This window comes from Phascolarctos cinereus, unplaced genomic scaffold (assembly GCF_003287225.1).
Source record: "Phascolarctos cinereus isolate Bilbo 61053 unplaced genomic scaffold, phaCin_HiC Scaffold_1;HRSCAF=81, whole genome shotgun sequence".
Taxonomy (NCBI): domain Eukaryota; kingdom Metazoa; phylum Chordata; class Mammalia; order Diprotodontia; family Phascolarctidae; genus Phascolarctos; species Phascolarctos cinereus.
The window spans coordinates 84,714,232-85,002,589 of NW_027555514.1; the positions used below are offsets into that span (position 1 = coordinate 84,714,232).

The following is a 288,358-nucleotide window of genomic DNA, read 5'->3' on the forward strand; positions in this document are numbered from 1 at the left end:
TCTATAGTTCAGAGTAAGCTAACTAGTTCATACAGGATTTAACACATAATTTTGACTTCTTTAACGCCATATTCTAGCTAACTGCACTAAAACAGAGGACATCAAAAGAGGCCATAAGAAAATGTGTGATTACCCAAATATTGAAAGATCCAAGCTTGAGAGATTATAAGAGCTTTATTCTTTCTGTGTGTCTTTGGAAATAAAGATCACTCTTTTGGTTGATAACTTCCTGCGGGCTTTAGCAGAAATTGGGCATAATAATAAAGTGCTGTATCTGTCCAGTGATTGTTTAATTTTTCCTAACTATGCTTCTAAAGAGATACATTTTTAAATTTTTCTGACTAGGATTTTTAAAAAATTCTCTAAAGTGAAGAAATACTTTATTAAAAAAAACCACACTTGTATGTATTTTAATAGGGAATTTTTGCCATTATTATTTACAATTCTGGCATATTAATTTTATCTCAAAAGAAATCATTCTTATTATTAATAAGATAATAGATTCAGAGCTTAAAAGGACACGTTGAGATGAACACCATTTCAACCCTTCATTTTACAGATGAGGAAACTAAGATTATTGCATGGTCACATACATGTAGTATGCAGCAAATTTGAACCCAGGTCTTATGTACTTGTTCCACTATACTATATGCTCTGTAATTCCAATGCAAAAATAAAAGACAATTGTAAATATCCCATACACAATAAATTGAGATTTATTCTTATTAGCTTAGGTAACAAATTATGGACAAATGTTATCTATGTCACACAGCTAAGATTATCTGTAGAAGATTTAATCACTAAAAATTCAGTTCTGACTATTGGGAGTACTGAAGTTTTAAAGTAAAAAACAAATCTCCAGATTTCAATGTTAATGGAAATAATAATTCAAAACTATAGCATCTGAAATATGTGCTTTCATTCTAAAGTTGCTTTAGTTTGTGCAAAGTGGCTATAAACCCCTTAATATATTTGTTTTAGCACTCCTATCTATAAACCAGAAAGCTATTCCTTTAGCCATCAATTTCAAAGCTATTTTGAAAGGATTACTAAACAGTGCACCAAAAGTTAAGCTCTTTGAAATTTAGTAATGACAAAGCTCAAAATATTTTTATGACTATTCTAGTTATAATTTATTTTGAGGAAGAGAAAGTATCAGAAAGTATCTTTATTCATAAGGATGTCATATTTCCTTGCAAAGAAGTAATTTAAGACTAATGTTCTATGTAAATGCTAAACAATAACTATACTAGGTAAAAGTTTTATTAACCCAGCTTAGAAATAATTACTTAAATCCAATGCTTAGGAACTAGTAAGATGTATTAATTTGCATTGTATTTGGTTCCTTGCTTTTCCTAAAGGAAATATCATCCAATAGAAACACTTCATTTTACAACTAAGGACCAAAGAGGTTAAGTTTTGCCCAACATCACATAGATAATATAGGGCAAGGGTGGAATTTGAACCCAGGTTCTCTAGTTAGTGTCAGAAGTGAGATCTAACTTCAGGTCTTCCTGACTTAAGTTCAGCCTTCTATGCATTACATCAAAGTGTTTTCTTTGTCTCTAGGATCAAGTGTAAACTCCTATTTGGCATCTAAAGCTATCCACACTCTCATTCTTTCCTGTATTTCCAATCTTATACACTACTTCCCTCTGTATACTCTACAATTCAGCCATATTTGGCTTAATTGCTGTTCCTAACTCACCAAGTTCCATGCCCCCCATCTGTGCCTTTGAATTGGCTATCCCTTGTGCCTGAAAATTTTCCCTCCTCACCTCTGTCTCTTAGAATCCCTGGCTTCCTTCAAGACTCAATTCATATCCCTCCTTCTACAGGAGTCCTTTCCCAGCCCCTCAGTTGTTAGTGCTTTCCCCCTTAGGCAGTCACCTTCTCTCTAACTCAGGATTTCATTAGATTGTGAATTCCTTGAGGGCCAGGACAGTTTTTTTCCTCTTTTTGTATTGCTAGTACTTAGCAACAAGGTCTGGCACATAGTAGGCACTTAATACATGTTTATTGATTGATAAATGTTTATTGATTATTGATCGATACATGGCTTGTATATCCTTAGATATATGTTGTCTCTTCTATTAGTCCTTGAGGGCAGGGACTTGTTTTTATTTTTTCTTTGTACTTCAGCACTTGGGCCACTAGCTGGAACATAGTAAGCACTTAATAAATACTTGTTGGTTGGCTGATTGATTTGAAGTTATAGGAAGACAGATTTCAGTTTAATAAAAGAAGAAATTTCCCAATAGACCTCTCTCAAAAGGGCTGCCATGGGAAACCTACTAAATTAGGGATGTTTAAGTGAGTCATGTTTTAGGTAGGGTTAGACTAGATAATCCAGAAGTTGTCTTCCAACTCTGAGATTCGGTGACAAGGATAAAATCCTTTATAAATATGTAGAGAGTGCAGTGATTTGGTTGCTGGGAAGAAAGCAGAGTAAAAGTTGCCAGCTCCACCTATCCCTGTACCAGCAACTAAATCTCTGTTCTCTCTACAAATTACTCCTCAATGCATTGTAAATTTCTCAACAACATTATAAGCTCCTAGAGAGCAAAGACCCCACCTTATATGACTTTGGAAACCTCATATGGGTACCTAGCACAATGCTAGCCACATAATGGCCCCTCAGTAAATATTTATTAGTTTTAAATGAAATGATTAGAAATTAATTGGATCTAGTAAAATTAAAGCTGTATAGCATTAGGATAATTGGGGCCTTAGGAATGCTTATTATAACATCTGCCATAACTGTTTATAGGGGTACACACTAATTAAGGACATGGCAATTCTTTTCCTGAGAACTATTAAAAATTGGATAAATTCTCATCTGTTTGTGATAATTTAGGTGTGGGCTTGCCTAGAGTTAAGGGGGATGGACCTGCTGAATTTCCTTTAACTCTATGGTTCTGTGTAGTATGACCAAGTAAGGATAAACCTTTCTTTAACAGAAACTTTTAACAAACTTCTGTTACGTTAAAGAATTACTGGTGTTTATAATTTATTTGAACTTATAATAAGCCCTTGGCAAATTCCTCCCAGTTGCAGTTATCAAAGAAACTAGGGGTGAGAGGTAAAGTTCTGTCCTGTCATAGATTGAATATAGTCTGTAAGACAGAAGAAAACAAAATGAAAATATATAGACAACACTATGACTGGGAAGAGGGTAATAGTGGGCTACCCGAGAGAGCATTATAGTGACTGCTGCTCCTGCTCAAGTATATTTATTAACAACTCAGGAGGGGAAAAACATCACTAGAGAAATGGCAATAATTTCTAGTGACATGCAAGTAATTGTCAAATCAGTGTTCTAAAACTGCATATAGTTGGGTCAGTGGTTGGGCAAGTAGGAAGGGCAAGCTGGAGAGCTGTATTCAGTTAAGTCCTTCAAACATTTATTTTGTTGTCGTTGTTTAGTTGTTTTTTCAGTCATGTCTGACTTTTTGTGACCCCATTTGGGGTTCTATTGGCAAAATACTGGAGTGGTTTGCCATTTCTTTCTTCAGCTCATTTTACCAATGAGGAAACTGATGCAAAAGGGTGAAATGACTTGCTTAGGATTTCACAGCAAGTAAGTGTTTGAGGCCACATTTGAACTCAGAAAGTCTTCCGTGCTCCAGGTCTGGCTATACACTGTGCCATTTAGTGGCCTCCTATTGACCCCCTATAAATACCTTTTATGCTCTTGTAGTACCTGTACCTTGTGTACTACAGATACAAGTATAGATATGACAGAGCCTACTCTCAAGGAAGTTACAATGCAATGCAAAAAGACATTCACAATTGGTTTTGCTCCCAGGAAGACTGAAGTAAACGTAAAGGAAATATTGAAAGTGCTATGTGAACTCTGAGGAGGGCTATCCCTTTCATCTGAAGAAGGTCAGGGATAGCTTCATAGAGGAAATGTGGAGTTGGATCTTGAAAGAAATTTAAAGCTCTTCATAACCGGGCACCTTCCATTTTGCCCCTTCCTTTTTATAGTCTTTCATTGTGTTCTTCTTTAAGAACTCTAATCCAGTTAGACTAGCCTACTTGCCACAGTCAATGTGCTACTTACACCCAACACTCCATTGCCCATCCTTGCCTTTGCACTAGCTGCCCTTGGTACCTGTAACGCTCCTCCTTACCCTTGCCTCTTAGTTTTCCTGGCTTTCTTCAAGACTTACATCAAATCTAATATTCAGGTTGCCTTTTCTAGTACCCCCTACTGCTAGTGTCTTTGGCTTAGAGATCATGTTCAATTAACTCCATATGTATCTTGTAGGTACGTAGTCATTTACATTTTGTCTCCCCCAGTAGAACGTGAGCTCCTTGAAGACAAACTTTGTTTATTTTTGGTTTTCTTTGTATTCCCAAGGGTTGGCACAGTGTTTGGAACATAGTAAGTACTTAATAAATGCTTGCTGTCTCACTGACTAACAAATTGAATTGATTTGAATCTGTTCTATAAAATATGTGTAGAAGTCACCTAGCTGATCCTTTTTTAGACTAGTTAACTAGGAAAGGATACAGTGTATCACCTGTGTAAGAGGCAAAGTGGGGCATTGGGGAATTTGAACTCTTCTTAAGTTCTGTCATCATCTCTGTTATGAACTCTTGGTAACATTACCTAACTTTTCTGTAATCCAGTTTTCCTGTCCAGAAAATGGAATTTGTAATGATTGTTTTTACTCTACTCCCTTACAATTATTTATACTTTTTAAAGTTTGTTATTTGGGTGTTTGCTCCAAAAGTGTTTAAATCAAGGGAGATCCCTATCTCATCATGATTAAGGTATGCACTTTGAGATTAAAAAAAACGTGAGGATGATGGATTTGTTCTGATTTGTCCAAAGTCTCTTGCCTGGTTCTCTTTTTTTTGAGTATGGTATACATTTGTGATATGGCTAGCTATGGTTAAGTGCTGAGTGTGTGGCTGTATATCAGAGCAAAGCCTATAGGCATGCAAGGGAATTGAACCTATACCCTTGGCCTCATTAGCACTATGCTCTAACTGTGCATAATATAGTGCTGTGTTCATAATATGCACTCAGTAAATATTAATGGAGCTTGCTACTGCTTCTAATACAATGTAGCTATAGTAAAAAACACATTCATCAGTAGATACACATACATATCTTTGAAAGTATTGGAGGTCTTGTTTGAGGCCGAGTAGACATACTTTCAGAGGGCCATATAGTAAAATATTTATAAGATTTTCATTGACTTTAATGTTGTAATTCTAAGTCCACACATGCTGAAAATGTAGAGGCTAAATATCTTGACACAGTACTACAACTTTTTATGAGATCTGAGGCAAACCCTCTCTTGCTTTTAAATCCTTGTCTGTATGAAAGGATTAGAGGTGGGTCTTTATAGACTGTTTGAAGAGGATAGGATGAGGAGGGTTGGGTGTCAATTCCATTTTCTTGTTGAGGTGTTTTTAGAGTTTCATGTTCTCTCAATGCCTTTTCACAGAATCAAGAACCCAGGAAGGGGAAAGAACATTAGTATCACGTAGTCCAACATCTATCTAGAGATAGGAATTCCTTTTATTGTGTCTCTGAGAGGAGATTTTATATATTAATGCAGTTCAAATGATTTTCATTAAAATGAATCATTTCAATAGAAGTCAAGTATATCTTTAAAAAATGTGTAAAGAACCACATTTAATGGAAAATCTTTTTCTTAGTTGATTAGTATCTTTAAAAAAGGAGATAGAAATCACTGATCACCTCCTTAATGGGCAATGAATCCCATTTTGTCATATTTACTTTGTTTAAAAAAATTGCAATGTTACTATTGTATTGAATTTTGGGATCTGAGACTTTGGTTTGAAGGGAATTTATTCTAAAAGTAATTATGTTTCATAATGTAACAAAAATGCCTGTAGGGGGCAGTATTTGGTCCCCTCACAATTGGTGTAATGACAGGAAGCAAGGACCATTGGCCAAGACCTCTAGAAGCCGATTTGCTCTCCCAGTTGGAAACACCCCATCCATCAGACAGTAATTCCAAGAGTTGAACAGTACAGCAAAGGCCTCAAACCCTGAGCTTGCTACTCAGGGTCATTTTTAGGGACCACCGAAGCAGAGGCAACCTTTACTGGACAGTAGCTACCAGGGGTGGGGAACCTGCAGCCTCGAGGCCGCATCTGGCCTTTACGTTCTTGGGTGCGGCCTTTTGACTGAGTCCAAGTTTTACAGAACAAATCCTTTTATTAAGGGGATTTGTTCTGGGAAGTTTAGATTCAGTCAAAGCGCCACACTTGAGGACCTAGAGGGCCACATGTGGCCTAGAAGGCTGCAGGTTCCCCACCCCTCGTTCTAATTCAATTAAAGAGAGAATGTTTTCGTATTTTGGAAAGGGCTGACAAATCTTTGTACTTCCTTAGCACAGTAATGGGGCAATTAGGTGGATAGAGTACTGGGCCCAGAGTCAGGAAGACTCATCTTCCTTAGTTCAAATCCAGCTTCAGATACTTCCTAGCTGTATGATTCTTGGCAAGTCTCTTTACCCTTTTTGCATCAATTTCCTCATCTGTACAATGAACCAGAGAAGGAAATAGCAAACCACTCCAGTATCTTTGCCAAGAAAACCCCAAATGGCATCACAAAGAATCAGACACACCTGAAATGACTCAATAATAACAGCAACAAAAGCACACGAATAGCTCATTGCCAGTCATTCTTTCCCCTCTTATTTTCTGTTATGGTATCAATGGAGGAGAGTAGACCAAATCACCATTTCTCCTATAGGAAACGTTAAATTTAGAAAATCAAAATTTGTAAATGGAAACAGTGTGAGAAAGTCATCTTTGAAATGATGCTAACTATTCTTATCCAAGAATGCTGACATAATGAAAAGCAAATGTATAATAACAGCTAGCTTTTATATAACACTTGAAGATTTGTAAAGTCTTTTATATAATCTCATCTGATTATCACAACAATAGCTGGGAGGAAAGTGCATTATTATCCCCATTTTATAGATGAGGAAACTGAGGCACAGAGATTAAATGACTTGCCCACATTCTCATAGCTAATGTATTCTTGACTCCAAGTCCAACACTCTATCCATTACACTATCTAGCTGCCTAATGTACCTAATATACTGGCCTATGACCAGTAATATTTCCAAACTATATATATTAATAATAACTAGGTTTTATGTACCATTTTAAGGTTTGCAAAACACAACATAGGTCTTTCATTTTATCCTCACAACAACCCTATAGGTCAGGTGCTATTATTACCCCTTTTTTTACAGATAAGAAAACCAAAGATAAGAGAAGTTAAATAATTTGCCTAGCATCTTACAGCTAGTAAATGTCTGAGGGAGGATTTGAACTCATACATTCTTGATTCCACATATATTTATGACTCTTTGTGTGTGTTTTTAGAAGGAAAAGTAAACTTAGAGTCAGGAGAGACGTGGTTTCAAACCTTGCTTCTGATATGAATTTTGTTATCATTAAGCAACTCATTTAATATCTCAAGCTTCAGTTTCCTTATCTGTAAAATGGATGCAATAATACCTGTAGTACTTAGTTCATATATAGGGCTTCATGAGAATCATAACTCTAATGATTAAAATAGAACCTTCCTATCTCAGATTGTGGTATGCTATTTACTTTATGTTTGCTATTATTTTGCAATTATACCATATTGCTAAAAGCTAAAAGCTTCATGTTAGATACTACCTAAAAATCCTGCTAGTTATCCATTTAAGCCAAAGGCCCAGTATGTGGTCACAACAATGGAATTGTGTTGCTCAAAGCATTTTTTTCTAATGTACTTTATTGCTGATTCAAATTCATCAGGTTTTAAAAGCACATTATTTACAGAAAGCACTGTGTTAAGGATGGAGAAGATGTAATGAATAAAAAAAATGAACTATGCCTTCAGAGTGTTTACAATCTAGCAGGGAATGTTAAAAAAAGAAACATCAAACTGCACAGAAATAACTGCCCACTGATTCTAATATAGGTAGCCCCTATTATGGTTTACATTCCTCTTTGAAAAAAAAAATGTGTATATATATATGTGTGTGTGTGTGTGTGTGTGTGTGTGTGTGTGTGTATATATATATATATATAATATACACGGAAAAATGATACTGATTATAAACCTGGAAGTCAGATTTTATGGGGTAGGAATAGAAGGTATGACAGTGTGGCCTATATTTGAACCAATATTTTATGATTTTATGGGCAACAGTAACAGCCAGGGTGTAGTGACTGGAAAATACAGGACATGTTTGGGGAATTGTAGGCTGGTAGCCTAGTTTGGCTGTAGTAAGTGAAGGGGTAGAGTATGAGATAAGACTGAAGAGACAGGTTTGGAACTGATTGTGAAAAGATGGTACCTCCAAAGGAAGTTTTTGAGCAGAACAGTATGGGAAAAAAATCTATGCATTAGGAAAATTAACCTGGTGTTATTGTGAATGGATTGAAAAGGAAGAGAATGGAGGCAGGGGATATTTCAAAGAGCCAGGTGAATATGGCTCTTTTAACACTGTCATTAACCTACTCAGGGTATAATACCAGTAGTGAGTTTGGGTAAAAGTATTAAAACAATTTAGTAACTTTTCTTGCATAATTCCAAATTGTTTGCCAGAAGTGTTGAACCAATTCTCTGAAGCTATTAATTATCTCAATTATTTTTGTTGTTGATTCTCTAGTTTTCTCTAAGTATACCATAATTTTGTTTTGCAAATAGAAATAACTTTACCACATCTTTGCTTACTCTCTTGATTTCTTTTTTTGTATAAGAAGAGTGTCCTATCCCCTCTCTTCTAACCCCCTAAAATGTAACATATGTTCTATACTCTGACACCTTTATGAAGTGAGAACCCCTCTTTGATTGAGTTATGGAATCAGGCAATTAAAGGTATAAATTTGGCTTGAAAGAGTCCTTAAAAATAGGAGAAATTAAGTTATTTGAACAATTGAATGAAATCAGATGATACCACATAGAAAACATATTGGGAATTGTTGAAAGAATTGGATAGACTTTAGGGTTTATGTAGATCAGAGAAGAGATTCCAGCAGTGAGGAGTCAAGCTTTGGAAGTACTTTGAGAAGGCAGCAGTGTGGAAGTGGGATAGGGCTCGCCAGAGGGAGCAGAATGTGAGCCATATTTTGAAAGAAGAGGAGTCTGTGAGGTAGAGATGAGGAAGAAGTTCATTTCAGGCATTGGAGATGGCTAATGCAAAGGTACAGAGATGGGAGCTGGAGTACTGTATGTGAGAAACTGAGAAATCCAGTTTGTCTGTATCCTTGATTGTGGGAAGGGAATTAATATATAATGCGGCAAGAAAGATAGGTGGGTGCCAGGTTGTAAATATTTATTTAACATACTCTTCAGAACCATAGTTTCATTCTTGTTTATCTTTCTTAGATGTGTTAAAGCCTGAAAGATGAATACTGAAGTCACCTTATGATCTAAATCTTTTGGCAATTCAGTAAGTTTTTTTTTCAAGTACTGAGTTCTATGCCATTTGGGGCCTATCTGTTTAATAACGATTTTTTTTTCATTAAAAGGCAACATACCATAGTGGATAGAGTACTGGGCTTACAATCAGGAATACCTTGTTTCATATTCTATTTATGACATTTCCTTGTGGTATTCTTAGGCAAATCACTTTGGACAACTCTATATACCTCAAGGAACTCTCTAGAACCTAGCAAAGTCAAAAAGAGGTTGACCTAGGGAGTTCTTCACATGGATGAAATTGCAGATCCTTTATGTATTTGTGTATATATATACATATATTGATTAATAATCAATTATGATTAATAATAGGTAATTATGTTGTAGTTTCTCTCTCTTGATTGTATCATTTTTTTACTGTAACCTTATGCAAAATCATCATTGCCATTCTTTACTTTTTGGATTCAGCTGAAGTATATACATTTTATAACTGCTCATTTTAATTTTGTATGTAATTTAAATTAATTTTCATGTCATAAATGCATTTCTAGTATGTAGCAAATGCTTGGTTTCTGTTATCTGAAGTATCTTACAATTTTCATTGTTTAGCTTCCTCCCAATCTAGCTGTTTCCCCCTTATCAATGAACATTTCCAGTCATACATTTACAGATAATATATAGAAGTTTGGGGCAGCTAAATTGCACAGTGATAGAGCACTGGAGCTGGAGTCAGAAAGACATAATTTCAAATCTTGCCTCAGATACTTACTAGCTGTGTGACCCTGGGCAAAAGATTTAACCTTGTTTGCCTCAGTTTCTTCATCTTAAAATAATCTGGAGAAGGAAATGGCAAGCCACTCCAGTATTTTTGTCATGAAAACCCCAAATAGGGTCACAAAGAATTATACGTGATTGAAACAATTCAATAACAACAACGTAGAAGAGTAGCATGCGTTGTCCTGCAAAACAAAATACAGATGATGCCTAATACCATGGGGATTATGGCTATTTATCATTGCTTTTGAGATACTAAAAGCATAGGATGGATTTGTAGTATCCTTTTGAAAGTGTGACTTAGGAATATGAAAGTTTATATGATAGTCAAAAGGACGTTAGGAGTAACATGAAATCCAAGTGAGTTGTTCTTATTATAGATCATTTAAAGAAATTAGTATTAATATCTTGCTCATCAATGATCTGCCACGGGTTGGGAGGGACCTCCTGGTATTACATATTCCCATTCTCCTATTCCATTTGGGGACAGGTTTCATTTGTAGTCCTCTTGACTCCTATAGGCTTTAATGCCTATGGGATACACAGAGTCAATCTCATCCAACAAGTAGTATAAAACAGGAGAGGGGGCAAACACCTGTTGCTCATAAGTTATTTAAGTTCCTAAACTGGATCCTGCCTGTCTACTTACGCCTATGGTATCTTCATGATCATTCCTGCTTTCACTCTCTCTTCTGGACATTGTTTGGTCTTTGGTAATACTGAGACCAGTCCTTCCTTCCTAGGCTCTTGGTTCTAATCTCTTCTGACTAGTTCTCCACTTGCCACCTTATATCCATGTATGACAATTTTGTTAGAACTAAATATTGGCATTTTATACATTAGTTGTTATTGAATAAGTTGTCAACCTCTAACAGTGTGTTATATAAGATATACAGAAAAGATTATTGTTTTTAACTTAAGGTGATTCAAGAATTCAAACATTCAGATCCAAGAAGTAAGAAGGTAGATAAATTTCAATAGCAAAATGTGGAGTTATATTAATACTTATTCAACTGGAAATTCATGTTGAAATTAAGGTGGGAAAAAGCCTTGCAGTACTGTAAGGATTTCTAGGAGAACTGTATATACACAAAATATTTGGTTCAAAGATACAGGATTTTAGTGATTTGTCCACATATCTTAAAAGAGCTGACAATATTTTGCCCTAGGATACTGAGAGCCAAGGAAGAGGATATACTGCTCTTCTATGGTATAAATTACTATAGAGTTTTTCTTTTGCAAAATTTAGCACCACTAAAATGGAGACAGGTTAAAACATTTTCAAGTAGTTTCAAATTACCAAAGAAGATAATTCCTTTTAGGATGGACAGTAGATCTAATAAATGATGCTTTCCCCTCACCATCTCTCTCTCTCTCTCTCTCTCTCTCTCTCTCTCTCTCTCTCATTCTACCTCATTACTTGAATCTTAACTTGAGTTACACTTAAAGTCAGTCAAATTGTTCTATGTATTTGACCTAGGAGCACTCCACTATTCACCTTCTCCTATCAAAACCCATTCCTATCTATAAGGACTTTTCAAGTCTTTGACACTGAAGTCATCCAGCCAAGAAGTGGGTCCCATGAGCTACCTTTGTGGTGTTATCTCATATGTTCCCTTCCCATACCTAGGCAAATTATGTTTAAGGCATCTTATGAACATTTTTTATTAGTTTTTCAGAAAGTACTTCCTTCTTCAGTCAGTTTTTTCTAACTATTTATATTTCTCTTTCTAATGGATTTTTCTAGTGATTAAATTTCTAGAAATTTAATATCAACATTATGATGGATTTATTTTCATGCCTGAATTTATATCACATTCTCACTGTTTCCCAAGTTTCTAAAGTTTTCATACATAAATCTCAAATGTTTCTTTCTGTAATAACTAACATAGCATTCTATTCTTTGAGGCTTTATGTCTACTTGCATAATGAGGAAGGAAAGGTTGCATGATGAGCACAGAAAGTCTGGTTTTCTACCATTCCCAGCAGTAAGTTAAGTACAGGGAATTTTCAGTGACTCTTAATCAATTATAATACCTGGACTGTTTACCCATTGGTTACAATTACCCAGGCTGTTGGAGACTGATGAGTGCTCACTAAAATTAGTTTGGGGAGCTTTTTGGAGAATTTTCAACTTAGCTGACCCTAATGTGTAAAAATCATGTATACTTTGAATGTCTTATTGCTAAATAAATTAATATATGAGTAAGATTTCTAATTTAGCCAGAGCATAATTGTTGAAATGGAGACAATCAGGCAGTGGCTACTTGGTGCTACTACTTTCAGGTTTGTCATCTTTTTTTCTCTGGAAGAGAGATCTGGAAGATCTGGAAGAATGATCATCAAATAATACAAAAAATAATATAAAATATGTCTTTCTATTTTTCCCTTGTAGTATGTAGGTAGCCCTAAACTTTCATCCCTGAGGAAGGGGGTCATAGATATCTTTGAACTAGTCTTTGAGGTCATGACAGTGTGACCTGTAACTCCAGATATCCTGAAACCTCTGGGAATACAGAAGCCAACATGTCTATTCCTCTCCATAGTTGGTATTCCATAGAGGTCTGTCTGGATGGAGATCATAGATTCCAGACTCTTCAGGGAAATGCCAGATGAATGATTCCCCTAACTATTTGAAAACTCCTTTACTATTCAATTTTGGCTCCCTCTGCCCTGGGTTGTCAGCGGAGACAGTGTAAGAGTGAGTACATCAGGCCCTGCGGTCTATTTAGTTGTCAGGTGTTCTAATTTCTTACTCACCTGTTCTGGCATCAGCCGTATTTCCCTACAGAAAAAGTTGGGAAGTTGTCTATGCTTGTGCACCTGGCAAATTTCCAGCAGCACAGTCTCTGAGCCTCCCAGAATAGGCCTCTCTAATTCAGAGGTACCATAGAACTCATTTTATGTACTTGAGGAAGCAATGTTGGGTCCAAGATTTTGTCCCATCAACTTATTTGGATAAAGCAAATGACTTTCCTGGTGGTGGTTGGCAGTGAAGGCCCAGATCTGATGTTTCAACATGATGTACTTAGAGGTTGTCAGATAGGAGAGAAATTGATGGATGAGAGTGAGTAGAAAGAAATGAACAAAAGAAATAAGACAAGGTTAAAATGAAGAAGATTGAAATACATTTTCTAGCTTGTCCTACTCAGACAAATTTAAAAACAGCTTTACTGGTAAAGGGAATGGTATCTAATTTGTTTCCTCTCTATTGTAGCTTAAATAACTTTTTCTAGGCCTTTTCACTCCTTAATCAACACAAGAAAAGGAAAAGGGAAAAAAGTCCTGTCCTCATCTTATTTCCCATTCACTATTGGCATCAAGAATTACACTTTTGTGATGTACTCATCTTCCTTAATTTGAAAACTGAAGGATACCTGAAGATCTTTCAGAAAAAGAAAGAACAAACATTATGGTCCTTAGAAGCTTCAAAGGATCTTAGGTTCAGTCTGTTGCGTGCAGGGCACTCTGAAATACTGGAACTTCAGACTTGAAAAGATTGAGGAGGAACCTTAGCGACCTAGTTACTGACTTTTAGGATCTGGAAATCACTGAAAGATCTGGTACTAGGTTTGTTTCTCATTTGTCCTTCAACTCAAGTGTGTCAGGTTGGGGGTCTGGTTATATGATTTAGCTACCTACTTTTTATCAGTTAAGGTAATGAGGAAATTGATAGAACTTTATTCTCTCTTTTAACACATTGAAAATGCTGTTGTAGATCTTAATGCATGCCATAAATATATGCTTTTAATGTTATTAAACATGTTATTTCCTTTCACTTTTATGGCTATTATACGTAAAGTGCTTTATAATTCTGAAAATAAACAAGATATCTGTTTAAAAATTGGAAATTTCTTCAAAATTGGCCCAATCACCTTATTTTTGAGCAATGACACCATTGGGAAAATTTCTGCAACTTTAAAATTCATTTTGTACATTTCTTAATTAATAAACTTATAAACTTAATGGGACATAATTTGGTTGGTTTAGGTCTACTTTTAAGTCATACCTGGTAGGAAAAGTCTTTGGATTCTAAATGTAGTATCTATGCCAAAGAAAATTTATTTCATAAAGCTCTGTTTATTTAGGACTTAACCAAAAGCAACATTTGCCAAACATAATCTATTTGTTTTTCTTGCATTAGTGGCTAAAAAAGAAACACACACACACACACACACACACGCACACACATGCACACACACACACACACGCACACAAAGACATATACCATTTTGAGTCATGCTGACATAGCAACATAGGATTAGTGTTTTCCTTAAGTTCTTTTGGTGCAGAATTTGGCCTTAAATAGTGGTTGTTGTTCTTTTGAGAATTTTAGAAGAGCCTTACAAATTAGAAACTTGATTACTAAACTAGGGAGAATAATGCTCTTGTCAGATGAGTGATAAAGAATCTTGATGACTTCTTGTCTCCTAAAGAAATTAAATGAAAGTGTATGTGTACATCTTGGGAGATGGTGGGCTGATAAGTTTACTACTTTCCACCCTTTTTTATTTATATAGTGCATTGACCCTCCACCCTCCTATACTTGGAACATGCTCTGTTGGAATTCTACTCGTGTTGAGAAGGTTGGGGTGATAGAAATGCTGATGAAATTAATAATAGCTAACATTTATATGACACTTACTATGTGTCAGGCACTGTGCTAAGCACTTTCCGATTATTATCTCATTTCATTCCACAACAACCCTGGAAGGTAGGTGCTATTATTCCCATTTTATAGATAAGAAAACTAATGCAAACTGAGGTAAAGTGATTTGCCAGTGTCATACAGGTACTATTTGAGGCCAGATTTAAATTTAGGCCTTCCAGACTCCAGGGCCCCGGGTTCCACCCATTGTGTCACCTAGCTACCCCCTGATGTTCGCTGGATGGTATAATAGTTGGGTAGATTTGGAGTTGGTTGAATAATCTGACCTGAAAGAGGATGTTACTAGATTAATGTTATCTTGAAAGGTCTACAGGTCTACAGGGCCCAGTCATCTTTTCCTTTGCCTTTTTTTGTTCAACATTTATACTAATGACATGAAGGTATAGATGGCATGACCATTAACTTTGTAGATAACACAAAAGTAAGAGCTAATATGCTAGATGCTATTATGATAAAAAAAAAAGACTTCCAAAGGCTAAAGCAATGAATCAAATCAAGTAAGATAAAATTTTGTAAGGACAGATAATAAAGTTCTTTGTTTAGGTCCAAAAAAAAAAATAGCCACATGAGGATAGGGGTAGGAAAGACGTAGCTAGACAACAGTGCATATAGAAAAGACCTGGGGCTTGTTATGTCCTGCAAGTTTGGTATAAGCCACCAGTACGATATGGTAGACATAAAAGCTAATGAAATCTTAGGCCATACTATTAAAAATACAATGTACAGAATGAGGGAGATGATAGTTTCTCTCTACTTTGATCTGATTATACCTATATCTAGATTAGTGTGCCCAGTCTGGGCATCACATTTTAGGAGGAACATTGATGAACTGGAACATATCCAGAGGAGGTTAAGCAAGGTAAAAAACCAAATGAGATCATTTAAAAGAAGTTAGAATGTTTAGTCAGGAAAACAGAAGATTTAGGTAGGATCATTATAGCTTCATTCAAGTATTTGAAAGGCTCTCATACGAAAGTGACATTAAATTTGTTTTTTATTGGCTTTTGAGTTTCAAACTAGAAGTAACAGGTAGAAGTTATGGAGAGGTATAATTTGTCTGAGCATAAGGAAAAGCTTCCTAATAATTAGAGTTATCTAAAAGTAGACCAGGTTGCTGAGGGAGGGATAATGCCTCATCTCTGAAGGTCTGCAAGTGGAGGCTAGAGAACTGCTTGTTAGAGTTTGCAGAGGAATTTCTGTCCAAGAATGGGTTGGACTAGATGATTCCTGGGATTCTCTGAGAGTAACCTTGGGCTAGAAATTCCAAGGATAAGATGTTCGCTTTACTTTCAAGGGACTAGTTGTCTAGATGGGGAGACAAAATTATTATTCAAGTATTCTTTGCTGAATGAGGAAAACCTTTCATTATAAAAGGCATGGTTATAGTGTGCAACTAGTTTTATCTAACAATATTCAGTTAATCAACATATTATTAAGTGCCTACTGTGTGCTAGGCCCTGGAGATACAATAACAAAATCCAAATAATCCCAGTCCTCAAAATGATTACCTGAGGTGGAGGGATTGTATGTATGTGTGTATAATATATGCTCATGTAAGAAGATACAAAATGTATACAAAGCAAATACAAAGTAATTTCAAGGTAGAAGAAGGTATTGACAGCTAAGGTGATCAGGGAAGTCTTGAGCTGAACTTTGAAAGAAGCTAGGGGGCACAGAGGACTAAAGTCAGGAAGAATCATCTTTGTGAGTTCAAATCCAGCCTCAGAACTTGCTAGCCATGTGGCCTTGGGCAAGTCACTTAATCCTGTTTGCCTCAGTTTCCTCATCTGTAAAATGAGCTCGAGAAATGGCAAACCACTCTAGTATCTTTGCCAAGAAAACTCCAAATAGGGTCACAAAGAGTTGGAAACAACTGAAAATTGACTGAACATCAACAAAAGGGACTTAAGAGGCAGAGGTAAAGACAGTGCCCTCCAGTCATGGGGAACAGCCAGTGTAAAGACCTGGAGAGAGAAGCTATTATCTTGGCCAAGGGACCAGCAGGGAAGTAATGTGTAATATGCTTGGAAAAATAGGTTAGAGCCAGGTTTTGAATGACTTTAAATGCCATTAGGAAGAGTTTGTATTTGATCTTTGAGGCAATGTTAAAAATAGTATAAGTGTAATGATGTTATATCAGGGCTTTATGACCATACAGTGGGGATTGGTGATAATATATTAACAATTGCATTGCAAAATGGTATTGGACAGGACAATTTGAAATGGGGGATACTTGATTTTGGAAGAATTAGGTGGCACTCAAATGCTATTAACTATAAATATTATAGGGCATTCTGAGGAGAGAGAGATGAATTTGAGCTTAGAATATTGATCTTAGAATCCAAAAGTTGGAAAGAACCTCATGGCTCACCTAGTCCAACCCCTATGTGAAGCATGAATCCCTGGCCAGCAATTATCAAGCTTCTTGAAGACCTCCAGGGACAGGAAACTTGCTACCTGACATGGTAGGTCTTTTCATTTTGGAGAACCAGAATTGTCAGGAAATTTTTCCTGATATTAGACTCTTAGTCTAATGGCACAATATTACATAGGAACTACTAGGTTTCATGATTCATGTCTTTTGCTCAGTTACAAAACATGGAAGTTTTCAAATTTTTAAAAAAGACATTTTCCCAAAGCCGAAACTAGTATAAAGCACTTTCTGTGCTACAAAATTATACTCTAGTTATTCTGCAAGTGTGGTTTTCATTATACAGTAATGAACATTTGTCTGATGTAGTAGTCTTGATTTGTCAATTACATTTGTCGGCATACCCACTAATTCATAAAAGTCAGTAATTTCGTCTTATTCTGACATTTTAAAATTACTCTGTGTGTGTGTGTGTGTGTGTGTGTTTTGTTTTCTTGTGTATATCTGTTTGGTAGCAAGGACATTGGCTGCTTGGTGCAGATTGGTCAATTTATTTATAGCACTGACAAACAGTAAGAGTTCTTAGTTATATGAAGTTTCCTGTGATTTGGAGATACTCGTTCGCTTTCTTGATGATTTCTGGGCTAATTTTAGGTGGCGTTTTTTATCTTCCCTAAAGGTTGACTTCTGGTTTTGAAATGTCTCTAGAGATACTTTTGTTTCTTTTTTTCTCCACCAGAGAAACTACCATAATTTTAAATAATGGTGCCTCTTAAGACTGTAAATTGGTATAAAGGAAAAGAACTTTGGCTTTGGATTTTGAGGCCTTGCACTGGCTTTGCCCTGTGCTGGCCTATTATCTCTCCTACTTATTACTTTTGTAGCTTTGAGTAAGTCACTTCACGTTTCAGGGCCTTGGTTTCTTTTACTGAAAAATAGAAGGTTGGACTACATAATCTCTAAGGCACCTTCAAGGTCCTAATATATCTAGTTGTAATGATGACAATGGTGATTACAATAAAACATTAAATTATTGTTAGTAATAAATATTTTATTAAACTTCCTCCTGAATTTCTTTTGATATGCAGTTTTCTACACTTCTTCCTACCTTCTGACTATATAATATATTTGATAGTTATTATATAGTATATTTGATAGCATAAAAAACTGCTTTACTAGGGACATATGCTATGATGAAGGGCTTCTATTAACTAGGATTTTATTAAATCTCATTAGATATCTATGGTTGTTCTTTTTTTTTCTTTGCCTAATAATGTCTCTCAAAGGCAGGAAGCTCTATAAGGGAGAAATAATTTAGGGTAGAGGAAGAGAATTTATTGTGAGGGGGTAGTCCTGTGTTTTTAAAGACAAAAAAAAGTTCATTTCAAATAATTTAATAAATATTTTTAAAGCAAGAATGATTTTCAGGGTTTCAGATGGCTAAGAACTATACAAGCATGGTACAAAGTAGAATGTGAAAAGGGCAAAGGAGAGGTCTGGACAAAGTTCTATAAGAAGAGCAAGACTGGGCAAGGTGGTGATCAGGAAGACTTGGCCTCTGGACCTGCCTTTGACACATACTAACTGTATGATGGGGCAGCGAAGTGACTTAATGGATAGAGTGCTAGGCCTGGAGACCAAGACAGGTGAGTTCAAAGCTGACCTCAGTCACTTTCTATCTATGTGACCTTGGGCAAGTCACTTAACTTCTGTTTCCCTTAATCCATTGGAGAAAGAAATGGCAAACCACTCCAGTTTATTTGCCAATAAAATCCCATGGATGGTATGGTCCGTGGGGGTCACAAAGAGTTGGACATGATTGAATAACTGAACAGCCAACACATAAGTTGGTATCTCTATCCTCTAGGTAACTCTCCAAGACTCCAAGAGTTCCATACAAGTTACTGAGCTGCATTAGCAGAAGGAGGTTCCACATTGAAGTCTGCTACACTCACTGGTGAAACCACAAGTCTATAAGAAAAGAAAAAGAATTTTCATGTTATTTTGTATAATTCTAAAAAAGTATTCTTTTAGTATTTTGACAGATGTAGTATTAAATCTGTAGACTAACTTGAGTAGTATTGTTATCTTCTATATATTTGCGTAGCTCATTTATGAACACAGAATATCCCTCTAATTGGGAAAAATTATAGGTTTGTAAGGAACTGCTGCTTTCTTGTATAGTAGTTTGGTTTCTGGAAGGCCATCAAAAGAACTTATGTCTAAAGAAAAAGGATAAAATTAACTAGTGAAAGATGCAATGGACTTCCCCTTTCTCTTGGGATAAGTTTGCCCATTTCAGGGCAAAAAAAGAAACTATGTGTAGGAAAAATTGATGATAATCCATATGCAAGGAAACAGTTTTCCTCTTAAAATATGAGGAGAAACACAGATTGTATTAAAGAATTAATAAAAATAATAATAAATTAATTGGGTAAAGAATTAATTACCCTTCAGATGACTGGACTGAGAGGACCTTTTTTTTTTGATATAAATTTATTTATTTTTAGTTTTCAACATTCACTCCCACAAGTTTTTGAATTCCAAATTTTCACCCCATCTCCCCCCTCCCCCCACCCCAAGATGGCATGCATTCTGAATATCCCTTCCCCTAGTCTGTCCTCTCTTCTATCTCTCTCCCCTTCTCTTATCCCCTTCCCCTTATATTTTCCTATAGGACAGGATAGACTTCTGTACCCCATTTCCTGTATTTCTTATTTCCCAGTAGCATGTGAAAACATTTTTTTAAACATGTGTTTTTAGAACTTTGGGTTCCAAATTTTCTCCCTTCCTCACTCCCCACCCACCCTCATTGAGAGAGGACCTTTTTGAGAGCAAAGAGGCTGCAGGGCATTGTGTGGTTCCTTTGTTAATTTTTATGTGATTGTTTTTTAGAAGCTGAGAAGCTAAAATTCACAAGGTGGTAAATCAACTGTTTGGAGAAAAAGGGAAGATTAAATAAAGAACATTGGCTTCATAACTCATAGAAAGTTGATATGAGTTTTACCTTATAAGGGAAAGATTAGTCAGTGACCACCAGGAGGCTCTGATCTTTGTCATTAAAGGCAGTTGAGTCAGCAGCTGCATCAGCTGATAGGAGGTATGGGCTTTTGCTGATTGCCTGGAAGTTCATTGGAAGACAGTTGAACTCTGCTGCTGTTTGAGCTATTGTCCCTAGCACCATTTATAGTTTTAGAGAAGGGAAACCTTTCAGATGTGCCTATTTGTTTTCTACTGTCACTTCTTGCTTGGGAAGGAAAAAGAGATTTTACATCTGCTTTGCTGTGACAATATGGTTGGCTAACTGAGAGCTGAGTGGATAATGCAGCCTTCCATTGAGTGCTGGTTGGTCTGCCCCATATTGCATAGTGCTCAGAGAGTCAAATGGAGAGCTTTGCAGTACTCTGACTTTCAGGGCTGCTAGGTGACATAGTAGATAGAGTGCTGCGCTTAGAATCAGAGAGGCCCAAGTTTCATTCCTCCTTAGACATGCTAGGTGACTCTGAGTAAGTCATTTAATTTCTCTCTGCTGTAGTTCCCTCATTTGTAAAATATGGGAATAATGAATTTGATGTCCCATCTATCTATAAATCTATGATCCTATGTTCCATAATCACAAGGGAACTGATTGTATATAATACCTTATATATACCTGTATATATATACATGTTTATAAAGGTGATAAAAGAACTTGTCACTGCTTCATGAGTTCAAGAGCAGAACAGGATTGGATTTGTCTAGCAGGAAAACAGTAAAGAACAAAAAGGGATCAGCTAGGAGAGAAGCAGTTTTGTGTGGTGCAGATTGTTCTTCAAGGGACCAAGAACATCAAAGCTTACAATTAAGAGATGACTCAAGCATACAGGTTTTCCTCAATTGTGCCTCTCTACTAGGTTTCTTTAAGTGTATGCCCACTATTCCCCAACACACTGTGTGAATTTGTAGGATAATGTAATCCAGATTTCTGGTTATACTGTGATGTGATTATTACTGATTATAATAATTATGTAATATTATTATAGTAATAATGTTATATATTATGTAGTTACATATAACCATAAAAGGTTATATAGAGTAGTAATGTAATATATATTATTGCAATAATGTCATTATTAGATTGAATAATTATGATGTTATAATCATTTTTTTTGGTCTTATCATTCAGTAAATGTCTTATGTTTAAGAGTTGATGGTGTCATGGTGACTGATTTTATAAATGGGAAGCATACCAGTGAGGGCTCAGGAACTAAAATAGTTAGAGTTTTTCCCCTCCACAAAAGGGTTTCCCCAGGACCCTGAGAGAGTTTGAACTGTAGCTCTGTGGTGGTGGTCCCTCTATAAGAACCTCAAACTTGCCATGTAAAGACAAATTGGAGTGAGCAAGCCAGCCCGGAGAGAGAGGTGGAGGCCATGTCTCACATCCTGGTTATACTTTATTTCCATAAAAACTGTTTTATAGTTATATGTCTCATGTGTATCTTGGTAGCTAATTTCTAGATATTTAATAATTTTGTTGTTCTCTTGAGTGCTATTTCTTTTTCTTCTTGGTTCTAGTTTGTAGTATTTATGTATGTTGATGATTTTTGTGAATTTAATGTCTGTTCTGCTTCTTTGCTGAATCCATTTATTACTATATGAATTTTTTGTTGATTCCTAAGTTTTCAAATTAAGCCATCATATTGTAAGAAATAGAGACTTTTTACCTCTTTGCTAATTCTTATTTTCTTAATTTTCTTTGCCATTTTGATACAACTAGCATTGTTATTAATATGTCAAACAATAATGGTGACAGTAAGCATTTATGATTCACTCTTGATCTTATTGGGAAAGATTCCAGTGTTTTTTCTTTTTTTAAAGAATAATGTCATAGATTGCATTAAGGAATGGTTCTTTCATTCCTATGCTTTTCAGTATGCTTAAAAAACGTACATGAATGCTATATATTTTATTAAATACATTTCTGGCATCTATTAAAATTATCATAATTTCAACTTTGCTATTTATTTTTGCATCAATAGTTCTTATTGATATTATAGGTGCAGTCAAGTGCTTTTTTTGGCTCTCCAAAAAAAGTATGCATGACACACTTTTCAGTTCAATCTACATTATTAACATCTTCTCCATTACTTTCATAAGTCTAGGTAATCAATGACATAACAAATCAAGCCCTGATTCTGTAGCATTTGCTGATCTCCAAGATGTAGATGCTCACCCTGAAAATGTAACAATTGGTTTTCATAAAGTGGTTTAAGCTGGCTCCAGCATACTCCTGCTTTCACTCCTTGAAAGACTAAAATGTAATATATACCTCAGAAAACAGAAAAAAAACCCCAAAATAATATTACATGGGAGAGGGCTGTAAGATTTGTTCTTGAAGGGAACCAAGGGTTTTCTTCCACAATGTGGATATTTAGACTGAAGCACCTGTTACAAAACATAGACAGTTAGTGAAACAAGGACATGAACTTAAATGTTAATTACCTAAGGGTCATTTTGATTAGGCTAGCTTCAATAGTTGGACAACATCTTCCCGGGCATGGAGTGGGGTGGGGATGGCAGAGTGGAATACAAGCTTGAAATTATAGAAGGGAAGTTATTTGTGATGGGCCTGGAATATGTGCTTCCTTGCTTCAAGCTTCATGCAAAGGAGACTTTTAAAAGATTACTTAAGCAGAGCAGTCTTCTATAGGTGCTCATATGTAGTATTAATATTATTTCATTGCCTATGGTGCTTTTATGCATAATACAGTTTTTCTATTTGTATCTTGACAATGTATATTTTTATTGTTGACACCTGGAACGTGATTGCAGTTGCTGTTTTTTGGGCTCAATTAAAACATGATGATTTTTTTCTGGACCCTCACTTTAAATATACATGTGTCCCTATGTTGCTATGTTTTAAGTGTTTGCTGATATGATGTTGGATTGTGCTTTCTAATCAATCTTGCAACTTTCTTACTTTTTTGTAGTTGAGTTCAGTCCATTGAAGGTTATAATTATATTTATTTTTTAACTTCATCATATCTCATATATGCTAGGTCATGCAGTGGATAGAGTTCCAGGCCTGGTATCAAGAAAACCTGAGTTCAAATTCGGCCTCAGACACTAGCTGTGTGACCCTGAGCAAGTCACTTAACCCTGTCTACCTCAGTTTCCTCAATTGTAAAATGAGCTGGAGAAAGAAATATCAAACCACTCCACTATCTTTGCCAAGAAAACTCCAAATGGGTCACAGAGTCAGACATGACTGAAACACAATAACAATAATCTTATACATTACTTTTTTTTTTTAATCAGCACAAGGTACAAGATAGCTTGCTTTATGTGTATCAGTTTCTCTTTTTATAGCACCCCCCGGATCATACTCTTACTAATATAATTTTTTGAAAGGGAGGCAGTATGGAGTAGTGGGTAGAGAGCTAGCCTTAGAGTCAAGAAGACTGGAAGTCCTGCATCTGACACATACTAGTTGTGTGACTTTGCCTCAGTTACTTAACTCCTCAGTGTCCTAAGCAGCTATAATATGATATGATATGATGTAATATGATAGAGCAGGTACTAGTCTCCCTTGGCTTCTTGGTTTCAAGGGAGTTTCCTCACTAGGTGTTCCTTTTACCAGTGAAATTATAGGCCTAATCTTTAGGAAAAAAATTATCTTTAAAATATTTCTACAGATAGAAATGTAGTTTAGGAATCACTTTCTATTCCCTAAAATACCACCTCTTTATTAATTTGATCTTTGACTATGTTGGCCAAATTCTAGATATAATAATTCACTTTTACTACTGTATCACTCCATCCCTCTTCCATATTGTCTCCTTCCATATGTTACCTTTTGATGGAACTTTCTTCTCAGTTCCTACCATTTGTTTCCTCAGCATGGGATCTTGAAAATACAATGTCTTTTCTTCTTATATGTGTAATTTTTTTTGTTTTTCACTTTAAATTCTATTTCCTTTTGAAAGTTCTGCCCAGTGGTTGAATCGCATATTGAAAGCCTTGTACAGCTTTGGCTTTTCTTGAAGGAAGAAATGGAAGTTTCTGATTTTTTTTAAAAATTTTCTTCTAAAGGCATGTAATCAGTTTTTCAGAATAGAAAATTTGACAGTAAAGGAACATTCCCTTGCTTTTCAATATTTTGCATTTTAGATTCTTTATTTCTCAACTTTGAGTAATCCTGTATGATTCAAATGGTTGCTTTTAACATACATTTTACTTCTTCCTATCTCCTAGTGAAATTCTTCTTTGTTAGTAAAGTTTCAAAGTTTTATGACTATTTAATGGTGAGTTAAAGTTGACAATCCTTGCTGATTGAATCCCATGAATTCTATCGCTCAGCAATTTGCCCTTCATTTTCAATACTTCTGGGTAATTTTCTTCTATGTCTTCTTAGACTATGGTGGTCAGACTTTTTTCCCCCCATATTTCTCTAGAAGACTAATAATTCTCAGGTTGTCTTGCTGAGTTCTGATTTCCAGATACATTGCTTCGATTTTTAAATATCTTAAGTCTTCTTCAGTTCTTTTTTATGTTTTTGGCATTTATTCTGTTACATCTATATCTTGGTTATCCATCTAGGACATTCCATTCCTCAGCAAATCCATTGCTTTATTAAGATTTTCAATTAACTAATCAAATAAGTGAGTAACAAATATTAAGTGGCTAGTATGTGCTAGGCATTACACTAGGTACTGGGGATATGAAAATGAAAAATCAAACTAGCCTTGCTTTCAAGGAACTTCCCTTCTGGTGGAGGAGACATATACATATACAGGTACATACAGAACAAATATAAAGCAGTTATGTGCAAGGTAGTTAAGGTATTATCAGTTGAAGAGATCAGGAAGAATCCTTAGTCAAATTTACTGGGAAACCTTTCAGATTGATCAGGGACACCCTGGATTTACTCTGCCTCCCACCACACACAGAAAAAACTATAATCAAAGCTATTCTTTGGTTATCATGAACTAGGACAATAACTTCAGGTCCTAAGCTTCATAAAAATGTTCATTGTGGGACTCATGGAGATAGCAAAAGGGAGAAAATAAAGTGAACCTATCAGCTGATTCCAAATAGGCAACACTCATGAACATATAAAATCAGCCCAGTAGGTAAATCTTCCTTTTACCACTTTTATATATACTCCCACCTTTTCTTTTCATCCTTCTTGATCTGCTATAGCAGCTTTAATATTGTTGATCACCTTCTCTTGAATATTCTTTTCTCTCTAGGTTTTTAGGACACTCTCTCACCTAATTATCCTCCTGCATGTCTGAATATTTCTCAGCCTCCTTCACTGGAACTTCATCCATGCTATGCCCATTAATCGCAGGTGTCTTTAAAAGCTGTCTTTTCTTTGGTCTCTGTACTATCTTGCTTAGTGATCAGTTCCCATGAGTTCTATTAGTATGTCTGTGTAGATGATTTCTAGATCTTTATATTCATTTCTGCTCTTTCTCCTGAATTCTATTCTAGCATCATCAGCTACCTTTAAGACATCTTGAGCTAGATGTCTCTGGGTATCTCAAGTGCAAGGTGTCCAAAACAAGTCAAGTGAACAAACATTTATTAAGCACTCACTGTGAGCTAGGCACTGTGCTAAGTGTTGAGGATACAAAGAAAGGAGAAATAGTACCTGCCCCCAAGAAGCTCACATTCTAATAGGGTAGACAACAGGCAAACAACTATATACATACCTCTACATGTATAGATAGACATGCATGTATATGTATGTATACATATACACATTCACATACAGGTTGTATATTGGGGGTGAGAGAGAGTGAGGAGTTTAGGATGGGACCTAGATTGTGGTGATATCTGGGTGACTAGGATTATGATGGTGACTTTGGAAAAAATTTCCCCCCCCAGTAGATAGTATTTTATTTTTTCCAATTACATGTAAATTCAATTTTTAATATTCATTTTTTATATAAAATTTTGAGTTCCAAATTTTTTCCCTCTCTACCTTCCCTCCCCCCTTCCTAAGATGGTAAGCAATTTGATATAGTTTATATATGTCCAATCATGTAAAACATATATCCATTTTAGTCACATTGTGACAGAAGTAGAACTGAAGGAAAAAAATGAAAAAAATAGAGTGAAAATAGTATGTTTTGATATGTATTCAGACTCTACCAGTTCTTTCCCTGGATATGGATAGCATTTTCCATTGTGAGTCTTTTGGACTTCTTTTGGATCATTGTATTGCTGAGAACAACTAAGTCAATCATAGTTGATAAAATTGTGACTTTGACATTAATAGGGAAGTTAGGAAGAGGGAAGGGTTATGGGGAAAAATCCTGACTTCAGTCTTAGATAAGCTGGGTTTAATCTATTTACAGGATATCCAATTTGAGATATCCAAAAGTCAGTTGGAGATTTGAGCCTGGAAATCAGACAAGAGGTTATGCCTGGATAAATACATATGAGAATCATTAACAAAGAAATAATTGAATCCGTGGGAGCTGATATGTCCAATGAAAGACTGCAGAGAGAGAAGAACCCAAGACAGAGCCATGGAGGATATCTATATTTAGCAGGTATAACCTGGATGAAGCTCAGCAAAGGAGACTGAGAAGAAGGGATCAGACAAGTAGAGGGAGAGAGAGAGAGAGAGAGAGAGAGAGAGAGAGAGAGAGAGAGAGAGAGAGAGAGAGAGAGAGAGAGAGAGAGAGCAGTATCATGAAAATCTGTAGAGAAGAAAGTATCAAGAAGGTGATTGACAGCGTCAAAAGCTGAAGGAAGGTTACTGATGATGAATCCATTAGATTGGCAATTAAGAGATCACTGGTAACTTTGGAGAGTAGTACTATTTTAGTTTCATGATGAAGTTGGAAGCCAGAAAACAGAGAGTTAAGAAGAGTGAGAGGAAAGGAGTGGAGGAACTGATTGTAAATGGCTTTTAGTCAGGAGACAACTGGCGGTCCCATGGATAGAGCATTGAGCCTGGAGTAAGGAAGACCTGAGTTCAACTATGGCTCTAGACTGACTATTTATATGACCTTGGGAAAGTCACTTAATCTCTGTTTGCCTTAGTCTCCTCAACTGTAAAATGGGGGTATAAGTAAGCACCTACCTCTCAGGGTTATTGTGAGGATCAAATGAAATAGTATTTGTAAAAAGTGCTTAGCACAGTGCTTGGCACATAGTAGGTTCTACATAAATGCTCAATCCCTTTCCTTCTCAAGAAGTTTAGCTGCAAAAGTAGGAGACTCGAAGGAAGAAAGAGAATTTATTATCTTTTCCTTAAAATTCTCCCCTCTTAAAAAAACTTATTCCTATTAAATTAAGGATACCACCATCTCCCAGGTACACAGATTTGCAACCACATAGTTATCCTGAACTCGTCACTCTGAGTCACCTTACATGTCTAATTCATTGCCAGGTTTTGTTCCCACTTTCACATTTCATGTGTGTATGTGTGTGTATGTATATATGTGTGTTTACACACACATACATACATCTATATCTATCTATCTATCTATCTATCTATCTATCTATCTATCTATCTATCTACTCTTCTCTCCATTTGTATAGCCACAACCCTTGTTCAGGCTCAATTACAATAGCTTCCAAATTCCTCTTTGTCTCAAGACTCCCTATTCCAATCCATTCTCTACTCAACTATCAGAGTGATTTAAAGAGATCTGCACATTGCTCCCCTTTAATAAGCTCCAGAGACTCCTTGTCATTCCAGGATCAAATATAAAGTCTACTGTTAGGCATTTAAAGCATGACCTATCTCCTTTCTACCTATCCTATCTTCTAACACGTTATTCCTCTCTATGTATTATGTAATACTCTATCTTTGGTCTCTGTGTTTTTGTATTGGTTGCTCTCCATGCCTGGAACCTTTTCCTCATTACCTCTACCTTTTTGTTTTTCTGGCTACCTTTAAGAAACAGCAAAAATCCTATCTTATGCAGGAGTCCTTTCCTCCAGCTAGTGCCTTCCCTCTGAGATTATATTCCTTCTACCGTGCACATATCTTGTATGTACTGAGTCATTTATATGTTGTTGTTCAGTCATTTTTTCAGTTGTTTCCAACTCTTTGTAAACCCTTTTGGGATTTTCTTGGCAAAGATACTGGAACGGTTTGCCATTTCCTTCTCTAGCTCATTTTACAGAAGAGAAAACTGAAGCAAATTAGGTTAAGTTACTTTCCAGGGTCACTATGGTAGTAAGTGTCTGAGACCAGATTTGAACTCAAGAAGATGAATCTTTCTGACTCCAGGCCCAGCACTTTATCTACTCTATCCATTGCACCAACTAGCTGCCCTCCTCCAGCAGAATGTAAGCTCCTTGAAAGCAAGGACTGTTTTTGCCTTTCAACGTATCCTGCTTAGGAACAGTACTTGGCACATAGTAAACCCTTACTACTGTTTTGTCTAGCTGACTATTGCTTCCCCCTCTTCTTTATGGCTGTTTTTATGTTCATCGTGACTTTTTTTACCTGTTGATGTTTACATGTTGGATTGGTTTGACCCTAGGCCATACTTTGGCAGCTAGGTGGCATGGTGGATAGAGTGCCAGGCCTGGAGTCAGGAAGACTCAACTTCCTGAGTTCTAATTTGGCCTCAGACACTGTGTGACTCTGGGCAAGTCACTTAACCCTGTTTACCTCAGTTTCTCATCTGTTAAATGAGCTGGAGGAGGAAATGGGAAACTACTCCAGTATCTCTGTCAAGAAAACCCCAAATGGGGTCATGGACAGTTGGACATGACTGAAAAATGACTTAACAATAAGTCCATACTTCTCTAGGAATGAGATTATTACCCTGAATCCCTTAGGGTGATCTTGTCTTCAGCATATATAGATTCATTTATTCATTCAATTAATTTTTATTAAGTATTTAGTATGCATATTGCACTGTCCTAGGCACTATTGAGAATATTAAGAAGCATAGTACATGGCCTTTGCCTTCAGAATTATAATCTAGTTGGGGAAATAAGACACACATAAATAGAATCATAGATTCACAAAATTCCAGAATTAGAATAAACTTCAGACCTTTAGGTTGATCCCCTACCGGGTGCATGAATCTTCTCTACCACATGCTAAGTCTATTGTGTTTAACTTTTCAATAATTTCAATTCACATAGGAGTTAAATAATAATATAGTGAAAGACAATAATAAGCATTATATAGTCCATCTCTTATAATATGTATGGATCTTATGGATTGAATAGATCTTCATGGTCTGTCTTTAGAATTGGTGCATATTGGCCTATTGTGTTTACATAATAATTAAAAGAAAAGGGTATAGATTTCATAATATTAAAGATGCCATGTACTAATCAAGTCAGGTGTAAAATCTGTGAATTGGTTGACACATTTGGCGTGGTCGTTGGGAATGAGCCAACCATGTTCAAACTTTTATGTTGGTATCAGAGTTGAAATAGGTGAAGAAATGTCAGGCAGTGTGGAATAAAGGAGAGCTGAAGAAAAACTGCTAGGCCACTGGATGAAAGTCTCAAATATATCAAAGAAATCAGAATGGATTTAGTCTCAAATATAGTTTTCAAAAGTCATTAGATCTCTAAAAATTGACTCATAGAATTTGCTCTCATTTCATTACAACTGATGCTCTTTTTCCCTTCTCTGATCTCTTACTGTTTTAGTTACTATCTTTCACTTAGTCAAACACAAATATAGGTCAGCAGCAAACACCTGTTTGTTGTCTTTCTCATCTATTTCGTTTAATTCCTATTACCAACCAGTTCACGCTCTTACTACCCCATGCTGGGATTATTATGGTCACTAAGTAACTTCTCTGTCTTCAGTCTTTTCCCCTAATGTCCATCCTCCACATCACAGCCAGGTTAAACTTCTTAAGACACCATTTTTGTCCTGTAACTCCTCTGATTAAAAACTTTAAATGACTCTTAATTACCTGTAGGGTAAGGTCCAAATTCCTCAGGCCTCTTGAGTATTCAAGGTTCTTTACCATTTGGCCCAGATGTATCTTTCTAACCTTATCTCTTCCTACTTTCCAACATTCCAGCCGTTATCTCCCAAACAGACTGTCTCCCTGCTTTTTCTCATAGTACTTTTGCCTCCTGGAATGTCCTCACCAACCCACCTTTTCTAAACCTATCTAAATCCTCCAAAGTCCTACCTCATTTGTGCAGCTTTTCCTTCCTAGCACACAGAAAGTTTTTCCTCATTACAGTTCTCATAGTTCTTATTGTTTGTTCTACCTCAGAGAATTAGTGTGTGGTAATGGAAACAAAGCTAGCCTTGTAATCAAATGATCTGGGTTGATCTGAGTCTTGGCCACAACAAGTATCAGCTGTGTGAGTGAGGGTAAATCACTTACCTTCTCTGCATCCTGTTTCCTCACCTATAAAATATGGATAATGCTACTTGAACTACTTAACTTAAGGATTTTGGGAAGGAAAGCAATTTATAAAACATAAAATATAGTAGAAATATGAACTATCATTATTACTCACCTTGCTGTGGAATATCTTGAACATACACTTGATAAATGTTGGTTGAAATGAATTTAGAGATCATCACAAACTGCCTTGGATTGTGAGTAACCCTTTAAATGTGGGCATGTTGTTTTCCCAATTAGATGGCAAGCTCCCTAAGGAGAGGGCCTCCATCTCACATTTTATGTGTCCCACAGCATCTAACAATGCCTTACATGTAAAAACACTAAAATATTTGTTTAATTGTTTTGCTTCCTCTACAAACAAAGATTCACATGAAAATCAATCAGGATGGTCCTAGATAGGAAAGGAAGGGGTTTATTAAGTATATTTTCAGTCTGACTCTGAAAAACAGCTGCTATAAATATTTTTATACAAATAAGTCCTGTTCCCTTTTTAAAAAAATCTCTTTGGGATACGGACCTAGTAGTGATATATTGCTGGATCAAAGGGTATGCCCAGTTTTATAGCCCATGGGGCATAGTTCCAAAATGCTCTCCAAAATGGTTGGATCAGTTTACAACTTCACCAACAGCACATCAGTATCCCAGTTTTCCCATATCCTTTCCAACACTTAACATTTTTTCTGTCATATTAGCCAGTCTGATAGGTGTGAAGTGGTATTCCAGAGTTGTTTTAATTTGGCTCTCTCTAATCAGTAATGATTTAGAGCAATTTTTTTTTCATATGACTATAGATAGCTTTGATTTCTTTGTTTGAAAACTGCTTGTTTATATCCTTTGACCATTTATCAATTGGGGAATGACTTCTATTTTTATAAATTTGACTCAGTTCTCTATATATTTGATAAATGAGGCTTTTATCAGAGAAACTTTTTTCCTCCAATTTTTTGCTTTCCTTCTGATTTTGGTTGCATTGGTTTTGTTTATGCAGAACCTTTTAAATTTAATAAAAATTATGCATTTTATATTTTGTAATGCTGTCTGTATCTCATTTAGTCCTGAATTCTTACCTTATTCATAAATGACAGGTAAAATAGTCCATGCTTCTCTAATTTGCTTGTGTTATCACCCATTATATCTAAATCACGTACCCATTTTGACCTTAACTTGGCATATGATGTGAGATGTTGGTCTACACCTAATTTCTGTCGTATTATTTGCCAGTTTTCCCAGAAGTTTTTGTCAAATACTGAGTTTTTGTTCCAAAAGCTTGGCTCTTTGTGTTTATCAAATGCTAAATTACTATGGCAATTTACTACTATGTACTGTGTATCTAATCTATTCCACTGATCCACCACTCTATTTCTTAGCAATAGATTGTTTTAACGATTACCACTTTTTAATGTAGTTTGAGATCTAGTACAGCTAAGCTACCTTCCTTCACATTTTTTATGGATTCCCTTGATATACTTGATCTTTTGTTCCTCCAGATAAGTTTTATTATTTTTTCTAACTCTGTAAAATAATTTTGGTAGTTTGATTAGTATGACACTGAATAAAGAGATTCATTTAGGTAAAAGTTGTCATTTTTATTATATTAGCTCAGCATACCCATGAGCAATTAATATTTCTCCAGTTGTTTAGATCTGACTTTATTTGTGTGAAAAGTGTTTTGTAATTGTGTTCATATAGTTCCTAGGTTTGTTTTGGCGGGTAGACTCCCAAGTATTTTGTGTTGTCTCTATTTTAAATGGAATCTCTCTATCTCTTGCTTCTGGATTTTGCTGGTAATATGTAGAAATGCTGATGATTTATGTGGGTTTATTTTATACCCTGCAACTCTGCTAAAGTTTCTTAATTATTTCAACTAGCTTTTTAGTTGATTCTCTAGGATTCTCTAAATGTGCCATCATGTCATCTGCAAAGAGTGATAGTTTTGTTTCCTCATTGCCTATTCTAATTTCCTCAATTTCTTTTTCTTCTCTTATTGCTATAGCTAACTTTTCTAGTATAATATTATATAACAGTGGTGACAATGGACATCCTTGCTTCACCTCTGGTGTTATTGGGAAGGCTTCTAGCTTATTTCCAATATAGATAATGCTTGCTGATGATTTTCAATAGATATTATTTATCATTTTAAGGAGATCTCTATTCCTTTGCTCTATAGTGTTTTTAATAGGAATGAGTATTGTATTTTCTCAAAGGCTTTTTCTGCGTCTATTGAGATATTCATATGATTTTTGTTAGTTTTGTTATTGACATGGTCAATTATGCTTATAGTATTCTTAATATTGAACTAGCCCTGCATTCTTGGTATAAATCCCAGCTGGTCATAGTTTATGATCCTTGCAATATGTTGGTGTAATCTCCTTGCTAGTATTTTTATTGAAAATTTTTGCATCACTATAAATTAGGGAAATTGGTTTATAGTTTTCTTTCTCTGTTTTGCTCTTTCTGGTTTAGGTATCAGCACCATATTTGTGTTGTAAAAAGAATTTGGTAGGACTCCTTAACCTATTTTCACAAATAGTTTATATTGGGATTAATTGTTCTTTAAATATTTGGTAGAAATATCTTGTGAATCTTGCTGGTCTTGGGGATTTTTTCATAGGGAGTTCATTGCTTGCTTGTTCAATTTTTTTTTTATCTAAGATGGATTTATTTAAGTATTCTATTTCCTCTTCTGTTAATCTGGGAAATTTATATTTTTGTAAATATTCATCCATTTTGCTTAGATTGTCAGATTTATTGGCATATAATTGGGCAAAGTAGCTTGTAATTATTGCTTTACTTCCTTTTCAATGGTGGTAAATTCACCCCTTTCATTTTTGATACTGGTAATTTGGTCCTCTTTCATTTTTTAAAATCAAATTAACCAATAGTTTATTTATTTTGTTGTTTATTTTTTCATAAAGCCAGCTTCTAGTTTTATTTATTAGTTCAATGGTTTTCTTACTTTCAATTTTATTAATCTCTCCTTTGATTTTTAGGATTTCTAATTTGATGTTTAATTGGGGATTTTAAATTTGTTCTTTTCCTAGTTCTTTTAGTTGCATGCCCAATTCATTGATCTGCTTTTTCTCTATTTTATTGACATGAGCATTTAGAAATATAAATTTTCCCCTAAGTACTGCTTTGGCTGCATCCCATATCCCTTGACTTTTTAAATGAAGATGTCTATAGCCAAGATAAATCCACAGGCTTTTCAATACATTGCTTGTATAACTCAACAAAACCTTTTTAAAAGTGACTACTATGTGCAAGGCACTGTGCTGATGCTGGATATACAGTGATGAAAACAAACTCTTCAAAAACAAACCCTTCTTTGTCCTTATATAGCTTGCATTTCACCAGAGGGATATATATGTACAGAGAAAAAAATGCTTTGATGGATCCGTGATCTCATCAATGTGGGTACTCCTTTTGATAGTTTAAATTGCAAGCTATATACATGTCTTTTCATCCTATGTGATCCATATCTTTGTCTTCCCATAAATTCTCCAAAGAGTATTAGTCCATCCAGTATAATAGAGATATTCCTCCAGATCTCTTGTCTATGGACACTAAGGCAGGTAGTCTGTTAGTCATCTCTTGTTCCTCACCATATGACCTTTACCCATTTTTCTGGTCATATCCTTCTTTCTTATAATATCATTTATTCAGCTTCTCTTGCACAATTCTTTGTCAGTAATCTGTTGTATCCTTCTTATGCCTCTGTGTTGTCTTTTTGATAACCTTCAACTTTAATTCTTTGGACACTGTGATTTATATTTCTATGTTATATGATTTCTAAGCTCTATGTGTCCTTATAAAAATACTGGTATTAATTGATGGGCTTTTGTTTCAAGAAGAATTTGTGAACAATTAGGAGAACAAGGTGATTTTCTAAATCACAGTGATATTACTTGCATACCTCCTTTTCAATTCTGGGCTGAGCTCATTATGTTCATCTAGTATTTAATGGATCAAATTCATGGGCTATCCTAACAACTGTATGTCATTGTCTGTACAATATGCTTCCTTCATCTAGTTGTTTTTCTTTTTGTGTATTTTGTTAGGCTATCCTCCTTTGAATGAATGATGGATCTCATGTAGAAGACTCTGCAATATTCTGGGGCTTGATATAGCCAACACAATGTCATCTACAAACATGAACATCTGGAGGACTTCACTAGGTATGAAGAATTTCTTTTCCCTTTGTTCTTTGTGCTAGACATTTTTCATGTCAGTGGCACACACTTTGGCAAATGTATACCTGCTTCTTTAGTGCCTTGTTTAATAATAACAATTAAAAAGTTATCAAAGTTTTCTCTGTTGTTATTATATCTTTCAATGAATCACATGTAATCTTGACATATTCAGGAGTCACCTTGTTAGGTGAGGGCTTTTGAAATGGTATTTTTACTATTTAATCAAATGCTTTTTATAGTCAGTAGATAATAAGCATTGTGAGAGTTATTCTCTACATCTTTTAGTAAATTGTCTGTTATGAGATAATCCTTGTAAAAACTACCCTATTCTTTTCTCAGACCTTCATTAAGGATGCCTTCAATGTGTGTATGGATTATTCTCACAAAGATTTTGTAAAGTTAGGAAAGCAGATTGGCAGGTATTAATATTCTCTTCATTAGCTTTTTTTGAGGGTGAGGTAACAATAGGATCAGAAATTTTTCCCAAGCTTTTTGATCTTTCCTTCTTTCAGATACTTTGAGTGCTGTTTCTTCTGTTTCTTCAATGTTGTTCTTCCTCCATGACAGCTCTCTGCATAATATTAGGTCTAATCTAGCTGTTGTTTCCATATTTATTTTCTTTAGTGCCATTTCTGTGTTACAATGGGAAAAGTGTTGGCTTTGGAAACAGAAGACTTGGGTTTAAATCCTACCTCCATCACTTACTACCTGTATGACCTTGGGCAAGTCACATAACCTCTTTGGTCCTCAGTTTCTTCATCTGAAAAAAGAAAGCATTGGGTTGGATTATCTCTAGGATTCCATCCAATCCTAAAGCTATGATCCTATTTCCTTATTTGGGAACTATGAGGTTCCAAATCTAGTGATTTTGTTGTTATTTATCTTCTACTGGGTCAGAAGCAAGCAAATAATTTGAAACTAACCAATGAACACTTCCTCCACTCTGGTTTCTGAGTCAAATTTTACAGTCACCAGTGATAACCTGGCAGCTATATATGTCAAATTCTATATTTAATCAAAGGAAGTCTTAGGCAGATGCAAATAAGGAAATAACTAAAGGGTTGATGGCAATGAGGAGGAGTCCCTAGAAACAACTATTTGAAGGTAGTAGCAGTATCAGTAGCTCATAGTTGGGTCTCACTGTTGCTTTTACCTTGCAACATAGAGCCAGGTCCTTTGAATGAGCACTGATAAGCATTATCATGCTATAGAGTTAGGAATAATGAAGAACCGGTTTTTTCCTCATCTATTTCCTGCACTAAGGTAAAATTATGAAGTGCATAAAGTTTGTTTTTCATATAACCTCACTTCCCTTTCTTAGTCAAAAAGAACTATAGGTGAAAAGGGTCCTAAGGGATCAGCTTCTCCAACCCACTTATTTTACATATAAATAGAAAGAGGCCCAAAGCTTTATTGACTTACTCAAGATCACACAGCAAATTAGTGACAGCCAAAATATGAGAAGCTGTTTCCTGGTACTTACCCCATTGTTTTTTCCACCATACTATATTGATGCTCCTTTTTTAACTAAAACCTTCTACTCATTGCCCTCATGCTGACTGTTTAAAGGTCTCAAGGTTGGTAATCCATATAAGTCTGTCTTCCATGGCCAATACCTCATGCTCCAAACTTACCCTAGATACATTTTAACTTCTAGTTCTTCAGTCTCTGTTCCCAGAGAAAAGCATTTGATTAAACTAGAAATTTTAAAGAGTTATGGTGGCTAAAAAATTCATCTTCCTGTGATTAACCCAGTGAGTCATTCTGAACTTAGCTAAGCTTGTCTTCAGACAGCATACATGTTGTCTGTCAAAGATTCATATTTTGAAGCCTTTCCAATGTGGTAGGTATGGCCATGGAGAACCCTGGTCACTCCAGTGATGCCATGATCAGGCATCAGAATAGGACTTTAACAAAGGATGTGGAAAAAGAACGAATAATACAAATGTAATTACTCAGATACCACTTCTTGCATATGGGACCCTAAAATAGCCACCAAAGATTTGAGGTACTTTGTGGCTCTGTAACCATTCGAAACTATGGCTCATAATCCATCCCTGATGTTTTTACTTTTACAGCCAGTTGGAAAACACATTAGTTCAAACAAAAGACATTTAATTGCAAAGCACAGCAAATAAAATGAAAATGAAAGATTCTCCCTGTGCATAAATAGGATACTCTATCCCTCAGTTCACTGACACCATCAATGGGGAGGACATTCATACGGAGAATAATTACTACCAGTAAACATGAATGGAGGCCACATAGGTAGGGAATATGTGTGCCTAGAGATCACACACATGTGGGGCATACATGTGGCCATGGTACATTGATGGAGGGTATTTACATTGGGTCCCTGTTTGCTCAGGGTGCATACTATGGCAACTCACACCTTGAGTGCTATAGGGCTGCTGCTGCTGTGCTCTGATGATAGCATCATGCTGCAATCTACTGTTGTTAGTTGGGCATTGTATCTCTGCTGTATGCATTCATTCATTGGTCTCCCTGGTTATTATGGGGTATTGCTTCTGGGCTTCATTGCTTTGAGGCCACCTGCTGGCCCTCTCAGCTAGGGAGCTGCTAGGTACAGTGCCTAGAAAGCCTCTTCCTGATAAAGGTAAGTCTGACAGCTGTTTGATCATATCTAGAGCCTATGAGTTAACACACTCAGTTAAGGGCTGCCAAACAAAAGCCAGGGGGAGTACCCCCAGGCCATAATTAAGCCTTTTATTAATTCCCTGTATTAGAGACTGGGAAAATAGTGCATTTATTATCCCAGACAACTATCTAACTTTAGGGTAAGAAACTCTCAAGATCCTTTCCATCTTGACACGCAAATCAATTCAGGCCAGAACAAAATCTAAGTGAAGGAAACAAGACCATTGACCTACTTTTCTATGCATCTAGAGGCAGCTATGTGGCACAGTGGATAGAATGCTATACCTGGAATCAGAAAGACTAGAATTCAAATTCAGACCCAGACTCTTACTAGATGTGTGACCCTGGGCAAGTCACTTAACCTTTGGCTATCTCAGTTTCCTCATTTGTGAAATGGGGATAATAACAGCATCTACTTCCCAGGGCTGTTGGAGGATCAAATGAGGTAATATTTTAAGGTACTTAGTACAGTGCCTAAGCTCTAGTGTACCTTAGTGTCCAGTTCAACTCCCTTATTTTATAAATGCAGAAACTGAGTTTTAGAAAGGTGAATTAAGTTGCTCTATATAGGTAATACTAAGTATTACCAGAGTGATGATTTGAATTCTTGTCCTCTGACTTCAAATTCAGAACTCTTCTCACTCTCCCATACTGCCCCAGTTTAGGTTATTTGTTGGGTCAGAGAGACTTGGGTTGCCTGAATGTGGGTTCTCCGTATCCTCTACGAAACTAGAGATTATGTATATCCCTTTTACTTCCCTTGCCCGGTACCTAGTACAGTACTCTGTGCTTTTGTTCAACAAATGCTATTTAAACCTGTTTTTTCTATCCCTGATTTGTTTTTAAGGACAATACACATATGTTTATAGATCATGCACTTAAAAATTTCAATGAGAAATAATTTCTTTTATCGATAATAGAAAAAAGCCCCTGCTACTTTCTCTAGCTCATTTAGAGATATACATCTTCTATATTCTAATAGTACTTAGAACTGTGGGGGTTCAATCAATATTAATTCAGTTAATCAGATCCAGAATGAGCCATTATGTGCCCAAGGGATAAAAATTCACACGCACAAAAGAGAGAGAAAGAGGGTGTGTGTGTGTGTGTGTGTGTGTGGTGGTAGTGGAGGGGGAGGAGAGGAAGGGGAGAGAGCAAATCTTGGAATTTTTTAAAAAGATGTTTTTAAAATGAGCAAGCCATTTTTAAACCTAATGTAGAACAATTCTCCAAACAAGCCTGGACCCACTTTGGACTTCTATGACCAGACTGAGCAATGACAGAGCCATTTTTCATTAACATGTCATCACTAAGATCACAAAGCATTTGTTAAGCATCCGCAGGTGCACAGTCTTGTGATGGATTCCGTATAAAGCAAGACAGACACAATCCTTGGTTTGTAGGAGCTTATAATCTATTAAGTCAATTACACTAGAATCTTGCTATAGCACTGCCCTCAGGGGGTCCATGCTGCAGGATTGTGTTATAAGAGAATCAGTGTCTTGGTAAACCCCCTTTGTTCAAGGTCCAAAACAGACCCACCTTATAATGAATTCTGTGCTATAGTGGGTCATGTTATAGCAAAGCTTTGGTTTATTTCATTTATCTAAGTAGACTACAATAATACTATGTCTTTGGTGCTGTTTGTAATGCCAGTAACACCAGACTTCAGCAATCAAAAGCAAAGAGGAGAAAATGGATGGAACCCTTTTATTTTATCTCATCTTGCATTATTTAACATGACAGGATTTCTCCAACTTCAGGAGGTCAGCCTTGAGAGTAGGGCTATTGCACTAGCATTTGTTCAATTAAGTGGGCATCTGTGTGCCTATAGCTTTCTTTTTGTTTATTCAGGGCAGAAAAGATTCAATAAAGGAAGGCATATCTAACTCTAGGCAAAATTATGAAATAGGTGAAGTTTGTCTCGAGCACTATTCTACCTTCCCTTTCAGTGTCTCCTGTCCTTGCTCATGAAACTTTCTCCACCACCAGGCATCTCTAGATACCCAGGGCCTCTCCCTTACCCCGGCACCATCCTCCCTTGTCACCCTCCCCCACACTAACTGCCTTTGACTCAGAAACTCATCTCTATTGCAATCAAACTAGGCTCTGAATTAGCCATCAATTGCAAGAGAGCTAATTCATACTAAGGTATTAATGAATAATAAGTGTATTATAACTCCCAGGGGTCTTTCTCTTTAAACCAGGTACATTCTATAATGCAAAAGTATAAAATATTTGTGGTAGAATTTCAGGCATCGTTGATGAGTGGGAGAAGATTGATTCTCAAATCATATCATATAGGCAACTGCATAGGAGAACATCAATTTTTAGTTAGAAGAGATCCCAAAGATCATCTTTTCCAATGCCCAACTATAATACACTATACACACAGACACACATACATATGGCATGGCATAGCATATAGTATAGATATATTTCTCAGGTATATTATAGTTGACTATATGTGTGTGTGTGTGTGTGTGTGTGTGTGTGTGTATGTGTATCATAGTTGGACTATAATATAGTCCAATGAATATTAGAGACTAAATGACTTGTTCAAGGTCACCTAGGTAATAAATAGCAGAACTAGAATTTGAACACAGGTTGCCCTCTAACTCCAAATTCAGCTCTCTTTCCACTGTACCATTCTCTCTCTATTTGTATCCTACTTATAAATAAAGGTGGCTCTAGATAAAAGGTGTAACTATTGCATATTTAATAGTTAGAAAGAGCCTGTGAGTGAAGGACTACATGATGGAGGTTCTGCAAGCTGAACTCTGGGAATATTTGTACTGGAAAGAGCATTCGTCCTTATATGGAAATGAAAGCATGAATTAAAATATAATTCTTTAGGCAGAAACCCTATAAACACCTCAGTATCTTCCTGCTGTGTGAGTTTATAGCATTCTTGCTTTTGGAAGTTGCTAAGTAAGAATCTTTGCATTTTTGTCAGTTTTTTAACTTATGGCTAATTCAGTTAAATAAAATTCAATGAGAATTTATTAAAGTTCTGGTACTGGTTCTGGTACTATGGGGCTTACAAAAGTACTTGAAAATTTATAGTCTTGTTGGTGAGATGGCTGAAGATGAAATAGTGAAAGAGAAGACATAAGATATCTCAATGAAATTCATTTAGGTTTCTTTTAGGAGGCAATTGGAGGATTCTTTCTATTTCCACTTTGTCCTCTTGTTCTAATAGAGCTGGGAATTTTTGTTTATGATTTCTTAAAATATGGTATCTAGACCATTTTTTGGAGGGTCATGATTTTCAGTTAGTCTTACAGTTCTTAAAATGGCTCTCTTTGATCTGTTTTCCAGGTCAGTTGATTATAATGATATACACTTTCTGTTTTCTTCTGTTTTCCCCCTGACCTTTTGATTTTGTTTTATTATTTCTTGTTTTCCCACAGAATTATTGCTTTCTATTTAGGCCATTCTAATTTTGAGTGAATTTAATCCTTGGGTAAGGTTTATCACCATCTGTTCTAAGCTTTAATTCTCATTATTATTCTTTTCTCCCTTGCTGTCATTTCTTTCACATCCTATTTTGTATAACATGCTTCATTTCTTACAGGTATATTTATAGTCTTTGTGACCAGGATGTTCCTTTGATTTAAACTTTACTTGGACTTGTGGATTTAATCTTTTCTCCTGGGTTTACCATATGGTCTCCTCTCTGTCCAAGGTATTTCTTCATTGGGTTTTATGCATTTTTCTGCCTTCTCTTGGCCTTGCCTTCTCTTTGTCCTTCTCTATGTACAGTACTAAACCCAGGAGTTGGTTTTGAGCCCAATGTAATTAAACATACATTTATTCAATGATCATTATGTGCCAGGAATTATATTAGATGCTAGGGATAGAAAGACAAAATAAATGAATTTATTTTATATATTTAATTTATATTTATGATATATATGATATATTTTATATATGGTTATATATTTTATATATTTAATAAATGAATTTATTAAGCTTTAGTGAAGGAATAATAATAATGATAATTCCCATATACAGTACTTTAAGGTTTACAAAGTGCTTTCCTCACATTCCTATTAGGTAAATAGTAAAGGGCACCTATGTGGTACAGTAGATAGAGTCCCTGGCTTGGAGTCAGTGGGTTCTACTTCCTGAGTGCAAATTTGGCCTCAGACATCTACTAGCTATGTGATCCTGGGTAAGTCACTTAACTCTGTTTACCTCAGTTTCCTCACTGGTAAAACGAGCTGGAGAAGAAAATGGCAAACCACTCCAGTATTTTTGCCAAGAAAACCCTAGATAGGATCACAGAGTCAGATACAACTGAAATGACTGAACAACAAGTAATACGAATATTGATTTCCTTCTTAAAGATGAGGCTTAGAGAACTTGAATGACTTGTCATTCAAGTCACACAGCTAGAAAACATCAATGGTAGGATTGAAACCAAGCTTCATTCTTTCTACTAAATCAAATTGAAGTAATTTAGAAGAGATCATGGGATCATAGATATAGACCTGGAAGGTACCTTGAAGGTCATCTATTTCAACCCTTGTAGATTTACTAGGAAGCTTTATAGGGATACACAATTACTATGGCAGGTAAATTAACAGCCACTGGAAGTTTTAACACTTGGGCACTTGATCATATATCACAGAGTCATTGATGGGTGCATGTTTGACAACATCTTCTGAGCTCTTTTCTAATCTCTCAGGCATTCTTATGATAGAGGTTAAAGCACCCTTATAGTTAGAGCTTGTAGGACCCTGACTCTCAAGAACATGAGTAAATGGCTCTGCTGGTATAGGCATGACTCTAAACCCAGATTCTCTTAGTTCAGGTTTGAGGTTGGCACAAAGTACTTATAAGTCACTGAATATTGAACAAACAAGGAGGTTTACTTTATCCTAACAGCAAAGATGCACAGTAAGGTTAAAGTGGAACTTAACTCCTCAAGACTAAGTGATAAGGACAGCAGCCTCTCTGTCTCCAACTGGATATACACCTGGTCAGCCAGTCATCAGGATAGGAAGACTCACATGGTCTCAGGTACCCACTGAGCCTGAGAGGTGCTGCCTACTTGAGGTTGGACCTTTTATACCTCTAGACCAGGAAATTGTATCAGAGATGCTAGGGCCAATCAAGTTCCTTCAGGAGAGGAAGCTATGTCATGGTCAGGGGTCTAGAAACTAGAGATCCTATCACAGCTTGAAATTATGCCCCCTCCTTTCTGAGATTGGATGCCCCAGGCTATAATTTTTTATACCAAAATTATAAACAAGGATATATTTAAATTAGCATATTTTTATTCCCTCACATACCCAAACTGGGCAGAATCATTTTGACAAGTCTAAGACATTTTTGAGCAGGGTGCCTCAATTTATGGCTTCTCCAATTGTACCATGTAGATAGTTGCCCATTCGTGTCTTCATAAGGCTGATCTTCGAGCATACTTGTAAATCAGGGGCTAGATTTCAAATTTTTTTTTTTTGGCAGTTGGGGTTAAGTGACTTGCCCGGGGTTACACAGCTAGTAAGTGTCAAGTGTTTGGTCTGAGGCTGGGTTTGAACTCTGGTCCTCCTGACTCCAGGGCCAGTGCACTATCCACTGTGCCACTTAGCTGCCCCTAGGTTTCAATTTTTGACCCTGGGACTGTGAATGTTGATTCAACATCAGCATCAAAATTTAGCCTCCATGCTCAGCCTTGGTTGTTTCATTAGATGTATGTCTTTGTATCATAGCAGTAGGGAGATGGGCCAGCTCATCATATGCAATGAGTACTAAAAATGTTAAAAATCTAAAAAAGCTTTAAACTTGTTAAAGCTGTGTATATTCACTATTAAACATCCACTTGACATTCCTGCTGCTCTTGCCAAGAACTAATATTCTGCTTTTTTAGGTAGAAGTTTTGAGAAGTACTTTTAGACATAGACATATGGCAGTAACTTCAAGTTTTTTGCCTATGAAAGAATAGTTTGTAACGTAACTATTGAAAAATGACTTAAATTTTCTCAAAGAAGATATGTTTATGTATATGTAAATATATATATATATATATGTATATGTACATCCTAATTAAGGTAACCTTCGGCTTTCATGATTTCACATTCTGGTGCTGAGGAAAGTGGAATATTTGTATTAGCATGAAACATCTAGAAAATATTTATTTTTCTTCTTATTGTTTTATTTATGAATTGGTAATAAGCAATTTTAAAGTACTTTTTATTGAAGCTAGTTAAAATAACTTTTATGTTGCACTAAAATTTCTTTAATGCCATCAGCCCCTTTGCTTAACACTTGGCTTTTTTCTCACTTGCTCCTAATTTAAAAACAAACAAAAAACCCCCAAAATCAACATAACAAACATCAGCCCAATACTAAGCCCCTGGCTTGCTGGCAAATGCAAAATCAAACATCTGGCACTAGATAAAGTTAGATGGGAAATGCCCCTGCCTCCATGACTCATTGTTGCTTTTCAGAATTTGCCAACTACAGTCAAATTTATGAACTTTTTCTTGAGGTGGAGGGTAGGGGAGAGGTTGTTGACTCTAGCAATCTCCTTCTTCTCTCTATGAAAATTTCCACCTTTGGGCATTTGGATGTAAATAGGGAATTAGAAGTGACTTGCTGATTAAAAATAATGATGTTACTGAACTTAGTTTTTAATCTCTCTTAAATGTGAAATAAAATAGTTCAAGTGGGATGTCATTTCTGTATTTGGCCATAGAAAATACAACTTGGAACATTTGTTTAACTTGACTATGACTGGTGAGAAGTCTGGTTTTGTTTTAGTGAGCAAAGAAAAGATGTAAATGGAGTTGGTTTTATTAGCAGTTGCTACTCTAGCAATGTAGGGGGAAAAAAACTAAGCTGTGTAAGCACACATGTTGAGACATATCAAGCTCCATTCATTCAACAAGCATATATTGTTAATTAACATCCACCTATCTATCTATCTGTCTGTCTGTCTATCTATCTATCTACCTATCTATCTATCTATCTATTCCAGGGGTGGGGAACCTGAAGGCCTTGAGGTGACATGTGGCCCTCTAGGTCCTCAAGTGCAGCCCTTGATCTATACTCTTCCTCCTTTTAGTACAGTATAAAATAATATCAATAGCTAGCATTTATATAGTATTGTAAAGTTTGCAAAGCATTTAAAAATATTTCATTTTTTTCTCACAATAGCGCTAGGATGTAGGTGCTATTATTATCCCCATTTTACTCATTCCCATTGGTGAAGAAACTGAGGTAGACAAAAAAGTTGACTTGCCTAGGATCACACTACTAGTAAGTGTGTGAGGCTGTATTTGAACTCAGGTCTTCTGGACTTCAGATCCAGTGCTATCCATTATTCTACCTATCTGCCTCTAATGGATACTCAAGGAAGACTTTTATCAATTTAATAGGCGTGAATTAAGTTTCTTTTATGTGCAAGTTACTATGGTAGATGATGGAGATAATTCCTATCCCCAATGAGCTTACATTCTACTTGATGGATTAATGAATGGATGAATAAATGAAACCTTAGGCTGGGGCAGTTTAGGTCTGAGGAGCTGGAGTTAGTGTGTCTGTCTTGTCCATGCTCACTGTAAGCAAAATGCCAAGAAGATTAGATGTGAATGCATGCTGGTCCAGCAGAATTTTTCCATAGCCCATCTCCCCCTTTCCTCTCATCCTTAACTAAGTTTGCCATGTCCTTGGAATTGGTGGAAGTGTTGTGTTTATGGAAAGAGGAAGAGTAGAAGCCTTGGGAGCAGGAGAGGCAGAAGAGGTAAGAGGTTCTTCTTTTGAGTAGTTAATGCAGGCAAGTTTCTAACACTTGTGAGTCATATTCTGTGCTTATGAAATCCATTGGGGCTGCAGATAGGGGCTGGTGATTCTTCATTCTTTCCTCCTTTCTTTGTCCTTTTTCTCACTAGGGCAGGTGCCTGCTTGTGAATCTGTTATTTTCCTGGGGAGCCATTATACCTATGTCTTAAAAGTTTATTTACTCTTTTGTGTTTGAAAGTTTACTCTGTTTTCTTAATTCTACAAATGTGATAAAGCTGATGAATAATCCAGTTGCCAAACTGTGTATGATATTGATTGAATGAAACATTAAGGGGACATTGGGAGCTACCTGGGAGGAGAGTTTTAAAGTTGCTATATTTTGCCAGAGTGAGATTCTGGCTTGGGGCTCATTCATTTGTACATCTTCTCAAAGTAGAGAGAACATGTGCATTCAGAGTTTTTGGACTGACACTGAGACAGGCATCTGCCTAGTTCGAAAGGAAAAACAGTCCTCCACAGGGGAAGGGTCAAGGGAGTGGCTAGAGAGAACATCGTGTCCAGGAGAGTGCTGAAAACATATGGAACCAGCTGATTGTTAAATTTTCAGTATGACCATTTACACTTCTAAAATCACTACAAATCAGGGCTTGAATTATTGATTATCTAGGGAAAAATATGAATAGTTCACATTAAACTTAAAAAATGTGCCATGAAGCCAGTTGTTAAACATTTACCAGCATACCTCTTGTCATGCCCCAAGGGGCTACCAAAAAAGGGTCAATGCGAGGGAGTAAAAACTTTTCCTTCTAGGTTAGCAGCTCAGTACAGCAACTACTACTGCTGCAAATGTTAGGGGTTGGGGTAGAAGAAATGATGAGTAGCTCCAGTTTCTGTGGTCTAAAATGCAGCTTCGCTTTCAATGTAACTCTTTTGCTAAGACACCCGTGGCGTGAAGAGCCTTATTCATCTTGTGAGGATTCATCATATTTCCTTTGGCTAGAGCCCTTTATATAGAATCCTGGGAATCTACTGGAAATCCCAGTGTTTTCCAGCCTGCAAAGACTCTACTTCATCACCAGAAATCCTTTTTTTTGTGTGTGTGTCAATGTTATGTAACACTGTGATGTTGCTGATAATAGTCGACCAGAACAAAAATACTTTGGAGGACAGGTCATATGCAGCCAGTAGTGCGCTGATAAATGTTTAACAACTGTCTCTCTGAAAATACAAGACACACTTTTTAATATGCATATTTCTTTACTTTCTTAAGTCTAGACAAACAACAAACCAAGCCCTGATTTATAAAATTTTGCTTATTTCCAGGCTATAAATGCTGACACAGAAAATTTAACAATCAGTTTAACCACTTCCATCTGGCTCCAGCACACACTCACGAGCCCAGACCAAGATCTACTTCTGGTGGTTTTGTTTTCTGACAGGGGGTATCATTACAGGTACTACAAAACCTCTAAGGTCTTTTGAATGGCTGCTCCTATGCATCCTGGTCTATAATGTCACTCACTGGTGCTAGCTTTTGCTGCCGTACTCTGCTGGCATATGATTGGATAAGATCCTCTATCGATCTTGGCTGCACAGTCCCTGGGCTTTCTCAATCCCTAGGACCTGGCCTGGAAATCATTTGCATCTTTTAAAGTTGATGCTCTCTCTAAAGAGTGCCTGCAAGGTATATAAAGCACTTTACAAACCATAAGGCACTATATAAATGCTAGTTATTGTTGTGATGATTATAATGATTAACATCTCTTCCAAAACATGGTTCTCACTGTATTTCTTATTGTATTATCACTTCATTAGGAATGAGATCCACTACATTCAGAGCATATAGTAAGTATCACAGGACAAGTGTTGTAGCACATCCTTGTACTTTAGAGCTTTTTCTTATACTGCTTCTGACTGGAAGTCACCTCTGGAAAGGTGACACACTTAAGCCAGTCTTGTTGTCTTTCTAACCCTACTACCCCCTAAGGACTACATACCACCATTCAGGGTCTGTCAGATCTCTCGTTGTTCTTCAAGGCACTGAGATTCAAGGTAAGCATAGAGGAAAACAAAGGTGCTGTAATAAACATTATGGATTATATTAGGAAAGAGTAGAATTTGACAACCCATTTGTTATTTTGTGATGAGAGATAGGGTAGATCATTTTGACATCTTTTCATCTTCCTTCCCTTTCTCCTTTTCTTTGCTCTTCCCTTCCTATCCCACAGCTTAGTTTTTTAACCACATCATTTCCCATCTAGTTCAGCCATGAGGTTAGAATCTGTTGGGAGGGGAATATATGGCTGTATCCCATAGCAGGCATCAGCTCAAGGGACAAGAGGGTGAAAGGTAGAAACCTGCAGACAGTACCAGAATGTAAGAGAAAAAAGACTCATGAGTGTACAAAGTTGTGGGCTAAAACAATTGGAGATGAATTCCTGGGGGGCAGGGATGGAAGGAAGAAGGGAGAGCGAGCGAGCAGTATAGTGGTTATTTTAAACATTAGGGAGTGAAACATTTTGGAGTAGGACTCAGGCTATATCATGACCTCAGTCCAAAGAAATGCTTTAGGGAGGACACATGCAGAGTACAAGATAAAAGCTAAGGATATTGGAATATTAGTGAGTGTGTGCTTCACTCAGTGTGGCAGTACATGCAATTGCCCTTTTGAACTAGAAAACATAGCACTAGTAGCATCTCCGTATTCCACTCATTGTAATGCAATGTAATTACAGGTGAGTATGGACCAGATACAGTTTCTAAGCTTTTTTTTTTTTTTTGGTGACATCTGCTTTGGAAGTGTTATACTTTTATTGCCAGTGAATCCCATGGCCTTTCCATAGTGCTCATGTATTTTGACCTTTTTCTAGTATTTAACACTATTAGCTGTATCTTAATTGTTGCTCCCCTCTTGGCTTCTATGAAGCTTCTCTTTCTTGAATTGTTCTCTCTTGGTCTCCTTCACTGGCTTCTCCTTTTGGCCCCCTCCAAGTATGGCCATCCCCCATGGTTTTCTCTGTAGTCTACTTTTCTTTCTATACTCTCTCCCTTGATGATTTCTTCCATTCCCATGTTTAAATGATCACATCTGTGCAGGTGATTCCCAAACTTCCATCTCTAGCCATTTCTTGATCTTGTCTTGCCCTCTTCTGCATTTGTGCCTTTGCACATATTTGGAAAGGACTCCCATTACATCTTTCAGTTGAAATCCTTCTTTTCCTTTCCAGCTTAGCTCTGACACCATATCCTCCATAAAGCCTTGTCCGAGTGTATTTTCTCCTACTCCAAGTACAAGTTCTTCATCAGCTTCATCATGAGGTAAAAAAACAATGATGATCTAATCAGATCAGACAAAAATTTGGAAATATCAAGATTATTGGATGTAAATATGGATTTATATCCATCACCATTAATGATGAAGTAATCCTTTATGTATACTGTGCTAATGAGAGTAAGAAGCCATCACAATTAGCAGGACATTGAAAAACTAAGCTTTTGTTCAAAAACAATATAACTGTGTAATCTATAAAAACTCTCAAAACAGTTAAAAAAAACTTGGAAACAGACTTTTCTAAAGTATTTAATTTTTTCTAAAGGGAATTTCAATGGCTTTTGAATCTATCTGTTAAAAGTATTAAAATATTATATTTCCTGATTAGTTTTTAAGAACAACTGATTGTTATCAGGCAAGATGGATATTTACTAGCTACATTTCAACAAAAACCTTTGTAAAATTGGTGGATAGGATTGAAAAGTAAGTACAGCCAATGATTTACCTTTTCCATTTGTACTTACATATTTTGAGGAGATAATTTTTTCATGTAAGGCAGTCATTAAAATCAAATATTAAAACAAACTGAATTTAAAATCAGATCTTCAAATAATTGTATCACAGTGTGATTAAAGTTAATGAAAAATTTCAAATTATGATAAAAAGCATATTTAAATCACATTGCTATCACTACATTATTATTAATAATATTTTATAAGAGCAAAAAGGTTTTTTGTAATTTTAACATGAAATAGATATTTTGAAATCCAGCTTACTTCATTTTATATCATTTTCAATTTATATTTTGTGTATGTTTTATAATGTACATAAAATATAGTAATAATGTATATTTTTATTAAAAACTTTTTATTATGAACTAGAAAATGAACAATGTTACTATTTCTTATACAAATAAGACCAGCAAAATAGAATTGTATATTAAACCTTGATTCTATTAATGTAGCTTATTAAATATACACATGTGTATATATATATATATATGTGCAAACACATCTATGTGCATTCAATTTAAAATGGAAGTACCAGTGTTGCCCTGCTTGCTATGTCCTGCTCTGAACTTCTTTCTCTTTTCTTCTGTATGTTTTTGAAATATTTCATTGACGTTCTTTTCTTTATTTCCTTCTGACTTTTACATTATTACCTTTACCTTCCTACTCTCTTCCCACAATTATCCCGTCTCAAATAAAATCCTTCCCTTGTAATGAGCAATATAGTCAAAACAAATTTGTGTTGTATAATGTCTGAAAAAGTATGCCTCGTTTTGTATCTACAATCCTTCATCTTTTCATCAAGAGATGGAAATCATACTTTCTCAGTAGTCTTTTGCAGTGGTGATTGGTCATAGGGTTTATCAGAGTTCTTAAGTCTTAAAAATTGTTTTCCTTTATAACGTTGTGATACATTGTATAAGTAGTTCTGATTTTGCTCACTTCATTCTGCATAAGAGCGTGCACATCTTTTCTGGTTTCGCTGAATCCATCCTTCTTGTCATTCTGCAAGGCATAATAACGTTCCATTACATTTATATGCCATAATTTATTCATTCCCCTATTGTTAAGTACCCACTGTTTTTATTTCTTTACTATAAAAAAAGTGCCACTAGAAATAATTTTTGTACCTATGAGTGATTTCCCTCTGTCTTTGATCTCTTTCTGGGCACATGACAGGTAGTAGTATTTCTGGATCAAGGGCTCTATGCACATTTTGATGGCTTTTGGGGTATAGTTTCAAATTGCTTTCCAGAACGGCTGAACAAATTCACAGCTTTACCAACAATGCACTAGTGTGCCTCTCTTTCCATAGTCTCTTTAACAATTCTCTTTTTTTTTTTCATTTTTTGATATCTTTGACAATCTTATGGGTTGGAGGTAGAACTTGAGAATTGTTTTAAATTAGCACTTCCCTTATTACTAATGGTTTGCATTATTTTCACGCGGTTATTGATAGCTTGAATTTCTTCCCTTGAGAACTGCCTGTTTGTATCCTGTGACCACCTATCTTTTGTGGACTAGCTCTTGTCCTTATGTATTTGAATAAATTCTCTATATCTCTTGGATATCAGACCTTTATCAGAGAAATTTGCTTCAAAGATTTTTACATATGTAATTCATAAATAAATATGCATGTATGCATGTATTGAGGGTGCATACTCAAAATATTTTTATTTCTAGGGGTGTGTGGTCCAAAAAAATTAGAGATCACTGCATTAAGGACTGTGTGTTCCATTTACTGAAGAAATTATTAAAGACTATTATGAAATACAATTTATCTCAGTAGACTGAGTTGTAACAGCAATCCACACATGCTTATTAAACATAAATATTGTGTTCTATACTGTATGAAGAAATCTGGAAAACACAAAATTATGAGACATGACCTTTGTCTTTGAGGACCTTACAATTCTTGGTCAAGAAGCAACACTAACACTCATGAAATAATTGGAGAATAACACAAGCAAGTATGTAATTGGGTGCAAATGGGTATGGTAGAGACTAGAAGAGCTACTGGAGTGTCCTAAAGCCATTACCTTTCAGATTTGACCTGAGATAGAGGCTTTCCTCAGGGGCAGATGCTTGTTAAAAGTAGCACCTCATCAGGAGCTTCCTCTATGATCCCTTAAGAGCTGTGCTTATAAATCCCTTAGTCCACAGAGTAGTGAAGAACACTTGTGTAATAAAGAGAAGGTGCTACAGCTGGTGGAAAGGGAAACATTGATCTCTCTCTTGGCTGGTAGTTTGCTAAAGTGCCAACAAGGATATTTCACTTTATGAGTTCCATGGGGTAAGATTGCAGTTCTACTCTTGACTACAGTTAAAATGTTGAGACACACCTTTCTCTGCGGCAATGCAGAGGACTTGCCTCTTGACTCTGCCATACTCCTGTCATCAATGGCTGGTGGAATAGGGCAGGAATTCATTCTTAACAGGAGGCCTGTCAAGTCAAGACACAATGGGATGCATCCTTATCAGTAGTCCATCTTTTAATTATAGTAATATTGAAGAAATAGTCACTCAACTAACAAAGACTGACTTTTCAGCTGCTATTTTATGGTGCTATTAACTCAGATACAGCATCACTTTAATGTAATTTTTATTATTACAATTAAGGGTTGACTTGATTTTATTGGAGTTGCATTTTGATTTTATAGGCCAGTTTCACAGTAAAATTCAACTTAAAAGATTCCTCTGAATTTAAAGTGGAAATATCTGCAAAAACTGTATTTAAGAAAAGTTATACTGCTTGCTTCTTACAGATCTGATGTCAAATCATACATACAACTGATTATTTTGGTATAAGGGCATATGTTTCCTGCTATAATAGCTACTTAACAACTAAAGAGAAACCAACTTGGGAGATGCCATCAGCAGTGTTACAAGCAATCACTTGCTTATTAAGTTCATCAAGTCTAATTACTTTAGGTTCATTGTCCATTTTCTATGAACTGGTTTTACTATTGGGGAGGAAGGGATTAAATGTAAAAGTTGTTTTTCTTTTAGCTGAATCCTAGAGGAAGGAATTTCTTCGGATCAAAGTGAGCTTTTATTGTTTGTGCAATGCAAAGTTGTAAAAATTAAGACAAGCCACTCAGACAAGCCAGATTCTGTCCCTACCATTTTAGCCTATACAAAAGCAGGACATTTAGGGGACTCAATGTGGTCTGTTTATACACTGAAGATACACATTAATATATCCAGATGATCCAAAGCTCACCTTTGGACTTTGGAAGGTTTCAGCCATGTAATTTTAAGGTTTTTATTTTTATTTTTTTGAGAGAGCAAAAGAATGTAAAAAACGTATTTGTACTAAATAGATTAAGCTGTTAGTAAACATGTCCCTTTTAAATTAAGTGATGGTGAAGACAAAGAAAGTGCTTTGTTGTTGTCAGCTGGATTTGTCTTAAGTCAAAGGGACAAACAAGTTAAGCAGCAGATCCTCTTTAAATCCCTAATGGGAAGGCAGATTAAATCTGAAAAGGTCTGTAAAATGAGTAAAAATTAAATTAGATTCTTCCTTCCATTTACTTGGGGAAAAGCCCTCTCTTCCCTTTCTCTTCTTTAGCTTTCTTGAGGTTGTGGCAGGGTGGGGTAGGGGTAAGGGTGGGGGTGGGTGAGAACCTGGTTTTTCAAAACCAAATTAACATAGGAACAAATATTACCCAGGAATGTGAGTTCTTTTCAAAGCTTTCCACTTGTGATGAATAAGTCCCTGCTTGGTAAGTGGCTGATGACACATCACTGTGGCAGCTCTAGAGTGTCAGCCCAGGGATAATTAATCTCACTATCAGTACAGCTAAACAGAGGGAGCTTGTTCAACATTTATGTTCTAGTGCTGTTTGGTGTGCTGGGCCCCTTAAAACTGGCTGTCCCTGAATCAGGTACTCACTTCCTGTGATTACATTGCTTTAATCACTTGGGCCTTGACTCATTTAAAAAAGAAAAAAGATACTTGGATTCACAGGGGTCTTTGATCTGGGTCTCTCAGACTTGTGAAGGGAATAGTCTTGAAAGTAAAACAACAGGTCTTCCATCCAGGACTTATTCCTCCAAACCCAAAGGATTCATAGAATCTTAGAGCTGAAATATTAAAGAAAAAATGGATATGAACATATAACATGCATTTGAGTGACCTTCAGTGTCAACTTGAATGTTTTTTTTAATTTAAAAAATAATATGTGTTCATGTCTGAAGGTAGTCTGTGTCATACGAATGCAAAGAAACTAAGATGGAATTTTTTAGGAACAAGTGCTGATTCTCTTCTATTTCAGTCAATAATGGAGCAGATTATGACTCAGAGGCAACAAGATAAATTATATTAGCACCAAGGCTCTGTAAGGTGAGTTTTATTTGTTGATCAGCATCAGTCTGATCTTAGGCAAATAATAACAGTTTAATAATAATGGAAAAATAGTAGTTTACATGCCACCATCCTGTGGGAATAGATAGTAGGTGACCATGAGCCAATATGCCCTGTGACCAGAGCCCTTGTCCAATTTGTGGAGGAAGACAGAAGCAAGAAGAAGGTGAGGGTGCCAAGGTCCTAAGCTTCTGAAGCACTAGGATGTGCTTTCAGTTGAGTGGTGACTCTGCTTGAAGATATGGATCAGGAGGAAGCTTCATCACAAACAAGCAAGAACTCTCTAAATTCAAATTGTTGGCAAAGCAGGGCGAGGCTAAGCAGGTTGGTCAGAACTGATCCAGGGCCTGTGGGCTTCTTTTGGTTGTAGGGTAATAATAATAATAATAATACCTAATGTTTATATAGTGCTTACTATATAATTATTATTTGTATACTATAGTTCTAAGAACTGTGCTAAGTGCTTTACAAATGTCATTTTATTTGATCCTCACAACAACCCTGGGAGATAGGCGCTATTATGATTCCCATTTTACAGATGAGGAAACTGAGGCAAATAGAGGTTAAGTGACTTGCCCAGGATCACATAGTTATTTAGTATCTGAAGTTGGATTTGAACTCAGGTCTTCCTGATTCTAGGCCCAGCACTCTATCCACTGGGTTACCTAGCTGCCTTCTAGGTAATGATATTTTGCCAATCTATGATGCTAAACTGTAGAGTTCCTGGTTATAACCTTGGATCCTCAGGCTAAGAATATATGTCTATAGAAGGACATTGAAGGTCAGTATCTGCTGGAAGCTATAGAGCCCCAAATACTTGTCTGCTCAAGCCCTTTGGAATTACGAGACTGTAAAAGTGCCTAGAAAGACAGTTTTTATTTCCTTCAGTCTTAGGAAAGGCAAGAAGTGTGGGTGAGCATGTTAAGGGATGGTCCAGGGCCCAAGATCAGCACTGTGGCAAGAACAGAGATTGTGGTTGAGACTCTATGTATAAGTAAGAGAGTTGCCATTGCCAATGGCTGCCCTACAACTATCTGTGATCCCAAATGTCTTTAATTACAGGACTACCAGAGGCTGAGTGGTGCTCTACTTCTCTGAAACATGACCAGAGAGAGATCATTGCTGCTGCCATGATGGGGTAGAATATGGGACCTGGTTGCCGTGAACTACCAGTGGTAGTTTCTCCTCTTGGGGAGATTACATATCTGTTCTAAAGCTATTTCTGTTTCTTTAAAGTTTATACATTTCACATTTATGTTCACCTAGTCTCTAAAAGCCAGTATTAAGTTAAAACTACAGTTAACTCATTGCATTATTATCTGTATTTTGCTCAGTTTTAGTTGAGAAGGAGATTATGGTTAGTTACACAGAGAGGAAACTCTATACCTCACTGGAGTTTCTTTAACTGGGGCACCAAAAGAATGAATTAGATTTTATTTATAAATGTCATTATAACTTCTCCAAAGCAGGGAAAGGATATGGTGAATTTGGACCATCATGGATTCCCCTGGGCACAACTGAACATTATGCAGAAACAATTGTGCCGTAGTGTTGGGAAAAGAAGGCTTGGTAAGGAAAAGTTTTCTCCAAATTTCCTGTTAGCCTACTCATCTCCGTGTTATTCCATTTTTCACATAGAAAATTCAAGTACATTTTTCTCCTCCCACTTATAGCTGGAGATGACAACTGTAGAGTGGGAGACAGAGTTACTCCTGAAGGGAAACTGGGCTCCCCCCAGATGAGGGTAGGGACCAGATAAATGACATAGCTAATTCTCCTTTTTAGCCAAACACCTCCAATCCCCAGCGGTTACACCATTTCCTCCTTACCTTGCTACTAATGGCCAATTCATTCTGACTAGTGACATTCTTGCTCTTAGCCTTACTGCATAATACCTAATGACCTGGATCTATTCTATTTTAAGATAGAGTAGCCACTGGCCAGATAACCCAAGTACAACAATTTGGTTTTATTTCAGAGGTACTAGGAAGAACCAAATTGTTGTACTTGGGTTATCTGGCCAGTGGCTACTCTATCTTGTTGGAGGGATCATACTTTAGATTATCATCAGTCAAATCTTTTATTCATATTGTATTATATTATATTATATTATATTATATTATATTATATTATATTATATTATATTATATTATATTATATTATATTATATTATATTATATTATATTATATTATATTATATTATATTATATTATATTATATTATATTATATTATATTATATTACATTACATTATATTATATTATATCATATTATATATCATATCATATTATATTATATTATATTATATTATATTATATTATATTATGTTATATTATATATATTATAAGGAAGGGCAGGCTTTGATATGAAGATGGTGGAGAGAGCAGGAAGACACTGTTTGTTTTTGCATTTGTCTCCCTGTCCTCTGCTCCTACCACAATTTTTGGTACTTGCCAATGGCTTAATCAATGATATTTGATTGAATGGATGGTTAAAGCAGAATAGTGATGGAGTATGTCAGACAGAGGGGGAAGAGGTATAGAAGAGGGAGGTTAGGGACACCAAAGACAAACATCTCTGATCTCAGAATTTTTCATCGCTTAGAAAAAGAAATCTAGTGGTTTTTACTCAATCCTCATCTTTCTTGAATTCTCTGCAGACTTTGATACTGCTGATCACCCTTCTTTTGCTTGACATTCTCTCTTCCTAGGTTTTCTATATTTCTGTGACTCTACTGTATTCTCTTTCTCCTCCTGCCTGTCTGACTGCTTCTCAGTCTTCTTTTTGAGATCTTCATCCAGGTTATACCTACTAACTGCGGGTGTCCCCAGGGCTCTGTCTTATGCCCTCTTCTCCTGTCCCCTTATATATATTTCTCTTTTGGTGTCCTCATTAGCTCTCAAAGATTCAATTATGCCGATGATTCTAAAATCTTTTTTGTATAACCCTAACCTCTTTCCTGACCTCCACTCTTAAATCTCCAATGTCCTATAGACGTTTTAAACCCAGCATGTCAAAAACTGAACTCATCATTCCCTAAAACCCGCTCCTCTTCCAAACTTCTCTATTACAGTTGAGAGTTTAGCCATACTCCCAGTGTCATTGTAACTTAGGTGACATCCTCCTTCTCTTTCATTCTCTTTCACATCCCATTTTCAATTTGTTGCCAAGTCCCATCTGTCTTACCTTCATAACATCTTTTGTATGGGCTCTTTTCTCTCCTCTGATAAGGCTGCCATGCCATTGCAGGCCTTCATCACCTTTTGCCTGGACTATTGGAAGAGCCTGCTGATTGGTCTCTTTTCTTCAAGACTGCTAACTCCAGTTCATCCTTCACTCAAACTGATCTTCCTAAAGTGCAAGTCTGACTACATCACTCCTCCCTATTCAGTACACTCCAGTGGTTTCCTATTACCTCCAGGATGAAATTTAAAATCTTCTCTTTGGCTTTTAAAGCCCTGTACAGCTTGGTCCCCTCTTACCTTTCCAGTCTTCTTACACTTTGCTCATCCCTATGTACTCTTTGATCCAGAAATATTTGCTTCCTTGATGTTCCTTGTCCAAGACAATCCATCTCCCAACTAGCTATTTTCACTGACTGTTTTCTATGCCTGGAATGCTCTCTCTGTCTTTGTCTCTTTGTCTCTCTCTCCCTCACTTTTCCTCTCTCTCTCTCTCTCTCTCTCTCTCTCTCTCTCTCTCTCTCTCTCTCTCTTTCTCTCTCTCTCTCCTCATCTCCATTTCTTGGTTCCTCTGAATTCCTTCAAGTCCCAGCTAAAATCCCATATTCTACAGGAAGCCTTTCCCAGTCCCTCTTAATAAGTAACTTATCTCTGTTGGTTATCTACGATTTATTCTATATATATGCGTGTGTGTGTGTGTGTGTATACCTATGTATATGTAGATATATGTATATCTTGTGTGTATGTCATTGTTTGAATGTTGTCTTCCCCATTAGACTATGAATTCCTTGAGAATAGGGGCTGTATTTTGCCCTTCTTTGTATCTCTAGTGTTTAGCACAGGGCTCAGCACAGAGTAGGTGCTTCACTGACTGGCCATGCACATTGGGCTTGTGTGTTCAAAATATAGTATAATGATAAAACCTGCACATGCCTACAGCGGTGGGGTTCAGTGTTGGTAGACTGTCATGGAACAAAGTACCACTGGAGAAATAAAGTCAGAGTCATGCTGATTATGTTTAAATTAGCTTTTGAATTCATAATTCTTGTTTTGGATACATCTGCTTCTGCCTGTAGATGAAGAAGGAACTTTCTACAAATATTCCTGGAGCTGAAACAATAAATTCTGAGGCTAGGCCATGAATCAATTGGTCAACCAAATTTAAATTTAAATTGTTGTGGTTTGTCTTTTGTTCTCGAAGAGGACCATGACATCAGAGAGATGATGACATGATGTAGAATTGAATTTGATTTGAGTGAGGGAGGGCTGCACAAAGTTTCCAGCCTCACTTTCTTCTCCAGAGCCATCAATCAGGACAACTGGAGATGGCCCAGGATGCAGTAGGAGACCTTGGCCCTTTTTAGCTAAGGTCTTTTCAAGTTCTCGCTTTGAGTGAGGCAATGCCCATTCAGTGAATAGACCTCTTTAAAAAGTGAGTTGTGGACTGATGCTGAGTGAAGTGAGCAGAACCAGGAGAATGTTATACACAGTAACAGCCTTCTTGTGCAATGACTAACTTTGAGAGACTTAGCCTTTTTCAGCAATGTAAGGATCTAAGACATCTCCAAAAGTCTCATGATGGAAAATGTTATCCACATCCAGAGAAAGAACTACGGAGTTTGAATGCAGATCGAAGCATACTATTTGCTCTTTTTTTCCTTCTGTTTTGTTTTGTTTCCTCCTTCTTGTGGTTCCTTCTGTTGGTTCTAATTCTTCCTTACAACATGAGTAATGTGAAAATATGTTTGATAAGAATGTATGTATAGAGCTTATATCAGATTGCACAACGTCTTGGGAAGGGAGGGGGACAAAAAATTTAAAACTCAAAAGGATAGGGGAGTGATTGTTGAAAACTAAAAAATAAATTAATAAAAAAAGAAGTGAGTCAAGGGATAGGCCCTTTAATAAAAAAATGCCTACTATGTAGCCACTATGCTAGGCACTGGGGCCGCAGAGATGAAGATAGAACAGTGTTTGCCCTCAAGATGCTTATATCCTATTGGGGGAAGGGAGAAATAACATATTCACAAATAAATAAATACAGTATATGCTTGTATATATTAATGTGTATCGAAGACATATTTTATATAAACATATATATACATACAAATATGTATCTTACATACACGTATGTACTCCCTCTCTTTCCTTCTTTTAAAATATATAATGCAAAGTAATGGGGGAGAGGCACTGGGGAGAATCAGGAAAGATTTCTTGAAGGAGATGGTGCTTGAGCTTAGTATTAATAGGAGCTGGGGGTGGGGGGTGGGGTAGAGACTATAGAGACGAATAGGAAGAACATTTAGGAAAGAGAGCCAGAAAACGGAAAAATGTTCTGGGCATTAAATGGTCCTGACTGTGGAGGTGGTTGTGAAGCAGAGAGAAAGTTTGCAGACTTGGTAATTTTGCCTGGATTTAGCTCTAGGCAAGACGATTACAAAAAAAAAAAACCGCAATGTAGTTTTCATTAAGCTTAGAAACTCATTCCATTTAACCCACACATAACCCTGATGTCTTTATAAAAGGTTCATTTGCACATTTTTCAAAAGAATGAACATAAAAGTAGCCTCATAAGCTAATCCTTGTTTCCCCAGTAACTCCTTTGATGATTGGGAAACCAAGGTCTTTTCTATCTGGGATCCAGGTAACCTCTTTCCCCTTTCACAGGTCAAAGCAGCTTTCTTTGAGACAGCCTAAATGACAAGGCAGTAGGCTCTCTGGATTCTGTTCTAGCCTTTTCCTGAGTAAATCTCTCTTCTTTTCTGGGCACATGATACTACTCAGATCCTTAGAGCTGTTCTGCTCTACTTCTCTAATATTCTTAACTTAGAGTTTGTGAACTTGGTTTAAAAATAATACTCTGTGTTCCAACATAATTGATTTCCTTTGTAATCTCACATATTTTATTTTATGAATTTAAAAAACATTACTTTGAGAAAGGTTCCATAGGCTTCACTACACTGCCATAAGGGCCCATGCCACAAAGAAGGTTAAGAACCCCTGCTCTTTTTTTTTTAACTTGTTTGATGGATATACTCAATGGAACGCAGTAAAAGAATAAACGGGCTGTTTATTGGGCAAAAGATACTTGTATTTACTCAGGTAGCAAGGTACCCATGGGAAGGACTCTTTGCCTTTCTTTCTATCCCCAGATACAAAGTGTCTGGTACATAGTAAGCACTTGCTGATGACTGACTGAACCAGAGGAGGAGCGAAGAGGCTCCGGAAGCTAAAGAGAGCAGTGGGAAGGTGGGTAAGGGGCCCTGTTGAACCTAGCACATTCAGAGGAGTTGTGTCCCCAGAGAGCTTCTTTGCTGTACAGTACTGTTGACATTGGCATCTGTACTCTTAAGGGGGACCGTAAGGACTTGGCAAGTCTTACCATTGGAGGAATTAGGCTATACAGTTAGCCAATTAGGCTAACTCCCTTATTGATTCTACATAAACAATATTATGTTGATGAAATGTCCCTGGGGAAAGTGGGATGGTGTTAAAGTGTGTGTTGGGGGATGAGGGAGAAGTAGAGTAGAGGCTAGGAGGAAAGCTGTACAAAGCAGGGCAAGTAGCTTGAAATTCTGGGTATTTTGGGCCTGGGCCTGGGCCAGCGTAGAGCTGAGCAGCCTAAGAAAGTAAAGAGTAGCCTAAGAGAGTATAGGGGTGGGGCACAATATGCAGAGAAGGAACCAGGGAGAACTGGACTAGTCACTAGCAAATAAAATAATCACAATGGTACAATAAAGTTTTGCATTAAGGTATGTGCTATATTGTATTAATGATATTATTGTAAAATGTAGTTGGCTGAAATAAGTTTAAGTGGAGTATGACTGTACAGAAATTTCCTCAGGATTTAAAGTAGAGGCTTTGATACAGGATCATAGAGTCAGAACTGATCCTGGAGGCCATCTAATCCAACTCTGTCATTTTACAGCTGAACAAACTGAGGCCCATAGAGGTAAGTGACTTGGCCAAAGTCACTCAATAAGCTTCAGAGGTAGGATTCAAACCCACTATTTCTGCCTGCAGAACCAGTCTTCTTTGCCCTGTACTAAACTACCTTCAGGCTACATATCCTCTGTATCACAGAGTTGTATTAAAGGCATTGAAGCTTCAGTGCTCATGGAAACATGCAATCCAGGCATCATTTTATTTATTTATTTTTAGTCATTGAAAGCATCTTTATTTGAAATTGTCCCTGCCTGTCCTCTGAAAGACTCTGGATTAATAAAATAAATAACACCAATACTCTTTTTTTTTAATTTTATTACTGAGCAGCTAGGTGGTACAGTAGATAGAGTGCTGGGCCTCAACTTACTAGCTGTGTGAGCCTGGACAAGTCCCTTAACCCTGTTTGGCTCAGTTTCCTCACTGTAAAATGAGCTGGAGAAGAAAATGGCAAATCACTGCAGTATCTTTACCAAGAAAATACCAAATGAAGGGGTCATGAAGAGTCAGGACTGAAATAATGGAACAATGACAACATAAATTGTTAATTATCTTGGAGGCAGGCAAGTGTGTATTTCCAGTGGTGTAGAACAGTTTCGTTCCACAGTCCATTTAGGGAGAACCAGACTAGGAAGCTATTACAGCCTTTCTTATTCATTTGACAACTTTGCTCAGAATTTTGGACTGTAATTCTTCTAGGCTTTATCCCTTGTCAACATTTTATGTTTCTAATTTGCCTAATGGTTCAATAGTGCTAATATCTATTTCCAGAGACATATATCCCAATCCCTGAATACTGACCTTCCTTCTTTTTCAGTAAGTACCAAGATGAAGAATTCATTTTAGTCATGGCTAGAATTTATTAAAACTAAGAGTCCACCAACAAGAACAGAAACATCTTACAGAATAATTAGGTATTGAAGTCTTGCCTCAGGACTGCTTTGAGTAAGAAATGGATATTGAAATTGAAACAAAAATATAGTGGCATTGATCAATATAAAGAAAAGTAATATTGAAGCATCTAGAAATATAGTCTGAATAATATTCTGGTTTTGTTTTTGTGTCTTTCTTGAAAATAATAACTTTTCCTCAGATCTTTCATACAGTAGCAAATATATTACGGGTTGGCCTATTGCCATATTAATTTTAAATTGGACCTCATAAATGTTTCATGAGGTCCAATTTAATGGGATTGCTTTTCCTGGCAATAAGCCTGTGTGGACAGCATCTTAAACATTGATGCTATTTTAATGGAACTTCAGGAAAAAATTTTCAGGCATTAATAGGTTTATTAATAAATTGCTCAACACCAAGACTACATGTGAAGAATGCTCTGAGAAAAGTCTGGAAAGCAATATTTAGTAATTACTCTCCTGTATACTTCTGACAGGTGGCAGAAATGTAGCATACAAAACATCAAGCTATTATTAGAATTCAAAAGTGGCCTTTTTAAAACAACAAAATGCAATATTATTTGAATTCTTCCTGATAAAGACGTGATCTTCAGTCACAGATCTTCCACTGTTCTGACTGGGAAATTGGCTTAACTTCACACTTAACTATGAACAGAATGATATTGAAAGAGGACAGTATAAGAATACTGGACACTTCACTGGCTGATTTGTAGTTGGTAGGAGTTGGAGAAAGGAACCATAAAGGGTTGGGAAGGAAACTGATCTGAGGGTTTGGGAAATAGAAACCAAAGAAAATGGAAGCTGGGATCCTAGAGACTACTTTTTCAAGATTCTTCATTTTTCTCAGGCTTATCCCAATTCAAATCTTGCTCTGCCATTCCATCTAGCCATCAATAACCAAAGATTGGCTTTGCAATGGATAAACCAAATAAGCTTTTATATGTACTTTAACCATTTGAGCCATAAAAGTTTCTGAGCTGGAAGGGACCCTAAATATAATCTAATCCAGGTCTTTTATTTTACAGGTGAGGAAACAGAGGCTAGAGAATTGAAGTACTAAATGTTACCAAATTCCAAGTGTTCTTTCCTCTACATCTGAGGTCCTTCATTTGTTTTTTGGTGTGGACCCCTTTGGTAGCCTGGTGAAGCCTATGGACCCCCTCTTAGAGTAAAAAGTTTAAATTCATAAAATAAAATACATAGAATTACAAAGGAAGTAAATCATACTGAAAAACAATTATCAAAACATTAAAACAAGTTCAGAGACCTTAGGTTAAGAACCTCTGCCAATGAGGATAGTAACAGAAGAGGAGTAGGACTCATAATAGAGGCACCCCAAATTACACAGGAGACAAAATCCAAATAAGCAGCCAACAATAAAACCCATGACTTTTAATGTCTGTACACAAATGTACAAAGCATGAATAACAAGCTAGGGGAGGGGGGAAAGGGAACCGGAGATTCTAATTGAAGGTTGATTTCAATAGTACCACTGAAACTGGGATTCTGAAGGGAAAGTTAGTCCAGGCAGCATGGGGAACTCCCAAGAATGAAATTCTGAAGATGAAAAGAAAAACAATTCCATGGGAAAGAAAAGGGGAGGAGTTGTCTAAAGAGACCTATGGAGTTCCACATTGATAAGTGTAGGTTTTTTAAAAATAATATTTATTTCCCCCCCATTACATGTAAAAACAATTTTTAACATTTTAAAAAAAAGTTTTGAGTTCCTAATTTTAGCCTTCCCTCCCTCCCCTCAACCCTCCTTGAGATGGTAAGCAATGTGATAGAGGTTATACATGTGTAATCATGGAAAAAATTTCCATAGTAGTCATTTTGTGCAAGAAGACTCAGAAAAGAAGAAAGGAAGGAAGGAAGAAAGAAAGAAAAAGTATGGCCACAGATGACATCAGTTCCTTCTCTGGAGGCATATAGTATTTGTCATCATGAATCCTTAGGTATTGTATTAGATCATTGTATTGCTGAAGATAGCTAAGTCATTCACAATTCTTATTGTACAATATTGCTGTTACTGTGTACAATATTCCCCTGGTTGTGCTTACTTCACTTTGAATCAGTTCATGTAAGTCTTTCCAGTTTTTCTGAAATTATTGTGGACAAGGGTAAGTTTTAAAACAATGTGCAAAATTGAAAGCAAAGATAGAAGATAGAAGTAAGGATCAATATAAAAAAATGTGACAGCCCTGTAAAAATGGTATTAGGAGTATTAAAGTTTAGAATGAATTGACTTTGGTGAGGAAAGCTAGAGATAACAAAATAGATTTTTAGTAATTTTTGGGAAAAAGAGAAGGTTCAAAAAGAGAAGTTATCAAGGAAGGGTTGATGATAATGAGAGAGAGAAAAGGTACTGCTACTCAACTCTTCATGTGCTTGTCTTTTCTTTGGCAAGGAAATTGATATTTGTACTGGAAAACACAAAAATGGCAAGTAGTGTATCCAATTTAAGTAGGAAGATATTAAAAGAATACCTAGGTGTGCTTAATGAGGTGTCACCAGGCACAGGTGAACAATATCCCAGTATTTTGGGCCACTACCAGTGATCCTTGAAAGATCACGAAAACCTTAGATCTGGAGAAAGATAAATGTTAGCTTATCAAAAGAGAGAAGAGAGTGGAGTCTCACTGGAGTCTTGTGAGTTTGACTCCTATTTCTGCCAAAATTCTAGAAAACATTATTAGAGGGATAATTAATGAGTATCTGCAAAAGAAGACAGTGATCACAAAAAGTCAGCATGGCTTCCTACTGAACTGGACATGCTAGACTCACCTTGTTTGCTTTTATTGTCAGGACAACTAGACGAATATACCATAGGAATGTGGTAGATATAGTTTACCTAGACTTCAGCAAAATATTTGATAAAATCTCTAAGGCTGTTTTTTGGGGGCTACAGAAAGGTGTGGCTAAGAATAGTGGAGGTAAGTGGATTCAGAACAGCTTGAATGGCCACACCCAAAAAGGAGTCACTGATGCCAGCTGCAAAAGACGATGCCAATGAAGAGCTTTTCTAGCAGATCACTGGTTATTCTTTAAATAATATGCTCTATGTTTTTTCCAAGAGTCGAATTTAAGCTCATTGCTTCAAGTTGCGCTTCATGATAGAAATAGAAGAACTGTATTCTTGTCCTTTTCTGTACCTGCCTCATCCCTTCTAATGACTCCCATTTTCCAGAGCCCATGACTTCATGTTGTCTCTACCTGCTAGCACTCATCACTTGGCAGTGTTCTCCACCTAAGTCTCCTATTCCCAGCAGCATTCCATTCTCTAGACCGTTCCTTTGCCCTCTCTTGACTCCTATCCCACAAATATTCATTTTGTATCTCAATTTTTTTAGGTTATTGGCTAAGTAATCTGGTACCTCCATCTTAGCTAAAGTTTAAATAACTGATAATAGATACATTGAAGAACATTGACAAACTGGAGCAGTTCAGAAGAAGGTGATCTTGATGGAGGACGAATTGGAAAACATACTATAGGACAACCATTGGAAAGAACTAGGGATGTTTAGTATACAGGAGACTTGGAGGTGACAGTAGAATTGTAGAATCATAGATTTAAAGTTGGAAGGGACCTTAGAGGTCAAGTCCAACCCCTTTATTTTATGGAATTGGAAACAGAGTCTCAGAAGAATTTGCTCAAGATCACACTGGAAATAAAGTAATCAAAGGGCAGCTAGGTGATGCAGTGAATAGAGCAAAGGCCCAAGAGTCAGGAGGACCTGAGTTCAAATATGGCCTCAGACACTTACTAGCTGTGTGACCCTTGGCAAATCACTCAATGCCAATTACCTTCCCCTCCCCCCCCAAAAGGAAGAAAGAAAAAAAAATTTGCCCAAGATCACACAGGTAGTAATCTTCAAGTGCTTTAAAGGAAGATAGCTGAAAGAGATTAGACTTCTGTTTGGCCTCAAAGGGCAGAATTTGAAGGATTGGATGGAAGTTGCTTAGAGGCATATTTCACTTTACCATCAGGAAAAACTTCTTCACTTCTATATGAAAATGAAAGGATCTGCCCTGGTAGGTAATAGGTTCCCTGTCCTTGGAGGTCTATGAGGAAAAATCTGGATAATCGATCAGCCAACAAGCATTTATTAAGCATTTACTGGGTGTCAAACACTATGCTAAGCACTGGGGATACAAAGAAAGGCAAAAACAATCTTTGCCCATAAGGAAATCATCTTCTAATAGGGGAGACAACACATAAATTAGGTACATACAAGATATAGATAGAAAGTGATCTCAGAAGGGAAGGCACTAAAAAGTGGGAAAGGCCTGGGAAAGGTCACTTGTTGAATGAGGATTTCTGAGCTGTCTGAAGGAAGTTGGAAACTAAGAGACATAGATGAGGAGGAAGAGAACTCCAGGCAATGGGGAACAGCCAGTGGGAGATTAATGGAGTGTCATGTGTGAGAAGCACCAAGCAGACACATGTAGCTCTGTCATAGAATTCATGGAAGGGAATAAAGCATTAGAATACTGGAAAGATATGGAGGGGATAGGTTGTGAGGAGCTTTGAAAGTCAATCCAAGGACTTAATATTTAATCCTGCAGGTAATAAGAGGTCATTGAGTTGGTTGTGTAGGACAGTCACATGGTCAGATTTATGCTTTAGGAAAATCACTTTGGTAGCTAAATGGAGGATAGATTGCAGTGGGAAGAGACTTGAGGTAGGGAGGTGAGCTAAAAAGCTATTGCAATAGACCAGGTGTAAGTTGATTAATGTTTGCACCTTGAAGATAGCTGTGTGAGTGGAAATAAGGGTTTCATATATGAGATGTTGTCAAGGTAGAAATGACAATATTTGGCAACTAATTGAATATGCAGGATGAATGAGAGTGAGGAGTTGAGGATGATACTGAAATTATGAGCCTGGGGAGAGGATGGTAATACTATACCATTGAACATAATAGGGACATTGGAAAAAGGGTTGCTGTCAGCAATGTTTTAGCAGCCATGCCTGTTCAAGTATGGCTTCTGGGCAACCTTTTAGGTCCCTTTCAATTCTGCAATTCTGCATTCTATGTGTCTCTCCTTTTTTTTTTAAATGAGTAAAATGAGGGCTGGACTACATGGTCTTTAAGGTCCCTTTCAGTTATAATGTTCTAAGATTCTAGAATGTAAGAAGCTGGCAGTGCCTCCATTCAAAGGAGTAATATGGATTCATGTCTTGGAGGTCTGGAAACAAAGACATGATGCTACCTTCTGGGTTCTTCATTACATCTTTGTACTGCTGTGGAAAATCTGTGTAGGTGCCACATGGTAAACTGGAGTGGGGGGAGGAGAGGGAAAAAGGGGGAGATTGTCAGTGACGACAAAGAAGTTGGAATGACAGAAGCACTACCAAGGGATTCTTAACCTGAGGACTATAGATTGGAAGATAGTTTTTGGGGTTGGGTCTGTGACTTTGGATAGGAAAACAATTCCATCCTCATTTCAGGATACACAATTGTTTTCTTTGTAATCCTCTGTATTTTATTTTATTTAATGCATTGAAAAACATTATGAGAAGGGGTCCATAGGATTCACCAGACTGCCATGATGCACAAAAATGGTTAAGAACCCTTACTATAAGCACATTCATAGGAGAATAGGTAGTTATCTTAATTATGTTATATGAGGGGTTCTAGAAAAGGCACCCCTCCTCACCTAATGGCCTTGTCGTACTTCATGAAATTTCCACGTTATTTAAGTGGCACTATCTCAGGCCATAGTGATCTCTCCTTTTTTTCTAAACTCTTATATGATATTGTTTTCAGGATATATAGAAATAGATATCATTAAAGAAAACTACGTATTTGTTTCTAATAACTCCTTGCAATACTTTCTAAATTGGCATACTGTGAAAACAGAACAGACTTGTGCCTTGTGGCAATAGTCTGGAGAGCAAGAGTCTGTGTTTGTGTCCTCATATTTGCTAGGATTCCCTGCTGTATAACAACCAGATTTACTAAATCAAGAATCAAGGATCCAGGGCAGACTGTTTGAGAGGGTTTGAAATTTGGCTCAGTGTCAGAAAACATGGTGTTGATTAAGTAAGTTCAGGAGTGAAAACAGAGGTAACAAGTGGGGTGTGGAATTCAGCTATATTTATATCCTTTGTGTTTACTTTAAAGAATACAATTACCGTTTGGTTTTCAAATTTCAGAACTTGGTGTCAATGAAAGTTAGGAAAGGCATCTCACTTCTGTCTCCTCCTTGATGACATTTCTTCATTTCCATGGCTCTCACCTCACAGTAGACTATTGCAATAACCTGCTGGCGGGTCTCCCTGCCTTTAAGTCCCTCCCTACTCCAGTCCATCCTTACTTAGCTCTCAAAATGATCTTTCTAAAGCATAGGTCTGACCATGTCACTCATCACATTCAGTAAACTCCAGTGGCTCCCTATTTCCTTCAGAATCAAATATAAGATTACCTGCCTGGCTTTTAAAATCCTTTATAATCTGAATCCTTCCTACCTTTTCAGTCTTTAACACCCTACTTTCCTTTACTTATTCTTTCATCTAGTGACACTGATCTCATTGCTGTTATGATGCAGAATGTCTTCTGTTGGTCCTTTCTAGAACTTTACTTTCAATAATAATAATAATAATAATAATAATAATAATAATAATAATAATAATAATAATAATAATAATGATGATGATGATGATGATGATGATGATGATGATAATAATAATAGATATCCATAGAATAATTTTAGATTTGCAAAGATATTTACATACATTATTTTATTTGCTTGTTAAAATAACCCAGCTTAGTAAGTATTTTATACATTATTATCCTCATTTTTATGGATAAGGAATCTGAGTTTCATAGAGGTGAAGTGGCTTCACTAGTAAATAGAGATGGAAATTGAGCCCAGTTCTTCCTTGACTCCAGGTCCTGTGTTCCAACCCTGCTTCTCAATTGATACAGTAATGACAACAGTGAAAAAATACTCCTTTTTATGTTGGCTTGAAAAACTCTTTGCTCTGGAATCAGAATAATATACATGATAGATTTTGTATAATGCATGATGCTGTAGTCTGATCGCTAGGGCCATACTCCTTAGGCAGATACTTCATCATCATGTTCACCACTGGAAGGTTTCCATGTGGACAATAAAGAACTTTTTGTTCTTTGGCAACTTGAAGTAAGGGAAGGATCACTGGATTTGGAGTCAGTCAGAAGATCTGTATTTGAATTCTGACTCTATCCCTTATTAAGTATTTGACCTTGGGTAGAATCATGGAATCTTAGAGTTGTAAGGGATCTCATAGAGGTTATCTGGTCTAAATCATCCTTGACCAGTACTTGCTACTCCTCTGACATATCTGACATCCAGCCTTTGCTTGAAGACCTCCAGTTATTAGTAACCCACTACCTCTTAAGACAGCCCATCCCACTTTAGGGTAGTTCTAAGTATTAGGAAGTGTAACCTTGTACCAAACCTAAATCTGTTTTTTTTTTTTGTAACTTCTACTCATTGCTCCTAGTTCTTCCCATTGGGGACAAGTTGAAAAAGTCAAATGAAATCCTCCAAAAACTTGAACACAATTATCATGGAACAGAATTATTTGATATTAGTGACCATTTGCATGTGGAGAAAAGAAGGTTTCTATCTTAGAACCCCCAAAACCACAAGGGAATTTGCTAACATTAAGTCTTGAAAACCAGAGCATCTTCTGACTACTGAATGCTTGTAGCTGATCAGTATTCTGTAACTGGATACTACTGATGCATCACCATAAAAATCTATTTATTCACTTCAGTAAATAGTGACAGAAGGATGCTTCTATGACTTCTGTTATTGGTAACAGGGGCTATGTGTTTAAATCCTGTTCTGCCCAGCTGGAAGTGTACCCTTGAGTGACCTCAGAGAAGCAGAACTTTAACGTAGGGTTGCTAAATGCTGCTCCGTCACATTTTTTTTTCTCACTGCAACAACTGTTGTTATATCTGTTATGTTGCAAATATTCCAGCTGGAAGCAATATGGAACTTTTTAGGGGGGGAGGTGGGGGCACAGCATTTTTATCAGTTAACTGTGCTTTTGGTTTTTGCAATTCTCCACCAGAAATGTAATTGTAATTACATGGCTGGAACTTTTTGATATCAATGATCTACTTTAAATTCCATAACAATGATTACACCCTCTGGGAGGGAAAAATTCAAAATTGTGAGTTCTTCCCTATTCCCTCCTTAAATATATATGTGCATACATGCACACACATATCTATATCTATATACCTACATATGTGTACATATATATATATATATATATATAATATATATATATATACATGCATGTACACATGTATATTTGTTTGTTTTGTGATTTGTCCCCTGGTATGACAGGATATGTTAATTACCCCTGTTCCTTCTCATGAACTTCCTAAACCAAATTGGAAAATCCTTTCCTGTTCTTGATCTTTAAGAACATCAAGATCTCTATGGCTTTGGATTCGACAGCCCTGCTGCCCCTTGCTACTTGTGTGACTTTGGGCAACTCCTGCAAACTTTTTGTTCCTCAAGTTCCTCATACACAAAAAAAGAAGGCACTGGAATAGTTGGCATCTAAGGTTCCTAGAAGGGACCTTATAAACTAAGCATGTGATCCTATGATAGTAAGTCTTGAGGTCACCATGGTAGCTGGAGACAAAGAGTCTTTCACCTTCAACCAGTAGCGTTTGATTGACTAGGTGGGCTGCTGGAGCTTTCAGACAAAGCAAAACTGAGAATTCGTGCTCGATTTCCACCATTTTGTTGAGTATTTAAAAGAGAGCTATTTATAGGGTTCTTTCTTCACTATTCCATTCTTAACTCCTTGGAATTTCCCACCTCAATTGCAGTGGCCTTCTTACTCTTCAGATGACTTCACCTCTGGCTGACTCTCTCTTCCTGTTGATGAATCTTTGCCCAGAAGTTCCCTTTGAGGAAGCATCTGGGCCAACCACAGCTCACTTCTCTCCTGCCTCTTTAGACATTCCTAAGATGCCCACCTTGCTTTCATTCCACTTTTAAGTGTAGTCCTCCATTATAGTAAACTTCCTGAGAGTAGGACTGTTTTTCCTTTTTGCTTGTATTTGTAACCCCAGTGCTTATCACAGAACCTGACACATAGTAAACATTTTAATAAACTGTTGTTGTTGTTGTTAAGACATTGTTCAGAAATTATTTTTGCTAATTGAAGTATGGATGACATACGCACACATCTTTGGAGCATGAATAGTTATTACTTTAAGCTTTTTTCTTGATGTGTTCTTTTGGTTTTTGGAAACCCCAAAACACAAAGTATTATCGGAGATGACGTTGGGTCTCACTAATTACCTTGAATCTAGAGTCTCAGGAGCACTAAAAAAATTAATAAAGGATACTAGGGAATAATAAATGAAAATCTTCTTCTTTGCAAATGGGGAAAAAGTGAATAAGGGTTTTTTTTCAGGTTTTCCACAACTGTGAAATGATTGATATCTTTTTAAAAATATGAAGTTAAATGCAGGAACTGGAGACATTTAAAATGGCAATAATATTACTATGACATGTTTCACATTTTTTTTCTGAAATGTCCCCTTGTTTACTTCATAAGAGGTACTTTATCCTTTATTTCTCCTACTTTTTCATAAAATTGGAGAGAGGAGTTATGGACAAGTTCCTGACCTGTACTGATAGAGGGAGTTTCATCATGTGGGAGTTTCCTATAGCAATAAAATCACAAGTCCAGTCCCAGTACTGCCTTTGTATAACATATCCATAATTGATATCATAATATTGTCCACAGTGTCCTAGTTTCCAAAAACTTTTTAATATCCTTTGAATCTTGGAACACATTAGGTTGTTAATTTGGGTGCCATCTCTTTAGTCCATTCCTCTACTACATTAAAGAATGAGATATAATAATAATAATAATAATAATAATAATAATAATAAACAATGGACTTGTTGCTGTCATCAATTAAATGAAAACAACAAATTTTTCTGCTTTTAGAATGAAAATTCAACATCTTTGGAATTGGGAGAAAGATCATGCTCAGAGGGGGACATTTATGTAATCATATATTTTTAGAGTTTGAAGAAACCTTAGAGATATCTGGCCAACCACCAGCATTTTGTTGATAGGTTATAATCCCAGAAAAATTAAATGGCTTGCTCAAAGTCACGTAACTGGTTAGTTGTGGAGTTAGATCTAGAATTGTGAGTGTCCTGATTCTTGGTAGAATGTTCATTCTTCTAGATCACGTGGTCAAACCACTGTGCTCAAGAAGTCAATGTTACCAGGTGATATTATTTTTTCCCCCATTATCAATTTGAATAGTCAAGCAAAACATTGACTAAAAAAAGGTTTCAGTCTTCACTCCAATTTACAATCTATCAGGAGGTGGGTAGTATGTTTCATCATGAGTCCTCTGGAGTAATGGTTGATTATTCTGTTTCTGATTAGAGATCCTAAGTCTTTCAAAGTTGTTTGTCTTTAAAGTATTATTGTCACTATATAAACAATTCTCCTATTTTTTTTTCACCTCACTCTGTAGCAATTCATACAAGTCATCCCAGGTTTCTCTGAAACAATTTGCTTCATCATTTCTTATAGCACAATTAGTATTCCATAACATTTATAGACCATAACTTGTTTAGCCACTCCCTAATTCTTTTGTAATTCCTTAATTTCTGATACTTTGACACCACAAAAAAGCTGCTATAAATATTTTCACACTTCCAAGTTATAGATTATTTTGCTTAGGAAGGCAAGGGCTTTAGGGTCTACTATGGGCCAGGCACTGTGCTAAGTGCTTTATAAATACTACCTCCTTCTTAGCAATACAAGGATCTAAGACATCTCTAAAGGCTTCATGATGGAAAATGCTATCCACATCCAAAGAGAGAGCTGTGGAGTTTGAATGCAGATCGAAGCATTCTATTTGCTATTTTTTTCCCTTCTGTTGTATTTTCTTTACTCTTTCTGCTGGTTCCTCCTATTGGTTCTAATTCTTACTTAAAATGTCACTAATGTGAAAATATGTTTAATAGGAATGTATATGTATAGCCTATATCAGATTGTGTGCCATCTTAGGGAGGAAAGGGGTAAGGGAGGGGGAGAAAAATTTAAAACTCAAAAGCTTATGGAAGTGATTGTTGATAATTCAAAATAAATTAATTTTTAAAAATGCTACCTCATTTGAGTTGCACAACAACCCTGTGAGGTAGTTACTGTTATTATCTTTGCTTTATGGTTGAGGAAACTAAACAGAAGTTTAGTGATTTGCCTAGGGTCATGCACCTAGTCAATATCTGAGGCTGGATTTGAACTCTGGAATTCCTGACTCCAGGTCCAGAGCTCTATTCACTGTGCCACCTGCTTAGGAATACTTTCTTCCTTAATCTATCCTTCCTCTTATTTTTCCCTTTCCCTTCCCTCCCTTCTTTCTTGTTTGCCTGTTGAGGGAAATGCATTTTTGTACCCGACTCTGTCTACTTGTATATTATTCTCTTCTTTGACAAGTTCAGATAAGAGTGAAATTCTTTTTGTGCATGCCAGTTATGTGAGATAATTTCCCTCATCTTTTCTAGCATATTCCTCTTCCTCTCTCTTTCTATTCTTCTTTTAAGATTGTCAAAATGTAAAAAATAACTCTCAGGCCCTCTGTCTCATTATACTTCTTCTCTGTCTCCTGATGATAATAGTGTTCTAAGCGGACTAATTTTGTCTCCCCATTTCAAAATGTAAACAGTTTGTCCTTGTTTAAACTCCTTAGGATTATTTGTTCCTATTTACCTTTTTGTGTTTCTTTTGACTCATGTTTAAGCTTCAAAGTTTCTATACATTTGTGGTCTTTTAATCAGGAGTACTTGGAAGTTGTCTATTTAATTAAAGGTCCATCTTCCCCACTCTGTAGTGTTATACTCAGTTTTGCTGGATAGACTGTCCTTGGCTGTAAGCCTTATGGAATACCAAAGCTATGCACTCTTTTATAGTGGTGGCTGCTAAATAATGTGTGATTCTGACTGAGACTCCTTGGTACTTTGACTCTTTTCCTTCTGTTTTCTTGTCCTTTTTTCTTTAACTGGGGAGCTCTGGATTTTGAGTAAAATGTTCGTCAGAATTTTCATTTTAGGGTTTCTTTTAGGAGGTGAATTCTTCCTATTTCAACTTTTCTAAGACATCTGGGCAGTTTTCTTTTATGATTCCTTGAAATATGATGTCTAGGCTCTTTTTTCTTTGTCATGGCCTTCAGAGAATCCAATGATGTTTAAATTATCTCTCTTTGATCTGTTTTCCAGGTCAGTGTTTTTGCTATGAGAAAATTGACTTTTTCTTCTATTTTTCAGTGGTTTGACTGTTTCAATATTTCTTGTTGTCTCATGGAGTCATTGAGTTCTGTTTGGCTGATTCTGTTTTTGCTTTTTTAAGGTTTTTGTTTCTTTGGGCCAAACTGTTAGTTTCATTTCTAATTATTTCTTCCATAATTCTCATTTCTTTGTCAATTTTTACCTTGAGAGCTCGCATTTCATTTATAAAAACATCTAAAAATGTTTTGTTTAGCTCCTATAGGAATTATAGTTGAATTTGTGTCCATGCTGTCTTTTTCTTTGTTGCTTTGCCTGTAGAAGATTTGGAGTTATTCTCTTCTGTGTTTGTGTCTTGAGTGCCCCTTCATCAGTGGGGTTTTTATTTTTGATATTTTTCTCATTATTCCAGTCTACTTCCTGCCTTTGGACTTTATGTTAGGACTGGGCTGTACACAGTTTTGGAGTGAATGTGTGGGCTGATCCAACTATTGCTTTCTTTTGGATGTGGAGTGTTGCATTATTTCAGGATGTCAAGGACTGTTGGAGGACCTCAAAGCTTTTAATGCTCCCAAACTGGTCTGATCCAGGACAGGATGATTTCTTCGGATGTTATACCTGGACCTATGACCTGGAAATGGTAGTAAGCAATGGAACTACCAGCTGGCACCTATTCTTACACCTGTACAAGATTGGGTCCCTCTTCTTGCCCTAGAGCACAACTTTTCCCTGCGTTAGAATGCTCTGCAACTGTTCCTGGCTAGATCTTGTCCTCAGTGTCTTTAGATTTTTCTGTCTCTCTATGCCTATCTGGCCTAGAAAAATAACTCACTGTGTCTTTTTTCTTCTTGGATTTCCTGATCAGTCTCAGTCTTGTGCATTTTTTAGAACTGTTTGGAATTGTTGTGGAGTGGAACTTGTTTTTTGCTACTCTGCCATCTTGGCTCCCCCTCCTTGGGATACTGAATTTTAAAGGAAACTTGGAAAGAGGTCATCTTTAAAAATATTATCCTCCTGTTAAAACAATTTTTAAATATTTGTTTTTTTAAGTTCAGAATTTCCAGAATCTATCCGTCCCTCCTCTCCCTCCTTCCTGAGACGGTAAACAATCAGATATAGGTTATATATGTATAATTATGTAAAACATTGCCATATTAGTCATTTTGTACAAGAAAGATTAAATAAAAGAAAAAAACAAAAGAAAGAAAATGAAAAATAACATGCTTCAGTCTATATTTAAACGATATCAGCTGTCTATCTGGAGACAGATAATATGTGTAATCATTAGTCCTTTGGGATTGTCTTGGATCATTGTATTGCTGAGAAGAGCTTACGTCTGTCATAGTTGATTATCATACAATGCTGCTGTTCCCGTGTGCAATGTTCTTCTGGTTCTGTTCATTTCACTTTGCATCCATTCGTGTAAATCTTTCCAAGTTTTTCTGAAATCATCCTGCTTGTCATTTTTTATAGCACAATAATATTCCATCACAACCATATACTACAGCTTATTAGGCATTCCCCAATTGAAGGGATTCCCCTCAGTTTATATTTTTTAATCACCATAAATAGAGCTGCTATGAATATTTTTGTACAAATAGGTTCCTCCGTCACTTTTTTTGGATGTCTTTTTTTTTGATGACGACCTAGTAGTCGTATTGCTGAATCAAAGGGTATGCACAGTTTTGTAGCCCTTTGGGCTTAATTCCACATTGCTCTCCAGAATGGTTGGATCTAGTTTACAATTCCACCAGCAGTGCATTAGTATCCCAGTTTTCCCACATCCCTCCCACATCCATCATTTTCCTTTTTTTGTCATATTTACCAATCTGATAGGTGTGAGGTGGTACCTCAGAGTTGTTTTCATGTGCATTTCTTAAAGAGGCCATCTTAATGCTGAATTAGGTGCAAGAATACCTATATGTTTTCTAAAGTCATAAAAACTAAGTTTTGGTCAGAACATCTATATTTTAGAAGAATAGAAGCTAAAAGAAATAAGCATTTGTTCTTGTTCATACCATTTCTGAAAATTATTAAAACTACTTGTCTCACACACTTTTGTTTTGACTTTCATTGTCATTTGGAGGACAAGTGGATTTTCCTTTTTAATTTCATTCTTCTGGTTTTCCTAGTACTGGGCAAAATAAACCAAGTTCTGGGTACAATTCTGGTCCTGTCATTTGTTCTAATTTGGAGCATTGTCCTTTTTAGCCAGGGCTAAGCAAACTCTAAGGTCTTATACTAACCTCTCAAAACTTAAGGCAATTATCCTTATAACAGATCATTAACACCTTTTCTCTGAACCTTTTCTCCTTTCTATACTTCATGTCCTCTCCACCCATTTAATTTCACTTTCTTGACCTTCTTTGCTTTCTACTTTTAGTTTATGACATCACTTTTTATATCTAAGTGATGTATTCATTTAGAATTTGTCTGAGTACATGGTCTAAATCTAATCTCTGTCAGAGTGCTTTAAAATTTTTCCCAGCAGTTTTTGTTGAATAGTGAGCAATTATACCTATATCTGGGGTCTTGAGTTTATTAAACATTAGGATATCAGGTTTATTAGGGTTTTGTTTAATGTGTCTTAGCTGTACTCCTGATTGACCTTTTTATTTCTTAACTAATACCAAATTGCTTTGATTATTATTGTTTTGTAGTATTGCTCGAGATCTGTAATGGGTAAGTCCCCTTCTTTCTCACTTTATTTTCTTGTATCTTGACCTTTTGTTCCTCCAGATGAATTTTGTTATTGTTACTGTTTTTTCTACCTCCACAAAGTAATCCTTTGGTGGTTTGATTTAGCACAGACTAAGTTAACAAATTTAGGTAACAGTGTCATTTTTATGATCCTGGCTCAGCCTACTCATGAACAATTAATATTTCTCTAATTATTTAAGCCTATTTTAAATTATATAAAGAGTACTTTATAGTTGTGTTTTTATAATTCCTTTGTGTGTTTTGGTAGTTAGACTCCCAAAGAATTTTACTCGTTCTGTAGACATTTTAAGTGAAATTTTTCTTTCTTTCTCTTCATCCTGAATTTTGTAGGCAATGCACAGAAGTGCTGATGATTTATATGGATTTATTTTATGTTCTACAACTTCACTGAAATTATTAATCATTTCAGTTAATTTTTAGTTTACCTTCTAGAGTTCTCTCTAAAGAGCTAGAGTTCTCAAAAAAGTGATGATTTTATTTTCTCTCTTTGTACTTATTCCCTTAATTCTTTTTATTCCTGATCTTATTGCTATAGCTAACATTTCTAGCACTATAACAAATAAGCTGTGACAAAGGACATTCTTGCTTTACATCTGATTGTATTGGAAAGGACATCCACCTTTGATGTCACTGGAAAGCTCAAAGTTATAAACAAATACTGATTCCTGCAGCTTGTGATTAGCTGGTAAGGTAATGGATGCCATTCTAGAAAGGGTTTTTCTCTTTGTGAGGAGTTGAGTCTGGAAATGAAAAGTACATTCTATATTACCTGTGAATTATGTTTTGGCTTTTAGTATCATTCATCTAATCATCTATCTAATTAGAATTATCTAATTTTAAAGTAATGACTTTGATAGAAGTGACTCAATGAGACCCAGTACCCTCTGGTACATGAGAATGGTTAGTAGTTAAGGACATGTGAGCCAAATAATTTAATTGGTAGAGACACAAGTTCATACCCTGAGATGCAGATGAGAAATGCATATTTGGGAACCATCCATGCAGGATATGGAGGTAATTGATAACCAGATTCTCTGAGATATTGACAATTAAGAATGAGCAGACGGTTGATATCTACAGTGACTCCTGCTATTAAGTTGAATACATTATATTTCAAGAAAGGGAAATGGTGTATAAGACAAAGTGAGTTTGGCACTAATATTGTCTGTTTCTTTCACAGCTAGGTGGTGTAGTAGATAGAGCACTGGACCTGGAGTCAGGGAGACTTGAGTTCAAATCCAGCCCCAGACACTGACTAGCTGTGTGACTCTGGGCAAGTCACTTAACTGCCACCTGCCTCAATTTCCCCATATGTAAAATTGGGATAATAGCACCCACTTCTTGGGGTTATCATAAGAACCAAATGAGATAGTTTGCTAAGTACTCTGTAAATCTTAAAGTGCTATATAAACATTATTATTGTTATAACTAATAATAATTTTAATCCTAAGCCCTTTGATGGGTAACAAGAAAACCAGAGATGGTAAATGTATATGGGCTATAATCTCTAAGAGAATAAAACAGAAAAATGAAAAGAAGTAAACAAATAACATTGTAGGAATTAGATTATGAAGATGATTATAAAGTTCTTGAAGATGACTCTGAAGGATATTTTTACAGGGATTCAGATGCCAGGGATGATAGAGAATGACATACGTAGACATGAACCTGAGTTAATTTTGTTCAGAACAAGATGAAATAGAGTGTGGACAAGACAGATACTTCATGAGGAAAATATGCTTCCCTTTTGGGATGTCTAGTGTCAGTTGGAAATGCTGAAAGAAAGAAGACAATATGGAGAACTATAGAATGCTAGAACTTAAAAGGACCTTGGAGATCACATACTCAGAATCTCAGAGTTAGAAGGGACCCCAGAGTCCATCTAGTCTGACACAGACATGAACATAAATTCCCTCAGCAATATATCTGAGAAATGCTCATTCAACCTTTTCCAATCATTTCATTTTATGGCTGAGGAAATTGAGACCCAGAGGAGTTCCACTATACTTGCATTGATTGTCTTGAAAGTGCTGCAGAAAAGGAGTAATACAGATGTTATGAAAATAGAACAAATATGTGAAATGGGGATGCTAATCGTTGGAGTACGTTGACCAGTGAATAGCAAGTAAAGAAAAATTATAAAAATTTAAATTAAAGAAGAAAGGAGCGATCCTTATGTAAAGGACATGAGATAGTGAAGAGAAAGGGAAGCAAAGATACGGATTTCTAAGTTTTCTAGAGTGATCTGAGGGAAATAGGAAAGGAAAGATTTTGAAGGTGAAAAATAGACAAGTCACAACTAAATCAATAGAAAAAATATCTCGGGGTAAATAGATAGTTTTTTAGATTATTCAGATAGAATATGAGGGCGAGTATTAGACTTAGGCTGGGGGGTCCCTTTAAGGTCCCATTGGCAGAAGAAGAATAATTGGGGAATGTTGAGGTTAAAATCACCATCAGAAAGTTAGAAAGTGTAATGAATCTCCCCATGAAGTGTGCTACTTAGGGACCATCATAGTTCACCACTGAATTTTATAAGAAATGAATTGACTATTTAAATAATCTTTTGATGTGTTTTGTTAGGCAGTTTTGGAAAATAACAAAACCACACAGAGATATTGACTTTTTGCTTAAAACAGAATACAAAGAAGATATTAGGATTTGAAGATTCTGGACACTATTGAATGACTACACACTATAAAATATTTATGGGGATGCTTTTCAAAGATGAATATTATTAGCTGGCAGAAGAGCACACTAAGAAGAGGATGAATTGCTTAAGTACCTTGAGAGCCACTTAACCTTTCTGGGCCTCAGTTTTCTCATCTGTAAAATGAGAGATGATTTGTAAATTCCTCTCTAGCTCTAAGAGTGAAACAAATTAAAATGGGAGACATGGATGGGGTATCAGTGAGCCAGAGTTGACCTTTCCATCATTTGATTTCAAATGAAGCCAATGGATAGGTTGCTATTTTAGCTTGTGAGATCATTCAGCAAGCATTCATTCATTTATCACCCTGGAGGGTACAAACTATTGTCACACTCACTTTTTAAGCTGTCTCACTAGAAGTCTTTAAATAATGACTGGATGACTATATCTGTGTCTATTTATCTATCTCTGTGTATGTATATGTGTGTGTATAGAGACACACATATATGTATAGTTGGTTGGTGAAGATACAAATGTGCACCCTGAAGTGCATATGAGAAGCACACATATTAGGCAATCATGCAGGATGTGGAGGTAATGAGAAACTGACAACTAGATTCTCTGAGATACTGATGGTGAGGAATGAGCACACTGGTTGATATCTATGGTGATACCTATACACACACACACACACACACACACACACACACACACATGTATATACACAGAGAGATGAGTTTGTCTATATACAAAGAACACCACAAGATTTCGTTTTATCTTTTCTTCTTCCTCTAGGAGAGGAAAACACACAAACCAGTGATGCAAATTATTATCAGACTTTCTTTATTAGACTTATTTTCAAAGAAAACAAATTTCTTTGGCTATGGCAACTCAGGAGGCAAAGAAAAAGTTCAAAATGGCTCTTTGTCTACTCAGCCTCAGTTGACTCCTTCAACGATGGTGGCAAAATGATGGAAACAAAGTGGTTCATTTATATATGTACATTTATATGCTTATACTCATATACTCAATAGAGGATATATTGATGAAAATATGAAATAAATAATAATAAATATTTTAAATAAATCAATTTAAATAAATAAATAAATATTTGATTGTCTTTCTGTATTTCTCATAAAGAAATGGATGCTGGCCTAGAAAAGGTTTCTGCCTTTGTGAGAAGCTGGGTCTGGGGTTGGAATGTCCATTCTATGTTACCTGTGAGTTATGCTTCTGCTTTTATTACCTTTTATCTAATCTGATTAAATGTATTTCTAAAGTAATGACACTGATAGAAGTGATTCAACTATATCTAGCATGCTATGGTACATGGGAGTGATTAGCTGTTAGGGGCATATGAGCCAAGTAATTTCATTGGTGGAGATGCAAATTCATACCCTGAGGTACAGATTCACATACATACACACACACACACACACACACACACACACACATATACATATATATACACACACACACACACACACACACACACATATATATATGTATACACACATATACTCAAGCATTACCCATGCATAGTATGGAGATAATTACAAAACTTTTGGTCAACAAACAGCACAAGTCCTTCAGTAGTGCATGGCTGAAAACTGGCTCCAACCTCCTCCTTCACTCCCACCCCACCCTAGTTTCTACATGAAGCCTGCAGGAGAATATCTATACATGTTTCAAGGACTTGCTCCCATAAGTTATTCTACTTATGCAGCGCCTACTTTCTCATTTCTATAAAATTGATCCTTTACCATACTTTCTAATCTATTAAAAATTTTCCCTCTGTGTTCATTGAATTATCATGTTTATGTTGGCTTGGTTTGAAGTATACTGTAAAGGTCTTTGGAAAATTTCTGCACCCAGCATTCATATGTGTGTGTGTGTGTGTGTGTATACATACACACACACATACATGTATACATATATATGATGTGATTATCTTCATACTAGTCTTTTTGTTTATGTCCATCATGACCACTACAAAGACGAACAGATATGCAATAGTTAATTTCTTCCAAAAGTATGTTGACTCAGTGGTGGTTGGACAAGAATCTTACATTACATAGTACAATGAGTACTAACAAATTAGTGTTTATAAATGGTCTAAAACCTTTATGATCATTAGCACTTTCTAAACACTTTTCCTCAGTTTGTCTTATCACTTTGCCACCATCACTATAGAAGACAAATGGGGGCTACATAGGACAAAGGAGCATTTTGAATATTTCTTTGTTTCATGGATTGCCAAGGCCAAAGAAATTTGTTGTCTTTGCAAATAATTTAATAAAGAAAGACCCACAATAATTTAAATCACTGGTTTGGGTGTTTTCCTCTCTTAAAGGCAGAGGAATGGGTAAATCGAAATCTTGTGGTGTTCTTTCCAGTCTCAGGATTCTAAAAACATTAGCTGCTACTAATCCTTGAACAATTGAAGATGAATCCTCACCTCAAGTAGTCCATCTACTACATCAGAAGACATTTTTAACAGATTGATTTTCAGGGATTACAGGAGACTGATGGCTTTTAGGGTTCTGGAAGAATAATTTCCACTCATGTAACTTTTAGCTGGTTAGCTACATTGTGATACTTTTGGTTTACTGAGACATTATATATTGTGGTGTAATGGAAATGGAGAGTTTGACTTTTGACCCTACTTGATAATAGAACTCATCTTCTTTAATGCTCTTGTGTTATTTTAGAATCACTTCCTTTTACAGGATGCATGTAGCTAAGTAAAACTTTTTAAAATTACTAGGCAAATGCCCTCTGAACACATGTAGTAGTTACTTTATATTCTGCTAGATTATTCAATAACAATTACACTTGATATTTGCCATGTAATTTCAGAAGATTATTTGCTATATAGCTTTTAGTTCTCATCAAAATGATGTAATTTATATGGCTAATATTATCTTATGATTATGGGACAGTAACTACGTTTTGTTGTTGTTCAGTCATTCTAGCTGCATTTGACTCCTCATGACCCCATTTGGAGTTTTCTTGGCAAAGATACTGGATTGGTTTGCAATTTTCCTCACTTTACAGCTGAGAAAACTGAGGCAAATAGGGTTAAGTGGTTTGTCCACGGTCACACAGCTAGTAAGTGTCTGTGGCCAGATTTGAACTCAGGCGTCCTGACTCCACGGTCAGTGCTCTATCTACTACACTACCTAGCTGCTTGTGAACACACACTATTCTTTATTGATTCATTGTATCCTTATGACATAGTTATCATTGGGCCATGTATTGTTAGGTTGGTAGGCCACTTTTAAAAACAATTGTCTAGACATAATTTGATATTCAGATGGAAATAAATGTATTGGTATTTACCCAACATTGAATAGTAATGGCATTTTGATCTGGTAGATTTCTAGAGTGCCTAACTTTCTGTCTCAAAAATATCTTACTTTAAATGTTCTGGCACATTCCCAAATGGGAAAAAATGTACACACCTTTTTTTGGTATAGTTCATAAATTTTCTTTTTATTAAGAGAAATTGGCTTGTCGTTTTTAATCATCATTTTATATCTTCATTATATTAATCTCAGTCCAGTTGATGACCTGGTATTTGTCTTGTTTCATTCTTTGTATTTGTATCTCTAGCACTTAACATAGTGCCCGGCACATAGTAGGTGCTTAATGAATACTTATTGATTAATTGGTTATATTTTATTTTATTTTCCTAACTTGCTTCTTTTTTCATTTGACTCCATAAAAGAGAGTATCCTAGGCTAAAGCAATTTTTGTCTAGTGAGTCTTCTTTTCTGAGTTTGTAAATTTGTAAAAGATACCTACTTGCTATTTGACACACTCTTTTTTGGCTATAGTTCTTGTGATTATAACATTATTCAGAAGATTGATTTACTAAACATGTAATTTGATAGTTTTAATTAATAATAGAGTATAGTGTGGAGTTCAGTGACAGTTCCCCAATGGTCAAGACCTATCATTTATGGACTATTAATTAGCCATTAAGTCATTCACTTAGCTGACCTATAGATCCATCAGATTGATGGATAGTAGAGACCTAAATGATCCTAAAAGATATTTTATTTAACTTTAAAAAATTTCCAGCAAAATTAAGACTAAAATGGAAAGGAAGAGAGTAGAAGCAAAAGTTGACGAGCCTAGAGAATGTTTTATAGTTTTCAGGACAAAGTGCATATTGATGAATATTATTCTTGCCTTAGTTATTCTACTAGGCTAACTAGTTAAAACAATATGACTAGTATCTTCATTCCTTGTCTGTAAAAAGAAGAAATCAGAATGATTTTTTTTTAAACAGATCTTTGGTACATAGGATATAAAGCATAAATTTTAATTGCACTTCATTTACTAAGTGCTGCATTACCTCATCCTTTAGTTTTAACAATGGATTTTCTATAAATCTTCATATAGCTAAACATGATAAACTGCTCAACATATCATAGAACATGGCAGTGCTTATTAGCACTTGAGAAGTTATTGATTGCTTATCTTGATTAATATTTTATGGGACTCTATAGTATTAATTCTAGAGAAGAGACTTTGCAGGTTCCATACCTTTTGAGCTCGTTCATAGTTTCTGTTTCAATTGTAAGATTTTCTCTGCCTAGTGATATTAAGGTAATTATGACCTTTTCGGTATAGATTGCTCTTTCTGTTTATCAAGAATTAATTTTTTAAATTAAAAAAATCATCAAGAAGTGAGAATTATGAGATGACATATCTGCATTCTATTCAAGTGTCAAAATGAATCTTTTGAAAAAGGTAAAATTGCTTAGTCAGTAGGTTTGCAGATTCACAATATGCTAGATGTACTTTTGCTTTTGCTCCTGATTCTGATGCTAGAAAAATTTTCTGAAAGACATCAGAATAAATGTAGAGACTTTTTAACGTCATTGCAAATATAGCCTTCCTTATCAGTTTATAGTTGCCAATAGGGTTTAATATCAGTGCAAGCCAAGAGGGGACAGCTGGTACCTAGGTATCAACCCCACAGACTTTCATTCAATTATTATTGATTCATTCTTTTGAGCTGAGTCATCTTCCAGAGTCCCCTACTAAAATGTAAATGCTCCTAGGGCAGGAATCTTACCTTAAGCCCTTATGAGCTAACACTGTGTGTCAGTGTCTTAGGAAAGGGACCCAGGTTAGATGCAACTTCCTTAGGGCAGGTAGGAGGGAATCAAAGTTGGATTACTTTCTCTATTCTGCCCAGGGCTAACTGATTTCAAACTTTGGATTTCTGAAGTACTGTGCCCTTGGCTACCCCTTCTTACAGTAACCAAAATAGATGTTGTATTCAATTGTCAATATTCTGTTTGTGGTTATTGCCTTGGATGTCTATTGGGCCAAATGGATTTGAGGCAGTTTCATTTTTTAAAAAAGAGATTTTTAGATAAATGAATTTGCCAACAAGTACACAAATACCTTTGGCTTGATCAAATTTCTGTCATTGTGTTGGCATTTTGTCCATCAGTGTGGGATGAAAAATGTGTGCTACTTGAACTTGGAGGACCTGTAAGTAGGTTCTCCACATTGATCTCAGACTTGGAAAGGCAAGATGGTAGGTATGCCCATCATTCAAATTAAATACACACACACACACACACACACATACAGAAATATTTTGAATTTTAAGCTTAGCTCACTGACTCTTTTGCCTTAAAGAGATATAAAGTAAAATCCCAAAGAATCAGATTGCTTGAGGAGTAGAGTGTGTTGGTTGGTTAATTGAAAATTCTAACAAACAAATGATTAAGTAGTGAAGTCTTTGTGTTTCAACTTTTGTTGAATAATCTAATTAAAAGTATTTGCATGCTTCTTAAAATGTGTTATTCCACTTCCAATCCTTTACATTTCAGGGTATAGAAAAAATAATCTTTTTTTTTGAAGATGAAGGATCTTGTGCTCCAAGGTCGTAATGTTAGATATGAATTCTCATTGTGCAGTAACATAGATGAAAAAGGTATAGGCAATTTGGCTGATTCTAGTGGACTTTAAAAAATTCCTGTCCTTATGCTCATTTCTTGTTACTTTCTGCTTAAGGCAGAGAGATAAAAAATTCTGGCTGAGGGTCCATTTATTTGGGTTCTAATTTATCAAACTTTTACTTTATGAAGTTGAAGTTTTTATTTTAGCAATGTAATAAAACCTGGGAAAACAGGCCTCTCAGTCAATAAATCAATCAACAAACATGTATTGAAGGTGTGCTAGGCTCTAGGGTGGGGATGACAGTCTGGTTGGGGTATATAGGTGGCCACAGACCTCAGGAAGCTTACAGTTTGGTTGGGGAAAGAAGACATAAGTATATGGGCCTATGAAGGCTGTTCAAGTGGAGAGGGTGTTGGATTTGGGTCAGAAAAATTAGGTTCCAATCCTGGCTCTGCTGCTTATTACCTGTCTAACATTGGACAAGTCATGAATTTTTCCTGAGATTCCAATTTTCTTTCTTTAAAATAAAGAGATTGAACCAGACAACCTTCTAAGGCCCTTTCCAATTTTGATGCTTTTTATTTTCCATTAAGATAATTTTTTAATCTATAACAATATGACCTAAATAGTGGCATAAGATAATAATACAAGAGCTGTATTACACTGCAGCACCAGATCCATTACCAAATGAGTACTATTAGCAATAAATGCTATGCATTCTAAAGAGATGACTAGGATGCGGCAGGGATACATGGAAAATAATACAAGTTGTATTTTGAAGGATGGGTAATATTTAGATAGAGATGAGAATCAGGAGCATTATAGTCAAGGGGAATGGCATAAATATTTCTTTTTTTTTTCTTTCTGGTACATCCCTGAAAAAAATTGGTTATAGGAACCCAAATAAATAAGGACAAGATTATTGTATCTTGGAATCCTGTCATGCATTGTACATCTGAAGCATAGAATCTCAGGATTGGAAGGGATTTTAAATTCTGTAGTCCAACCCATACCTAAAGAGGAGTCCTCTTGATAATATCTTTGTCAATGATTATTTAATTTTCTCTTGAATACCTCCAGTTATGGGGAACATACTGCCAAGTGAGACGGCACTTTCTACTTTTGGACAGCTCTAATTTTTAGAAATGTTTTTCTTCTTATATTGAACTGAGGTCTGCCCCTAAGGATATTCCAGTCATTGCTTCTTATTCTGCCTTATGGGGCCAAATATAATGTCTCTTGTATTTGGCAACTTTTCCAATATATTTCTCTTCTCAGTCCTCTGATAAGGATGCTTATCATTCTTATACTCAATCATGGATGCTTACAATTTCTTGCCTCAGGTGGTAAAGTTTTGAGATCTTCTCATTACCCTAACCATTTTCTTCTGATCATATTCTAGCATATAAATGAATGTACTTTCTGAATTACCAATAGTGAAAACAATGTCCCAGACATGGCTTGACCAGGGAGGGCAATGTATACTGAGACTATAATTTCCCTTGCTTTAGACACTGAGTCTATGAAAGTAGCCTATTCTATCATGGGCTTCATGAGCTATCATGTTTGACTTATTTAATTGTGAATCTTCTGGGATCACATTGTTCCAAGATTTATAGTCATTTAACATCATTGAGAAAATATGAAGGTTAAAGATAGGGGCTTTTATTAAAAGAAGAAACTATGTATAAAAATAGTTATAACTGCTCTTTGTGTGGTGGGAAAGAACTGAAAACTAAGAGGATTTCTACCAGTTGGAGAATGCTGAACAACACATGATATATGAAAGTAATAAAATACTTTTGTGCCACAAAAAATGTAAAAGGTATAGTGTTAGAGAAATTTGAGAACAATGATGCACAGTGCAGTGAACAGAATCAGGAGAACAATTTATACAACAACAATAACATTATTAAAATGAACAACATTGATAGACTTAGGAACTCTGATCAGTGCAGTGACCAAACATTATTTTAGCAGACCAGTGATAAAGAATGTTACTCATTATTTGACATAATGATGATGGAATAAATATGCGTGAGACACATACTTTAGGATATGTGAGAATTTGTTCTGCTTTACTAGGCATATTTGTCAAAAAATATTTTTTGTTTTTATTTTTTATTTTTTCAGTAGAGGTATGTAGGAGGGAGATAAAAAACCTTGTTAACTGAAAAAAAATCTAATTATAAGAAGAAAAAAAATATGAGTTCTTCTGGAAGCAAGCAGCTTAGGATCACTAAAAATATCACACAAATTTTCAAATATAATTCAGCCCAATATCTATTCAATTCTGGCTCAATCTCTATTAAGCCAATCTCAGTCTCTGTATAAGTTTTTCTTTCTTCCTTTCTCTCTTCATTTCTACTTTCCTTTTAAGTCTCCCCCAAGCCCTAGTGTATTATCTGGTTAACTATATATCATAATCTGTGCATAATTTATTCTTCATACACTTCATTTTTTCCTATGTGTATTACTAGACTAATTTCTCTTGAGTGAATTTTGAGAAGGCCTTGTAGCATTCCATTATGCTAGATATAATCAGTAGAGTGTCATCAAAGATGCATAGCAGGTATATTTAGATTGTAAAAGTGCTAACAATGACTTGAACACAAGAAGTAGCATCATAAGATCATAGATTTACAGTTGAGAGGGACCCTAGAAGCCATTGGATCCAACTTCTTTATTTTAACAGATGAAAAACCTAAGGAGTCAGGTGACTTACACTTCTAGGGTCACACATCTAGTGAATGAGGCAAAATTTGAAGTCACATCTTCCTGACTTCAAGCCCAGAACTCTTGAGCCAAGTAGCATTAAAGACATTAAGGTGTTCATGATAAAAAACATTAAGTGGAATGGTCATGCAGTGAGCCTGAAGGATGAACCAGGTAAGCCAGATAAGCACTGCTTTCCATGAAATATTAAAAGAACTTAAATATGTTGAGGGAATACACCATGCAGGACTTAATGGAAAGATATCAGTAAAAATTGCACAAGATGAGAAAGCTGATGAGTCCTCTGAATTGTGATGAAATGTTGAAATATAAATGTATGACTGCATACACTTAAAGTCCATTAAAAACAACAATCTGGGGTGTTTTTTCACATAAGTAAATGAAGCTCAATGTTAATATAGCTCCCTAGTTTTAGATTATCTTTTAGATTATCTTTAGATTTATCCCAATTAGGGCAACAAAGGCTAAGCACACCCAGATAATGGGTTCTATGTCTTCAAGGAGAGTGATAGCTTCTGCAACCCAATATATGACTTACTGAAGTTTCAGGCATTCCTTGGCTAGGTAATGCCCATGTCTCTTTTAGTAAAAAGGTTGTTATGGGACTATTCACAAAGGGAAGATAATAATGAATAGACTGCAGCTTACCAAACCTACTCTGGATCTGCCAAATCCACCCACTTCTTAGTGGCTAGCTCTCCCTGAGGAAACATCCATTTTACCTAATTTTTTCTCAAGACCTTGCAAGGCCCACCATAACTATAGAATTACAAAATCTTATAACTAGAAGAGATCTTGGACCACATCTAGTCTTACTCCATCATTTTATATAGGTTAATTTGACTGAAATAGAAGGCCTGTGTAGGGGATTTGTAAAAGATAGGTTTGCAAAGATATATTTGGACTAGATTAAGGGGTGGGGCATCTTAAATGCAAGGCTAAAATACCCAGTCATTGAAAAATTGGTTTGAAGAAGGAAATGATATGATGAAAGTTGTGTTTTAGGAAAATTAATCTGCTGGCAAAAGAATTACAGAAGAACTAGAGTCACAGAGACCAATTAAAGGGCTATTGTAACAATACAGATATAAGATAATAAAGATTTGAGCTATGGTGACAATGACAAGAATAGAAAGGAAGGGACAGATCATGATTATTCACCTTTTTGTGTGTGATGTATCCCTTTGACAGTCTGGTGAAACCTATGCACCTCTCAGAAAGTTTTTGAACTTAATTTTTTTCAACTAACAAAAGTTTATTTTCTCTGCCCACCTCTCCCCCCACCATTAAAAAAAAAAAAACCAAACCAAAATCCTGGCAAGAAATATGAATCATGAAGCAAAATAAGTTTTGACTTTGGTCATATCCAGAAATGTATATCTCCTGCATATTTTGTCCATTACCTCTCTGTCAGGAAGTGGGTAACATTCTTCATTATTCATTTGGGCTGCAGTGATCAGAATTAAGTCTTCCAAAGCTGTTTATTTTTATAATGTTATTGTATAAATTTATTTTAGTTTTTAGTGTTTTTTGTTGTCTCATGGAGTCATCAACTTGTATTTGGTCCATACTAAGTTTCCTGGAGTCTGTGCCAGGACACTGTGCTAAGCAGTGTGGATACAAAGAAAGGCAAAAATAAAGCCTCTGCTCTCAAGAAGCTCATATTCAAAATGGGGAGGAAGCATGGAAATAAATGTATACTCATAAGTTACATACAGAGTAAGTAGAAGGGAATATCAGAGGAAAGGGAATGGGTAGGATGAGGAGAAGGATTAGGAAAGGCTTTGAATGCCTTTCAATAGCCCCTTTGCCACTGTTCTATCTGAATTGCAAAGGGGATCAATTATCTGTTCTCTGGTATCCAGATTCATACTTAATCTAAATATAATTGTCTTTGTGATAATATTATTCAAAACTAATTCCATTAGAAAGCATATTTTGACATTTAATTTCGTGTTCTCTCTCTTAAAGCCTGAGATTGCCATCAAACTTTAGGACTCTGGGTAAGAAGAAGAGTTTTGCAGAAAAATTAAATAACCTTTGAGTGTCTCTCTCTCTCTCTCTCTCTCTCTCTCTCTCTCTCTCTCTCTCTCTCTCTCTCTCTCTCTCTCTCTCTCTCTCTCTGCCCCTCCCCCCTCTTTCTTTTTCCATATACAACTCCAAATGCACCAAATCTTATCCTTTCTTCTTTCTTCCTTGAGTAGTAGCTCAGATGTGCCCCATAGTATTATTATCCTTGTTCAGGCTTTTCATCATCTTATGGCCAGCTGATTGTAATAGCTTTCTAGGGGTCAGTTTAGACATGATGTCAGGAAAAGCTAACAATAGAGCCACACAAAAGTGCAGCAAGTTTCCTCTTTGAGGTCCCCCTTCCAGTGTACTTCCTTGATGAGAGCATCTTGCATCCCTTCTACATTCTCTTGTATGCCTCTGTCGTTTTACTATTTGTTAAACACCTTCTTCATCAGGCTGTTCTCTTGTTCAGAAATTCATAATGGCTTGTTATTGTCTACCCACTAATTCCAGATTCTTCAGCCTGGCTTTTAATGTCTTTTCCCCATATTCTGAACCCTTCCTCATCTAGCTACCTATTTCCCATTTCTCTGAAATAAGTTCCTTCTGTTCCAAATAGGAAAAGGTGTGTCCTTTGCACAGACCATCTTGTTCCTTCCTCCATGCCTTTGCCCATGTCATTGCCTTTGTCTGGAGTGTTCTCCCTTTCTTACCCATGTAACCAAAACCTATTCACAGGAACACTGGACTTGCTGTATTTGCTCAGACCCATCATCTATCCAGCCCAGTATTCTTTTGCCAATAGAAGCATTGAGGTATATATCATAATGAGGCCATGATTGTTTTCTTTTATGTCAACATTTACAGTAAAATATATTCTGAATTCTTCTAGTAGTTATTTATATGACTGGCATTTATTAGTTGAATCACATACTTTTGGAAGCCATTTATATTTGTGGCCTTCTGACTTTATTACCAGTTATGGGTAATGATGTCAGGGACCTTATTGATGCATCTTTAACTTGAGCTGATAGGATGAAATAGAGAGAAGGGAAAGCATCTTAGGTGAGGGCAACAACATATACACAAAGAACTTTGTTGGAGGTGAAATTTGTTGGAGATAAGCTTCACCCACCATAGTACTGTGTTATGTTCCATTTATAATTTCCCAGGGGAAGGGAGCATGTCCCTTGAATCCATCCTCACTAATGAATTCATCCTTGACCTGATCAATCATGTTGAAACCCATTGGCATTACTAAATCTGTGACTAACTTCATGTATATACTAAAAGTGTGATATGGAAAGTTAAAAAAAATCCTCACCATTCAATTGTTTACTGCCTGTTGAGCACCAAAAGTGACAGATTATCTGTTGATGATGGAATTATGTGTATTTCTTTCCCATTAATCTCACTGTTTAAATGCAGATAGGTAAGATACAGAGCCTTTATGAAAGTAGAAAACTAAGCTTTCTTATTATGTGATAGGAAAATGGACTTTGGTTTAGGTGTTATTAGTTTTCTGAATATTTCAAGAGAAATTTGGGAAACCTAGGAATAACTATGTCTAAGAGGCTGCTGATTATATCCGTTTGAAAAGTTTGGTTACTTTCAGTGTTTCTCACCTTGTCTTGGCCATTGTTGTTGGGAAATGACAGGAAAGAATGCCACTGTTTTTTTCTAAAACATTGCAAGAAAAAATGTCATTTAAAAGCAAAAGACTATTTTTATAGCAAAGACTTGTGCTAGAGAGGAAAGGGTGATATTACCCATGAATAAGTTAAATTAATTTTCACTTACAGGGTAACCCATAATTCTCATAGGCTTTGGTTGGACTTAATGTTTTCCTGTCTTCTAATGGACAGTAATTGAGAAGGATCCATCATCTAAATTATCCCTCAGTTCAAGACATCACTTAGAAAAATGGCACTATAAAATGGTTTCTCCATGGTAAAGAATCAATCTGTGGGAGCATGTGAGTTTCAAGATAAGACTCATCCAACTTTTGTCTTCCATGTGGTGTATAAAGCTGCTTGTGGGATTTAGAGAAAGATTACATTCCAAGTAGATTTGTGTTCTCTTCTTTCTCTTGTGCTTTCTGAGCATTTTGTTTTTGCATGACGTACAATACTTAGAAAATTCTTTATTTTGCATTTGGTATATGTCATAGCTCACCTACTAGATTGTAAGCTCCTTGAGGGCAGATGCTGGGTTTTCTTCATCTCTATAACATCCCTCATTCCTTAGAATAGTGTTTTGATCAACAAATATTCAAAAAATATTTATTGAACTAATAGAATCTGAGAACTGGTGTGGACTTCATAGGTGATTTTGTCTATATACCCCTTCCATAACTTCTCTGGAAAATGGTCATCTAGCTTCTACTTGTAGAGCTCCAGTGATGGAGAACTCAATATCTCATGAGACAGACCCTTTTGTACAGTTTCGATTGTTTGGAAGTTATCTCTATATTGGATTCTGTCTCTCAGCAACTTCCATGCATTGATCTTAGTTCAGCATTCTGACATTAAGCAAAATAAGTATTATTATCTATTTAACATCACAGTCATTCAAAGACTTGAAACATGGTATCATACATCTTCAAGGCTTCTTTTATCCAGACAAGACAGCCTCTGCTCATTAAACCACTACATTTATGATATGATTTTGAGATCTCCATCACCATCCTGGTCACCCTAACAAAGATGCTCTCTAATTTGTCAATGTCCTTATCACAATATGTTTCCTAGAACTGAATGTAATACTCCAGTTGTGGTCCAACCAGGGTAAGATGCCATGGGAATATGATCTCCATAGTGCTGGATACTAAAGCTTCATTAACTTTTTCAGTTTCCATATTTGATTTAGCTCATGGAAAACATGAAGGGCAGCTTTAAGGCTCTATTTTGCTCTTCTAAGTAATTAAAAACAAACAAACAGAAACATATAGGCTTTATATGTTTCTGCCAACTGTATAATGGTGAAGATGTTGTTTTTTGAAAATCATCTGTAAAAACCTATTTCATATTTTTATCAAGAACATATTCAGTATGTACGTATAGATTATTCTCATAAAGATTTTATAGAGATGAGAAACTTGGTATGTTAGTCTGTAGTTACCAATATTGTTCTAATTGTCTTTCTTTGGTATTGTATCTTCCAATTATTTGGCATCTTTCTTGCTTGGACATATCTAGATCTTTGCTCCCTCAATGTTTTCCCAATTGCACCACCTGTTAGAGGTTTTATTCTGTGCCTATTTAGTCTGGCCAAACCACTCTCCACTATGCTTGAAGTATTGAAAAATATTAAACCCATAAGCAGATTGCCATCCAGTAAAACTGGCATGTCTTTTTTCACATAAATACTTTAAAATCCACATATCTTTTATTTTGAACCTATACATGTGATTTTTCTTTAGTTTTGGCCCATCATTCTAGCCTATCAAGATCTTCTAGGTCCTGATTGTGTCATATAACATATTCGTTTTTGCTTCCAGGTTTGTATCATTTACAAATTTGCTAAGCATGCCATAGATGCTTTCATTTGTATATGCATATGCATTCAGTCATTGTGAAGAATGTTGAACAAAGCATACAACTAAAAAGACTAGAAAAAGAGCAAATTAAAAATCCTCAACTAAACACCAAATTAGAAATATTGAAAACCAAAGGAAAAATTAATAAAATGGAAATTAAGAAAACCATTGAACTAATAAATAAAATTAAGAGCTGGTTTTATGAAAAAACCAATAAAATAGATAACCTTTGGTTAATTTAATTAAAAAGAAGAAAGAGGAAAACCAAATTACTAGTATCAAGAATGAAAAGGGTGAAGCTACCACCAAGGAAGAAGAAATTAAAACAATAATTAGGAATTATTTTGCCCCGCTATATGCCAACAAATTTGACAATCTTAGTGAAATGGATACATATTTACAAAAATATAAATTGGCCAGATTAACCAAAGAGGAAGTAAAATACTTAAATAACCCCATCTCAGAAAAAGAAATTGAACAAGCCATTGATGAACTCCCTAGGAAAAAATCTCCAGGGCCAGATGGATTTACATGTGAATTCTATCAAACATTTAAAGAACAATTAATTCCAATACTATATAGACTATTTGGGAAAATAGGTGAAGAAGGAGTCTTACCAAATTCTTTTTATGATACAAATATGGTGTTGATACCTAAACCAGGAAGAGTCAAAATAGAGAAAGAAAATTATAGACCAATTTCTCTAATGAATATAGATGCAAAAATTTTAAACAAAATACTAGCAAATAGATTGCAGCAACTTATCACAAGAATAATGCACTATGACCAGGTAGGATTTATACCAGGAATGCAGGGTAGGTTCAATATTAGGAAAACTATCAGCATCATTGAGCATATCAACACAAAACCAACAGAAACCACATGATCATCTCAATAGATGCAGAAAAAGCTTTTGATAAAATACAACACCCATTCCTATTAAAAACACTAGAAAGCATAGGTATAAATGAAGTCTTCCTTAATATAATAAATAGCATTTATCTAAAACCTTCAGCAAGCATTATATGTAATGGGGAAAGGCTAGAAACAAGGATGTCCATTACCACCACTGTTAATGAATATTGTACTGGAAACCTTAGCTTTAGCAATAAGAGAAGAAAAAGAAATTGAAGGTATTAGAATAGGCAAAGAAGAAACAAAGCTATCACTCTTTGCAGATGACACAATGATATACTTAGAGAATCCTAGAGAATCAAGTAAAAAACTACTTGAAATAATAAACAACTTTAGCAAAGTTGCAGGCTATAAAATAAACCCACATAAATCATCAGCATTTCTATATAGTACCAACAAAGCCCGACAGCAAGAGATAGAAAGAGAAATCCCGTTTAAACTTACTGTAGACATTATAAAATATTTAGGAGTCTACCTCCCAAAACAAACCCAGGAACTCTATGAACACAATTACAAAACACTTTTCACACAAATAAAATCAGATCTAAATAATTGGAAAAACATCAGTTGCTCATGGGTAGGCCAGCTAATATAATAAAAATGACAATCCTACCTAAGCTAATTTACTTATTCAGTGCCATACCAATCAAACTACCAAAAATTATTTTATAGAGTTAGAAAAAATAATAACAAGATTCATTTGGAAAAACAAAAGGTCCAGAATATCAAAGGAACTAATGAAAAGAAATGCAGGGGAAGGTGGCCTAGCAATTCCAGATCTTAAATTGTATTATAAAGCAGCAATCATCAAAACTGCTTGGTACTGGCTAAGAAATAGGGAGGTGGATCAGTGGAATAGGTTAAATATGCAAGACACAGTAGTCAATGACTATAGTAATCTATTATTTGATAAACCCAAAGACCCCAGCTTCTGGGATAAGAACCCACTCTTTGAAAAAAACTGCTGGGAAAACTGGAAAAGAGTATGGCAGAAACTAGGCATAGACCCAAATCTCACACCATATACCAAAATAAAGTCAAAATGGGTTCAGACTTAGATATAAAGGCTGATACCATAAGTAAACTGGGAGAACAAGGAATAGTTTACCTATCAGATCTATGGAGAACAGAAGAATTCATGACCAAACAGGAGATAGAGAACATTATGAAAAGCAAAATGGATAATTTTGATTACATTAAATTGAAAAGTTTTTGCACAAACAAAGCCAATGCAACTAAGATTAGAAGGAAGGTAGAAAATTGGGAAAGAATTTTTACAACCAGTCTCTCTGATAAAGGCTTCATTTCTAAAATATATAGAGAATTAAGACAAATTTATAAGAACACAAGCCATTCCCCAATTGATAAATGGTTAAACGATATGAACAGACAGTTCTCAGATGAAGAAATTAAAGCCATCTATAGTCATATGAAAAAATGCTCTAAATCATTATTGATTAGAGAAATGCAAATCAAAACAACTCTGAGGTACCACATCACACCTATCAGATTGGCCAACATGACAAAACAGGAAAATGATAAATGTTGGAGAAGATGTGGGAAAATTGGAACACTAATACATTGTTGGTGGAGTTGTGAAATGATCCAACCATTTTGGAGAACAATTTGGAACTATGACCAAAGGGCTACAAAAATGTGCATACCCTTTGATCCAGCAATAGCACTTCTAGGGCTATATCCCAAAGAGATCAAACAAATGGGAAAAAGAACATGTACAAAAATATTCATAGCAGCTCTTTTTGTGGTGGCAAAGAATTGGAAATTGAGAGGATGCCCATCAATTGGGGAATGGCTGAGCAAGCTGTGGTATATGATTGTAATGGAATACTATTGTGCTATAAGAAATGATGAACAGGCTGACTTCAGAAAAACCTGGAAAGACTTATATGGTCTGATGCTGAGTGAAGTGAGCAGAACCCAAAGGACTTTGTACACAATAACAGCCATGTTATGCAATGACTAATATTGTTAAACTGAACCCTTCTCAGCATTACATTGGCAAGACATCTCCAGAGGCCTTGGGACGGAAAATGCTGTCCACATTCAAGGAAAGAACTATGGAAGTCGAATTACTATCACTTATTTTTACCTTCTGTTGAGTTTTGTTTCATCTTTCTGATGGTTCCTCCTATTGGTTTTAATTTTTACTTACAACTTCACTAATGTGAAAATATGTTTAATGGGTATGTAAATGTAAAGCCTATATCAGATGGTGCACTGTACTGGGGAGGGTGGGGGAGAGGAAGGGGGAGAAAAATTTTCAACTCAAAAGCATATGGAAGTGATTGTTGATAAATCAAAATAAATTAATGAAATTTAAAAAAAAAATAAAAAATAAAAAAAATTAGAAAAAGGGAATGTTGAACAAAATTCGGCCAAAGACAGGCTCTCCAGGTTAACCTTAATTGAAATGAATCTCATTGACTTCTTATCAGATTTATAAATCTTGCTAAAAGGAACAATTTTATAGATTTATAATGAAAAAAAAAACCAGGGGCAGCTAGGTGGCACAGTGGATAGAGCACCAGTCCTGGATTCAGGAGGACCTGAGTTCAAATCTGGCCTCATATTGTGTGACCCTGGGCAAGTCACTTAACCCCATTGCCTAGCCAAAATAAAAAAAATAAAAACCACCCCAAAATTAAAAAAATATAATGAAAAAAACCAAAATGAGCCTTGTATATTTTGTTGGGGCTCATTGATAGTAGTCATTGATTTATTTTTATCTTTAGGTTTGCCTTAAAACAAATGTATGGTGAATGACACTAACTGGAATACTGAATTGCCTTCTCTTGGGCCATATCATGGGGAGAATAACCTATTATCAAGTAGGTATGTGTTTCTGCCTATTTGTTTTCACTCAATCCTTTTCCTCTGCCTAGAATGTCCTTTCTTCCCTCTGTTTGATTTCTACCCTATGTATCTACCATAATCTACATTTTTTTTGTTCTTGTTCAGTCATTGTATTCATGTCCAATTGTTTGTGACCTTATTTGGGTTTTCTTGGCAAAGATACTGGAGTGGTTTGCCATTTCCTTCTCCAGCTCATTTTACAGATGAGAAAACTGAGGCAAACAAGGTGAAGTAACTTGTCTAAGGTCACACAACTAGTAAGTGTCTGAGGCTAGATTTGAACTCAGGAAGATGAGTCTTCCTGACTCTAGGCCTGCCACTCTATCCATTGTGCCACCTTGCTTCTCATAATCTACATTACCCAATCTTTACAAAAATTCAATCTCCTGCATAAAGACTTCCCTAATCACTAGACATTGGTAATCTGTGCTTCTATTGTCCTTATTGTCTGGTCTATTTTTTGGACAATTAGGGTATTGTTATTCATGTTCTTAGCTAATCTCTCTAACTAGATTATAAGAAACTTTAAGAATAGATTTGATATAGATCTTTGTATTCCTAGCATTTATCACATTGCTATGAAGTTAGTAGGTGTTCAATAAATGTTTGTTGATAATGGTGATATACCATATTTAATCTGACTTGGATGAGCTGTCTCTGGGCCTGAGGGATTAATCTAGTCTCCTCTGGATTATATAATCTATGATGTTAATCATCGTCTACCTTTTCCTTCCTCAAGTCATTTTAGCAAGAACTGTCTCCCACTGAAATTTTCTAGAACTGATTCAAAAGAATCATATTCTTGATGGCTTAAACCATAAATTTCTATATTAAAGTGAGAACCACCTTTGCCTTATGCATTTTGCTGCCCTGCCACACTCCAGTGAAATCAGTACAATAACATAGTAATCATTAATGGTACCATGTCCTTTCAAGATTTTTAAATCAGCAACACAGATAAAGTCATAGATGGTTTCTTTATCAAATCTATAAATTTCAGAACTAGGAAAGATATCTAACACTTTGAAACAGTCAGGGTGCAAAACGATCTTGATAGGTTAGAAGCTTGGTCATATCTAATAAGATGAAATTTAATAGGCCAGAAAGCTACCCAGCTGAGAGAGTTAATAGGTGTCCACACACCCATGTGATATGTGTGACATGTGCTATACTGAGGCGTATCTTCCAGGAATAAGAAAATGCTAATCCTATTGGACTTTACCCTGGTCAGACCACATATGATGTACTGTGTTCTGGTCATCCCAATTTAGAAAGGACCTTGATTAACTGGAAAATAAACAGAATGATGAAGGGCCTTAAGTCCATGCCATATGCATATTGGTTGAAAATGGGAATATTAGCTGAGTGAAAAGAAGATTTGTAAGAGACATGATAGCTGTCCTCAATACTTCGAATTTTGTCATGTGGAAGACATATTCAATTTGCTTTGTTTGGTACCTGAGGGCAGAATTCAGCAAAAGGTAGAGAAGTTCCAAAGAAATAAATTTAGGTTTTATGTAAGGAAGAACTTCCTAACATTTAGATCTATCCTAAAGTAGAATAGGCTGCTTACGAGGTAGCAGCTTCCTTTCACTGGAGGTCTTCAAGCAAAGGCTAGATGACTACTTTTTGAGTGTGTTGTAGTGACTATTCTTTTTTGAATATGAATTGGACTAAATAGCCACTGAAATCTCTCCCATCTTTGAAATTCTGTGGTTTTGTGATGTATTTAAGCTTAGGCCAGACTGTCATCCAAGCAGCTTCCATAGGTTTGAGGGTCCGACAAAGAAGGAAGCTTCTAGGATGGATGCACTTCTGGGTGCAGGTGGTGGAAAGGCTGGGGTGACTGTTGTGGTTTTCTTTGAGATGCAGACTGTTAACTTATGTTCAAATATGATTCCATCAACAGGTAAACCCATTGGAATTGGTAATTATTCCTCAGGAAATAGGAAGAATGATACGTGCATTGAGAATTACTTGGGTAATGGACGGGATCTTGGTAGCAAGCGAAATATTCCTCAGGTGTAAATTATGACTTGGTTAAGTGCTTGATTTATTGTTGAGCTTAATGGTAGAATTGCCTGCTCTGTAACAGCAACTTTCCTTTCTCACCCTTAAAGTGTCTAAGCTACAAATCCCTGATCAGCCTGAGAGATCTAAATGAACATCTTTTAAGCAGTGTGGCCAGAACTGCTTCCTGGTCCTCCTAAAGATGAATTTCTTTCTTTATAGTCAATCTTCTGTCCTACTGTCACTTGAATGCACTTTGCTTAATATATCCTTCATGTCTTCTTTACCTTGTTCCCCACAACCAGACTGATTTCCTCCCTCCTTCCTCCTCTCATTATAGTCTGTCAAGGCCAATCTCAAGCCCCACTTGCTCAATGAAACCTTTACTGACCATTCCAGGAAATTGGGAGAGTGTTGCTCTCTCCCTCTTCAGAAATCTCACAGCACTACTAGGGTGTGCTACATAATTAAGGACCCAACTACAGAATGTTGTATTGTTCTTTTGTTTCACCATTCATATTACTCCAGTGCTATCAACCCTCTTAGCTGTTCCCTGCTGGAGGGAAGAATCTATGTTTTATCCTTCTTTTGCATAGTTGTTTGCTTGTTATAAGTGCTTTGCACATATGATCTCATTTGATCCTCACAATAATCCAGTCAGGTTTGAGCTCAGTCTTCCAGGCTCTAGGCTCAGGGCTCTATTCACTTCCACCAAGCTGCCTCATTGGACTGGGAACACCTTAACGACAGAGACTGTCTTTTGCCTTAAATTTTTTTTTTTAGTAATCTCAGCATTTAGCACAGTGCCTAGTGTATAGTAAGTGCTTAATAAATGTTAATTTTTTAATTTTTAATTTTTAATTTTTTAAAATTTTATTAATTTATTTTGATTTATCAACAATCACTTCCATACGCTTTTGAGTTTAAATTTTTTCTCCTTCCTCACCACCACTCTCCCGAAGACAGTGCACAATCTGATATAGGCTACACATTTACATTCCTATTAAATGTATTTTCACATTAGTGAAGTTGTAAGTAAAAATTAAAACCAATAGGAGGAACCATCAGAAAGAGGAAACAAAACCCCAACAGAAGAGAGAAAAAAAAATAGCGATTCAACTTTCACAGTTATGATTACTATCTGTGTCTTTTTCTCCATCCTTTTTTCCCTGTTTATGCTTTTCTTTCTCCTGTCTCCCTTTCCTCTACCCACGAGTACTTTGCTTTTGACCACTGCATCCTTCAGTCTCTCTTCCCTTCTATTATCCCCCTTACCCCTCTTCCCCTTTGCCCCCACTGCTTCTTCCCTCCCTTCTCTCCACCCTCCCTTTTCTTTCCCCTTTTCCCTCCTACTGCCTATAGGGCAAGTTAGATTTCTATACTTAACTGTTTATGTTATTCCCTTCTTGAGCCAAATCTGATGAGAGAAAAGTTCAAACAATGCTCACCCCCTCCCTTCTTTCCTTTCTGCTGTAATAGGATTTTCTGTCTTTTCCTGTAATGTAATTCACCCATGTCTGTCTCCTCCTTTCTCAGTACATTTTCTAATATCAGACTAATACACTTACTTGGATCCATTTAACCCACTTGATTAGATTTTTTTTATCATTACATCAAAGTCAACTAATATCCACCCCCTTTATGTATACTCCTTTAACATGGTGTAATAACAATACAGTTTTCAAGAGTTACAAGTGTCATCTTCCCTTGTAGGGTTATAAACAGTCTGCCCTTATTAACAACATTTTGTATCTTTCTGTCTCATTTACTTTTTTATGTCTTTCTTGAATCTTGTACTTGAAGATCAAATTTTTTTGTTGAGCTCGTTTCTTTTTATCAGGAAAGTTTCGAAGTCCCCTATTTCATTGAATATCCATCTCCTCCCTTGAAAAATCATACTCATTTTTGCAGAGTAGTTGATCCTTGGCTGCACTCCAAGCTCCTTTGCCTTACAGAATATCATGTTCCATGTCCTGCAGTCTTTTAATATACAAGCTGCAAAGTACTGTGTAATCCTGACTGTAGTTCCATGATGTTTAAATTGTTTCTTTCTGGCTGCTTGAAGCACCTTTTCTTTCATCTGGTAATTTTGGAATTTTGATGTTATATTCCTTGGTGTCGTGAATTTAGCATCTCTTTCAGGTGGTGAACTGTGTATTCTTTCTATGGCTATTTTGCCTTCTGGTTCTAGGACTTCCGGGCAGTTTTCCTTTATGATTTCCTGAAAGATACTGTCCAGGCTCTTTTTTTCATCATGATTTTCAGGTAGTCCAATGATTTTTAAATTGTTCTCCTGGATCAATTTTCCAGGTCGGTTGTTTTACTGATGAGGCATTTTATGTTTTCATCCATTTTTTCTTTTTTTTGTTTCTGTTTGACTGATTCTTGTTCTCTCATAGAGTCATTAGTTTCCATTTGTCCAATTCTAGTTTTTAACAGATTGTTTTCTTCTGTTAGTTTTTGTACTTCCTTCTTCAATTGGCCAATTGTATTTTTAAGGGATACTTGTTTTCTTCAGTGTACTTTTTTTCAATTGGCCAATTGTATTTTTTAAGGACTCTTCTACCTCTCTCATTAGACTTTTAAAATCCTTCTTGAGCTCTTCTAAGAAGGCTTTTTGGGCTTCAGACCATTTATTCCCTTTTGATGCTGCAGATGTGGATTTGTTGACAATGTTGTCCTCTTCAGAATTTCTGTCTTGATCTTCACTGTTCTCATAATATGAATCTATGGTATGTTTCTTTTTTACTCATGGTTTCTTTATGCCCTGGCCTTCAAAGAGATTGAGCTCTCCTGCTGGGGAACAGAAGGCACTGACCCAAGCTTCTGTGTTGGGAGCCTAGGTCTTGGTCACTGGCTTTGTGTGCTGGGGCCTCTTATGTTGGCAATTGGAGGCTGTAGGGTTCTGGCAGCTTACCTGGTGTTGGGCTGGAATCAGCAAGGCTGGAACTTTCAGGCAATTCTAGGTTGCCTGCTTTTCCTTTCCTTTAACTTTCTTCAGCTCCTTTCAGATGGGTGCTGCAGGGTGTTTATCTGCCTAGGGCCCCTTGCAGTGCTGCCTCCCTTAGTTCTGCTGAGGCACTGGGAGATTCTTTTGCTGTAGAATGCCAAGGCACCTGATGGTTTTCTGAGCTGGTTTCCACTGTTCCTCTGCCCTCATTGAGGCACTGGGAGGTCCAGGTGTTGGTGTTTGCCTTCTCTACCACCTAAGGCTTCAGGATCTCTTCCTGGTTGACAGTTGGAGGCTGTAGGGTTCTGACAGCTGGGTTGGAATCAGCAAGGCTGGGACTTTAGGAAGACTCTAGGTTGTTTTCTTCAGCTCCTTTCAGATGAATACTGCAGGGTGCTTATCCGCCTGGGACCCTTTGTAGTGCTGCTTCCCTTATTTTTGCTAAGGCAGCTGCATTGCAGTTCCCCGTCTTTCTTCTAGTTCAGCCGTTCCAGGTTTTTTTTTTCTAGGGTGATATTTTCTGGGTTTTCAGATGTTGATAGGGGAAGGTGAGAGCGACTACCTTTTTACTCTGCCATTTTGGCTCTCCCACTTAATAAATGTTAGTTGACTGACTGTTTCTCCCACAGTATCTGGCCCTGATGTAGTGACAACTGAAAAAAGTTACAAAAAAAAGGCACCTAGCACAGGGTTGGGTATATAATGGAAACTTCAAAACAACAACAACAACAACAACAACAACAACAACAACAACAACAACTCATTGAAGGAAACGAAGAAAATGAAATGCTTGCTATGTGCCAGGCACTTTATAATTATTATCTGATTTAATTGTCATGACATCCTTGGTCTTAGGTGCAATCATTATCCCCATTTCATAGCTAAGGAAAATAAGGCACGTAGACATTAGGTGACTTGTCTAGGGTTATACCGCTAGTCAATGTCTGAGGCTAGATTTGAACTCAGGTCTTCCTGACTTTAGACCCAGCACTCAATCTATCTACTGTACCACCTAGCTGCCAGCAATTTAGTGACTGGTTATGTTCTGTTATTTTCTACTGGTCTACATGCTGCTTTATTATTTATTCATTTATTTATTCATTCTGTAAGGGACAGCTAGGAGGTGCAGTGGATAGAGTGCTGAGCTTGGATTCAGGAAGACTCATCTTTATGAGATCAAATTTGGCATCAGATACTTAATAGCTGTGAGACCCTGGGGAAGTCACTTATCTCTGTTCACCTCTGTTCCCCATCTGTAAAATGGACTGCAGAAGGAAGTGGCAAACCACACTAGTATCTTTGCCAAGAAAACCCCAAATGGGGTTGTGAAGAGTCAGACATGACTGAAAAGCAGTTAGACAACAACATAATTTATTCTTTAACTTTATTTCATATTTCCATCCCCAACTAGATTGGAAGCACCTTGAGAGCAGAAATACCATGCTTTTTCCTCTGGTATTTCTCCCCATCTGCTCTAATGCTATGTACACAACAGGTACCTAATAAATGTTAAATGAAAGACCTTTCTCTTCAGGTTACTGCAGACACATCATACCACTTCTGTATTTCAGGTTCATAATTCTAATGCATTTTGTAATTTTGTGGTTGATAGCATCATATTTCTATAAAGGCACTGATGTCATGGCTTCTTGTGTTTAATTTTAATTTTTTATTGTTTTGCAGTGACTCTGACATTGCCTAGTATTATTCTTCTGGCTGCTTAAGTATGCATCCTTTCATCCTATGATATCACAAGTCATTAATCAGGCAACAGGCTGGCTCGAATGAGATCACAATGTGGGATAATGCCAGTGTTCCTGGAGTCTGATTCACCAGGTGATTTTTTTTTAGTGTGGTCACAAAAGAATAAATAGGATCAAGATCTGATAACTCAGTCTTGAACAAGTTATTTAATCTCTCAGTTTCCTGCACTTTAAAATAAGGGTGGTTAGGGTGGTTGATTTCTAAAATCCCTTCCAGCTCTAACAGCATATAAGCCTATAAGCCTTGAGGTAAGCTTAAAATATAATGTGTGGCCTTTTATATGGTCATAGGTTCATAGATTTAGAGACAGAAGGAACTGTGGATGTAATCTAGTCCAATTGCCTTATATTGTAGATGAGAAAATTGAGGTAAAGCAATATATATATTGAATGGCAAGCTACCATATATACCAAGGTAGGAATGACAGAGTCAGAATCTAAACCTGGGTCCTCCAACTCTAAATCCTGTGCTTTTCCCTCTGTACCAACTTTAATAGTCTCTGTTGAAAAGGCAAGAGCTCAAGACATAGCAATACATGTCTATAGAGTAATATTTTAAGATCTGTTTTTGTCCTAATAACAAGCAGTCATAGAATCTTAAGACCAACAGGAATTACTTTTTACTTTCCATCATAAGGCTACAGGATTTTATCCTCCTAAAAATGCAATACATGTTCAATTTATATTTAGTATACATGTTCAATTTCAGTTCAACTTAATTCAACAAATTATCCTGGACTTGGAGTCAGGAAAACATGGACCAACTATCCTGTCTCAGAAATTTGGACAAAGCCCTTATCCTTACTGAATCTCAGTTTCTTTATTTGCAAAATGGAGGCAATAATATCATCTACCTCACAGGGTTATTCTAAGGATTAAATGAAATAATGTATGTAAATGACTTGCAAGTTTTAAAACTTTATATAAATATAAATTTCAGCTGTTATTAATAATAATGATAATGATGATGTGTGTAGAGCACTGAGGAAGATAGAAAATGTAGATAAGAGTCAGTCTTTGCCCTTAGGAGTTTTTGATACACTGGTGACTTCATTGCATGGTTTGTATACCACTCTGTTTGCATAAATTTGTAAGCAATGGATTAGACGATCTGATTTTAGGCATAGCATACTTCATACATCAAGAATCTGAGATTTTGTTGGTGTTGGTATTTCCTCTTCTGAGGCAAATAGCAGCTTCTCACTGATTTAATATAATATTTTCAGACAATTATGTGGGAACAATTCATCACACTTCAGCCAACTTGGTGAAGTTCGTGTTTTGAACTGAGCTGGTCTGGAACTCAGATAGAAGACCCACAGTCATTGCTGGGGTCCATTCTTGAAAGCTTTTCCACTTGGGATAACTTGCCAGAGCTTGCATTCCACTGGTAAAGCTTTCAAGATCACAGGGTCACCCCAGCGCCAAGGTGAGGCATTGGAACATGATGTTAGTCCAGGTGGAGAATGCTAAGTATAATAAAATGGTTATGTTTCAGTTCAGTTGTATTTAGATTCTATATTTAGATAGGATAGGCCTGAAATATGTAAGTCTCATGTCGACTTGATCAAGGCATGAAGAAATAGAGACAGAGATATTTAGAGACCAAGCTATGGAGGAATTTCTCCTCCCCCACCTCTTTGTCTATTACTATTTCTGTTTTGTCACCACTCCTCCCCCTTCGCTTATTCTATCTTTCACTTTGTGCAGTGGTCCTGGAAGGAATCTTCTGTTTGGGGGCATTGGGAGGAGAGGGGGCTATCATTTAGGAGATCCTGGCACTGAAGAACCTGTTGGGCCACCTTGTCAAGTGACTGGGTAGAGAATCATAAAATTTCCTATCCAGTAGAATTCATCATTCACCACAGCATACTTCAACCAGCTACTCAATAAATATTTATTGATCACAAGCTATTTGTCCAGCAATGTTAAGGGCTGTAGGAATGTGTAAGATATGGCTCCTGCCATCAAGGATTGTGCAAGTCCAGTTGCAGAAACAAGAGTAGTATAAACAATTAGAGAACCATAAAGTGCTACTCTTAGGGCCCTTCTTCAAAATGCAATAGGACTTCAGAGAGGGGAAATATCTCTTCATTGTGGGATATTCAGGGAAGGCTTTCATACTGCCTGTATTGGATGCCATATCAAGGCCTGTAATTGTAGATCTTAGAACAGTAGTTTCTATGAGGATTATTTAGCTATTTGCTCCTGGCAGTGACATTTGAGCAGGAGGGTGGAGTGGCTGTTATGCCTAGGACCAGGAAGACATGGGTTTAAATCCAATCTCTGATGCTCACTACTCTTGTGATCATGGGGTAGTCACTTAACTTCTTGAGACTTTGTTACTTATCTGTAAAAAAAGAAGCCATGGGACCAGATGACCTTTGAGGTCCCTTCCAGTTCTAGCTCTGTGATCCTAAAATAAGTTTTTTCAGAAATTGCATTTTGCACATTTAGGATTAGATCTATTTAACTTGCTTTTCATATATATATATTTCTCTCACAGTATCATGGAATTGTAGAAGCTTAATGATGATGATTTGCCAGTTTTTACATGATGGTGATGATGATGGAGAGAAAGTCTATGTTAATTTAAGGTATTGTTAGGGATCTCAATAATGGAGTGTACAATTCTTAACTAATTTTTTTTCCAGCAAAAACACTATAGACAGAAGCAAAATAATCAAACTGAGCACAGCAGCAATGGTAGAAAAATAAGGTGAGGATACCCAAACAATTTAAAAAACTCACTGTCTCTTAAACATCTATCTTTTTATACATTATCAGCCCTAAATGTAATGCCTTCTGTGATCTATTCTATCAATCCAAATCTTTCCTACCCTTTAAAGCCCAATTTAAATTCTCCCTAAAGGCTCCCATGACCATCTGAACCCACACTTAAGTCTTTCTTTTCTAAACTCCTATAACCCTCATTCATAATACTTCCCATTCTGACACATTATTTAACAAATATTTATTGGGTGCCTATTGAGGGCATAGCACTTTCTAGGTGCTGCCATAAAATCAGAGATTTTGAAACTATAAGGGACCTTGGAAGGCTGAAAAGTAGTATAAGAAAGGGACTCTGCTTTCATAGAGCTAACAACTAGTTGGAAAGACACATTCACGTGACATGTTAATTACAATTCAAGAGCTAAATTGTAATATGATCCATAAAAGAGATGTCACTTGGCAGTAGATGATTAAGTACCAATCAGGAGATGCAGATAAGAAGTAATATGAGTTCAGAGGAGGAGACACTCATTTGCTGTTTTGTATTATTTAAATGCTTCACATTTATATTTCTCATCTAAATCCTATTGTTAAGTTCCTGAGGGCCTTGATTGCTTTGAATCCACCTAAAGTGCCTAGAAATGTGATCATTTTGTATTTTCTTGATGCACAAATGACTGGAGAAATGGCTAGAGGAGACCAAAAATGAAAATTCATTTCTTTAAACTTTTAAGTATATGTATGTATGTGTATATATATGTACATATACACATACATACACACATGTGCATGCTCACACACACACACACACACATGTATATTCTTTCATTCATTGCCAGAAGTCTTCCATCTAATCTAGTGCTCTCATATGAACATTTTCTTTTATAGAAAACAAAATTTAAATGCTTTGATGATGTTGAAGGAGACCTACCAAAGTAAGTAAGTGAATTCTCAGTCTGTATTTTAAATTCTTACATTTCTGGTTATGTGTCTAGTTTGCTGCTTAGTGTTGACCTTGGAGTCAGGAAGAACTACATTTGAGTCTCACCTCAGACACATTGAGAACAGAGACTATTTTCCCTTTTTTGTGTCCCAAGTATTTAGCAGAGTGCTTGGCATATAGTAGAAACTAAATAAGTGCTTGCTGACTTGACTTGAATCCAGTCACCTGTTATTCCCTAAGACTATAGGTTACAGAGCAATTGCTGATCTCGATTGGTAGAGTACATTTCCTTAGAGAGGGTGGTTCTCTACCACAGTGAAATCACAGATCTAATAAAAACAAAACCAAATTTTAGATACTCTCCCCATAAAATGAAGGAAGATTATTCCATCACCTAGCAGGGATAGCATAAAGATTAATGTAGAACTCTATGAGAGAAAATTGATGAGTAAATCTGAAGTACAATTTTAGTATTTCTTGCTTAATTGAAACTCACTGTAATGAATTCTAGATTTAAGGAATTAATGAATTATACCACAAATTTATTCTAAGAAACATCACCCTGAAATGTAGAATTTGGAAGTTCTGTACTGTCATCTTGTGAGCACCATTTTGTTCTTGACATTGCTCACTGAGTCTTGATTCTCCCAACAGCTGGTTAAGACTTCTCCCAGAGATGCCTTGCCTGATTTAGGATTTAGTAAAATCAAATCAACAAGCATCTATTAAGCCCCATTTGTGTGTTAGGCATTGTGCAAAGCCCTGGAAATATAAAGAGAGTCCCCCCTCCCCTCCCAAGAAATTCCAACAGACCAAAACCTCATTCCCTGCTCTAATTTTCTAATGGAAGAGACAACATATAAACAAGTTATATACAGGAAAAACAGGAGATTATGTTAGTGGAGAGACATTAGCATTAAGGGGAATTGGGAAAGGTTTTTTGTACAATGTGAGATTTTAGGTGAGACTTGAAGGAAGCCAGGAAAGCCAAAGAGAAGGAAGGAGAGCATTCCAAGCATGAGGAGTAGGAGATAGAGTATCTTGTGTGAGGAGTATCAAGGAGGTCAGTGTTACTGGCTCATAGAGGTTGTGGAAAGGAGGAAGGTTTGATTTAATGTCATATCTCCTACTTTTGTCGGGGGTCAGCATGAAAACTTGAGGTAGGAAGTATTTCCATATCTTTGATAAAACCATAGTTGAAGGTATTACTCACTTTGTCATTCAATATCATTTATATAAAGTACCACAAGACAAATTCTAGCTTGGTTGTAGTTCTAGGGAATGGAACGTTTTGTCTTTCTGCTGTCAGAAAGTGAAAATGGCATAAATCTAATGTGTTTTCTTCCTTGCCTGAGTTCCCAGAAAACTTAGAACCAAATTTGATATCAAGATGTTTCAGTGAAAGGTAGGTAGGTACCCAAGTACATTTGCTCCCTCTTCTTTGAAATAGATTCTATTTTATTCTCAAATGTCTCATATTGCATCATATTTTCATCTATAAATGAGGTTATATACAAGTCCCCTCACAAGCAGACTAATGGAAGTCAGTAATCGGTTCTTTGACAGATCCCGACAAACCTTGTTTTGATATGTTAACCATGCTTAATAAGTACACCAGCCATCAGTTAAAGTGAACAAGCCATCAGGAGAGAACAGAACTGTCAACACTAGCTCAATCTATTCAGTTTTATACAGTCATTAGCCACTTAAAATATAATGACTATTTTGAGTATTAGGCAAGCCCTGAGGATCATTGGTAATGTTTTTTTTAGATAAAGATCTTTCTGTCTCTCCCTGTTTTAATAAACAACATTATTTAAAAGGCTTATTGTTTTCTCAAATATACTTTTATTGTATCCAGGTGCCATAATTTCTCCTGAGAGTATATATTCAATTTTGTATTGCAAGTCACTGGGAAAATATGATTTACATAAAGGGTCTTGATATTTTATCCAGAAAAAAAATGCTATAAATACCAAGAGGGGAGAAACCAGTTTCCATTCCTTTTAAGTCCCTTATAGTGCCCAGAACTGTATTATAAATACAAGTACTTTCATTTAAAGATACCTGTAATTATATGAATTATATATATCTGTGATTATATAAATTTGTTTTTAGCCTAAGGGTTATACCAGGCTGCCATACTTTATCCTGGAAGGGAACATGATTTTAGTACCCCTCTCATTCTTTTTTCTTCTGTTCCTGGAGATCTATCTGTGTACTATGAGGCCACATTAACTGCTGATGTCATTTGCGACCTGGCGGTTGAGAGACCTAACAGATGTGTGTTTTTTCTGGGTGTGAGGCTGTTAGCATTGTTTTGTAACCAAAGAAAGTATAGTTTAGCAAACACTCTACTACACAATTATTTGGACTGGCACAGGTATTTTGAAGAGCAATAAGGCAAGATGCAGCTGAAATCATAAAATTGACCTTACCTCCTTCCACTTGGTGATTCCATTGTTATGACTTTATCCATAATACATCATAAAAAGGTTAAAAAAGTCTGAAGATGTTTAATTAATGTAGGTAGAATATGATGCGTGTCAAAACATTATAAACAAGTGCTGTGAGAATTCAGAGCACAGGTGGTTATAATTGACACATTTTTTTCTTTTTTTCTTTTCCTAGGCAATTGGGATTAAGTGACTTGCTCAGGGTCACACAGCTAGTAAGTGTCAAGTGTTTGGTCTGAGATTGGATTTGAACTCAGGTCCTCCTGACTTCAGGGTGGGTGCTGTATCTACTTCACCACTTAGCTGCCCCTAATTGACACATTTTTAGGCAGTAGAGGCAGTAGATGTACTGAAAAAAATTGATGCCTATATGCAATTTAATGAAAGTCTGCCATCTGTTACAGCATTTCGTATTTTGACTTTGAGAATAAAATTGAGCATCAATTGAGCTGGAATTCATGGCTCATCCATATATATTCCTCTTCCCTTGACCTTGTTACAAGGTGCCCCCTGCCATCGACCCATTTACATAGCAAACAGACCAAAACCAGAAATTAATTTCAGTTTAATGACAAGAACATATGTACTATGTGAAAGTTAGTTTGGCTAAATATTTACCTATTATTGTGTAATTAACCATTTGTAGTTTTCTAATGTTCTTGCCTTGCGAGGCAAAGATTTCTCCTCCTCCCCCTCCTCTTCCTTCTTTTTCTTTTCCTCTTCCTCCTCCATCATCATCATCATCATCATCATCATCATCATCATCATCTTCATCTTCATCTTCATCTTCTTCTTCTTCTTCTTCTTCTTCTTCTTCTCCTCCTCCTCCTCCTCCCCCTCCCCCTACTCTTCTTCCTTCCCCTTCTCCTTCTCCTCCTTCCTCCATTCTATCCCTGTGATTGCATCACTGTGGGGAACTCCTTGGTGTGAAAACTCTCTTTTCTGAGGCACAGCAGAGACTCATCTGTCATTTCTAGTCTCAGATCCTTGGCAATCAAATGGAAAGTTTGTGATTTGCCTGAGGTCACACAGCTAGTATGTGTCAGAGGAAGGATTTGTCGTCTTCTTGACTGCAAGACCACTGCTTTATGCTCTATTGACATCCTACTTCTCAGAGTAAACTATTTCAAAATTTTCAAAATGCTTGATTTTTTTTGGCTACATTTTTCGTTTCTCCTCTCTTCATTAGAATATTAGAAAACCTGCTTTTAGGGGGGAAGGCACTACATATAACACATATAATAACACTGTTGAGTTGAGATGGAACATTGATTAGAGGCAGTATGTGGTGCATTGGACTTGAAGTCATTAAGGCCTGAGTTCAAATCTGGCCTCAAACACTTATTAGCTCTATGACCCTGAGCAAGTCAGTCACTTAACCTCTCTCTTACGCCTTAGTTTCCTCACCTGTAAAATGGAACTAAGAATAGCACCTACCTTCTGGGGTTATTGTAAAACTAAAATGAGATGACATTTGTAAATCATTTTGCAAACCTTAAAACACTATGTGAATGCTAGCTATTATTATTTTGAGGTGGCTGTAGAGAAATTTTGAAGAGTCAGAAGTTAGTATTGTGCTATAGCTTCTCTAGTTACTGGGGTTATTGTAAAACTAAAATGAGATGACATTTGTAAATCATTTTGCAAACCTTAAAACACTATGTGAATGCTAGCTATTATTATTTTGAGGTGGCTGTAGAGAAATTTTGAAGAGTCAGAAGTTAGTATTGTGCTATAGCTTCTCTAGTTACTTTGTCTATCAGTCTTATCTGCACATATTTGCTATGTATGTAATTCTCTTAACAATTCTGGTGAAGGGTCCTTTCTGAAAAGTCATAGTGAAGTCAACACTATGTTTGTTTCCTGCTGTGTCTCTATTTGCATGTTAATGACAGATTAGCGCCATCTTTCCCAGTGTCTTTACCCAAGAGACTATGCTATGTATTGTTATGGATTAGTTCCTCTTCATTTAACATTTAAATGGATATTTTCAAATTGTTGCAAAATTACAATGGTATATTTGCTCAAGGCACTTAATTCTGATATTAGCAGAATCCTTCAACTCTACTAATTATGTGTGTTGTGTATGGAAAAATTTAAGGATTATGATACCAATTCACAGTTACGTCTGATGTGCAAAATTATGCTTAGGCAAAAATTTTCAGAGTAATAGGAAAAAAATTTCAGAACCTAAAGGAATAGGAAAACGGCACATTTTTAGGATTCATAAGTTGTTACCCTATTGATCCATCTTGAAATTTCCAGTTACTTATAAAATGGAAGAAAATGTCGTTTTTGAGATAGAACCTCACAGACTATAATATTACCCTTTCCAAAAGCAGACAGAGAGAATATCGGTGTATATTGACCCATCTGCCTAGTTTCCCATCTCTTAGAATCTTTATGAGTGTAATCTACAGATGAATGGTGATAAAGGTTAGAGAAAGAAACAGGCTGTGTTCCACAAATGGCACTCTACAGCAGGTCACATCTTTTCAGTCACATGATTGGCAAAAACATGTAGATAATGTAAGATTACAGCATGATTATTATTTGTCTGTTGACTATTAAAAAATCTGTACAACTTCTGCCTGACAGGTTCTACACCAGAAACGTGTCTTTCATGGCTATGTAAAAATATACAAGATTTTTAAAAGATATAACTACATTTGATAACCTTTGATTAATAATATTAAGTGACATATGAAATAGGAAGAAACTGTTTGCCACAGAAAAAAGGACGTCTAATACAGAATCCAAATGTAATCGGAATTTTCTATAGCTATGATGTCCTCTAGTTGCCCCTATTTATAAATGACTATGCTCATTATCTCAAATCCTGCAACACTATAAAATCTCCTAAATAAGACTGATAATTGCTTGAGAGAGTTTGACTTAATCAGCCATATAGGAAAAACCATGTGGATGAAAACTGCCTAGTAAGTATCATATGTAATTAGAAGGATAATCCATAAAGCTCATCCATCTTCAATAGTCTGTGGGTAGACAATGAACAGGAGGCAGAATGTAAGTAGGATGGCTTTTGTGAAATAGTGAAGTTCTTTTAATGAGACTAGAGTCTTATGCCTAAAACAAAGACTCATTTTTCAAAAAGGATATTTTTCCAGTGATGATGTATAGTTGCAAGTTATTGAATACCACAGTCTCTGAAGAGTTCAAATTGAAGGCCACCCAAAGTACAATAGAGATTCATGTAGTAGGCATTAGTGGGCTATCATATATTGCCACTGAGCAGCTACATGGATAAAGCATGCAAGCATGTTCTCAGACTGTCTATGTCTGGGAGAGTAGGTAAACAGTTTATGTAGTGAGGGTTAAGGATCACTGATAGACTGTATACTTCATGATATCCTTGAAATGTCAAGAGATATAAAGGAAATCCCCCATTATGCTGAATGGAATCCCTATGAAGGATTTATGGAAAAACATGGACAAGTTATACAGGATGAGAATGTTTGGATGGATTGCCATGAGTATCAGGAGTACCTATGGAGTGCCAGGAGTACCTATATCCATGAGATCACAGGTTAATTGAAATATTGTTAAAATTGAGACAATGAAAAGTCATTTGATCATTTGGGCTCAAGACTTGGAATATAGATTGAGGAAATGTTGGTGAAAGCTATTTTTTTTACATCTGATTATATTCTATGTAATCAAGAAATGGTTTTGATAATAGTTAAGCTATCCACCTGATATATAATAAGGATACATGTTCAAGAATGCTCCGAGATTATAGAGTCATTTTGGTGGTGGGATCGGCATTGATACTCCGTAAGAATGAATAAGGATTCAGACTCAGGGTCATTCTCCTATTTCTATTCTCTTTTGCCCCTTCATGTTGTTAAAGGGAACTCAAGATTCCACAGCATTATCCTTGGTCCTAGCTAGTTTTTTTTACTTACCCTAATATGGAAAAATATATCAATTCAAGAGAAGATGACTTGCTTTCAATTTTGAATATTATAATATATGTACTTATATATTATAATGTGTATACATATATGTGTGTGTGTGTATATATATATATATATACACACAGAATCATAAAATGTTAGCGTTAGAAAGGATCTAAGAATTAGACTTTACAATTCTACCTCTCACTGGATGGGTAACTAAGTCATATTTCTACATGTATAGATTTCTATAAATATACTTTGCACAAGATATCATGTTATAGTGGATAGAAAACTGGCCTTAGAGTCAGAAAGACCTAGTTTAAATCTTGCTTCTGATACATACTGGCAATACAATACTGATACATACTAAGCAAATTCCTTAAATTCTCAGTGTCCTGAGCAATTCTCTGAGACTAAAGGTTACAAATGAGTTGCCGTCCTGGTTGGAGGTAGGAGGAGTTTCCACATTGGGATCAATCAAATCACAGGTCCTTTTCTGGAAAGAGACAAATGAGAGGCAAGAGAGCTCCACAGGGTAGAATAACTCTCTTTAAGGTCTATTTAATCAGGAGCTCTTCCTGGCTCAGTTTCATCAGCCCAAAAAAACCAAGTTCTTATATGCTGGGTCAGAACACACTTGCTCCATGGAAAGTGGCCACTAGAGCTCAGCTCAGTTTAATGTGTACCCCAAGGGCAACTAGGTGGCACAGTGGATAGAATGCCAGGCCTGGAGTCAGGAAGACTCATCTTCATAGGTTCAAATTTGGCCTCAGGCACTTACTAGCTGTGTGACCCTGGGCAAGTCATTTAACCCCAATTAACTTCATTTTCTCATCTGTAAAATGAATTGGAGAAGGCAATGGCAAACCACTCCGGTATCTTTGCCAAGAAAACCCCAAATGGGGTCATGAAGAGTTGTACATGACTGAAAACGACTGAACAACAACAACAACCATGGGATAGCCTCCATTACACATCAAATGAGGACCAGATTATCTATACAATGCTCCTACTTAGTCAAAGCTTCCTATTGCTTCTTCAAGAAAACGTTAGCTCTCTCTTTAGCTTTTAAAGCCTTACACAAGCTGGTCTCAGCTTCTTTCCAGTCTTGTTGAATATTACCTCTTCTTCTACCATCTTGTTCCTCGCACACAGTCTTCCATCTCCCTTCTCTATGATTTTGCACTGGCTGTTCTCTATGCTTGAAATGTACTCCTTCCTCAACTCTGCCTCATAAGTGATCTCTCTTCTTTTAAGATGTGAAACTTTTCTTTATTCCTCAAATTGTTAGTGCCCTCTCTTCCAAATTACCTTGTATTAAACTATGTATATTTGTATATATTATATATATATGTGTATGAATATGTATATATGTATGTATATACACTTACAAGTAAATGTGTGCGCACATACAATATACACATTTTCTTGTCTGTACTTAGAATGTAAGCATCTTGTGAAGAGGGATGGTTTCATTGATTATATTTGTACTCCTTGCACTATGGCAGCAAGGTGGTGCAGTGGATAGAGCTCTGGGCCTGGAGTCACAAAGATATGAATTCAAAATAGGCCTCAGACATTTACTAGCTGTGTGACCCTGGGAAAGTCACTTAACCTTTTTTTGCCTCAGTTTCCTCATCTATAAGATGAGGATAATAATAGCACCAACCTCCAGGGTTGCAAGGATCAAATGGTATAATATTTGTAAAGTGCCTAGCACAGAGACTGCTCCTTCCTTCCTTGCACAGTACCCAATATATATATAGTTGGTACTTAATAAATCTATGTTATTTGGCTGAGAAGGTCCCTTCTACCTCTAAATCCAGGCTATCCATCAGTCACAAGATCCCACATCTACATCTGGAAGGGACCTCAATGGCCATCTAATCCAATCCCTTCATTTAGTAGATGACAAAACTGAGACTCACAGAGGAAAAGACTTGTGGATATCCTCAGTGCTACATTGATGTCCCCAAGATATTAAAGGAACCAGAGAAGAATATTCTAAAGAGAGTTTATAGCAAGACATACATTCAAATTTCATAGGCTAAGGAGGTACGAGAAAATTATGTTCTATGTGGGTTGGAGGAGTATACGCCAATGAAACTGTAGATCCATTCAACCAACAATGAAAAAAAATGGGAAAGGATAAACCTGAAAGCAATCCTTCACTCCTATCCTCCTCCCATTTTATTGACTAGACGTTTGATTTCATGCTGTATACTCAGTGTTGTCAAACACACTGTCCTCAATGTCTATAATATTCTAAGTGTAGCCCCAATCAGATTAAAATGTAATTGGGAAATGTTTAATAAAATAAATTAAAATATGATAGAATATAAATATGTTAATTTGTGGTTATATAAATCAAAATGCCATGCAGGGATCCCTTTCTATTTGAGTTTGACTTCACTGGTATAGAGAACTCTGGTGAGGAAAATTCATTCCATCAATGCAAGTAGTCTGCAATTCTCAATCTTAAGAATTTGCTTGGTGCACTAAGAAATTACATATTTGGATCATGGTCCCAAAGTTATGGGCCAGAGGCTAGACCTGAACTCAAGTCTTCTTGACTCCAAGGATATAGAAATATCTTTAGCATGCAATTCTACCTCCCCAGCTGCCTTTGGAATTTTAAATTTTAACTGTGGTATGTGAATTATATTACACAAACCATATTGCTCCATAAAGCCATAAAGCTTTAGAATTAAATCTTTGCTGAGAAGTTGCAGGATTGTAGTTAATTCATGTATTGATCAGCACAAGATGTCACTATTGTGCTTGCTGTAGTAGATAACAGTTTTGTTGAAACGTGGATGCCTGAAATGGTTAGCTTAGACCACAGGGAAATAATCAGAAAATCTGTTCTAGGACATAAATCACAACACATTACTGGGAAACCTTAGGTGAGATAAATCAAAGTTTTTTTCAATCAATTGGTTTTTCAATCACTCTTTTCAGTCATGTAGAAAATATAGTCCATGTTATATTTACTGTTTGATGGTAAGGAGATGTTTAACATGAATGTAAGAGATTAAAAATGACAAGTTATATGACAAAGAGTGTGAAAAGGTGTTTATACTGACATGTAATATCTGAGCTGATCTACAGCTCAATAATAGATACCATAAATCCTCAGCAGATCCACACGATTCTGCATTGGGTAAGTTAACATGGTAGGTCAACATATTCAAAAGCTATATGCTGTCCTTCACATATAGAGCCGATGGTGCTGACCTACCAGCTATACGATGTGTGCTCTGGATTGTTGGGTTGTTTTCCCCCCTCTACTAAGGTTGATGGATTTGTGGTATTCAATCCATCCTTCATCAGACTCCGCCTCCATGTTTCCAATATTAAACATTTAAGAGAAAGCTGACTTTCAGTGCATTTAATGCTTTCCTTTTTCGTTCTAAAAATGTGTCTGCTGGAACTTTAGACACATAGAAGAGGGATGAAACTTACTCTTCTTGGATCAAGATGACAGTACTAGAGCAATGGTTTGAAATGTTAAGGAAGTAATGTTACTTAATTCATTCAACTATACTTTCTTTTTTTAAAAATTAATTTACTTTAATTTATCAATAATCACTTCCATATGCTTTTGAGTTTAAAATTTTTTCTACCCCTTCCTCCCCACCACCCTCCTCAAGACGGCACACAATCTGATATAGGCTATACATTTACATTCCTATTAAACATATTTTCACATTAGTGATGTTGTAAGCAAAAATTAAAACCAATAGGAGGAACCATCCAGAAAGAGGAAACAAAACTCAATAGAAGAGAAAAAAATAGCAATTCAATTTCCATAGTTCTTTCTTTGGGTGTGGATAGCATTTTCCATCTCGAGGCCTCTGGAGATGTCTTAGATTCTTACATTGCTGGGAAGGGTTAAGTCTATCAAAGTTAGTCATCATACAACATGGCTGTTATTGTGTACAACGTTCTTTTGGTTCTGCTCATTTCACTCAGCATCAGACCATACAAGTCTTTCCAGATTTTTGTGAAGTCAGCCTGTTCATCATTTCTTATAGCACAATAGCACATCATTTCACACCTCTACCAGCAATACATCAGTGTTCCAATTTTCCCACATCTCCTCCAACATTTATCATTTTCCTGTTTTGTCATGTTGGCCAATCTGATAGGTGTGATGTGGTACCTCAGAGTTGTTTTGATTTGCATTTCTCTAATCAATAGTGATTTAGAGCATTTTTTCATATGACTATAGATGGCTTTAATTTCTTCATCTGAGAACTGCCTGTTCATATCCTTTGACCACTTATCAATTGGGGAATGGCTTGTATTCTTATAAATTCGACTTGATTCTCTATATATTTTAGAAATGAGGCCCTTATCAGAGAAACTCATTGTAAAAGTTCTTTCCCAATTTTCCAACTTCCTTCTAATCTTAGTTGCATTGGCTTTGTTTGTGCAAAAACTTTTCAATTTAATGTAATCAAAATTATCCATTTTGCTTTTCATAATGTTCTCTATCTCCTGTTTGGTCATGAATTCTTCTGTTCTCTATAGGTCTGATAGGTAAACTATTCCTTGCTCTCCAAATTTGCTTGTAGTATCAGCCTTTATATCTAAATCATGAACCCATTTTGACTTTATTTTGTTATGTGGTGTGAGATTTTGGTCTATGCCTACTTTCTGCCATACTCTTTTCCAATTTTCTCAGCAGTTTTTGTCAAATTGTGAGTTCTTATCACAGAAGCTTGGGTCTTTGTGTTTATCAAATAGGAGATTACTATAGTCATTGACTATTGTGAGTTGCATACCTAACCTATTCCACTAATCCACCACTCTATTTCTTAGCCAGTATCAAGTAGTTTGGTGATTGTTGCTTTATAATACAATTTAAGATCTGGAATTGTTAGGCCACCTTCCCCTGCATTTCTTTTCATTAGTTCCCTTGATATTCTGGATCTTTTGTTATTCCAAATAAATCTTGTTATTATTTTTTTCTAACTCTATAAAATAATTTTTTGGTAGTTGAATTGTCATTTTTATTGTATTAGCTTGGCCTACCCATGAGCAACTGATGCTTTTCCAATTATTTAGATCTGACTTTATTTGTGTGAAAAAGTGTTATGTGATTGTGTTCATATAATTCCTGGATTTGTTTCAGTTGGTAGGTTCCTAAATATTTTATAATGTCTATAGTGAGTTTAAATGGAATTTCTCTTTCTATCTCTTGCTGTTGGGCTTTGTTAGTAATATACAGAAATGCCAATGATTTATGTGGGTTTATTTTGTAGCCTGCAACTTGGCTAAAGTTGTTCCTTATTTCAAGTAGTTTTTCTCTTGATTCTCTAGGATTCTCTAAATATATCATCATGTTACCTGCAAAGAGTGATAGTTTTGTTTCTTCTTTGCCTATTCTAATACCTTCAATTTCTTTTTCTTCTCCTATTGCTAAAGCTAATGTTTCCAGTACAATATTGAATAACAGTGGTGATAATGGACATCCTTGTTTCACCCCTGATCTTATTGGAAGTGCTTCTAGTTTGTCCCCATTACATGTAATGCTTGCTGAAGGTTTTAGATAGATGTTATTTATTATTTTAAGGAAGACTCCATTTATACCTATGCTTTCTAGTTTTTTCTTTTTAATAGGAATGGGTATTGTATTTTGTCAAAACCTTTTGTGCATCTATTGAGATGATCATGTGGCTTCTGTTGGTTTTGGTGTTGATATGCTCAATGATACTGATAGTTTTCCTGATATTGAACTAACCCTGCATTCCTGGTATAAATCCTACCTGGTCGTAGTGTATTACTCTTCTGATAAGTTGCTGCAATCTACTTGCTAGTATTTTGTTTAAAATTTTTGAAACTATATTCATTAGAGAATTTGGTCTATAATTTTCTTTCTGCATTTTGACTCTTCCTGGTTTAGGTATCAACACCATATTTGTATCATAAAAAGAATTTGGTAAGACTCCTTCTTCACCTATTTTCCCAAATAGTCTATATAGTATTGGAATTAATTGTTCTTTAAATGTTTGATAGAATTCGCATGTAAATCCATCTGGCCCTGGAGATTTTTTCCTAGGGAGTTCATCAATGGCTTGTTCAATTTCTTTTTCTGAGATGGAGTTATTTAACTATTTTACTTCCTCTTCTGTTTATCTGGGCAATTCATATTTTTGTAAATATGTATCCATTTCACTAAGATTGTCAAATTTGTTGGCATATAGTTGGGCAAAATAATTTCTAATTATTGTTTTAATTTCTTCTTCTTTGGTGGTAGCTTCACTCTTTTCATTCTTGATACTAGTAATTTGGTTTTCTTCTTTCTTTTTTTTTTAAATTAAATTAACTAAAGATTTATCTATTTTGTTGGTTTTTTCATAAAACCAGCTCTTAGTTTTATTTATTAATTCAATAGTTTTCTTAATTTCCATTTTATTAATTTTTCCTTTGGTTTTCAATATTTCTAATTTGGTGTTTAATTGAGGATTTTTAATTTGTTCTTTTTCTAGTTTTTTTTAGTTGTATGCCCAATTCATTGATCTCCTCTTTTTCTATTTTATTTATGTAAGCATTTAGAAATATAAAACTTCCCCTAAGAACTGCTTTCACTGTATCCCGTAAGTTTTGGCATGTTGTCTCATTATTGTCATTCTCTTGAATGAAATTTTTTATTGTTTCTGTGATTTGTTGTTTGACCCATTGATCATTTTTTAGGATTAGATTATTTAGTTTCCAATTATTTTTTAGTCTATCTTTCCATGGCCCTTTATTACATATAATTTTTATTGCATCATGATCTGGAAAGGATGTGTTTAATATTTCTGCCTTTCTGCCTTGGATTGTGAGGTTTTTATACCCTAGTACATGGTCAGTTTTCATGTATGTGCCATGTACCACTGAGAAAAAAGTATATTCCTTCCTTTCCCTATTCAGTTTTCTCCAGAGGTCTATCATACCTAACTTTTCTAATGTTCTATTTACCTCCTTAACTTCTTTCTTCATTTTGTGGTTAGATTTATCTAGTTCAGAGAGGGGGAGGTTGAGGTTCCCCACTACTATAGTTTTGCTGTCAATTTCTTTTTTTAAAATATATAAAGTTATTTATTTTTAGTTTTCAATATTTACTTCCACAAGATTTTGAGTTCCAAATTTTCACGCCATCGCACCCCTCCCCCACCCCAAGATGGCAAGCATTCTGAATATCCCTTCCCCTAGTCTGTCCTCTCTTCTATGTCTCCCCCCCCTTCTCTTATCCCCTTCCCCTTCTGTTTTCCTGTAGGGCAGTATAGACTTCTGTTCCTCATTTCCTGTATTTCTTATTTCCCAGTAGCACGTGAAAACATTGTTTTTAAACATATGTTTTTAAAACTTTGGGTTTCAAATTTTCTCCTTCCTCCCTCCCCACCCACCCTCATTGAAAAGGCAAGCAACTCAATATCGGTTATACATGTGCAGTTATGCAAAACACTTCCATAGTAGACATGTTGTGAAAAACTAACTCTATTTCCCTTAATCTTATCCTGCCCTCCCATTTATTCTATTCTTTCTTTTGACCCTGCTCATGATCCTGGCAACTTACTTGAGTTTTAAACTCTTTGTTAAGGTAAGACTCTGCTTCCAATGTGGAGATGTATTGTCCCAAGCTTCGGGGGTTTGTACAGCTGTTTTCAGAAATACTTGTAGGGACCTATAAATTTTCAGGTCTTCCAAGGTGGTATGATAAGGGGCAAGGTGTTTACTCCTTTCCTGGCCTGTGCTCTGGTCTATTAGTGACCACAAGTACTCCTTTCTGTCCTGAAACTGTGAGGAGGATTTTGTCTGTACAGCCACTACAAGCTCCACTATGCCAATGCTCTTCCTCATGCCAGGACTGCCACCCAGAACTGTGACCCAGATCCATGTATGGGCAAAGCAAGAGATTCCTGCCTCAGCACTGGCAAAGAGATCCCTGCAATCCCCCTCTGATCAGCTACTCGATTCACCCTCACTCTGAGGGCTGGAAGCTCAGGAGTCAGCTGCCCCCCCAGGGCCAGGCTCTTGGGGAACTGGAGCTGAGACACCGCTTTCCTTTCTCAGCCCTGAAGAAACAGACTTTTCCCACTGACCTCATAAGTTGTCTTTGGTGTTCCTGGGTTAAGGAGTCTGGAAACCACCACAGTTGCCCGCGATCCAGTCCACTGAGCCCTGCTCCACGTTTGCTATGGCCTGTGCGCCCATGCCATGCTGTGCTCCTCTTCCAGCCTTGTGTGATATATCTTTCTGATCAATCATCCAGGTTATCTTGGACTGGAAATTTGTTTTGCTCTGTCTTTTTGTGGGTTCTGCTGCTTTAGAATTTGTTTACAGCCATTTTTATAGGTATTTGGAAGGGTTTGGGGGAGACCTCAAGCAAGTCACTGCTTTCACTCTGCCATCTTGACTCCACCCCTTTGCTGTCTACTTCTTCCTATAACTCCCTGAACTTCTCCTCTAAGAATTTGGATGCTATATCATTTGGTGCATATATGTTTAGTAATGCTATTACTTCATTGTCTATGGTGCCTTTTAGCAGGATGTAGTTTTCTCTTTTGATAAGATCTGTTTTTGTTTTTGCTGTCTGAGATCAGGATTGCTACCTCTGTTTTTTTTACTTCACTTGAAGCATAATATATTCTGCACCAGCCTTTTACCTCTACCCTGTTTGTGTCACTCTTTTTCAAATGTGTTTCCTGTAAACAACATATTGTAGGATTGTGGTTTTTAATCCATTCTGCTATCTGCTTCTGTTTTAAGAAAGAGTTCATCCCATTCACATTCACAGTTGTGATTACTATCTGTGTCTTTTTCTCCATCCTTTTTTTCTCCCTGTTTATGCTTTTCTTTCTCCTTTCTCCTTTCCCCTTCTCACTAGTGTTTTGCTTTTGACCACCACCTCCTTCAGTCCCTCATCCCTTCTATTAGCCCCTCCATTTTCTTCTCCTTTACCCTTACTTCTTCTTCCCTCTCTTCTATCCCTCCTCTCTTTTCTTTCCCCCTTTTCCCTCCTACTGCCTATAGGGCAAGTTAGATTTCTGATAACTGATTATGTTATTACCTTCTTGAGCCAAATGTGATGAGAGCTAGGTTCAAACAGTGTTTGTCCCCCTCCCTTCTTTCCCTGTGCTGTAATAGGTTTTGTGTCTTTTCCTGTAATGTAATTTACCCTTGTCTGCTCCTCCTTTCTTAGTACATTTTCTTAGATCAGACTAATCCACTTAGTGGATCCATTTGACCCACTTGATTAGATTTTTTTTATCATTACATCAAAGTTAATTTTTATCCACCCCTTTATGTATACTCCTTTAACATAGTGTAATAACAATACAGATCTCAAGAGTTGCAAGTGTCATCTTCCCTTGTAGGGATGTGAACAGTTTGCCCTTATTAACAACACATTGTGTCTTTCTGTCCCATTTACCTTTTTATGTCTCTCTTGAATCTTATACTTGAAGATTAATTTTTTTGTTGAGCTCTGGTCTTTTTATCAGGAAGGTTTGGAAGTCCCCTATTTCATTGAATATCCATCCCCTCCCCTGAAAGATCATGCTCATTTTCACTGGGTAGTTGATCCTGGGCTGCAATCCAAGCTCCTTTGCCTTACAGAATATCATGTTCCACACCCTACAGTCTTTTAAGGTAGAAAGCTGCAAGGTCCTGTGTAATCCTGATTGTGGTTTCATGATATTTAAATTGTTTCTTTTTGGCTGCTTGCAGTATTTTCTCTTTGATGTGGTAATTTTGGAATTTGGCTATCGTATTCCTTGGTGTTTTCAATTTGGGATCTCTTTCAGATGGTGAATGGTGGATTCTTTCTATGGTCATTTTACCTTTTGGTTCTAGGACTTCAGGGCAGTTTTCCTTTGTGATTTCCTGAAAGATACTGTCCAGGCTCTTTTTTTTAATCATGATTTTCAGGTAGTCCAATGATTTTTAAATTGTTTCTCCTGGATCAATTTTCCAGGTCGGTTGTTTTACTGATGAGGCATTTTATGTTTTCATCCATTTTTTCTTTTTTCTTTTTTGTTTCTGTTTGACTGATTCTTGTTCTCTCATAGAGTCATTAGTTTCCATTTGTCCAATTCTAGTTTTTAACAGATTGTTTTCTTCTGTTATTTTTTGTACTTCCTTCTTCAATTGGCCAATTGTATTTTTAAGGGACTTACTTGTTTTCTTCAGTGTACTTTTTTTCTAATTGGCCAATTGTATTTTTTAAGTACTCTTCTAGCTCTCTTATTAGACTTTTAAAATCCTTCTTGAGCTCTTCTAAGAAGGCTTTTTGTGCTTCAGACCAGTTCATATTACCTTTTGATGTTGCAGATGTGGGTTTGTTGACAATGTTGTCCTCTTCAGAATTTCTGTCTTGATCTTCACTCTTCTCATAATATGGATCTATGGTACATTTCTTTTTACTCATGGTGTTTCTTTATGCCCTGGCCTTCAAAGAGATTGAGTACTCCTGCTGGGGAACAGAGGGCAGTGACCCAAGCTTCTTGTATTGGGAGCCTAGGTCTTGGTCACTGGCTTTGTATTCTGGGGCCTCTTATGTTGGCAATTGGAGGCTGTAGGGTTCTGGCAGCTTACCTGGTGTTGGGCTGGAATCAGCAAGGCTGGAACTTTCAGGCAATTCTAGGTTGCCTGCTTTTCCTTTCCTTTAACTTTCTTCAGCTCCTTTCAGATGGGTGCTGCAGGGTGTTTATCTGCCTAGGGCCCCTTGCAGTTCTGCCTCCCTTAGTTCTGCTGAGGCACTGGGAGATTCCTTTGCTGTAGAATGCCAAGGCACCTGATGGTTTTCTGAGCTGGTTTCCACTGTTCCTCTGCCCTCACTGAGGCACTGGGAGGTCCAGGTGTTGGTGTTTGCCTTCTCTACCACCTAGGCTTCGGGATCTTCTCCTGGTTGGCAGTTGGAGGCTGTAGGGTTCTGACAGCTTACTTGAGGTACAGTACTGCTGCTCCCTGTTTTTCTTCTGGTTTAGCTGTTCCAGGGTTTTTTCTGGGGTCATATTTTCTGGGCTTTCAGAAGTTGATAGGGGAGGGTGAGAGCAACTACCTTTTTATTCTGTCATCTTGGCTCCCAGAAGCAGAAGTCCTCAACTATACTTTTCAGTGAAGCACTATGCAAGGCTCTGAGTCCAATACATAGTATAGATAAAACAAGGTCCCTGGCATCCTGGAGTTTATAGTCAGCAAACTATGGACCAATGGCCAAATTCATCCCCTGTTTTGTAAGCTAAGAACAGTTTCAAGTTTTAAAAACACAATAAAAGTATTTTAAAATGAAAAAAAAATCATGCAGACTTAAGAAAATAGACCAGGAGCTGGATTTGGCCCATGGGTGGTGGTTTGCTGACCCCTGGTCTAGAGTTCAACTCATGTAAGGAAAAGTTTCCAAACAATTAGAGATTTCTAAAGGTGAAATGGGCTGCCTGAAAAGGTGATGAATTCTGTTATCACTAGTGGTTATCAAGAGGATGGTGTTGGCCACTTATCCAGGATATTGTAAGGGCTCATTAGGCTTCAGGTATGGGGTGGACTATATGATCTCTGAGGCCCCTTCTAGCTCTAAGAGTCAATGATTCTAATGAAAGAAAAAAAAGAAAAACTCCCTCAGCAATTTTGAAATAATTTATTTTAAATTACCTTGTATTATATTTATATATTATATTAAATTAACTTATAAACTGAGGAAGATGAATGAATGAAAAGCTTTTGTTACACAACTATGTGCAAAGCATTGTGCTAAATGCTGGGGACAAGTTGAAAAGCAAAGCAATACCTCTTCTCAGGGAGTTCACATTCTGTTTGAAGGAGATAGTGTATATAGGACATTTCAGCTGCAAGCCAGATGGAAAGATCCTCTGGTCTTTGGGTACAGTGGTAAGGCTAATGATAATGCATCTTATATGCCATTTCCATAGATAAAACCATACCTATTTCTGATGTTGTGCCATTTGACAATGCCAAAGATTTTGGTGGCATCAACTTTCTTTTCTGGCTTTTCAGTAGCTTTCACTACCGAGGAGGTGGTAGTACAATATCTGCAAAGCAATTATCAGGGTGCATCTCCACAAGGGTTGGTTCCTTGGATGATGGCTAGGGGAGCTAGGTTGAAAGCAGGGCTAGTAGTCTTGGTAAAAAGATACTATATGATGGCTGATAAAAAGGTAAATATACAAATAAGTCTACGAAACATACAGCTGAACTAAATTTCAGATGTTCAACAAGAGCTCGTATTTTACATTATTGAACTAAAACTGTACCTGGAGCTGGACCTCAGAATTAGGGTTAGGGTTAGAAGCAGTTGTTTTTATTTTAAGGAAACATAATGTGGAGCCACAGTGCTTTCAGGCAAGTGAAATTCAGGAGACAATGGTATCATAGATTTTGACATGAAAGGGATCTTGGAAACTATGAGTCTAGCCTCCTTATTTTATAGGTGAGGAGAATGAGGCTGACTTGCCCAAGGTCATAGAGCTAGTAAGTGTCTGAGGCAGGATATGGACTGAGGTCCATCACTCTATCCACTATACCACTTTTCTGAATAGTGCTAAGGTAGTTATGTATTAGGAGCATTGATTTAGACATGAATGAGTCCTCAACTTAGCATTAAAAATAGAAAGATCTATTGTCTGATACTGCATGTATCTGAGACATGACAGAGAAATTTTCAAGATTTGTCAAACTAAATAACTCTTACTGTTTGTAATTTGTAGGAGGACAAATTTTACTGCCCAAAGGAACCTAGAAAAACATTTCTAAGGATTATGAAAACCTGGGAAAGAAACTGAAGATATTAGGAATATAGGTGTTTTCATTTTTGTTTTTAAATTTTAGCGTTGCCAATTGAAGACTAGGACTTGAAAGAGAAAAGCAGATTTGAGCAAGTGACTAGCTAGCTAAGAAGATGATGTGTGGAAATAAGCATTGGATTTCTATGCCACATTGTAAACTGGAGTAATGATGGGCTCTTGGTTGGGGAGGGAATATACATTAGTGAGTACTGATAATTTTATTTACCAAAATATTATAAATCTAATGAAAGATACACTTTTAACTGGAAAGTGATGGTGATGAGAATAAACTGCCTAGGTCTATCTTATCCCCAGCTATATACCATAGAGGATAGATAGCATATAGTAAGAATAGACATAGAATTTCACAAGCTACAAATCCAAGGAAGAAACTAGCAATAGAATCCATGCCAGCAGATGTCTATATATAAATGCACAAAGTATGGGTAAAAATCTGGGTGAATTAGAGATCCAAATAAAAAGGAGGCAAATTTGATATCCTAGGTATCTTTGAGCCTTGCTGGGATGGAATTCATGACTGAAATATGCTTAAGGAAGTACATAGTTTAATCAAAAGGAACAGAACAGATAAAAGGGGTGGGAGAGGTAGGCAATAGTACAAATTAAGGAGATATAATTATTTGAGGAAATCCTGGAACCAGAGCAGGATAGTATGGGGGAGAACATTTGGATGTAAAGTGATGGAGCATGAAAGAAGAATTAGCAATGTCATTGAGTGGACTATTGACTAGGAGTTGATAAGCTTTGCTGGCTGCCTGTTTTTGTTTGACCTGCTAAGAGTGGTTTTTATTTTTTTACATTTTATTTGTATTTGTATTTATTTGTGTTTTATTGTATTTAAAATGCAAAAACATTTATAGTACATATAATTTGTGATTGAATCAGGCAGGAAGGCAAACATAGCATACACATAGCATATATGGGTCACTGAAACAGTTCTCTTCGTTTCTCGGCTTTCTAGGTTTTAATTTGAAATGGAGTACTTTGTGTTTCCTCCTCCGAGCTCTCCTGTGAATGGCAGGATAATGTACTTATTTTTTTTTGCCTAGTCAAAGGCCTAATTCAATAAGGTGATGTGAGGAACAGTCAAATAAATGATGTTGTAAGCACTTTCTATCTATGAAGCACTATATACTTGATAATCCATTCTCACAATAGGCAGTGTGGTATAATGGAAAGTCTGCTGGTTTTGGAGTCAGAACACTTGAGTTTGAGTTCTGCCTCTGAAACTTATAAGCTATGTGGCCTTGGGCCAATAATTTAATTTTTCTGAGTTTCAATTTCTTCATCTGTGAAATGGAGATAATAACATATTGTTGTCCTCATTGCCACTGAGGATCAAATGAGTTAATGCATAAAAATCTTATAAAGTTTTCAGACTATATAAATGTGAACTATTTTTATTTTCACTGGAGGCTCTGGAGAATTTTAAAGCCTAAGTTGTTCTTTCTTTGCTCAATGTCCTTAAAGTCCTGAAGACTGGTAATCTGTTAGGCTTTGGTAATTAGTTCTGACATGTACCACCTAGGTGTCAATCCCAGGTTCCTTTAGCAAACACAGTGGGATAAAACCCCATAGACCTTTGACAGCAATCATGGAGAATATTTTACTTTTTTCCACCTCTTTTGTTAGGCTTTTTATTAGGGGTTTTTGGCCACAAAGCAGTTCAGCTTCAGTGAAGCATTCTTCTAGACCACTTGTGTAAAGGATGCTCAGTTGGTGATATAGGTTTTGGTTTTTCAGCCATCTTCAGAAGTGCCCATCTGACTCTTCAGGTGCTTTCCATGTAGGTTATAAGCAGTTGTTGCATATGAAGAACTGTCAGTAGTGTCAGAGAAGGAAGGCTCTAGGGGGGAAAAGGGGACCAACTTCTTTTCTTAAGAATTTAGGGGAAATATGGGATATACATAGAAATTTAATCAAGCTAGTGGGACTTGCCCCAAGCTGTTCTACATTAGGGAAGCAGGAAGCAACTTGTTTAATGGTTTTGTGTTTACCCTAACACTTCATATCTGAAGACACCAAAAAGTAAACCAGGTTCATTGGTTTAACCCCAATCACCTTGTAACAGAAGCAGGCTTGGAAAGTAGACATACAATTGTGGTGTTAACCACCTAGTCAGACAAAGTTCCTTTAACTGTGAGCAGATTTCAGTGCCTCTCCTTGTATCTCAAAGGAGCTCTTCAGAGTTGTTACGTTTGTCATTTACAAGGATATTGAAAAAGAGCTGTAGATATTTATTCATCCATTCATTTAAAAAATGAATTATTGAGGACACATTAGTACTTTATATTAAACTCAAAATAGGTGCATTTTGAGCTTAGTACCCTATAAGGTGCCTCAGGGGACACAAGCATATCAATAAGAAGGATTTCTGCCCTTCAGGAATTTACAATCTAGTTGAGGAGATGGCACACAGATACAAAAAGCAAACAAAGAAATAAAGGCAAGATATGAAAGGATAATATTAAATAAGTATGTGGACAGTATGTTTGGAGGAAGCAGAGAAAAGTCATTCTGAGTGGGGTGCTCAGGCATGAGACTTGAGCAGAGGCTTGAAGTTTGGATTATATTTGGATATGTGTAGGAGATGGGGAGGGGTAAGTATGTGAAAGAATAGTTTAAGCAAAGGGGGGAATTCAAGGTATATTAAGGAGACAAGGAGCCAATTAGATGAACTGAGTAATAGCAAGAAATAAATACAGAACAGACAGATTGCAGAGGCTCTGGATTTATTCTGCTGAGACAGAGGGGTTCCTTGAAGGACATAGTGACAGATGATAGAAGGTTAAAGGCAGAAAGGACTTAAGAAACTCACCTACTCCAATTCTCTGATTTTGTAGATAAGGAAACTGAGGCCCAGAGATATAAAGAGAGATCTGCCCAAGCTCACATAGCTAATTAGTAGCAAAGCTGGGACCAGAACCCAGATCCCTCAATTACTTCAGTGCCTTTTCTATCCCAGCAATGGACTCCCATTGTTCTTCAAAATGTCATGATTATGTCATGGTATCATAGACCTAACGTGGGAAGAGACCTTAGAAATCATTTAGTCCAACTCTTGTCCCAGCATATGATTTAGAGAAGAGGAAACTGAGATCATCAGAGATAAAGATATTTGCCCATGCTCAAGAGGTAGTAAGTGGGAGAGCCAGGAGTTGACCTCATGTCCTCTGATTGCAAGTTCAGCATTCTTTCTACTGTACCATGCCGTGGCTGTGAGAACATTGACACAGTAGGTGAAGGCTCCTCCATTATTCCTAAAAGGCTTATTTGACCATCTTCATGAGCACTTGTTGGCTAATGCTCTGAGGGTAGAAGTCTCTGTACTTAGCTATGTCTGTCTATGGATAATGGGCACATAGGTTGTTGTTAGGCTCACAATGGAATCTTGTCCAGCTTGATAGGATTTGCCAGAATCTCTGCTCCCCTGGAATGGTCTCCAATTAGTTTCCTCCATAGCACAGTGAGCTGCTGAAATATGACTTTATTGTAGGATACCACATATTGATTCAAGGGTTTATATTGAAAAGCTGTTTGTGTGTGTATGTGTGTATATGTGTATGTATGTGTGTTGGTGTGTGTGTGAATTACAAACTCCATATATATCAACAATGTTTTGTAGTGCCCCCCCCCCCCAAGCTACTCTAAGGCTATAATAACAGAACAGTAATGCCCAGTGTGAGAAAGGTGATTGGTTGTCTTGCTGTACTCTCCCCTATCTGGTGCCAATCCGGAGTGTTGTATTCAGCTCAAGATGTCACAATTTTAGGAAGGGTAGTGAGAACCTTTGGGTGCATTGAGAGCTTGCCTTAAAACTAGGGAGACCTAAGTTCAAGTTCTTCCCCTGGCACATAATGGTTGCATGACCCTATTAAGTAGCCCAGCCTCAGTGCACTCCAGGCAACTCTCTGAGACTATAATTTGCAGAGAAGAAGCTGATTTCAACTAGGAGCTTTCTAAGCCAATGGAATCACAGTACCATTCCTATACCTATTCCTCTTGATAAATTGTAGGATGTTCAGAAAAGTGCAATTTGAATAGTGAAGGTACTTGAAATCATGTCATTTCAGGGTAAAAGAACCTAGAGAAGGTTTAGGAAGAAATAATGGTTATCTTCCAATATTTGGACACTTGTCATGTGAAAGGGAGATCAATTCACCTTTGAGTACCTACCATGGTACTCAAACTTATGGGGATTCAAAGACATACTTGGGAAAACAATGTGTACATAAATAAGTAGCTGCTTGGCCCCAAAGCACTGAGTTAGGAGCAAGCTGTAGAAATTAGAAGGAAGCAAATTTCAGCTCAATATAGGAGCTTCCAAATATTCAGAGCCGTCCCTAAGTGGGACACTCTTCCTTTTCCTCCTCCTCCTCCTTTTCTTTCTCTTATTTAGCTTTTATATAGTGCTATAAGGTTTGCAAATGTCTTTTGTTATCTTGTTGATCCTCAAAGCAACCATGAAAGGTGGATGCTATTTTAATCCATTTAGTAGATAAGTAGGTACAATTTGGGTCACTGCTAACATGGCTTTGGATACATATTGCATCTTTCCTTTGAAGATTCCAAAGCACCTGAATATAGATGTCTTCTATTTATCTAACAGTCTGTGAGGTTCTGAGCAATGAAGTATTATCCCCATTTTGCAGATGGGAAATTAAAGCTTTTAGCAATTATTTTCTCAGATCACTTGATTTTTAACCCAGTATTCTCTCCACTAGGTGATTGCTGCTCCAGCCTGTGCCCATCTTCAATATTTTGTGGATCCAAAGAATGCTTATGATAAAATGAACAAACCAAAGCAAAGGAAAAAAAAATAAAGGTGTGTGTTGGATTTCTGCATAAGACATTTGAGGAAGATTCATAGAATTCCCTGCTAATGAGGGGAATTCCAGGCATGCCCAGGAAACATCTTTCATAACCCACATTTATGTTTGTTCTCATGTGAAGTTTTGTTTTCTTGCCAAAGTGTTTTCTAGTGTGATGCCAGCTTTCATGTAGTTAGTGTACGATGCAGAAACTTTGATGGTTGATGAGTTCTTCTGATGGGAATACAAAGGCGAAAAAACCTCAACATGCCTGGTGAAGGTAAATAGATACACTTCTCCATAATGGGATTAAAACATAGCTTGGTAAAAAAGTAACTTGGTAGGCACTGCATGACTTATGAACAATTCATATGAAAGTCAGCAATCTGAAACCTGTTACACCAATGAAAATACTTTTATTCCCCTAAATAAGTCACAGGGAGAGCTTATCTGCCATAGTATCTCTTTTGAAGCTGGAAGCATTGAGGCTTCTTCATCCATCATTTTTGTGGATGCCTGAACAATCTTCAATCCTTTGGACCTGTCACAGACCAAAACTGTTCTGTTCCTATTGTCTGTCACATTCATTGGAGAGAGATGGTTGTTTGGGTGGTAGTTTGACAAGTCATGTGGGAAAGGGCAATAGTACTGATTATAGGCAGGTAGATAAGCATTTATTAAGGCTTACTGTGTGCCAGGCACTTTACTAGGTGCTGAGGATACAAATCAAGCAAAAAGAAAGTTAGTCTCTACCCAAAAGGAGCTCACCTTCTAATGGGGAAATGAAACATATAAAAGGGAACTGAAAAAGGAGGTGGAGAAGGTACCCATGTAGAGGCATGGCGGTGAAGTCTGAGTACTCAGAAGCATAGGGGAAAGGGAGGATAATAGGATATGGTTGGCCTGGGCCCACTGACCTGGAAAGAACTCATCAATGGAAGAAAGGGGCTTGTATGGTAGAGGGATGTTTGAGGGTGGAAGGGTTACAGAACTGATGGGGATTCCAGAGTGAGATGCTAGCTGAGGTATAGTGTCAAAATCTGGAAAGTCAGAGGCACAGTTGAGAGGGGAATTAAGAGAGAAATTCACTGCTTCCCTCCATAGGGTTCTCCTCTCTAGGAAGCTTCTGGTATGTACTCCCTCTAACTGATGTGCAGAACAGAGTTTTCATTGATATAATGATTGACAGAATAATTACATAAAGAGAGATGATGACCCTTAATTTCTTTGGAAATCTGGAAAGTGAGAGGTCCAGATAAGTTATGGGCTCAAATGTTTCATGGTTCTTCATGAATTACTAGCAAAACACTTTACCAGCTTCCTCTCTGATACAATGTGATTCTATATTTCTCAACAGAAGACATCATTTTTTGTTACAGAAAGGTCTGACCTCAAGTGGCTCTTCTTACACAGGCCAATTACATGTTTATGTACTCCATGCAATATATTTACAATTTGTGTCACCCCCAAATTTAGAAGTACTTATAAAAATAATATATTAGTTTAAGGGCAAAAAGGATATGCCAAAAAGTCGTAGGGACATAAAAAGCAATTCATTATCAATTTAGTGATTTTTGAACAAGCCGCTTGAAAGCACTGTAACAGTTATACTACCTCCATTGATTATTGTGAAGCCTTTGATTAGATATTCCTCTAATGACTTAGCTACAGACTGCAAATATATAAAATAGATGCAAACATAGTTTGATCACTCAGTTGCTTGCTGTCCACATGGAAAGCTGCTTTCTATATAAAACATGCCACCAATAAAGTAATGTCAAGAATAATTGATATAGTATATGGCATCTAGTGCAGAGATCCTCAAACTTTTTGATTTCAGGATCCTTTTACACTCTTAAAAATTATTGAGGATCCCAGAGGACTTTTTTATATGGATTATATCTATTAATATTTAACATATTAGAAATTAAAACATGCAAATTTAAAATGTTTATTAATTTATTTTAAATAACTATAATAAATCCATTAAGTGTTAATAAATATAGCATATATTTTTATAAAAATATTTTCCAAAGCAAACAAAATTAATGAGAATGCATTGTTTTACATATTTTTGAATTTGCAAAACCATGTAATACGTCTACTCCAATCTAATCTCTAGAAGATTTGCAAAAATATGATTGAACAGAAGACAGCTGGATTTCCATATTTTCCTTTATATGCAATCTGTTGCAAATTGTTGTTTTGGTTGAAGTATAATGAAGAAAATCTGGCGTCACATGGATGTATAATTGGAAGAAAGTGGAGTATTTTAATAGGCAAATAACATTATTATGAAAATAGTTTTGACTTTGCAAAACCTCGGAAAGGGTCTCAGGAACCTCCAGTGGTCTGCAGCCACATTTTGAGATCTGCTGTTCTAGGAAGACAATTTAATCCTGATAAGTCTAACCTTATATCCATTCTCAGCACTCCTGAAAAGAACTGAAAATGGCTTGCAAGTTAATGTACCTAAACACCTATTCATAGCTTGTTATATACAGATAGTATCAAATCACATGGTTCTACTGAAAAACACATTGACCTCCATGTTATAGAACCTTTCCTCAATTACATCAAGTCTTTTGGACTTGGTAGGTGTAACGTTATCAATGTGTGCCAAGGAGAATAGAGACTGGTGACTTTGAGCTTGAATTCAGAGAGCAAATTGAATAAATGGATAAAGAAAATAATTAAAAATGCTCTGCTCTTCTCCAGATAAGACACATTGAACATAAAACTATCAAAGAGAAGGTTCGGTCTGTGTGTGTCAAAACACTCACTGGCATCCTGAAACCAAAGCTTAATGGGAACGAATATGGTCAAAGCAATTAAACCCTAACTAACAGGGAAAGGGATAGGGACCAAACCTGCAATTTCACTGATACCAGGAACTTTCAGAAGACAAAACTTCTTCTACTAATTCAGGTTAGCACCTTCTCCTCAACTTAAATAGTCTTAGAGTTGCCTAAAAGTATGAGAAGGTAGGTGACGCACCCAGGGGTGAATATGTTGGAAGTGGAATTGGAAATCAGGTTTTCCTTGTTCCAAAGTCATCTCTGTCCACTTTATCATACTCCCTCTTTCAGAACTACAAAGTGAGCCATAAAAATTTTGGAAAAAGTCCCAACAAAGACATATAATAACAATAATGAAACTCAGTGCCTATCACTGTAAGGCAGTTATACAAAGATGAATATTTCTTCATCAAAAAGAAAGAAGATTGATAGATGTACTCAGAATATGTGATAAACCCACAGAAATGAACAGAATTAACAGAAATTACTTATTTGAAAAATCAATCAACAAGTATTTAACAAAAGCTTACTATGTGCCAGATAGTCAGTGAGGTGGCACAATGGATAAAGTGCCAGGCCTGGAGTCAGGAAGACTCCTCTTTCTGAGTTCAAATCTGCCCTCAGACATTTACTAGCTGTGTGACCCTGGGCAAATCACTTAACCCTGTTTCCATAAGTTTCCTTATCTGTACAATAAGCTGGAGAAGGACATGATAAACCATCTTTGCTAAGAAAACCTCAAATGAGATCACAAAATAATTGGACTCTGTGTGACTCTGGGCAAGTCACTTAACCCCAAATGCCTCACAAAATAGGCTGTCATACCTTTGAATTGGCTGTATGTTCACTGGAAGTGATTTGTTACTGGATGGAGCCTCTGAAAAAGCTCAGATCCCAAAGACTCTCCAAGGGTGACATCAGTATGAACTTGAACAGTAATAAATTGATGAAAAAATATTGAACAAATGGCTGAATTATATGCGTTTATTTATGGAAATAGAAGAGATTGTTTTGGAAATTCAAGACTAGGTCATTACCAGAAATTACAGAAGGCTTATCCTTAAGGATCCCAGACAATATTCATTGCAAATTATGCAAATTGTAGAAACTGTGTAACACATCCTATCTAATCCAATAAATATTTATTATGTGCTTACTATGTGCCAGGCATTGTACTAAATGCTGGAAATACAGTGCATAAAAAGAGACAGTTCTTGACCTCAAGGAGCTTACAATCTAATGGGGGGGGAAGCACATAAAAGGAGGCAAGAAAGTGGGGTCGGGGATGGGAGAAGACCAGAGGGTAGCCGCTATAGACGTATCTTGTTCTATGATCAACAATAGAGTGACGTGAGAGTCCAGTTCTTGCCCACTAGAAAGGAAGGCATTGGGAGGAGCTTGGTACTCTGATCTGTAGCCCTACAGTCAGAGGGGACAAGAGGCTGAGGGAGATGGTGTCAATCAAGGTGAGTTAGCAATATGGTGTAGAATTGATGAACTTATCCTAGGGAGGGACACCTTGTTCTGGGCAGCTGAAACAAGGTAGACTAGTAGATATAGAGTAGAATGAGGTCCATCACTGAAGGCTGCAAATGTTTAGCACCTACTGAAGGCCTACCTAAATATGATCTGATGGTTAGAATTATGAAATAGAAGCATTCATAGACTGAGAGCTGACAAAGATCTATTACATAAATAGGCTTCAAAATATCCTTGAAAACTCAACTGTCCTGGAACTGATACATTATCATAGACCAAACTGTCGATCAAATAGCTTAAATATAAAATTGGTCCATAAAAACTTAAAAATAATGTTTTAATAGATATCACCAGACCTAATACTCATAATTTCCAAGGTATATGGAATAAAAAGCTTTCAAAATATAAAGATTTGGTAAAAGACATCAAAACCATGTTGATGTTGATAGCATTCCTATCATTCTATCTGTTATTGGAGCTTTACCAGGAATGCTTTCAGGTTGCTTACAAAGAATGATCTTGAATTCAAATACTTTATTCAATTACATAAAACATACAATTACAAAATATGCAAAAACACAAAACATTAATTTACAAAAAAATTAAAAAAATTAAATTACATATTGTCCACCTGTGAAATAGTATGAAATATAAATAAAAATAGTAGCAGGGTATTGGGATATCCCAGTTCCATTTCTGTCTGAACTCTATGAAAAAAGTGAGAATGGAATATATAATAATATTTAATAGATTAAAAATGTTAGATTGTATATGTATCTTTCTTGATGTCTAACTGGATATAATTATTTGTAGTACTTTTCAGACATTTATTTCTTTTGGGTTGTCCTCACGGTGGTTGATATGGTGGTCTTTATGCAGTGTATGCTTAGGAAATAGTGTTAATTGTTACTTTCAACTTTAAACACATACAACACTTAAATAAGTGGGGTTCAGGATAACTGGATTTTGATTGTGTCTCTACTACTTAGCTAGCTGCATGACTAGGATGTCATTAAAGCTCTTTGGCCAGGTTCTGCTTCTAGGAGCAGAGTAAAATGTAAGTCACTCTCACCCTCCCTTATTAATCTCTGAAAGCCCAGAAAATATCACCCCAGGAAAAACCCTGGAGCAGCTGAACCAGCGATAGGGTGCAGCAGTCCTATAGCCCAGGAAGCTTGAGGGATTAATGAGAAAAGCCACTCTTGCCCTGGGGGAGAGAGAGCAGTACAGAATGGGAGATGTCCCAGCAAGCTAGCAGAAAGCCCCACCTTAGCATACCAGGGGGAGATCCTGAATCCCAGGTGGTGGAGCAGGCATGCACCAACACCAGGACCCTTGAGTGCCTCAGTATGGGCAGGGGAACCAGTGGAAACTGGCTCAGAAAACCACCACATGCCATGGTACTCTCTGGCAGCTAAGTCTTCCAGTGCCTCAGCAAAATTTTGGGAAGCACATCTCCAAGAGGGAAAGATCCAGGCAGAGAAATATCCTGCAGCAGCAAAACATCCATCTTCAAGGAGCCAAAGAAAGGAGTGAAAGGCCCAGGTGAGCAGGCATCCTCCAGGGGCCAGACTCCCCGCCCCTACCCTCCAGTGTTGCTGATTCCAGCCCCACATCAGATAAGCTGCCAGAACCCTTCAGCCTCCAACTGCCAGCATTGGAGGCCCCAACACACAAAGCCAGTGATCAAGGCCCTGGGCTCCCAACACAAGAAGCTTGGGTCAATGCCACCCTGTACCCCAGCAGGAGAGCTCAATTTTTTGTAAAGGCCAGGAAATAAACAAACACTATGGGCAAAAAGAAACATACAATGACCGTAGATTCTTATTATAGGGACAATGAAGATCAAGGCAGAAATTCTGAAGTGGTCAACAAACCTACATCTGAAACCTCAAAAGAGAATATGAACTGGTCTGAAGCCCAAAAAGCCTTCTTGGAAGAGTCCAAGAAAGATTTAAAAAGTCAAATAAGAGAGGTAGAAGAAAAATTGGGAAAAGAAATGAGAGGTATGCAAGAGAGAGTCAATAGCTTGGAAAAGGAAGAACAAAAATTAATTGTAGAAAACAGGTCCTTAAAAAAATACAATTGGCTAAGTGTAAAAAAGTACACTGAAGAAAACAAGACCCTAAAAAATACAATTAGCCAACTGGAAAAAAGGTACACTGAAGAAAACAACTTCTTAAAAAGCAGAATTGGCCAAACAGAAAAGGAGACACAAAAACTCAGTGAGGAGAATAACTCCTTAAAAAGTAAAATGGGCCAAATGGGAAAGGAGGTACAAAATCTAACAGAAGAAAACAATTTGTTAAAAATTAGAATTGGAAGCTAATGACTCTCTGAGAGATTGAAAATCAAACAAAAAAAAATGAAAAAAATAGATGAAAACATAAAATACCTCATTGGTAAAACAACTGACCTGGAAAATAGATCCAGGAGAGACAATTTAAAAATTATTGGTCTACCTGAGAACCACGATGAAAGAAAGAGCCTTGACAGCATCTTTCAGGAAATCATAAAGGAAAACTGCCCTGAGTCCTAGAACAGAGGGTAAAATAGCCATAGAAAGAATCCACCATCACCTCCTGAAAGAGATCCCAAATTGAAAACACAAGGTATAATAGCAAATTCCAAAATTACCAGGTCAAAGAGAAAATACTGCAAGCATCCAGAAAGAAACAATTTAAATATCATGGAACCACAGTCAGGATTATGCAGGACCTTGCAGCTTCTACATTAAAAGATGAAAGGATGTAGAATACAATATTCCATAAGGCAAAGGAGCTTGGATTACAACCAAGGATCAACTACCAGCAAAATGAGCATATTTTCAGGGGAGGAGATGGATATTCAATGAAATAGGGGATTTCCAAACTTTCCTGATAAAAAGAGCAGAGCTCAACAGAAAATACAAGACTCAAGAGGGACGTAAAAAGGTAAAAAGGACAGTAAAAAACAAAACAACAGCAAAATGCAAACTGTTTATCCCTACAAGGGAGATGATACTTGTACTCTTGAGAACTGTATTGTTATTACACCATTTAAAGGGTATATAGAGGGGTGGTATAGTTGACTTTGATGTAATGATAAAAAAAATCTAATCAAGTGGTTAAATGGATCCAAAAAGTGGATAATCATCTAGAAGATGTACTGAGAAAGGAGGAGGCAGACAAGGGTAAATTACATTACAGGAAAAGGCACAAAAACCTATTACAGCAGACGGAAAGAAGGGAGGGGATGAGCATTGTTTGAATCTTACTCTCATCAGATTTGGCTCAAGAAGGGAATAACATAATCAGTAGGAGAGAAAAGGGGAAAGAAAAGGGAAGGGGAAGAAGGGAGGGAAGAAGAGTAAGGGTAAAGGGAAGAAAAGGAGGGTAATAGAAGGGAGGGACTAGGGAGGCGAAGAGGAGAGTGGTCAAAAGCAAAACACTAGTGAGGAAAGGGAAAAGCATAAATAGGGAAAAGGATGGAGAAAAAGACACAGATAGTAATCATAACTGTGAATGTGAATGGGATGAACTCTCCCATAAAATGGAAATGGATAGCAGAATGGATTAAAAACCATAATCCTACAATATGTTGTTTACAGGAAACACATTTGAAAAAGAGTGACACATACAGGGTAAAGGTAAAAGGCTGGAGCAGAATATATTATGCTTCAGCTGAAGTAAAAAAAGCAGGGGTAGCAATCCTGATCTCAGACAAAGCAAAAGCAAAAATAGATCTATCAAAAGAGATAAGGAAGGAAACTACATCCTGCTAAAAGGCACCATAGACAATGAAGTAATATCATTACTAAACATATATGCACCAAATGGTATAGCATCCAAATTCTTAGAGGAGAAGTTCAGGGAGTTACAGGAAGAAATAGACAGCAAAACTATACTAGTGGGGACCTCAACCTCCCCTCTCTGAACTAGATAAATCTAACCACAAAATAAACAAGAAAGAAGTTAAGGAGGTGAATAGAACATTAGAAAAGTTAGGTATGATAGACCTCTGGAGAAAACTGAATGGGGATAGAAAGGAATATACTTTTTTCTCAGTGGTACATGGCACATACACAAAAATTGACCATGTACTAGGGCATAAAAACCTCACAATCCAATGCAGAAAGGCAGAAATATTAAATGCATCCTTTTCAGATCATGATGCAATAAAAATTATATGTAATAAAGGGCCATGGAAAGATAGACTAAAAAATAATTGGAAACTAAATAATCTAATCCTAAAAAATGATTGGGTCAAACAACAAATCATAGAAACAATCAATAATTTCATTCAAGAGAATGACAATAATGAGACAACATACCAAAACTTATGGGATGCAGTGAAAGCAGTTCTTAGGGGAAGTTTTATATCTCTAAATGCTTACATAAATAAAATAGAAAAAGAGAGATCAATGAATTGGGCATACAACTAAAAAAACTAGAAAAAGAACAAATTAAAAATCCTCAATTAAACACCAAATTAGAAATATTGAAAACCAAAGGAAAAATTAATAAAATTGAAATTAAGAAAACTATTGAACTAATAAATAAAACTAAGAGCTGGTTTTATGAAAAAAACAATAAAATAGATAAACCTTTGGTTAATTTAATTAAAAAAAAGAAAGAAAAAACCAAATTACTAGTATCAAGAATGAAAAGGGTGAATCCACGCCTGAAGAGGATATTAAAACAATAATTAGGAATTTTTGCCCAACTATATGCCAACAATTTGACAATCTTAGTGAAATGGATACATATTTACAAAAATATAAATTGCCCAGATTAACAGAAGAGGAAGTAAAATACTTAAATAACCCATCTCAGAAAAAGAAATTGAACAAGCCATTGATGAACTCCCTAGGAAAAAATCTCCAGGGCCAGATGGATTTACATGGAATTCTATCAAACATTTAAAGAACAATTAATTCCAATACTATATAGACTATTTGGGAAAATAGGTGAAGAAGGAGTCTTACCAAATTCTTTTTATGATACAAATATGGTGCTGATACCTAAACCAGGAAGAGTCAAAACAGAGAAAGAAAATTATAGACCAATTTCTCTAATGAATATAGATGCAAAAATTTTAAACAAAATATTAGCAAATAGATTACAGCAACTTATCACAAGAATAATACACTATGACCAGGTAGGATTTATACAAGGAATGCAGGGTTGGTTCAATATTAGGAAAACTATCAGCATAATTGAGCATATCAACAAAAACCAACAGAAACCACATGATCATCTCAATAGATGCAGAAAAAGCTTTTGACAAAATACAACACCATTCCTATTAAAAAAAAAAAGCATAGGTATAAATGGAGTCTTCCTTAAAATAATAAATAGCATCTATCTAAAACCTTCAGCAAGCATTATATGTAATGGGGACAGCTAGAAGCATTTCCAATAAGATCGGGGTGAAACAAGGATGTCCATTATCACCACTGTTATTCAATATTGTACTGGAAATGTTAGCTTTAGCAATAAGAGAAGAAAAAGAAATTGAAGGTATTAGAATAGGCAAAGAAGAAACAAAGCTATCACTCTTTGCAGATGACATGATGATATACTTAGAGAATCCTAGAGAATCAAGTAAAAAACTACTTGAAATAATAAACAACTTTAGCAAAGTTGCAGGCTATAAAATAAACCCACATAAATCATCAGCATTTCTATATATTACCAACAAAGCCCAACAGCAAGAGATAGAAAGAGAAATTCCATTTAAACTTACTGTAGACATTATAAAATATTTAGGAGTCTACCTCCGAAACAAACCCAGGAACTCTATGAACACAATTACAAAACACTTTTCACACAAATAAAATCAGATCTAAATAATTGGAAAAACATCAGTTGCTCATGGGTAGGCCAGCTAATATAATAAAAATGACAATCCTACCTAAGCTAATTTACTTATTCAGTGCCATACCAATCAAACTACCAAAAATTATTTTATAGAGTTAGAAAAAATAATAACAAGATTCATTTGGAAAAACAAAAGGTCCAGAATATCAAGGAACTAATGAAAAGAAATGCAGGGGAAGGTGGCCTAGCAATTCCAGATCTTAAATTGTATTATAAAGCAGCAATCATCAAAACTGCTTGGTACTGGCTAAGAAATAGAGTGGTGGATCAGTGGAATAGGTTAAATATGCAAGACACAGTAGTCAATGACTATAGTAATCTATTATTTGATAAACCCAAAGACCCCAGCTTCTGGGATAAGAACCCACTCTTTGAAAAAAACTGCTGGGAAAACTGGAAAAGAGTATGGCAGAAACTAGGCATAGACCCAAATCTCACACCATATACCAAAATAAAGTCAAAATGGGTTCATGATTTAGATATAAAGGCTGATACTATAAGCAAACTGGGAGAACAAGGAATAGTTTACCTATCAGATCTATGGAGAACAGAAGAATTCATGACCAAACAGGAGATAGAGAACATTATGAAAAGCAAAATGGATAATTTTGATTACATTAAATTGAAAAGTTTTTGCACAAACAAAGCCAATGCAACTAAGATTAGAAGGAAGGTAGAAAATTGGGAAAGAATTTTTACAACCAGTTCTCTGATAAAGGCCTCATTTCTAAAATATATAGAGAATTAAGACAAATTTATAAGAATACAAGCCATTCCCCAATTGATAAATGGTCAAAGGATATGAACAGACAGTTCTCAGATGAAGAAATTAAAGCCATCTATAGTCATATGAAAAAATGCTCTAAATCATTATTGATTAGAGAAATGCAAATCAAAACAACTTTTGCCAGCATGAAAAAACAGGAAAATGATAAATGTTGGAGAAGATGTGGGAAAATTGGAACACTAATCATTGTTGGTGGAGTTGTGAAATGATCCAACCATTTTGGAGAACAATTTGGAACTATGCCCAAAGGGCTATAAAAATGTGCATACCCTTTGACCAGCAATAGCACTTCTAGGGCTATATCCCAAAGAGATCATAAAATGGGAAAAGGACCCACATGTACAAAAATATTTAGCAGCTCTTTTTGTGGTGGCAAAGAATTGGAAATTGAGAGGATGCCCATCAATTGGGAATGGCTGAGCAAGTTGTATATGAATGTAATGGAATACTATTGTGCTATAAGAAATGATGAACAGGCTACTTCAGAAAAACCTGGAAAGACTTGTATGGTCTGATGCTGAGTGAAGTGAGCAGAACCAAGAGAACTTGTACACAATAACAGCCATGTTGTGCAATGACTAATTTGATAGACTTAACCCTTCTCAGCAATGCAAGGATCTAAGACATCTCCAAGGCTCATGATAAAATGCTATCCACATCCAAAGAAAGAACTATGGAGTTGAAGCAGATTGAAGCATACTATTTTTTATTTTCTTCTGTTTTGTTTTGTTTCCTCTTTCTTGTGGTTCCTCCTATTGGTTCTAATTCTTCCTTACAACATGACTAATGTGAAAATATGTTTAATAGGAACGTATATGTATAGCCTATATCAGATTGGCACCATCTTGGGGAGGGAGGGGGAGAAAAATTTAAAACTCAAAAGCTTATGGAAATGATTGCTGATAACTCAAAATAAATTAATAAAAAATACAAAAAAAAGCTCTTCGGCCATTATTTGTCTTATCTGTCAAATGAGAATAATAATACTTTCTCAGGTATGTCACAGGGATGATATAAATATCAAATGAGTTAGAAATAGGAAAGTAACTGGAAAAGTTATACAGTGCTATACTAATGTCAGTTATGAATATTCTATGGGATCAATGTCCTACTTTCATTGTACCAATAATCCAAAATATAATTTTCATGCACTATTCATTCTTTCACTATCTTGAACTCTGACAACACTTAAAAAAAGATCAGATTTTGTAAATACAACCTAATAGGCAGGTGAGTATTAGAATGAGTAACTTTTCTTACCCTTTGTGGCTATTACCTCATGGAAGCCTGTCTTCCACAATTGCCAGAGTAAACAAATGGGGATTTAATTAGAAGAGAATAATTGTCATAATTATAGCATAGCCACACAACTTAGCTGTCTCCCATTCCTGCAACATTCTTCCTCCTCATTTCTGCCTTCTAGCTTCCCTCACGTCTCAGCAAAAGTCCTACCTTCTGTGTGAAGCCTTTCCTTGTCCTTCTTAATCTAAGTGCTTTCTCTATGTGATTACCCCCAATTTAGTTGTTTGCATGTTGTATCCCCCTCATTAGACTGTGAGCCCCTTGAGACCAGGGATTTTTTTGCCTTTTTTTTTTTTGTATCCCTGGTACTTAACACAATGGCTGGCACGTAGTAGGAAGTTGACTGACTAGCCAAAGCTATACAACTTAAGTAATATGTAGCTGTTAGGCCTACTGGCTGGCAGATTTTGGGGGTTGAAATTTCTGGGCCTTTCTTCAAGGCCAAGCTCATCTTACTATAATGCTACTCCTGACCATCCCAGCCCAAAGAGTGTGCTCTTTGCCCTTCCCAGTAGGAAGTGATGGAGGGCAAAGGAGAGAGTCAGACAAAGTGCTCTAAGAATATTTAATAAGGAAGAGAACACTTTCATTTGGGATGATCAGGAAAGGCTTCATAAAGGATGTGGCTCACTCATCTGAATCTCAAAGGAGGATAAGGATTTTACAAAGCAAAAATGATGAGGGATTGCATTTCAGGCATGTGGAAATAAATTGTACAAATGAATGGAAGTTGGAGATTGAATCTCAAGTTTGGGGAACAGCTTTTTGTTAGGGACAAGTTTTGGAGTCCAGTCTGGCTGGAATAGAGAGTACATAAAAGACAAATAATATTGGAAATGTAGATTGGAGTCAACTTATGGAGAGTCTTAAGTATCAGTATAAGGAGTTTATATTTGCTCATACGTACAAGAAGGGCCACTGATGGTTTTTGAGCAGAAGAATGACGTGATCAGACTCATGCCTTAGGAATGTTATTTTTGGCACAGTGTAAAGTATTGAAAAGGGAGAATGGAGATAAAGAAATCAAGTAGTAGACTATTATAATAATCTATATATAAAGTGATCTAAACTGAGGTACATGGCCATCTGAGTGAACAAAAAAAAGGAGAAGCAGTGGGGAGAAGTTGTAGGGGTAGAATTACCTGGATTTGGCAACTGATTACATATGAAGGTGTGATGGGCCGGGAAGAAGCAAGCATAATACTGAAATTTAGAACCTTTGTTTTTGGGAGAATGGCTTCTGCAGAAATAGAGAAGTTCAGAGGAAGGGAAGGCTTGGTGTGCAGGAGATGCAAATTTGAACCTACTGTGTTTGCAATGCCAATGAGGCAACCAGCTGGAGAGTTCCATCAGGGCTCTTTCCTGGTGGTGGTTGAGTTAAGGATTGCCTTAAGCCTCTGGCTGGGGAAAAGGAGAGGAAGCACCAGGCTTACTCTCTTACCTAGGTCAATATGAAGCCATGCACATATACCACAGTCCTTTTTTTTTTTTTGTCTCTGTTGCGTTTCATTCTTTCCTGCTATTAAGTGAATGAGTGTTGGAGGTGGAATGGACTAGGCTATGACCCTGTGTTTTTTATTTTTAATACTATTTAATTTTTTCCCCAATTACATATTAAAACAATCTTTTTACATTTTTTTGAGTTTTGAGTTCCAAATTTGCTCCCTGTCTCCTTCTCCTCTCCCCTCCCTGAGATGGCAAGCAATCTGATATAGGGTATACATGTGCAATCATGTAAAACATTTCCATGTTAATAATTTTGTACAAGAAGATTCAAACAAAAAAGAGAGGAAAATAAAGAAGAAAGAGAAAAATAGTATGCTTCAGTCTGTATTCAGACAATATCAGTTCTTTCTCCGGAGGCAGATAGCATGTTTCATCATGAGTCCTCTGGGATTCTCTTGAATCATTGTAATGCTGACAATACCTAAGTCTTTCATAGTTCTTGATTGTACAATATTGTTGTTATTGTGTACAACTTTCTGGTTCTGCTCATTTCATTTTGTATCAGTTTATGTAAGTCTTTCCAGATTTTTCTGAAATTATCCTGATTCTCATTTCTTATAGCACAATAATGGTCTACCACAATCATATTCCACAACTTGTCCAGACATTCTCCAATTGATGGGCATGACCCTGTGATTTTTTAAAGGTCTGGAGAGCCATCACATGTCTACTGACAGCTGAGCCAAGTGAGATGCCAGTGTAGCCCTAAGGAGAGAGCAGTGGGATACAGTCCAAAGGTTTCATGTCCTGCAGTAAGTGATTGACTCATCCAAAAACTATGCCACATTGGGAAGTGAATTTGGTGGGGAAAATACTTTATAGCAACTGCTTCAAGTCTGACCCCATTCTGCCCAGGGATCAAAGTGATAAAGGGAAGAGTATACCTCTTATTTGGATATGATTTTTTTTGTGTGTGCTTTGATTATTATTTCATTTCAGTAAATATCTCTTTGCAAAATCTTTTTAAAAATATGTCCAGGAGGTGACTGGAGTGTAGGAGAGAAATAGCATTTACTATTTCTACCACTTACTTGGCACTTCTCCCAAAAGTGCTTCAGATTTCTCTCATATTATTGTTTTACAATTCAGGGGTATGCTAGAACCAGCTTAAACTTGGCTTACAAGAACTGATTGCTTAATTTTCAGTGTAAGTATTTATTTACTCCTCAGAAATTGGCAAATGCTACAAATCAAGACTTGACATTGTTTCATTGATTATCTAGACTTACGAAAGTCATGGAGAAAATAATAATACAGATTAAACTAAAAAGTGTGTTGTGTGTGAGTTTTGTTTCTTGGAGAATCAGTTTTTAAACATTTACCAGCTTGCTCCTGTCTGACATCGTTGTCTAACTTTTCCTGAATGCATGTCTTATGTCCATGGGTCCTAGAGGCAGGGACCATTTTTTAAATTAAAAAAAATCTTCCGCAGCATCTAGGATGGTATATGCATAGAATGTACAAGGATGCATAGAATGGAGTACAGAATCAATACATATTTATTGAATAAATAGAATTATTCATATTATTGCTAAAACACATTTTGGAGGGGTTTGTCTTTGGACCATACATATCTGACCCAATTTGCATAGTCACTGAAAAAGTCAGTACTTAAAAAAAATGCATATTAAATTCTTTGGGTTGCTTTAACTTTTTTAGAAGATATTAAATTTTCATAGTTATGAAATTAATGGCATACTGTACCTTCTTAAGGGCCTGGCTTTTCTCATTACCTCCTTCTGGGAAAGGGTTGAACTATTTTGCATTCATTTTTTTACTGGAAAATTCCTGGGTTTCAGAGAAACAGGTATACCTTCAGCATAGCACATATTGTTATTGTTTTTGTTTTCACTATAAGTATAATTTAAGACCTATGTCTCAAATTATATTTTTTTAAATGTAGCATTTTTTATCCCATGGGAGGAACACTAGATAGAGAATCTTAGTATCATAAGGATTAGACTAGGAAGGGACTTGGTGTTAGAAGATGTGGGATCAAATCAGCCACTAATTAACTACATGATTGTATGCGAGTCACTTTACTCTCCCGAAATTTAATTTCTTCATATGTCAAATGCAGGTAGTAACTTTGTGCTGCCTGCCTCGGGGGAGAGGAGGTTTGTCAGAATTAAAAGAGGTGTTGGTGGGGGAAGGCTTTGTCACCATAAAGTACTGAATTAGTAAAAGTTATTATTATAATCGTGTTTAATTGTGTGGTAGACATTTGAGTGAGATAATAATAACAGCTCACATTTATAGATAGTTGTAAGATTTGCAAAAGGCAGCTAGGTGGTACAGTGGATAGAACACTGGATGTGGAGTCAGCAAGACTCGTTTCCTGAGTTCAGATCTGTCTTCAGACACTTAGTTGTGTGACCCTGGGCAAGTCACTTAACCCTGTTTGCCTCAGTTTTCTCATCTGTAGAACAAGCTGGAGAAGGAAATGGCAAACCACTCCAGTAAGCCAAGAAAACCCCGAATGGGGTTGCAAAGAGTTGGACATGGCTGAACAATGACTGAACAAAACGAAAGATTTGCAAAGCACTGTATATGCATTATCTCATTTGATCCTCACAACAATCCTATGAAATGCCATTATAATAATGACAACATAATATGTGCCATTATATTATGTTGTCATTGTATAATGACACATTTTATTTGTTTGTATATCTATGTCTGTCTGTCTATCTATCTATCACCATTATTATTCCCATTTTATAGATGAGAAAACCAAGAGTCTCAGAGGTTAAATGACTTTCCCCAGGTCAAAAAGCTGGTATGCTTCTGAGGCAGGATTTGAACTCAAGTCTTCCTATCCCAGGTGCAGCACTACAAGATGGTCAGAGTTTTGAGTTGGAATAGAAGAGAATGCCATTCCCATTTTCTCCCCACCTTTGGCAGCTAGATAATGCAGTGGATAGTGGGCTGACTGGGGTCAGAAGGACCTGAGTTTAAATATGACCTCATACACTTCCTATCTGTGTGATTCTGGGCAAGTTAGTTAGCCTCTGTTTGCCTCAGTTTCCTCATCTGTAAAATAGAGATAATGACAGCATCTACCCCCCCAGAGTTGTTGTGAGTGTCTTGTGAGATGATAATTGTAAAGCACTTAGCACAGTGCCTGGAACATATTAAGTGCTATATAAATGTTAGTTATTATTATTATTACTATTATTACCTGAGTTCAAGTCCAGCCTTAGACACTCACCTGCTCCATGCAAAAAAATGACATTATAACAAATTTTTAAATTTCCCCCAAGTATATATCAACTGAGAGACAGCCTAGGATGGCTAGGATGCTGGACTTGGAGTCAGAATCACCTGAATTTAAATCCTGTCTCTGACACTGTTATTCCAGGCAAGCCACTTAACTTCTCTAGGTCTCAGTTTATTAATCTATAAAATGAATGGGCTGGACTATTATATGACTTCTAAGGTCCCTTCCAGTTCTAAAATCTATGATCTTGCCATTTGTAACTGTTTCCCTAGAAAGGAGAAAAGGTTTTGTTTGTTGGACAAAAGCTTTCATATCAATGTGTGCTATGAGGATGATGGTGACCCTACGTTCTGAAGGCTGGACCAGTGAAGTTCAACATTTGGCAGGTCCTACCAAGTTGGTGTAATGGTGCACTGGCCAATGGGAGCCAAGTTCTTAGGAGTACGGACAGCATTTATCCTGTATTTTTTCAGTAAATATCTCTTTATAAGAAGCTAATATGTTAATTGGTTAAAGTGACTGTAATCACAGGGTCAATCAATGATATAGGGATGATATGAGTTATAACCGGTGCTTGATATTGGGGAAAACACATGGGAATAGGGGTTAAAGCTAAGAGTAATAGAAGAACCCCATTGTTCCTCAGGGGTACCCCTAGAACCCTGAGGAAGTAGCTTTTTGTGAACTTGATTTACTAGTAGGAGTTGGGGTAAGGATCCAAAGAGTTTATAAAGGCTATATTTGGAAAGGCTTCAGATATGTGTCTCTGCTTTCTGAGGATCAGCCTAGCTAAGTACGGAGAAACATCACCACAAGGTTGGTTACTAAAAGTGTGTTTCCTCAGTCCATGAGAGTCCCTGAGACAAGTCATCAAGGATGTTTGTGGATTGACGATGGCTTTCTCCAACCTTTATTTCCAGAGATGTAAATGCATTTTTAAAAAATCATCTATGACTAATGATTTTGTCAAAAAACAGTCCTGCCACAGGAATGGAGTGCCCCATCAGATGGTGTCTGTGTTTGTCAATATGTCTACCACTAGAAAAGAGAAAAAGCAAGTACATTAGGGAGAAGTCCATAGGGGTTAGAGCTAGAAAAGACCTTAAACACTATCTTCATTTATCATATAAGGAAAGTGGCTTGACCAAGGTCACACAGGGAGTAAACAAGAGAGGCAGCATTAGAATTCAGGTTCCCTGACTCCAGAGGTATTGAGATACCAGTGGGCCTTACCAGAGTGCCTGACCCATCTTTTCGATGACTTAACATATAAGTCAATTAAAGACTTAGGGAATGAAATTCTATTACTTAGGCTGTTGATTTACAGATGTTGAGATATTTTATAGGTGTACCAAATTACTTTTACTTCTAACTTCATTATCTGGCAGATGATCAATACCACTAGCATGTTTCTGACATTGGTTGATATTTTTGTTTTTTAACAGAGGCAGAAAAAGAATGAGTTTCTCTGGAGATGGGACTGTATTAGTCTTTGTCTCTTTACACTTTCTTAAAATATGACCTGTTTGACATTTAGGAGCTGTGCCTCTGACATCTGGTTTTTCTTTACTAACACCATTTGACCAATAATCAAAGAAAACTCTACTATGGATTTTTTTAAGGTGAGTGTAATAAAGACTTTGATTTTGAATGTGAGGTCAAGAAAAAAATGTCAGGTAAGGATAATAAAGCTAAAAAGGACTAAATCAATAACATTAGAGGACTAAAAATACCTAAACGGAATATTGGAGAAGTAACAAAATAAGTCAGAAGAATGTGAAAACAGAATTAGAATAATGAGAAAAGTATATAAGATCTCAAAGGACAGATAAGGAAAAGGACAGGAGAAAAGAAAGAATAATTTTGTTGGCGAATAAAGTCAAAAAGAACAAATGTAATAAAATTATTGCCTCCAAAATGGTCATTTGAAAATGGAACAGGACATTTGACAATGGAAAATTGCTAATACAATAAATAGACATAATGAAGAGTTCAAAAATGATATACCCCATTAAACCAACACACTTGATCATCTCCTGAAACCTGAAAATGATTCATCTTAGAACCCATCTTCCCCATGAAAATGTGAGCTCCTTGAGGGTAGGGGCTATGATTTTGCTTTTATTTGTAACCTTAGCACTTAGCATTGTGGCACACAGTAAGTGCTTAATAAATGTGAGTTAATTGACTGATTGATCAGCCACAGGTTTGCTTACCCCAAAACTAATCTGTTCCATGTCCTATTATTCAGAATCCTGTCATGTGGCTGATTCATGTGACAAGCTAACTCATACCCAGGTTTTCGTAAGTTCTAAGAGTTTAATGTCACCTGTCTCCAGCATTAGCTTCAATTTAGTGTCCCAAGTTCTCTGCCTTTCCTTGAGGATCAGGGTTCTTTCCTCCCCAACTGCTTCATCAGTTTAGGGTACCTTTTGTACTGCTTGCTCCAGGTAAAATTTTCAGTGTTTGTCTTTAGTATAAAAAAATCCAAATGGTGTTTTTTAGACCTCCTTCTGACTTCATCCTTCATTCTTCATTACTCTGCTTGTTGTAATGTTGAGTTTCCAGAACAGACACAATAGTTTTAAGTGTATGTACAAAAATATGTTCTAAGGTCAAATATAATTTTTTAAAAATTATCCATCCATTCCACTGCTCCCCTTCCTCCATTAGTACAGATAATCAGGGGTTGACGATAGCTTATCTACAATGCAAAATTGCTCTGTATATTAAATATCCTTCACTCAACCTGGATTCTCTGCAATTCTTTTTCCAAATTAATAGTGTATGGATCATAGATTTACCAGATGACAGCACCAAAATGAACTTTGAGGAGTCAGAAATAAATGAAGGCAACATGCATTCATGGTCTACTACACACTTTTGATACTTTTTCATGTTAAGTAATGTGGCTCCTGCCTTCTATCTTGTCCTCTCACCTCAAGGTGAGCATAGGATCATAGATTAATAGCTGGAAGGCACCTTATAAGTCATTGAGTCTGACCCTACTTCTTTTACAGATAAGGAAACTGAGGCCCAAGGAAGTTAAGTGACCTGCCTAGTACCACCCTGCTCATAAGTATTTAAGGCAGGATTTAAACTCAAGTGTTTTAACTCCAAGTGTGGTACTCCAAGTTGGCTTCCTAATGAGAAGGTTGAGTAGAAATTGCATATATTTCCAATAGCGCTAAACAAACTTGTTAGACACCTGCTAAGCAGGTAATGGGAGGAGCACTGGAAACCTTTGTTCCTATCCTACCTTTGTGTGCGGTGATTTATTTATCTTTTCTGACAATACCTGTTTTCTTACTATCTTCTAGGATGTTATGAGAAAAAAAAAAAGAAATCTTATGACCTGAATGACTTTTTCCTTCTCCTTAATGGCAACAATTTACTTTCTTCTTACCATCAGGATTAGGTGTAATAATTTACTAGACATTAGCTATTGGCAAGTTCTCTTGTTATTTTTCTTCCTAAGAGTAACAAGGTCATCATTTTCTTATTCCCATTTTGTAAATGGGTTCTGGGGGTTGGGAAAATGAATTGGACAGGGGTTCAAATGGATTGGGAAGGGGAGTAAGGGTTTATTTACTTGTAAAATTTCTTACCACACATCAGTGGAAAGAATAAGGAACTGGATTCAGATGATTTGTGGTTCAAATGACAATGATTGAACCATACTACTTGAGGTATGTGGGTATCATGAATAGTTTAATAATCTAATTACCACCAATCCTTGGGGGAAAATTGAGGTGAAGAAGTGTTTTTATATGTGGCATTCCCATTCTGGGAGAATACTCTTGGAGTCTGGGGCTGCAAGGCAAAATAGATTTTTAGCTGGAAGGGGAGGAGGTAAAGTAGGGATGATTTTGGAAAGCCTTGAAATATAAACCCTTAACAAACTAACTCACCCATTATATCTCCAGCTTGCAATGTGGTAGCCTTTTCAATCAACTCAACAAGTCCTGTATTGATTTAGCTACTACACTTGCAGCATGATACTATGGACTGGAGGAAATATGTGTGACACACTTTCTTAAACATGTGCCTCACTACAGTTATGGTAATCCAAGCTGAAGCTTACTCCTTACATGGAGGCTATATTTGTACGAAGGAATGAACTAGGGTCTTAGGAATAGGTTTTGTCTTAAATGTCTTTATTATGTTATCTGACAGTAGTAGTCCGACCTGCTAATTCAAACAGAAACTGGGGACTCCTCTTCCTCCCCCTCTTTCTCTTTTCCTCTTCTTTTTCCTCCTTTTTCTTCAAAAAGCTGAGACAATTTACTTTTTGCCCTGAATGGTTTTAATTTTTGATTTCTTGAAATATAGCTCAGGAAAGAGACTTTTAAAAGCCCACTGTGTTAAAGATGGAACTACTTGACTCCACCTTAAAACCCAAATCACTCTGGCTTTCGTTGAATGGCCAATAATAGCCACTGATGGTCAACAATGGAGATAATTTAAGTTAGTAGTATTCAATTAGTTTTAAGTTAAATAAATTTTTCAATAATTTTATAAATTTAAATGAATCAAGGTAATATACAATATCCCTCCACAAATGTCATATTCCAATGCTTCAGAAATAAGAGAGTTGGTTAGAGAACTGGTATTAGTGGGAAAGATGAGGAGTTTAGTGTTAATATGTAGTTTTGGTAGGAATATCCAGTTGGAGATGTTTAGTATTAGCTAGGGTTATCAGGGATAAGAAAGAAGTCAGAGCTAGAGATACAGACTTGGGAATTACCAGAATAGAAATGTTGGTTGAAGCCACGAAATTAGCCTCATGCTCTGAGGGAAAGACAGAATGTCCAAAATAAGTACTGGAGGAGAAAGAGGAGCCCTAGAAGGAGACGAGAAAGCTCAATTACAATGTAATTCTAGAGGTTAGAATCCTCTCACTTGTGATAGGCACTTAACAAATGTTTTCTGAATTGAATTATAAACTCTAAAAATCAGAATAATGCTGTGTTCAAAAGCCAAGGGACGAAAAAAAGAGTTTCAAGGACAGTGTGGTAAATGGTGCCAAATGCTACAGCAAAATTAAGGCAAATGCTTACTTCAGCAGCACATATTCTAACATTGGAACAATACAGAGAAGATTAGTATGGTCCCTGTTCAAGGATGACATGCAAGTTCATGAAGTCTTCCATATTTTTAAATAAATGGTTGGGAAATGAAAAGAGTAATTAAATAAGAATACTACTGCTTAAAAATGTTAAGGATTATGAGAACTGACAACAAGTCTCTAAACCTGGTGTGTAGGAGGTCACCCTTTGGAAAGGCAATTTCAGTAGAATGGTGGTTGAGGGCAACTAGATTGTAGGGGAGTAAGGAGCTATAAATAGTATGGAAACAGAAGAAGGGAGTGTACACAATACACCTTTGATAAATAAAACTATACAAGTATCTAGTGGTAGTGGTGGTCTATAACAAGCCAAATGAAGAATTTTTTCCAACATGGAGCATATATACATACAGGGAAAGGAAAAGGGAAGAAATTTAGGTGAAGGCACAGAAGAGAAAGGAGTCAAGTGTGGGATTAAGGTCTTGAAAAGATTTTTACCTTGCCTCATTGTCACCTCACAATATTACCTTTAGGGTCTGGTAGTCCCTTCATTAATTTGGACCGTGACCCATCCATAATAGCTAATCTGTCTCCAAATGCTGACTGACTACTGAAGTCACTTTGCTCTTTCACCATGGGCAACTATCATTGGGCCGACTCTGCTGTAAGCATGCATATGAGCATGTCAACAGGTCAAAAGAAATTAGAGTATAGACGTGGAGAAAATCCCAGTCCTAAAAACAGCCTTGTAGCCATTCTGCCTTCCCTCCTTAGATATCTTTTTAATGGGAATTCAATTTGTGTCCCATTAGCCTCCTGCTCGAAATAGAATGTACCAAAGAGTCATGATGAATGTAGATGGGGCTGGTAGAAAATGCTGATCTCAATTTAGAACATTTTTAATGGGACTAATGAAATGGAGGCAGTTGTAGGTTAGGGGATAGAAAGATGACCTAAGTGTCAGGAAGGAGACCTGGGTTCCTAGGATCATAGATTTAGAAGTGAAAGGGACTTTGAGGTAATCGTTCCAATAAACTTATTTTATAGATGAGGAAACTGAGACCCAATGAATTTAGATAATTTGTCCAAATTCACATGGGTAGTGAATGGCTGAACTGGAATTTGAACTCATATCCCATGAATCATATCCCATGAAGTTTAGCACTCCAAAGACTCTGTCTATTGCTTCCTTGGACAAGTCATTTAACCACTCAATGGCCCAGGTAACTATCAAGACTATAAGCTGTGACACAGGTGCTGACCCACATTGGCAGGAAGCAAGTTGCCTTACCTACAGTTCCCTATACCAGTTAAATCAGGTCTGATAAAAAAGAGAAAACAAAGCAAAAAACAAACAAAAAATCCCAAACAAACCGGAACTGGAAAGGTGAACAAGCATATATTTCATGCTGGTGATATCTCCCATAAGGAAGTGAAACCTACAATGTAATCATTTTATAATGAACCTGAGGCTTTTAGATGGAACTGATTACATTTAAGGAAATACCCTAGAGCTCATGCCAGGGTGCTGCACCTCATAAGTGACATGGTCTGATCATTAGATTTCTTAATATTTCAGTAGTCCAAAGTTTAAAGTTTAGTTAAACCCCTTTGGACATAGTCCAGGGTGGTCCTGGATTAATATTGAATTCTTCCTTTTTGCGAAGTATTACAGGAGAATTTCAGTGTCATCTGATCTGGTTTTTTTTTTTTTTACGGGTAGGAGAAGCAGTAATGTATCTGGTATTATTTTGGGGGTGCCTAGAAAGACCTTTTGCCATAAATATGTTCCTTACTCAGGCACCTGAAACTCAACCTTTAGAATAAGGTTTCTTAAACTTTTTTGGTGACATATACTGCTTTGGCAGTCTGGTAAAGCCTAGGGACTCTTTCTCAGAATAGTGTTTTTAAATACATAAAATGAAAATACATAGAATTACAAAGGAAACCAATTATGTTGAAATGCAGTTATCAAAAGAAAAAAAACACCAAGTTCATAGACTCCAGATTAAGAACCCCTATTTTAGATATTCATTTCTTTGGGGTTACCTATTGAAAATGCAAATAATTTTGGCAGAGGTGATGTATTAAATCAGTGGCATCAAACTCAAATAGAAAGGAACTCTGCTCGTGCAGCATATTGACTTAGAAAACCACAAATTAACATTATCTATGTTATGTTTTTATTTATTTTTTTAAACTTTTCCTAATTATATTTTAATCTGGTTTGGGCCTCCTGCAGTTGAGTCTGACATCTTTATATCCTTATTACATCCTTATTGGCTTAATGTAAATTACTTTATCAGGTACTTTTTATCTGTATGGGCAGCATAAGGTATTGGATATTTGGAGGGAAGAGGAGATTCTGAAAGGGGAGAAAATATTGAAAAAAAGACATTTTGGATCTGAGTAAGTCAGTCAACATGATGGGTATAGTGACATATATATTGCAGAAAGGAAAATTGTATAATCTGGATATCAGATGGTCTGAATATTGAAATCTTTCAATTTTCTGCTACACCCTCTCCCCAATCCTGACAAGGGAATCTCAAGGTCTAAGAGATAGAAAGAATGTTAGGGATTATAATATCCCAACTTTTAATTTTGCATACAAGGAAACTGGCACGCAGAGAGAGGAAGTAGTTTGCCCAAGGTCAGTTAGTTCATGATGGCATATTGAGGCATGAATGTGGGTAAATCTTTTTTTAATTAAAGAAAGGAAGAGAATTTCTCACAGGCTGTTTAACAGCTCTTAAGGAGGCTAGAGGGTATAATTGGACCACAAAAGTCCAAGGCATAGGAGAATGGCAGGATGTGACAAGAAACTTAAAGTGATCTGGCTCTCTTTCAAAGCCTGTAAAACATGTGTAAAAAATCCCTGCATGGTGGTTCAGGAGCAGGTAGGGTAGGCTAAGCCAAATATACAGAATGCAAAGTCAATATATTAAAGTTTGTGTTAATGTGTAACTATCCCTTGTACAAGTCCTTGCAAGGGATTGCAGGTCCTCGCCAAGTATGAATATGACACTCTGTTTGTTACTTACTTACCAGGATTAATATTCAAGGTTTCGGATTCCTACCAGGAGAACACATGAGTAAGAGAAGAGAGAATACCTATTGCCCAACCATGTGGAAAAAATATGCACATACATATAAATATCTATATCTATATCTATATCTATATCTATATCTATATCTATATCTATATCTATATCTATATCTATATCTATATCTATATCTATATCTATATCTATATCTATATCTATATCTATCTACATCTACATCTACATCTACATCTACATCTACATCTACATCTACATCTACATCTACATCTACATCTACATCTACATCTACATCTATATCTATACCTATACCTATACGTATATCTATACCTATACCTATATCTATATCTATATCTATATCTATACCTATACCTATATCTATATCTATATCTATATCTATATCTATATCTATATCTATATCTATATCTATATCTATATCTATATCTATATCTATATCTATATCTATGTCTATAGATATATATGTAGACACATACATCTATAGTCTATGTACATAATATGCATATACATATGCATGTATATATGCACATACATAGGTTATATGTATATATATATATGCATATAGGTCTGACAAATTGAAAGCAAATTCAAACCGAGTGTGGATATAAGGGATGATAAAAGGGACAGATGGACTAATCACATTGATGTTAGAACTGCAGATGTGTAAATAAGAATGGTTATCCTTAAGGAGCCAAGCCTTTTACCCAGCAGTTGAAGAAGACTATCCCTTAAGGGGGAGTCAAGGGGACTAAGGGGAAGGGAAACATGTCTAATAAGATAGTTGCTCTGTATGAGCGTATGGAAAACACCAGTTTGTAGGGAAAGAAGAGAAACATTTATCTGTAGAGTGGTAATAGATTGAATGAAAGAACCATAACCCTTAGTAAAATCACAGAATCATAGATAGTGATGTTAGAGATGAAGGAACCTTAGAAGTTATAGTCCAACCCCATCAATTTACTAAGGAAGAAACGAAGATGAAGAGAAGTGAGGTTGACTTGTCCAAGATCATATAGGTGCAAGTAAATAAGCCAGGATTTGAAAAAAGGTCCTCTGGCCAGGGCTTTTTCAATTACACTGTGGTAGTCTCTTCCCCTTATTTTATAGGGTGTGCATATATGGGAAAACGGTCTCAGAGATGATGTGACTTGGTAAAAGCCATGTAAACAATAACCAGCACAACTGGGGTTTTAACACAGAAGGACCACAATGTTCCAGATGAGATCTGCTTAGGGTAGAGAAAGCATAGTGGAGCCATCATCTCCCTATTTCTGGAAGCTATGCATTTTTAATTTTTTTTTAGGCAATGGGGTTAAGTGACTTGCCCAGGGTCACACAGCTAACTCAGGTCCTCCTGAATCCAGGGCTGGTGCTCTATCCACTGTGCCAGTTAGCTGCCCCCAAGAAAAGTCTTTTTTTTTGGTGAGGCAATTGGAGTTAGGTGACTTGCCCAGAGTCACACAGCTAGTGAGTTGTTATGTATCTGAGGCCAGATTTGAACTCAGGTCCTCCTAAGTCCAAGGCCAGTGCTCTATCCACTACGCCACCTAGCTGCCCGCTATGCTTTTCTTAATGTACCTTTTTTTTGGCTGCTGCATCACATTGCTTGCAGTCCCCTGAAGCCACAAGGTCTTTTTCAGAACAACTGCTATCTAATCATGTCTCTTCTATCTTTTATGTCTGAATTTGACTTTTTTTTTTGTGGAAGTAGAAGTCTTTATTCTTATCCCTATTGAATTCCAAATACTGTGCCAAGATTCTTTTGGATCCTGACTCTGTTATCCAGTATATCAGCTTAGTGACATATGGAAGAAAAGGAGGGTAATCTCCCCCCCAAGATTACCTCCCATTTACATTATACACCACACACACATACACACATGCATATGCCCACGCACACATGTATATGCACACGCATATACACATGTATGTGTATGGTATACATATACGTACATACATATAAATGTGTATATATATCCATTTATATCATGTAGGTTCATAGTTATTTGTATGTTGCCTCCCCCATTAGAATGCAAACTCCCTGGGAACAGAGAGTTTCTTTATATCTTTCTTTATATCTCTGCCTCTCAGCATATTGTGCCTGGCATGTAAATGTTTGTTGACTGAAAGGACAGGAAGTAACCTCTAGATAGAATGATGCTGTAATGAAATTTTCTTATAATATATTAATGTATTACTAGCCCAGCCACGCTAGGGCAGAGCACATTGCTGGTAAGACCATGGTGCTAACAAAGTCAAAATTTGGGAGTTTTTTTTTCTTTCTGTATATGTGTCTGATCACTTAACACATTAAAAAACTGGAAACATGTCCCCTTTCCCCTTCCCTACCCCCCAACAGATCAGCTTGGGTCTCCAAAGTGTAGTATTTTCCTCTATTAGCACTAGGGGTATGTGGTCAGAGCAGCTGCTTGGTGGCTCTATACCTGGGCAAGCCACCAGGTGGTTCTCTAATCTTGCAATGCCTGCTCACTCAAGAGAGCATACATGAATATGCCCTGTCCTTCCAGGCTTGAGCTACCAGCTCATTCATGCTATATATATACACACAGATAGCACCAACCACGCCCCAAACTTTGTACAATCACTCGTGTTTTCTAGGTCTTTATGCTTAAAGTCTAAGGGTATACTGATATTCTAATATTTCATGTTTCTCTTTCACCTTATACCTCTCCCCAGTGGATCCCAGTCTCTTCACTTCCTTCGTTAATGTATCCTTAAGAACCTCATTCAATTGATACACAGGCTAATTTTTTTTTTTTACTGTGCGAAAGTGAAAAGAGCTCTCAGATCTTGTAGTAATTACACTTACCTTTTAGTTGGCTGCCAAGCAGATCTATTCAGCTCATTATGCTAGTAAGCTATTCAGTACTTTAACAGTCTAGGACCCAAAATGGGCACCTAGACATTCTTACATGGTCAGCTTCTTTCTCCAGGTCATTTTGCTCATCCTTGTGTGGCTAATACAGTTAGAAGCCTGAGGTTGAATGAGATGATTAGCACTTCTGTGCACAAGCCTAGGAAACCACCAACCTCTCCTGCCATCTTCCCTTACCTTTAGCAATTTATGTAATCAAATTCCTGTGTCTTTCCATGGTGTCATAGATTTGTGGTAGAAATTCCAGACAAAAATAATGATTCCTGGAAGAATGAGACACAAAGTGTTATAAATCTGCCCCTTAAAGTCCTACCAGACTGTGAGAGAATTCTTAAGTAAATTAGGGGTAGAATCAAACATAAAAGGTAAAATCATTTCAATCACATTAAAAAAGATTTTGCATAGTCAAAATCAATGCACCTAGGATAAGAAAGGAAGCAACTGATTGGGGAAAATTTTGCATAGAATATCTTTGAAAGGGTTTGATATTTAAGATAAAGTGGGGGCTACTGTAATACAAATATATAACACCCCAAGCTATTTCTCAAGAGTTAAGTAGTTAAAGGTTATGAACAAATAATTCTCAAATGAAGAATTATAAGCTTAGCAACCATATGAACAATTGCTTCAAATAACTAAATTTTTCTTTATACCTGACAAAGTAGCAAAGGTTATAAATGGTCAGAAGAGTCAATTTTGAAGGGATGTCACAGGCATTCTCATACACTATGGGCTGTATACTGGTCCAACGTCTTTGGAATGCAATTTGGAATTAAGCTAAGAAAGACTAAAATATCCAACCACTTAGAGGCAGCTGGGTAGAACAGTAGATAGAACACTGGGCTTGGAGTCAGAAAGACCTGAGTTCAAATGTGGCCTTAGCCACTTATTAGTTGTATGGCCCAGTTCAAGTCACTTAACCATTGTATAACTCAGTGTCATCATCTGTCAAATGGGGATAATAATAGTACCTCCCAGCAAAAATGAGATAATATTTTAAAAGTGATTTGCAAACCCTAAAGTGCTATAAAAATGTTAGCTATAGCTATTATGTGACCGTGGGCAAGTCACAAGTTTTTCAGGGGCCCGACAACTCTAAAACTAAGATTAAAGGGAGAACTATCGGCATTGGTAGAATGAATTTCCTACACCTGTATTATTAAAGGTTTGTGTGTGTGTGTGTAAGTGGTATAAGGCTGCGTACTCCCTTCTTAGGTCCTGAGAAAGTTTTGGGATGGGCATAGGATATATCAAGTGTAAGAGTTTGGGAGGAGGTAGAACATTTATCTGTTCTCTCTTTATTCCTTTCCCCCTTCCCCAGCTAAAATCAACCAAGATGATATCAAGTTGTTCATAAAAGTTGTGGTTGAGGGGGGCAAGAGAATGGTGATTGGAGGCAAAATTTCCATTTTCTATACCTTTCATCTGTTTTCATTGTCAAATCAAAACCCATTGGATCAATGGGATTGGGAGCATGGTGAGAGACTTCCTCTAAGCTTTAGTTTTGGCATCCACTCACCTGTCAAGAAAGCCAAAGTCATGATTTATGCCAGTTTCTTAAAAATCTAAATATTTGAAAAAAACCTAGCATAGCTTTCATTGACTTAGAATTTGTTGTTGTTGTTCAGATGTTTCAGTTGTGTATGACTCTGACTCCATTTAGGGTTTTCTTGGCAAAAATACGGAAGTGGTTTGCCATTTCCTTCTCCAGCTCATTTTACAGATGAGGAAACTGAGGCAGACAAGGTTAAGTGACTTGCCCAGGGTCAAGCAGCTAGTAAGTGTCTGAGGCCAGAATTGAATTCAGGAAAATGAGCCTTTTTGACTCCAGCACCTGTGCCCTATCCACTGTACCACCTAGCTGCCCCTTAGATAGAAGCCCCTGCACTAAAACAGTAAAGTTACCTTGAGAAGGAGAAGGAAGTACTATTAAAAACAGAAGAAAGAGTAAAGATCTGTTAGAAGACCCAGTACCCCCCAGATGTCTTATGAGTCTTCTGTTTGATCTCGAGCCCAGAGGTGGCTTAAGACCTCTCATTTATGTGTGCAATCACATAAATAGTAGGATGGTACTATATTATGATATTTTGTAGTATAGATATGTCCTTCATATATAATTAGAGGCAGCTTATGTTCCCTCAAATATAACAGCTCTGTACAATGTAAGCCAGACATAACATGGTTAGCCTCTAAAGCTGGATTTTGTTCTATCCCACCTAGACACTTGCATTAAAAATGGGTTTCACATATTAGATTCATCATCTACCTGCTCAGAACTGGCATCTGAGTAGGACTACACACCAACATCTACTCTCTGGGGAAGGAGGGGGAGGGAAACACCAACAATGACAGCACTGGTTACCTGATACTCTTCTTCACAGTTAGTTTGAATAGATAAAGCCACAAGTCTCTTTGTGTTGAGAGTAAAGCATTTAGTCTTCATCTCTATGGCACTTGACTTGTCGCCAAACCTGCACACCCACTGGGGAAATGGTCCCACCCCTGCAGCAAAACAGATCCCTCTTCTCCCTTTTAATTCTCCTTTTAAAGAAATTATCATGATTTATAATGGTAGAATTAAAAATATAAAAATGGCCTGCTAGGGCATAGAAATGATAGGTAATGAGTTGGCATGATCCAAGATTTCTTCTTTTTAGTAATAAATAAGAGAGTGATTTTACATTGGATGCATTGGCTTTGTTGTATTTCAGATGATTAGGTTGTATCCTGAATGCTTCTGTTTTCATGTTCACTAAATGACTAAATGAGAGGCAGTATGTTAGAGTGGACAGAAAGACAGCCTTGGAGTCAAGAAGACCCAGGCTTACATACTAGCTATGTGACCCTGGGCAAATCACTTTAACCTCTCAGTCTCCCAGCAACTAAGCCTATGAGTTGTGGTACAGTGGTTGATCTGTATTTGTAGAGGGAGCTTTCTCCCTAGGGAATTCCTTATGCTTATGAAATTATAGGTCTAGGTCATCTTAACCCTCCCTAAAAAGAACATGTAAAGTTTTTTACCAAAAACTTAGAAGGTTGATTTCCCCATAGGATCCAAATTGATGAGGGTCTAAGTTGAAAATTATGAACATGTTGGCAGAAGGTAATATGAGGCTATGCGAGACAATGTAAGATCCATTTCATTGCTACCATAATTGTCAAAATTAATTCAATTTAATTAATTCTTAGTATGCTAAGAACTGGCTATGTGCAAGACACATACACAAAACCCAATGAAATAGCCCCTGCCTCAATGAGTTTGCATTTTATTGGGGTGGTGTATACAATTCATACACAGATAAATAAATACAAGACAATTTGAGGTGGAATCAGGGAAGGTGGTAAGTTGAACTTGAAGAAAAAGAAGGCTTCTGAAAGGCAGAGCTGAGGAGAGAATCCATTCTAGGCATAGGAGGATAGGCTCCAGGGATGAGGAACCTGTAACCTTGAGGGCACATGTGGCCCTCCAGGTCCTCAAGTGTGTCTCTTTAACTGAATCCAAACTTCACAGAACAAATCCCCTTTATAGAAGGATTCGATCAGAGGGCCACACTTAAGGACCTAGAAGGCCACATGTGGCCTCAAGGCTGTATGTTCCCCACCCCTGGGATAACCTCTTCAAAAGCTCAGAGGGGAGATGGAACACAGCTAGAGGCCCAGTTTATCTGGAACATAGACTGCATGAGTGCAAAGAATATGACATGCCTGGAAAGACACATTGGACCCAGATTTTGGAGGGATTTAAACGTAAAGCTGAAGAAGTTTGGTTATGAATATTGAGGCAATAGGGAGCCACTGAAGATTTTTGAGCAGGGCAATGGCACAGCCTTATCTGTACCTTAGGGAGATTTTAGTAGCTATGCGGAAGATGGATTGGATAACATAGAGACAGGAAGCAGAGATACTAATTGGGAGGATATTTTAGTAATCCAGGAGAAAAATAATCATGGCCTGGACCAGGGTAGCAGCCTTTTAAGTAGAGATAAGGCAATGAATATGAAGAGTAATGGAAGCGGTATCAATAGGACATTGCAAATTAATTTATTCTAGGATTTTTCTTAAACTTCCTGAAGTTTGTCCTTGGAGAGGCTAAGCATACTGTGGTAGAAAGAACACTGGATTTCTGACCTGAAGACCCTGGGTGAGCCTCTTTATCTTCCTGGGTCTCAGTTACTCATCTATAAAATGAGAGGGATGGATTAGATGACCTTCGGGCACTAATAATGGGTCATTCTATTTCCCAAAGTGTTGGAGAAGTTAAGAAATGAAGCTCTTACCTATCAGATTAATGCATTACATCAGTTGGCAGAAAAAAAAAGTTAGTATTGATTGCGGTTATTGATTATACAGGGAGAAAAAAACAACAACAAAAAAATAAAACTGGATATGTAGAAGCTTGTGTGGGTGAAAAACAGAAATTGAACCCTTCCTTTTTTACGTCAAGATTCTGATTACTGTAACTCCATAATGTTGTTGTTGTTGTTCAGTCATTTTAGTCATGCCTGACTCTTCACGACCTCTTTTGGGGTTTTCTTGGCAAAGATACTGGAGTTGTTTGCTGTTTCCTTCTCCATGTCATTTTACAGGTGATGAAACTGAGGCAAAAAGGGTTAAATGACTTGCCCAGGGTCACCCAGCTAGTAAGTGTCTGAGGGTGGGTTTGACCTCAGGAAGATGAGTCTTCCTGACTCTATTCCCAGCAATCTATCCGTTGTGCCACCTAGTTGCCCCTAGCTCCACAATACCATGCCCTATTCAGTCCTCTTCTATGCCTTCTGATGAATCAGTCTTTCTTCTTGAAGACAAGTTTGATTGAAGATTTAAGATGAAATTTCCTATTAGGGTGGTGACCAAATCCTGAAAGCATCCTTGTTAGCTTCTTTATGTATATTGTAGATCTGCGTCTCTCACCATGAAGGAGTATACATTTGTTGAGCTGGGTGTTTTTTTAACCTTAAAGACTTTTGGCGGGGCTTAAGGAAAAGGTAAGAATGGATAAAGTAGATTTGGGCAACTGTCATTAGGATGCTGAGGTTCAGTTGAGAAGATATACATGAAAATATAACAAGGGTAGAAGGGACACTGAAATGCAAGTCTTCATAGTGACACTTCGTTTAAAATGGTTACTCTTCCTTGTGGGCTTGCTGTTGTTATAGCCAAAACAAAACAAAACAAAAACCAGGCAAACTAAATGCACTTAGGAATTACATGTAACACACAGACACTGTGTGTGTGCATATGTGTGCGTGTGTGTGTGTGTGTGTGTGTGTTTCCTTCCTGTGCAGTACTCGCCAAATTTTCCCACCAAGTGATCTGTTGTTAACGTGCAGGAAATCCCAGTCAATGCTCATCATTTGGTGAAAGAGTGACAGCAGACGCCGCAGCAGCGCCTCAGCAAGCATCCACCTGCTCCCGTGGTGTCTTTTTAAAGCGAGTTCAGCTTACCTCTACTCCCCTTAGTTTTCCTTTGCTTAATTGCAGGTGATGATTCAAAAAGAGCCTTCACCTGTTTTTGTGGGGCTTTCATCTTTCGCAGACAAAGCAGGCTGAGGCTTGGGCCTTGATCTGTGCCGTGCTTAGGGCCTTGGGTATTAAAGGGGTTGGATCACCCTCAGGCTTTTAAGGTTTTTTTGGGTTAAATTGATGAGCATGTATAATAAATTGAAGCTTTGTTGTTTGGCAGAATTTTTTCCCCTCAGTATTTGTTATTCTTTTATCAGCTAAGAGACCTGGGAGTACCTTATGTTCCTCTCCTACCTCTCATTCAAGTGAATGATGCTGTCAAAATGAGGCTTCTTAGGTTTACCTTGGAATTTAGAATTGGTTGGGATAGGTTTTGATATTAAAAGAAAAACAAAACACACACCAGCATCTTAACTACCTTTTAAAAATGAACACTAGGTACTGATGCCCAAGAGTCTAATTTTTCAAGGCTTAGCAAGTTGCTTGACAAACATATAACTGTGCTGAGGTGGTGTCCAATCACCTGCTCTATGGACAGGTTGCCGATTCTTTGAAATGGAAATGATGTATCAGGTCAGCCTGGACAGAGAGTAACTCGTTGTGGGGAAATGATTATCAGAAATTGCACTGGCCTTGTGAAACATTGTAAGTCAGAACAGTAAGAGACACATAGCGCCTAATCAATCAGATCTGAATATCTAAGTTCAGATAAGTTTTCTTGCTATTGGAAACTTTCTAGGTTAAAATAATTTCCTTAGGTATAAAGGTAAGAATTTAATATTTTTGATATTTTGTGTGATATGCAAGAATATTATTTAAGCTGCATTTGTAGAATTTCTAGCTTTTAAGGAAAAAAAACCTCAAGAATAAATTATTAGAAACTCAGATTTTTTTTTTTACATCCCAGTAAGCCAGATGTTATTTCAGGTGTCTGTGAAAATACTCTCTGAATATACAGGGAGATTGGAGGTAGTCTTTTCTCCTTAGATTGAGAGCATAGTAAGTGCTGTGTTTGTGCTTATCAAAATGCATGATTCCCTCTGTACACTTCTTTGTAAATAAAACAGAAGGCATTCTTCCCCTCTTCCTTCTATCTGCATTTTCATTTGATATAACATGAAGCCTAATTATATAACTTGGAAATAATATGAAAAAGTTGTGCTTTTTTACTCCATTGGGTTTAATAAGTTTGGATATATTCCAGTTACAAAGCATTAATCACACTTAAACTCACGTCTTGATAGTTCATCCACCCTGAGCATTCATGTCAGAGACATAAAACAATCCCCTTTAATGCCCACAGTACTCTTTAAACTGAGCTCTTGCCATGGTGTGTTAATAAAACTTGCTTTGTACTGAGGGGCTGGGGGATGGGGATTTTTGGGCTATGTAAAATGTTTCAGAGGTGAGTTTTTCTTTCCTGTACTTTCTAAACCAAGTTTTAAAAGCTTTGCTGAATTATATGAAAACTTATGCAATAAGGTAAGCACAGACTAAGAAGGCATTAGTCACACCTTGGCAGAGTATCCAGGAGTTTGGTATACATCAAAGGGATGGAGAGAAATGTGGTCCTTGCAATCCCACAAGCACTCCTTTATCTTGGTATTTCCATTTGATGATGACAATGAAATTGGACACTTGTATTTGTTTATTTTTCAGCACGTGGGTGTAATATATGTTGACCTTACAACTTATTTTTTTTGGAAGGCAGAGGCTGGAGGGGTCTAAACAAGGAGCAGTGCTTTCCATCATCAGAGAAGGTTTCATCTGCTTCTCAGATTTATTTCACTGGGTTGCCCCAAATAGTGGGCAGGATTGCCCCCAAGGGTAGACAGGCACACATGTTTTTTCCTTTCTTTCTTTCTTTTCTTTTTTTAGGCAATTTGGGTTAAGTGACTTGCCCAGGGTCACATAGCTAGTAAGTGTCTGAAGCCAGATTTAAACTCAGGTCTTTCTTCCTCACTCTGGGGCTGGTGCTCTATCCACTGCACCATCTAGCTGCCCCCAAATGGTTTTTTTCCTGTTGCAAAAGGACTTTAAAGAATAGATTAGTGTTTTGGTGTCATGAAAATCATAGTATCATAGAATTGGGGAATTCAGAAATCATCTTTTTCAACCCTCTCATTTTAGGGATGAAGATATAGACCCAGAGAGTCTAAGTGACCTCCCTGTTATCACATAGCTCTGAACTGAATGCCCTTCTCATTGTGCTACAGACCCAGCAGTAGCACCCAGGCTGCTGGTATAGCAGTCCTTCCATGTTACCACCTACACTTCTGGGGACATGTGGCCCCTGCTCTCACAAAATGTAATTACAGACTGGGAGTCAAGTCTAATATACATGAAACCCTTATCACCCAGCATAAGATAATACGTGACCAAATGCTAAGAGGTGTGGTGTGAGCTATACTTTGTCCTATAGACATTCTGAGGAGGGGGTGATAGTAGGCACCAAAGTAATACTGGAAAGCAGTACTTCTTCATGTAGGAGGCAACATTTTGCAGTGGAACAGTCTGGGTTTTTTCCTGAGAGATTCTTTCTAGAATTACTTTGGGAATTCTAGAATTAGATTGAGAATCTATTCTGTGAGTGAGTATAACACGTGGGGGTCTCTCCTAGGGAGTATGTGTCAGAATGATATTTTTTTTACCTGAGGTAATTTACGTCAGATGGATTTTTCTATTTCCACTTGGCTGTGTAGTAATAATAACAATAACTGGCCATTTATATAACATTTTAAAGTTTGCAAAGCACTTTATAAATACTATCTTATTTGATCCTCATAACACCTCTAAAAGGTAGGGACTGTTATTATTCTCCTTTTACAGTTGAGGAAACTGAGTCACAGAAAAATTAAGAGACTTACCAAGTGTTTCACAGCTAGTAAGTGTCCAAGGTCAGATTTTAACTCAGGTCTTCTTGACCCCAAGTCTAATGCTCTGTGCTATTAGGTGTGTAAAGATGGAGTCTATTATTTGGAATACCTGTCCCCTCTCAAAGGAAGGGGTAGGGACATAGTAATTATAACAATATAGATGATAAGTTAGCTATGAAATTGTTTTTGCTCTTGCTCACTGCTGTCCAGACTAAATTGCAGGCTGTCCCTATGAGAATGGGCCCAGATGCATGCAGATCTCCTTGCATTAGTTACATACATATGCAAGTCAGTGCTAGCGCAGGCTATTATTTTTCACTTTTTGGAATGATGCTTGATTAGGCTAGTCTACAATATTGGGTAGAAGCTGTGTAATGTACAAAAGCTAGGGTTATGTGCATAGGTATTCTATTTACATGCACACACACACACACACACACAAACACACACACACACACACACACATACAACCATCAAAGCAAATCGTTGTTGTCAATTTATCATCTCAAAGCCTAGAAATTTCATTATGGCCTCTAATATTTTAAACATTCATTGACAGCAAAATGGGAATCTATCTATCTATCTATCTATCTATCTATCTATCTATCTATCTCTATATATCTATCTATATCTATATCTATATCTATATCTATATCTATATCTATATCTATATCTATATCTATATCTATATCTATATCTATATCTATATCTATATCTATATCTATATCTATATCTATATCTATCTATATCTATATACATATATATGTGTATGTGTGTATACACATATACATATATGCACATGCATACACAAATATATATTTCTTGATAGGATTACAACATGCAATACAGGTTCTGTCAACTTCTCAGAGGGACTACTCTTTAATCATCAGTATTTACATAATGCTTTAAGATTTGCAAAGAACCTTAAGTGTATTATCTCGCTTGATACTCACAAACAAACCTGGGAGGTAGATACCATTATTATTCCCATTTTACAAATGAGGAAACTTTGGCAGACAGAAGCTAAGTAACTTGCCCAGGATCACACAGCTAATAAGTGTCTGAGGCTAGATTTGAACACAGTTCTTCCTGATTACAGGCCCAACATTCTATTCACTAAGCCACCTAGATATACCAAATACTCTGATTTCACTCATGCCAATTAGTATGATGCTGAAGGCAATTGGGGCACCCTTAAGCTAGGCAAAAGAGGCAGAGAGGAAGAAAATAGGAGGAAGGGCATACAAGGTGAAAGTCTGTTCTGTATTATATTGTGACACTTTTAAGAATCATTGCAAGCCATACTTCATGAGAGACTAGTCAAGATGGCAGAGTAGGTGGAAGTAGTAAAACTCAGAACTCTGACACAGCTACTCCATAAAGACCTAGGGGGTGAAAAAAAAAATTGGACTAAGTTCTGATCAAGAAGTCCAAAGAATAATCACAAGTTATTTTTTTCTATCCCAGATCACCATAGAGAGACAGACGAAGTTCTTTGTATACTAGGGACTGTCTTGAGCCAGGATGGCACCCAAATGTGGAGCCTTCCAGAATGGGAACTGAGCTAATTCTGGATCCAGCAAAGAAGGATGTGTTGCAGTGCAGAGAGCAGGAATTGGTGTCAAATGGAAACTCTGTTGCTCATATCCACAGATCCAGTGTAGACCAAGGAGGACACCTGTGTTTAGGGGAGGAGGACTAGCACAAGAAGTGGTTGTGGGCCTGAAGCTATGTTCTGGGCAAAGAGGAAGAATAGAAGCAGGTAGAAGCTATGGAAGCCTGATATTGGATCAGAATCTCTGATTCAGTCTCTAGACAGATCTGAAACCTATAGTTGAGTAACCAGAGCAGGCCATGCATACTAAAAAGGAGCATGGTATTCTGTTGTTTAGAACATGAAGAAACTTCCAAGTTGCTGATGATAGCAAGGGCTAGAAGCTGTGGTTGCTGGAGCTCCCACCACAGGCAAACCTACAGTGCTGTTTTCAGACTCAAATTCACATCAAGAGTTTGCAAAGCTTGGACCAGAAGGGCAACAATCAGACTTCAACCTGGGTTAGACAACTTTGGTTGTGTTGAAAACTTACAGGTCCCCAGCAACAGCCACCCTTGAGAGCCTTGAGCAATGTAGCACTCAAAATCAAGAGAAATCAGCAGTGAGACCCACGACAATATAAAGCAGGACCAACCAAAGCTCAGGTATTCTCTCCAGAAGTTTATAGAACTTTGCCCTTATCCAACATACCAAGTCAGGAAATAAGGCTAGAAGAATGAGTAAACACAAGAAGAATCTCATCGTGAAGAACTGTTATGGTGACAGGGATATCCAAGATACTAATTCAGAATAAGAGAATGACTCCAAAACACCTATAGGCAAAATCTGAAAGAAAAACTTAGCTTGAACTCAATTCAACTAGAATTCTTGGATGTAAAGAAGCAAGGATTAAAAAATGTTAAAATCATTTTGTAACTGAAAAGAGAGCACCAGAAAAAAGAACTGGAAAAAGCCAGGGCTATGGAGGAAAGACTTGGAAGAAGAATTAACAGCTTAACACAAGTACAAAACCTTATCCAAGCAACACACTCCTTAAAAATTAGAATGAACCAAACAGAAGTTAGTGACTCTGTGTGATAACAAGAAATTAAAACAAAGGCAAAAAATTGGAACAAAACCCCAACAAAATGCAAGGAGAGATAATTTATGAATACTATGAGATAGAGAGGGAGGGAGGAAGAGAAGGGGAGACACAAACACACACACAGACATAGACACAGAGAGACACAGAGAGAGACAGAGACAGAGAAGAGCAAAAGAGAGCAAGCATTTAAAAAATGACATCTTAAATGTAATAATTGTAAATTTGTGGGCTTTTTCTCCATTGAAATTTTGATGGCATAATATTGCATCATGTAACTATATAGGATCATATTGTAAACAAATCATTACACACATATATTCCTGCTGATGCATGTTGGACTTCCTGATAATGTGTTACATGCCCTCCTGCCAACACTTGCTTGTTAAGACCTGTTGGTGGACTTGAATGTTGATCAGTTATAATTTGCATGTTGTGTGTTTATTTGGAAAATAATGTAATCATTTTCACTTAAACTCTGTTATATAACAGATGAAACATGTACAAATGGCTTTGCAAAATTTTCTTATCTTCTCTTGTTTCCTTATGCTTCCACTGCCCCCTTATTTTTATTCAATGCCCTCCCTTGCACCTGAGGCTGCTACTGCCTCCCTGCATCATTCCAGCACCCCCAGGGTGTGATATCACCCACTTTGGGAACCTATGCATCTAAAGAATGTCATAGCTATACTCCAGGTAAAAGAAAAAAATATAGCAAGTAACCATAAAGAAAGAATTCAAGGACCATGGAACATTGGTAAAAATCACACAAGATTTAGCAGCTGCTACTATAAAGAAGCAGAGAACAAAGAATATGAGATTCTGGGAGGCAAAAGATATACAATGAAAAATAGCCTACCAAGAAAAACTGAGTAGATTATATCTTTAATAAAACAGAGGACTTCCAAGATTTTGTGATAAAAAGACTGGAGCCAAGGAGAAACTTTGAATGATCAACACAGAAATAAAGATAAACATAAAAAAGTTAAATTTAAGTGAGCAACCAGGAAAATACTTAATAAGGATGGGGAGTAGGAAAGCATTCTTTAAGAACTATAATGACATCAGAGATCACAGAGGGAGCTGAATAGGACAGAGAAAGGAAAGGAAGAGGGAAAAGGAATATATCAGGAAGAAAGTGGGAGGAATGGGAGAAATTCTTATATAACTAAGGTGTGAAAGCAAAAAAACTTCACAGAGAAGAAGGAGTAGAAAGAATGGGAGACATTTAAACCTGCTTTTTACCTAAACTGGTCAAAGAAGGTGAGAATATACACATAGAGTTATGTACAAAGATACATTTCACTCAATGGGGAAATGGTGGAGGGGAAACAGGGATATGGGGGAAGGGGCAGTATGAGACAGGGTAGATTCAGGGAGGAAAAAGTCATAAACAAAATGAACTCTAACCAGGAAGATTGATATGGAAGAGAGGTTTAAAAGGAAATGTAGAAAGGATTAAAACTTGTGATTAGGTTCTGGTCAAGGGAAAGAAGAAGGGTAGTGTAGAAGAATCAAATTGCATCATATGAGGTACTGGTGTTGCACACTTTTTCAATTATTACCCTTTTTGCTGTTGTTGTAAAGTGACAGGAAACAAAGGAAATAAAAGTACAAGATAATAGGATGAAGGAAAATGCAAAATTAACCATCAAAATTGTGAATGTAAATGGAATGAACTGACTCATAAAATGGAAGATAGCAGACTGTATTAGAAAGCAGAATTCAAACAATATATTGATTACAAGGAACACATTTGATACATAAGGATTCACACATAATTAAAAGAAGGGGTTGGATTATCGTGGTTCTTTAGATGTTCCTTTTTGAAGATTTTGTCATGCAAATTGCACCAATGCCCAGAATATTAAGAGACTTCACAAATGGTTCCCTATTGCCTCTAGGATAAAATAGAAATCATTTAGTCTGCAACTAAAGACTTCCACAGTCTGGTTCTCTTGATCACCTATCCAATCCTGCTTTATATACCACTCTCCTTCATGTGCTATACATTCCAGCCAAATAACAATGCTCTCTCTGTTCCATTCTTGTCTGCTGTCCCCCATCTCTGTGCCTTTACTCAGAATGTATGCTGTGCTTTAAATGGGATCCTTATACCCCATACTCTGCATCTTGAAGTCCTATTCTTCTTCCAAGGTTTTTTTCAGGTTCCAATGCCTCCTCTATGAATCTTGTTAAGGGCACAACTGTCTTTAAGACTATGATAAGAGAGAGAGAGAGAGAGAGAGAGAGAGAGAGAGAGAGAGAGAGAGAGAGAGAGAGAGAGAGAGAGAGAGAGAGAGAGAGAGAGAGAGAGAGAGAGAGAGAAAGAGAGAGAGAGAGAGAAAGAGAGAGAGAGAGAGAGGAGAGAACAGAAAGAGAGAGAGAAGAGAAAGGAGAGGAGAGAGAGAAAGGGAGAGGAGGACGAAGGGAGGGGCAAGAAGAAGAGAGGAGAGATAAAAATCTCCTTTTCTCCCTACCAAAGGAGTATGGGCAACTGTAATTGGTCTGTCTTCAAGGAACAGAATGATGACAGTGAAGCCATAGGACTTCTCAAGTCCAGTGCATCCTTAAGTACTACTTCTCTTATAGTCAGTTCACATACAATCACCTTTTTTCTTTCTAGCCTTCCTATAGTCATGTCCTCAGCAAGCCTTGAAATTTAGAGACAAAACTATTTCTTATGCATTCCAAGCTCTGTGTCAGATCTGAGGGTAATTTGCAGAGTAACAAATTTTGTATTTGTTTTTGCAGAAAAGTGGAAATAATAATTACATATTTTAATGCTCACAATTTGTCTAGTTTTGGATTAAGGAGGTCCAAACCCCTTAACAGAAAGCTGTCTTCTCAGTCCTATCTTATAACTCATAGTAGTCTATTTTTCTGAGACCTACTAGCCTGGTTAGAGTTGAATTGGGGAAGGTCAAGGAATTATGGTCCCATTACAAGCAGCTAGAAAATAATGAGATAGCAAAGTATAATTGTGATATTGTCCAGGATAGCTAAACCAGGAGATGCTAACAAGCATCATCTGAAACCTGCCACCTCCTCCACCCCAAACAGGTGAAAGTGACGTCTCCTTCTTCAAATTTCCCATAGCACTTTGCCTGGAGTTCTCTTCTCTTTTGCTCCAATCTATTGCATTCTTCCTCATCACATGGTACTTTTTGTGCATTTCTTCCCCTCTTATTGGATTAGAAGCTCCTTGAGAACAGATTTGAATCTCTATCAGTATCCCTAGTGCTTTACATGTAGTAGGCTCTTAATAAATGTTTATTTGATTGATTTGAGAATGCCCAAGATCCTTCATAAAATACTGCCTAGGAGGTATGACTCATTAAGGTAATTTTATGCTTGGTGTCTAATGAAGGAGATACTCTATGAGAGTCTAGGTCAACCTGCCAATTAGCATGCATTTATTAAATTCCTGCTATGTGCTAGGCATTGTGCTACATATGGGATTATAAAGGCAAAGTGAAATGGTTCTTGCTCTCAGTTTGCAGGCTATTGAGGAACCAACATATGTATATGTATACATGTATACAGACATGTATATATGCACTCATATACATATATGCACATGTACACACATGTCTGTGTATGTATGTACATATACATAGGTGCACAGATGATAAATAGATGATTTTGGTGGGAAGGGCATTAGAAGTGGGGGGATCAAGGAAAGGCCTTCCATAGGAGCTGAATCTTTTTTCCCCACTTAATAATATTTTATTTTTTCCAATTATATGCAAAGATAGTTTTCAACATTCACTTTCACAAGATTTTGAGTTCCAGATTTTTCTTTTCTCTCTCTCCTCTCCACCTTTCCCAAGATTGCTTGCAATTTGATATAGGTTATGCATGTACAATCATATTAAACATACTTCTACATTAGTCATGTTGTGAAATAAGAATCAGAACAAAAGGAAAAAACCACAACAAAGAAGAAAAGAGAGAAAATAGTATGCATTAGATCTGCATTCAATCTGTAATACTTCGATTCTATTCCATGATGCATCTTTTGGAATTGTCTTAGATCACTGAATTGCTGAGAAGAGCTAAGTTTATCTTTATCAAAGTTGGTCATTGCACAATGTTGCTATTACTGTGTTCGATGTTCAGGAGCTGAATCTTAAAGGAAGCTAGGAATTCTAGGAGGCAGAGGTGAGGAGGCCATGCAGAATAGAAATGGTGGACAACCAGTGCAAAGGAAACAGAGTTCCTTAAATGAAGAATAGTAAGAAGACCAGTTTGACTAGACTATAAAGTCAAGGGGAGTAATATTTAATAACACTGGAAAGGTAGATTGGGGTCAAGTTGTAAAAAGTCCTAAATGATACTAGAGTTTATATTTGACACTAGAGTTAACAGGGAGCAACTGGAGTTTCTTAAGAAGGTCATGGACGTTGTCAGACCTATGCTTTAGGAAATTTTACTTGACGTTAAGGTGGAGGATAGATTAAAGAAAGGAGAGACTTGAGGCAAGGAGGTTAATTAGGACCTGGCCATTGAACTAAGTTGGTGACCGTATGATAAGAAAGAAGGAAATGGATGTGAGAGATATGAGGTAGAAAGATGATTTGGAAGCTGATATATGATTGGATATGTAAAGTGAAAGAGTGAAAGCTTGAGGATAATACAGGTTGCTAACCTGGATGTCTGAAAGAATGGCAGTGCCTTCAACAGAAAAAGAGAGGTCCAGAAGAATGGCGAATTTTAAAGTCAGTGGGTTCAGTTTTGGACCTTTTTAGTTTGTGATGCCTGACTTTGAGGGAAGTCAAGGGCTAGAAGGGAAGGCAGAGGCCATTTAGTTCAGTTATCTCATTTTACAGCTAAGGAAACTAAGGCTGAGAAAGTCAGGGTCTGAATTCAGAAACCTAGCTACTCTGACTGAGTCAATGTTTTTTCCGTTGTATCATGCTGTTCAATGTGGACTTGACTTATTTTAGAATTTAATTGATTATACATTTATTTAGGATACAAGAGATAGATTGTCCCGTTGTAGATAAGGTCAATAGGTCTGTTATGTTTCATAAGTGTCATGAATACATGTAAGGGAAAAGTATTGATAGCTTCTCATGAACATAATTGCCCTTGGCATCAAGAGAAGCTTCACACAGTGGGAGAGAACCAATTTTAACACCCAGCCACCATTCAGAAATTTCATATCTCCAGAGAGGGACTGTCACTATTTTCTCAGAGAAAATATGTTCTTCAGTCATGTGTGTATATGTGTGTGTGTGTGTGTGTGTGTGTTTTATATACAGTCAGAAAAGTTATAAATTGAAGCTTGGCATTTCTAAAAGTGGCATCATAGCCACCAGCTGGGAAAACCAAAATCCTCCTCCACATTCACATCAATATAAAAGTATCTAATGTTTTTCCTAAAATGCCTTAAATATCTTTGAGAAAAAACCCCACAAATTTCTCCATATTAAAATACGCTGTTTTATGAAAGCTAGATAGTCATTACATAAAATTTGATGGGATTTGGTCATGGTGGGGAAGGTATTTCCTTTTATATGGATTAGATTGGCATCATCTTACATACATTGGATTGGACCCAGGCAAAATTGTGAAGTGGGTAAAGTTCATCTCTGTCCTACTTTTTGCCTCTTTCTGACTCCAGCTTATGGCCTTCTAGGGTTCCCGGGCACCAATACCTTACATTGTATTTAAAAAAAAATTGAATCTCTGTAAAGTTATAGAATCATCCTTAAAGAGTTTTAAAATATTTTAACACTTAAAATAGGCTGATCACTCTATTATTTTATTTGAAACATTTTTTAATATTTAAATTTATATTTTAAGATTGAAATATAAAAATAACCTATTACTACTGCTCTATATTCATTTTTAAACAAACAACAAGGACTTATATGATTATAAAAGAAAAACTGGTTCCATAAAGCATGAAAATTATGTCCATAATCAGTGGCCTGAAATGGTAAAAAAAAATTAAATTAAAGGAAAGTAACTTGAGTGTAAGAAGGGCGTTCCACATTTCAGCCTCAATAACTGGAAAGATGCTCTATGCCATGATAACTTTATTGGATGAGAAAAAGGCTGGTAAAAATATCAGTATAGAGCATCTCACTGGTTATGTTAGTTGGAGTTGGGGTGTGCAACACTCTTCTTACATGAAGAAAACTGAATTTCAATTGAATTCAATAAGCATTTATCAAGTACTTACTATGTGTCAGGTAGCATGTTAGGTGCTGAGAATCCAAAGAAAAGAAAACAAGCATAAAATGTACTTCCTGCCCTCAAAAAGTTTATATTCTAGAAGAACAAGAACTTATTGAAATTTAAACAAAAACAACAGCAAAAAACCTTTATCAGAGCATTTCCCACTCCTACACCATGATGCAAATAATTGCCTCACTTATCAATAATAAAATCAAGGCCTCTATTTGAGAGAACTATTTGGGAAAGAAGCATCATGGTGGGCCCCCTAGATTTGGAATTGGTGGACCAGGGTCTGAATCTGTTCAATTATAATTTCTGGGACCTTGGGTAAGTCACAACCTATCTGGACCTCTCTTTCTCATCTAAAAAAATTATAGGATTGGACTCAGTGGTCTTGAAGTTTCTTCTCAACTCTAAAAACTATAATCCTGTGTAAGAAAGACAAGAAATATGAGGGAGCTGTGTCTTGATAGTCATTAAGCCTGGTCCTGGGAACATGAGAGCATCATTGGGTTCAGGCTTGATGATGACTAGGATAACCGGAAATCACAGCTGTGCAAAGTGCTTACTACTTACTTGGTGTATATTTTTGTCAGTTGGCTCTAGTTAGTTTTGGAAGCCCTATGACATGCACCTAGTGTGCCTGGTAGATAATTCATTATGATTCCATCTTATTTCTGGCATTTCTCCCTCTCCCACCTTGGGCTCAACTGTCCTCAAAATACCCCATGGCTTCTTGGGGTCCCAAACCATGGTCCCGTATTTGCAACTTGTTCTTTTTAGCAAAGCCTCATGCTCTAGGATTCTCCTTTCTTCCCATAAACAAATTTAATACTATGTAGAGTATGGTTGTTGATCAACATAAAAGGAAATCCAAAGCTGTCCATTTTGAGTAGAATAGACTGTGTGACTATTTTCCCACTTTGAGTTATTCATAGAGCAAAACAATTTGCTTACTAAAAAACAGCTCCATCTCTGACTGGTATGCAGGACTTTGAAGTCCTAAGAGGGAGCCTCCCAGGCCAAGGGTGAAGAACCTGCAGCCTTGAGGCAACATGTGGTCCCTAGGTCCTTAAGTGTGGCCCTTCTGGATTCATTCAAAGAGCCACACTTGAGGACCTAGGGGCTACATGTGACCTCAAGGCTGCGGGTTCCCCACCCCTGTCCCAGAGTCTGCAGCTCTGCACTGTGTATAATGAGAAGCAGCAGCTCCCTGGACTGAACTGCATCTGACTCTTCATGATTAGGGAGACCTAGGCCCAGATTTTCCTCCTTCTTGCTGACTCTTTTTATGGAATAGAAGCGCCTAGAAACTGGAGCTTAGGGATCAGTTCATACAGCCTCCTTATTTACACATAAGAGAACTAAGGCTCAGAAAAGTGAGGTGATTTGGCCACTGTTACACAGCTAATCAGGGGCAAATTAAATGCAGCAATAGCAACATTGACTGGAAAGTGATTTTTCTTTTTTGGTTCTAATTTTCCATCAACTTCTATTTTTAAAGATATAGGTCATCTCTCCCCTCTAAAAAAAATCCTTTAGTGGAATGAATAGAAAACCTGTATTGAGTAAGACTGTGGCCAGGCCTCTGGCTCTCTGGGTATTATGGTTTTAACAAATGACTAACACTTTCAGGACTTCTGGGATTTTTCTGGATTGGGGATCTCTCTTTAGCTGTCATGCCTCCTTCTTCAACCTTTACCCCAAGTTTAAAGATCATCTCCTCAGACCTAGGCTTAAGGACCTCGTAATTCTACATTCAGAAACTCTGCAAATTTAGTTTCTCACTTTATCCCCTTATTTGGGAGTTATAATTGAGTGGGCCATCTCATAGTGTCATCCCTTGCCATTGGGGGCTTTTTGACACATGATTGGGGTGGGCTAGAGTGGGGCACTAGTTGTTGTTAAATGGTTTTTCAGTCATGTCTGACTCTTCATGACCCCATTTGGGGTTTTCTTGGCAAAGATACTGCAGTGGTTTGCCATTTCCTTCTACAGCTCATTTTACAGATGAGGAAACTGAGGCAAACAGGGTTAAGTGACTTGCCCAGGGTCACACAGCATGTATGTGTCTGAGGCCAGATTTGACCTCAGGAAGATGTCTTCCTGACTCCAGGCCCAGTACTCTATCCACTGAGCCACCTTGCTGCCCCTCCCTAGAAATTCCTGATGTCCTGGAAATTCCTTAAATTCAAGACTAGGGACTGTCAAATGACCTACTTTATCAGTTTTGTAAATTATTTCTTCTTTTTTTTAAATGAGGTCAACTTAAAATGAAGCATACCTGCAAAATGAAGCATACAGAAGCATATCTGTACATATACCCTTCAAGTAGACAGACTTCAAATAGATGGACAAGGGAATGGAAAAATTCAAACCAATCAATTCTGCTACTCCTTTGCAGGTCTGACAAAGATTGGTGGGAAATTGGATGGCCAAATGAACTGAAGGGGATCATAATAGTGCCTACCAAACAGGGTTGTTGTGAGGATCAAATGAAAAAAGTATTTGTAAAGCACTTAACACAGTGCTTAGTAGATGCTTGCTCTTTCTTTCTTTCATCCTTCTTTGATTAAAATAATGGAGAGTTATGCATAGCAACAAATTATCTTTAACACACATTTGCTTCCCTGGAATACTGGGTTTTATGGTTCTGCCATCAAACTCATCTGATTTTGTGGCAAAGTAGCAATATCATCATTGTGTTTTACCCCAATCCCAAATCTGTGGGTCAGCCTTCATGAGACTTTACTATATTTGGTCCTGCCTATCTGGGACATGTGACCAGATTTTCTCTATTTTCTCCTGCCAGAGCAAGGGCAAATGATGCAAATTGTCTTAAGTTGTTAGGATGAAATGTAAATAAAATATCTGCTGGCCAATATGGATGATATAACCAAGATCAGCATTTTAGGCTACTGAATTTACATCCTACAATTCATTGTTCAGTTATTCAAGATTCATTATCTCTTTGATTTTCTAGACTTTGGTGTTGGAATTAGGCAGGATGTTTAAGTCAAAGTGACAAGGGGTCTAAAGGATTTGAGATTCTTGGGTTTTCCTGATAGTCCTCTGAGAATGCTTGGTAGGGTGATGATGTAAGCCTTACCCCACCCAGAGCATCATGGCCGTCAGGGTTGGGTAGATATAAACCAGTTAATGCACAGGGAACAGAGCAGCTTTTCAAATGAAATCTTTTCAGTAGCTGTGTCTTCCCTGTAATATAAAAGCCTTTTAATCCACCTATAGGAATCTTTTCTCCTGCTGATGAAAAGGTATTTGTAAAGGAAAAACATGAGGGTTCCCACCTCTCCCTCTCACATGAGCCCCCACTATGATGAAATTCCACCCCCCCCCCCCCCCCCCCCCCCCCCCCCCCCCCCCCCCCCCCGCAACCTCCCTCAAATCCAGTGACTCTAACCCAGGTGTTTCTAGGTAGCTTAAGGGCGTGTTCCTAGATTCTCAAAAAAAAAAAAAATTAAAACCTAAGCACAAACTCAAAGTCTGTAAAACTAGGAAGGGTTTGAATAAAATGAATGTGGTCTTCTTCATCAAACCCCAGAATCTCTAAAAGTAGGGGTCCCTGCTTGAAGAAAATAAAGTTTAGAAACAAATAAAAAGGGGTCATGAAATTCACATTTATATAGCATTTTGTGGTTCACAAAACACTTTGTTTACACCAGACCTATGAAGCAGACAATATGATTATTATTGATCCAGTTTTAACGAGGGGAAAATTGGAAGGGTGGTACAGTTACATGACTTGCCCATGGTCATGTATTAGAACCGATTTCTTGCTTCAAGGGCCTGTGTTCTTTATATTATACCAAAATGTCCACAATTATCTCATAAAATGGTACCCATTATACCCAAGAGGATGGTGCTAAAAATGTAAAAATCTTCATTTAGTCTATAATAAAATTATTAAAGGAAACTAGGATGTTTGGGGTTGGGGATGGGGAGGGGCAGGGCTCATGTCCTTAGGTTAACGTCCTATAAGAGAAGATAATCATTACGCCCTTCCACAGAAATAGTGCACTAAGCTAGCGGAATCAAGACTTTGATCCTGTATAACAACTATCATGTTTTATATTTCCATATTTCAGTGGATTTCTGATGTAGTTACTCCCTCCAACAATGCAAATTTCAACCCATCAGTGCTCCCTCATCTTGTATAAATCTTGTCCAGGTTCTTCCATTTATCCTCCATAAAGAGTCCATTCAAAGTACTGGGGATTTCCTCTGGATCTCTGAAGATTAAAGTGGAGCTTTACCCAAAGAATAATGGAAAAGTGCATTATAGATGTTATTAGGTTGAGGTAGATAATATGGTTGTTATTATCCCCATTTTATAGATGAAACTAGTTGGTGTAGTGAATTGAATACTGGAGTCAAGGAGACCTGATTTTCAATCCTGCCTTGGACATTTACAAGCTATGTGATCTTGAGCAAGTCGCTTAACCTCTGTCTACTTCAGTTTCCTCATCTGTAAAACGGGAGTAATAAAATATCATCTACCTTACAGAGGATCTAATGAAATAACATAGGTAAAGTGCTTTGTGAACCTTAAAGTATTATATAAATGCTAGATATTATTATTACTTTTAGTATTAGTAGTAGAATTATAGGCACAACATATTATTAATGAGTAACTGTGGAAGAAAAGTGTATAAAGATGTCATCACAGAGAAAAGATGCTGGACCAGTAATGTAGTGAAAGTAAAGGAATAACCAAAGGACAATCGATGTGCTCCATGGCTATCTATGAAAATGATGACTTTTTAAAATCTTAACTTACTTTCATTTTCAAAGGCTACATTCCCCAAGAATGACGGGGTTAGGGTGGGAGAGGAATTTGAAGTATTTACGTGCATAGAGATTTATGAAATCAAATCGAGACCAAGAGTGATAGGTAAAGAGTCATTGCTTGAAAAAAGTCTTGTCATCCCTGAATTGTGTTTCCTCACACAATTTTATTTTTTAATTTCTTGGAAACTATAGCCTGCCTAGATTCCATCCCACCCTTGGATTCCTCTCCCCACTTTCTACCACCCTTCCCCACCAAAAATTCCTTTCTACTGTAACCCCCATCTCTAATTTAGGATTAATTTCAGAACCTATATGAGCAACTGAAAGACATATTGACTCTGCAGGGGGAGTGTCCCCTGTGGGTTTCCATGCCATTAATTAAAAGGACAGCTTGGCAAAGAGTGAACCAGGTAATATGCAACTAACCTCCAATCTACTCTCAGAGTAAAATATTTCCACTCCAGAAACCTCTTGGATCTTGGGGCTCTATTATATTGACTATTACTTATGTTACTGGATTTCCCTTCAGTAATTCACTATCCTTAGCAACCCTTGGAAACATATTCCCTCCTCTTTCAACCGCCCCCTTCTCCCCCAACTCCTAACTGTGACATTGGAATTACTCAACATTTGCAAGCACAGGTCAGCCATTGACTTTGTCTTTGTGACTGAATAGTGGTGTGAGGCTATCATCATGTGTTCATTTGTTGGATACATTCTTATTTGAAGTCTTATTTGTAATGACTGAGCATCATAATATAGCTTTGAAGATTTTATTCAATAATTTTATTTGGAGGAAAGACTCCTGTTTTGATATGTTCATTAGTATAAAAAGGATATTTATTACTAATAATAATGCAGGCATGTCACATTTTATGAAAAATATAATTTAAGAAAATTGAAACTATAAAATGATTAGCCATATGGAAGAATTCATTTAAATAGTAAGGTCATCTGGGATGGAAGGCAAAGTTGGCATAATGGAAATAACATTGCGTTTAGAGTAGTTGAGTATTGGCTCTGCCGTTTACTATCTGTATGACCTTGGGAAAATCATTTCTACACTCTGGGCCTTAATTTCCTTCAGATAAAATGAAGAGGATGCTCCAGCTAGTCCCTTCAGACTCTTTCCATGATCAATAAAATGATATCTAAGGTTTGATTTGAGAAGCTCTATAATAAAATGGTGGTGATGGTAGAGATATTGGTTTTGTACTTATATGTATCCCACCATCTAATTTAAAACTAGATGCCAAAATGAAAAGCTCTGAGCATGCTGTTATGTTCTTTTGGTGTTTCAAGCAGTGCTACTGGGCCTTCTTTGTCTGCTGTCATCTCTCTTCATATGCATTGTTTCCCACTCCCACCTTAGTGAGCCTTGAAAGAAAAGGATCTATGAAAGAGGTAGATGGAATGCTGCTAACTAAAAACAGAAAAAAAGTGAAGCTGCTCAATTCTAATTTTGCTTCTGTTTTCATGGCCAAAGGACTAACTCTTGCTTTGAAAATGCTAGAACAAAAATGGCTCACAGGAAGTTGATATGCCGGGTAAGTCAGGAGATACTGAAAGAATATTCTGGTTGGCTGGAAAATTCAAGCCACCTGATGTAGATCAACTATGTTCTTAGGTGCTGAAAGAGACGACAGGTAGGATTGCTGAGCCACTGTCAGCCAAAGCTGAAGCATCATGGCAAACTGGAGAGGTACTCTAGGATTGGAGAAGGGCAAATGTGCTGACTTTCAATAAAAGAGAAGACAACAATGTGTAAACCATTACTAAGGAGCTTGACTTTGACTCCTGGTGTAATATTCCTCTGGACTTTCCCTAAATTTTTACTCACACTTGTGTGCCATTCTCTCAGAAAATGGCTACCAATTTCTTGGGTACCACATGGGACTGTACTTCTCACACTATAGCTTACAAGCTCCCAACCAGTGTGCTTTCCCTTAACAGTCATTCAGTAGACACAATGAGCTTTTAGCAAAGGCATTTAGTAAAATGATATAATAAAAAGAGAGGCTACAAAACTTCTAGTCTCCCTATAAACTGGGCACATGATATTAATACACGTTATGCCTATGGCAAGAGTGGGCAGCAGCTGAGAATACGATGGTGGTGAGGCATGTGTAGGGGTGTGCTGGGAGCCTCTTGAACTGGCTCCAAAAGCCGATTGTTAAATTATCAGTATGGACATTTACACCTTAGTAATAAGCAGATGCCTAATTTATTGTTTTGTTGATTATCTAGATACAGAAAAGTGATGGAAAAGTTTTAATATTGCAGATTAAATTTAAAAGTTGGTTTTATATCCCCCCCCAACTCCAAGATCCAGTTGTTAAACAGTCATCAGCACACCTGTTGGACACATCTGTGGGGAACTCATCTGGCCAAGGCTGCTCACTCATGTGCTAAAGGGTCTAGAAGTCCTTTCTCTTTCGTGGAGTCCTCACAAAGGTTCCTCTCCAGGCACAACATCCCTGCTGAATGTGTTGCTCAGCTGGGTTTGTTGCTTTCTCCCCAGCTTGACTCCCACTTGCAAGACTATCTAGCTGTCTCTTGACAATATAGCCTTCTTTCTTTAATGCCGCCAGAGGTCCAGTTCCTCAAAGACGTTTTGTTGAGTAACTGCCTCTTTGTATCCATGTCTGAATGGAGTGTGTATCTCTGGTTCAACTGTTATCTCTATTTCTCCTGAACTGACTCTCCAACTGCTATATGGAGTGTATTTTGGGTTAGTATCTTTGCAAATAGACACCATGAATAATGGGGGAGGGGAGGTAGAGAAATTCTGTCTTCTCCCACTCTTTCTCTCAGGGGTCTTCCCTGCAGTCTGCCTCTGGCCCATACAATTGGAATTTCCCAATGTGTTAATTGACTCTGGCGTAGCTATTTAAATATTCTCCAGGGGCATGACCAATTATTGTTTGTCTATTCCCAAGATACCTTTCTAATTCCATCAGAGAAAGGTGTTCCAACTTCATAAGGCAATAACAGGGTGTTAACATCTTGTTAACACATTCATACCTCTGTCATCTGTGACTACCTGGGCTTGATGGAGAGAGAGCAATTGGTCAGGGTCCAACGTACACTGGGAAAATTCTAAAATGGATCATTAAAGAGATGACTGGTGGCCAGCTAAGAAATGCAGAAGTGACTATAAAGAGACAGCCTAGATTCAACAAAAACAGGTAATGACAGATTAGCCTTATTTTGATTTTTGACAGCGTTTACTAAACCAGCATCTCAGGAGAATGCTGAAGATATGGTTTGCCTGGATTTTAAGAAAGAATTTCACAAAGTATCTCATACTATACTTGTGGAAGAGGTAGAACAACGTGGACAAATTATAATATAATTAGAAAGATTATGGTTGTACTCCTCGCAAGCAGGTATTGTTTCATTCTTTGTGTTTCCCAGCACCTACCACAATGCCTAGAACATAGTGGGAATTAATAAGCACTTATTGATTTATTGATTTATTGTTAAACGTCAACTTGGCCAGGAGATTTCCAGTGGAGTGCCGTAGGGATGTGTACTTAGTCCCAGGCTGTTAACTATGTTTAAGCAGTGATATGGATAGAGGCATAGAAAACACACACATCAAATATGCTGATGGTGCAAAGCTGGTAGGGATAGTTAGTCATACATTGGAGGATGTTTAGGATCCAGAAAGAACTTGGCAGACTAGAGCAGAGGTGTCAAACGTGTACAGTCTGCAATACTCCTCAGTGCAGCCCAAAGAGAGATGAAAACTTAATTGGGAAATATTTAACAAAATAAGTAAAAATACAATAGAACACAGATAATGTTTACACATGTTTTTCTAAGTCAATATGTAACCCACAGAGATCCTTGTGCATGGTTTAGTGGCTCCATTTCTATTTGAGTTTGATGCTGCTGAATTAGAACATTGAGTTGACTCTAATATGAGGAAATTCAATAGGGACAAATGTAAAGTCATATTCTTGGATACAAAAATTCAAATCCTTAAGTCAAATAGGAAAGACATTAGACAGTTGTCCATCTTGAAAAAAACCTGACAAGGCAGTTTTAGCACTCTTCAAGCTAACTATGATTTTTAAAATTTCCTTTTTAAAATTCAATTTAATTTATTTCAATTTACAAAAGTCTACTTTCTTTCCCTCTCACTTCCTCTCCCCCATTAAAAAAAGAGAAGCAAAACCATTGTAACAATATACATAGTGAAACAAAACAGATTCCAGTATTAGAAGGGATGTATATGTGTGTGTGTGTGTGTGTGTGTGTGTGTGTGTGTGTATACATATACATGCATATATACATACACCCACGCCTATGTGTGTTATGTGTGTGTGTGTGTGTGTGTGTGTGTGTGTGTGTGTGTGTGTGTGTATCTCAACCTGCATCCCAAGTCCATCACTTTTCTATCAGGAGATAGAGCATGTTACATCATGGGTCCTCTGGAATAATGGTTGGTCACTGAGTGCTTTCATCACTGAGTTCTAAGCAGAGTTCTTAAGTCATTCAAAGTTATTTGTCTGTGCAATGACCAGCTTAGATTTTCAAAGGATATGGACAGAAGATGGAAACAAGGGAAGGAAGGCAACAGAAGAATGACATGATTCTATAATAAGAGCCTGGGGGAACATGTCAGATGCCACTCAACTCTTCCCTATCTATAACTTTTTATCACTTCTCATCTCAGAAGAGTACTGATGATTCTACTCTTAGTCCTGGGAGATTTTGCCAGGTAGGATTTGGGGGTGGCCATGATAATAATAGAAGGGACAGCTCATATATCTTCTTCCTGACTTTCCCTCTCCTATAGCTTCTTGAGCTGAATAATGACACATTCATATATGATCTTTGGGAAGATTATTTTGGCAGTTACACGGAGGATGGATTTAGCAGATTATATATTTTACAAGAATTATTGGACAATTGAAGAGCACCTATAAGAGTGTTTTTAAAGAAGGGTGAAAAGGATAATGAAGGATATGAATGATATATGTGTATAATGATATATATATATATATACATATATAATGATATATTACATATAATAAATCATATATATGTCATATCAAGGATATAATGAAAAGTATAATAATCCAGATCATGCCACAGAAGCATTGGTTGGAGGTACTAGAGATATTTATCTAGGAGAAGAAAAAGCTTAGGGCAATATGATTGTTGCTTTCAAATACATGAAGAGTTGGCATTTGGAAGGATTAGAGTGGATTGGAAGGATTCTGCCTGGCTTTAGAAGGCAATACTTGGACCAATGTGTGGAAGCTACAGGGAGGAAGATTTCAGCTCAATATAGAAGAATTTCCTAGTAATCAGAGCTATAAAAATGGGTTGCCAATGGTAGAGGGGAGGAAGGAATGAATTCTTTGTTATTGAAGACCTTCAAGCATAGGTTGGAAAAATCATATCTTAGGTATGTTTATCAATGGGATTCATATTCTGGATAAGGATTGGGCTAGATAGATGTTTCCCAATTGCCAGTCTTTTACTACCAAAAGGTCCTTATTCTTTAAAACATAAAAATCTAAAAACACTGATTTTGCTGAAATCTTTCTAACTCAATTTGGTCAGTTTAAATAGCCTTCCTCAACTAATTTCTTTAGTGCAAATTCTTATTAATTCCACATCTAGGTGGGATAAAGATTACTTGTTATGTCTACACATGTGTCACAATGATATTAAAAAAGTTTCTGAGATGAAATGATATTTTTATATTGTTTTATCTGCTATGAACTTTTAGCAGTGAAAAGTTATCTCCATGCTTAAATGAAGCTCATATCTAATTGGTGTAAATTATAAATTTATTAAGAACGTCATTAAGTTGATTGATGTTTACAATTTTATATGAAGAAATGGATTCTGAGCATGCACATTCAATTCATGCTGAAATATCTGGATGGGTCAAGAAGACTTTTGAAAAAATATTAGCATTACTATAAGAAGTTGGAACATTTAAAATGATGTTTAAATTAAACTTGATATTTCAATAATAAAAATAGATAGCAAAGCTTACTTAGTTAGCTCATCAAAATACTCAAATGGATCTAGGATTTTATTGATGGTTCCTTCCATTGATGCAGATTGTAAGCCATTCAGGTCTATCCATCTTTTTCAGCTCTTTTCCATGTCTTCCCATAATCTCACAACATGGAGTTCACTCAATATATTGGGGGACTTTCTTTCTCCTGACTCATCAGTGGAGCTTGTGGGATTTCCATTGATTATCCTTTGCTCTTGCTATGTTTCCAGTCTGTTTTTAATACTATTCATAGATTTCTGATAACATGCTTTACACAAATCCTCCTTTGTAGTAGCTTATTGGTAATGTGTTGCAACCTGCTTACATTCACCATCTACCTCTCCTTTGTCCTTTGGGTTAATCTTAATTTCATTTCTTCAGAGACTGTAGCCCTGGAAGTCACTTAACTTCTCTCAGCCTTACTTTCCTCATCTGTAAAATAGAGAAAATAATAGCACCTACCTTATAGGGTTGTTATGAAGATCAAAAGAGGTAATGTATGTAAAATGCCTTGAAAATCTCAAATTGCTATATAAATGCTAGCTATTACTGCTTTTATCTCACTTAGCAATGTTGAACAAAATGAATTTGTTTGGATCTAGTGACAGACTAGCAATAGAGAATGGAGAGAAAAGGATAAAAAGTATTAAAAGGGGTTATGAACAAGTAATTAGGCAAATGGAAGTTGTTAAAATTCTGTGGATATTGAGAGAGTTGATACAATTGCTAATGTTTGGAGTCTGAGGACCTGGCTTCTAGTCCAGACTCTGCCACTTACTATGTAACTGGGCAAGTCATCGAATCTTTCAGAGTATTTCCATATCTGGAAAATGGTACTAAAAACCCTTACCTTTCTCATAGCTGCTCAAATGAGGATCAAATGATGCAAACATTTTTAACATTGCAAAAAAGTATGCAAGCATAAAATGCTGCTATTATTAACCTTCACACCAATGCCCATCCTCAGTCTACAGGGCATATTTGCCTAGATGCCTCAGCTGCACCTCAAATGCAAAATGTCCCATATATCAACCTTGTTATCTTTTCCCCAAAACCTGCTCCTCACTCTCACCTGCCGTCAGTGACACCACTATCCATTCACGTAAGAATGGTCTATATACATGTTGATGATATCCTTGATGAAGACATTAGAAGGGAAAGGCAGGCTTTTGCAAGAAATAGTCCGCAGTAGAACACTTCTATTAAATAATTGACTGAAATACAGGGTTCACTGTGCTTATTGTGATGACTATCAAAAAAAGGATTTGGTAGGGTAAAACAGCATGGTCAAGTCTCCCATATGGCACAGTATCTCCCATCCACGTACTAAACTTTTACTCAACTCCTTGAAAGCTATAGCAACAAAAATATAACCCTGTCTGATAACTTTATGGTCAACAATACTAAGCAAAACTTTAAACATGGAGAAGCATCCTCACCAAAAGCGTTCGTCTCTGTGAACGAGGAGAGTCAGTGCAGAATCCCCATCAAGGAGAGATTCCACGTAGATGGCGGGGGTCTCCATTTGCTTCTGTTCGTTGCTGACATGGTGCCGGCTGCACAAAGTCTTGGAACACTGAAGTGTTTCTCAAATGCGATCGATACAATTTCACTTACAAATGAATTAAATTAATATCGCCAAGGCCCAATGGTTACACTAATGATTACAACAGTGTAATAATATTGACACCTTTAAGAAAAAGTTAAACTTTGGGTTCAAGGGCACATAAGAGAATAGTTACAAAAGGCTTCCCTTCATTTTCTGAATCTTGAAACTCATCAGACTTGAACAGAAGGAACATTATATGTAATATTTTTGTATTCTTGAAAATTCTTACTTGACTTTTTGGTAACTTCCATGCAGAAAATACATTCTGAAAATGTGGGGATACAGATCCATTTGTGAGTCATCAAAACAAGTATCTTGGAGACACTGAAGAAAATAATGTTACAGAATTATCTCCAGTTTCAGATTACAATCAATATTTAATTCAATAACTATATATCAGTTTTGGCTAGGAGAAAAAAAAGATCTTCACAAAAAGGGCACTTAAATGAAATAGCACTTTTTAGCTTCAACAATCATAAAATGAACACAAAGGGGCCTAAGGTGTTTAATCCTACTTCATGTCCTGTGGTCACATCTTTAATTTTATGAATGGAAAAATCAAGTCAAGAAAGGACAATGCACTGATGATCTTAAATTTTGACATTTAAAAAAAATCAAACACCTTCCACACAACTTTTACATATCTGTTTTAAAAGGTAATTTCTTAATATGAATGTATTGTCAGTGATTTAAACAAATGAATATACAACCACTCCCCCCGCCCTAACACATGGGAGGCACAATCCTCCTTCCGCCTTGTACCACCTCAGTGGTCCCTAGGGAGGGGAAGGATATTTGGTTCATAGTTTTGGGTGGTTTCCTTAAAGCACAGTCCTAGGTCCAAGTCTAAAACCTTCCTTGGGCTTGAGTCCCAAACACTCTGCCTCCTTGGGGCTTCCACACCAGGCTCCCCCTTGCAATCCTGGCTCTGAGATTTCCATGGCTAGAGCTGCTGAGTCTGTAGGGATCACTTGTGACACTTGAAACTGAGGACAAATAACACAAAACAGAAACAAACACTCCCAAGCCCATTCCCCAGAGCTGGGGCAAAAGAGGGGGAGTAAAACCAGAAAAGGTAAAGAAAAGAAAGGAAAAAAGAAAGAAGGAAAGAGAAAATGGAAAGAGATTGACCAGCTAGGTCATACTAGTTTTAAAGATGCAAGCAGCCGATAAAAGAGGCTACCTCACCACCTGGTAGGGGACGCAGTGGGATCCATATTACGCAAACTGAGCATGCTCAAAACCGAGTTACGCAAGGTAGGGGATAGTTTGGTACACTAATAAATTACCCCAAACTGTGTCACTTTGAGATGCAGTGTGGCATAGGGGATAGAGAGTGGGTCACAGTCAGGAAAACCTGAGTTCACGTCCTACTGTCGTAGTTATATGACCTTGAGCAAGTTGCAGTCTCTTTAAGACTGTAAGTTTCAGAGCAGAAGGTCAATTGCATTACCAAAGGAAATTTCCTGACTGGAAGTTCCCTATACCAATCAAATAAGAGGACCCATCTGAAAAAACCAGTTATTGCATCAGCTCTGTGGCTTACCCAAGCAAAATCATTTGCACCAAATGGATAGGGCACTCTAATACCCACAGCTCCTTTATTTATTAATACCTAATGCTTCCAACACTGACTAATATTAATGCAATTGTGCTATAAAATCTGTGGAGCTATCATTAAGCTGGGTCATTATTATTCTTCCCTGCTAATTTGATTAAATTACTTGGCACCAAGAGAGAAGTTTGTAAGAAAAAGATGTGAGAGGAGTTGGTCATGTTATATACTCTCAAACAATTCTTCCATCATTGCATCATTTTGACTTTGGAAAGAAACATATTATTTAGGACTAGGGCTTGCTGTAAAGGCTGATTGACTATAAAGTGCCCCAGATGTAGTCGGTATAATTTTTTTGGGGAAAGGATGTAGGGAACCTAAAGCGTAGGATGGGTCCCGCATAAAAAGAAAGATGTTTTACTAGATAATTGTAGATAGTGTTTATGTGGTACTTTAAGGTTTAATGGGCGTTTTACACATCTCATCTGATCATTGTAACAACTGTGTGAAGTAGGTACTATTATCATCACTGTTTTACGGATGATGAAATTGAGGCCGAGAAAGCTTAAGTGACATGTCCAGTCTCCCATGAATAGTAAGTGTTTGAGGTCAAACTCAGACCAGCACTTAATCCACTGTGTCACTTCTTGGGCATGTATGAATTTGACCCATATGAAAAGAAGGGAATAAACATTTCCAATGTTTACTATGTGCCAGGCATTACGCCTAGCACTATACAAATGTTATCTCATTTAATCCTCACAACAACCCTGTAAGATAGGCGCTGTTATTATCCCCATTTTACAGTTGAGGAAACTGAAGCAAACAGAGGTTAAATGACTTGCTCAGGGCCACACAGCTAGTAAATGTCTGAGGCTGGATTGGAATTCAGGTCTTCTTGACTCCAGGCCTAGAATTCTACTCATGGCACTACTTTAGCTGCCGCATATATGGCAGATATAACTAGTCTCTCATGGCTTGGGTTTAAATCTACTTGAGAGTTCTTTGGTAAATCCTCTTTCTTGCCTAATTTTGCCTCATGCAACTTCTAAAGTCAACATAGGTTTAAATCAAGGGTTCTTAACTTGGAGTCCATGAACTTAAAAAAAATCAATAACTGTGTTTCACTGTAACTGGTTTCCTTTGCAAACCTATGCATTTTATTTTATGTACTTCAAAACATTATTCTGAGAAGGGGTCCATAGGCTTTGATGATGGCCAGAAGGGTCCATAACACAAAAAAGGTTAAGAGTCACGGGGCCCGGCCTGTAGCAGGTGTTTAAAAAGTACTTAGTGACTGATTAGATAGTCACCTATCACAGTGCCATCAGAAATGCAGGCAAAGAAAAGCGCAGAATCACCCAAAACCAACATTTGGTTAGGACAGAAATAGAAAAATAAACCAATAGAAATATTCCCAGAAGTATGTTGTCCCTCAAATGAGTATTCTCCCATTTTCCTTTTAACTAGTGTAGTCCAGGAAAGAAGCTTCTGTTCCAGGCTGTTGCCAGAAATATTGGGAAAAGGGGGCCAAGTCTCCACCACCTAGGGCTCTCCTCCAGAAAGCCTGACCACATAGCTCTGGAGTCAGGATCTAGCTGGCTCTCTAATTCCACTTGCTCCTGGTAATCACTCCACCCCTGGCTGCACCTTTCTCTGTCCTCTTCATTGTGCTGCCAGACCTTGGAAGACTGTAGCTTGGCTGATTCCCGTCCTACTTAGACTTCATGGTCAGCCTGCTTATTAAACCCACTTGAGGCTCCTCTCCTGCTTGATTCAATGACTTGGGATCTTCTAAGATCTCTACTCATGGCTCAGAATCCTCTTCCTTGTTTCTTTACCATGATGCCATCTCATACACCACTGACCTAGCATCTCAAGGTGATTCAAAGTCCCATCCCACTTATAACCAGTCCCATAGCTAATGTGTTTCTTAATCAGATAGGCTTGTGCTTAATGCACAGCACAAGAGGAAGTTTAGTTTGATCTCTATCACATTTGCATTTGTAACACTATTCCATATCCTAAGGAGCTCAGTTCCCCTTTGATTTAATTTTTATCTGTATTTTTAGGCTGGAAGGTATTTAATGAGATCATCTAATTGAACCTCTTGCCACAGGGCAGATAGTGATTATTTTTTTTGCTGGTAAGGCAACTGAAACTTATATAGATTAAGTGACGTCAATCAACAATCTGTAAATACTTATTAAATACCTACTATATGCCATGTACAGAGGATAAAAGCACACGAAATGAAAAGAGCTTACAATCCAATGGAGTAGAGAAGAACTGGGTAGCTAGGTGGTGCAATGCATAGAGTGCCAGGCCTGGAATCTGGAAGACCTGAGTCAAATCCCACCTCAGACACCTACTAGCTTTGTGAACCTTGACAAATCACTTATCCCTGTTTGCCTCAGTTTCTTCATCTGTCAAATGAGCTGGAGAAGGAAATGGCAAACCACTCCAGTAACTCTCTCAAGAAAACCCAAAATAAGGTCATGAAGAGTTGGACACAATTGAACAACAAAAAGAGAAGTAAATATAAAACATATATACAGCATAAATATAAAGTTAATAAAAGGAAGGGAATAAGCATTTATAAAGCACTTACTATGTTCCAGACACTGTGCTAAGCAAACATTTGGTCTTACCCTTCCCATTTTGCAGATGAAGAAACCAAGGCTCAAAGAGTCAAAGTACTTTGCCCAAGATGACATGGCAAGTATGTGACAGAACCTGAACTTGAACCAGGTCCATTGTAATGATCTTTCTTGTCCACCATACTTTCTCCCTCACTGATACACACTCAGTGCGTTTAGGACACTATACTATATGTAGGAGATTCAGAGTTACGGCATGGTACCTGCCTTTGAAGGGCTAAAAATTTAATTGTAACAAAACAACACATAAATTTAGCTAGCATTTATGTGACAATAATAATGATAATAATAATGGCATTTATATAACATTTTAAAGTTTGCAAAACATGTTACAAATATCTTATCTTATCTTCTCAGCAGCCCTGGGAGGTAGGCGCTATTATTATCCCCATTTTACAGACAAAGAAACTGAGGCAGACAATGGTTAAGTGACTTGCCCAGGGTCACACAGCTAGTAAGTGACTGAGGCTGGGTTGAACTCAGATCTTTGTGACTCCTGGTCCAGTCCTCTATCCACTGTGCCCTCTCTCTCTCTCTCTCTCTCTCTCTCTCTCTCTCTCTCTCTCTCTCTCAATAACAATATGCCAGTGTAAGCTAAATACCTAATTAAAGGCAGAGACAATGAATGTTATAGAAGTTCATGAATGTTCCATCACCAAGGCCTCAGGCCATTCGGCAACACTTCATTAAGAAGGTTGGACATGAACTAGGCCTGGAAAGAAGGATAGAAATCAGATAACCAGAGAAGGCAAGGAGAATGGCCAATGAAAGTTCCTGAAGTGGGTATGAATGTCCTTGTCATGTTCTGAGGACAAGGAATAGATCAGACTAGTTGGAACAGAAGGTGAGAGCAGAATAGCAGGAAATATGTGTGGAAGTAGGGGGCCTACATTGCTAAGGAGTTTGAAGATTGTCCTATAGTCAAGGGAGGGGGTACCATTAATGATTTTTAAATAAGATAATGATATGCACAAAAGGAAGAATCAAGGAAGATTAATCTGATAGTGACATGGAAAATGGATGAAAGCAAGGAAAGGCTACAGGAGGGGAGGGAAAGAAAAGTATTTCCTTCTAGGTCTAATTATGACTTTGCTGGTCCAGTGACTCAGCTTCATCCATGAGTACGAAGTGGTCAGATGAATGTAGCCATGGTCAATTAAACCCAAATGAACCTTTGAATATCCAATTAAGCTCTCAAGTTGGAACTTAACAAGGGCATTTCATTCACACATATGTATGTAGATTAAATTGTGTGTGGGCCCTAACTTTTCAGGAAACAAATCTGAACCAGCCTCAAAGCCATGTATATTTCTTTCATCTCAATTTATTTTTGATTTTCTAACCAATTCTTTGTACACGATTTTAAGTGTACCCTATAGGCAGTTAGTTTATTGCTACTTTTAGTAGTAGTTTCTTTATGAAAGCTTCAATTTGGACTCTTGGTTTCTATGCCAAAGGAAGCTCACTAGCATCTCCTCTTGGAAAATTCTTTCATAATAATAATCATTTTTTTTTTAAAATGTAAGAGGCAATGAAAGTTAATATCTTGAAAGTAAGCTTGTTTTTGTTATTTGTAGAACTTCCGGATTCCCTCTTCAAAATAAGATTATTGTTGGCTAAACTATGAATAATTTCTAAGTTTACTGTCGGGCTGTGTTTATTTTTAGTAACATTTTTGGGATTTAATGTGATGAAAGACACCAGTTGTGAGTCTTTTTTTTTTGCTTCAAATTTCACAGCTTCAACTGACAAAGGAAATTAGTCTAACTTTCTCAAATGTGTCCTCTTTCTCTGTCCATGCACCAGATGGCGCTATATTGCAGGTTCTTAAAACCGAAATTAACTTTTTATTCTATAAATGATACTGGGAAATTATAGCTTCTGAGATCCAAGACTCGTGATTGGGTTAGGAATTATGTGTGTGGAAAGGAGATTCCAGTGCTACATTTAATACTGTCTTCCAACTCTCTACTCTCTCTTCAGTCATTGCGCCCAGGAGATTTTTCTCACGCTTAAAGAAAACTGACCTTCCTGATACAACCCTTTACTCAAAATGTGCAAAATTTCAAAGGAGAAGCCTCACTGTTTCTCCCCTTGGGTGGAAAAAAGTGAGTTGTAAAAGCAATTCATACTAAGGTGTTAGTGACTAGTCTGAGTATCCCTTCTAGGGCAATTTGCATTTTAAAAGAGCATCTGTGAAAGGGACCCAGTATAAAGCAAAAGAATGACTCAATAATGAAGGTATTTCAGGTCTGAGTGGGAAGAGTGGAGGAGGGAAGAAGTTTGATAAGGAGTCTGGGGTCCTTTATACCACCTCAATGATTGCTTACTCTGACTTTGCTACTTCTTTTCTCCTTATCTGGGTAGAAGCTTAGAAGACACATCAGTCTGCAAGGCAGCTCATAATCTTAATTAAAATACACTTGTTTTTCCTTGCCTCCTTAAGCTATTATGAATGAAGTTCAACCATCATACCTCTAGGATAAACAGCAACAAGTTCATAAGACTGTTTTGAGACATAGAAAGACAGTAGAGATTGGGGAAGGAATAGGATGGAAACTGTGCTACATGAAAAGGCATTTGAATAAATACCAAGAATATTGTAACTGATATATCTGAATCTCATACACATTATTTATCAGTGTTGCTAATAAAGGATAATATATACTTCTGGCATTTGAAATTAGCAGGATGAATTCCACTGATGACATTATAACCTATGTTGTATATTCTTTCCATACATCTTTCATTTTTGTAAAAAATATTTCTCCTGCTCAATATTTATTTTAAGATTAGTAATTGACTTTTAAAAAATTAAGGTCATTTTTGACTCATCTTAATAGAACCGTAGATTTTAAAATTTCATTTTATTTTTTTACGTTCGATTTGGTTTTATTTTCGGTTTCAAATTATCTTCCTCTTCCCCTCCCTCATCAATTGAGGAGGCAAGAAAAATAAAAGTCATTACAAATATGTGTAGACATGAAAAACAATTTCTGCATTAACCATGTTCCAAGAGGAAAAATAGCAAGAAAAAGAAATTGAAGAAAATATGCTTTAATCTGCTCTTTCTGGATATGGATAACATGTTTTGTCGTGAGTCTTTTGACATTATTTTTGGTCATTGTATTGGTCAGACTTACTAAGTTTTTAAGAGTTGATTCTCTTTGTAATATTATTGTTGCTGTATAAATTGTTTCCCTGGTTCTGCTCCTTTCCCTTTGCATTAGTTTATTCAAGACTTCTCAAGTTTTTATGAAACCATCTTCTTCACATTTCTTATAGCAAAATAGTATTCCATAATTTTTGTATACCATAACTTGTTCAGCCATTCTCCAGTTGATGGGCATCTCATCATTTTCCAATTCCTTGCTAATGCAAAAAGAGCTGCTATAAATATTTTTGTACATATGGGCCTTTTTCATCTTTCTTTGATTTCTTTGGGGTAAAAATCTAGTAGGGTATCACTGGGTCAAAGGATATGTACAGCTTAATAGCTATTTGGGCATAGTCCCAAATTACTTTTGAGAATGGCTGGACTAGTTCACAGCTATACCAACAGTATGTTAGCATACCTATTTTCTCACCTCCTCTCCAGCATTTTTCATTTTCCTTTTTTTGTCATGTTAGCTACCCATTGGATACTAGATTGGATACTAAATTGGATATTAGATACTAAAAATTGGAAACATTTTTTTCCACATGGCAAAGTTATATGTTATAAGCTTGTTATGGCTATAATTTTGCATTTGTAAAAATGCTCTAAATCCCTAAAAATTAGAGAAAAACAAATTAAAACAACTCTGAGGTACACTTCACATCTATTAGATTAGCTAACATGACCCCCCACCCAAAAAAGAACGGAAAATGAAAAAAGCCATAGGGGACCACATATACTTTTGCTTCATTGATAATACTAAAGCTTTTGACCATGTAGATTACAATGAATTGTGGCAAGTCCTCAAAGAGATAGGGGTACCCAATCATCTTAGTTGTCTCCTGAGGAACTCATATATGGGTCAAGAAGCAACAATTAGAACTGAACGTGGAACAACTAATTAGTTCAAGATTGGGAAAGGAGTACAACAAGTCTCTATATTGTCATCTTATTTATTTAACTTATATGCAGAGTTCATTATGTGAAATGCCAGGATGGATGAATCAAAAGCCAGAATTAAGGTTGCTGGGAGAAATATCAACAATCTCAGATATACAGATGATACCATTCTGATGGCAGAAAGTGAAGAAGAATTAAGGAGTCTTGATGAGGGTGAAAGAAGAGATTGAAAAAGCTGGCTTGAAGCTAAACATTAAAAAACTAAGATTATGGCATCTGGTTCTGTTACTTCCTGGCAAACAGAGGGAGAAAAAAAGGAAGCCCGGTCAGATTTTACATTCTTGGTCTCAAAGATCACTGCAGACAGTGACTGCAGCCATGAAATTAAAAGATGTTTGCTCCTTGGAAGTAAAGCTATGGCAAATCTGGACAGTATACTAAAAAGCAGAGACATCACCTTGCTTACAAAGGTCCATATAGTCAAAGCTATGGTTTTTCCAGTAGCGATATATGCCTGTGAAAGTTGGACTTTAAGAAAAGCTGAGCACTGCAGAATCAACACTTTCTAATTATGGTGCTGGAGAAGACTTTTGAGAGTCCTTGGGCAGCAAAGGGCTCAAATCAGTCAATACTTAAAGAAGTTAATTCAGGCCATTCATTAGAAGGTCCAATACTGAAGCTGAGGCTGAAATCTTCAGTCACATAATGAGAAGACAGGACTCATTATAAAATGATGTTGGAAAGGTTGAAGGCAACAGGAAAACATGGGTAGATAGTGTCATGAAAACAACAAACATGAGCTTGGACAGACTTCATGAGGTAAAGGAGGACAGAAGAATCGAATGTACTGTGGTCCATGGGGTCATGCAAAATTGGACATGACTGAATGATTTAACAATAATAGCAATTGATACCTTTGATTTATTCCTTTAAAAATTGCGCATTCGTATCCTTTGACCATTTACCAATTGGAGAATGGCTATTATTCTTATAAATGTGACTCAGTTTCCTATAGAAGTGAGACCTTTATCAGAAACACTTCCTGCAGCAATGGAGAGAGCACTAGTGCTAGAATCAGGAGGACCTGAGTTCAAATACAGCCTCCAACACTTGACATTTGCCAGCTGAGTGACCCTGGGCAAGTCATTTAATCCCGATTGCCTGGCAAAAACAAAAACAAAACTTGCTGCACAGGCTTTCCCCCGCTTTCTTGTGTTTCTTTTCCTGTTAGCTATATTTATTAGTGAAAAAACTTTAATTTTATGTAATAAAAGTAATACATTTTACTTCCTATGAACCTCTCTATCTCTTGTTTGGCCTGAACTCTTCCCCTATCCATAGATCTGACAGGTAATTTCTTCCATTCTCCACTCATTTGCTTGTGATATCACCCTTAATGTCTAAATTATGCACCCACTTTGAGCTTACCTTGGTATACAGTGTGAGAGATGGTGGTCTGTGACTAGTTTTCCCCAGGCTACTATCCAATGTTCCCCAAAGTTTTCCATTAAATAGTGAGTTTTTGCCTTGATAACTAGGATCTGTGAGTTTATCAGATATTACATTTCTTTGCTCATTTACTTCTATGTATTTTGTACCTATTTGTACTGATCAACCTCTCCATTTCTTACTTAATACCAAGTTGTTTTGATGAGTACAGCTTTGTAGTATAGTTTGGGATCTGGTCCTGCTAGTCTCCCTTTCTTTGTTTTTCATTGATTCCTTTGATATTCTTGACTTTTTCTTCCTTCAGATGAATTTTGTAATGATTTTTTTCTAGCCCCTACACAGTAACTTTTTGGTGATTTGATTGGTACGTTACTGAATAAGTAAATTAATTTGGGTAATGCTGTCCTTTTTATTTGGCTCAGCCTACTCATGAACAATGAACATGTATCCAATTATTTAGATTTATATTTGTGTGAAGAATGTTATGCAACCATATGTTCTTGTGGGTATCTTGGCAGGTAGACTCCCAAGTGATTTATACTGTCTGTTATTTTATTATATATTATATATAAATATATTATGTAATATCATATAAAGTATATAAATAAATGTATAAAATATGTAATATATTATAATTATTTCAAATAGAATTCATCTTTCTATCTCTTATTGTTGTGTTTTATTGATAATATGTTGATGATTTGTGTGGGTTCATTTTATTTTATTTATTTATTTATTTTGGGGTTCATTTTATATTTTGCAACTTTGCTGATGTTAATTGCTGCAATTAGTTTTTAAATTGACTGTCTAGAGTTTTCTGAGTAACCTTTCACATCATCTACAAAAAGTAATAGTTTTGTTTCCTTGTTGTCTATGCCTATTGCTTTAATTTTTATTGTTTATTTTTTCTTGTCTATTGTTAGCATTTCTAGAACAATATTGAAAAGTAATGGTGATGATGGATATTCTTGCTTCCCCCTTTGGATATATTGGAAATGCTGCAAGCTTATTCCCATTACAGATAATGCCTGCTTTTGGTTTTATATAGATAGTGCTTATCATTTTAAGGAAAACTTCATTCATTCTTACGCTTTTTGGTGTTTTAAAAGGAATGGGTATTGTATTTTGCAAAAAAACCCAACCCTTTTCCTGCATCTATTGAAATGATAATATAATTTTTATTGTTTTTGTTGTTTATGTGGTCAACTATGCCTATAGTTTTCCTAATATTGAAAATCTTGTATTCCTTGCTAATATTTTATTTAACAGTTTTGCACCAAAATTCATTAGGTGAATTGGATTACAGTTTTCTTTTTCTGTTTTGACTCACCCTGGTTTAGATATCAAGACCATATTTGTGTGATAGAAAAAATTTAGTAGAATTCTTTCTTTACATATTTTTTCAGACAGTTTATGTAGTATTAGAAATAATTATCCTTTAAATGTTTGTAAATCCATCTGGTCTTTTTTTTTTCCTTTAGGGAGCTCATTTATGACTTGTTCAATTTCCTTTTTCTCATACAAGGTTACCTAAGTATTCTATTTTCTGTTTTGCTAATCTGGGCAATTTATATTTTTGTAAATATTCTTCCATAAACTTTATTGGCTTATAGTAAATAGCTACAAATAATTGCTTTTGTTTCCTCTTCATTGGTTGTGAATTCGCCTTTTTAATTTTTGATAGTGCTGATTTAGTTTACTTCTTTGTTTTTTAAACAATTCAAACTAACCAATGATTTATCTATTTTATTGGTTTTGTTTTTAAAAAATTCATAATTTTATTTATTAATTTAATTTTTAACCTTAAATTTTGTTAATTTCTCCTTTAATTTTCAGGATTTATGTTTTTGGGCTTAGTTGGAGGTTATTAATTATTGATTTTCTATTTTTTAGTTGAATGACCAATTATTAATCTGCTCTTTCTCTTTTTCAATTGATGTAAATATTTAGATATAAGAATTTCCCCATAAGTACTGCTTTGACTGTATCCCATGAATTTTGGCTTGTTGTCTCATTTTTGTCATTACCTCTAATGAAATTATTGATTGTTCCTATGATTTGTTCTTTGACTCATTCTTCAAGATTAAGTTATTCAGTTTTTGATTCATTTTGAATTTATATTTAAAGGTCCATTAAAGGTCCAAAAAATGTTATTTTTATTGCATTATAATCTGAATTTTCTACTTTATTTGTGAGGTTTTTATGCCCTAATATATGATCAAGTTTTATGAAGGTGAAATATGTATACTTCTTTGTATTCCCATTCATTATCCTCCAGAGCTTTATCATGCTTAACTTTTCCAAAATTCTATTAATCTCCTTAATTTATTTCTTATTTATTTTATGGCTAGATTTATCTAGGTTGGAGAGGGGTAAATTGAGATTCCCACTATTGTAGTTTTATTATTTTCTCCTGTAACTAATTTACTTTTCCTTGAAGAATTTAGATTCTATGCCATTTGGTAATATATGGTATATATATTTATTGATATTAAATAATTGTTTATGATATCATTTAACAAAGCATAGTTTCTCTGCTTATCTCTTTTAATTAAGTCTATTTTTTCTCTTGCTTTGTCTGAGATCATGATCGACACCCCTGCCTTTTTCACTGTTTTTTTTTTGTTTGTTTTTTAGGCAACTGGGGTTAAGTGACTTGCCCAGGGTCACACAGCTAGTAAATGTCAAGTGTTTGGTCTGAGGCCGTATTTGAACTTAGGTCCTCCTGACTTCAGCGCTGGTGTTCTATCTACTGCACCACCTAGCTGCCCTGCCTTTTTCCACTTTAGTTGAAGCATAATAGATTTTGTTCTATTTTATTCTATCTCTTTTAATTCTATGTTTATCTATTTCAAATGTGTTTTTTTTTGTATACAATATATTATTCAATTCTAGTTTCTAATCCATTCTGATATCTTCTGTTTTATGAATGAGTTCATCCCATTTACATTTAGAATTATGATTACTAAATGTATTCTATTATGTCATACCTATTTTTCTTTTTGGCTGCTTGCAGTATTTTCTCCTTGATCTGGGAGTTCTGGATTGTGCCTATAATATTTCTGAGAGTTTTTGTTTTGGGGTTTCTTTCAGGAAGTTGCAGATAGATTCTTTCAAATTCTATTTTGCCATCTGGTTCTAAGATATCTGGGTAATTTTCCTTTATAATTTCTTGAAATATGACATCTAGGTTCCTTGGTAGACCAATGATCTTTTTTTTTTTGGTGAGGCAGTTGGGGTTAAGTGACTTGCCCAGGGTCACACAGCTAGTAAGTATCAAGCATCTGAAGTCAGATTTGAACTCAGGTCCTCCTGACTCCAAGGCCAGAGCTCTATCCACTGCACCACCTAGCCGCCCCTAGACCAATGATTCTTAAGTTGTCTCTCTTCAATCTGTTTTTCAGGTCAATTGTTTTTCCTTTCAGATACTTTGTCTTCTATTCAGTCTTTTGACTTTGTTTTATTATTCCTGGTATCTAACGGAGTCATTAGCTTCCATTTTGGCCAGTTCTAATATTTAAGAAGTTATTTTCTTCAGCAACTTACTTTTACTACTCCATTAAATCCCATTTCATAACTTTCTTGGTTAACTCTCACATTTTTCCAGTTTCTTCCGATTTTTTGTCTATTGCTCTTATTTTGTTTTTAATTTTTTTTGTTCTTTAAACTTTTTTTCTTTAGGGCTTGTTTTTAACTCTTTTAGGAATTCTTGTATTTTTCTTTGAGGCTCTCCTTTGGTCTTGGTCTTCTACCCTGGTTTTTCCACTCCAGGCTTATGTGCTGGGCTAAAGATTAGAGCTGAGTCACCATTCTGCTCTTGTGCTCAGAGCCAGACAGTCAGGTTTCTGAATTTTTTTTTTGTGCCCAGTACTCAGCTTGGGTTCCATACTTAATCACAACCACTCATCTTCATTTTGGATCTGTTACCTGGAATTGGGTAATGAGTGACATAGCTGCTGGATAGCATCCCTTCCTGCTGCCAGTGCTAGTTCAGGGGTACCTTGATATCTTGTACTGTCCTGATGCTACTGCTTCTACTACCACTGTGCTCCTCTCCTGGCTAGTCCCCACTCCAGTGTTCACAGACCTCTGTGCTTGTCTACCTAAACTGCTGTGGGCAGGAAAATAACTCATTGTGACTTTTTATGGCTTTCCAAATTAGAATCCAGTCTGACACATTTTCTAATTTGTTGTGGAGGAGGTATGTTGGGAGAGCTAGGCAAAAAATGGTGATTCTCACCTTACCATTTTGACTCTACTCTCTGGATCATAGATTTTGAACTAGGAGGAAGCTCAGAAGCAATTTAGTACAGCTCCCTCATTTTACAGATGAGGAAACTGAGGTCCAAAGAGGTTAAGTGACTTGCCCAAGGTCACAAGATGGTAAATGGCAGGGCTGTGCAAATCAATGTTCTTTCCAATGGACTAGGCTGTTAAGATCTGAAAGTCTGTATTTTTCTACAAATTGGATCACCTAAGTTGCCATTAAAGTGAAAAAGCTGCCAGTAGTTGCATATGCCATTAGTATCCATATCCATTACCTATAGAACATTTGATCCAGCTGGTCCTATTGTAGAGGAAAGGCCCAGATCCTTACAAAGATAATGTACACTCATGACTTGAGTCAAAGACTAGAAGAGATCTTAGGGATCATTTAAACACTGGTTGTACTTTTCCTTTCACAACCCTTCACTCTCCCTCCCAGCTTCCCACTCCCACACACATTGGTTCTAGATGATTAGTCAGAATACTCCTTGACTCACATGACCATTTTCCAGACTATCTTTTGCCATCACTCATTGACTTCTCCTCTTTTGGAGTTCACTCTATCCAAGTATATCACACAGAAAAGATCCTAATGGTAGTTATCAGTTGGGTGGGCCCCAAGTCGTTCTCTCTCCTTTCTTATAATTCGATACCTGGCTTACTATTTCTCTCACTATCCCAATTCTTGCCCTTACATGTAAGAACTTCAGTATACAGGTTGATTCTTCCTCAAACACAATAATCTCACAGTTTCTCAGTCTAATCAACTCCAGCGACGTCCTCCTCTCTTCTATCATTGCTATACACAGAAATGATCATACAATTGATCTCATCATCAACAAGTGATGTACTTCCATGACCATGAACTTTGAAATTCCCTTTTCTGATTATAGTTTCCTATCATTCTACCTTTCCTTATGCCTTACCCCCAAACTTATTCTTTCTCTACACCATGACTTCAAATCCCTCCATTGTTCACTACTTTCTGAAACCATTCTTCCAGCTCTGACTTTACATTCTTATTTTTCCAGTCCTGACTCTTTAGTTAATCAGTTCAACTCTTATTGTTGTGCCTTGTGCCCTGGTCCTATTGCCCTGGTCCTATTGCCACAGATGGCCTGCCATATCACAGTCCTGGATTACTCCCACCATTTGCCTCCTCCTCTCCCTGTTCATGCTGTTTCATGGAGGCTGGAGAAGATCACACAACTATGTTCACTTCCAATTTATGTTGTCTAATCACAATTGGGTTCTTATTACAGCAAGGTAATCTTTTTACTCTATTCTAATTGATTCTTTGTCCCACTTCCCATAGCTGCTGTTCCAAGTCTCTTCTTTTCTTTCTTTCTTTCTTTTTTTTTTGGTTAGGCAATGGGGTTAAGTGACTTGCCCAGGGTCACACAGCTACTCAGTGTTCTGTGTCTGAGGCCGGATTTGAACTCAGGTTCTCCTGAATCCAGGGCCAGTGCTCTATCCACTGCACCACCTAGCTACCCCCAAATCTTTTCTTCTTCAGTCTCCTATATTGTACATCATCCCACCATCAGAGCTAAACACTTCACCTTATGTTTAACTGAGGCAATTAACTCCTCCACCATTTGTCTTTGTGTCTCATCATCATTCACTATTCTTGATTTCTTTACTCCAGTCTCTGATGAAGAGGTTCCCCTTTTCCTCACCAAGGCCAGCTCCTTTCCATGTACCCTTGATATCATGCCTTCATTACTTATCCAGCTGATTTCTCTTGCAGTCATCTTCTGATCTTCATTCTCTCTATTTCTACTGGATGTTCTTATTGACTTTAAACAAGACTAAGTCTCCCTTATTCTTAAATAAATAACAAATGAACAAACAAAAAATTCACTAAACACCATCAATTTCTCAGGCCATGGTCCTATATCTCTTTTCCATTTCTCAACCAAACACGTAGAAAAAAGTTGTCTACAGTAGTTGGCTGCATTTTCTCTACTCTCGTTCATTCCATAATCCTTTGCAATCTGGCTTCCAACCTCATCACCCAACTGAAATTGCCCTCTTCAAAATCACCAACGTCCACTTAATTGAGAAATCTGATGATTTTTTTCTTAGTTCTCCTTTCTGACCTGTCTGCAGCCAGGTTGGCCAACCTCTTCAAATAGATACTCTTTCTTTTATGGGCTTTTCTGACATTGTTTTCTCTTGGTTCTCCTCCTACCTATCTGGCTGCTTCTTTTCATTTTTTTTTTGTGGGATCATTGCAGCATGCCTCTTGGTTAAGGGTGTATAACAAGGGTCTTACCTAGCCTTTCTTATCTCTCTACACTACATTTTTTTTTTAGGGCAATGGGGTTAAGTGACTTGCCCAGGGTCACACAGCTAATAAGTGTTATGTGTCTGAGGTCGCATTTGAACTCAGGTCCTCCTTAATCCAGGGCCGGTACTCATCCACTGCACCACGTAGCTGCCCCCTCCACTACATTTCTTGATGAACTCATCAGCTCTCATGGGTTTACTTATAATCTGCATGCAAATGACTCTTGGATCTATATTTCCAGCCATAATTTCTCTCTTGAAGTCCAGTCTCACATCACCAACTTCCTATTCGACATTTCAAACTGGATGTCTCATAGGCATCTCTTGACATGTTTAACAGCTGGACTAAACTCATTATTTCTTCCCTAATACCTACCTTTCTTCTAAACTTCTTTATTTTTGTTGATGTCACCCAATTTTGCAATCTTGGTGCAACCCTTGATTCCTTGGTCCCTATTATCTTATTTTGTCCTCACAATAATCCTAGGAGGTAGATGCTATTATTATTTCCATTTTACAGATGACGGAACTGAGACTGATAGAGGTGAAGTGACTTAATCAGGGTCACATAGCTGATAAGTGTCTGAGGTCAGATTTGAACTCAGGTCTTCCTGACTCTACACCTGGTGCTCTCTTCACTGCACCACCTAGCTATCTCATTTGGGGGAAGAAATCTATAATTATAATATAATAATATAATAATAATCTACAGTAGCCAACAGCAAGAAGGGTGGTAGGGTTTTGTGTCTGGAATGATGAAGAGAGAGGAATAGATGAAGCAATGATGTAGATAACATATCCCAAAAGCCACTTTGGAGGAAGTTTCTTTTGTAGGCCAAATAGTCTGTCTACACCGAGGAGTTTTGTCAAATGATTCCACATAATGCTGTGTAAAAACAGCATTTTGGTCAGTTGGGCCTTTTTGCTTGTTGTGTGATATATTGGAATCTGTGGCATAGGTAAAAATCCATCCTACTAAAAAGGAGCTAGATGGCTCAGTGGATAGAGTGCTGGGCCTGGAGTCAGGAAGACCTGAGTTCAAATCCAGTCTCAGATATTCACTATCTGTATGACCTTGAACCAGTCACTTAATCTCTGTTTGTCTTAATCTGCTAGATGAGGTAATGGCAAACCACTCCAGTATCTTTGCCAAGAAAACCTCGTGGGGTCTGGAAGAGTCAGATACTGCTGAACAATAAAAACGATAACACAAGATTCTGAAGTAGGTTCCGTGTAGAGTAAAGCTACATGTTTCCAAGTTTTGGTGGATGGACCAGTAACTGTCTTATAATCTGTTTGTAACAACTTCTTTAAGAAGACCTTCCCAGACAGAAAGACTTTCCTAGTAATACAGAATATCATCTATCTGCATGTGTTCATCTGAATATTTGTAGTTACGGAAGTACTGAATTGTGCAGTATTTATGTTGTGAGTGGGGAAGGGAAGAATAGATCTCAGCTGTTTAGCTTTTAAAAATATTTTATTCTGCCATTAAGTAGATTTAATTTCTTTCAATACCCAAAACACAGAGCCAGGCAAAGCAAAACAAAGAAAACAAAACACAAAACACATAGCACGATTCAGTGTGCTGAGCCTTGGGTCAGCTGATCTAAATTAAAATCCCAGTTTACCGTTTACTACCTATGTGGCCTTGCAGGAGTCATTCATTCTCCTTGAGCCTCAGTCTCCTCATCTGTAAAATGAGAGGTTTGGACTAGATGACCTTTAAGATCTCTTCCAGCTCTAGAGCTATGATATTATTATCTCAACCTACACATGAAAACACAAACATTTCAAAAAGCTCCACTGAGGGAAGAAGTGCTGTTTCAATGGTTCCTCTTTCTTTCCTCTGCTGGGTTCAAAGCATTTCTTTCATTTCTTAATTCCCTAATAGGTATAGCTGAGAAGATTGCTGGGCTATTTCATCTTCCTATCCATAATCTGGGATCCCTGGACCCCAAGAGTCTATTGATAGATTTCAGGGGATCTGTGAACTTGCAAAGGAAAATTACATCTTTACTTCAACATAATTGGTTTCTTTTGTAATGCTATGAATTTTATTTTATGCATTTAAAAAACCTCATTCTGAGAAGAGGTCCATAGGTGTCACCAGACTGCCAGAGGGGTCCATGACACACAAAAAGGCTAAGAATCTCTGCTGCAGTTGGAGAATATGATTCCTAGCAGCTGATTCTCTGTAACTAAATTGTACTGCAACAAAAGGATTTAGCTAGGCTGTGGAGTTTATTATATTGGGGTTTAACAAATTTAGTGAGCCTCTTTGTAATGGTTTTGGCTAACACAGAGAGCAACAGTAGCTTTTGTCTCAAACCAATTGTAGGAATAATAAAGCATAGTCACTGCTAAATTATGTCTTGGACTAAAGAAGCTCTCTACCATTAATTGGATCCAGGCCCTCTGACCTTTTTGCAGGAAGCAAACTAAAGGTATAATAATTTTTGTGAAGATGAGCTTTCTGTGCTTCCAGTAATTTTTTTTTTAAACACTGAAATCATTTCTGGCCATTGAAAGAACTCTGACTTTCCTGAGATAAAAATTGCTCTGATTTTCAAGGTTGTTACTCATTCCTTTCCCTACTTTCTCAGTATAAGGGGTAAAACAGGTGAATGAACTCCAAGGTGAGCCTCTATCAAGAAACAAAAATCTAATGAAACAAGAATCCCAATTTCTACTAATTAAGCATGAAATTACTTTCCATCTCTTCCCACAGAGGGTCAAATGACAGCATGTACGATAAAGTGTCTTGTATCTCTAAAATACTAAATAAAGGTGACTTTTTAATCTTAAGTCTTAACAGAAACTAACTACAAACTACTGTCACATCTAAATATCTATATTCAATTCCCACCCTCCCCCCAGACATAGCCTTAATACGTTCAGTGCCTCGAAGATCTCTGATTTCAGTAGATGGATGTTGCCCCCACCAATGTAGATAGCCGCCCCTCTGCACCTCAATAGGTGGACATCAGGCATTGACATGGCCAAAAAAAAAAAAAAGCCTCATCTTATGGCCAACCCTTTGGTTATTGGCTCTTCTGGTTTTAGGCAGACTAATGCTTGAATGGATTCTGGTGATGGGTTTCTATTTAAAACATTTCCAATTCTGGAAGATCAGCTAAAGCTTGTGTTTCACTGGCATAGTCCTCAGGAACCCGAGGTCACCTCCTGGTTACCATGAAGCATCAGAAATGAACTGAGCCTGGGGTTCTTAATGTGTGTGTGTGTGTGTGTGTGTGTGTGTGTGTGTGTGTGTGTGTGTGTGTGGTGGACTCCTTTGATAGTGTGGTGGAATCTATGGACCCCTTTCTCAGAATAATGTTTTTATACATAGAATGGCATAAAAAATAATTATATTGAAATGCAGCTATCAAAATATTTTTAAAAAACCAAGTTTATGGATCCCAGGTTAAGAACCTCTGACTTAAACCATAATGCTGAAGATTCTGGAAAAAAGACTAAGAATTAAATCTTAAAGGTCTTTCTATTCCTATTGCCCCATTATTTGGACAAATACTACTTGAGATGAGGTTTGGTATCTTTAGGCTTCAATAAATCAAAGTCTTTTCAGTTGGACTCTAACTATCCTTGCTAGCCCGTTTATGGTTCTAGGCTATCCAGTTTGGGATTTAAAAAAAAACCCTGCTACATAGCAAATAATAGGACTAATTCTGATTCAATCAATAAAGTCATTTTGATTTTAAAACACTAGCTATGTGACCCTGGGCAAATCTCTTAACTTCTGTTCACCCCAGTTTCTTTGTCTGTAAAGTGGGAATAATAATAACACATTTCAAAATGTTGTTGTGAAGGTCAAATGAAATAATATATGCAAAGCTTTCCAAGAGAGCCACCTAGATGCACATAGGTGGTGGAGTAGATAGACTGACAGGCCTAGAGCCAGCAAGAATCATCTTCCTGAGTTCAAATCTGTCCTCAGACACTTACTAGCTGTGTGACCCTCGGCAAGTCACTTAACCCTGTTTGCTTCGGTTTCCTCATCTGTAAAATGAGCTAGAGAAGGAAATGGCAAACCGTTCTAGTACTGTTGCCAAGAAAAATCCCAAATAGGGTCACAAAGAATTGGACACAACTGAAAAACAACTAAACAACAGCAAAAGCTTTCAAAATCCTAAAGCACTCTTTAAATGTTAACTTTTATAAGGTATCACCACTTGCCAGGCACTGTGTTAGATTTTGGGGACACAAAGACAAAAATGAAACAGTTGTTGCCCTCAAGGAATTAGCATTCTATTGGGGAACCATGTTCCTATATTAGTAAGAGGATGAACATCTCCATGTTAAACTTCTTGTGCTGTAGTTCTTCTAGAGACTCTAATGTGTTGCTCATATCATGTGCTCCATTTACAAGTGGAATCAATAAACACTTGTTAATTTGTTGATTAACATAAAGTGGAGGAAGAACCCAACTGAAATGTTATTCCACTCAAGCAGAGGAAATGAATCCTAGGCTCACAGATTAGGAGGTGGAAGAGGCCTTCGAGGTCATTGAGTCCAATTTCTTTCCATTTACAGATGAAGAAACTGGATTCCAAAGACACTAAATGACTTGGGCCTCGCAGGACCACACAGTTAGTAAGTGTCTGAGGCAGGATTCAAACCCCAGTCTCCTTGATTCTAAATCAAGCATTCTATCCTCCACTTCAGAGATTCTTAAACTTTTTGGTTTCAAGACCCTTTTACACTCTTAAAAATTATTGAAGATCCCAAAGAGTTTTTGTTTATGTGGGTTGTATCCATCAACATTTACTGTATTAGAAATTATACTGACAGAAATTTTAAGTATTTTATTAATTCATTTAAAATAACAACACTAAATCCTTATACATTAAGAGAAATAACATTTTAATGAAAATAGTTATGTTTTCCAAAACAAAAAAAATTAGTGAGAACGTGGCATAATTTTATATATTTTCACAAATCTCTTTAATGTTTGTCTTAATAGAATACAGATGGCTTCCCCTATCTGCTTCTGTATTTAATCTGTTGTGATGTGTTTATTTTGGTTGAAATATATGAAGAAAAAGCGGCCTCACATAGAAGTGTAGTTGGAAAAGGGAGGAGTATTTTAATAAGCAAATAATGTCTTAGTGTTATTATGAAAATAATTTTGACCTCCTGGACCCCCTGGAACCCCAAGGGTTCTTACACAGCATTTTAAGAACTGCTACACTATACTAGGCTCCCTTTTCAGAGTCTGTTGCAAAATCTCAGAATTGGATGGGATCTCGGAGCATGGAAATAGGGGAAATAACACTGGATTTAAAGTCAGAGCACATGGATTGAAATCCTACCCTGGCTGCTTACTACTTGTGTGACCTTGGGCCTCATTTTACTCATCTGTAAAATGAAGTCATTCAACTAGAAGATCTCACTAATCCCTTTAGCTTCTGCACCTGTGAATCCTATGGTCTAGTCTTACCTGTCCATGAACAAGAACCTTTTCTACCATATCTCTATCTGAAAGTCATGGGGAACTCACCATCACCAGAAGTAGAAGTACTTTTGGACACACTCTACATAGAAAATGGACCAGATCACCAGCCAAATCTATTTCCGTTTTCAAACCTTGGGCTGAGTCACAGAATGAGTTGGTCCTTAAAATGGGAAATAATTTAAAGGAGACCCACAGAGTGATAAGCTCCAATTTATTTTGTGTGTATCTTATTTTTACATAGTTATTTGTATGTCAGCTCCCTTGTTAGACTGTGAGCTCCTTGTGGCCAGGGATAGTTTTGTCTTTTTTCATATCTCTAGTGCTAAGCACAGTGTCTGACACACAGCAGGCACCTACTGAATGCCTGTTGGCTATTCTCAGAGCCCCTATCCCATTCTTTGCATTTTAGTGATTTACAAAAGTAAAATGTGAGTATCTAAATATATGTTATTAGACACACATATGTTTATGAAGTAGTTTCTTAGAAAGGAATTCATTTGTTTATCATGTATTACTGGTATAGAAGTAGAAAGATAATTAATAGCCCCTATGAAATGGAACCAAGTATTTTTGAAGGCAAGGGCATGTGATAGGCAATTACTCAGACTTCTGCTAACTGTCAAAGGTTGTTTGTAAGTGAGGTCAACAAGATGTTGACTGCATGGTTGGATGCTTTATTTGAAGTAAAGATGTGTGATTTTGAATGAAGTTATTAATGATGTGACAAAAATTCTTGAAAAAAATACTCATTTCAATCGTAGCTACAGTGAAAGTCTTGTACTAACAAGTTAGCTGCCAAAACATACCTTCGGGGAACATGATATTAGGCTCATGGATATTTGTTGCAAAAATACAAAACAGGAAAAGCAATAAATCTGTTAATCTTCTCAGCCCTTTTGCCCCAGAATTGGAGCATGATAGATAATGTATTCTCTGTAATTACACTGCTACTGATTTTCTTAATTAAATTAAAATTTTCTTTTGATAGTTTGTATTCAATCTGCATATATATGGATTGTGTTAATGTACAATCAAAAGACAATTTTGTTTTAAGCTAAATCTTTCTCCTTCTATCCTTCTATCCTCTCTTTCTGCCAGGGACAATTAAAATGATCAAGGGAATGGAGATAGGATTGGGGTTGGGAATGGATTGATCCTGCTGTTAGAAGGTAGACCAAAAAGTTTGGACCATTTCATTCTGGAAAGACAAAAGCTAAGAGAATAATAATATCAACATCTATAAAATCAGGAAGAATATACGGGGTGGGGGGAGATGAAAGTAGTTTTTCAGATTCTTGATTTGTAAAACAGGAAATACCCTCTGAAGCTTAACTGAGACCAAATTAGGTTAAATATAAGGAGGTGTTCCTTTTCATAGAGGCCAGTAAAGTTAGGGAACTTGTTACCTCAAGTGGGGCTACAAAGTGAAAACACAAATAGGTTTCCCTAAAATTTTGGGTAAAATTGATGGATAGAGACTCAATGGAATGTAATCTACTTGAGTCTAGAGACTCTTCTGCTTTTGTATCCTCAGTGCCTTATGCATTTTTTTCTGGACCTGTGATTTCACTGGTGTAGAGAAATCTCAGAGAAGAAACTTCACCTATCAATAGAGATCAGCTACTCTTTTACAACCACAGTCCTAGAGCTAGAATTCTTGACCTGACCTGTACTTTGTGAACTTTAAATTCTCTCTCTCTCTCTCTCTCTCTCTCTCTCTCTCTCTCTCTCTCTCTCTCTCTCTCTCTCTCTCTCTTTCTCTCTCTCTCTCTTTCTCTCTCTCTCTCTCTTTCTCCTCTCTCTCTCCTCTCTCTCTCTCTCTCTCTCTCTCTCTCTCTCTCTCTCTCTCTCTCTCTCTCTCTCTCTCTCCTCTCCCTCCCTCCCTCCCTCCCCCCCTCTTTCTCTCCCTCCCCCCCTCTCTCTCTGCTTCTTCTTCTTCTTCTTCTTCTTCTTCTTCTTCTTCTTCTTCTTCTTCTTCTTCTTCTTCTTCTTCTCCTTCTTCTTCTTCTTCTTCTTCTCTAACTCTGTTTCAAAATAATTGGCTTCCTTTGTAATCCTATGTATTTTATTTTATGCATTTAAAGACACCATTCTGAGATAGGTTCTACAGGCTTCCTTAGGCTGTCAGAGGGGTCCATGATCAAAACAAATTGAGAACCACTGTGGAGAGTTGCCTGTAGCAGGTATCCAGCTCTCTCACCACTCAATTTACACATGGTAGGCACTTAATAAATGTTAATTGAATTAAAATGGATTGAATTGAATAATGGTCCTCGAGAGAAAGCATGAATGTCTGAAACCTATAGTCAGACCCCAAAACAAATCTTTGAGGTTTATGATCAGGCAAAACAATCATGTCTTTCCACAATCCTATTGGAGGCCCAGCCAGAGACAGAACTCTGGGCTGGATGTGTTCTGGGTCTGACTGAGATTGACAATCTTTGTGTCCTGATGCAATTAGGTAATGAAAGTAATGGTATTTGAGCTTTGGTCTTTAGTAGAGAATGGGAACTAGCTGTTCTCTTGTTTCTTTTTGTATACCTCACAGAAAACATTTGGTAGTCGTAATTTAATGATGTTTGACTGACCGATAGCCATTTTGTAAGGGTAGACACCCCTCCCATAGTGATTTTTCATCATTTTTCCAAAATTGATGCACTTCTCTAAACACACAGATAGCCAGGAGCAATCAAATTCTGGGAAAAAGAGGTGGAGAAGAGCAGATAAATTGCTTTTTCTCTGCTTTGTAATTTTGCAACAAATATCCCTGAGCATAATAGTATGGTTTCTACAGCAGCTGTGAAATATTTTTCTATTTGTTTATGAGATAGCAATATATGTACATACTGTCTTTGTATGGTGCACACATCTATAAATATATGTAAGTAAAATCTGTAAGACTGAAACAGCTTTCCTGAGTCCATGAAACAACAGAGACAGCTTTGGATTGTTTGTTATGCTCTGTTTCAGACTGTTAACGTTATAAAAACAACAATCTTAGTTTGAAGGGAGATAATCGGAGCTTATTCTGATTAAAAGGAAGCAAAGTATTTTAAGTGGCTGGTGGGTGAGGGGAAGACAGGTACTGCCATGATATCTGATAGGTGGGATCTTAGCAGGTGTTGACAGCTGAGGTTTAAGAGAAAATGCTGGGGAGTAAAGAATGTTATTCTCTCCTAAAACATCCAGCTATTTGTTTGAATATTATCGGCATTTTCAAGAGCATTTTTTCAAACATGTGCAGAGATTCAAATATGTAGTCTCGCAGTTCAACTTTCTTGGAGTCTGGAAAAATATCCTGCTGTAATCAGAAGCTGGAAGTTTTATTTAAAAAAAAAACAACCTGACAGGTTTAGAAAGGTGTTGCCCTTGTCCTTTTGTCCAACTATTTCTAAATAAACCAGAGTCAGTGGGCAAAACATGGAAAATGTGAATGAAAACTTAATTGGTGTCTGCCTGTCTCGGTAAATGCTTATATACAGAGCCACAATGTAGGGATTTCTGTGTGGATAAGACTTATTCTTGCCCACTAATTCCATATGTCTATAATGGCAAGAGTGGCCAACAGTGGGACAGTCCTTAGAGCGTGCTTAGATTTGCTTTTCCTTTTGGATTATATAAAGCCCACATAGACATTCCTTATCTAGTTCCAATACAACATGTGGAACTTTAGGGAGCTGAGTTTTGGCAATGAGTGACTGGTATGGGGTGGTGACAAAAAAAAATCTTCCAATTGATTATGGAGCTGGAAGAACAGATGACTCAGGAGGTACTGAGCCAGAACTGAATTCACACACAAAAGGGAGGGGGCCATTCTAGTAGTTTTTTTCCCCTTCTTTTTCATTGTGGCAAATGGGGTAGAAATACTGTGAGCTACCTGGTTGGGCAACAGCAACAAACTGTATTCCCCTACCCAGTTGCCATATATGTGTGAGTATATGGTGCCTTTTTTTTCTTTTTTATATGTATTCTTTCCTGATCTTAGGCAAATGAATATTGAGAGATGTGATTGACCAAATTATGATCTTAGGAATTTTGATAGGTCAAAAGAGTCATTAGAAGTTCTACACAAGACCAGTCAGCAGAGTCCACCAGAGGGGCAGTAGCAGTGCCTGATAATAGAGGCTTTACGTGCAAAGACAGTCATCTGAGGATGATGGCAGCTTTAGGTATCCTGATCATTAAGGATAGAGAGAAGTAGGAAGCCACTGATCCTTGGAACCCAGAGGGCTACACTTAAGAAAAATCTAATGAGGAATCCATAAAATTATAAAAGGGCTTCCAGGGTTAGGTTTTGGAAGATATTCCTTGGCCAAATGTGTTATCTATATTTGTGCCTCACTGCTTTTGTTTTAAAATTTGAATCCACTCTTTCTAGGAACCTTCTGTGCATAAGGAGAAAGTGTGCCACCAAATTAGGGGGAATGTTTTGTAACTACTGTTTTTCCTATACCTCTCAATCAATCCCATTTGTAAAAGTTAATAGAATTCTACTTATTGTTTGATAATTGGGGACATACCAGATGAGGGCTCATGAGCCACAGTGCTAGAAATCCAATCTCTTTAGAATTGTTTATAGAATGCTAAAGAAAATAATACAATGGTATGTTGTGGTCTAGGTACCTAAACTGTGAATAGGAGTGTGAATTGGGAGATTAAGCCCAGAAGGACTGTTTCATGTAAATATGACTATCCTGTGTATGTTCTCTTCAATAATGCATGAAGCTATTATATCTCTGGTGTTTGTACTCCTTTCATTGATACAGATTGTTGTTTTTCAGTCATGTTCAACTCTTTGTGACCGCATTTTGGGGTTTTCTTGGCAAAGGTGCTAGAGTGGTTTGCCATTTCCTATTCCAGCTCATTTTACATATGAGGAAACTGAGGCAAACAAGGTTAAATGAGTCACACAGCTAGGAAATGTATGAGGCTGGATTTGAACTCACAAATATTTGTATTCCTGACTCCAGGCACAGCACTCTATCCAGTGTGCCACTTAGCTGCCTTTGACACAGCTTAGAACCCTTCCATACCTTACTATGCCTGAAAAATGTATTACTCCCCAGTCAGCCTAGTGATGATACCTGTCTAAACAATAGACATACAGTTCATTGTAGGAGTCTTACCTAAAAGTCTTCAAAAGTGCAGAATCACTTCCCTACCAAGAAGAAGTATAAGAAGAGGCCTTTGGTGGAGGATGCTAGGTATATCTTCTGTGATCTATGCATCTTGTGTGTCCCATAGATTTTCCTACCACATTATCAATTTCACAATGGCATACTCTGACAGATTATGGTAGCATGGAGGTGACCCTGGACTCTTGGATGCCTAATTAGTGAAGCACAAATTCTGACAAGTTCTACCATTTTATTTTTAAAAATTAATTAATTAATTAATTAATTATTATTATTTTTTGCTAGGCAGTGGGGTTAAGTGACTTGCCCTGGGTCACACAGCTAGTAAGTGTTGTGTGTCAGGCTGGATTTGAACTCAGGTCCTCTTGAATCCAGGGCCAGTACTCAATCTACTGCGCCACCTAGCTGCTCCAAGTTTTACCATTTTAGGCTTCAAGGGGTACCTCCCAACACCTACGCCTGAGAGTCCTTTTATATATTTACAGAGTCTTCATGAAGTTTTTTGCTGGACTCCAACATTCATAGTCTTTCCATTTCTCTCTATCTCATGAAGGGTCACGATTTCTAAGGCTGCCCCCATCCTCAGATGACTATCTTTCCACATAAATCCTCAATGACAAGCTCATTGATGGTGATGAATATTTAGGTCATGGCATCCTATTATTTTCTTCAAGTGAAGGACAATGCTGTGTTTTATCTTATATGTGTATAGACGAGACATGGATATAAACTAGCGCTATGACAGCATTGATTTAGGAAATGACTGAATAAGGAAACTTTGTTTACCAGTACGGGTTAATACTTCTCTTATATTAGGAAGTTGTTTGGAGCATAGAGAGGTTAAATGATTTGCCCAGGGTCATATAGTCAGATTGTGTCAGGGCAGGATTTGAACCTAGGTCTTTCTAGTTCCAAGGCTAGCTCTCTATCCATTATGCCATGCTGCCTTTCACTATGTGAAATAATAGTAATAATAAAAATAGTTAACACACACATTTATAAAACTTTGAAATTTGAAAATCACTTTCCATATATTTTTTAATTAGATCCCTGTAATATATGTTTACAGAATTAAAATCTGGGGACTAAACATTTTATAATGTAAAAAGATATTTTTAAAAAATAAAACATTATCTTTTGATTAAAAAAAAGACAATATTGATTTATGTTTGGCCACTGGAAAATGGTTTTCTTCTTTATTTTTGTTGGAACCTCATTATGATACAACTTATTACTATGATACAGATTTGGATATACTCTGTATAACATTATTCAGATCTATCTGGTTCCTTTTCCCCATCAAGAGACCCACATTCCTAGGGCTGGCCCTGGATACATTGCATGTGTCTTCTGGGCCCAGGACTTGGTGGCATACACTGTTCCTTAGAGTAATGACTCATGAACAGAATATTTTTGTTGTGTTTCTGCCAGAAGACTTTAGCCCTCAAGTTAAGAACCTGGAAGATAGAAATGGCCATTGAAATTGATATGATAGGCTTAGATTCAAATGAGTTCCTTTCAAAAGTTATTATGTATCCTGGAAATAGAGCAACCTGCTTCTGAGAAAACTGCATAATGATCCTCCAGGCTAAAGACCCTTGTCTTTAAACTTCCCAAAGAATTTCCTTTTTTGCACTCCTCTAATACACTCATCATGCATTATTGTGTATTGTATTTATTTGTATTTGTTTTATCCTCTCTCCTCAACTGAAACTCCATCTGTGTATAATCTAGACTGTGCAATTCCTCCAACATCTAACAATGGTCTGCTCTTAATACATATTTGATGAATGTCTGAATCAGGGGTCAGCAGACTATGGCCCATAGGCCAAATCCAGCCTGCCATGTGTTTTTTCAACGCCCTGTGAGCTTAAGAATGGTTTAGACTTCTGGTCTAAATGAATATTTTGGCAGCCTCTTTTCCCCAAAGCAGCAATTGCTTATGTGTAAAATCAAATCAGAATTTTAATTCAAAATTTAAACTAAACAAGAAAAATAAAGAAATGCAGCAGATTTTGTCCTCTTGTAAGTAAGAAAGGTCGGAGCTTAGGCAAAATTGTAAAGTAGATGAAGTTGGTTTTTGATATCTGGGAATTTTTACTTTATATTGGTACCACCTTAATTAATGTTCAGAGATGTACAATGTTCTCACGTTCCTCCCTGATAACTCAGGAACAAGCACATGGCATACCTGGGGAAGAGACAAAGTGTCCCCCCCCACCTCTCTTTCTCTCTTTGTCTCCTCTCAAGATTCCAAGATTCTTCTCCCAGTTTCAATTACCATTCTGCTTAGATATAGTGGAGTGAACCCTAAATTTGGAGTCAGATGACCTGGGATTGAATCCTGACTTTGCTATTTACTACCTTTGTGACCTTGGACTAGACCCTTCCTCTCTCTTGGCCTCAATTTCCTCATCTACCAAATGAGAGGGTTGAGCTGAATGATGTGTCAAGTTCCTTATAGCTATGGTCTCAATCTATTATCCTGTGCTCTTGTTGTCCTCATGGTGGAATCGCATTTGTTGTGGGAAGCTTTGGTGGGGTCAGGGGTGGGAGGGATTAATTTCTGACTGGGATTCTTTTGGCATTCCTCTCAACATAAAGTTTAACCACCTATTTACTCCTGGAAGCAAGGCCTGCCCTGGCTACCAGTGAGAATGGATAGATTCCAAGAATTTTTTTTTGAGCTATCTCTTCTCTCAGGCCAAGAGAACAATGGTCCCCTGGATACCCCTTGAACTTTCCTGACTCCGTGACTTTCCTCATGTATTTTCCTTATCCATCACTCTCTCCTTCTGCCTAGCCACATTTTACTCATACTTTTATACACTCCAGTAAAAACATCTGGGCAGATGGGCTAACCTAGGTTGAGGGTAACCGAAAGGCCTCAAACCTATCAATGAGTTAGGGAGATGTGAGGACTTCCTCCAGTTGGAACGGAGCAATTTGTTCCAATAACCATGCAGACAGCTGAAGCAGGTGCTGTGGAATGCATAGAGCTTGGTCACACATCAAAGGCACCAATGTCACCCACTGCATTCTGAGCCACTGCTTATCCTCTTGACTTTTGTCCTGCCACTGGACTTCAATGACTCAGGAAGACAGAGTGAGGCCAGTGACTTTGTGCAGTGCAGTCTCACTTAAATCCAATTCACAGGCAAATTCACAGACACCACCCATGATGTCATTGATCCTCTTCAAAAATGAAGGAGGAAGGACAAAAAATACTCATTCTTCAAGGCTGAGTTCAAATAATGAAACCTTCTCTTACCATCTCATCCTTCGTCTGAAATCAGATAGACCTGGTTTTGAAACCCAGTTCTGCTCCTTATGCCCAGTGGACCTTTTAACCTTTAAACCTCTCCATGCCTCAGTTTCCTCTTTTGTAGAAGTGGTTAGATTAGGTCATGGGATTATAGAAAGGACTTTAGGAAGGGAAAGGATTTTAGAGGAATTTAATCCAACCCCTTCATTTTACAGTTTAAAAACTGAGGACCAGACACATTTCAAGTTGCCCAAGATCACACAGGTAATGAGGATTAGAAATGGGATTTGAATCCAAGCCCTGTGTCTTGAAATCCAATTCTCTGTCCATGGTACCACATTTCTTCCCCAATGTTCTTTTCAGCTCAGTATCCAATTTTTTTCTTCCTTCATCTGAACTCCTAAAGCATTTTCTGTTAGTCTGTTACCAAAGTGTCGTTAGTTTTCTCTTTATGCTTAGTTATCTACCTTATGACAGGGTTGTAATTTCCTTTAAGAATCTCTTCCCTTGAAACACTTATCCTACTGGCTCGTTTAGAGTAGGTACCAAAGCAGACTTGTTGATTAATTGACCTTTGTACAGTGCCTAGCCCTGTGATTTGTTTATGCATAGTACATTTCAAAGGCAATTTTTGATCCCTAAAGTAATGTGAGATCTGACGCCTGATGGCCTTGGGTCTCTCCCCCAGCAACCAAAAGTCCCATGATTGCCACTGGTTCTTTAGAATGTCTAGGTAGGAGATTGAAAAACTGGAGCATGTCCAGAATAGGGAGACCAGGATGGTGAAGGGACTTTGAACCATATCAATGTGACATGATCTGTCAAAGGTATGAGGGATGTTTTTTCTGGAGAAGAGAAGAGAAGATTTAGGAGGAACAGGTCAGCTGTGGTTAAATATTTGAAAGAGCTATTGTGAGGAAGAAACATTTGATTTGTTTTAGTTGGCTCCAGAAGGAAGAACCAGAAGCAAGAGTGGAATTTGAAGAGTAAGAGCTTTTAGCTTCAAATGAGGAAAAGCCTCACAATTAGGGCTATCCAAAAGTGGAATAGGATGCCTAGAGAGATTGATTTCTAGATGTTTGGATGTTGTTTTTTTCCCCCCACAATAGAAGCTTTTAAGTGGAGGCTAGATGATCAATTGTGAAGGATAATAATATTATTGATAAGTGGTGCCGTGGTTAGAGCTTAGGACTTGGAGTCGGTAAGACTTGAGTTTGAATGCTGCCTCATAGCTGTGTGGGCAAGTCACTTAACTGTCTCGGTTTCCCCAGCTGTAAAATAAGGATAATAATGTCACCTAGCTGCTAGGGTTGTTCTGAGGATCAAATGAGATAACAATACAATAATAGTTGAAACAAAATGAAATAGATATAAAAATGGTAATGTTTATACAGCATTTAAGACTTTCAAAGTATTTTAACATATATTATCTCCTTTGATCTTCACAATGCCCCCATGAAGTAGGCAGGTACTATTATTATCTCTATTTCATAGAAGAGTAAACTGAGGTAGAGATAGTTTAGGTGACTAGCCCACAGTCACAAAGCTAGTATCTAAGGCAGGATTTGAACTCAGGTCTTCCTGACTCCAAGTCCAACACTAATGACTTTTCTGGATGCTATATTGTAGGAGAAATTCCAGACTAGTTGCTGATTGGATTAGATGATCTTTGAGGTATCTTTTAATACTGAGATTCTATTATTACAATTCTTAAAGTACTAATGTAAAGTAGGTACAATTATTAGTGTTATCATTTTGTAAAATCTCAGGGTACCACAGATGTTTTCAGTGACATTTACTGAACATCTTTTCTTTACTGGTCCAATGGGTTATTAATTGGTTAGCATTAATTCATAGGCTTTTTCATATGTCAACTTAAACTCCTTGGGGGTATGGACTATTTATGAAATCTCTTTGTGCCACTATCACTTACAATTATGTTGTAGGTGATGCTTAATAAACGTGTATTGTTGATGATGAAGTCAATGATGATGAAGAAGAGGAGGAGACTAACTACAATATGATGTAATCTCTGTAATTTGATCCCACACTCTTTCTAAATCTAGGGTAATCTCCACTGTCTCCCACACATGCCACCCTCATTCCAGACTTCAAGCCTTTTTCTTATGCATTTCCTTCTTCTGAAATGCCCTTTGTCCTACCTTCTCCCTTTGTGAATGCTATGCATTTTTGAAAGTCCAGCTCAAGTCCAATGCTTTCCATTGAGCCTTCTTTGATTGATCCATTCTATGGAGAATGTCCCTTCACTACATCTGTGTGTTCCAACTACCATACTACCATACATTTAGCTTCTGTCACATCTATTGGCTTCATATGCTGGTCTCTCCCACCCTCTTGCTATCTAGATGACAAGTTTCCTCATGGCAAGGACCATCTCTCATTTCTTTTGAGTTGTGCACAGCACCTAGCATGGTGCTCCCTGTCCTCTAAGTGTGTGAGTCAGAGGGAATTCACGTATTTGTTGATACATGCAATGATTTGCTAAATATCCTCACAAGCCTTATTTAATGATATGAAATACAAGACTAGATAATAATCTTTGTTGCTAAATGGTAGTATGCTTATCTCCATGTCATAATAAGAACAATCACTTACATAGCACTTTAAGGTTTTGCAAAGCATTTTACAAATATTATCTAATTTTATTCTCACAATAACCCTGGAAGGTAGGTGCTATTATCATCCCAATTTTTGGATGGAGAAACTGATGCAGACAGTGATTAAGTGACTTGCCCTGGTTCACACAGCTAGTAAGTGTCTGAGATGAGATTTGAATTCAGATCTCCCCAACTCCAGGCCTAAGGCTCTGTTGTTGCACCATCAGTTGCCACTGTGCTATCCCTGAGCCTTTGCCATAAACTGATGAGAGTACCACTCTAAAGCTTAGTTTTTCATATTTTGTATTCTTTTTTTCTCTCTCTCTGGGCAAGTCACTTAAGATTCTCCGCAGCTCAGTTTTCTAGATCTGTAAAATGGGAATAAGACTATCTGTATTACCAAGGTGGTAAGGATCAAGTGAGATAATGTAAAGAAAGACTTTTGTAAGCCATTAAGTGCCATGCAAATGCTGGTTATTGCTATCAACCATAACAATTAATGTCATAGTAGGAATAGCCTCATAGGTGTGTGGGCTGCATGGGCAACTGTCTCAGTTTCCCCAGCTCTAAAATGAGGATAATGTCACCTAGTTTGTAAGGTTGTTCTGAGGATCAAATGAGATAACTTAATACAATAATAATTGAAATAAAATTAAATAGGTATAAAAATAGATAGTGTTTATGTAGCATTTTAAGACTTTCAAAGCATATAACATATATGCTTCAATGGGGAATCTGCGTGGCAGTTCACTTTCCATCTCCATTAACTCCTTAGCCACTTATCTGACAGTCTATTTTCCTTGTGGCTTTGGCCTCTTAGCCATTACTGCCAATTGTGAGGTAATTTTGTGACATGGAAATACATGTCCATTAAAAATGGGATCAAGAGCATTAAGATATTTAGAATAATAACACATTGCTCTTAGGCCCCTCTCTGTTCATCCATGAGCTTGAGAGTATTTCTCAGTCACGAGCAAGAATGTCAAAAAGAGCAAGACACTGGCTTCCAAAGGTGAGGCCAGGCATGAACCTCCCTGTCCTCTAAGTGTGTGAGTCAGAGGGAAGCTGGAGACTTTCACATCATAGTCTACAGGGGGATGCTTCAAAATTATCTTTGTGCAAATTGTGCTCCTCATAATGGTTTTATACAATCTCTCACAAGAGCAGCAGTCCTTACCTTGACCCCATAGACCTCTTTTCTATGGATAGATTTTAGGGGTATCTGTCAACTTAGATGGGAAAAATTACAAGTTTGTTGATGTGATTGGCTTCCTTTGTAATTCTTTGTAATTTGTTTTACTGAAGCTTATTCAGTAGGGAGACAGTCAGAGTTATACTTTATGAAAATCAATATGGCAGTAGCATGGAGGGTGAATTGCAATAGGGATAGATTTGGGACAGGGAGAGTAAATAATAGTTCCTAGCATTTATATAGTTCTTTAAAGTTTGCAGAGGACTTTACAAATATTATCTCATTTTATCCTCATAATAACCCTGGGAGGTAGGTACTATTTTTATCCCCATTTTATACATGAGGCTAAGAGATGTTAAGTGACTTGCCTAGGGTCACACAGCTGGTAAGTGTCTGAGGCTGGATATAAACTCAAGTCTTCCTGACTCCAGATCTACTGTAATATGGGATGAGTGGGAGAGAGGAAGGCAAGGATGATGCTGAGGTTGTGAGCCTAGGTGAGGAGGGAGTGATGACTTAAGTGATGCCTTAAGATTAAGCTCTCTTGCAACTCTTAAGCCTAGGATTTAGGACCTATGGCCCAAGTTTAAATGTCTAGGTGGTGGTGCTCCCTGATGGAGGAAGTCTTACCGTCATGGAGAAGAGAGAAGATCCCATTCTTGAACCAATAGCCTTTAAATTTAGTTGCCTCCAACCATACTACCTCCTGTCCACATTGATTTTTCAAAGGCTGAGGGCTGCAATGAATGGAGATGTAGCCAGATGCTGCAGTCCTAAGGTCACACAATGTGAGGGTCCATGATTAGACTAGTCAACTGAAATTTGCCCAGGACAGTTGCTCTTTAGAACCTTAGAATCTATTCCCAAATTACTATTCAGACCAGCCATAAAAGAACTTCTATAACCAAATTATAGGGTTTTTTTGCTCCAAAGTAATATTTAGTTTTGGGGTGTGTGTGTGTGTGTGTGTGTGAGAAAGAGAGAGAGAGAGAGAGAGAGAGAGAGAGAGAGAGAGAGAGAGAGAGAGAGAGAGAGAGAGAGCGTTTTAGTTTAATATTAAGTTTTAAAAATCTGCTTTATTTTTAATTCTTTGCTAGTACCAAAAAATGCTGCTATAAACATTTTGGTTCATATGGGGACTTCCTTCTTATCATTGACCTCCTTAGGTTCAGTGAAGTATGGAAAAACTTATATGAATTGGTGAAAAGTGAATAAGCAGAGCCAAGAAAACAATTTGCACAATGACTACAACAATGTAAATGGGAAGCATAACAACTAAAAAAAAAATCAAAAGTGAATGTTGCAAAGTTAGAAGGAACATGTGTGGTCGCAATGAAAAGATATGAAAAGCTATCCCAACCCTACTCCTGTGCAGAGGCAGGAGGCCCATGGGTGTAGAACATTGCATATAATTTCATATTTTTGATGTATTACTTGGTTTTGCCATTATTTTCTTTTCTTCCTCTTTTTCATCAGAAAGATTATTTGTCATGTGAGATGGTTCTCTGGGAGTAGAGAGGGAAGAGACACTGGGAGAAATTTTGGTGATGTTAAAAACAAAGATATTAGTAAAAGTTTCTTTTAAAAATCCACACCCTGTGGTGAAATTCTCTTCCATTTTGATAAATATTAAAATCATTTCTGCAAGCTTTAATTATGTTTAGACATTTTGTCTTCCCTTTATTAAAATCACTGATGCCTAAGGAACAGCCCCAAATTCTGCATCTCTTCAAATGGATTTTTAAAACCTCTGGCTAAATTTTTATGCCAGTTTAGGGACCTTGCAACATTGTCTTCAGTCCACTCAATTACATATAACCTTAATGTAACCAAAAGGCTATGAGATCATAAACAGAATGGTGTTTTTTTTCTTTTCACGGTTATTTGAAATTGGAGTTCAGTTCTCAAAGATGGATTATTGTGTGGTGGTTGTTTGTTGAGCCCATGGGCATTTTCACAAGCCTCTCTTATACTGACCAGCGGGTCACGGCAATAATGCATCTCGTGGCTGACTCTAAATATCTGAAACTGAAAAGCACCCAGTTTCAAGGCCTATTTATACTTGTCTGTAGCCAGATTTCATTTAGCTGTGGTGCAGTGAAAAAAATGCTCTTGAAAATGCCCAAGTAATTATAGAAATGTAAGACATTATTACTATCACCATCATCATAATCATCTTTTCTAAATGACCACATGGTGCTTTTGGGATTGCCATTTGGAGGCAGAGGTTGTACAGACCTTTTGATAACATCAGTCTTCTCTGTGAAGGGGTATGGGAAGTAATCTTACAGATACCAATGTTCCTCCAGTTTTGTGTGGCTGCAAGTCATAGTGTGTTGAAATGACAATGAATTGAGGTTGGGGATTATCTAGAGATAAGTGGGGAGGTACATAATGGGCATAAGCAGGCTGTAACACTATAAGAGGATTTTGATTCAAGACCAAATGCTACTTCAAAGACTCTATCCCAATAAGGTGTCTCCTATCCATGATGAAATGGATGATTTCAGAGAAACCTAGAAAGACTTGTGTGAACTGATGCAGAGTGAAGTGAGTAGACCTCGGAGAACATATAGTATATGGAGAATATATAGTAACAATATTGTAAAGGCAAACAACTTTGAATGACTTGAGAACTTTGATCAATGAAATAACCAACTTTGATTCCAGAGGACTCCTGATGAAGTATACTACCTATTTCTTGACAGAGAGATCATTGATCCAGGGTGAAGATTGAGATACATGCTTTTTGGACATGGACAATGTGGGAATTTGTTCTGCTTGACTATACATATTTGTTGCAAAGGTTTTTGTTTTTGTTTTTCATTTAATGGAAGGTGAGGATGGAAGGAGAAAAAATAGTTTTTTGGTAAATAAAAAAATTAAATAAGTTTAAAAAAGAATATCAGTTACTAAAGAAAAAAGAGAAAGATACAATAATAGATCACTTTCAGGACCTTCTGATCATTGATTTCAAGTGATGCATTAAACAAGGGAGAGGAAGCTAGGTGGTATAGTGTATAGAGTGCCAGACCTGGAGTCAGGAAGACTCATCTTTCTGAGTTCAAATCTGGCCTCAGATACTAACTAGCTGTGTGATCCTGGGCAAGTCACTTAACTCTGCTTCTGTTCCTCATCTGTAAAATGAGCTGGAGAAGGAAATGGCAAAGTACTCCAGTATCTTTCCCAAAAATACCCCAAATGGGTTCATGAAAAGTTGGACATGACTGAAAAACAACTGAAAACAGAAAAAATCAATCAAGAAAATGAATACTCTCCAAAGGTGTTCACCAGTGTCATGGTGGATCTCTATCAGAGAGTTGAAGTTGAGGAGGAATGACCTATAGACTGTTAAATTTTCAAGATACTCTTGTTTTTGGGTAATATTTTGTTGGCTGGATCAAGTTTCAGAATGCGAGCCTCCTAGACAAGCTACGTAACTGATCAAAAGAGTTTGGCCCAATACTCCATGAAGAAGAAATTAAGTGGATGAAGAATACTTATAACCCAGACCATGTTAATCAGTTAGATGGACGATGTAGAGTGCTTATCTATCAATGTATATGCCCTGGACAGGTTCTGTAAATGAACAAAGACTTGGGAGCAGAATTAAATAGGAGGAAAGTGGGCTAGATTGGCTACTTGAAATTGTAGTGTTTTGTTAAGGACCTTAAACTTTTCCATGAAATGAAGGGCCATCTTTTTAATAACAAAACTCTTTGGATGCTACCATGTTGTTGCAAGTTGTAGAAAACCACAGTCTCCAAAGAATCTCTCCAGAGGACAATGGAGAGGCATGGTGACTGTGAGCAGGTTACATGACATAACAAATAAAGAGTTATAACAAAGAACTGGATTAGGCATGTCAGAGAAATGTCTGATTGAAAAAAGAACTAACTGGTCAGAGTGAGGAATAGCCCATGGATAACATGAATACAGTTTCTAAGCATATCAGGTGGATCTTGTGTGATAAACTTATGGGGAGGGCATACAAGGACAGGAATCATGTAGGATGAGGAGGCATGGATGAGTTATAATTTGTATCTTTGGATAGAGCACTCACATCAATGAGATCATTGATCCATTGGCATATTGGCAAATTGAGTAGGAACTGACGCCAACAGTTCTATATTACCTGCTTATCCTCTAATTCTGTGGTTTCATCCCTACATTTGCACTGACATAAGAAAATACATTTAATAAGTTTAAATGGCCATACATCTCTTAGTTGTTTTGTCTTTTTACATAATGTCATATTCACTTTCATTTATATCTCAGTTAGACTAGCATTGTGGCTAATAGGGAGGCAGTTTGGTTAAGTGGAAAAGAGTATTAGATATGAGAATCAGAGACCTGGGTTCTAGTCCTACCATATCCTTAAATGTATAACATTGGGTATGTCACTTCTCATCTCGAGCCTCAGTTTCATCATCTGTAAAATGAGAACATTGGATCTTACCATATCTGTCTCTCAGGGCTTTTGTGAGATTTGAAGGAGGTAATATATGAGAAAGTTGTTTATATATTATCAAATGCTATTAAATGTAAGAGATTCATTTTTTAAATTAAATTAATATTTTTTAGTCGAGGGACTTCTGCTCATATGAGTCAGTTATTTAGCTTCTGGGTTTTTATGATTTTTTTGGAAAAATCAGATTTCTGAAAGTTTCTCATGAATTAGATGAAAAATATTGAATTTCTTTTAAATGGAAAATTTTGTGCCTGGGGACAAAGATGTAGGTGAAATAGGCTAAAGTCTGTATGACTGATTTCAGGGACATGAGGGAAGATGTTCGTTTTATCATTAAAGCTAAGATTGAAAATGCGAATATTCTTGGGAAAGGCAAAAGGGGTTGAGGGAGCCTCATTAATATTAAGGCATAAATGGAAAATATCAGATCCTTGAACAGGAGGGTCCAGATGAGTGTGAAGATGGTATACCAACAAGGAGGAAAAACATGAATGCTAAGGATGTAAAAACTTTCGTTGTTCAATTGTTTAGTCATGTCCAACTCTTTGTGACCCCATGGACCATAGCATGCCAGGCCCTTCTCCACTATCTCTTAAAGTCTATCCAAGTTCAAGGACAGACTTAGCCAACTTCTGGATTTTGCCTTCTGGCAGTTCTGTCACCAGAATTTCCATTATACGTGCCAAGAAAACTATATACACATATATATGTACATATATACATATATATGCACACACATATGTATGTATACATGTATATAGTTTAACGAAGGTCTGAGAGACTGCCCTGTATTTAGCCTTTAAGACTTTATGACTTGGCTCCTTACCACCTTTCCAGTCCTTATTCTTTATTCCCCTCCATACTCTTTGATATGGCTATATTGACTTAAGTGCTCTTCCTGGAACAAGCTACTGCCTTTCCCATCTCCTGCCTTTGTGCTAGCTGTCCGCCATGCCTGGGATGCTCTTACCTCTGCTTCTTGGAAACCCTGGCTTCCTTCAAGACTCAGCCAAGTGTCACCTTCTGTATGAAGCCTTTTTCAGTCCTTTCAGCTGCTAGTGAGTTTCCATCTGAGATTACCTTCCATCCCTCCCCTTCCTCCCTCTGTTTTCTTTCTCCTTTCCTCATCCTCTCCCTCCCCTATGCTTCTTATTTGTACATATTTATATGTTATTATCCCATTAGAATGTGAGCTCCTTAGGGCAGGCACTGGTTTTGCCAAATTTTTGTATCTCTAGTACTTAGCACCTGACAGTATTAAGCACTTGAGAAATGCTTGTTAACTCACTGACAGTTAAGCACATTCCTTTGCATTTGAGGTGCACATTCTAGGTACTCTGTTTCCTACAGGAAGGGGGAAAATCTAAAGGGAAAGGCTTTGAAAAGACCCTGGTAAGGCCTGTTTGAGTACATGGTTGCCTATTTAAAAAATGAGCCTCATATTCCTTCCAAAGAAAAAACACAATGGAAACAACAAAAATAGAGACAATATAATAGATAATGGAGCTGAGGATAATTCGTGTTTTAACAAGGAGATTTATCTCTTTCCTGAAGGCTATCATCAGTTTAGCAAAGGAGTGGTGTCTGTGGGAAACACAAAGGAGATAAAAACAAAACATTTTCCCGACACTGTGAGGCAATTCAATTTCCAGTGAGGCAAGTCGATAATTAACAACTCATTACTAACTTCAATACATGAATTCATTTGGCTGACGGAAAACCACGTTCCAATTCATATAAAGCAAAATAAGGCAGGATTTAAAAAACATTTTCTTGTCTCCCATTTCACCCTTACCCCTTCAAAACAAGAAAATAAAGCCAAAAATAATTAGCCGAGGCTAGAGGATGACCCTACATGACGATGGTTTCCACAAGAGACAGGTTTTAGGAGTTATTGAACCATGTCTATCTTGCTCTTTCCTTTTTGGCATTGTATTACCAAAATGCTTTGTAATTAAATCAAACCCCACTTTCTCAGTGTAACCGTTACTTCAGGATTCAGATAGGGTTCCACTTCAATGCAGCTTGTCTGGTGGGAGAAGACCATGGCATCACTCTAATTTGATTGGACTCTGTGAGTGGTAGAGGGACATTTTGGGTACCAAGATGCACCAAATGCGTTAACGATAAATAATCTCCCCAGACTGAGTAGAAAAAAAAGACCAATCTTTAGAAAAACAAATCAGGATTGCCTTAATAATTGACCCCAGAATTCTATAACTTTTTTCCATTTCTCTCTCTTCTAGTTATTCCCTTGGGGTTGTGTGACTGCCCCACCTCCTTTTTGCTAGTAAAGGGGTAATAATATAGGAAAGTTATCTCTTAAAGATGTTTGGATAATATCCTGGACAGCATTCCTAAGTACTGAAGCATAAAAGTCAAGTCAGGTCAACAAGCATTTATTAAGCACCAACTATATGCCAGTAACTATGCTGAAGGTGATTAGGCCTACTCTGCAACGGAAGTGTCAAACTTGGCCCAACCAGATTAAAATGTACTTGGAAAATGTTTAGCAAAATAAATGAAAATATATTCCAACCTGGATAATGTTAATTTGTGATTTTCTAGGTCAGTATGAGATCTATTTCTGTTTGAGTTTGACACCACTGGTTTATATAGCCAAACACATCTCCCACTGTATTCTAGCTCATGAGTTCTTAGCCTTCTTTTGTGTCATGGACTCCATTGACAGGTTATAGGCCCCTCCTCAGAAAAATGTTACAAAATGCATAAAATAAAATGCATAGGATTACACAATCAAAATATGAAAATTAAAAGCCAAAGTTCATAGGCCCCCCATTTAAGGACCCATGTTCTAGTGTGAACACTCTGTTTCTGACTGCTTCTTATCACTGTCCCTATCATTTGCTCACACCTAACTTCTTGACTTTGTTTGCCCAATTTCTTCCTCCTAGATTGTGCTCTCTTTCCATTCCTTTCTGACCATCTAATTCCTCTTCATACCCTTGAGGGCCAAATGACCTCCCATTTTCTTTTGGAAGTCTTCCCTGCCTGCTCAGAACAGGCGTGAGCCAAAGCAAGTTCTTACAGGCTTCCAGAGCTGATTGTTAAAATTCATTGTGAGCATTTACACCTCAGAAACCCCCAAATGCTACAAATCAGAGCTTGATTATTGATTGTCAAGATTTAAGAAAGTAAAGGGCAGCTAGATGGTAGGGTAGACAGAAAACTGGGCCTGGAGTCAGAATGACCTGAGTCAAATGCAACCTCAGACACTTATTAGCTGTGTGACTCTGGGTAAGTCAGTTAACCCTGTTTGCCTCAGTTTTCCCATCTGTAAAATGAGCTGGAGAAGGAAATGGCAAACCAATTGAGTATCTTTGCCAAGAAAATCCCAAATGGGGTCTTGAAGAATCAGACACGACTGAATAACAACTACAACCATGATGGAGGAAATGTAAGCAATGTCATTTAGATTTAAGTGTGTCATGATATATTCCCTGCCTGCCTCTCCCACCCCCAGGCAGTTGTTAAACATTTGTCATCACCTCCCTGGCTCCAGCCTACACTGACCTTCTTCTCTGAACTCACTGTGTCATTTGCTTCATCACTTGATGGTATTCTGTTCTTATTTTAGGAATTAAGTGGGATATGAAAGTAACAATCTTACATGTGTATGACTTTTCTTCTCCAACTACAAAATAATCTTCTGGAAGGCAGATAGATTTAATTTGCCTTCCCTCTCAATAATTAGCACAATGGTGGGGACAAACAGGTCCATCAGATCCTAGAATTAGAGCCAGAAGAGACCTCAGAGGAAGACAGGAAACAGGCATTTATTAAATACTGGTTATGTGTCAGGTGCTGTGCTAAGTGCTGAAGAGACAAATACAAACAAAAAAACCAATCCTTGCCTTCATGGGGCTTACATTCTGATGGGGAAGACAACAAATAAAAGAGGGTTGAAAAGCTTGGGTGGGGATATGTGAATTGAGGGCGTCAGGTGATTGTGAAGTTTGGAGATTGAGAGATACAGCTGGGAGGGGAATGAAGTATGGCCCACTGGTGTCATCCCCCAAATCGAGGCCCCTTGGAAGGAACTCGCCAATGGGAGAAGAGGACCAGTATGGCAAAGGAATGTGCCGGGGAGGGGAGGGAGGAGAGGGAGGAGAAAGGTCTCAGTTACTGAGGGAAGTTTCAGCATTTACTTCCCCCTGCCCCCAATTCAGGTGAAGAAACAGAGGCCCAGAGAAATGAAGTGATTTTCCCAAGGCCACATAAGTAACAGCTGGTAGATCTGGGACTCAAACCCAACTTCCCTGAGTCCAGATGCATTGCTGCTTCCACCTGAATCACATTTTAGTAAATATTTGTTCAGTGAATGAATTGGCAAATTGCAATATTTAGAATTATTATCCAAGGGCTTATGTTAACATCTACCTTTCAGGATGGAATGTGTTAGCATGTATTTAATCCTCATGACAAACCTGTGACGGAAGTAGTCTTGTAATGGTCACCCTCATTTTATAGATAAGGGCTGTGGGTCTCAGGTTCAGTGAACTGCTCAGTCACATTACTCATTAGTGGCAGAAATGGGATATACACCTAGGTTTTCTAATTTCTGGTCTATTGTTCTTTAGTTGCCTTGCTCTGTCTTCTGTGTGTAAATATATAAAAACACATATATATTCTTCACCAGAATATAAACTCCTTGATCTTTGTAATTAATACTTGTTTCCCCTTTCCTTCTATTTCCCTCAGCTCCTAGCATAGTGTATTTTACATACCATGTGATTAACTTTTTAAAATTCCCATAATTCAGAGCTTATCTTTGTGCAATTTGTAGTTTTGAAAATTGCCTGGGGACACTAGAGATTAAGTGACCTGCCCAGATTTGGAGGACCAGCATATGTTCCAAGTGGAATTAGAATCCAGATCTTCTTGACTCTGAGACCAACTCTTTTTTTTTTAATATAAATTTATTTATTTTTAGTTTTCAACATTCACTTCCACAAGTTTTTGAGTTCCAAATTTTCACCCTCCCCCCACCCCAAGATGGCATGCATTCTGAATATCCCTTCCCCTAGTCTGCCCTCTCTTCTATCTCTCCCCTCTTCTCTTATCCCCTTCCCCTTCTATTTTCCTGTAGGGCAGGATAGACTTCTGTACTCCATTTCCTGTATTTCTTATTTCCCAGTAGCATCTGAAAACATCTTTTTAAACATATGTTTTTAAAACTTTAGGTTTCAAATTTTCGCTCTTCCTCCCTCGCCACCCACCCTCATTGAAAAGGCAAGCAACTCAATATGGGTTGTACATGTGCAGTTATGCAAAACACGTCCATAGTAGACATGTGGTGAAAAACTAACTCTATTTCCCTTAATCCTATCCTGCCCTCCCATTTATTCTATTCTTTCTTTTGACCCTGTCCCTCCTCAGAAGTATTTACTTCTGATTACCTCCTTTCCCAATCTGCCCTCCTCTCTATCATCCCCCTGCTCTCTTGTCCCCTTCTCCCCCTATTTTCCTGTAGGGTAAGACAGATTTCCATACCCAATTGAATGTGTATGTTATTCCTTCCTTAAGCCAAATCCTATGAGAATAACATTCACTCATTCCCTCTCACCTTCCCTCATTCCCCGTCCACTGTAAGAGACTTTTCTTTTCTGTTTTCTTTTTCTTGTGAGATAATTTACCCCATTCTACCTCTCCCTTTCTTCTTCTCCGAGTATAATCCTCTCTCATCCCTTAATTTTATTCTCCAGATATGACCCCTTAATCTTCAACTCACCCTGTGCCCTCTATCTATCTGTCTATATATACACATAATTTTTTTCTCCAACTACCCTAATACTGACATCTTTCCATGCAGGAATGTAAACAGTTCAATCTTAATAAGTCTTTTATGATTTCTCTTTCCTGTTTACCTCTTCATGTTCCACTTGAGTCCTGTATTTGAAAGTCAAATTTTCTATTCAGCTCTGGTCTTTTCATCAAGAATGCTTGAAAGTCCTCTATTTCACTGAATGACCATTTTTTCCCTGAAGGATTATACTCAGTTTTGCTGGGTAGGTGATTCTTGGTTATAATCCTATCTCCTTTGCCCTCTGGAATATTATATTCCATGCCCTGCAATCCCTTAATGTAGAAGCTGCTAAATCTTGTGTTATCCTGATTGTGTTTCCACAGTACTTGAACTGTTTCCTTCTGGAAGCTTGTAATATTTTCTCCTTGACCTGGGAACTCTGGAATTTGGCTATAATATTCCTAGGAGTTTTCCTTTGGGGATCTCTTTCAGGAGGAGATCTGTGGATTCTTTCAATTTCTATTTTGCCCTCTGGTTCTACTATATCAGGGCAGTTTTCCTTGATAATTTCTTGAAAGATGATGTCTAGGCTCTTTTTTTATCATGGCTTTCAGATAGTCCAATAATTTTTAAATTCTCTCTCCTGGATCTATTTTCCAGGTCAGTTGTTTTTCCAATGAGATATTTCACATTGTTTTCTAATTTTTCATTCTTTTGGATTTGTTTTACAGTGTCTTGATTTCTCATAAAGTCACTAGCTTCCAATTGCTCTATTCTAATTTTTAAGGAAGTATTTTCTTCAGTAATCTTTTGGACTTCCTTTTCCATTTGGCCAATTTTGCTTTTTAGGGCATTTTTCTCCTCATTGGCTTTTTGGACCTCTTTTGCCATTTGGGTTAGGCTATTTTTTAAGGTGTTATTTTCTTCAGTATTTTTTGGGTCTCCTTTAGCAAGCTGTTGACTTGTTTTTCATGATTTTCTTGCATCACTCTCATTTCTCTTCCCAGTTTTTCCTCTACTTCCCTTACTTGCTTCTCAAAATCCCTTTTGAGCTCTTCCAAGGCCTGGGACTGATTCATATTTTTCTTGGAGGCTTTGGATGTAGGAGCTTTGACTTTGTTGTCTTCTTCTGGTTGCATATTTTGATCTTCTTTTTCACCAAAGTAAGATAATATAGTCTGACTCTTTTTGCTTTGCTTGCTCATGATCCTGGCCAATTACTTGAGTTTTAAACTCTTTGTTAAGGTAAGAGTCTGCTTCCAATGTGGAGAATGTACTGTCCAAGCTTCAGGGGTTTGTATATGTTTTCAGAGATACTTGTAGGGACCTGTAAATTTTCAGTTCTTCCAAGGTAGTATGATAAGGGGCGAGGTGTTTACTCCTTTCCTGGCCTGTGACCACAAGTACTCCTTTCTGTTCTGTAACTGTGAGGAGGGATTCCTTTCCACAGCCACCAAGCTCCACCAGGCCAGCGCTCCACCTCACCCCAGCACTGCCGCCCAGAACTGTGACCCAGATCCATGTATGGGCAAAGCAAGAGATTCCTGCCTCAGCACTGTCAAAGAGATCCCTGCAATCCCTCTCTGATCATCCACTGGATTCCCCCTCAGTCTATGGGCCAGAAGCTCAGGAAGCAGCTGCCCCCCCCCCCCCCCGGGCCATGCTCTTGGGGAATGGAGCTGAGACCGTTCCTTCCTGTCTCAGCACTGCAGAAACAGACTTTTCCCACTGACCTTCTCAGTTGTTTTTGATGTTCATGGATTGAGGAGTCTGGAAACTGCCACAGCTGCATGCAATTCAGTCTTCTAAGGCCTGCTCCGGGTTCGCTGTGGCCTGTGCACCCAAGCTGCACTGTGCTGCACTCCCAGCCTAGCATGATATACCTTTCTGATCAATCATCCAGGTTGTCTTGGGCTGGAAATTTGTTTCACTCTGTCTTTTTGTGGGTTCTGCTGCTTCAGAATTTGTTTAGAGCCATTTTTTCTGAGTATTTGGAGGGGTTTGGGGGAGAGCTCAAGCAAGTCACTGCTTTCACTCTGCCATCTTGGCTCCACCTTGAGGCCAACTCTTTAACCTTCTGCTTAATAAGTGTTTGTTGAATGAATAAATAAATACTTCTGGTAGAAGAATATAGAATATATCTTTTCTTTTCTCATTTAAAATAGTTCATAAATATTTATTCAGCGCCTACCATGTGTCTGGCAGTCTGCAAAGGGCTGAGGATACAAAAAGAGGCAAAAAACCCAAAACAGTATCTGCCTTCAAGGAGCTCACAGTCTAATGGATCAGCCCTTTTGGTTTTTTGTTCATTCATTTTAGGCAAGAACTCTATCCTGTTTACAAGCATTTACCATTCCAGGATCTTTCAACCTGGAAGGTATCTGTATCAGGGGCTTTGGAAGGGATCCTCAGGCAGAAAAGCTGATTTGATCAGTCTCTTTTCCTGGATAGGATTATTTCTACTTGGATGTTTCATTCTTTATATTATTCAAATGTTCAAGCATTCAATCTCCTCTCTTTCAATTTAATTCATTTCCAATCGATCAATATTTTATTTAGCTCTTACAATACACTCAGCCCCGGGTTAGAGGCTGTGGGGGATAGAGATGACTATAGAGAATGCTCTTGCTAGACACAGGTCTCCTTAGATCACTATGAGGTAAATACCAGACCCAGAATGTTTTTCTACCATCTCTGTATTGTCTGTGTAACACAGTTGTCTTGGAGGGCAGCAATGCTTTTCCTGTGTCCTCTAGTAGGTGTTCATTAAGTACTTCCTGATTGGTTGATTTTTTTTCTAAATACCTCACTAAAAAAGGAAGGGGGAGTGAGTAGGAAAGAAGACTAACAGAAGACTTTTTCTAAATCCAAGGTGACTCAATGTTCAAGTCCAAAGTAAAAAGAATCATGGACCAGGAGTGGTCATTAAGACACTACCACCAACATCTGTGATATGTTGGTAACATTTTTCTCTCTGCTAAAACTGCTTGTATTTAGCCAGTTTCCTGAACATACTAGCCTGTGTATGTGTATGCAAACCCAAGCTATATCAGTAACATGGTATAGTAGTATCGTAGCATGGGTAGAGAATGCATTTAACAGCTATAAAAGGCTAGAACCTTGGTGAAATAGGTTGAGTTGGACAGTCAGGTAATAGATACTCCAGGTATCTTTCCTCCCAATCTGATGCCCACATCACTTATCTGAATCTCCACTTCTTCACCGAGCTTATTGGCTCTGAAGAGAAATTCTGGTAGTGACTCCACCTGGCCTTTGTATTTATGCTTTTCTGGACACTGATTCAGATTTCATTTTATTTCTGAGGATTGATTGTCTCTTAACTCTAATACCATCACATCTTTATGTGGGATATGGCAATCTATTATTGTATAAACATGACCTAATAGTAGGTAGAACAGAAGCTCCTTGTGGTCAGGAACAACAAAAGCTTTGTTTTCCATTTTCATCCATTTCTGTCTTTCCAAGGAAGGGCTTCCCTAAAGCAGAAGGTATCTCTGATCAGCTTTATAAGGCAACTCAGCCAAAATGCCTTTGCTGACTTGTCTTAGTGAGCCAAGTCTTCATCCTACGTAACTCTTTACGATGGTTTATATAGTGTTGCATAAATTGAAAATCTAGCCTAAATAATCCCTTTCTATCCTCACTACTTCTACCCTTTAAATATCTGAAGATGTTTATCATGTCTTCACTTAGTTCTTGATTAGCAAGGCTGTACACACTTAGCTCCCTTAATCTTTCTTCCTAAATCAATCCCTGCAGCCAGCCCTTAATATTGTTGTTACTCTTCTCTCCTCTGAACCTCGTCCAAATTGTCTATCTTTCTTGTATTGAGCTGCCTGGGCTGAATAAGCTGAAAGCAGTCTTACAAGTACAAATTCACTAATGTCTTGCAGCATTGTAATACTTTTGCCTAGGCTACCTAAAATATATCTACTTCCCTCTCCCTCTGCCTTTTCGTTTCTGTCTGCACATTCAGACCTGATTCCCTGATCTTTATCAACTCAAATTTTATTTTCTTAAATTTTCTTTAAATTTCTAATCTTCAGTTTTTTCTTTCTTTTATTCTCTCTTTTCTCTCTTTGTTATTCCTCTCTCCCTCTTCACTTCTTTCCTCCTTTCCTTTTTTCTTCCTCCTTCCCTCCCTCTCACTTCCATCTTTCCTTCCTTCCTTCCTTCCTTCCTTCCTTCCTTCCTTCCTTCCTTCCTTCCTTCCTTCCTTCCTTCCTTCCTTCCTTCCTTCCTTCCTTCCTTCCTTCCTTCCTTCCTTCCTTCCTTCCTTCCTTCCTTCCTTCCCTCCTTCCTTCCTTCCTTCCTTCCCTCCTTCCTTCCTTCCCTCCCTCCCTTTCCCTGTTTAATTGATGCTCTTTTAAAAAAGCATTCGTAGGGGTAGCTAGGTGGTGCACTGAATAGAGCTCTGAACTTGAAGTCAGGAGGACCTGAGTTCAAATCCGGTGTCAGACACACAATACACAACATGTATTAGCTGTGTGACCCTGGGCAAGTCACTTAACCCCAATTGCCTAGCAAAAAAAAAAGCATTGTTATTGCTTCCCAATGGCTCCTGCCATGATCACAGTAGATCCCTACCTTCTAACAAAAAAGCACAGTTAAGTAAAACAAATCAATATGTTGGCCATGTCTGACAACATGCCTCATTCTACATATATAGTCCATCACCTTTCTGCCAAAAAGAGGGAGGTCCATTTGAGTATCAGTCGTCTCACCCATGCATGGGCCACTGCATTGATCACAATTCCACTGTCATTCAATATTATTTTTATTTATGGCACTGTGCATTTTTTTTTCTCCTTGTTCTAAGTCCTTCATTTTTGCCAATTCATACAATTCTTCCTAAATTTTGGGATTACTTTCCAGGTACCTCTCACATACTAAAAGCTGAAAACCAAATTAAATAGAGGAAAAAGGTCCAGGCATACCTGAGGAAATCATGTTTTATTTCCTTCCAGAGTTTGAGGATTTCATTTATTTTTTCCCTCATACCAATTTCCTCTGATAACCTACGATCTGCACAATACCTTACATTCTGCAAAGTGTTTTCATATCCACCATCTTATTATAGACTCACAGCTAAGAAGATGTTGTTGTTGTTCAATATTTTCCAACACTTCATGAACCCATTAGGCATTTTCTTGGCAAAGACATTAAAACTGTTTTCCATTTCCTTCTCCATTTCATTTTACAGATGAGGAACTGAGGCTAAACAGGTTTAAATGACTTGCCCAGCTATTAAGTGTCTGCGACCAGATTTGGACTCAGGAAGATGAGTCTTCCTGACTCCAGGCCTGGCACTCTATCTACTGAGACCCTTTGAATATATCACTATTTTCATTTTATTTATGTAGAAATTTGAGGCCCAAAGAGGTTCAATAACTTTCCTGAGATCACGTAGCAGGAGGTCTAGAATTTTGTTATTTTCACTCAGTCCAGATCTCATTCCACACCTACATTCTGCTGCCCTCTCCTTTGCAACAGAGCTCAAATGGCTTCATGTTAGACTCTTTAAGTCCTACTAATTGAAACTGACAGGAAAAGGAGTGGTCTTAGAAGTGGTCATAGTGGTTACTGTTTATGTAGTGGTGTGTCCAACTGGACCTAGCAAAGTTGTGGGGAGCCTATTGTTAAATTTTCAATGTGGGCATTTACATCTCAGAAATTGGCAGTTGCAACTAATTAGGACTTGATTTGTTTTCTCGATTGTCTAGATTTAAGAAAGTATTAATAATGCAGATTAAACTTAAAAGGTCTGTGCATACATTCGACCTTTTCCCTCTCTCCATCCCCATTGTTAATCAAATATTACTAGCACACTGTTGTGGAAATGTAGCCTTCAGTTGCCATGAGTAATGAAATTATCACAGACCAAGTTCCTAATGGTGTAATATGTGTCTGGAGTTAGAGCAGCTTGACAGCATGATCACTTGATACTTTATAGAGATTGGTGGGGTACCAGGAGGACAAACACGTGCTGGTGTATGGAAAGGAGAACTGCCTTGAAACCCCAGAACACTGAGGTCAAGGCCCTACCTGAGTCCATCCCTCTCTCCTGATTCCTCTGCACCAACACAGTTAAGGGGACCAGTCTTTAAAAAGTCACCATTAATGTTTGTATTGCTCTACCCTACTTAATTATATTGGCTGGCATTAGCAGAAACTCTGGAACCCTCTCCTGGTAAAACAGCTACTTTAGCTCCCTTCATGATCTTGTTGCAATACCTTTCCTGCTGTGCTAATGCTTACAGCTTCTAATACTTTTCTCCAAAAGGTGAACTAAAAATAAGATCCCTAAACCATACTATTAAATATGGTACCCAAGAAGGAATTCTTATCTATGTCCTTTGTTTGCAGGCCTTCTGTAAAGCTATAGCCAGTATGACATTCATTCTCTAGAAAACAGCATTGGTTTCCAAATAAAATTTTATGACACATTTTCTCATCCTTTATTGTAGTTACATGTAATCTATGACTGATATTGGGGGTTTTTTCAATGACAGATCCTACCCCAAAGACTTGTTTTTCATTTGGGACTGAAAAAGGATGGGAAAAGGGGTTGCCATTAAGTGGAGGGCAATGCATTGATCACCTTGGATCCAAAAATAAGGTAGTGTTTGTGGTATATGGATAATGGTTACAGAATAGCCCTTTATTCTTCTCTTCTTTCCCCAAGTTTATAGAATCAAACAGAGGGAAAATATTACCACTCCTTCTTTCAAAAAGAAAGACTATCTAAATACAAATTTTCTGATTAGTAAGACATGTATTGAGTGCCTAATATATTTGGATTAGACACATTTCTTACACAAATTATTTAGGTTAGCATAAATATGTACATAGCTACAAATTGGTTCAAAATTGGATAATTGGGATAATTTACAAATGATGCCCTATAACTAATTATACTTTAAACACCAGATAAAGTAAGTTATAAATTTCAACAGCTTTTTTCTACTGGGTACAAGGAAATGTGCTAGGTAGTCTCCAGGTACAACAAAGAAGTAGGAAATATTTGCCACTCTCCCTCCCTTGACTCCTCCTGCCTTTAAGAAATTAGAGAAAAAGTCAAGGTGATGACTCAAGTTTCTTCAGTAATGGTTCTTTTTAGACATTATGTTAAGCCACATCTTGGTACCCATCAAAAAGACATGGTGGACAGCCACTCCTCACCCAATAATGTGTCTTCACAGTGCCTGTGAAGTTTCCTGTAACTTCATTAATTTTCTCTGTGGGTTTGCCCTCTGCTTCTCAGTTCCTGTCCTTGTTTAACTTGTCCCTCTTGGCATCCCTCTGCACTGAACTCAGATGCTCTTTAGTTTCTGCTTCAGCCTTGAATTGGACATTTCCAGCTCCTTTCCTAGATACTGGCTGATTTTAGAATGCAAAGAGACCTCAAGGCTTACCTACTTCTTACCTCAAACAAGTATCCCTCTTTCCCTTCTACAATATCCCTAAGAAATGTTATCTAGGTTCCTTTAGAATAGTGGTATCAAACTCAGAAACAGATTCTTGCAGGCCTGCATATTGACTTAGAAAGCCACACATTAACATTACCTATGTTATATTATATTTTTATTTATTTTGTTAAACGTTTTCCAATTACATTTGAATCTGGTTCAGGCCATACACTGGAATTTTATGAGCAAGCAGAATTCATATCACAAACTCATTACTGCTTTTGGACAGTTCTAAACTGCACAAAGTTAGTGCAGTAGACAGAGTGCTGGGTCTGGAGTCAGGAACACTCCTCTTCCTCAGTTCAAATCTGGCCTTAGACACTTACTAGCTGTGTGACCCTGGGCAAGTCACTTAGCCCTATTTGCCTCAGTTTCCTCAATTGTAGATTGAAGAATCATTCATTTTATAGAATGAGCTGTAGAAGGAAATGGCATACCACTGCAGTATCTTTGCCAAGAAAACCCCAAAAGAGGTAATGAAGAGTTGGACGTGATTGAAAAATGACTAAACAACAATAAACAATGAATTACATAAACATACACAAATCTGTATGACATCAAAAGAAATAATTTCTATTGCATTTATATTTACAAACATGCCTGTAAGGCTTATCAACATAAACATTTTGCATTTTAAGTATATGCATCATATAAGGTCAATAGATAGAAGAAGGCTCTCCAGCAAATGGGAAGAGATTGGGAAGAGATCATGGATAGATTTATAAATCCATTGTTGGAGGGAAGGACCAAGGGGATGAGGTCACAGATCTAGTAATGTGCTGAAATACAAGTGCATAAAGTTAATGAAATACATGTTTATTCATATTAGCATAGTTAGCATTTATATAGCTTTTTTAAAAAGACTTGCAAAGTGTTTTACAAATATCATCTCATTTGATCCTCACAACCACACTGGGGATAAGTGTTATTGTTATCATACCAATTTTGCAGATGAAGAAACTGAAGAAGAAAGAGGTTAAGTGATTTGCCCAGGGTCACACAGCTAGTAAATGTCAGAGACTGCCTTTGAACTCACATCTTTTTGATTCCAGGTCCAGTGCTATATATACTGTACCACCTAGCTGCCTGGTCCCAGGAATCCTGGAGAACAGTGAGCTACACAAAAACCCAATGGGAGCTTTATCACACTGATGGCCCAACATGGTGGTGTACATCTGTAGACCATGGTACTCAGAGAGGCTGAGGTGGATGGATCCTTTGAGTTTCATAGTTCTAAGCTGCAATAAATCTGAAGCATGTTAGGTGTCTAGCGCCAATGTGGTGAGCCCTCTGGGAGCAGAGAGTTCCCAGGCTGCCTAAGGAAGGGCATGCTGGTGCAGGTTGGAAAAATGGAAGAGATAAAGCTTCCATGCCAATTAGTATGGAGATCTGGTCTGTCAATGACCACTATCTTGGGTGAATTAGGGAGAGCCAGTCTCAAAAGAAACTCAAACCATTGATTTTCACTCAGGAAGGGCCTCTCCTCACTCCATGATTTATATCTTAAAATAAACAAGCAGTAGATTGTTCTTTGTAACACCAGGTAGCTAATCAGCCATGATTCATTACTCCTTGTGTTTTATGAGATTGTTCTCTACCTATTATGTCATTATTTTATTAAGGGTTGGATTTATTTGGCAGTGATTGTCAGGGTTGCTCTTCTTTTGGGATTTGCAGATAGGAGCATCTTCCAGGCTGATATATCTGGAGCCTAGATTGGGCTGGCATGGTTGCAGGGCGGAAGGTAAATTGTTTGGGGGAAGTTTGGACTGAGGTGCAGGGCATGAAGTGGGGTGGAATTTGGATGTCCTGTCCAGATAGACAGCCCCAGAGCTGGAAACCATGTGCTCAGCAGCAGAACTGCAGCTCCTGAGTGTAGTCCTATTAATGTAGGGGTTGGGGCAAAAGGGGACAAAAGGAAGAAAGAGAGAATTAATGGGGAAAGCATCCAGCTGTGTCCCAGGGCCAGGCATGGGGGTAGGAAATGGTCTTCTTGCATTTGAAGAAAATATTGCAAGAATTTCCTTCCATCCCAGAAACCTGGGGAGCTTCTAGAACCATTTCTAGAACCATTCCAATTCCTTATCACTATCTCCCCCTGCCTTGTCGTAAAGTATTCATGTGACAACCTTTTACTTGTTTGCACTGAGCCATGCTTTCATAATTTTCTCTCCTCTCTTCTTTTCTCCCTGCACTGCCTGCCAGACTCTTGGCACTTCATGACCAATTAGTCAGCAAGGACTTGCAATCCCAGAGCCTCCTATACAGTAGTAAAAATACAAATGCAGTTGTTAAAAAACAAAACAAAAATAAATCAAGAATAGACCAAACCCCACCCCACAAACAAAAAATATAATACCTCACCCAAAGCCCCAAACCCAAACAACAAACCCCAAGCCAAAAGTGATTCCAGAAACAAACCTTTGCTTGGTTTTTGTCTTGTTATGTATAAGTGTATCTGTTTATCAGATCTCTGTTTCTGTCTCCCAACCCAGGTCCTTGTTGTCATCATATTGTAAGAGTCTCTTACAGCAGAGGTATCGAACTCTGGCCATGCAGGCTGACATAAAACTCTGAGTGGGTGAATCTAATTAAAATGTAATTGGGATTAACTAAATAAATAAAAGTACAATACAACATAGATAATGTTAATTTGTGGTTTTCTAAGTCAATATGTGGCCTGTAGGAATCTGTTTCTATTTGTGTTTGGCACCACTGTCTTACAGTATTACACACTGAGTGTTCCAGTGTCAGGAATTGGACTGTATGGTTTTTATAAGGAATCCTGTTTAAATCCTTCAAAGTTTGCCTTCGAGTGTGGAAGTAGCAGTTGTGCTAGAAGCTCAGATCATAGAATCCTAGAGTCATAGATTTGGAGCTGAAAGGGACATTAGAGCCTATCTATTACAGTTTCTACATTGTTTCTTACAGATGAAGAAAACTGAGGTCCTAGAAGAGAAATGACTTGTCTAAGGTCACACAGGCAATGTGAATCAGAAGCATTATTTGAACCTAGCTCTTCTGACTACAGATCTAAAAAACCCTTTACACCAATGGTGTCAAACTCAAATAGAAAACCGTAAATTAACATTATCTATGTTGTAGTGCATTTTTATTAATTTTGTTAAACATTTGAATCTGGTTCAAAATTCAGGAGTTTTGCTGTCCTCTTGCATTCTGAGCAGTAAGTTTGACCCCTCTGCTTAAAAAGTGCCATAATGTTTCTCCTGCTTCTAGTTACTGTTTGATTACGGGGAAGGAGGTGACAATGGGACACGTTCAGCAGTCCTTCCCTCTACTCTAACTGACAGTGGTAGATCATCAAAGACCATCAGTGCTTTAGGATCATGCTCAGTCCTACTCTCCCTACCCCTGTGGGGCAAGGCTCCCCTCCAAGTGAAGAGAAGGGAAGGGAACAAGCTATTCTTAAGTTCCTGCTAAGTGTTAGGCACTGTGCTAAACAATTCATAGTTCAGCTATGTCAAACTCCTGCTCTCTTAATTAACTTGAAGTTCTTAATCAGTGTTTGCACGGCCACAGAGGAAAAATTCTTTGGTGGACAATAGAAACAGAGAGAGAAACAGGCAGAGGCAGAGAGAGAGAAACAGTCAGATAGAGAGACACACAGAAAAAATCAGAGAGGTGTAGAGAGGGGAGAGAGAGAGACAGAGAGAGACACACACAGAGAGACAGAGGCAGAGAGAGACAGAGAGAGAGACAGAGACATAGAGACACAGAGAGAGAAAGAGACAAAGACAGAGACAGAAGGAGAGAGAGAGAGAGAGAGAGAAGAGAGAGAGAGAGAGAGAGAGAGAGAGAGAGAGAGAGAGAGAGAGAAAGGGGAGAAAAAAGGAAAGAGAGAAGAAAGTGGAGAGACAGAGAGACAGAGACATGGGGAGAGAAGGAGAGAGAGACAGAGACAGAGAAAGAGAGAAAGAGGAAGGAGGAGAGAGAGAGAGAGAGAGAGAGAGAGAGAGAGAGAGAGAGAGAGAGAGAGAGAGAGAGAGAGAGAGAGAGAGAAAGGATCAAAAAAAGCCATTGTAGCCATCTTGGAAATGAGATCATCTTTTTTCCACATACACAACTTAATGATTTCTTTCACATGAAGCAATTGCAGGAGCAAGTAATTGTTGTTATTCCTAATATTCTAATGCCAAATTGTAAACTGGAGGTGTAGGAATAAGTGTAGTAGCTAACGTGTATGTGTATGTGATGGGCTACTGTTGATATAGTGTATTAAATTTGTTATATAACTTGATCAAGCAGCCAAGAAATATGTAAGCTGCTTTCCTTGGCTTCCTTTCCAGGGCCGCCTACTGCACAATTCCTAACCCTGAAAGAAAGCCATTTGCAGAGATGCATGTGGCTTAGCAGTTGTGGGATGGTTAACACTGCTTAACACCTCAGGCATTCTGGAAAATCTCTATTACATGAGGAGTATATGAGAGGCTTCTCCATGCGCTAAATGAGGCCTGCATCTCTGCCTTATAGCTTTGGAAATGCTAAGCAGGTAATTAACAAATCATAAGGCACAGGTGTGCCAGGTGAAGTTTGGTAACTTGCTTTTGATCTAAATTGAGATGCTTTGGGGATTTAACTTCTTAGACAAAAAGGGCATAAATAAATAATCAGGTTTTTAAGGTTGGAACTTGCAAGGACCTATAAAACATCTTAATGTGCTGGAGGAGGCAAAGTGAGGGGATCGTTTAAGGCCAGTCCTTTATGTTTTCCATTGTGGTATTATATTTGTTCACCTGATTAGTTCAGAACAACATGTAATTCTTTGTGGAACATTTTGTAAGGAAAATGGGTTGCTCTCAAATGTCTCCTACCTCATTTCTCATTAAATAAAAAAAAAATTGTGTGTGTATGTGGGGTGGGGGAGTGGTCAGAGAAGGGGTTCTGGGTGGGGAGGGTGTATGTGAAAAGGAACGAATTCAGCTATAGTCAATGGGATTCCTAAGCAAAGGGGCTGGAGCTGGGGTGGGGAACCTGTGACCTCGAAGCCACATGTGGCCCTCTAGGTCCTCAAGTGTGTCCCTTTGACTGAATCCAAACCCAGGTCCTCAAATGTGGCCCAAACTTCGCAGTTTTGATTCAGTCAAAGGGCCGCACTTGAGGACCTAGAGGGCTGCATGTGGCCTCGAGGCTGCAGGTTCCCTACCCCTGGCTGGACTCAGCCTCTAAGGTCCCTTTCAGCTCTAAATCTATGATCCTATTACAGGGTACTATGGTGGTTATAAAATAAGTGGTATGTTAATGAGCACGGATGTCCCTGGTGACCCATCATCCACAATGCCTGCATTTGCTTATATGAGCATTATAGTAAAGTATTTTCAGGGTATTGCTGCAGTGAGCTCTAGATCAGCCTGGGCTTTCTTGGTCGCAGAAAAGGGAAAAAAATATTTTCCTTTGGCCCTCCTTGTCTAGGATTCTTTCCCCCTTATGTCGACTAGAAAAGAGGCAGCATGGGAATCTGTCTGTTACCCTATGACTTACTCACCATCCCTGTGATTTCCCTAACCAAACCTCCCTTCTTGGCCACCATTCCCCTAAATGTCTTGCCTTCCCTTATTGGAATGTTCCTAGAAGACAGGGACTGATTCACTTTTTGTATTTGTATCCCCAGTGCCTAACATGCAGTAAGTGCTTAATAAATGCGTTTTTCATTCATTCATTCAATCATTTATTCATCTTATTCATGATGACAGAGTAACTCAGTAGGGTCCTAATGAGACCCATTTTCCAAATTCTAGGGTGCTCCACTTGTTGATCCATATGATTTTCAGAAGGTAATGAATGACTTTTTCCTGGCACTCAGTTCAGTTAATTCAGATTCAAATCAATATAAGAAGCCCATGTGTCAAGTATTTGCTGTGTGGCTCTGTGTTAGAGGCTGTTGGGGATTATCAAGAAGCATATGATGTGATTACTGCCCTCAAAAAGCTTACAGTTAGGGGAAGCAAGACTCACACAATTAAACACCTTGGTGATTTTAAAAAATCAAGTGCCAAAGTGTCTAGTACAGACAGTATTAGGGAGATCAGGGAAGGAAAGACTGGCATGGGTCAGGGACTCTCCAGGAAAGCCTCATCCATAAAAGACAGTTAGATTATAAGGAACCACACTGCTGAGACTAAAAATTGTTTGATAAGCTAGGTAACTTAGAAAAGAAATATTGCTCAGATCAGTTAATGATCATAGTTCAACTAATTTTTCATGTTGAGGACAAAGACTGATTGGTTTTTGTCTTTGTACCCCACCATGCCTAGCAAAATGTTCGGTACATAGTAGGCTCTTAATAATGCTTGCTGATTGACTTGGATGGGCTCATCTACAGAGGACATCTTAGGAGACCTCATCTAAAGATGACTAGCTTAAGGGATTGTTATGTCTCCATCTCTAAACATAAGCAGATATTTTTTAAATGTTAGTTTCTGTTTACTAGTTAGGCCTAAAAAAAGAATGAGAACTAATTTTCTAAAACTGAAGAAATAAATGAAGTTGATACAATTAAATTGCTATACAATTTATGAAAGAGAAGTAACTGAATTAATTTTCTTCTGCTAGAAAAATACTTGCTGGTTGGTTGGACAATGGTCTCTTTTGTTCTCTCTTCTCCCCCTTTCTCCATAATTATCCATATTTAGTTAAATTCAGCAAACATTTTTAAAGCTATTATATGTGCAGCAGGCCATTATGCTGGGGGAGATAACAAAATTTAGAGGGGACAAAGGCACAGAGGGGGGAAAACATGGAGCACAACCAGGGGACAATGAATAGTCTAGTTTGACTGGACTATAGGGAGTATATGGAGAGAGGCAATATGGAGCAAAGGGCAGCTACGTGAAGCAATAGAGTTATGGGCTTAGACTCAGGAAGACTCATCTTTGTGAGTTCAACTCCAGTCTTGGACACTTGCTAGCTGTGTGACCCTGGGCAAGTCACTTAACCCTGTTTGCTGAGTTTTTTCATCTGTAAAAGGAGCTGGAGAAGGAAATGGAAAACCACTCCAATATCTTTGCCATGAAAACCCCAAATGAAGTCACAAAAAGTTAGACATGACTGAAAATGACTGAACAACAACAATATGGATCATGGCAGAAGGGTAGAGTGGTACCAAATGGTAGGATCTCTTCAGTGCTGGGCTAATGACTGAGCTATATTTGCTAGGCAGTAAGAAGCTATTCAAGGATTTTGAGAAGTAACATGACCACATATGTGCATAAAGAACCAAAATGTGATAGTGTTGTGATGGATGGATTAGAAAGAGGAGTCAGTTGAAAGACACCAGCTGAAGCAGGTGGTAATGAGGGTCAGTACTAGGTTAGTAGAAATGGGAGTAGAGAGGGGGACAGAGATACAAGAGATGATTCAAGACTAGGACTTGGTCACCAATAAGAGAGGGAAGAAGAAGGGATAGAGGCAGAGAGATAAAGGTACCATTGGATCATAAGACATTGGGTAAATGGTCTTGCTGCTGATAGTAATAGTTAAATGAAAGTGAGGAGCAGGTTATGGGAGAAAAGTAATAAAATAAGGTGGATTTTGCATGTGTTGAAATTGAAATGTCAATGGGACATCCTGGTAGATATGTCCTGTAGGATGGGCATGATGGAGACAGTTAATAATAACAGGGAGGGGGAAGGAAACAAGTATTTATTATGCTTCAGGCACAGTGCTAAGTGCTTTACAAATATTATCCCATTAGATCCTCACAACAACTCTGTGGGGTAGGTGCTATTGTTATCATCCCCACTTTACAGCTGAGGAAACTGAGGTGAATAGAGTTGCCTCAATAGCAGCAGTGCTTTATACTTGTATATTTCTTTACTAATATTAAAAATGAATCCATGTTTACTCATTTGATCTTCATTTGAGGAGCTGTGAGAAAATCAAATTTCCAAGTGACAAAATGGGAGTCTAAGAAATATGCCCTTTACAGGGAAAAGAAATAGGTAAGAAAATTGGGCAGATAGGGTTGTCAATGCTAGATGTCAAAATATGGTGAATCAATCAAAATACTCAGCCAAATGTTTTTTTTTACATGCTTTCTCCAGGGCAGTAGGCTTTCCCAGGGGAATAGACAGGCCCTGAGTTTAGAAATTTAGTCTCAAGGCCTCATCTTACAGATGAGGAAACTAAAGTCCAGAGTGGTTATTATGTTACCTTTATGGTAACCAAAGTGATTAAGCAACTTATTCAAGCAAGATAGAGCTCAGCAGATGGAGCACTGGACCTGGACTTAGGAAGACCTGAATTTAAATTCTACCTCAGACATTTACTGGTTGTGTGACCCTGGGCAAGTCACTTAAGTTCTGTCTGCCTCAATTTCATCAATGATTAAATGGTGAAAATAATAAAACTTACCTCAAAGGATTGGGAGGTCACATGAGAAAACAGTAAGGTGCTTTGTAAACCTTAAAGCACTATATGAATGCTAGCTATTATCTGTTCTCCAGGTCAGTTCATTATAGTTCATCATATTTGATTTCTTCTTAGAGCTGTTGTCATTTTTATTGTCGTGCTTACTGTGTATTTTGTTCTTTTGTATCATGTCATTTAAATCTTCCCATGTTTCTTTGAAAGCCTCACATTCTTATTTCTTACAGTGCAATAATATTCCATTACATTCCTATGCCAGTTGGTCCAGCCATTCCCTAGCGTTTGCTTTTTAAGAGCATCTCTCCAGCAATTCCCTTAAAGGTATGTCTCCTTTTTAAAGGGAATAAGTTGCCCCTATGCAATTCCTCTGGTTGGGGAGTCATACTTTCTTTCATTCATTGGTTTCCTTAACAGTGAGCCTCAGCCATAGCTTTATGACTACCAAGTTAACAACTATTTTGTCTTGGAAAGTAGTGTTGGGCTTTGGTTGGTTGTTTTGAAAGCAATTTCAGAGGCCTGAGGAAATACCATTTCACTTAACGCTCCTCTGAAGGAAATGAGAACAGTGATTCTCAACCATTTGGAAGTGGTGACATCTTGTCATTTGTCGGTTTCATGATTCTCCACCCTCTTTCCTAAAAGGACTGTGCAGAATATATTAATATTCAAAGCTAATTTTGACTTGAGAATTTGGGGAAAGACATTCATAGCCACACTTAGATTTATTGGAAGCACACAAGGGTGTTTCTGGGCTGAAATCTTTAGCATCTTAAAGCAAGGTCCAAGTTGAATAATTAATCAAAGAAATGATAACTAGTGATCCTTTAATGTAATGTTACATGGTTTAATTTATTCATTTTTTTCTTCCCCTTGTAACATTCACAGAACAGAGTTCTTTGGTTCCGTTATGAACTGGGCAAATCTACTATTGCTATATGGTTATCTACCTATCTATCTATAGAAATAAATAATATTTTATATTTCTGTATCTACATCTGTATCTATCTAACCATATACATATTATGCAAGAAATTGACTTTCCTTTAGATAAAGAAAAGGATAAAGAGGTTCATTAGAAGAAGAATAAAAGGTTCATTTTCATCTTCTCTTTCCCAAATACACCTTTAAATTTAATTAGGTCTTGAAAGAAAATAACTCCAATATTGTTTCTGCAAGTAAAGGACTTCTTATCTGAATAACGTTCTTACTTGTTTATGTTGTATGATTTATAGAACGTGGTGGAATTTCTTATAGCTATCATAGAATATCGTTTGCACAGAGCACTTTGGACAAGTTATAAACCATTCTGAATGCAAAAGTTAATTGTTGTAACATTTAATAGTGACAGTGTACCTCAGCACTTAATCCATTGCCTTCACAGAGCATGATAAAGGATAACTTGTTGAATGAATGAATGAATGAATTCACTCATTCATTCATTCATTCATTCATTCATTCATTCATTCATTCATTCATGCCTGTACATAACCCTCAATTGCAGGAGTGAAGTAGATACAGGTTCCAGGCTTAGCTCTTCTTGCTAAGTAGAGGATTGCTGAGTGATATCCACACGAGTGGGGTGGAGGTGTGTGGAGTGCAGTGGAGTCCTGAATGAAGGTAATGTAGTACTACCACCTGACAAATAACAATAGTATCTTATGGACTGAATCAATTTAATTCAACAATATTTATTAAATATCTACTATATGCAGGGCACTATTTTATGTTCTAGGGGAGATGAAACAATTTGGTCTTCTTGCCTTTCATCTCTCTCTTCTCTAATCTGACCTCCACACAGTTGTCAAATTGATATTTAAAAAAATAGATAATACCACTCCCTGCAGCCTAGAATTTATTTTTTTAACACTTTAAAAATTTCCCCCCTAACTACATGTAAAAACAATTTTAACATTTGTTGTTGTTGTTTTTTAAAGTTTTGAGTTCCAAATTCTATCCCCACTTCTCTCCTCCACTCTCACTGAGATGGTAAGCATCTCAGTGATAAAGGTTATACATGTACAATCATGTAAAACGTTTCCATATTAGTGATTTTGTGCAAGAAGACTTGGAAAGAAAGGAAAGAAGGAAGGAAGGGAAGGAAGTAAGGAAGAAAGAAAGGAAGGAAGGAAGGAAGGAAGGAAGAAAGGAAGGAAAGAAAGAAGGAAGGAAGGAAAGAGAAAGGAAGAGAAAAAAAGAACAATAGTACGCTTTAGTCTATATTCAGACATCAATTCTTCCTCTGGAGGTGGATAGCATTTTTCATCATGAGTCCTTTGGGATTGTCTTGGATTATTGTATTGCTGAGAATAGCTAAGTCATTCACAGTTGGTCATTGTACAATATTGCTCTTACTGTATACAGTATTCTCTTGGTTCTGCTCTCACTTCACTTTGTATCAGTTTCTGTAAGTTTCAACCTAGAATTTAAAGCATTCCACAACTAGACTCCCACCTAACTTCCAAGTCTCATTTCATATTACTCACTTTCTTTTATTTCCCATTTTAGTTAAACTGGCCTGCTAACTATTTCCTATAGAGGACATTCCATCTCTCACCTTTGTAAGGGGTCTCTGTTTGATATGTACTTTTTCTTCTCTTGCCTTTTAGAACTCCTTGTTTCTTTGAAAACACACTTTGGTGCCAGCTCCTAAAGGCCTTTCATAATCTCTCTAGAAATTAGCACTCTCTTATTCTTGAAATTAGTTTGCATTTGTATATCAGTGCATAGGTTGTATCTCTGTCTTGGACTACAGGCTTCTTGATGGCAGGTCATGATAGCTTGTTTTTGGTTTTGGTATCCTCAACACTAAATATGGAGCCTTCTACACGGTAGACATTAATAAATGTTTATGGAATTGAATGAAACATGGTTCCTGTTCTTATGAAACACACAATTTAGTATCATCCAAGAGGTGACTATCACCAGGGTATATGAGTAGAGTGGAAAGAATTGCAGATCTAGCCTTGGAAATTTTGGATACCTCCAAGGAGTTGGACCCAGCTTCCTAGAGAAAAGAAGCTGACCCATGGCAGATCTATTTAGACTCTACAGATCTAAAATCCAAGGACAATAATCCATCATTCAGAACCAAGTTTCTATCCACAGGGCATCACAAAGGCATCAGCAGTACTGAAAAAAGGGTTAAAGAACTGAGAATTGGAACTGTTTTCTTATCTTTGGTAAGAATGCACCTCAGTACTGGACCTGTCCTGTTGGTTGGGTGGGAGGTTCAAATGATGTATACTTAATGAGAGCTATGTTGATCTCCCTTGTTGGAAATGATTTTTCCCTCTGTGGACCTCACATGCTCCATTTTGTATTATAGTTATTTTTTGTACTTGCAATTTCCCCCAATAGACTGATCTTGCCTACCCCCCCACATATGTGTATACCTACATATGCGCATATACATACACACATATATGTGTGTATATATGTGTGTATATATATATATATGTATATATATATATATATATATCACATTTCTCCAAAGGAAATTATAGTCATAAAATTTTTTGGGGTGGTGGGGGTGTTGGGGAAGAGGATGAAGTCTAGAACTGACTTTTATTTGTGTAGGGTTCTTCTGGTGTGAAAACTCCCTCTGCTGATACAGATAATAGAATCATAAGTAAAGTCATTGGTTGAGAAGTAGAAGGGACTTCTCAGCAATTCAACTCCAACTTATGAAGATATTATGCCTAAATAGCTGTTACAGGATAGAAAGGCTATGTTTTCAGCTCTTTTAGTTCTGAGGCCTCTCTCTGTTAACCAAGAAGTCTTAAGACTGAAAGGAAGTTGTTTCAGGTGTGTTCCAACAGGGAGGTAGTCAGAGTTCCCATGTGAAGCAGTAACCCGTTCTCAGCTACCTCCAAGTTATCAGCAGACTTGGCCTACTCTAGAAAGTAAGGGAGGGAAAAGAGAGAAATGAGAGAGTTGTGGTGTGTTCACTTTAAAAAGATGTTTTGTTTCAAGACTGAAATCTCAAGTATTTTTGGGCAATGGAAGAGCAGCTTATCTTTAAACTCAAAGGAAAGTGATAGCTTCTTCACCAAGTTTTCTGTTAATCAGTTGTCTAGGCAGTAGGTAAGATGGCTGAATGCTAAAGAAGACTGTTTTAAAGCTATTCCTCCTAACAAATACTACATTTCTGTCATTTTAGGGGAAAGAAATGATTACTTACATGCTGAATGTCTTCATTTAATGCGATTTTCCTCCAAGTGGGACTATTTGGCTGTTAATGTATAACTGGGTTCTTCTCCAAAATATTATTGCTCTTCCCATCTTGAAAAAAAATTATGTTTTATATCCCTTATTTGGACTGAGCTACAAAAGATGAAACTTCCCCAGTGGGGAATTGTAAATTATGGAATATCACAGCTAGCTGGAAGGAATCTTGGAGGTCATTTGGTTCAGTGGCTTTATCTTAACAGATGAAGAATAAAAAAAATATATATATATATATATATATATATATGTATATGTGTGTTTGTACATGTGTGTATGTATGTATATTTGTGTATATATACATACATGCACACACACACACACTACTACTACTTGTTAACACATGTGTTATCTCCCACGTTAGAATGCAAACTCTTTGAGGACAGAGACTTTTTTTAACTTTCTTGGATTCCTCAGAACTTAGCACACTGACTGATACATAGTAAGCACTTAATAAATGTGTTTTGATTGCTTGATGACTACACTTTGTCAGTTGACCACCACAACTTTACCACTATTATTATACCCATTTTACAGATGTGGAAACTGAGAGAGGTTAATAAATGAGTTACATGTTATCTCCCTCTATAAGCTCTTTAAGGGAAGAGATTTTTTAAATATCTCTAGTGCAGTGCCTGGACCATAGAAGGTACTTAATAAATGCTTTTTGATTGGCTGATTCATTGATCTTATATCTCACAATCTACTAATCCCACCAACCTAACTTTACTCCTCATCCTGGCTTCTCCTGTCCTGCTCCACGCTCTGTCTATAAATGGCTCAATGCTAACAAATACTGTGATTATATTTATTGTACTTTGTATTTATAGCAAAAGACTCTATTATTTATTGAAATGGAATTGTGTAATTTTTATTTGAAAAGTATATTTGACATCAGTCCTAGAAAGCCCTTTTTTCTACTGAGCTAAAATCTGCCTCCTTTCACCCATTCCTGGTCTTGGAGTTAGAAAAGACCAAGGATTGAATGTTGACTGTTACTACTTCATGTAGTCATTGACACTCAATTTCCTCACCTATAAAATGGCAGTAATAATGCTTGTACTAATGACCTCATGGGCTTATTGTGAGAAACCACTTTGTAAATCATCCTTCCTTCCTTCCTTCCTTCCTTCCTTCCTTCCTTCCTTCCTTCCTTCCTTCCTTCCTTCTTCCTTCCCTTCCTTCCTTCCTTCCTTCCTTCCTTCCTTCCTTCCTTCCTTCCCTCTTCCCTTCCTTTCCTTCCCCTGGCTGTGTAACTTAGGGTCTCAGAGAGAAGTTAAATGACTTTCTTAGGGTCACACAGTTAGGACGTTTTGAGGCTCACTTGAACGTAGGTTTTCTTGCCTCTGAAGCTGGCTGTCTATGCACTACACCAATTATACCCCACCTCTCTTGTAAACTTTAAAGGGCTATAAACATGTGGGTTATTATTGGTCCTAGTTCTGCCCTCTAACACCTTCAAGGCATAATCCTTCTTCCTCATGACAACTCTTGAAATATTTCAATACTGCTGCCTTGTCCTTAGATTTGCTCTTGAGGAAATCATTGTGTCTCTAGGAGTTGCCAAGTAAAAGGTCCCCATTTTGGGGGTGGAGCCAAGATGTAGAGTGAAAGCAGTGACTTGCTTGAGCTCTCCCCCAAACCCCTCCAAATACCTATAAACAATGGCTCTGAACAAATTCTAGAGCAGCAGAACCCACAGAAAGAGAGTGAAGCAAATTTCCAGCCCAAGACAACCGGGATGGTTGATCAGAAAGGTATATTATGCCAGGCTGGGAGCGGAGCACAGTTCAGCATGGGCACAGCGAACCTGGAGCAGGCCTCAGAGGACTGAATAGCGGGTAGCTGTGGTGGCTTCCAGACTTCTCAATCCACAAACGCCAAAAACAACTGAGAAGGTCAGTGGGAAAAGTCTGTTTCTGCAGTGCTGAAAGAGAAGCGAGGTGGTCTCAGCTCTATTCCCTGAGAGTGCAGTCCTGGGGAGGCAGCTGCCTCTTGAGCTTCTGGCCCACAGACTGAGGGGGAATCCAGTGGATGATCAGAGAGGGATTGCAGGGATCTCTTTGACAGTGCTGAGGCAGGAATCTCTTGCTTTGCCTGTGCTTGGATCTGGGTCACAGTTCTGGGTGGCAGTGAGGGGGTGAGGTGGAGCGCTGGCCTGGTGGAGCTTGGTGGCTGTGGAAAGGAACCCTTCCTCACAGTTACAGGACAGAAAGGAGTACTTGTGGTCACGGGAGAGGAAAGGAGTAAACACCTCGCCCCTTATCATACTACCTTGGAAGAACTGAAAATTTACAGGTCCCTACAAGTATCTCTGAAAACAGATATACAAACCCCTGAAGCTTGGGACAGTACATTCTCCACATTGGAAGCAGACTCTTACCTTAACAAAGAGTTTAAAACTCAAGTAATTGGCCAGGATCATGAGCAAGCAAAGCAAAAAGAGTCAGACTATATTATCTTACTTTGGTGAAAAAGAAGATCAAAATATGCAACCAGAAGAAGACAACAAAGTCAAAGCTCCTACATCCAAAGCCTCCAAGAAAAATATGAATCAGTCCCAGGCCTTGGAAGAGCTCAAAAGGGATTTTGAGAAGCAAGTAAGGGAAGTAGAGGAAAAACTGGGAAGAGAAATGAGAGTGATGCAAGAAAATCATGAAAAACAAGTCAACAGCTTGCTAAAGGAGACCCAAAAAATACTGAAGAAAATAACACCTTAAAAAATAGCCTAACCCAAATGGCAAAAGAGGTCCAAAAAGCCAATGAGGAGAAAAATGCCCTAAAAAAAATTGGCCAAATGGAAAAGGAAGTCCAAAAGATTACTGAAGAAAATACTTCCTTAAAAATTAGAATGAGCAATTGGAAGCTAGTGACTTTATGAGAAATCAAGACACTGTAAAAAAATCCAAAAGAATGAAAAATTAGAAAACAATGTGAAATATCTCATTGGAAAAACAACTGACCTGGAAAATAGATCCAGGAGAGAGAATTTAAAAATTATTGGGCTATCTGAAAGCCATGATCAAAAAAAGAGCCTAGACATCATCTTTCAAGAAATTATCAAGGAAAACTGCCCTGATATAGTAGAACCAGAGGGCAAAATAGAAATTGAACAAATCCACAGATCTCCTCCTGAAAGAGATCCCCAAAGGAAAACTCCTAGGAATATTATAGCCAAATTCCAGAGTTCCCAGGTCAAGGAGAAAATATTACAAGCTGCAGAAGGAAACAGTTCAAGTACTGTGGAAACACAATCAGGATAACACAAGATTTAGCAGCTTCTACATTAAAGGAGCAGGGCATGGAATATAATATTCCAGAGGGCAAAGGAGATAGGATTAACCAAGAATCACCTACCCAGCAAAACTGAGTATAATCCTTCAGGGAAAAAAATGGTCATTCAGTGAAATAGAGGACTTTCAAGCACTCTTGCTGAAAAAACCAGAGCTGAATAGAAAATATGACTTTCAAATATAGGACTCAAGTGGAACATGAAGAGGTAAACAGGAAAGAGAAATCATAAAAGACTTATTAAGATTGAACTGTTTACATTCCTGCATGGAAAGATGTCAGTATTAGGGTAGTTGGAGGAAAAAAATTATGTGTATATATAGATAGATAGATAGAGGGCACAGGGTGAGTTGAAGATTAAGGGGTCATATCTGGAGAATAAAATTAAGGGATGAGAGAGGATTATACTCGAGAAGAAGAAAGGGAGAGGTAGAATGGGGTAAATTATCTCACAAGAAAAACAGAAAAGAAAAGTCTCTTACAGTGGACGGGGAATGAGGGAAGGTGAGAGGGAATGAGTGAATGTTATTCTCATAGGATTTGGCTTAAGGAAGGAATAACATACACATTCAATTGGGTATGGAAATCTGTCTTACCCTACAGGAAAATAGGGGGAGAAGGGGACAAGAGAGCAGGGGGATGATAGAGAGGAGGGCAGATTGGGAAAGGAGGTAATCAGAAGTAAATACTTCTGAGGAGGAACAGGGTGAAAAGAAAGAATAGAATAAATGGGAGGGCAGGATAGGATTAAGGGAAATAGAGTTAGTTTTTCACCACATGTCTACTATGGACGTGTTTTGCATAACTGCACATGTACAACCCATATTGAGTTGCTTGCCTTTTCAATGAGGGTGGGTGGCGAGGGAGGAAGAGCGAAAATTTGAAACCTAAAGTTTTAAAAACATATGTTTAAAAAAATGTTTTCAGATGCTACTGGGAAATAAGAAATACAGGAAATGGGGTACAGAAGTCTATTCTGCCCTACAGGAAAATAGAAGGGGAAGGGTATAAGAGATGGGAGGGAGAGATAGAAGAGAGGGCAGACTAGGGGAAGGGATATTCAGAATGCATGCCATTGTGGGGTGGGGTGAGAGGCAAGATGGGGTGAAAATTTGGAACTCAAAATGTTGTGGAAGTAAATATTGAAAACTAAAAATAAATAAATTTATATTAAAAAAATATAAAAGGTCCCCATTTCTAGAAGGAGTGATTCTTTAGATTATTGTCAGCCATTACCACTACAGGTTATGTTTGTGATCAGATTCATCGTGATGCTGAGAGCTTTTTGGAGGAAGCTAGATGTAGAGTAGGCACACCCGTGGGTACCCAGAGAAACCAGGTCACACAGGTACTGTAATACGGGACTCTGTAAATACCGGGAGGGCATCATGGAATCACTGGGTACTTGGAGCAAGCACCAAAGGAGGAAAAAAAGTGCTCAGGAAAACAGAAGAAGAGCATCATTTGTACATCAATCACTGCACATAGAGCTCCAGATCTAATTCTGTTCACCTCATTCTTTTGGGTAAGGCTGGGACTTGGAACATTGAGATTTGTAGATTTAATTGATGTGACTTTAAGAAGTTGACAATCTAGTTGAGCAGATGCAATTTATAATGTCTATGAGACCTTGGGCAAGTCACCACCTTGATGCCTTGGCTTGTGGGATTTGTGGGATGGTCAAGGAGGATTAGCATTTCTCGTGTAAGGACTTGCCAAGCCCTTTTCAGGGCTGCTCATCCACCTTTGGTGTCCACCTTCACCAAATTCTTACCTGTAGCTCCAGGAAACTGTAGCATATGCAGTGGCCAAATCCTGGCAAACCCATCTTGGCAGATGAGCTAAACAAGGTTGAGGGTAACTGAGAGGCCTCAAACCCATTGGTAAATTAGAATGATATCTACCCCAAGCATGTAAAGACTTCCCCTGGGGGAATAGGCATATGAGGAATAAGCATTTGTTCTAAAGAACATGAAGGTAGCTATAGCAGGCACTGTGGAGTTCTTAGAGTTGAAGTCACCAAGTTCATCCACTGCATCCCAGCCCATCACCAATCATCTTGATTTTTGTCTTATCATTGGGCTTTGATGACTCTGGAAGGAAGAGTGAGGTTGATGACTTTGTGCAACTCTGCCTCGCTTAAATCTAATTCATGTTCAAGTCAAGACATCGCCCTGTGATGTCATTGGTCTGTTTTGAAAACAGGTGGACAACAATGAGATGATCTCTAAAGTGCTTTCCAGTTCTAATTTCTGTAAACTATGAACAAAATTTAAATGGCAATTATATCCAATAATATAAGAAATATCACAAAGCAAGTAATGATTAAGAGGAAAATGGGTGGAAGAGATAATACATTTTGTGAATTCAGAGTAGGGAGATATGTGAGATTTTGGGATGAAATAGGCTGGAAAGGCTCTTTAGAGGAAGTGGAGTTCTAGCAGGATTTTGAAGGATAAATCAGATTTTTATAGGGGTTGGGGCTTCAGAGTACAGAGGACATTACCAGGGCAGGAGATGTGAGCAAAGGTGCAGGGATGGGAAAGCAAAATGTATTCAAGGGACAATGAATAAATGAATTTGCCTTTAATAGCAGAGTATGTGAGAGGAAGTGGTATGTGCTCTGACTGCCAAGGCAGGTTGGAGCAAGACCGTGGAGGGCCTTTGAATGCTAGATCAAGGAGCTGGGATTTCATTGCAAAGCATTAGGGAATCATTGAAGGTTTTTGAGGGGGGTGGTGTGATGTGTTCAGAAAGACAAATTAAGGAAGATGGCTTTGATAGAAATGTTCCAGGTTGGATTGGGATAGGGGAAGTCCTAAAGACAAGGAGACTAGTTATATGGCTGTTGAAATAGTTGAGGCAAGGAGTATTGAGGGCATGAATTAATGGAAGTGGGAGTGCAGAGGAGAGGAATGATGTGCAGTCTCTCTGTTAATGAACTTTGTCTATGATATAATTGCTCAGGTGAGAGCTGTCTGGATGAAGAACTGGAAGGGATCGGACAGGTCATCTAATCCAACTTGCTTATTAAGAGAGAGAAAATAATTTGTCTAGGGTCCCACAGCTAGTAAGGATTTGGGGTGGGATTTAAAAAGGCAAGTCTTTCTTATTTCAAATCTAGCATGCTATGTATGGACACCATATTTCTTCTCATGCTATATACTACATCATGGCTACATCATATGCTTTTGATGAGATTTAGGATGCTGTAACAGGACATGGGGGTGTTGCATGTCAGCATCACTTACCTCTGGGAGAGAGGAGAACTGGAGCATGCCCATTCCATGTTGGCCTGAATAGTCGGATCTGTCTGTGTCTTTAAACTATCTGACTAATCCCAATCTACTTATTTTCCTGATTTGTGTCTTATGATGAAGGGTTTTTTTCACTCCTGGTGGGAAACACCATGCAATAAGTGTGGAAGGCCACTCCCCTCCCCCTTGTGCCAGGAATTTCTGAGAAATAGGTTTAGCATTTGGGCCTGTTTCGTTTTAAGTTCTAGGTACAAGGTGTGGAGTCCTAGATCCAGGATCTCCAGTCTTAGGATTCAGGAACCGAGGAATCTAGGCTGAGTGTTGCAGCCAGTCCACTGGCAAAACTATGAAGGGCAAGAGTCTGGGATGCCAGCCCAGTGGAGCTTTGTACTTGAACTTGAAGGATCAATGCTGTGTAGGAACTGAGTTAAGCTATGAGTCTAATCTCCTTCCCCCAATCCCAGACTAAGAGGTGTAGGGAGAATTATACCCCTGAAGTATTAGGAGGAAATGTTTGTATGTTTATTATTGGTGTCTTTGAAGCAAATATTCCATTGCAAAAGGTAACATGATGTTAAGTGGTTAAATGAAAGTGGGGTGCTAGTCATTGGCCACTAAAAAAGGAGAAACAAAATCTATGGCAAAAGAAGAGAGGCTCCTCCAGTCCTCTCAATCTACCAGAGAATCCTGGGAGGGGGGGAGAGGTGAAATGTGACATATCTGGCCTTCAGACAGTGGAGCCAGAGGCAGAATCTATGTTATAACTAAGTAATCAGCCACAGAGAATTCATAAGCATGATCAACAAACTGAGAAGCTTGCTGTAAGGTCTATACAGGAGTCCAGCCATTGAACCCCTGGGCCATAAAGTTGGGAGTGCTAACTTGGAAAGTCTCTATCTTGATGAGATGAAATGTTGGAGTTGGAATTACAGAATACATTAAATTCCCTATCTGATATTAATGTGTTATGAGTTTAGAAGAGAAGAAGTTAATATTTGAGGAGGATAAGAAAATTGAGTTTATGTTGGCAACAGATAACAACATTAACAACAATAATACCTAACATTTATAGGGTTTACAAAACACTTTACAAACATTATCTCATTTTGTCCTCACAAATCTGGGAGTTACAGGCTATTCTCCTCATTTTATAGTGGAGGAAAGTGAATCAGACAGAGGCTAAGTGATTTTCCCAGAATCACAGAGGTCATAGTGTTTGAGGTAAATTTGAACTTAAGTCTTCCTGACTCCAGGTCAAATGCTCCAACCACTGAGCCACCTAGCTGCCTTATGATGATTGTGTAGCTTGTGAATTACTTGGATAAGAACCTCCTGTTTTGGCCACTAAAAATTTCAGTTTAAAAAGTTCAGCGAATTGATGGTGGTTGGCACAAATCCCATTGGTGCTTGGAAAGCAATGTAAATTGACCTCCATTTGGCTGATGGCACATACAATGACTAAAGTCGGGAAGCCAATAATAGATGCTTTCAAAATTTCTTAAATTTAAAGTTCCTTTTTTAAAAAAATATAAATGGGCTCTTGAGATGTGCAGAATTTTTGTAGACTCCTAGACTCTTGGAAAGGGATTGTAGAGGTCATCCAGACCAACCTCAAACCCAATTTAAGGATCCCTTCTACAGCATGTCTGGCAGGTGGTTATTTAATTTCTATCTATTTCCATTGGTGGGGAATTCCCTTTGACACACTGTACAGTGCTGGACAGCTCTTACTGTTATAATATTTTTCCTTAAAAGTTGACCTGAAATTTAATTTCTGTAACTTTGACTCAGTGATCCTAGATTTGCCCTCTGGAGCAACATTGAATAAGTGTAAACCCTCTTCCACACACCAGCGCTTCATATATTTGAAGATAACAATCCTGCTCCTCCTAAACCTTCTATTCTTCTAGGTTAAACATCTCCGGTTCTGTTACTAATGCCTCCTCTCTGAGATTACCTCTAATGTGCTCTATACATATCATGAATTACATAGTTGTTTGCTTGTTGTCTTTTCCATAAGAATGTGAGTTCTTTGAGGATGAGGGCTTTTTTTTTTTGCCTTTCTTTGTTTCCTTAGCACACAGACATAGTAAACGCTTGTTGACTAAAGAAGATATGGATTCCAGACTCCTCACCCCTGTGATCACTCTCTGCTGGAAGTTCTCCAGTGGTGTCCGGAGATCACCACAATACTCCTAATCTGGTGTGACCAGCACAGAAGTGGGGAATTATTTTAGTTTAAATAATTCCTAAAAGAACATTGTCCAGGGGACATAGTAGCTTCTTCAAGATAAATTTTGTCCTTTCAAAGAAACATTGCGAGGCTATCTATATATTCCAATGAAGGTGCCATTGCTCATAAACCTGCTGGAACTCCACTGATTTGAAATTTCTCTCTATACTTAAGAGCATATTATTTTGAATATCCTAACTTTGGTGGCCTAACTTTGGGGGTGTTTCTGTCTTGCGCCAGGTAGCAAATAAGCAGCAAACTGTCCAAAAGATGGATCACGGAAGGAGGATGAGCCCAGGATTGGGGTAATTAAAAAAGCATGCCCTGAGCGATTAAGATTTGATAGTTAAAAGGTCCATTTAACACTAGCAACCTTTCCAAGGAATGACATAAGATTAAACTGGTTATAGTTCTAGTCTTGGGCCCCCCGAACTAGGTCCATTAATATCCCCCAAAATCAAGATATTCTTAGGGTTTCAGAGTGGGTATTGAAATATTTTGTTGGCAAGTTCTGTGTCATTACTGTTATTAAGTTTTCATTGCCAGAGATGGTAGACAAGAGGGTAGTCATTGTGATGGTGTTGACACCTTAAGTAGACATAGCTTTTGCTGAAGCCCATTTTTGCAACATACAGGCTCAAAATCATCAGCATCCATTTCTTTTAATGGAATTCAGTATTCAGTATATTAAACAAACTGATATTCAATTCCAAAGGAAGGTACCTTTGGGGGCATTAGATCAACAGAGAGGAAGAAAGACCAAGTCCTCTAAGGATTCTGAATCACTTAGCTTGGACACAAAGATTGACAGAAAGACCATAAAATTCCTCTACAGCTTTCCATCAGATACAACTACCTTGGCTGTCCTTCTGAGTCCTGGAAATAAGCATTTTGGACAAAATCCAATGGTCTAGAATTCAGTCCAAGGGATGCTGAAAGACAGAGAGAAGGAAGAATTTTAAGAGAAAAAATATTTCTCCTAACTAAGAGGTAGTATAGTGGGTGAGTAGGATTTAAAGCTGTATATTTAAACCTGAGCACTGAAGGAATTAATTGCTAATTGACCCAAATAACCAACTAGCCTTTTCTATATCTCTGGAGGCTCATAATTTGGTGTACATTTCTAAAGAATAAAGCCTGTGCTGCCCTTCTCTGTACATTTGCTATGCCTAAGCTAAGTATACCTACCCTTAAGCCTTTTTAACTTAGCTATGTGGTAAACTGAAGCAACCGTTGAATGATTAGCCAGGAATAATTAGACTTGGGGAGGCAAACTACAGGCCCTATAGGGATACTGAGGACTTTTGGGGGTGGTTGGGTGGGTAGAGATTCATAAATAGAGTAAACATATATGATCCTGCAAGGTGAAATTATTTCACTGAAAGAATTTGGCCTTGAAAGGCAGCATGGTATAGAGAGGGAAAGATCACAGACTTAGAATCAAGTAAGAGATCTGGGTTTGAATCCTGATTCTATCATATTATTACCTCTGTGATCACAGACAAGTCAAATATCCTCTCTGAATCTCAGTGTACTGTTTCTAATATTGGGTAATAATACTATAAACCTTGAAATGCCACATTAATGTGAGTTGCTGTTATTATATGGTTTCATTATGGTGTGACTTTGACATTTGCTCCAAAGTAAATCCTAGGCAGTGTGGTACAGTGGAAATAATGCTGAATTATGTGACAAGAGATATGAGTGCTAGTCTCAACTGTACTACTAGTCAGCTGCATGACCTTGGGTAAATTACTTTCCCATGTCTCATTCTTCTCTGTAAAATAGAAATAATGATATTTGTCCTTGTTGTATGGATCAAGTGAATATGAGCAATAAGGAAAGTATAGCATATTATACAAATGCAAGCACTGAACATTATCTACTTTATCTAAAGTAGATAAAAGTCCACCATAAAGTAGATCTAAAGTCCACCCTAAAGCCACGGTCAGAAAAGACAAAGAAGTTCCCAGGATTGTCCAAAGTGGCGATCCTTTGTCGTCAAGTCTTATGTCATTATCATCATCTTTACCACCACCACCACCACCACCATCATCTGAAAGTTTCCATTGACAGAGGCATGCAAAATATTCATCTTTTTGTTGTTCAGTCCAAATCTTTGTGACCCCATTTGGGGTTTTCTTGGCAAAGATACTGGAGTGGTTTGCCATTTCCTTCTCCAACTCATTTTGCACAAAAGGTAAGTGAGGCGAACAGGGTTAAGTGACTTGCCCAGTGTCTCACAGTTGGTAAGTGTCTGAGGCTGGGTTTGAATTCAGGAAGAGTCTTCTTGACTCTAGGCCCAGCATTCTAGACGTTGTGCCACATAGCTGTCTAGTATTCATCTTTAGACTCCTCCAAAACAGACTTTTAAGTCATGTGGGCAGATACAGATGTACAAGATATATTTTTTGTCACAGAACACAGCCACTAAAGTCAAAAGGAGAATTCCATATGATGTCTCTACCCTTCTCCACTAGGTAATGGGAATTCCTTTCACATTCACGTTATAATGATAATGATGGTGGTTGTAAAAGTACCACACATTTCAATAACATCTTAGGACTTACAAAGCACTTTTCTAAGAACAAACCTCTAAAACAAGTAATGCAAACATTATCATCCCATTTTACAGATGAGGAAACTGAGGTTCAAAGAGGAGAAGAGACCTGCCCATAGATCTGCAGCTAGGAAGCATCAGAGCACTTAAAACTTTGAGGTGATGTGTGGCCATTAAGTGAATTAACAGTATATTTCCTGAGATAACCAGTTAAAATAATTTCCTTACTTTTATTGAAAAAAAGAAGTGTTTTAAAGTTTCAAAATTAAATTCATTTATGTGTCAATGCTGGCAGCAGATGGTAAGTGAACAAAATAGGTTGATTTAAAAAAAAGACAAATTATTATTACATAGTAATAACCAGAAACATCAGTTCTTAGAAATGCATTTCTATGGCTAAGGGATTGTTTATGATGAAGACTCAGAAAGGCTGCTAATATTATCATTACTTGTTCCCCATTATTATTATGTACTAGTTTTGTGTAAATAGCATTATAAATTTTAATGTCTTTTGAAGTATCTTAGGAAGACTATCTTATAAATATGAAATGATTCAATTCCTACTTATAAAAACTCTACTTAGATCCTTAAAATGAATCTTTTGGTGACAGGTAATTGGCTATTTGCCTGTTTTTCATCTGATCCTTCTCTCTCTCTCTCTCTCTCTCTCTCTCTCTCTCTCTCTCACACTCTCTCTCTCTCTTTTCCCTCCTTCTTTGTTTGTTTTGTTATTGATTTAATTTGATGCCAATGGACACAGGTGTGCCAGCTGTCTGTTCTTAACTTCCAAGAAATCAGCATTTGGCAGAGATGATAAATTGTTGTATAATAAGACTCTCTCCCCTTCCCCTTCTCTCCCCCTTCTCCCTTCCTTCTCTTCTCAGTTTAAGCCTTGAGTCTTTTCAAAAGTTGTGTTTGAAACCTTTGTAGGTGTTAGAGACAATGATTAAGCTTTCCTGAATTGCACTTCAAACACACACACACATGTACATATATGTGTATTAGATATTTATATGTGTGTATACACACATATTATATATATATATATGTAATGTGTGTGTGTGTGTATATATATGTGTGTAGGTAGGTACTTTTTACATCAGGGATTTAACAGAAAAGTACAAACAATAAGCCACCATGCATGTTGCCTTCCCCATAGAAAAGAAACCTCTTGAGGACTCAGATTGTCTCATCTTTGTGTTTTGTACCCCCGGTGTATGACATAGTATCTGGCACATACTAGGAATTTTATAGTGTTTGTTGGTTGTCTATATGCCCGTGAAGTTGACCTTTCCTTTAGTTTTCCTTGGGCTGTGAAAATAAATAAATACAAACTGGTATAATTGGTCTTCTTGGACAAATATTTTTTACTCATGTAAAAGCATATCAGTGTAGTGTAATAGGGAAAAGAAGGCCTTAGGATCATGTGGTCTGGGTTCTGGCCCCAGCTCTGAGACTAGATATTACCTTGAGTAAGACCCTCCTCTATGGTCTTCATTTTCTTCATCTGTAAAATGAGAAGGTTGGAACAGATGAACTTTGGGTTAGCTTCCAAGCTCTAAATGTCAGTTTCCTAGGATTTTACCTTCTTTTCTGGGGCGAGTAGGGCTGGGTTGTTTGTATAGCCCAGTTCATTCTTTGAGCAACTCAGTAAATACATGTGAGGAAATTGAAGTCACAAATCACCACAAAGCCAACCCTGAACCACGTGCTCTCTGTCCATATGCCTATTTATACATGATGTTCTTTAGGCTGTTTTGGCTTTGTTCTTGAGCAATCCTAGGAATACCATGGGTTTGGGATTGTTGAAGGCTTTCTTTAATGATTTCAAATTGATGAAAAGCATGAGGACTATTAGTCGATCCTCCCTTTCAAGTGTAATCCTCCCACAGATGGGTGTTTTTCAGGTTGTCCTGGATGACTAATAGCCATATTTGTATAAGGGAAAAAAGCACTTTTCTGATCTCTGATGATATGATTGAAGATTCTTTTCAATTTAGTCAAGGAGGGAATGGCAAAATTGATCAAAAGTGATAGTTCAAGTCCGTGATCACCTCCTAAGTCTGATTTCTTAGGTGAGTTCAAAATGTACTGTGAACTTCACTGCGAATCAGTTTCTTCGATGGTCACCTTCAAGTCCATAGGGACAGGCATGTCTAAGGAAGGTTGTGCTTTTCCAGGTGGTTCTGACCTGCACCACCAAGTTAAACAGTTATGGAAAGAACCACAACAGGTTGTCCAGTTCATCCCCGTGTTTTCAAGTAAGATTCAAGGTGGCTTGATATAGTGGCAAGAACACTGGATCCTGGGTCCAAGTCCTATTTGCTCAGTTTTACTGAAGCCCTGATCAAGTCTTTTGGCCAACTCTGGACTTCAGCTTTCTCATCTGTGAAAAGGAAGGATTTGAACTAGATGATCTCCAAGTTCCCTTCCAAGGCTAAATTATATGATTTTATGTTCCCATATGGGGTTGCGACTCACAGTTTAAGAAGCGCTGAAGGGGTTGTAAATGGAAAAAAGTTTAAGAAGCCCTGTGTAGATAGATGTAGTCTCTGTAGGCATCTGTCAAAGCTAGGAAATTCTTAAAGAAATCAATTACAATCTATTTCTGCTGAACAACTAAGCTAATGAGATTATGGAAAAATCAACATGCATATGATACTCCTATTTGGTTTTCTGAATCAATGACCAAGTTAAAAAAATTAGGTCAGCCTTCTTGTTGACTTCTCACTTAGGGGGTAGGAACCGGACCTGGGATTTCATGAGCACAAAGGACTTCTAGGTGAGGAAACTCCCTCTGAGAGGTTCAATGCCTTCTCAAGGTCACACAGCCAGGATGTGTCAGAGGTGGGGCTTGAACCCCAGTCTTCCTGGCTGGTTCTCTTTCTACTATATTTTATTCCTTTCAGACTCCTGCTTATAGAACTTTGAAAACTTTAGGGAATTAGGAATGCTTATCTTCCTGCTTGTAGAAGTCCACAGTCAGATTGTTAGGCCTATCACACCTCCTTGGAGGCCAGAAGCCCACCTTCCTTAACCAAGGAGTAAAGGGATCTGGGGAAGTATGCTTGTGTAGACCCTCTGCAAGCACTAACATTCCAAATTCTATTCAGGACTCTGGAGGTGAATTAATTCTATAAATTATCCCTCAACAGAACATGCCATGCCAATCTATTTTCCCCTTTGCTGACTCCCTGGTATCAGTCATCCTGTCTCAACATCTTTGGAATATGCAACATGCCCACAGCACCTTCTTTGGAATCTGAATCCTTATTCAAGTCCTGCCTTTGACAAATACTGGTGGTGTGACCCTGGGCAAGTCCTTTAGCCTCCTATTCTAATTAGCAGTAATATTCAATCACTTTTTTTTTTCTCTTTTGGTGAGGCAATTGGGGTTAAGTGACTTGCCCAGGGTCACACAGCTAGTAAGTGTTAAGTGTCTGAGGCTGGATTTGAACTCAGGTCCTCCTGAATCCAGGGCCAGATCTCTATTCACTGTGCTACCTAGCTGCCCCTCAATCACTTTCATAGTCATCAATCAATCAATCAATCAATCAATCAGCAACCATTTGTTAATATATCTACTATGGTCCAGGCACTCTGCTAGCTGCTAGAGATACAAAGACAAAAATGAAACAGCCCATGACCTCAAGGATTATCCCCCATTTGTTCAACCTTTCCCAAATCTGTGGGCTCCCATTTTATTTTCAAATTTTGCTGCAACAAAAAGTGCTGCTAGGAATATTCTAGTATATCTAGGACTTTTCTTTTTGTTTTTGACCTCCTTGGTATACATGCCCAATATTGGAATTTCTAGGTGGAAGGGTAGGAATCATCTAGTAATTTTTTCTCTTGAGATTTCCCCCCCATGCCAGTGACCTCAAAGAAAATGAGAATTGATTTCATTGGTAGTTCACCATGGTGAAAACCCTAGTTGATTTAATAAGGAAACTATTTCTTTGGTCTGCTGCTTTGGAAATAATGATTTTATATTTATTCAACAAACATTTATTAAGCACCTACTGTATTTGGGGTACTGCAGTTAAGTCAGAGGGGTGATATAAAATTTAGGTAAGACATTCATAGGGCAGAAACAAGAAAGCAGTTACCAAACAACAGCCTTAGGACAACAGACATGATCCTTCCTCAAATCTTACATACAGTGGGAAGGCCATAGAGATCTGGCAATCCTTCAGTCTGATGTCCTGAGAACCCAGAAGACCATTTCTGAGGGAGGATTCTCCTGTGTTCTCTAAGAGATTAATCTGAAGGTCAGGCTTGTGAGGAAAAACCATTCACTCAGGTGGCTAAGTGATCAGGTCCTTTATCCTTCACTTAATTTATGGGTGAACTGAGGGGCTTGGAACATATGGGCAATTTGAAAGGAAGAAATTTATGCATTTTTCCACCCTAAGGGCCAGATTTCAGTGAGCACTGGCCCAGGTGAGTGAGGAATTCAGATTAGACCACAAAATTATGTCAAGGACTTGACTGGAACCTGCTGGAGTCTGGAAATCCTGTCACTCTGGCCTGTAGCTCCAGAGTTGCCTGTTTCAACACTACTCACTTACACAGCTGAGAATTTGGTATTTGGAGGCTTATGTATTTCCTTATCGAAGAACGTTCTGGTCAAGGTAAGAACTAATTCAAAATTTCCTCACCTTGCCTGACCCGTCCATATTTACTCAATTGTAATTTTGGTAGCCTCATTTGTCACATTGTTTTTTTGATACTGCGTATGTTGTAGTGTGGAAGTGGGGAAGGATTGTTTGGGGTGGGGATTAATTAATCTGTTAGAAAAAATATTTTAAAGTGTTGAGGCACTTAAGAATGAGCCGCATACTTCTCAAAGCTAAGAGATAATTTGTAGTACAGGTGTGGAATTATTGGTGGATTTTTCTTAAACGTACTGTTGATTTGTCATCAGGTTGAATAGCATTCCTCTGAGGTCATTGGAGCCTAGATTTAAAGCTGGAAAGGATAGCTAGACAAACTCTCTCATTTTACAGAAGTAATCATATAAAAAGTAAATGCCAGAGGCAAGATTTGAACCCACATCCTTAGATTCTAAATACAGTGCTCATTCCATTTCATTTATGCACTGGACTAAATACCACAGAAAGGGGAGAACATTGACTAATGTTAAAGAAAGAGGAAGGGGGCCCTTTCTGAAACTTTTTTTTTGATAGAGCTGAACTTGGGAATTTTTGTGCCCAGGGCAAACAATACTAAGAGGATAAAATTGAGGGGGAGGGCAAAGACACATTGGTAGTGGTACAAAACCGCTGGTGAGGAGGTGGCAAGGAGTGGGGTGACAGGGATCCTCAGCTGGGAAGGAGGTGATTGCTTATTTTAACTAATTCCTCTTGCTAAATAGGGGCTAAGTTCAGTTGTTTCTTACTGCTAAAAGACAGTTGCTGCCAGTGTCCCATAAATTGCATGCTCTGGGTCAGTAATAGCCACCTTGCCCTAATTTGGCTTGGCCAAAGGGTACAGTGTTTGGTATTGAGTATGCAAAGACAAAAATTACAGTTGAATCTTCATTTGGGTCCATGACATCTAAATGACTAATTACAGTAACAATTTTCATGAAATATGATATAGGAATTATAGTAAAATACTGTTAAAATTGACTCAGTATGTCTTCAGTTTTGTTAAACTCAAAGCTAAATCACATCTTCTGTTCCAGTGGAGTGGGAGACACTGATGTTTATCCACAGAGACTACAACTTCATTTCTCTTTCTTTCTTTCTTTCTTTCTTTCTTTCTTTCTTTCTTTCTTTCTTTCTTTCTTTCTTTCTTTCTTTCTTTCTTTCTTTCTTTCTTTTTCTTCTTTCCTCCCTTTCTTCCTCCCTCCCTCCCTCCCTCCTGCCCTTCCTTCCTTCCTTCCTTCCTTCCTTCCTTCCTTCCTTCCTTCCTTCTTTCCTTTCTTCCTTCTTCCCTTCTTCCCTCCCTCCCTTCCTGTTACCTTATTTTTTCTTCCTTCCTTCCCTTTCCTTCCTTCTTCATTCAACAACCATTTATTGGATACCTTTTCTACAAAAGGTACTCCGGGGATTGTGAAGTTGTATAAAACATAGTTCCTGCTTTCTGAGAGTCTATATTTTATTAATAATAGTAATTCACATCTATATAGTTACTAAACTGTATTAAATGGAATATTTAACTCATGAAAATTCTGTAAGGTAGGTAGTGTGAAAGTTTTTACCCCCCATTTTACAGGTGAGGTTACTGAGATTCTGAGATATTATTTGTCCATAGTCATGAAACTGATGTCTGAAAGGGGATTGGAACCTAGGTCTTATGACTCAGAAACGACTCCAGTCACTGCTTCTCAGCAGAGGAGATTTTGCTTCTACACAAACAATTACTGTATAAGGTAACAGGTGATAAATTCCACAAGCGTGTTATAAAGAAAAGACTATAATAACTGAAAGTAGGAAGAAATCACATTCTGTTGGGAGGATCACAAATCGCTTCTTGGAAGAGATGGCATTGGAGTCAGGCCTAGGAGAGTAGGTAGGATTTTGATGCTCAGAGATGAACTGGGAAGAGAGGAGGAAAATGTGTTCTGGCTCTCCTCAATCTGGCTCCACTCGACCAACCGTTCTATTCCCCATCCCTTCTGGGTTGTACCCCGCCAATGAGGACTGGGCAGCCAGTTCTGAAATTAGACGCTTGTCGTGCCTATGAATCTCCTGAGGTTCAGGCTGAAATACTATGGGCTGATATTGGGAAAGGAGGGCAGGTCTGTGATGGGACAATTTGAGTTTCAGGGCAGGTCATAGATAAATAGAGAGAACAATCATTAATACTTTTTTCCATTATATTGTAATTCCCATTTATTATATGCCAGGCACTCTTCTAAGTGCTGAGGATACATATACAAGCAACCAAGACAGTCCTTAGCTTTAAAAGAGCTTAAATTCTAAAGGCAGAAAGCATATTTAAAGGGAAATTGGAAAGTTTCCATTTTATACATGTAAGGAAACAAGTACAGAGAGATGTGAGGTGACTTGACCAAGGTCACAAAGATAGCTAGTGGCTCAGCCAGGATTCAACTCCAGTGATCAGCCTTCAAGACCAGTGTTCTGTATAGTACGTGAAGATGCTTCACTCTTAGAGAGCTGAGTGTATATTTGCACTTTTAAGCATGGAGGTTTGTGTGGACAGTTAGTCCTATCTTCATCTTTCTAGACGAGTTGCAGCTGTGACCAGATCCTGTGCGTGTCTGTGGCTTCTGCATGGGGTACAGGAGGGAGATGTGCCAGAGTTCATAGTATCTTAAAATTAGAACCAGACGGGCCCACAGAAACCATCTAATCCAGCTCCCTCATCTTCCAAATGATAACTGAAAGCTCAGAAAAGTAAAGAGACTTGTTCAGGGTCACACAGTCTCTCTGTGTTAGAAACAAGACTTGAACCCAGGTATTTCTGCCTCTTAGGCCAGCTATATACGTATATATGCGTGTGTGTATGTGTGTGTGTATATATATGTGTACACATATATATACACACACATACATATATTCACATACACATACACACACATGCACATACACACATACATATATACATGTATACATATATACATGATATATAGATATAGAGTTAGATATGTGAGTGATGGCAGACACGACGTTCATCTTTACCACTCTGCAGTATACACCCTCTTCTCCAACCAAGCTGGTCTCCTCACTTGACCCTGGACACATTCATAAATGGACTACTCATAGGCAAAATGAGCAAGTTGGCTTAGATGATCTTTACAGCCTCCAGGCTCTAACACCCTAATGAAAGAAGGGAGACTGAAAGCTTCTGGGGGCTTAAGGCCCTCAGGACAGTCAAAGTGATGCAAACCTGCAATGCTAACTTCAGAAAAAAAGGTCCCCTTCAACCAAAGGAAAAAGCATTGGTACTGGAGACAGGGTATCTGAGTTCAAATGCTGCCTCTTAGACACAGGTGTTTACTACTTGTGTAACCTTGGGAAAACCAGTTCACTTTCTTGGTCTTCAGTTTCCTCATCTGTAAAATGACTAGGTACCTCTGAGGTCTTCAGCTCTAGATTCATGATGCTATGTAATATTAAAATATCTTTGACAATGACTTCATCAGTATATAGAAACAGACTTTTTATGGATTTTCTTTGAAGCCCTGCAAATGTCCTCCCTGGTTGTTTCCATTGGTAAAACAAAAGCACACAACAGTAAATGAGTGCCTCATAATTTTAGAACGTCAATGTTTTAAATGTACTATAGCTCTCAATAGCTGTGGAATTCTTGTACACACAATTATTTGTGATTTTTTTTTCATTTAAAAAACATGTAAGGTTCAAAATATTAACTATTTCAGAAGTTGGAGCAAAAGATAAAAGAGATTAGTGTAGTTTATTGTTTTCATTAGGAGAATGTACTGGAAAAATGCCCACCTGGGCATAGGAATGCATCCCTCACTGTGGTAGGCTTGCTGCATCCTGCATTTCATCAAGCATTGGCCAAAAAGCAGCTGCTGAAGGAGATTGTGGCTTGCACCGGCTATGAGTTTGTTAGGGCAACATAAGTGTCTGCAAGGGATTGTGGATTATGATAACACTCCATGACATCTGGTTTCCTTTGTTGAGTTGGTTAATGGGAAACCCCTAGCTCCATGAAGAAGCCTTATATTAACTTCCCTTTCAATGGAAGAATTGCTTGGCCCAATAGATGGATGAAACATGCTCAATTGGCATAAATCCATTATTGTTATTATTATCATTATTATTACTATGATGATCATTTAGCAATTCATTCTATCCTTGATTCTACAATGATCATAACTGTTCCATTAATTAAGCATGATACCATGATATACTATTATTGTAACAATGATGACAGTTCATTCACAAAAGTCGTACTCTAACACCCTATTGGAACATGGTGGTGACCTAGGGTTCTAGAAGGCTATTGCAGTGGAAAATGAGTCCTGGAAGGTCTTATGTTGGAACAGCTTCATCAGTTGATTTGGCAATAGACTATCATACTTCTTAAAACTAGCCTAGTTAAGGACAAAGAAATTCATCACCAAGAAGGGAGTAGGTAATGAATTTGCTGGCAATAGAAATCCATGGCAAAAGGAAAATTGCCAAATGGTGCTCCATACTATGTAATTGCCTTCTCATTCAGGAGTGACCGGCAGAGAGGAAGAAAAAGGTTCAGAGGATGCTAAGAATCATGCAGGTTTTGGACCAGGAATGTTTCACCTTTTTTTAATGTGACATAGATTGCTTTGGCAGTCTGGTAATGCACAAAATAGGGTAAATAGGATTATAAAGGAAATCAATTATATTGAAACACAGTTATGAAAGTAATTAAAAACCCCTTAAATTCATGGACTCCATGTTAAGAATCCCTGTTGTTGGCTGTCTATAAATTATTGACTTAACTGTTGATACTCTGTGAGCTTCTTACCCAATTTACCAGTGAGACAATACTTGAGGAATGGGATCATATCAATATTAATATTTCTGCTATAAATTAAAGCAGAAAGCTCAAGGAAGTTGTAGATAAATGGAAGAATTTCTCACAGATTCTTTTTCAAAGAGGCAAACAAAAGTTTTTTATCATGTATCCAAACAACAAGGAACATAATTTCATGGGACACTGATTATCTCATATTGCAATGCTCATGATGGACATATGCAATGAGACCCACTTGTGAAAATACTGCATCTTATGTACCACCAACCTACATAATCACCTTCTGGGGGAATCAAGAGAAGTATCTGTTACCAATTGAGGCCAAGGTCAGGGATTGGAAATCAGAGTTTGTTTACTAAATTGGAATCATGACGCAAGGAACAGTAGCCAGGTCATGGATCTAAGCCAGGAGCCCAAGGACTGATAGAATTATACTCCCTGGCTTCTCTATCTCCTTTTCAGATTTGAAGTGATCAATCATCCAATCTCAGAGGAGTGTAAGACAAGAGTCTGCTGGAAATAGGACATGCCTTCATAGCTGGCAAGTTCATTTCAACAAAAAATTTGTTACATGTCTACTTCTGTGGCTCATGGCTCTATGGTAGGTGCTGAGGGTGATAGATTAATAAGGCAAGGTCTCTGATCTCAGATACCTTGGCCCAGAGAACATGGAGATCAAGATTGGAACTTCCTCTTTACCTGATCCAGGTGACAGCACTGTTCAAAGGAGTATGTGTCAAAGGCCAAGCAGCCCCTAACGGAATGAATAACTTCCTTTACACCTGCACTCCTCTCTCTACAACTCACTCCAAACTCAAGGATTTATTCAGTTTTCTGAGGCTTGTCTATATCCTTGGCCTGGGATCTTGGCACACATGATGGACAAGAATTGTAGATGTCCATGTCTCTGACCTTTTTTGGTAGAACAGATGGGATTTTAGGAATTCCCTTATGCCCCCTCCTCCAAAAGAGTTATTAGGAAAAGGGAAAGTAGATTGTACCTCAGTAAATAGCATCTATGCCCAGGTAGCCATATTGTAATGCAGGGACAGAGCGTCTGGAAAAGCAGCAGGGAGCAATTTAATTGGCAGCAGATAAGCGTGGCAGTGTGGCACCATTACTTGTGGACACGAGAAGGGAGAAGGAAAGAAACCTCTCATTTTCTGCTGGAGAAAAGACCCTCCCTCTATTTCTGTTTTCTTCTGAATTTTTCAGCTCTAGGAATATAGGCCCTCCTTTAAATGTGGCCCACTGAGAGAACATTTTGCCAGTCTGTTATGTACAGAATTCCTGACCCAGCTTCTGGGTTGAGGCTGAAAGTTTTAACTTCTAGGAATAATCCCAATAGCCTCCTTTCCCCTTATTATTGATGAGTACGATTCATTTAAATTCATTGACACATTGAAACATAGGCAGTTTCCCATCAGACAAATGGTTAGACAGACTAAGCACTTATAACCCAAGTTGGTCTGGGCATGTCCAAGTTATGTAACATGGAGATGAGCTGAGGGCCTAGAGGGTATGTCCAAATTGCCTTCCATGGAGACCTCAACATCCCCCATTGCATGGGTGGGGGGTATTCTCCTTTGATTGGCTGCTTGCATCTTTAAATGGGAAAAGACTGAATCAATAGTTTTTTAGCTGTATTCTTTTTCTGCTGCTTTCTTTTCGGTAACTCTTATCTGCTGTATCCAAAGGATGAAAGTCCTAGTTCACCCACAGTGAAGACTCCATGAACTGAACTGGTGAGAAGAGGAGGCCTATCTTTTCTTTGTTCCCTTTCTTTTACCCCAGTTCTGAGAAATGGACCTGGGGGGATTTGTTTCTGTTTTATGTTCTTTAGTCTCCTCAGTTTCCAGAGCTGGAGGTGATACACACACACAGGACTGGGTAGTTCAAGCCGTGTCCACCTTGGAGTCAAGATTGTAGGTGGGAGGGGTGTAGCCGGTCAGCCTTCATGGAGGACTCTGTGCAACCAGGGTACCTCGTAGATGAGCTCGAGGGGAGTTTTGGATTTGGAAGAACAGGGACTGTGTTCAGTGGGAACTGAGCTAAGCTATGAACCTAGTTCCTTTCTACTCCCCAAGGACTTAGTTGACATGGAAGGGGAAGGGAATGGGAATTATTCCTCTCACATGTTGGGGAGTGAATTTGTATATGAGTGATTATGCCTTCTGAAGTAAATATTACTGTGTAAAAGCTAATCTGACTTTGGCTAATGGACCTGGGGTTCAGGGGGATCCTGCTCCCTACAATTGAGTAAACACTGTTGGTGGGGATTGGAACAATTTGCAGAAGGCCCAGATATCCCAAAATCCTTCTCAGGGTATTAGAGAATCCTATGGGGAATAGTGAAATCTAACCTACCAGGTCATCAGGTAGTGGAGCCAGGGTAGTTTGTTACATATCAAAATTGCATGAGATTCTGAGTCTATAGCCAAGGCTAAAACAGGAAACTACAATGCCTTGTAATGTTGTCAATGACCGTATCTTTTCCATGGTCATCCCTCCCCCCAACCTTGTACAAAATGTACCCAATAAGGGAGAACCTCAATTAATTGTAATATTTTGAAAATGTGGGAAAGGAAGGAGAGTTGTGACTTATTTCGATTTTCTGTTCATGTGATCATCATTTTCCTGCTCCAGAACTGCAGATGTAGTAAACCCAGATTGTCCCTGGGATGTTATATTTTAATAAATCTATGTCATGGGTTTGTTTTCTTGACATTTGCCCTTTTGTTCTAAATTTTTCTTTTCTTTCGTTCCTTTGCTTATGCTTTTCCCTACCTTGAAGTATTTTCTTTCTTCTCTAGATACTGTTCATTCTTCAATGAGCAAATTATCGCATATTATCTTGTTCTCCAATAATCTGTATAATTTTATAGAATACTTTTAACATTCCTATACAATCTGGCCCCAATCTACCTTTCCAGCCTCATTAAACATTATTCTCCACCCACCATACACCCTGCCCTGATCCAGCCAAACTGGCCTTCTCTCTGATCTTACGTGACACTCCCAATCCTGTCTCCATGACTTCCCATTGGTCATTCTCCATGTCTGGAATGCCCACCATTTGTACCTCCTCATGGAATCCCTCTGGGATGAAGCTTAGGCACTACCCTCTGCATGAAGCTTTTGCTTATCTCTCCCTCCCCCCACAACTGCTAGTGTTCTTCCTCCTAAACTGCCTTGTACTTAACTATGTTGTAAAACTATGTGTGTTTATTAATTTTATGTCTGTTCTGCATATGTTTTTATATGTACTTGTGCCCTTGAGAATAGGGATTATTTCATTCTTTGAACTTGTATTCTCAGTGCCTAGTACAGTTCCTGGCACATTGTAGGTGTTTAATAAATACTTGATTGATTGACTGATGTCTACTTTAATGCCTCAGTGGATCTGTTATCTCCATTCAATTTAACTTAATAAGCATTTATTAAGGACTTACAGGACTACAGGCATGGCACTATGCTTGGCACTGGATGCAAGGTCAAAACAAAACATGACTTGCTTTCTAGTAACTCATATTCTAGTAGGATTTAATACAATATGTATGCAACTAAGTATAATCCAAGTTTATTTGAGAATGTAAAGGCAGTCTGGGTATGAGTCCCAGGGTAATTCACTTAATCTTTCAGTTCTTTAGGCAACTCTATAAGATTATAAATCCCAGACAAGATGCCAACCTGAATCAGAACACCTTTCCTTTGGGAGATCCCAGCACCAATGAAATCACAGATTCAGTCCTATCTCTGTTCCTAATTTGAGGGGGGAGAGAACAAGTACCAATGGGGCATGGAATCAGAAAAGGAGCCTTGAAAGAAGACAAGGATTTTGAGAGGCAGATATATAGAAGTACATTTGAGACGTGGGGATTGGCCTGTGAAAGTTAATGGTGATAGAAGATAGAATGTTGAGTGTAGGGAGCACTTTGAATGGAATGGGGCCTTTTGAAAGGACTGAAGGTTTTAAAGATCAGTTCAGAGTCAGGTTATGATGGGCCTTAACTGCTCAGATGAGGAGTTTGTATTTTGTCTTAGAGGCACTGAGGTAGGCGGGGCATTGAATGTTGTGATGAATGAGCAGATTGCAACTCATCCAGGCTTCTTCATCCTGTGCAATTGTTGTCCGTGTTCTATTCTTCCTCTAGTCTACATTTTCTTTTAAGGAGGCGACCATCACCAAGCAGCACTATTAGTGCAGAGGTGGCAAGAGGGGGGAGAAACCCTTATACCCTACATTGTATACTACTTGTCTTCTATAAATTCCATGAAGGATCTATTCTAACCATATCTTTTCACTTTTTTCATTTTTTCCCCTGATCTTTTTTACATGATCGGCACATGCCTTTTTCTGACCATACATTTTCTGGATCTCATCTTTTATGCTATTTCTTGTGTTCAAGTGATATCTAATAGATAACAACCTATTCAGGTCCACTACTGGTACCAACAGAGTATTCTGTTACATTAGTATAACATGCTGACATATATCTTTATGTGCATACAAAATGTCATACATAAAAAGTGCTTTGCAAACCCTAACACCTATGAGGGGTGGGGAACCTGTGGCCTCAAAATCACATGTGGCCCTCTAGGTCCTCAAGTGTGGCCCTTTGACTGAATGAGCTGCAAGTTCTCTACCCTGGTACTAGATAAAAGTGAGCTATCAGAGATACTATGAGAAAATGGACAGAGCACTGGACATGAGCTCAGGAAGATCTAGATTCAAATCTCTCGGATACTTACTAGCTGTGTGACCAGGCCCAAATTACTTAACCTTAAGTTTATATTTCCTCACCTGTAAAATGGGCATAATAATATTACTTATGCTGGCCACAGGGCTGAGGATCAAAGGAGATAGTGCATATGAAATGCTTTGTAAACTTTTATTACTAAATAAGCATCAACTATTCTTCTTCTTATTATTACTATTCATAACAATAATGCACATTAGTTTTCTTTCCCCACAGGAATTTTTAAGCACTTTGTGTGAAGGGATCCTGCCTTGTATCTCTTCTGGATCTCCTACAATATCTATCATAAAACTGGGCACCTAATAGGTGCTTAATTAATATTTATTGGTTCATATGATTCTAGTCTGATAAGTATTGCTTATGTACTTGTCAAGGTCAAACTAACATGCTTCTTGTCAGGGATGCCAAGCAGTGCCTGACCTCAGACAGCTTATGTTCTTCTAGATAAGTATATTGAAGTAGAGGGAAAGGGAACATTCTGGCTAACTGAGAAGTCTTCACTCATCTTGTTCCTATTGCTTTCCAGGGAGGAAGATATATCCACCTGTGCAAGAACTAGAGAATTAGTATAGTGTATATAAACATGTACGGATTACATTTCACTTATGCATTTAAAGCAACAAAGGCATAGATCTCCAGTCCATGCTGCTGTGAAACATACCCTTACTCAATTGCAGAGCGTAGCACATTTGTGGACATGGTATCTTTAACCTAAGGTATTATATCAAGGAATATCTCTGAAACAAACTAACTGCCGAATCAGTATCAGACGATGTCATTTGAGCTGCGGGTAGGAGAGATTGCTTCAATGAAACGTTTGGAGGTAGAAGTGTGTGCTGCCTTAGAGCAATTAACACCTTTCACCCTTCTCATTGGAGGGCAGTCCATAATAGTCGATGAATGACAGCACTTATATTTTGAAAGCCAAGGCAATTTCTATTTCAGTGATTAAGAAATCAAATAAGCTTGAGTGGGACTCTTTAAAAGGTTCTGGATATAATTAGAAGAACACCTAATTCTCTCATAACTAATTCCTAATTAAAGTCATTTGTCTTTTTGTCCTTCTTCGCAAGGGTGAAGAACAAGGGGTGATGTATGCTTAACAACAGTCAGAGTGGTGCTTAGTTCAGGGGCTTGATGGTGGATGGCCAGTGGTAGCCTTAAAGTGCTACCTGTACTCCTCATGGACCAGCTGGAAACCTGTGGCATGAATCTGAGCCAGGTGGCATTGGCATCTGGTCTCAGAGATTGGCAAATGAGGCAATTCCCACTTAAAACGTCAGTTACCTGCAGTGTGCATCCTCCCTAGCACTGGACAAGTTGGGACGTACCCTGTTGCCTCTTTCAAGTTCACTAACCTTCAGAAAAGGAGATGAAAAGTTTGAAATTTGTTACACAGAATGAAAATCGTCCTTTTAAATTTTTATTTGCAGCTGTGCCCAGATGATGATGGATTTATCGCATAAACCAGGGATTGGTAAACAATGTGTACCCTATAAAGAGCTAAACAAGTCCTTTCTCATCACAGCACTTAATTGCCGTGGTTATATCAAAGCCATATAAAATTTAATCACCAACCACAAGTAAGTCTGTGTGTTTTACACATGTGTCTCAGTCCCTGTTTTTCCACCTGTTTAAATGAAAGATTCTTGGAATATCATAATATGTAAATCTTGTTTATGATGCAAATAAAAAAAAGATACCCTTTCATCTCTTTGTAACTTTGATGTCGTGATATGAAGCACTTACTGCCATCTCCTACTAGACATTCATATAAGATCTTATCAAATTCATAAACATGTGTGCCCAGTGTAAATAGATTGGAACCAATTAACAAGATTTTTTCTGCTTTTAGTAATATTTTATGAGGGCTTTTCCCTCCCTTCCAAAATGATAGAATGATGAGAAGAGTGGGTAGACATGCTGTGCTCTAAGGTACAGAAGATTTTTGTGAACATGTCTGAAAAGAAAGTCTGCAAAAATCAGAAACTTAAGGTCAGAATGGAAGGAAAGAGATTGCAAGTGTCTGAAAAAAGTTGAGTTCTCAGCATTTTAAGGATCTCTGTGTTTTATTGTTTCTCCTATGGATGCAACCAGCCCACTGAATTGACATTGCAATCTGGACACTTTAGTAAACCCAAACAGTACTTGTTAAGTTTAATAATATATGTAGTTTGCTCTCTTGACTTTTCTTAGATCTTAACTTTTAGTGGGATCTCTTGGAACTAATACCTTAAAGAGAAAAAAAAACCACAACACCGGTGCCATTTTTGCTGAGGGCACAAGAGATGTGATGATAAGAGAGGCAAGGGAAAATCCCCAATGCAAGGAGCTGGGAAAAGAACATAGTCTGCCCTTCCAACTTTTTTTTTTTACCCTCAGTCAAACTGGGAAAAAGCAGCCTTTGCAACAAGTGAACCCCACAATCCTCTCTATCCAATTAAAATGAAGTCATTTAGAGTCATCTCCTTAGTATCTAGAGCTAGAAGTGATTAAATGATTTGACCCAACCCCTTTTAGAATCAGATTGAGAGCCAAAAGTTATCAGTGATATCTTAATGGCCAAATCTAATGGCCTTTGCTCAGTCCTCATCCTTCTTGACTTCTCTTTGGCTTTTGGCACTGTTGATCGACATTTCTTCCTGGGTACTCTTTCTTCTGTAAGTTTTTGTAATATTGTTTTCTCCTGATTCTCCTACCATTTGTATGACTGTTCCTATTCAAACTTCTTAGCTAGTCCTTCATTCATGTCATGCCCATTAAACATAGATGTCCTCTAAGGCTCTGTCCTGGGTCATCTTCTCTTCCCTATACTATCTTGCTTGGTGACCTTATCAGCTCTAGTGAATTTAATTATCACCTCCATGCAGATGAGTCCTAGATTTGTATATCCATCCCTATTCTTTCTCCTGAGCTCCAGCCCACATCAGCAGCTGCCTTTTGGACATCTTGATCTGTATGTCCTGTAGACATCACAAACTTAACATGTCCAGAATAAGACTCCTTCTCCCCTCCTCGCCTTTTGCCCAAGCCCTCTCATCTTCAGAACATCCCTATTACTGCTGAGGGAACCTACATCCTCCCTCAACCAGGCACACCACCTTGTTGTTATCCTGGACTCCTCATTAATACTCATCCCACATTTCCAATCTTGTGTCAGATCTTGTCTTTCTTGCCTGCACAACATCTCTTCTACATGTTCCTTTGTCTCCACTCACAGCTACCACCTTGGTGCAGCCCCCTCACATGCATTCTTGCCTGTACTATTGAAAAAGTCTAGAAGGTTTTGGTTCCCTTGCTTCACATCTATCCCCACGCCAGTTCATTCTCCTCTTATCTGCCAAAGTGATTGAGTCATTTCAGTCATGTCTGACTCTCCATGACTCCATTTGGAGTTTTCTTCACAGAGATATTGGAGTGGTTTGCCACTTACTTCTCCAGCTCATTTAACAGATGAGGAAACTGAGGCAAATAGGGTTAAGTAACTTGCCCAGGGTTGCACATCTAGTAAGTGTCTGAGGCCAGATTTGAACTCAGGAAGATGAATCTTCTGAACTTTAGCCATGCATATTGTTACTCTGGAACAAAATCCTGTTTACCCCATGCTACCCTAAACTCATATGTCCCGATTTCTAGTTCAGGAATCTCTGAGTCAATTCTGTGTTCCAAATATGGAGGTCCATTTTCAGTAGTCCTGGAGCTAAATCAATTGCCCTGGGCTCTGTGGATTCATTGGGTACTGGGGGTTTTATGTCATATATGATTCAAGGATTCAAGGTATGAAAGGAGTTTAAGACATGGTTCCTATCCATGAAGACCTTTCCATCTATTTGGGGAACTGAGAAATATGCACATAAGATAGTGAAACAAGTGGTATTATAGAAGAATATTTTATGCTGACATAGTAAAGTACTAAAAATGGTTTGGAAAAGTCATTGAATATTAAAGGCATAGTTTTGAAGGGAGAGCTTAGTGTGCATGAATGACCTCAGGATAGTGGATACTAAAGATTGTCCACATGGTCTGCCCTGTGAACCTCAGGTAAGTTGCAGAAGTGAAGGCTAAATGTGTGCACTATGGACTTGTTCTGATGATATATTTATCCTCATGGAGAAATGGGTCTCCTTATCAGGTAGTATCTCCTTCAAAATGGCCCCTCTCTGGCTGATTTTGGAGCTTGTCTAATGAAATGAAGGATATTTCTTTTCATTTGCTTAAGTGATCAGTTCTGGCAAGAGCAGCAACCTTGAAGCACAGAAATAAATTTCTTTTTTATGGATTGAAATGGAAAGCCAGAATAAATATCTTTTCTTTTTCTAGATCAGGAATGGTCTCCAATTCTTTGGCAAGTAGGGGATGCTCTGTTTCTCACCTAAAGTTTCACCTCCAACAAACAGGAGTCAGAGATAGAAGGGAAAGATGGTTAGCCTCTGAACAGGGCCTTTGACTGTTGGTGTTGTTCCCCACCTCACAACTTTTCTGGCATCTCAACTGTCAGAAAGAAAGGAATCACCAGGCAGAGAAGAGGCTAGGGTGGTGGCAGTGCCTTGCGGCCATAGCATCATCCTCTGGCCTTGTTTGGAAGAGCCAGTATGCCATTGGGAAGGTTTGTGTCTCTGGTCTCACTGTGAGGGTCCTGCCCATTGCTATTAATCTGTTAGGGATCTCTGCCTTGGATGCAAGCCTGAAAGTTATTGCCAGAGCTATAATGAGGAATTTAGAGGCAAAGTGGAATAGGGAAGAAAATCTGGGAAGAGACCATGTGGCCAACTGTGGGGAGAGAGCAAGTGGGAATCAAGCCAGGGAGGAACCCATTGACCATGCACGGCATCTGTTATTGCTGGATTCAACCATGCTGGGGCTTGGATGTCCTGTTCCTAAGAAATTCCCTCTACAGCAAAGCTGATTGACATCAGTGGCAATGTTGGCGTGCAAGAGTCAGCTGAATGGGTATCCCTAATTCACCTGAAGGAGGGGAAGAGAATGAAGTGGCCTCTTGGGATATAGTGAGAACATGTGGCAGACATGGGAGGGGGCACTTGACCCCTGGCAGAGGGGTCTGGTCCAAAGGGGTTGGTGCTCTCAGTGTAGAAGGACCACTAGCTCTGGAATTCAAATCCTGTCTATGAGGACACTACCTGTGGGACTTTGGGGCAAGTTAATTACTCTCCCCAGGCCTTAGTTTCCTCATCTTAGAAAAGGACAGATTTGGACTAGATAGTCTTTGAAGGCCCTTTTTAGTTTTAAATCTTTCTTCTGTGGTGGCTCACTGAGGGAGGGGGAGAGCAGGCTGGGAATGAAACTGTCAGTGTTTCTCAGGTGGAATGGGGCTGCTGGCAGCTTGGAGGAGGGGTTCCTCCATTTGGATTCCAAGTCCCCAGCTCCCCCTCTGTGTACCACAGGTTCTTTTGACCCTCCTCCAGGTTGCTATAGTAACCCCCCTGTTACTGAGGTGTCTTGGGCAGATTGCTGATACTGAAGCTTTTATAACTATTGTGAAAATCTTCCCCTCTGCTTGCCTTGGATGTTAGAAGTTAGGTGGCTGAAAGGAATGCTTTTTTTTTTTTCCAACAGAAGCATGTACCTTGCCCAGGTTAGCTAGACGTAACCCGGGTGCTTAGCACAGGTCCTGGTACATAGTAAGCTCATAATAAATGCTTGTTGACTTACTGAATGGCTGATTTATTTTGATAATGGTTTTTATACCTTGGATAGCTTACTCTGCCCTCACTCCCCAAATCATTTGCATAGGTCTAGGCAGTGGGGCACAGTGAAAAGAATATAGAATTTGGAGTCAGAGGACTTGGGTTCAAATCCTTGCTCAATTACTTACTATTTGATCTTGGTTAAATAGCTTGACCTTTCTAAATCTCAGTTTCCTCAGTTGTAAAATGAGAATGTTGGACTTAGAATAGTTGGAAAGTCTCTTTTAGTTCTAAATCTATGATCTTATAAGGAGTAAAGCTGTAAAGTTAGGAAGAAATCATCAGAGGACTTCCCTGAAATGCAAATGCTAATCCTTATTGTAGTTTAAGTTTCCTGAGATTTTGCCTTCAAGAAAGCTGTGCTGTGAGTTACCTGGGGAAATGATGTTTTTTGAAATGTGTTCTCTAGAGCAGAGGGAAAAAAATCTGAAGGCTATTCAGAGTGGAAGTGAGGGCTGAGAAGAAAGAAACTTTCCTTACATTAGACAAATGGTTTGGGAAATAGGCCATGGTCTGCTTCTTTTTACATCTGATGCCGAGAACTAAATTGTCTATGCCAGGGGTGGGGAACCTGTGGCTTCTAACTAAATGTCTCCCATCCTGGGAGAGAAGGTCACATACCTCTAAATTTGAATGCTATGAGAAAAATGCCTATTTACCCTACATTAGTTCTGTCTGTGTTTCTAGCTCTAGATAAGAGGAGAGGATAGATGTTTTTATGAACACTCTTGGGAGGCAGTGTGGCCTAGTCAAGAGAGGTGTGGCCTTGGAGTGAGGAAGGCCTGGTCTCTGACATATGCTAGCTCTGTGATCTGTAGGGAATCCCTTATCCTTTCAGTGCCCCAAGCATCTCTTTATAATGATAAATTACAGATAAGTTGCCTATTTGCATTGGTGGTGGGAATGAAACTTCCACACTGGAAGTTCTTTACACTGATGAAGTAATGGGTCTGGAAAAACAACAACAAAAGAACTCAGTTTTATAACTAACATTAGATTTCAATGAAATATTTTAGGCCACAAGATTATTACACGTGTTCCTCACTTTAGGCAATAGGTGAATTTCTAAAGAGTAGGTTTTATTTTGAAAACAGAATTATATTGCATCTACAGCTAAAGAACTCTCAACTTAAAGGTATCTTATGGTGAATCCTGTTGCAAAGAGAACAATAGCCTTTAAACTTCTCTAAATTTTTTCAACATTTCTTATCTGTGGAGCAGTACCTAATATAATTCTATACTGTCTTTTATTGTTTCTTATTTGTTTTTAGTGTATAAAACATGACTTTTTTATATAAATTGTAGGCTCCTTAAGAGTCAGGATTATGTCTCTTATATTTTTATCTTCTACAATATTGGGCACAGAGTCAATAGTTACAAATACTTATTCTCAAATTATAATCAGAATCATGAACAAGTAGAAAAAAACCCCCATTACTTTCTTTCGTTGCTGTGTTGGGTGCTAAGGATGAAAAAGACAAAAAATAATGATCCCTGCCTCTGAGGAGTTCCCATTCTACTAGGAGAATACAACATGCTAACAGATAAAAGATCTGGCTTCAATCTATCTTTGCTACTTACTCCCTGTGTGACTGTGAACAAATCACTTAACCTTCCTGGTCCTCAGTTCCTCTTCTATAAAATAAAGGGTTGAATTTCATGGCTTCCAAGGTCCTTTCCAGGTCTTAATCTAGGATCCTATGAATTTCAAGAGGGAGGGAGCACTTCATTCATTCATCAACTTCATTCATTAGCTCATTCAGTCAAATGCACATTAAGTACCTACTGTGGACATAGCACTATGCTGGTCATTTTAACCTGTTTTTAGTTTCCCCTAATCATATTTTACTAGAGTCTAATGCCAAATAGTCAAAGAAATGGATGGAGAAAAGAGAAACTAAGGAGATGGATTATTTAAGACTAATAAAAAACCAAACTGACCCATCAGCTCCTGAATAATGGTTAATTAGCTATATTTAAGCCCTACTGAAAGCGAGTGATTGAGAAAGTGAACATCTTGCTAAAGGTGGAGGACTAGGTACATTAAGAGCTGGTGTAATAAAAAGGCAGCTAGATAGCCAGAGGGCTAGTGGATAGAGCACTGGGCCAGCAGTCAGGAAAGACCTGAGTTCCAATTTGACCTCAGACACTTATTAGCTGTGTGACCCTGGGCAAGTCACTTGACCTCTGTTTGCCTCAGTTTCCTAATCTGTAAAATTGGGATAATAATAGTACCTACGTCCCAGGATTCTTGGGAAGACCAAATGAGATACTAATTGTAAAGCACTTAGTATAGTCCCTGCACATAGTAAATGTTACATAAATGTTGGCTATTATTAGTAAAGTTTGAAGCAAAAAGGTAATCAATTAAGCAGTCTGGACCAGGATCAGGAAGGCTGAAGTCTCTCTCTCGCTTTCTCTGTGTATATGTGTACATATACACATATTATGTGGCCAAGCCAAACTTTATCAGTGCCTTAAGAAAACAAAATGGTTTGACTTGAGTTCCTTATATTCAATATTCCCTCACTGTCACTTCCTAAAAACTGCCTTTTGTAACAAGGAAGCACAGTTAAATAGCACAAAGTGAGGCATTTGCCTTGTCTAATAGCTTATACCTCATTTCATACCCGTGGCCTACCATCAGATGACCAAGAAAATGTGCAATGTCTAAAACATAACAGATGCTTAATGTAACAATAAGTCAATAAGTATTAATTGCTTACTAGGTACCAGTCACTGTGCAAAGGAGATGCAAAAAAAGGCAAAAAAACAGTTCTGCCCTCAAGGAGCATATATTCTGTTCTTAATAAATACCTGTTGACTTACTGATTGAAGACGAAGGAAAGCTGAATCATGATCAGATCCCTGGAATCAGACTTTGCTCATGTGAAGATCTGAATTCGGCCATCTTTTAACACTGCCTTCCTCTGTATGGTGGTTATCCTTTTGCACAGTGCCTTGAAAACTTGATTCTGCTGACTTTATTCTATATCAGTTTATACAAATCTTATTTTGTTTCTCTGTTTCACCAGTTCTTACGGTGCAATAATATTCCATTACATTTATATACCAAAATTTATTCAGTCATTCCTCAGTCCACGTCCATCCTCCCCCCCTTTTTTTTTTTTGCTATTACAGAAAGCACTTGTATGAATATTTTGATATATGCTGGACTTTTCCCTGAGTCTTTGAGCTTCTTGGATACAAATTCATTGTATTTCTTCACTCCTGATATTTGAGGATGGTGCTAATATGGTGGGGAATCATTGGAGAGTGAGAAGACCCCAGGAGAAGGGGAAGCAGTGAGAGACCTGAATAAGCCACAAAGTAGAGAGCCCTTGTCTAGCCCCGAATAACTGAGAGCTGGGCTGCCTGACTAATATTCTCAGTCACTTGCATTCAAGAAATTTTAAATATAGTTAACTAACAATTATTTAAGAGAGGATGGGTCAGTTTTATTTTACTCTTAAAAGAACAATCCAGTCCCTTAATTTCTTTTTCTATTTCATTCATTTCTTCAACTCTTGGCTTTCTGGCAAGCTTGTGCAGTTGACATCTGAACCTTCCTTTGTCCCAGGGACACCTCCCTGGGCTTAGCCCATAAGAAGGCATGTTTTTGGTCTGGACACACCTGCTTGGGAGAGAGCCGGTGGGGCTGTCATTCCACTGAAAATCCTTTGGCACCCTGGTCTGCTTATCTTGCTCCTACGTATTTCTGGATATTTAAAGGGAAACTATTTTCTTCTCCTGAAGACTGCTACACAG

At 37.4% G+C, this 288,358-nt stretch overlaps 1 non-coding gene across 1 annotated transcript; it reads left to right on the forward strand.

Moving 5' to 3' along the window:
- The first annotated feature begins 153,424 nt into the window (after positions 1 to 153,424).
- LOC144455262 (U6 spliceosomal RNA) lies at positions 153,425 to 153,531 on the forward strand. Its single transcript, XR_013483980.1, has one exon. It is a non-coding gene; the product is annotated as a U6 spliceosomal RNA (small nuclear RNA).
- The last annotated feature ends 134,827 nt before the right edge of the window (positions 153,532 to 288,358 follow it).